This window comes from Marmota flaviventris, chromosome 8 (genome assembly GCF_047511675.1).
Source record: "Marmota flaviventris isolate mMarFla1 chromosome 8, mMarFla1.hap1, whole genome shotgun sequence".
Taxonomy (NCBI): domain Eukaryota; kingdom Metazoa; phylum Chordata; class Mammalia; order Rodentia; family Sciuridae; genus Marmota; species Marmota flaviventris.
The window spans coordinates 10,955,172-11,243,529 of NC_092505.1; the positions used below are offsets into that span (position 1 = coordinate 10,955,172).

At 44.9% G+C, this 288,358-nt stretch overlaps 5 protein-coding genes across 7 annotated transcripts in view; 3 read left to right on the forward strand and 2 right to left on the reverse strand.

The window, feature by feature from the left end:
- The window catches only part of Cfap298 (cilia and flagella associated protein 298), a 10,597-nt gene extending 4,840 nt beyond the window's left edge, over positions 1 to 5,757 (forward strand). The window contains exons 3-7 of one of the 2 annotated variants that reach the window (XM_027929205.3): positions 1 to 57; positions 3,229 to 3,387; positions 4,192 to 4,323; positions 5,039 to 5,134; positions 5,387 to 5,757. The exon at positions 1 to 57 is cut by the window's left edge and continues 11 nt beyond it. In XM_027929205.3, the coding sequence (XP_027785006.1) occupies positions 1 to 57; positions 3,229 to 3,387; positions 4,192 to 4,323; positions 5,039 to 5,134; positions 5,387 to 5,497 (555 nt within the window). In that variant the 3' untranslated portion in view covers positions 5,498 to 5,757. The remainder of the gene's footprint in view (positions 58 to 3,228; positions 3,388 to 4,191; positions 4,324 to 5,038; positions 5,135 to 5,386) is intronic. The other variant, XM_027929206.2, reaches the window with a different exon arrangement.
- A 32,653-nt stretch (positions 5,758 to 38,410) lies between these two features.
- Eva1c (eva-1 homolog C) lies at positions 38,411 to 117,049 on the reverse strand. 2 transcript variants are annotated; one of them, XM_027929286.2, is made up of 8 exons: positions 116,687 to 117,049; positions 80,936 to 81,132; positions 78,142 to 78,265; positions 72,201 to 72,353; positions 53,366 to 53,509; positions 46,993 to 47,073; positions 45,075 to 45,164; positions 38,411 to 38,980 (listed from the first exon to the last, which is right to left on the reverse strand). In XM_027929286.2, exons 1-8 carry the CDS (start codon positions 116,844 to 116,846, stop codon positions 38,604 to 38,606), a joined length of 1,326 nt encoding a protein of 441 aa, XP_027785087.2. In that variant the 5' UTR covers positions 116,847 to 117,049; the 3' UTR covers positions 38,411 to 38,603. The 2 variants fall into 2 exon arrangements, with proteins under 2 accessions (XP_027785087.2, XP_027785089.2); XM_027929288.2 differs by lacking the exons at positions 78,142 to 78,265; positions 80,936 to 81,132.
- Positions 117,050 to 134,322: 17,273 nt separating this feature from the next.
- Positions 134,323 to 203,521, forward strand: Urb1 (URB1 ribosome biogenesis homolog). Its single transcript, XM_027929313.2, has 39 exons — positions 134,323 to 134,566; positions 138,310 to 138,449; positions 139,369 to 139,520; positions 140,603 to 140,735; positions 145,210 to 145,306; positions 148,069 to 148,154; positions 149,145 to 149,279; positions 150,289 to 150,413; positions 153,621 to 153,816; positions 155,169 to 155,306; positions 157,570 to 157,743; positions 158,568 to 158,697; positions 159,296 to 159,412; positions 160,784 to 160,896; positions 162,851 to 162,970; positions 164,572 to 164,688; positions 167,802 to 167,940; positions 168,729 to 168,899; positions 169,855 to 170,048; positions 171,756 to 171,974; positions 172,600 to 172,779; positions 173,981 to 174,836; positions 175,787 to 175,988; positions 176,580 to 176,766; positions 180,099 to 180,157; positions 182,156 to 182,349; positions 183,719 to 183,829; positions 183,913 to 183,976; positions 185,543 to 185,714; positions 186,082 to 186,187; positions 193,403 to 193,563; positions 194,157 to 194,268; positions 195,955 to 196,061; positions 196,585 to 196,728; positions 197,848 to 197,957; positions 199,081 to 199,278; positions 200,161 to 200,402; positions 201,055 to 201,654; positions 202,791 to 203,521. Exons 1-39 carry the CDS (start codon positions 134,425 to 134,427, stop codon positions 202,961 to 202,963), a joined length of 6,816 nt encoding a protein of 2,271 aa, XP_027785114.2. The 5' UTR covers positions 134,323 to 134,424; the 3' UTR covers positions 202,964 to 203,521.
- A 2,081-nt stretch (positions 203,522 to 205,602) lies between these two features.
- On the reverse strand, positions 205,603 to 222,784 carry Mrap (melanocortin 2 receptor accessory protein). The gene is made up of 3 exons (XM_027929024.2): positions 222,593 to 222,784; positions 208,599 to 208,698; positions 205,603 to 206,129 (listed from the first exon to the last, which is right to left on the reverse strand). Exons 1-3 carry the CDS (start codon positions 222,696 to 222,698, stop codon positions 206,009 to 206,011), a joined length of 327 nt encoding a protein of 108 aa, XP_027784825.1. The 5' UTR covers positions 222,699 to 222,784; the 3' UTR covers positions 205,603 to 206,008.
- Positions 222,785 to 239,480: 16,696 nt separating this feature from the next.
- Mis18a (MIS18 kinetochore protein A) lies at positions 239,481 to 250,211 on the forward strand. Its single transcript, XM_027929232.2, has 5 exons — positions 239,481 to 239,820; positions 242,499 to 242,565; positions 246,691 to 246,813; positions 248,974 to 249,070; positions 249,630 to 250,211. Exons 1-5 carry the CDS (start codon positions 239,493 to 239,495, stop codon positions 249,708 to 249,710), a joined length of 696 nt encoding a protein of 231 aa, XP_027785033.2. The 5' UTR covers positions 239,481 to 239,492; the 3' UTR covers positions 249,711 to 250,211.
- Positions 250,212 to 288,358: the final 38,147 nt, after the last annotated feature.

The window sequence follows — 288,358 nt, forward strand, 5'->3', positions numbered from 1 at the left end:
AAAATGAAGCAAGTTTTAAAGAAGACTATAGAAGAAGCCAAAGCAATAATATCTAAGGTCAGCTTTTTAAAATGATGCTCTAAAGCTAGTCTTTTGAAATACAGTTTCTAAAATGGTGTCTTCTGGAATTACCTGTCAACCAATGTTTTCTGTTTGTTTTTAAATTTTTGCCTTCAGAAGCAAAAGAAACAAGCATGTTTGGGGTGGGCCCTAGCTTTTCCTTTATATAATTATGAAGGTTATCCAAAATCCTTCTAATTCTTACCAGGCAGACAAGTTTTTGTTGATCTGTGTGAAAATAGGTTCATATTTATAATGCAAGTATGAATTAACTTAAACTGATTTTGTTTCTTTTACCTATGTGAAGAACTTAAGAATAAGTACAGGGGGATTTGAGTATCATGGCCATAGAATAGCCCTGTGATTCTTGATTGATACAGTTTGTGTTTAATATAAATTAGTTTTTTTGTAATTTTCTCAAATATTTATATAAATGTATTTTACAGAAGGAGAGGCATAAATGATATCATTGATATGCAGGTAATGTGCATCTGGCAGAAAATAATTTAAAATAATTTTAAAAGATACTTAAAGAAATGTCATTTTTACCTGTTGCATTTACTTTTAGTGGATGACGTTAGTTGCTGCCGCCTCATCTGCGATTATCTTGATTTAACTGCTTTTTCTTGTACTCCTTCTGATTCACTTGGCAAAACTGTTACTTTAAATATTTCTGAGACTCTTGAAGCCCTTAACTAATCTTTCAAGAGCATCAGGGAAGACTTTCTATTAATTTAGTAAAGGCTCTGTAAAGACTTACTGGAAAGGCCTTGGTTCCATACAATGTTTGCGAAATGCATTCGGCCTAAGAACCTTTTAAAAAGTAATAATAATAAATGTCAACCTCTCGTTATTTCAGCACATCTCAAGACATGGTAAGAAAACAGCAGGCTGGAGTGTTCCACCCCTTTTGCTCCACACAGTGTGTTCTGTGGAAATCCTATTTGTTTGCGGCACTTCTTGTCTTTGCCTGTAGATTTACCAGGGTGCTTTTTCCTTGGCCCTCATTTTCCCTTAGTGTTTTATCTCTTCTGCCAACTGCAGATTCCATCCCTCTTCATCTAACTCTTGCACGCCTGTCCTCTGCCCCAGCATCTTCCTGAAACTGAAGCCCAAGTTTCTGAGATGGCTGTACCTCAGTGTCCAGCAGCACTTCAAACTCAAATTTTCTAGAACTGAACTCATTTGTTCCCTCACTCCTTTCCCCTCCATATTCTGTACCTAAGACTGAGCACACCACGCCAGCTTTTCTGTTTTGGTTAACAGAACCACCAGTGTTTTGGTTGACAGACTGCAACCCTGTGTCTTCAGTGTGTCCCCTGTCCCCCATGTGCTTTACGTCCTAAACTGCCTGCTCCTGAGATGCCTCTTAAGTCCACCTCCTTCCTTTAGTTCTGCAGCCACCTCAAAGCTTCTGTAACCTTCTGCTTTCCGATACCAACTGGGTGTCCTATAATACATGTCAGTTCTGACACTCAACTATCCACAGCACAGACACCACAAGTTAAGAGCAAAACCCTTCAGTTCTGACACTACTGGAGTTAGTATCAGATCCCACAAGTTAGAGGGCAGGGTGACCACCATCACTCCTCCTACCTTCAGGCACCAGCTGCAAGTGGGTTCCCCACAGTACCCACACTTCTCTGTAACCTGGGTATAAATTTGGGGCTTCCCATTTCCCCACCCCAACTTAGTAATTTGTTAGAGTGACTCAACTCATTGAAAGCACTATATTCATGTTCACACATCCATTATAAAGCTTGCAACTCAGAAATGGTCAAGCAGAAGAGGAGCAGAGCTCCTGTGCTTTCTGCCCACGGAGTCTGTGTGTGTGACCAGAACATCAGTGTATCCACCTACCAGGAAGTCCCACTGAGCCTTTATCCCCAGAATTTTTATCAAGGTTTGACAGGCATGATTAAGTCATTTGGCCGCCTGATCAAGTTCAGTATAGCCACCCTCCCCTCCCTGGTGGTTGGGGCTCAGGGTGAGGCTGAAAGTTTCAATCCTCTAATTATGAACTTGATCTTTCTGGCATGGCCAGCCCTTTCCTGGAAACCATCTTAGTCCATTTTTTTGTTCCTATAACAAGATACCCGTGGCTGAGTACTTTACAAAGAAGCTTTATTTGCTTACAAGCTTGGTAGCTAAAAGTCCGTTGTCAGATGATCCCATATGTTTGACTGTAAGACACACATACACCCCCCACCACACACACATGCATGCGTCGCTGTGTCACAACACAGCAGAGTGTGCAAAAGGGGCCATTCGAGTAGGATAGCCTCACTAACAACAGCACACTTTTGCAAGAACTTAATCAGGATCCTATGAGCACTACATTAGTCCCTTCCAAGGATGGCATCCCTGTGACCTAATCACCTCCCACTGGGCCCCATCTCTTAACATTGCTTTGCCATGTGCAGCGCAGGTTTTCAGTGCTCACCATGGATCACTTTGTTAGCACCAATTTGGGTATTGGTGAAAGGGGCTTTGTTATAAATAACAAGAGACTCCTATCATTCTATTTGAAGCTCTGTGCTAAGAGCCAAGGGCAAAGCCAGATATGCCCTTTATTGTGTCACCCATTCCTCTGTAACTGGTCTCCCTCTAATTAGGTCCATTCTACCCACTTCAAGGTTAATCTCCCAAAATATCACTCCTTCCCAGAAGAGCCAGTCACTGCCCGTCACCTGGCAGAGTAAATGCGAACTCCTTGCTGGCTCCCACAGCCATACAAACAGCAGTCTGCCCAGCCCCGTCTCTCTTCTCCTGCCTGCCTGGGGCCAAGTGGGTTGGTACCTGCACTTCTCTGCTCTCTGTGTCCTGAAGCACCTGCTCGCAGTTCCACCTTTCCAGTCCCCTCATGTTTTAAGGCCCACGTCAGAGGCCTTGTCCCCCCACAGCCTTTCCTTACCCTCTCCCATCCATGCTGCTAGATTTGACCCTTTCTTCAAGCGCCACACTTCTCGCTCTGCTGCTCATAGTCTGCTGTCTGATCCATGCCGCAGTGGACCTGGCTTAGTCCTCAGGTAGATGGAAGTCACTTGAAGAGCAAGAACTGTGTGATTGCTGTTTGTTGTGCTGGCAGGAGTCTTCTACTGGAGCCTGAGCAACACTTACTGCGTGGACTGACCAGGTTGTAGGTAACAGTGCCTCATCCACTTTCAGAAACAAGTGGAAGCCAGTGTCTGTGTCACCATGGAGATGGTAAAAGACGCCCTGGACCAGCTTCGAGGTGCAGTGATGATTGTTTACCCCATGGGGTTGCCGCCCTATGATCCCATCCGGATGGAATTTGAAAATAAAGAAGATCTGTCAGGAACTCAGGTACGGGTTCCTGGGCAGTCTGGAGGGGAGGTCATGTTCCCTCGAAGCCCTTCTGGCTTGGCTGTCCTCTTAAGGGAGCAGTTTTTGCTTCATGCTTCAGAGCAGTGTTCAGAATTCAGGAAAGGACCCTGAGAGGGTGGTAGTCAGAGATGAGGGATTCCATCCTTGGCAGGGGGTGTATGTCTGTCTTACAGTCAAACATATGGGATCATCCTCACCTCAGAGGATTTTTGAAGATCATTTCTATTTTCTTTGGCTGCTGGAAAGCCAGAAACCTAACTTGTGCTGTTTCCACCCAAAGATATCAGCCTTTTTCCATGACATTTTGTGTTATAGCCTTACACCGTGGTCACTGTTCTTTCCCCACTCTTACAGTCCATTTTCCTTTGAAATTTTCATTTATTCTTTTTAGGTAACATATATCTTGCTAAGCCACCTTGAGTAGGTGGAATATGCAGAAACAGAGAAGCAGCCCCATATGCCTGTTTTTCCCTGGATTCCATGGTTTCCCCATGGCCATAGGTCCATCTAAGAAGGACCTGGTATTACAGATGAGGTTACTCCCCATTTACCACAGCACAAAGGTAACTGAGTCTGGGCCTGATTGGAAACTTAACAGGGATGATGCTAAAAACAGCAAGAACTCTGAGTGGGATGGAGGATGGGGGTCCCCTGTGGGGAAAGGAGGATGCCAGAAGCTGTCCCCTGCTGGAAGGGCCACTGCCAGGCTCTGCAGCCCTGGGAGGAGCCACACCTGTGGCTCATCCTCACACCTTTGAAGCCAGTTCTTCTGATTGACCCCAGGCAGGACTCAGTGTCATTAAAGAATCAGAGGCGCAACTGTGGTGGGCAGCCAAGGAGTTAAGAAGAACAAAGAAGCTTTCAGACTATGTGGGGAAAAATGAAAAAACCAAAATTATTGTCAAGCTTCAACAAGTAAGTATCTTTGCTTTAACATAAAAGTGTTTCTTATTTATGTTCAAACTGATAACAATATGTAGTACCTGAAAGATTTAAACTATTTGTACAAATACTTGAATCCTGTTGGCTTGGGCTTACAGTAAATATATTCTCTGTGTACACAATAAAAACTGGAAGAAAATGTGGCTTAATTGGTCATATCTGGAGTTTATGTTAATTTGTAGGGAGGAGGTATGTGCCATGTTAATTTCAACCTAAAAAAGCAAGGCTGCAAGTCAATAAAAATGTGTTCTGAAATGACAGATCCAGCCTAGAGCACTTCTAAGTTTCACAAGCCCCCAGTGCTCTGCAGAGGAAGAGGAGGAAGGGGCAGAGTCCTCTAAGTTTGTCACACAGCTGTCCGCCTGCGGGGCTGCCTTGGTTTATGCATGCTCCTAAATCACGGCTCTATGATGTTGGGAACAAAGCCCTCCACAGTGTCTGTCTCCCACCCCCATTGGGCCTGCAGTGGCCCTCTTGGGAGTGGCTGTGACGGGGACAGCATAGTGCAGCTGCTGTCTCCAGAGCACAGGTACTGTGAAATCCAAGACACCCCATAATATTCACATTGAATCATCAGATGTGGATGACTTTCAGATGGCAGAGGCAGTTGTAAATCCTTTGTTCCAACTTTCTGGATTATTGATGCAAGAAGAATCCTTAGTCTACAATTTGCTTTCCTCTTTTTTAGAGGGGACAGGGAGCACCAGCCCGCGAACCTATTATTAGCAGTGAGGAGCAGAAGCAGCTGATGCTGTATTATCACAGGCGACAGGAGGAGCTCAAGGTAGCTGTTTGGTGGTGGGTTTTCAACAGAGCTGGGACCCAGGGCTTGTGCCCCATGCCTCACCTCAGGGCTAGGGGCAGGTGGGGCTGCAAGTTCTGTAGGATGTCAGGGAGGGACCTTCCTAGAGCTTCTGCCTCTCTCCAGGGATGTCCCCCAGGTTATCTGGAAGCATCCTGCTCTGGGAGGGCAGGGAGAGGGGAGGTTGGCCACCTTCCTGAGATGCCTTCCTGAGCAAGACATATTTATTTCCAGAAATTGGAAGAAAATGATGATGATACCTGTTTAAATTCTCCATGGGCAGATAACACTGCTTTGAAAAGACAGTTTCATGGGGTAAAGGACATAAAGTGGCGACCAAGATAAAGCTCACCAGTTGCTGAAGCTTTCAAAACTACTATCCCATCTTTCTTTTAGGCAAAATAATTACCATCTTTGATGAAAAATGTTGAAATTTCTACTTTCCCAGTTTTCACTCTGATTTTTAAAATAACAGTTATTCAAAGTTCTTAGAACTTAATAAATATATCCTCAAAAGAAAATGTGTAAAATTATTTTGTTTCAGGACAGCTATGAAATGTCTTAGGGTTTTTTGATAAAATACTAATGACATGATTACAACATGATTTTTGTCTTCCTGGTTTCTTTATGTTCTAGTAAAAACTGCATTAGAGAAAATTCAAGAGTAGCTTTTCCTTCATAGCAAGTTCACCCACTCTGACATGGAGCTTGACTGTCGGTGACCACTAGAGGGCACCAGATCCATACTGTCCTGTGCATTTCTCCTCAGTTGGTTGGAAACTGAAATCTCAGTCTGTGAGGCTTGGGTCTCACTCTGCCCAAGGGTCTAACTACAGCCACGCATCTCCAAACCTCCAAGATGAAGTTTGCCTCCTGGCCAGTGCCTCTCTGCCCTTGTCTGCCAGGAGTAAAGGCCACCTGTGACGGCAGTTGGTAGCCAGGCTGGTCCTGACCTAGGAATTTAAGATCCTTTATTCTCCTTCAGTAGATTTCTACAGAGTAGATCGGGTACTGAAAATATGTGCAGGTCCTGGTGAAAGGTGGCAGGGCTTCCTTCAGGCCCAGCCTCCGGTTCTCAGTGTGCTAGGGGACCAATGGCATCAGGCTTAGGCAGCCACATTTTGCTTATTGACCATGGTGGAGTGTGTGGTTCACCCATCATCCTTTGATTTTAAATAGTCCAGCCTGTTGTGCCTATGAACTCTGACCCTTCAGCTGCTGTGGTGCCACTCAAACTACCTGTGTCAGCCAGGAGTGGCCTAGAAACCCACTTACGCTTGACCTCCAAGATGTGGTTCTCCTAGTTAGAGGGAACACAGCTTGCCTGCCCCAAGGAAAAATGAGTTATGAGGGCATTTCTCTATGCTGGCCTTCCTGTGCCCACTGCTCTCTCCTGCCTCAGTGCCTGAGCTCCTCACCATGGCCACAAAGAGGAGGTGTGGGGACAGTTTCCTAGTCCCATTGTGGGAATTCAACCAGTTACCCCTCTACACATCTCCATGGGACGGAGGAAGTAAAACTGGAGCTCAGCAGATTGGTCCAGACTACCCCAACCACCTGGAGGAGATGACCTGGGCTCCTGACAGAGGCTGCAGCAAAACTAAGCCCTGGACATGTTCATCCTCCCCTCTCCCCACCCTCCTCCCTGCTCCCTTCCATCACCAAGTTGCTTTGGGTGGCTGCCTCAGAGCTGGCTCAGGAGTTAAGCTGCTTTCAAAATTGTTTCCTAAAGTGGGGTGTAGCTGGCTATGTGCCATGCTGTGTCTTCCTTTTTCTGGTCGTCAAGTTTTGTAAAACCAAATTTGCGTCTCTCTTCTCTTTGATTATTGCTTTAAGTGTGTCTGCCTGAAAAGTTTTTGGCCTTAGGTGATATAAAAGTTTGCTCTAAAAATCTGTTTTTATTTGAGGAGCACTCTCTTTGACAATGTGTGGTTTATATGCATAGATTCACACTCAAACTTGAAAGAGTGAATGAAGGCACACATCACGGTAGATCATGTGAAGAAACACTACTCCCACCAGGGTGCTCTAGTGGCCGTATTCTGTGACTTCATATAATCAGCAGAAATTACTAACCAGAGCCACTCATTTCTGTGTGAAGAGTTCACTCGATTCCTTGCATCACACTCTACTGCTGTATCGTGTACCTGTGTGAAAAGAACAATCTTCTCTGCCTTCCTTCTGGCCCCCTAAACTCTTAAGTGTCCCAAGGTAACTGCTCATTGGAATGTAAGCTGTGAGTGGCCTCTTTCACCATCCCTGAGGATGGGGTGACAGACAGGCAGGCCCTTGTGCCTACTCTGCTCACCACGCTATGTGAATTCTCTTTGTATAAACTTCTGACTCATTCAGAGTCACACAGCTAGTGAGGGTGGCACTCAGGGACCACACCTAGGACTTGCTCAGGAGGTCCCAAGACATCATCCTAGTGGCAAAAGTTAGCTTGGCAATGCACACTATCGATTAGCTCAAGTTTGTGGTCTAGGTTTTGTTTTCTTCTGCTTTTAATCCAATGTACATCTTTGGATTAATGTTGAAAGGACATGAAGTGACTGTTGTGTAAGTAGTAGTCCACCTGGCTCTGTGGTTTTATCTTTTGACCTAACTTGTCTTATTGGGTTATTTCGTGGAGACCAGGAATGCTAGTCATAAAACTTCACACCACCTAAAATGTTTTTGACCAACAAACTGACCACACCAGGCAGTATTTCTGTCACAGGATTACCTCGCTCCTTGGCCAGCTACACTGCAAAGAATGTGCCATCAAGCTTGAAATTAACTGCCACATGCTTAAGAGCACAATAGCACCGGGGAGTGTCAGCCCTGCCAAATTCCTATCCAAGACCTCAGCAGCCACTTTTTGGAGAGGTGATGAGAGAGAATGGCCTGACAGTGGTGTCAAGGCCATTGACAACACTTCACTGTCAAAGCCCCGGAGTTGGCCTTCCTTGTTGCTGAGAGTCCAAGGACAGATGTGGTTGCTTCCCCGGAGAATTCAATACTAGATATGGTAGTAATGGCAGCCAGCATTCAGTTAGACCTCAGTATTTCCCAGACACTTGTACCAAGCACTTATTTTTTTCATTTATACCTCCCAACAGCCAAACTAGGAAGAAACTACTATTGTTACTTCACAAATTAGAAAAACCAAAGCTCAGAAAGGTTAAACTGCCCAAGAGGCAAGAGGATAAGTTCAAGTCCAGACCATACAACAAGGAGAAGTCCTGGCCCCAAATTTTTAAAAAGATCTGGGGATGTAGCCGCAGTAGCAGAGTGTTTGCCTAGCGTATATGAAGTCCTGGGTTCAATCTTTGGCACTGGAAAAGGGAGGCTAATCCCATTCGTGAGAGTTCTACTCTCCTGACCTAATCGCCCCCAGTGTCCCACCTCCTGATACCATCACCTTGTGGCTTAGGTTTCACCTGTGAGTTGGGGGGACACAAATACTCAGTTTCTTGCAGTTCACTAACCTCTTAAAGGGAAAGAGAGATACCTCTGCCCACCTTTGAGATGCTTTAAGCAAAAAGGGCACTTGGTTCAACTCTAAAACAGCCACTGCTCCAGACCATAAAAGAATGTGTCTGAGGAGAAATCCCTCCTGCTTCCAGGCCCGATGCAGGCAGGTCACAGGATGCTGGGTCACTAGCAAGACTCAGAGGTCCGTGGATGGATGGATTCCCATAGGCTAATCCCTGCTCCATTATTACTTTGGATAAATCATATTCTCTGTCTTCAAATCAAGAAAGCAACAGCTGAGGCTGTCCTGCCATTCCAGTAATGACGCAGCATCCCCACGAAGTGCAGAATGGAAAGCATCAAAAGCCGCGTTGGTGGTTTTGCGACCTAAGTCCCTGATCTACACTAGCCATGTTAAGTGGCAGCCTTAACTGTAGCTCATCGCTGTTTCTTCCCTAACCCTTCCCTGAATGCAACTGGTGCACCCGCCCAAGGTACCTAAGCACATTGTAGATTTTTCCTTGACTTTGTGAAGAAATGCTGTTGTGCTCTGAGGTCCAGAGGGTGCAAGTCAGAACTGCAAGAAGGTGGCACATGTCCCCCATTACAACACTGAAGCAAGACGGAGCTGGCGCACAGCAACGTGGCCAACAGGACTACAGTGAGGCATGCTGTCTACAGGCTTCCTCTCCCACTCCCTGCCACCTTGCCACCACTGCCCCCCAAAAAGCAGGCTCATACAATGGCAGCATTATTCTTGTGAGTTCTCTGTTTCTTGTTATCCTATTTGCATGGTGCTAGAACAGATCCTATAGGCTTAGAGCAAAATATAAGATGCACTCGAGCTCGTGCCAGCAGAATCCTGTGTTATGGCTAAATCACTTGCAGCTGTAAAGATAAAAGGGAGGGCGATTAAAAACAGGGAGCTCTCTGAGTTTGACTACTTGACTTTGACAGAATGAACTCAGCTCACCTGAACAGATACTCAGCTTTTGTTGGCACCTGATTCCAGGCCCTGACCTCTTAGTGCTTCTAGAGGTAATTTACATTTAGTCACAGAAGGAATTCTGGGGTATCATAGCTCTCAATTTTTCCCCAGGAATTAATTCGATCAGCTGTTAGATATAGGCTTTTAATAGATGTTCACAGATTGAACAAATCCAGAGAGTAAATGAGTATTAAATTGACTATTAGTAAATATAATTTGACCTGTTAAAATTTGACTCAAGCAGTCTATATTGGGAAATTCACCATGGGCTGAAATAGAGGAAAATGAAAGGAAACTTTGCCTGGTTGGGAAAAAAATTATACTTGCCTGGTTAAAATTATTTTAAAAATTGGGAAAGAAAGAATATTTCAGTGTATGTGAAAAGCTCATCCTTTTGAAGCAAACTTAAGGACTTAATTGTGTAACTACCAAAATGCATATGGTGAAGCACTAAGTGCACCAAGTGCCTTGGAATGTGACTGCATTTGGATTGGAGACAGAGCCCGGGAAGAGTTGATTAAGGTTTAGTTAGGTCAAAGGGTGGAGCTCTGGTCTAATAGGATGGGTGTCCTCAGCAAAGGAAGAGACACCAGGGGCAGACACAGCAAGAAGGTAGCCATTTTTGATCAAGGAGAGATCAAACCTGCCAACACTGTCGTGTGGGACTTCCGGCCTCCAGAACTGTGGGAAAATAATACCTGCTGTTTACACGGCCAGGAGTGTGGTATGTTGTCATGACAGCCTTGCAGTCTAAGACAAAAACAGAGGAGATGGATGTTTTTTTCTTTGCTCAAAGTGGACTCTTTCTTAGCATGCCTTAGAACAGACTGATGTGGTAAAATAAATTCTTTTTTTCTCAGTTAGGAAAACACCAGGACACGCAATTTGAGCACCATCTATATATCCCAAGTTCCCCATTTCTGCCCTGGGTCAGGCTGAGAGCTGACTGCTCCCCAATCCCCAGGTCCCTGGGTTCCCCCCTTCCTAAACTCTTGCTAACCACCCCCTTTGAGCTGTAATTAATCACAATATCTGTTTGCTTGTCTGTCTCCCTGGATGGACTGTGAGCTTTGGGGGACAGAGCAGCTGTTTTAGTCAGATTATAACTCTGTCCTCCCAAAGGCAAGTGCCTAGACACTGTTCCCGGCCTTCCTGAAGAACTCTGCAGCGGCCAGTGAGGACAAAGGGCAGCACAGCGCCCTCTGCTGTGGGCTCACGCCTGTGGAAAGCAGGGTTCAGAGCTGATTCTGTGAGTGCAGGGCTCAGTGACCAGCTTCCAGGACCCCTGCCAGCCTGGCTCTGTTGTGCCTGAAGATTGCTCCTGTTTGCACACGTGCTGCAGGCCGTGGAGTCTTCGGGCACAGGTGGATCTGGGGCTGCTCAGTGCATGATGTGGTCTGTGGGTGCCTTTGTCACAGTCCCCTTGGGTACCTGGAGAGAGTCCCCAGTGCAAGTCCACCCTCTAACCTTCTTGACCAAGGAAGCTATCCACAAGCAGATTTTCCTCCTAAGGGAGGAGTCCTCAGCAGAGGGCCAGAAATTCATTATGCAGAGCCCACCATAGTAGATCACTTCTTCTTCTTTTTTTTTTTTTTTAAAGAAAACACTTAAGGGACCAGCAGTGTGGTTATGAATCAGCGCCACTCAGCACAGCATTAAATGGGGCATGCAGGTTCTTTCTGTCTTGGAGGCCTCTATCTAGTGTTTCTCAGAAGGGCCATAGAAATGTCATCTTTGTAAGAAAATGTCAAATAGGAAGAGGCATGTATTTTAGAAGTTTCCTGCTGAGTATTTGGAGCTGGAGCATGTATTCACCCACATCACCTCACCCTTCAAAATAGATCTCCTAAATGGGGGATTAGGACTCCCCTTATCCAGACAGAGTTTGGGGACCTGGAGCCCCCTTCAACCCAGAGTGTCCTTTTGCGTATCAGATGTGCTACAGCAGATTCATTCCTTTAGAGCTTTCCTCATCCACTTGGTTCTACTCCTGTCACAGTCTGGTTTTGGTAACTATAATAAAATGCCTGAAACTGGGTAATTTATAAAGCATAGATGTTTTTTAGGCTTGTGGTTAGGAAGGAGGCTAGGAAGTCTAAAGCCCAGCCCTGCATCGGTTCAGTGCTTTCTTTTTGCATCATAACATGGTAGAAGGCATCAAATGGCAAGACATCCAGCTTCTAGCTCAAGTCTCTTCTTATAAGGTCACTAATGTGACTCTGGGGCCCCATGCTCATGACCCCATCTGGATCTAATCACCCCAAAGGCCCTTGGATATGTAGTGTCCCTCAAAAGTTTATGGTGAGACAATGCAAAAATTTTCAGAGGTTAAATGATCAGATTATGAGAGGTGCGACATAATCAGTGGAATAATCCACTGTTGTGGACTATCTGGATGGTAGCTTTAGGCAGCAGGTAGGGTATGGCTGGAGGAAGTAGGTCACTGGGGGTGTGCCCTTGGGGTTTATATTGTGTTCCTGGTGATCAAGAGCTGTCCCTCTGTTTCCTGGCTGTCTTGTCCTGAGCTGCTTTCCTCCACCACACCCTTCCACCATCAGTCCTGCCTTACCTGGGGCCCAGAGCAATGAAGTCAGCCATCTATGGACTGAGACCTCTAAAACTATAAGCCAACATAAACTTTTCCTCCATTAGGTTGTTCTTGTCAGGGTTTTTGATCACAACGATGAAAAAGCTAAGACACCCTACCTCTGAACACCATCAGCATACGAATTTGGGGATTAAACTTCACACACATGAACTTTGGGCAGATACATTCAAAATGCAGAAAGGCCTCTTGGGCCACACGTCTCTGCATTATCCTGCCATCGGGTCTAACAGCCACTGTGGGCACCTGTTGGCACCTGCAGCCACAGGATCCTGGTGAGAACCAGCCAACATCACAGTGCCAAGACTTGGTTTTTAATCAAAATCCTATTGTCATGCTTTTGTCCTTAATTTAGGAGACTTTTAACTATAATGTGTTCTCAATTTAGAAAATTTGGGCAGAAAAAGAATAAAGAAGAAATTAAAAGTAATTCAAATACCAATCTCCAGGGAGAATTACTGTTGATTTTTTATCATGAAATTGAAATCATGAAAATACAAAAAAAAGTCATGACAAACCCCAAGAACCTACCATTCAACTTAAAATTGAATAATTTTGCTAATCTTGGGTTTTCTGTCTTCCCATTGCCTCCTACTAAAGTTAAAGAAATTCACAGACTGGGCTGGGCGTGTAGAACACTTAGCTGGGTTTAACCCCAGCACAGAAAAAAAGAGAGAGAGAAAGAAAGAAGAGGGATGGGGGAGGGAAGGGGAGGGAAGGAGGGAAAGAAAAGAACCCCAGATATCATTTCATTTCATCTTCAGTTTTCATGTGTCCCCAATAAGTCATTCGTATAGAACAATCACCAAGAAAACATCAACAAATTCCAAAACTATAAACCATACAAAGAACATACTCTGGTCAGAATGCAGAAAACCCTGGAAATTCACATCAACATTAAAATCACACACAAAAAAACCTTTCTCCTGAAATTAAGCACAACTCTATGTACATATTCATCGTACATAATCTCTTTGGAGAATGGGGATACTCAAAACATAGTTGTACAATTTCTAGACAGCAATGGAAGGTCGTATTTGAATTAATGAGAACTAAACAGGAATCCAGGTAAATGTATAGCAGTAATTTCGAGAATCAATTTAAAATTAAACATAAATCAATTAGACATTTAAATAAAGAACTAGAAAAGAATCAACAAATGAATCAAGAAAATATAGTGAAGGAACAAATGAAGATAAAAAGTGTAAAAAAATTTTAAAAGTTTGAAAAATTGACAAAACTGGAGAACTATTAACTGACAATTAAAAAGGGAAAAATCACAAATATGCAAAATAAGAAACAATAAGGAGAAAATAACTGAAGGAAAGAATTTCTAAAAATAAGATAACAAGTAGGCAAGTAATCTTGAAAATGTCAATGAAGTAGGTAAATCTCTAGGAAAGGGATGCAAATTCAAATAAAAATATAAGCAAATGTAATCCAAAAAATATCATTAAAAATAACATATCGTGACCAAGTGGAATTTATTGCAGGAAGGCAAGGGTGGTTTCAAAATTAGGAAATCCACCCGACTAGTAGACCCGGGGAAAGATCACGTGATCATGTCTTAGACTGAATGTTTATGTCCCTTTCCAAATTTAGATGTTAAAACTCTGCCGTGTGATGGTCTTGGGAGATGTGGCCTTGGGGAGGACATTGGGTCATGAGGGTAGAATCCTCATGAGCCGGATCAGTGCTCTCAGAAGGCCTGAGAAAAGTCCCCTGTTTCTCCGTCCCACCTTGTGAGGCCACAGCAAGAAGCTGCCATCTCTGAACCAGACACTGATGGCACCTTGATCTTGCACTGTGCAGCCTCCAGACTGGGGGAAATAAATGCCACTGCAGTCCTTGGTCCATGGTAATTTGATCCAGCAGCCAGCTAAGACTGATCTTCTCCATAGATGTCTGTTGAGGGCATTTGACCAAATTCAACTCCTAGGTGACACCACCGTAAACCACCAGTGGCAGGGTGCAGGTGACGTTGCATCCTAGCACATTTCCTGGCTCTTAGACATCCTTCCAAAATGTGAGGAGGAAGGGGTTCCTTGCTGGTTCTCCAGAGCCCCTCTCAGGAGGAGGTGGAGCTTTGAGTGAGCTGTGGGCTGAGGTCCCACCACAGCAGTTCAAAGGAGCAAGCCCACGGAGGTGTTTAGGGGAGAGTGGCTCCCGCACACCACCTCAGGCCCCTAGTGCCCTACGTCTCATATTTGTGGGTCAGGGGTCAATGTGAAGGAGAACAGGGTCACCTTGAACATAAAAAGCAAGAGCAGGAACAAGTGCCCCCCCGCCCCCCCCGCCCCCCCCATCCCCCCCCGGGATTCAGCCCTGTGTCTGAACTTGGGCGGTCATGGCAGAGCTGCAGGGTGCTGGTGGTTTTAACCTGGTAGCCTTCGCTCTCCCCCTCTGCACAACGGGGGGTTAACACCGCCACTGCATCTGTTGGAACCATGCTCGGCCATGTGTGCCGGAGGCTCAGCCACAGAGAGAACCACGGGGTCTCTGTGTTTCTCTCTCGTACCAGGAGGTTGGGGGCAGGCAGTTTGTGCTGGGTGCAGTTGAGGAAGCCACCAAGGTCCCTGCCCCTGCTTGCTTCCCGCCCCACTGTCCTTGGCTTTAAGTTTTCTTTCCCAGGGTTGCAAAGTGGCTCTTGTGCCTGCCTCTAAGCCTCCCCACGGTGTGTCAGGCACAGATAGGCCACAGGGCAAAAGGCAAGAGGCCACAGCATGGGTGCCACTGGTTTGTCCTCTTTTATAAGCCCACCAGCACCTTTCCTGAGTAGAATATTGTTCAAAATGAAAGGAACTGCTTTGTCCAGGTGAGTGGTAGAGGAACACCGGGCGGTCAGTATCTGCTCACCATTCACAGGCAGACCAAGGCCTCCAGAGCTTTACCCTGCTATGGTTAAGACATGAGTGTCCCCCAAAAGCTCACATGTGAGACGAGGCAGGAGGTTTAGGGGAAATACGATCTGGTTGTAGGAATCTAACCCAATCTGTGGATTAATCCCCTGGTGGGAATTAACTGAGTTGTAATTGAAGACAGGTAGGGTGTGGCTGGAGGAGGTGGGTCACTGGGGTTTATTCCTTGACATGGTGAGCAGAGATCTCTCTCTCTCTCTCTCTCTCTCTCTCTCTCTCTCTCTCTCTCTCTCTCTCCCACTCCCCTCCCTCTCTCCTTCCTGGTGCCATGTCCTGAGCTGCTTTCTCCCACCACACTCTTCCACCATGATGTTCTTCCTCATCTCAGGCCCTGAGGAATGGAGTTGGCTGTCTATGGACTGAAACCTCTGAAACTCTGAGCCCCAAAATAAACTTTTCCTCCTCTAATTGTTCTTGTCAGGTCTTTTGGTCACACACCCCAACTACCTCCATTAAGGGCTCCACATCTAGTGCCTTAGACCTCTGCCTTAGTCACCCCAAGTCCAGATACCAGACAGTTAGGACACCCCTACAACCTGGAACTGGCCCCAACTGGCCCATCCCATGCCTGCCAGCCCTGCCTTGCTCATTCCCTCCTGGGAGGTCCACAATGGCGGCTCCTGCCCCACGCCCCCTGCCCCCCTGCCTCCTCACAACCCTGGCACTTCCCTGTGTGGCTTTCTGTGGTGTGGTGTGCCCCTCACCTTGGGGTCTGTGAGTAACCCACTATTTTTTAAAATCATATTTGTCTCCTGATCTATAGGCCTCACCACACCTGAATAACAATAAAACCTATATTTTAAACATGAGGACAACACAAAAATATAGGTGAGCACAGTGCTGCTCAGAGACTGATCCCGGCCTGGAAGGTTGTGGAGATGGTGGTGTGGGCCTCAGCCTTGGGTTGGCCCCCAGCTCTGCCTGATGCTGAGACTGGGTGCACCTGCCACTGTCCAACATCAACATCGACCCATACCCCACCACTTTATGTGTCTCTATCTGGACCCACACTTTCAGAACCAAGGAAGAAAGAAGCTGGCCAAGTTTAGCATCTCAAACATTCACCGCCTGTGAACCCAGAGAGCTTCTGGGCCACTTCAGTCAAAGCCGGGAACGGTTTAGCACTTCCTTGTATATGACGCACACACCACCGAGCTACATAGCGCTCAAGATCTTGTTCTCCTGAGAGTTTCCGTAGCTGAAGGGCAAGCAGAACTCTAAACAGAAGATGCGGTGTGCTAGCTTGAGTCTTGAATGTCCCCCAGGCCATATGCCAAAGACCCAATTGCCAATCCCCAGAGCTGTGGGTGTGGGGGGAGGTGTTGGGACCATTAGAGGGTGGGGTCTAGTGGAAGGAGGTGAGGTCATGGGGGCGTGCCCTGGAAAGGGATATGAGCACCCTGATTCCTCCTCTTTCTCTCTCTCTCCCTTTGCTTCCTGTCCACCGTGGTGAGCAGTTCTCCTCCACTGTGTGCTCCTGCCATGATGCACTGTGTGGCCACAGGTCCAAAGTATCCGGGCCAAGTGACCATGAACGGAACCTCTGAAACCGTGAGCCAAGGAAAACCATTTCCTTTATAAGTTGATTCTCTCAGGTATCTTGACGCAGCAGCTGGAAGCTGACCAACATGTGAGGCCCTTGAAGTGGGAGCGTGGAGGCTGGGCTCACAGGCAGGGTCTCAGCTTGGGACAAGAGGAAACTCACGAGGATCTGCTCTCCAGGGAAGGATGGAGCTGACTGTTGGAAGTAATGTCAAACCAGGCTCACTCCAGTATACCAGGCTGTCAGCACACGTGGTAGAATCTCCAAAGTGAGAGTGCCCTCCTCTGTGGCACTGTGACCCATCGCCCGAGGCACGGCTCTTGCAGCACCTGCCTGCTGCCCTGAGACCAGGTTTTCTCTGCTCCCTGGAAGCTCCCAGCACAATCCACCCAGCCTTTTGGCACAGTTTGTTCCTGGGCCCAGGCAGGTTCTCAGCTGCTTTGTGTAGGGGACCCTCTGCCCACCTCTGAGGTCTCTCTGTGCAGTTTTCCCTTCGCTAATCTCTCTTAGGGGGGCTCTAGCCACTTGATCCCCCCGGATGCTCGGCTCCATGGCTTCAACTACTGGGCTCCGCCTGGTCTACACATTCCCACGTTGTTCAGCCTTTTCTAATTCTGATGTTCCAATCCCGTGTTCTCAAGTGCTCTGCTCTCTCCTCTCCAGCTTGGCAGGGTGGAGTGAAAGACATATTACTGATAATCACTCATGGCTGTTTGGCCATTGATCAGGAGATAGGATGTCAACCCCTAGACTATGCTGTCTTCTCCAGGGCTGCTGTGCAGTTGTTCGGGTTGTACACAGCACAAACATTTCGGGCTGAGAGAATTGTAGGGGCTGAGATGGAGCATAGAGTTGCATCATCTACCCAGAGAGTGCGGCTTTTCCAAAGCTCCCACCTTGTCCTGCCACCATGCCATGTGTTCAGGGGCCACATCCATGGAATGGAAGGTGTCTTTTGTAATTCTCACAAGGACAATATCTTGACCTAGATGGAAGTCCTCTGTCACGGGCAGCGACCTGAGTCTGGGGAAGCTGGGTGAGGTGTGACGCTGCTCCAAGTGACTGATCTGAATCCATGAGAGCCCCACCCAGTCCTGAACTCGGATGTCTGTGACATTGCTAAGGCTCCCCATGGTGACTGGCTGCGGTTCCCAAGGTGTCAGGGTGGACAGGGACAGGCAGGGAGGCTCCCGGGCTGCCTCCCTGATGGGATCAAGTGGAGTGGACCTACTTGTCTTGGCCAGGAGACAGACTGAACGTCCTGTCTTGATCATTCAGCTCTCTCCCTCAACTTCGTGCCTCCCGGTAGCGATCCTCTCTTTTTCCTTAGTAATCTCTCTCTCTCTCTCTCTTTCTCCCTCTCCCTCTCCCTCTCTCTCAAAGTCAGGCACAGGCTTCTACCCCCCAGCAGTCTACCCCCCAGCACTCCTCACCGCTAGTGGTGCCATGCGATGAAGCGAGGGACAGAGACATTAAAGGAACCTGGGACTTCTTTCTAACAGTGACCTTCCCGTCTTCTCTTTGCTCATTTGTGCTGCTAGGAACTCAGGTGCATCTCCTGGTCCTTGTTTGCACCAGGACATGGGCCTAAGAACACAAGGGCAATGGGACAGAAGGAGCCGGGCTCCAGACACCACGAGCCACGGTCCCCGCAGGGCTGGCCGTGTGGACCTCGCCCTGGGTGAGCAGGACTGGGCCACTCGCAGGTGAGTCAGTCTCCTGGGAGAGTGGCGCAGCTGTCTGCCTTCCTCTCACCATCCTGGGCCCTGCAGCACTTAAAGAAGAGAAGAGAAGCCAGAATGAGGACCCCTGCGTCCCCCAGGGCTCTGGAGAATCAAGATGCGGTGGAGCCAGCGTGTTGTGCCAAGTGTTGAAAGAAGGGAGCTTGCGGCCAGAGGAGAGCAGAGGGGACTCTGAGCTCCCCCCAAGACCCGCCCTTAGGAATGCGCCCCACGCTGCAGCGACGGATCATCTGCTGACAGTGAGCTCACTGACTGCTGTTGGCTGGGCCTCCTGCCTGGCAGCCTCCTCTCCAGTTCTGAAATATAAGTCATGACCATGGGCACCGGCTGGCCCCTCAACACCAAGAGAAAGAAGCAAAAGCTATCCAGAGCTGCCCCTCCCCGGGTGACTCAAAAGTCGGGGTGGAGGCGTCATTATTTAAGCAAAAAAAAAAGAGAGCATTTTGTAGTTCTGGAGTTGAGGAAACGAGCAGTCCCCTTAAGTGGCAGGCAGTGTCTGTTCAGGTTCTTGTGGTCCTTCTCGGGATGGTGTGGGCATGAGCGCCTGGGGGACACCATGGGCTCGTGTTCCAATCCTGACACAATACGCTTGCCAGCTCTGACATCTGAGCAAGTTACTTTGCCTCATCTGTAAAATGGGAATGAAAATGTGCCCTGGGTATCCGTATCCAAAACCAGGGGTATCGCAAGGTTTGGGGATTTAGGATGGTTTTGTATTTGGGGATATTTACATATGTATAATGAGATGTCTTGGGGTTGGGACCCAAGTCTAAGTACAAAAAAAACAAACAAAAAACCCATGAAGACAGCTGACCACACCTGCAGTCCCTACCGCTTCCCCTCAAATCTCCTCCAGGAGGTGCTGGGTATTTATACCCACACACTTGACTTTCAAGACCTTGAATGAATTTTGCAGCCCGGCCCTGTTGAGAGTGTGGATTTTCCAGATGGGCCTGAAATCCAATGACAGGTGTTCTTTTAGGAGAGACACAGAGGAGAGGGAGAGGCCCCCAAAGTCAGGCCGAGGCTGGGGAGATTTGCCACAAGCCACGGGATATCTGGAGCCACCAGGAAGTGGCACAGGTGAGGAAGGATCTACCTCTGCTGACATTCTGATTTCTAACTTCCACTACCCAGAACTGTTACAGAATGCCTCTGATCTTAAGCCACTCAGTTTGTGGCAATTTGTTACAGCAGCCACAGGAAACAGAGTTCAAAGTCAAAGTCCTTCACAGGGGCCCTGGTCCTCACCTCTTACCACCCTGGCCTCCTTCCTTTCTTCAGCAGGTGAAACATGTGGTCTCCCCAGGGCCTTTGCACTCCCTGTTCTCTTTTCTCTGATTTGTGCTCACATGCATGCTTGCTAGAAAGCCCTTCTCTTATAGACTAGCACACACCCCTCAAGTCTGTGTGTGCACAAGACGTTTTCTGTTTGTTCATTTAAAACCCAACATATATATGCATATCTATGTGTGTATATTTATATAGGCTTGGGTGTAGCTCAGTGGTAGAGCACTTGTCACCGTGTTTGAGACTCTGGGTTCCATTCCCAGACTGGAAAAAAAAAAAAAAGAATTCATATTGATAAAGAAAGGGTATCTAAAGTACATAAAGAACTTTTAAAGCTGAACAATACAAAAGAAGTAACTCAATTTAAAAATGACCTAAGGACACCTCAGCAATAAATATTTCCTGAATGAACAAGCGAAAGGGCTGTCATTAGCTGGACCACCTTCTCCTTTCTCCAGGACCTGGGTGGAAGGACGAGCGAGCCAGCAGGGCAGGAGAGCCCTGCTCCTGCAGGCGGTGCACCAAGGAGAGCGCCCGCCAGCGCCCCCTGGCGCTCCACCACAGCGGGACCACGAGGACTGGAGCTTGAAGGTGCTGGTGGGTCCTCCCCACTCACCCCCAGGAAAGAGCCCCGCGTGGCTTCCAGACCCTCCTGCGGCTGGGGTCGGGGAGAAGCTGAAGCTGAGATGACAGCGGGGCCTGTCATTGGAACAGCAGCCCCTGCCCTGGCTGGTGTGGGTGTGGATCAGTGGCTGCGGTGGGCGTGAGCTGGAGGAGCCACGTGGGATGAGCAGGAGTAGCTGACCCTCCAGCGCCCAGGGAGCCCCGGGAGCCCAGCGTCTCCTGACCAGAGCCTTCCCGTTTCTCTCCTCTCGGATCACGTTCCTGGGAGCACCGAATATGTCACCCTGGCCTGTCATAACTGAGCCATCCAAGCGCAGAGAAGGGCATGATCCCAGGCTGAAAAGGTGTATTTCATACCCACACACTTGACTTTCAAGACCTTGAATGAATTTTGCTGAAATAAATGCTCACCTTTGGGTTTGGTCCAAATATGTGAAGTTTTGGTCCCAAGAGTCTTTTCTGTGTCTTTCTTTCTTTTTCAAAGAATATTAAAAGTGACTGAAAAGAGGGATTTAGGAATGAATGACGCCTTTTCAACATGTCTTATAAAATGAAAAGGAGCGATCACTGTGATATTTCTTAGAGGAACGGATTAGTGAAAATGAGGTCTTGAGTCCAGTCGCTATTTAATGCAGTGTGTGATGACTGTCCTTGCGGGTCTCTGTGTCTAGACCTGCGCAGTCAGCAGGGAGGTGAGAATTGGGGTGAGGCCCATCTGGGATTTCCCAGGACTGCTACCCCAGATCAGCCCTGATTGTCTTGTGTTGAAGGAAATGTCTCCCTTGGTCACCCCATGAAGGTTTCCACAGCCATGAGAGGTGCTCCAAGTCCCACTGAATGAGCCCAGAGGACCAAACTTCCCAGACAAGTTGACGCCATATGGCACCGACATCACTCACTGTTCATGGTGCCAAGTGCAGGTATTTATGAGGGACTGAGAAATAATACCTGGTGTCACATCACATTCTTTAACTTATTTTTTTCTTTTTAGTTATGCATGACAGTAGAATTTATTTACATGGACTATAACTTCCCATTCTTGTGGTTGAACATGATGTGGAGTTACACTGGTCATGTATTCATATACACACTTGGAAAGTTATGTCTGATTCATTCTGTCTTTCTTATTTCCATCCCCCTCCCTTCTCTTCATTCGCTTTTGTCTGATCCGGTAAACTTCTATTCTTCCCTCCCAGTGACCCCCTTTATTTTTTGTTAGCTTCTGCATAACAGAGAGAACATTCGGCCTTTGGTTTCTGGGGATTGGCTTATTTTACTTAGCATGATAATCTTCAGTTCCATCCATTTATCTACAAATGCCATAATTTTATTCTTCTTTAAGGCTAAGTAATATTCCATTGCGTATGTATACCACATTTTCTTCATCCAAAGGGTACCTAGGTTGGTTCCATAGCTTAGCTATTGTAAATTGAACTGCTATAAACATTGATGTGGTGTCAGTACAGTATGCTGATTTCAAGTCCTTTGGGTATAGAGTGAGAAATGGGATAACTGGGTCAAATGGTGGTTCCTTTCTAAGTTTTCTGAGGAATCTCCATACTGCTTTCCAGAGTGGTTGCAACAATTTGCAGTCCTATCAGCAATGTATGAGTGTATTCTTTCCCCCCTTGCCCACATTTATTGTTACTTGTATTCTTAATAATTGCCATTCTGACTGAGTGAAATGGAATCTCACTGTAGTTTTAATTCACATTTCTCTAATTGTTAGAGATGTTGAACATTTTTTCATATATTTATTGACCAATTATATTTCTTCTTTTCTGAAGTGCCTGTTCAGTGCCTTTGCCCATTTATTGATTGAGTTATTTGCTTCTGTTTTATTTTAGTGTTAAGTTTTTTTGAGTTCTTTACATATCCTGGAGATTAATGCTGTATCTGAGGTGCAGGTGGCAAAGATTTTCCCCTATTTTGTAGGCTCTCTGTTTATGTTCTTGATTGTTTCCTTTGCTGTAAAGAAGCTTTTCAGTTTGAGACCATCCCATTGATTAATTCTTGATTTTACTTCTTGCATTTTAGGAGTCTTGTGGAGGAAGTTGGTTCCTAAGCCCACACGATGGAGAGTTGGGCCTACTTTTTCTTCTAGTAGGTTCAGGGTCTCTAGTCTAATGCCTAATGTCCTTGATCCACTTTGAGTTGAGTTTTATGCAGGGTGAGAGAGAGGGTTTCAATTTCATTCTGCTATGTATAGATTTCCCAGTTTTCCCAGCACCATTTGTTGAAGAGGATATCTTTTCTCTGATGTATGTTTATGGTGCCTTTGTCTAGTATGATATAACCATATTTATGTGTGTTTGTCTCTGTGTCTTCCATTCTGTTCCACTGGTCTTCCTGTCTGTTTTGATGCCTATAACATGCTGGTTTTGTTACTATGGCTCTGTAGTATAGTTTAAGGTCTGGTATTGGATGCCACCTGCTTCACGTTTCTTGCTAAGGATTGCTTTGACTATTCTGGGCCTTTTATTTTTCCAAATAATTCTTAACTCACTGGAAATCACCTGTCACCTTCAGCACTGAGAAAGATGACAGTGGAGACCAGGGCTGAGATCTGTGGCCCTGACCAGCCCCAGCAGAGCAGCAGGTGGCTGTGGGAGACCACAACCATGCATCCTATTGCAAACTGCTAGAAGGTGAGGGCTTTGCTTTCTTCTTGTGGAGACTCCTGGTGCCTAAGCTGGACCCTGACACAAAGGAGACCTACATAAGTAGCTGCTGTGTGGGAAAGAACTGTCATGGTAAAAATGTAAAAGGCATCGTGTGTGCGTGTGTGTGTGTGTGTGTGTGTGTAGGTACGTGCCCCCCCACACCTCCCCCTCCCCCGCCGCCACCACCTTGTGTCATCTCTAGGGACTCATGCACAGCAGGTCTCCCCATAGCTTACAGATGGTGGCAGATGTGACTGGGCATAGTCAGGGCTATTTGCCTGGCCCAGTCACCCTGGACCAGTGGACAACTGAACATGGAGGCTGCTCTGTGGACCACGCTTCCTCCTGCAGCTTTGTAGCCAACAGAAATGGAGATGCTCTGGTGCATCTTACCAGTGTTCTTTGGACCCAGATCACTGCACTACAAGCCCTCAAGGCTACGGTTATGTTTGCTCTTTGCCTCACAACCACAGTGCTTCCCCCAGTTGGCTGCATGCTGGCCCTGGCTTGGGAGAACTGATGTTTAAGGAATTGTGCAAACTGGTTGTTAAACACAGTCACCATTAAAAATTAAATTATAGAAGTTTACAATTAAACAGCTTATATTAGTCACAACAGTAGTAAATTCTCCAAACTCATCACTTCCTAATTATTTCATTTTACCTTTGCTCAGAAGTGTTGTACAAGGAGTGCCATAGGACGCCTCTTCCCAGCTCAGTGACAGTAAGGTCAGGTCTGTAGCTTGCACTGGCCAAGGAGGGAGTGTTTACACTGTGGATGTGCAAAACATCAGGACTTCTTCCTCCCAGAATGAGGGTGCCTATGCCTTTCCCAGCACCCACCCGCCTCAGCCCACCCGGGGCCTGGCACAGAGCAGGGCTCAGCTCACATTCTGTAAATAAAGTTTCTTGAGTGATCCCAAATGTGATGTCACCTGCTTCCTGCTTGGGTATTGGGCCTTGGGCTACTTGCAGCTCCTGGAAGCTGCTCTGGAATCCATTAGTTTTCTCTGTCACCACTATTGCCACAGATGGTGGCATAACACAACAGGAGTTAGTTCTGGAGGCCAAAAGTCTGAAATCGAGGTGTGGCCAGGGCCATGCTCTCTCTGAGGCTTCCAGGAGAGGCTGCTCCCTGGCCCCTCTCAGCTTCTGGGGTCCCTGGCCATTGTTAGCCCTGCTTGGCTTGTAGCTGCCCAGCTCTGACCCCTGCCTCAGCTGTCGGGTGGCTTCCCCATGAGTCTGTCTCACATACATGTAGCTCCAACCAAAGCTGCAAGAACACTCGATACAGAGGCGGTGTTCAGTTGCTTCTTTCCGTCTTGCTGTGAGGGTAATTCCTATACCCTGTGGTGCACTTAGCAGTTGTCAAAGCTGACGCCAATTGTTTATTTAATCTGATCCTCATTCCATCACATGAGACGGCTTCTCATCACACACACTTTTGCTGCCAACTTCAGGTGTTCATAGGCTCTAGGGGAGCATCAGTGGTCCCCTAGGAGCTCAGGTACCCCGGGAGAAGCAGCTGGGAAAGGAAAGCAATTCTGAACAGCTGACACGTGACCAGTGACCAGTGCCTGCTCCTCCTCCCATCCCTCCACACCCCCGTTGGCTACACCTGCTGGAAGCCGGAGGCAGAGGACATGGTGGCACATGACCTGGAGGCCAGCACAGGTGGAGAAGGCTGGATACAGCTGAGGACTGACCTTCACAAACAGAAGGATTTCTGTCCAGGGTGAACAAAAAGCCAAACTGCAGGGGTTGGACTGTGGATGTGGCAGGAGCCGGGTCAGGCTCGCAGCTGCGGGCCCAGGGTGTCTGGGAGCTTATTCCAAAGGTATGGATCCCTGGACCCCACTCCTCCTTCTTCTTTTCAGAGATGAGGTCTCGCTATGTCGTCCAGAATAGCCCTGAACTTCTTCTGGGATCAAGTGATCCCCCTGCCTCAGCCCCCTGAGAAGCTGGGACCACAGGTGCTTGCTACTGCGCCTGGTTCCTCGGTGATTCTTGGGGGAGAGGGTGTCGGAATCGATGGTTTTAGATGTCTTGCACCAGTGTTGGGACAGTCCTAGGCAGGGACTGCAGATGGCCTGGCTGGAGGCTGCCTTAACCTCGAGAAGTCAAGGGCCAGGAAACCAAGGCCATCAAGATGGCTCGACTTTGTGCCTCCACAAAACCCAAACCCTCCCCTCAGCCTGCCCTGCAAACTGGTGCTTTGTCTTCTTCCCTTCTCCCCCTCTGCCCTCTTGGGGTTGAGTGGGCAAGCAGACGTGGAGTGACATGGTGAGAAGCTCAGTGACCATAAATGAAGAGTGTAGGGACAAGAGCCCAGGGAACAGGGACATCTGACCAGAGGAGCCGACTCTGAGCAGCTGTGAGCAGTGTGTCCAGGGCCTCAGCTGGGCCTCACCCTGTCCCCAGGCCAGTGACCCACCCCCACTTCCCAGGGCTGGCCAGGCTGGCCCAGAGCACTCTCCACAGCCCTGAGCCTTCCTTGTCCTTGATCTCCCCAGAGCCGAGCGTGCCCCAGAGACAGGTGACGATCTCCAAAATTAACCTGGTGTGAGAGGAGCAGAGTGCTGGGGTCAGGGGACCAGCTCCCCAGATGACATCCCACAGCTCCAAAGACACCCAGACTACTTGGCCACTCGACTCTGCAGGAGACCCAGTCTCCTGACTGTCACCCCAGGCCACCTTCCTCCAGCCGCAGGCAGGACACCATCTGTTGACCCACGTTAGTCTCCCTGCCCCAGTATGCTCTCATTGATCCTGGTCTCAGTGATGGACTAATTTTGTCTATACTGAGGAAGTTCAAGGGCAGGACTGTCCTGGAGTGAAGATGTGCTCTGACTCCACCACTGGCCCCCTTCACGAGGAAATCCAGGTTCTGGGCCCAAAGTGCACAGTGCTAATGCTGACCTCAAAGATGGTGGTGGATTTCCTCCCACAGAGGAGAGCAGAGATTCAGGGGCCACTCCCTTCGGAGCAGGCCTGGCTTTCATGCCAAGTTGGGTGGGGGAGGGATAGAGACCAGCTGGAGCGACCTTATTGGGTGATTTCCCTGGAGCTGACGCCCTCCATCAGACCCTGGAGTGTCCCCTGTCTCGCCTTCACTACCACAATAGTAACTGTCATCCTTCACTGCGTTGTTTCACGTCTGTCTCCCAGACCAGGATATGAACTCCCTGCGGGCGGGGGCCACACTGTGTTCACCCTGTACCTCCAGGTCCTCACACAGAGCCTGGCACAGAGTGGCGCTCAGAGGAGATCTGCAGGATGGATGAATGAACTGACAGATGGGTGGATGCAGACAAAGGAGGAGAGAGGAGGAAGATGGCCTGCCGGTTTGGGGTCTGGGGAGAAGGGGCCAGCAGTGTGTCACAGAATCCTGCAGAGTTGGTCCTGACCGAATCCTTTGTGGCTTTCCATCAACATGGAAATGAGCTCTGAGCCCAGGGTCTGGAGGCCAGTGGAGATCATGGAGGGGTACACAGTGGGGCAGAGGTAGGATTTGTCCAAATCGGTCAGGGGCACCCAGTTCCTTCACTGCCAAGAATGATTAGTTGTTGTTGTTGTTGTTATTATTATTATTTTCTTTTGTCAAACAGTGTTAGAAATAATCTACTTTTTTTTTTTTTTTTTTAATGAAAGACATCTGTAAGTCCCTGGTGGCCCTTCTTACCAAGAGATGATGGAGTTGAAGTAATTCCAGCCCAAAGCAAAGCAACTTGGTACTTTCATTAGAGGTTGTAGCCAGGTGGGGAGCTACCCTGCATGAGCTCCAACCAACTGCTCCAGGTCATCCACAGACCAGGGGTCCCAACAAGATGGCATCCCTCATCCCTATTCTGTTTCAACACCCCACCCCCATATGGGAAACCTAGGGTTTAGTATGGGAACCTAGGATGTAGGATGCATGCTTCTGGAATATAGTGCTGAGGTAAGGAGGGAGACAGGGAAGGGAGGTGGAGGAGAGAGAAAGTGTGTGTTCAAACTCATAAATACTCATAAATGTTGTATGGAATGGGCTGAGAAAAACTTAGAGGGACCTCCTGTTATCTATCTTTCTTTGCAAAAGAGATTAGGAACATTTCCGTTTTCTTTTATTCTTTCTTCCTGGTGGACATTATTAGCTGCCTAGATTGCATGGGACACTGAGTTCCACTTAAGTCTTGATTTTGATGGGAAGGAAGTTGGTATAGAATAGTTAAATCTGTGAGTTCATCCAGTGGGGTTTGTATCCATCCAAGATTCAGTCCCTTTGTTTTGGTTTGGGTACTGGGGATTGAACCCAGTTGTGCTTAACCACGGAGCTACATCCCCAGTCCTTTTTATTTGATTTTTATAGGATCTTGCTATGTGGCTGAGGCTGGCTTGAACTTGATCCTCCTGCCTCATCTTCCTGAGTCATTGGGATTATGGGTATGTGTCACTGTGTCCAGGTAAGATTCAGCCCCTTGATACCCAAATATTTGGCAGAGGAGTGAAATAATAGAAAATTTGGTCAGGGCTGTATTCCTCTCCAAGGGCACACGATGATTGAAGAATTAACTGTGATGCATGTCAGGCACAAATATTTATCAGGTGCAAATATTTGTCACAAAGCCCCAGTGCAGATAGCACAGGGCTGTAGATGTGAGCACAGCCCAGATCCTGCCTTCAGGAGGCTTTGTGAGGTGTTCCCAGCACCCTCTTCCTAAGCAAGAGACCCTTTAACTGGTGAAAATTATTCAAACACAAAACACATCATTTAACTGTGGAACAAACCTAGATGCCCTTCAATAGATGAGTGGATAAAAAAAAATGTGGTATATATACACACAATGAATATTACTCAGCAATAAAAGAGAATAAAATCATGGCATTTGCAGATAAATGGATGGAGTTAGAGAAGATAATGCTAAGTGAAGTTAGCCAATCCCAAAAAACCAAATGCCGAATGTTTTCTTTGATATAAGGAGGCTGATTCATAGTGGGGTAGGGAGGGGGAGCATGGGAGGAATAGATGAACTCTAGATAGGGCAGAGGGGTTGGAGGGGAAGGGAGGGGGCATGGGTTAGAAATGATAGTGGAATGTGATGGTCATCATTATCCAAAGTACATGTATGAAGACACAAATTGGTATGAATACTTTGTATACAACCAGAGATATGAAAAATTGTGCTCTATGTGTCTAATATGAATTGTAATGCATTCCACTGTCATATACAAATAAAACAAATTAATTTTTTTAAAACTCCACCATTTAAAAGTCACTGTAAATCGGGTTGGGGTTGTGGCTCAGCGGTTGAGTGAATGCCTTGCATGTGTAGGGCACTGGGTTCGATTTTCAGCACCACATTTTTTTAAAAAAAGGTATTGTGTCCATCTACAGCTAAAATTTTTTTTTTAATTAAAAAAAAGTCCCTGTAAATTGTCCTGGGCATATGGTAAATGAAAAAACACCTCCAAGCCCAAAACTCCAAGTCACAGTAGGAACAGAGAGCATCTGTGGCACAGTACGGGCGAGTCGTGCTCCCATCTCCCTCCAGCTCCATCCATGTGACAGGAGCTGGACTTGGGCAGCTGTGGACATTTCTCTCCCCCTAGGCCCTCGTCTGGCCTACAGCTTCACCCCAGGAAGGGCAGGCTGCCAGCATCCCTTACCCATCAGCTTTGTGTTGCAGAAGCCATGCCAGGGCAGGCACAGAGGGGGGCCTGGGGCTCCCGGTCCCCAAGCAGCTTGTCTCCTAGGCTGAGAGTTCTGTCACTGGGGCCTCCAATGTCCTCAGTCTACTCACAAGGCAGAGGGTGTGCACAGGAGGCAAGAAGACCTGGTGGCTATCCCTCCTCCAGCACTCTCTCCCAGAGCAGGTGCCCTCCAGGAGAAGTGGGCCCCTGTCCCACTTGTTCCCTGTCTGTGCGGTTGGAGAGGCCCAGAGGGAGAGGTGGTCCTTCAGGACAGAGTGACGCCCAGCTCTGCTGGAGGCGACTGACTGTCTTTGGAACAGAGCCTGGAGAAGTTCAAGCTCCAGGGCACCGTTGAACAATGGGGATGGAATAATTAAGCAATCCTGGATAGTAGCTCCAAGATACCAGTAGCAACAAGTGGAGCTGTAGACCAGCCAGAACTCTGGGGGATCAGGGAGAGGCTGCAAAGAGGAGCCCTCCCGGAAGCGCGCTCATCCTCAGGGGCGCAGAGCCTGTGCGCATGCGCTAGGTCGCACCCACTCGGGAGAGTGGCGAGCACGACTTCGTGATCTATGTATTATTTTGCAGTTTGAAGTTTCCGTTTAATAATGCCTTCACGTTTTCATGTCAGTGTAAAAAGATCTACGTCATTTAAAAATAATACAATGTATCTTTATTACTATTTTTTTTTTCAGATCAGCTGGAATTTTCCCAAGATGCCTTCAATAAGAAGTTATCCCCATGTATGAACTGAGTGACAGAAGAGAGACTCCAGCAGAAACCCGCTGGCTTGCGTGATTCCCCCTCCGCTGACCAACGCCCACCTCGCTTTCCCAGGGTCCAGGGGCTCTGTCATCAAGGTCAAGTTCTAAGGAAGGAAGTTAGGCAGCTCAGAGCTGGGAGGCAACTCACCGGGTTTGCAAATTCTTCATAGATTAGTAACACATTTTCTTTCTACTTCATTGTTAGCGAGGAGAGAGAGTTTCCCTTTTTCTCTTTTGGTGAGGTAATGTCATTATTTCGCACATGCCTCTAATTGGAGCGCCCTCCCTTCCGCAGAAAGGAGCAGAGCCCAGCGCTTTTTCCAGGTCAGATTGGTGCTTAGTCATCTGAACATGAGTCCTGTCCTCTTCCCCCTGATCTTTCCCAGGCTGCACTTCGTCTCTGGAACAATAGGAAATGACAAGCTCTATTTTCCTTTTCTTGAAAGCACTCAATCCATAGAGTCATGAGCTTGGAACAGAGCAAGTGCAGGGAATTCATGTGTGCCCCCGCTCGGAAGTGACCAGCTTTCCTCTCTTTGTTCTGCCGAGACCCTGTATTCCGAGCTCATGATAGCCCAGACTTAAAAGCAAGAAGGTTGCATTTTTAACTCAAGATAAATTCCTGATTGGATTTTCTGTCGGAGCAATCTGGAAGAAACGCAACTAGGCTGTGAGCAGTCTTTAAGATTGGGAACCTTTTAAAAAAGGGCTGTGCTGGAAATAATTTGTCTGACCCTTGACATTGATTTGCATGGTGACATCAATTGCATTTTAAAGAGTCCTCTCTCTGGGCATGGTGGTACACTCCAGTGACTTGGGAGGCTGACACAGGAGGATCACAAGTTCAGGGCCACCCTTAGCAATTTAGTGAGACTTTGTCTCAAAATAGAAAATAAAAAGCCTCTGGGATGTAGCTCAGTGGTAGAGTGCCCTGGGTTCAATACCCAACAACAAAACAAACAAACAAAAACAAATTAAAACATCCACAGGACTTGGTGCCCAGAATAGATTTCTAAGAATGCCAATTTTAGATTCTCCACAGAATTAAGCTGTAATTTGCAGGATGCCAGATTAACTGGATAGTGATCAGCAACCTTTTAAAATTAAAACTGGTTTTTAACTGATACATAAAAATGTCAAGGTATACATATTAATGGGGTACCATAGGATGTTTCAGTACGTGTATTCATTGTGTAATGTTTAAATCAGGTTAAACATATCTGTCTTCTCAAACAGCTATCATTTCTTTATAGTGAAAGCATTCATAACGCTTTCTTCTTGCTTTTTGAGATATATAGTCCATAACTGTCATCACCCAGCTGTGCCATAGCTTAGTACCCAGTTCAACGTCTCATCAACCTCTCCCCATCCCTCCCCAAACCCTTCTCTCCCCAGCTCTGGCAACCCCCCCACATCCCACCCTTAGCTCCTCTGAGATCAACATTTTATGTTCCACATATGAGTGAGATCAAGTGTCACTTGTATTTCTGGCTTATTTACTAAAATCAGGAGCCAATACTATTCCAAGAGCCAGAGGCCACAGTTTGAGGCCAGGCTTAAATTCCTGGCTGTGGGTCCCTTCACCTACTCCGAGTATTGTCTCTTACCTTGGGAGGATGGAGGGAGGCTGCCCAAAGGGAAAATGCCATCCTTCAATCAGGGCATCAGATACGTGGAATTCAGATCTGCCTCCTGGCATCCTTCACCCCCTTTTTTCCGATGCACCCAACACTGGGCTGTTCCCCATCCCCAGCACACCATTCCCACCTCTAGCTCATTGCTGCCGTTCCGTTCCGTTTCTCACCTCCACTTTAGGAAATGCTGCTTATTCTCTGAGGAGCCCCGAGGCCATTAGGTGGACTCAGGCTCTCTGCACTCCCAGGGCTGCTGGGTTGCCTCGTCATCATTCCCACATTCTGCCGTGTGAACTTCAAACCTCTGAAGCCTAAAGAAAAGCCTGAATCTTCTCCTGGGCTCAGAAAGGGATGGAAGGGACTGAGGGGAAGAGAGAGGAGGGCAGGCGGCCCAGTGCTCTGCCTGGAAGTGGGAAGCCAGTAGCCAGCAGGGTCGGGAGGAGGGAAGCCCCTCACGCCCTTCTAGGATGTCACAGCCTTCCTGGGGAACACGGGAAGGACAGTGAGCAGCAGTGGTGACCCAGGAAGTGTCGGTGGCAGCAACTGCGACAGGACAGGTGCCTCAGCTGTGTGCTGTAGAGTGAAAAGGAGCTGCCGGTGGGGTGTGGCTGGGGGCAGGAGAGGGGACACAAGTCCTGAGGCCGTGGCTTTCGGGGGTGGGGGGGGTGTTGGGGCTAACAAAGACGGACCTGTGCACCGAGACATCGGGGCCAGGAGACAGGACAGGTGGGCCATCCCCAAGAAGGTGAGCAGAGGTGGGGTGGGGGTCCCACATTCTGTACCCAGGACTTTGACATCTGATTACCTCCCTGGTTGATGAGGCCGTGTGAAGCAATATCTGCTCCATTTTACCACCGTGAACTGGGCGGGTGTCTCTCAATCTGACTGTGCATGCTAGCGCAGCGATACCCAGTAGAACCCTCGGCACCGTCCAGGTCTGGCCACGTGGCCGTTGAGCACTTGAAATGTAACCGGTGAAACGGAGGAGCTGACTTTGACATTTCATTATCTTTATTTTTTGTGGTGCTGGGGATTCAGTCCTGGTCTGTGCCAATCCCGGCTTTGCCAGGGGAGCTGTGTACCACGGAGCCACACCTTGGTCCTGTTAATGGCTTCAAATTGAATTTAAATAACCTCATGTGGCTAGTGGCTCCTGGCTGGAACTTACGGCCCAGGATTGTCAACACCAGTGATTAGACACTCAGCCCCCTTGGTCCCCAAGGAGCCCAGCACTGCAGCCCACCCAGAGGAGGTGCCCGTTGATTTGAGATTCCTAAAAAGGACTTGGTGGCTCTGGCTTCCTGAGTTCTCCCTGACATGGTTGATGTTATCATGGCTTTTTCTGGCCTCCTTCTGGCTGGAACCAGGGTGGCTTCCTGTGGACCAAGCATGTAGTGGAGTATTGTTAGGATTTAATCTCTGAGGCCACCGTCCAGTCTCAGAGTGAAGTTTGGCCAACTACATTGATGGTCAGGCTTACAATGGGCTTCTTAGAACAAAATGACCGCAGTTCCGGGTTATGACCACTCTGCCAAAGCTGGGCACGGCCTCCTAAGTCTGTGTGTGGGAGACTTCACAATGGATGAGGCCACAGAATCCAAGGAAGTCCAGGCTGTGACACTTTTCCTCTGAGCTCTGTAGACAATGTTATTTCTCCCCTACAAACTCTTCCCCATACCCAGGCCTTAGGAGCCTGCCTTGCTCTCTCTCCCTCCCTGAGCTCTTGTGGGGCCTCTGAATTCTGTCAAAAGCCCTCAGTGTGGTCTAAATGGTGCAGTCTTGACCCCACATGTGCAAGATGCTGCTTCTCAGGAGGACAAAGTCACCCATGACAATTGCCTCAGTGTGTTGCTGTTGTGAGTGTAAAGCAGCATCACTCTCCACACCACCAGAAGATACTGTTAGTTTGCCATTTTACAGGGGAGCAAATTGAGGCACAGGTGGGGTCAGGCCTGCACCATTTGGACCACACTGAGGACACTGACCCCAAGACCCAGGTAGGGCCCTGTTATAGCAGGGGCAACCCAGAAGGTGAAGATACCCAGAGTCTACGTGGGGCAGAGTCATGTCCAGCCTGGTGGATGCCAGTTTTCCAGGGACCTAGGGTGCAGAGCAGGGCGGTGACGCTGTCCAGAAGGTCCTGCAAGGCAATGCAGGTGGCTAGGAACAGCCTGGAACCCCAGGGAGAATGGATAAGAGGCTTGGTGCTGTGGTTTGAGTATGGTTTGTCCTCAAGATTCATGTGTTGGAAACCTGGCCTCCAGAGTAACCGTGTTGAGAGGCGGTGGGCGCTTTAGGAAGTAATTGGTCATTACTTAATTACCCCAGAGAATGGATTAATGAAGATCCTTCCAGAGTGGGTTAGTGACTGTGAGAGCGGGTCGTGATAAAGGGAGCCTGGCTTTCTCCGGCTTCCTGTCTCACCGGGTGACCTCTCCCCAAACCGCTGCCTTTTCTCCTCTTCTCCACCATGCCTGGAGCAGCACCGGCCCTCCCCAGAAGCAGAGCAGATGCCGGTGCCATGCTGTTGGACCTCTAGAACCATAAGTCAAAATTAACCGCTATTCCTGATAAACGACCCAGTCCCGGGTGTTTGGTGATAGCAGTAGAAGATGGGCTAAGGCACTCCCTTGGCTCCCCACAGTGGCCTGTACGTCCCAGTATCAGGCTTTAGGGTTGGGGAAACCTGGAGCAGGATGTGGTTTCCAGGTTGGAGAAGGGTGGGGGAGATTGGAGCCCCTTTCCCAAGACTCACCAGGGGTCAGACACGTGGATGGTGGACTTCCTGACACCTCTTACGAGACAGGAAAAGTCTTGATGTTCCTTTGTGGACCCTGCACTGATAATGTGGACAAACAGGGACTGGCATGTAGCCCCAGGTCACAGACCCCACTGGACAGGGTAAGTTAGTGTCTTCAGACAGAGAGTTTTTTTTTTTGTGGGAGGGATTTATTGGGGAGTGGTCTCTGGAGATATGCCTGTAAGAAAGGGAGGACGGGTAGGGCCATTCACAGCACCCCCAGAGCAGCTAGGGGATGATCACCCTGCCCAGGAAAGGGGGTCTGGGAGGACACCAGAATCACACAGTGCACCATTAGTGGGTCAACAGTGGGACTGTCTCCAGAGCTCCCCAAGCCTGCTCCATCCTGGGTGTGCAGTGCTGGAGCAGCAGCAAATACCACAGCAGTCACAAAACACCAGAGCACCTCTAAAAAGCTCTGGCGAATCCAGAAGAGCAGAACTCGACCGCAGGCAGCTCAGGTCTTGGAAGTCAGCAGTGGGCGAGTGACTGAGGGGGTGACCGGAGCAAACCTCCCAGCAAGGACTGGCTTCTTTCCACTGGACCTCCAGGCTCCACAGCCTGGACTCTGCTGCCCAGAGATGCACACAGGCACCAGGAAGCAGCAGCCCGTGTGTGCCCTGGGCTCCCTGGGGACTTCCGCCCAGCAGCTTCCTCCCAACCACCACGGTCCAGGGGCAGCCCCTCATCCAAATCGGGTTTGGTCATTTTCCTCCTGGGCTTTGTGCCTATCCAAACACAATCTCAGCAGGACCCTCAGCCTCCTTCCATGGGAAGAATGTGGCATTCTTCTTTGGGGCTCAGAAAATGCAAATAAATCACTCACTTTATTTGCACAGGTCAAAGACTGACCCTGGCGTTGGCAGGCCTGATGTCCAGCTGCCTCTTCAGGAGCCCTGGGAGAGGTGTGTGTGTGTGTGTGTGTGTGTGTGTGTGTGTGTGAGTGAAGGGGTTCCAGGTGCCAGAGAGACTGAGATAAGAGGAAAGCATCATAGACTTCAAACACATCTGTGGCCAAGGTCAGTGTGGGCACAGCTCTTTGTCCAACAGGCAAACACATTTTGCAGCCATGTACTCTTTGGTCATCCAATGAACAGTGTTTATGTTCACAGAACGAGAGAAGAAGTTGTTTGAGAACCAGAAACAGCTACTACAAGAGGTGCCGCCCTGGGAACTGGAACAATATTGAAATGCTCCTGCTAGGTTCAGGGAATTAAAAGGACAAAGGTTCTCTTTGATCAGAATGTAATCATTTTAAAGAAGCTGGCCCACAGAATTCTCTTCATTCTCTGTAATGATCTAGAATAGATTTCTTTCTGGTATCATCATCACAACCCTTGACTTCTTCTCATTTCCTGCACTGTGGATGGAGGCCTCAGGGACCTAGAAATCCGAAGGAATCTCAGTCTTACCCTGCCTGTCCACATGACACCCTCTTCATGAAGCCCTGCTGTCCACTTGCAGAGGGTCAGTGTAAGAGAAGCCATCATTGAAACTGGCAGGAGAAGGGGTGGGAGAGGGGATGCTGCCCTGATTCACCATGATCGCCCCCTTTCCTCTTCTGAGGGGGAACCACAGGATTTCTCTCCAACTCCATCTGCAATAGTTGTGCTATGCACGGTTTTACTCTGGTAAAATACCACATGAGTGCACACAGCAACACTATACACAACAGCCCAAAGAAACAACCCAGATGTCCACCAACTGATGACTGATGACTACTTGAATGAGTTGTGGTATATCCAAGCAATGGAATATTACTGAGTCATAAAAAGATGTCCTGGTGCATTCTATAACACAGAAAAACCTTGAAGACATTATGTGAAATGAAATAAGAAAATCATAGAAGACTACATACTGTGTGGTCCCATTTATACAGACAGAAAGCAGATTGGTGGCTCAAGAGACAGGGAAAATGGGGATGGAGTCTTGGTGGGCATTTTTTTTTAAGATTAGTAAATAATTTTTTACTTATATGAAAAATGTTCAGCATTGCCATGAAGTTCTTTAGAAGATGGAATATAATTTTTGATTTTCTATATCAGAAAATATGAAAGCATTGTCAAAAATTTCCCAAATCAACACCTTATTTTCATCAAAACCAATCACACAGGATTCGCCTTCTTATAGCATTTTTGAAAACTTAAGATGAGAAAATTATTGTTTCTGCTATTCAGTATTTTAAATATTCAAACTTTTCCCTTTAGTGCATGAGTCCATCATTTTTCAGGTTTCATTTTGACCATTATGGTCTCAACAAAGGAACCTCTTTCATTGCCATCAAAAGAAAAAAAAATTCTACACCAGAAAATCAAAAAAAGATCATGAATAATTATTCATAGAAGCTAAGTCTGCAAGAGCAACTCACTTTAATTTTTACTGTGTCTGCAAAATTCCTCCTGCGACTCTGCTATTACAGGTTTGTGCTTTCAAACAGAAGACACAGAAATCTTCTGACTTTCAAATGGAAAATGATAGAGAAGAGCTGCTTATAAAAAATCAAAATCTCAAATCAAGTGCCTTGTTCCAAAATGCCTCTCATTTTATTCTTTATCTCTGTATCTTGTCCATAATTTAAGACTAAGATGAACCTTTAGGGAATTCTAAGCCATTTTGATTTGGGGTCATTTGTCTAGGTTTCCCAGGGTTGGAGTTTTCTTTTTAGGCAGTGAAAATATTTAAGAACTAGATAGAGGTGGTGGTGGTGGTATAACACAATGAGTTGATAAAATTATACTAAATTCTTCCCTTTAAGATTAATTTTATGTGACTTGACTTTCAACTCCTATTTAAAGAAAATTTTTGAAGACCTCTCTCCGCATTTGGGAGTCTGGGTCTCCTCACTCCACACCTTCACCTGATGGTCTGTAGCCCTGTAAAAGATGCCTGCTACGGGGCTAGGGTTGTGGCTCAGCGGTAGAGCGCTCGCCTAGCATGTGCGAGGCCCTGGGTTCATCCTCAGCACCACATAAAAATAAATAAATAAAATAAGAGTATTGTGTCCCACTTCAACTAAAATATATATATATATATTTTTTAAAAGATGCCTGCTCCATACCTGTGACTATTCCCAAGGGAGCAACTCTGTGTTTCCTGGTTGCTCAGGACTGAGTCAACTCCAGCACATTCTAGCCAGGCGCGGTGGACTCCAACATTTAACGGGCTAGTCAGCTTTTCATTGTCGTGGCCAAAATACCCAACGAGAACAATTTAGAAGAGGAGGAAAGGTTTATTTGGGGTTTTCGTCATGGTCGGAGACTCATTGCTCTGGGCTGAGCTGAGGCAGAACATCATGGCAGAAGAGCCCAGAGGAGAAAGGCAGCTCACCCCATGGTAGCCAGGGAGGAGAGGAAGGGGGTGGGGGGAGATCACAGCCAAGGCACCAGGCACACCCCCAGGGAGCTACTTCCTTCAGCCACCCCCCACTTGCCTAGAGTTCCCTCCCAGTTAGTCCATTCAAATTATGAACCCAGCAAATGGATTAATCCACTGGTTACATCACAGTTCTCATAATCATTTCACCTCTGAATATTGCTGCTCTAACACGGGAGCTTTCGGGGGACACCTCATATCCAAACCATAACATTCATCTACGTGTTTTTGCAGAGTCGATGCGAGGGCGAAGCGAGACGGGGCTGGGGGGCTTGCTGGTGGTAGGTGTAGGAGATGGACATGACATTCTATGCTTCAGTCCCACTGGGATCAAAAGAAAACATCCTCTGCACCAGAGCTATAGTGTCCTGCTCACAGGGGGACATCTGAAGGTGCTGCCAGCACCTTCCAGAACCTTCCAGTACCTTCTTAAACTCCTTCTGCTCCTTCATTAATGCTTTGAAATCTGACTCCACTTGCTCCTTTCCCCACAGGCTGTTGGGTGCTCTGGTTATTGGCTTTTACCCTGAGAAGCTCTGCAGTTTTCAACCCTAAGCCGGGAGTCCACAAACACTTTTGGTTCAGAACCAGAATAATTTTAGTCTTTCTAGACTATATTTACAAAAACAGACTGCGATCCACATCCAGCCTGCTGCCTGTTCTTATGCAGCCCATGAGCTAAAAATGGTTTTTATATTCTTAAATAGCTGATGTTAAAAGTAGGAGAATATGTGCAATGTGAGAATTAAATAAAATTCAGATTTTGGTGTCTATTGGAACAGAGCCACATTCATTCATTGGATGCTATCTATGGCTTCTTTTGAGCCACAACAGCTAAGATGAGCAGTTGTGGCAATGCCCACAGTATCTGTTGTCTTGCCCTTAAAGAAAAATTTTACCAATCCCTGCTCTAACCAAATAATGTTAGCAAATCAAAGCACTCATGTGCTCGTTTGCTGTCCTGAGTATCAGTACAGATTTTTAAACTGATATCTGTGGATCTTCTGCTTATTCGTATGTAAAATGGGGATAATGTTACTATCTCGTGAAGTTATTGTAAATATACTTATTCAACAAACAACAGGTAGGGCAGTACCTGTCATTGTAAGTGCTCAGAAAATGTGAGCTTTGTTTACACACAGACTTGTTAATGATAGACACAAACTCAAATAAGTACAGATCACAAAAACTTCTCCCCTCCTAATTTATTTTGGGGTGCTGTAAACAATTTGAAATGTCCCTTTGATGGCTTTCTGGCTTCACCAGTCTTGGATGCCATGGAGAATTCTCCTTCATAGAAGGTATAAATGAGACAGGACTGGAGGGGCATCTTGGATCCTTCCCTCTGCAGAAAGTGTGGTCTCATTGAGAGGCAGATGGTTTTCAGTAGAAGTGGCTCATGTTCCTCGGGAGGGACGTGTCCAAGCCACTGTTCATCCATATTTCCTGAATGATCTGCTCCCTGCGCTCAATCCTCTCTGCCAGCTCTGCAGCCTCTACGGAGCTGTAGGCTGGGTATGAAGTCCTGCAGAACCCCGCCAGCTCCCCTGGGAACTCCGAGTCAGAGGAGTCCTCCTCCTCTGCTTCCTCCTCGCTGTCCGCCCCAGGTCTGTCGCCTCCTGGCACCAGGCGCTCCCTCCCCAGCTGCAGCTCCTGAAAGTCTTTGGTGCAGGACACTCTGATGACCAAGGCACATAAGGTGAGGGTCAGGCCAATGCAGACACTAGACACAAACAGAAGGGCGGCTCTCTCAGGGTGGGCTGTGGAGGAGAGAAGAAGCGAGGAGTTGGGAGATGTCAGTCTTCACCAGCCCAAATCCCACAGAACCCGACGTCTGCCCGGGCAGGCAGCTAGTGAAGAACACCAACCCTTGACCGCACCTCTGGCACCACCCCGGGGATCTTATCCCTTGGTGGTCAAAAAGAGAAAACGTTGAGTACCGGCACATGTGTATGTGCATGAGGGGACACATGAAGAGGGACTCAGGAGCTTTCTGGAGCCAGATCCCCCTGAATTTAAACACAGACCTGCCACTCATTAGACGTGTGATTTTGAGGAAGTTGAATAACCTCTCTGGGCCTCAGTTTCCTCACCTGAACAATGGGGCTAACAAGTACTTTCTTATTATAGCGTTGTTATGAAGAAATAGGTTCATTCCTAAGAAGTTCCAGAAATACTCACGGGTGTGTAGCAAATGTTCAATAAAGTGTTAGCTATTATTAGTGGTAGACTACAAAGAATTAATTTTTGTCTGAAGTACAAATGACTTCATAAGTTCATTCAGATAGGAACTTAAGTAAAATATTATAGATATTAGCCAAGCTTAATTCCTTTCTTTTTAGGTAAAAAAAATAATAGAAGTTCTAGTAATTTTTCCTGCATCCATACGGACCTTCCATGTAGTAATAGAAATAAAAAATAATACAACTAAGTTCTATATATCTTGGTCTAAACCCTTATGATGCTTAGTCCTTGCATAAGGCCAGTGTAGGGAGGACTAATTCACTTATTTTACTATCACCCTCTCTATGGTGTCTACCCCTTGGGGTGTGGGCACTTCCATTCTGGATACAAGTAAACTCCTTCTTATTATGGACCTGGAGTCGGCAGACTTTTCCAGTAAATGATCAGACAGTAAATATTTTAGTTTTCATGGGCGATATGATCTTCATTGCACATATCAACCTCTGTTGTTGTAGTGCAAAAGCAGCCATAGTGTGTAAAGTAGAAGGCACTACTATCCCAATAAAACTTTATTAGTAGATTTGGGCTGTGGGCCACAGTTTGCTGACCTCTGATGCAGATGCTAAAGCTGGGACCCAGAGGGGAAGCTGCTGTCAAAAGCCAATGGCCTCTTCAGACTGAAGAGGGGCTCCTTGTGGGGTACACTTTGGTTCCTCCTGCATTTCCTCAGTGCATCTCAATGGAAATCTGGAGACACTGGCACTTGGGATGAAGTCATTGCACAGTAAGAGAAAAGATGCTAGGACCTGAGGCTCTGAGCCAGCTGACAAATCTTTTCCCCCTCTTCCGTGCAAATCACAGCCTCATCTTTCCCAACTCCATTCTTGCCTCCTGTATGGTTTGGACATGGTCTAAGTGTGCCCCAAAGCCCATGTGTTGAAATATAATCCCACTGCGAGGCATTTACTTGACTATGATGCTCAGAGGTGGGGCCTTTGAGAAATGATGGAATTAGATAGGTCAGATGGCTAGAGCCCACCTGGAGGGGGTGAGGAGGTGACCACAGGTTAGACATCACTAGGCTTGCTGCCTGAGGATGGGGCTCCATAGTTAGTTCCTCTTCTTCCATTTCTCCTGGCCAGTGGCTCTGGGTTCTACTGCCAAGACAGCTTCACACCATAGACCTAGTGTCTCTTGACTTAGATGCACTTCTGCCATGTGACCACTCTCCTGGGCAAGTCCACATCAAGTCCACTGGGATCCAGTGGCCAAAGATGGAGAGGATGGGTCACTCTTGGCAAGCCCCTGGGAAGGGTCTGACCAGTTAACTGCATGGACTGGCTTGAAGGCTCCCATTCTTGAGGGCTGGTAGTCACACGGAATCTTGGACATGAGCTGGCCGAATCCCTCCTGTTGTGGCTGAGTCACTTGTCCAAAGCCACCTCTAGTTGGGACCCCAGACTCAGGTCACGGTTATCTACAGAGCCCCAGGCTTTGCGCAATAAGCACATCCTCTGTCTTCTAGAATCAATTGGACCACATGAGTCGTCTGGGACCCCTTTTCTATCACATGTTCTGGAAAGTAAAGTCATCCGTCTTCTCGTGGTTGAGTAGAATCTTCACACTGTGTTTCGTTGGTATTGTCCTAAATGTCACCTTGGTTCATCACAGGCTAGGGCAAAGGACTCACTTTATCCTCTGTAGTGTGCTCTCGGGAGCCTCAGAACAGGGGTTGGTGGCCTCTAAGTCCCTTTTTAACTCTTAGATCCTGGTCTGGGACGAACATAAGCAACAGTTCAAATTGATTTCGGTCCAGATAAGATACACAGGAGCCACCTCCTGGGGACCTACTGCCACCAGAGGACCCAGGCAGCAGCCAGGGCCAGGGTCTTCTGAGGGCAAACCAATGTCCTATGGCCTCGCTGACAGCACTTAGGGATGTGTCAGGAACTTTCTGTCATGGAACCAAAGATTGGAGACCGTGGGGACACATCAGAGCCTGTACCTATGTGACAAGATGGCTGATCTCCACTTGTCCTCCCTGGCAGGGGACCCATGACTACGACTTTGCAATGTGTGATTAAACTTCTTTCCCTGGGTTTGTCTGAGCCCTAGAGTTCCTTTTACAGGAGACAATGATGCCCCCCAGTCAGGGGTCACTGTGAGCCTGTCCCAAGCTCTGGCTCTGCTTCTTTACCTGTGGCCCCAGTTACCCCCAGGCACTCTCCAGTCCACAGCAGGGTCTGCGGGGGGGCAGAAGGCACATACTCATCACAGTCCCAGGGCGGCGGGGCAGGGATGGGGAAAGAGGACCACAAAGAGGTCTGCAGGCATCCATGGGGCGGCCACACATAGCCGGGTGCAAAGAAACACTAACGAGAGGTTAGTGACTGATTGGCAACAGGAGGGGTCATGTTCTGAGGTGAGATGGGACTTACATAAATAAAGTCCCCTCAAGTACAATCTGCCAGGGGACAGTAGCTCATATGGGGACAGCTAGGAAACTACCTTCCTAAGAAAATCTTAATATTTCTCTTTCTCTCCCCCCCCCTTCCCTCCCTCTCTCTCTCTCTCTCTCTCTCTCTCTCTCACATACACACACACACACACACACACTCCTTGCCGTTCTCTAATTTCAAAACCTTCTGTGTTGGGAGAGACACCTCACTGATCACTTAAGTAGGCGTGGGAGAAACTAGTTGCAGGGACCCCTGAATATTTTCATGTCCCTTTTCCTGACCTCTGTGTTCCCCCCTCCAGCCCCTCAGCTGGTTTCTTCTTGTCCCATGTGTACTTGATTGCACTAAGTGTTGAAGCTCCTCATGGCCTGACCTCAAGAAGGTAGGAAACATCCTTTTGGATCCAATTTACCAACTACTTGGCAGATTTGGGCCAGAAGCAGCCCAGGTCATGCTTTTGGTCCCCAGATGCTCCTGCCACTGGGCTCTCCTTCAGAGACCTCTGTCCACTCCTCACAGCATACCTCTGTGACCTCAGATGATGAAGGTACGCCTGAGAGTTGGCTGGTCCCCTCTTTCCAGGAGTGACGAGGATGACACCTGCATTGTTTGATAATTGCTGTGGCCACTGTCCGGTTAGGTTGGAATTGCTTTGTCTGACATCTCTGGTGAGAGCTGCCCTGTGGACCCCTGACCAAGCACCTTGTGCTGTCACATGCAAGTGGCTACCTGCAGAGGGACACAGGCAGACCTGGAGGCATTTCTTCCTCTGTGAGCCTCTGTGACTTGAGTCATGAGAATACCTGTGTGACTCCATCTAGCCAGTGTCCAGCCTGAAGCATTTAGAGTCATTTTCCCCTGGACAGCAAATCCAGGCTTGGTCATGGCTCGCGGAGATGAAGGTACCCAAACGTCCCCAATAAAGCCAAATATCAGCCCATCGAGTCTTCACATTTTAAAAAATTATCTACAAATAGTAAATCCTGGGAGGTAACAATGTCAGGAGAGATCATAATGTCACTTGCTAACTGTGCTCCTCGGTGCCAGCGCTGTCCTAGACATCAGGACATGACAGAAACAAGATGACAAACTCTGCCCTTAAGGAGCTAAGTGTCTCAAGGGGGGACGGGCACTATAGAAAAAAAGTCTGTGATTTCTACGAGCAAGATGTGAGACGGCGGGCAGGATTGGAGAGAATTTCGAGAACTTTGATATCTCAAGGTCAGAAAGGCCCTGGGCCTCCAAATGTTAAGGGCACACCTCTTGGCTCAGGGAAGACGGAGCGATGGCTTTGTTGCTGATCCTGGGATCCTGGGGCTGGGGCTGTCCATGGCTCAGCTCCTCTGACCCTCAGCTTCTGAAGTGCAGAGTTGGGGGGGGTCAGAGCCCCATCTCTGGGCTTTGTTGCTATGGACTGAACTTTGTCCTCCCAAGTTCATTTATGAAGCCCCACCTTCAATGTGACGGGTATTTGGAGACGGGGCTTTAGGATGGAATTAAGGTTAAAAGGAGATGGAAGGGTGGGGTGCTAATCTGGTAAGACTGGTGGTTTTACAAGAGGAAGATCCTCCCGACCACTGTCATTCTAAGTCCCTCTCCCTCTCTCTGCCACGGGAGGACATAGCAAGACGGCAGCTGTCTACAAGCCAGGAAGAAATCGAATCTGCTGCCATCTTGATCATGGACTTCCATCCTCCAGAACTGTGAAAAGATAAGCATCCGTGGTTGAAGCCCGCGGTCTGTGGCCTCCGGTTATGGCAGCCTGAGCAGACGCAGGCAGTCATTGAGGGAAACGAGGCCCACAGCAGAGCTCAGGGCACGGCCGCAGCTCAGCCCACGAGTCCTTCTCCTTCTCTTCCCCCCATGTTCTGTTTGAAGGAACCTCATGATGCCTTTTCTCCAAGGGACTTTGAAAACCTGAGGATATTTCTGACAATGACCATCTTTCTGTGTCTTAACCGTAACAGTTCTCAGAATGGCAAGATGTGGAAACAGAAGGGTGGTTATAAAACAGAAAGAAACCAATAACCACATGACAAACCCACAGGAGGAAGAGTGCTCTGGAGAGACCATGGAGGAAGAGTGACAGGACCAAGCTCTCTCTCTCCTGTACTGAAATACTTCCTCAAGCCTTATCTCCCTCTGAAGAAGGGTGATCCAAACCCAGTCCAGCCCCGTCGGCCTTGATAGGAAGAACATCATGCATTATATTAATGTGTATTTTACTGAGGGTCTCAGGCTTTGGCCTCTGATATGGTTTGGATAAGTGTCCCTCTAAAGTTCGTATGTAAAAGTTGGGTCCCCAGGGTGGTGCTCTGTGAAAGTGCTGTGGACCTATCAGAAGGGCCTTAGGCCACTCAGGGCATGCACTTAGAGGTGATTGTGGAACCCTGGTCTCTTCCTCTCTGCTCTAATTCAAGATGTGACTGCTCAGTATGTCAGGTACCCCAGTAATCATGATGTGCCAGAGGCCCTACCAATGGGGCTACCTGGTTTTGGACTTAAGCCTCCAGAACTCTGAGCCAAAGTAAACCTCCCTTTACTTAGTAAGTGTCAGATATTCAGTTATAGCAATGGAAAGCTGACTAATACAACCCCCCTGACCAGGCAGGCAGGCACTGTTGAAACTTGGATCAACATGTCAAATTACTATCTGTCGTAAGCTAAGCAGGGAAGGTGGCAAAGATTGTTGGTGCCTCCCCAAAGAGGATCTGCCAGGCTGGGCGCAATCCTCCTGGCCCTGCTAATTCAGGAGGACTGAGTCTGATTGCTCCATGTGGGGAAGATTAACAAAGGAAACCGTGGCAACCACGAGAAATGACACTCGACTCGGAAAGTGACTCTGTCCTCGTGGGGCATGGCTTGTTTTGTTTACTTAAGAGGTTCCATTCTTTTTTCTTCAAGTTGGGGTGGAATTCAATAATCCCATGCCCTTCCCAAATTTTAGACCTGGGAAATGCATCCCAGCTTTTCAGTGGGGGAAACACCCGAGGAGCCCAGCCCCTAAACAGAGCAATTCTATCTGCGATTCTCTTGCCCGTTGCCTGGTTGCAGCTGTACCTGAATTCGGGTTTCTGGATCTCAGAGCTCGGCAGTTGCCATGTCAAACTAAAAGTCATTTTACCTGAGTGTTTCCATTGAATGGTGCATTTGTTAACAAGGCTTTAGTAAATCTGTTGACATTCCAGGAGGCTCTGAGTCGATGACCTACCTCTAATGTAAGCAAACGCTGCCAGAGAGTTGCTAACAATAACTCCATCTTTCCACAGAACTTTTGACTCACTTGGGTCCAAGTTTATACCTGTTTTACAAATAAAAAAAAAAAGTACAAAAGAAGTTCATCAGAGCTGTTCATAGTACCCCTGCCAATTCCTTGTCCTGGACTACCAGAATAATTAAAAGTCACCAAAATCAAACAAATGAGCCTCTTGCTATATGATGGACAATGAAGCCATTAAGAGTGCGCAGTAAGCAGTCCTTGAAAATACTGAGCGATAAAAGGGATTAGCAAATCCCTTTTAAAATGTGTCAGTGCCAAATTCAGGTGTGGCTCATCCACTCCACTGCAGAAGAGAACAAATCGATCTTTCCTTCCCAAAGGCAATGGCATTCATTGTGCCTCTGGGAGGCTTAATAGATAACGTCTCGGGTTAACCGTGGACCTGCTGCCGGCTCCGTGGACCAGAGATAAGACAAACCTTGGATCCTGGGGGCAGGCACTGTAGGTCTGCTTTTTTGGAGCTCACAGAAGAATGGGGGAGGGTGGCCTGTGTACCTGCTGGTGAAACTGCCTGGATGAGTTAGCCAGCTGGTGCCGGGGCAGTCTGGGGGCTCAGGGGACCCCTGAGAACATCAGACAGGGCAGATGTCTATGAGAAAGATGGCATGGATTTCTCAGGTCCCCTCTGCAGGGGGACCAGGTATTCATGGGATCAGTGGGTCTGAGATGCAGAGCCTGGCAGAAAGCAGGGTCGTGGACTAAAGAACACGGAAGGACATTACCAGTGATTATTTTTAAGCTTTGAACTAGGGGTGATTTCTGTTTCTTGGTGTTTTCCATACCAAGAAGTTTATATAAAGGCGAATTATAGGGCTGGGGTTGTGGCTCAGTGGCAAAGCACTTGCCTAGCACGCGTGAGGCACTGGGTTCGATCCTCAGCACCACATAAAAATTAATAAATAAAATAAAGGCATTTAAAAAAGCAAATTATACAGTTAGCCCTCTCTATCTGAGGGGGTCTGCATCTGTGGATTCAACCAACCACTGATCAAAAGTATTCCCCCCAAAATTGCCTCTATACTGAACATGTACAGATTTTTTTCCTTGTCACATTTCCCTAAAAAAAAATATAATATAGCAACTATTTACATAGCACTGACATCTTATTGGGTATTATAATTAACCTCGAGATCTTTTAAAATATGCAGGAGGATGTGAGTAGGTCACACGCAACACTACTCCGTTTTGTATAAGGACATTGAGCTCCTGCTGATTATCTGTGGAGGGTTCTGGAACCAGTTCCCCACAGACACAGAGGGACATGGGTAGTTTTATAATAATTAAGGGGAAATACCTAATAAAGATAATAAAATAACACACTCACTACCCCAAACCCAGCATCCGAGGTGCTTCCTATTCTCTGCAGTTTCTCTCAGGAACCCCATGGGTCTGAAATCCATTCTAGATTTGAACAAAAATCAAGATTTCCATCCCTCCTTATTGACAGAAATCCAGGGAACACTGAAGGAGGAAGGTGGTGTGTGTGGAGGATGTAGGTCCTACCTGGCCCTGGCCCACCCAAGTTCCCAACAGGATCATCTTTGCTGACCACCAATGGGCTCATTGTATAATCTAATGTACGTCTGAGCAGATCCTTGTTCAGAGTGGCTTTTCTTTTAGGAAGCAAAAGGGGAATGGAGGGGAAGTTTATTCTACTTAATACTTTTATAAAATCAAAACCAAACCAAATGCTGGCTGCCGTCTGCAACCATTGGACTCCAGTACCGGCATTACCAGCGCAAGTAGCTCAAAACACCTCCTGATGTCCCCTGTCACTCTGGGCAATGTGTGCATGGTGGTGGTCAGGGGTTCTCTACCTTTACTTCAAGATCAGGGCCACCAACATTACCATGTTCAGCGTCCTTCTGCTTCAAAGAAGGCTTGAGGTTAACAATGGCTGGATCGATCGCAGTAAGAATGTTCTTGGGAACTAAAAGCCAAAAAGAAATATTTATATACTTGGTATATTTTTAAAATTTATACACTTAATATATGTTTAAGGTAGATAATATTTAAAATCCACTATTCAGATCGGTTCAAGAATCACTGCTTGTCAGATGCACACATGGACACACATCCATTCTCTCTCTCTCTCATACACACACACACACACACACACACATACACACACACACCAATGGTGCCTGAGTAATCACCAAATATCCCAGAAAGGTGAAATTTTAGATCCATTTTTTCATTAATTAAAAAAGTGGAAAATAATAAGACTATGATGTATTCATCCCATGGAATACAATCTAATGATAAAAAGAATTAAGTAGTGATACATGTTTTGAACCTCAAGAACATGCTCAGTGGAAGAAGCCATTCACAAAAGATCATGTATTGTGTGCTTGCATTTATACGAAATATTCAGAAAAAGTAAATCTAGTGATAGAAGTTAGATTAGTGGTTCCCTGCATCCTCAATGAACGTGAAGAGAATTCCAGGACTCCATGCCAAAGTGATTCACTAAGTAGGATGAGAGGATTACAGAGAGACGAGAGGAAGGCAGCCCCATAGACGCCTCTGGAGGTGGTTAAAGATTCCGCTGAACTGACCATAAGAATACGTGGTCAGACGTCAGGATCCCCAGGCCCGGCAGCTGGCAGATGACAGCAGAGGCTGAAACAGAGCACAGCATGGATTTCTCAGGTCCCCACTGCAGAGGGACCAGGTATTCATGGGATCAGTGAGTCAGAGATGCACAGCCTGGCAGAAAGCACAGTCAGAACTAAAGAACACAGAAGAACATTACCAGTAATTATTTTTAGGCCGAGTGCACTGCCTGCCACAGGCCCAGAGAGGGCAGAGGAAACCAAAGAGTCTTGCAGCAGAAAATTGCTTCTTTTTATTTGTCCTTTCGCCCAGCTGATATCTGGGATAAGTGCTAACAGGAAATAGAAGTGAAGCCAACACAAACTGCAAGTTCAACTGCGTTGTTCTTTAAAAAGAATACATAAGACATCTTCGGCAGCGAGAAAACTTCATTTCCGTTCTCGGAGAGCTTAACTAAATTCTTCTGGGGATGTCTCAGGATCACCAACCAGAGAACAGTCCTAAATTGGGAGCTCTCCAAGAGCAGGAGGCCCTGGCACCGTCGTGCCCACTAGTGAGGTCAAGTTCTGAAGAGACCCAGAGAAGATGCAGGGCACACTACCCATCCTGAGACCGTGGCAGTGTCCGGAGAGCTAAGCTGGGTTGCCAGGGGGATCCTTCCTTCCTTCCTTCCTTCCTTCCTTCCTTCCTTCCATACTGGGGATTGAACTCAGGGGCACTCCACCTCTGAGCCATATCCCTGGCCCTATTTTGCATTTTATTTAGAGACAGGGTCTCACTGAGTAGCTTAGTGCCTTGATTTTGCTGAGGCTGGCTTTGAACTTGTGATCCTCCTGTCTCAGCTTCCTGAGCCTCTGGGATTACAAGTGTGGGCCACCACGCCCAGAACAAGAAGCTTTCTAATCAAACCACCTCTCACTCCCTTCTGGGTCCTGAGAATTCTGTCCCTGGTTCCCTGGCACCAGTAAGTCAGGACATGTCATCTCTCCCTACCAGGAGTGGCACTTCCTTGTCACATTTCTCTCGGCTCATTCTCAAAATGTGGCTTTAGGAGGCCCTTGGCTCTCTGCAAATGCCAGAGACTTTACAGGCGTGAAAGATCAAGAATTTTATGGAGGATGCAAATAAAAACTACTCTAAGATCTCATCTCATCCCAGTAAGAATGGCAGCTATTATGAAGACAAACAGCAATAAGTGTTGGTGAGGATGTGGGGGAAAAGGCACACCCATATACTGCTGGTGGGACTGCAAATTGGTGCAGCCAATATGGAAAGCAGTATGGAGATTCTTTGGAAATCTGGGAATGGAACCACCATTTTACCTAGGTGTCCCTCTCCTGGGTCTATACCGAAAGGACTTAAAAACAGCATACTACAGGGACACAGCCACATCAGTGTTTATAGCAGCACAATTCACAATAGCTAAACTGTGGAAGCAACCTAGATGTCCTTCGGTAGATGAATGGATTTAAAAAATTGTGGCATATATACACAATGGAAAATTAGTCAGCAATAAAAGAGAATAAAATCATGGCATTTGCAGGTAAATGGATGGCATTGGAGGAGATAATGCTAAGTGAAGTCAGCCAATCCCAAAAAACCAAATGCCAAATGTTTTCTCTGATATAAGGTGACTGACTCATAGTGGGGTAGGCAGGGGGAGCATGGGAGGAATAGAAGAATTCTAGATAGGGCAGGGGATTAGCAAGGATGGTGGAATGTGATGGACATCATTATCCAAAGTACACGTATGAAGACACGAATTGGGTGTCAACATACTTGATATACAGAGATATGAAAAATTGTGGTATATTTGTGTAATATAAGAATTTGTAATGACAAAAAAAAAAAAACAAGACAAAGTACATGTATGAAGACATGAATTAGTATGAACATACTTTATATACAAAGATATGAAAAATTGTGCTCTATATGTGTAATAAGAATTGTAATGCATTCCACTGTAGTATATTTAAAAAATAAAATCAATTATGAAAAAAGAATTTTATAGAGGAGCTCAGAGAGGAAGGGCATTCTAGGAAGAGCTCTGCAGGATATCCAGACTCAAGGGATGGCATCGCCTGTGTCTGACACAGGTCATGGCAGGAAACTTGCTCATTTAGTATGAAAAAATGGCTCTGATACTGAAAGAATAGTTTAAGATATTTAAATAACAGGTGTCAACACACCTGTCAGATTCTTCAAACCAGTTCAGAATAGGAGCAGGCACTGGGGTATGATTTATTATCATCTCTCAAACCTGCTCCTCTCCACTTCAGGTAGGTTCATGAAAACACCAGCAAAGTGCTCTTATGGAGCGCCTAATATGGCTGGGCCCTGTTGTGGAAAGGTTGAACGATGCATCTAGCACAATCCTCTAGTAGCCTGGTAAAGATGTGTATTGTTTCCTTTCTAAAGATAGAAAGTGAGGGCTCAAAGAGGCACCATCCCCCAGGAAGGGCAAAGCCTCCACTCCTGGTGTGGTTCACACAACACCCTCACTCTCTCCACCGTGCTAGACTGTCCCTGGCACATCCAGCCTTTGGGAATTGGATCAAAGATTATTTTAAAGGATCATAAAGATGGCAAAGTGATTCCTCCTCAGGAAGTCCCTCTTGAATCTGTGTGCCTGAAGCCAGACTCTAATGGACGTGAATGGTTTGCTAAATTTGGGCAAAACCCTCATCTTGACCAACTGATAGGTTGATTGACTGACTAAATAAACCTTCTGTGTCAAATTTGGATCAGTGCAGCTTTTAAGAAAGAAATCTCCATAAGTGGAACTTAGGACCTCAAATAATTCTTAACATCAGATTCAAAAATGGTTTGATGTAACTGTAGACTATGTGGTGCCCAGATGGTCGGTATATGGGCCTTTAAACGGTGGCCACTGTCTTCTCCCCAGTCCTCCAGGAGGAGCTGTGGGGCCCCAGGAAATTGTCAGGGTGGGGATGCTGGCCGTGTCTGCCTTGGTGACCCTTGGACCACAAGAGGACCCAGGGCCTGTGTGATGGGAAGGAGCCCTCCATGCAGAGAGGACCGGGGGTTGGGGAGCTGGCTGAGCCATGCAGGTCTGCCTTCCCACTGGGACAGCCCAAAATCCAGCTTCTCTATACAGTTTAGCTGATGGTAAAAATACAGAGCGAGGACCTCATATTGCAGCACTTTAAAGATGAGGACTTGAATGACGTGTCTCCAAATCCAATCAATGACCACAGGCTCTGAGCTCTGAGTGCCCTGACGTCAGCCAGACGTGCTGCTGTAATTGGAACTGCAGAAGGCTCCCCGCCCCCCCCCACCCCCCCCAGGGCGAGGGCATGTGACAGTGCTGATGTCAACCACCCAGCCCAGATGCAGGGCGGAAATGCAGAGCCGCGAGGAAATGATGCTATAAAACGGGGAGGAATATTCTTTCTAAAATGCAAGTTCCTTGTGCTCCGTGAGAAAACCTTTCAGGGCTTCTCAGTGCTGTGAAGTACAAATAAACTTGAACTTCCCATCCCCCCCCCCCATGAAGGCTGGAGCTCACCCCCCAGGCTTTGTCTATGCCCTGCCTTCTGCCTGCCCTTCCCTTCCCTTCTCCCCCTTTCACTCTGCAGACTCCCCCCGACACGTGGTCACACCTGCCTCAGATACCACACCCCCTGGGAAGCCCTCCTGATCCCTGGAGTCTCCCTGAGTGCCCTTCATGGCGCCATAACATAGAACCCCCATTTCCACTCTAGCCCCCACCTCCATGCCTGGCATGTCACTCACGCAATAAACACGCATGGCATGAATAAAGGTGAGACTGAAGCAGCACTCTCCTGTCCCTCTCTGACCCAAGAACTCAGCCACAGAGCTGCGCCACAGAGCAGCGGTTCATGCCTGATGAAGGCCAGCGATCGGACGTACAGACGCTCACACCTGCAGATTGTCTGGTGAGTCCCTTGATGCCTGTCTCTTCCCTGACTGCCAATCTCATGAGGACGAGGACCACGTGCTTTGTTTGCCACTGAACCCTGAGCACCTGGCACAGCTCTGGGCTACAGAGAAGGCACGGGATGTGCAGAATGGGACATGTGACACCCCGCCCCCACCCCCACCCCCGGTCCTGAAGTTCAGCTCGTCTTTTTGGTAGGAGCTAAGGGGAGCCACAGCCCTAGCAGAACAGGCCGGCAGAACCTGCTGCTCCTGGCTTGAAAACATACTGGAAAAGTCACCTCATTGGCAGGCTCAAGCCCCGCTCCTCACTCAGACCCAGCTGAGGAGGCCTGCAGGTCTGGGACCTACCAGTGACGAATGTTGAGCTTCCAGGGAACCTCAGCCAGGAAGGGCTCTCCAGGTCACCCAGAGCTTTTTAGACACGGTGCAGGAAAAAAGACTGAGCCAGCCAAAGCAGCCTTCCTGTAGCAAATGTGGGTGCTACTATTTGGGGGAATACACTTATCTAGTCATGTCATTGTACCTATTGTGGCCTTGACACTAGAGAAAGAATATTTTAGTTCAGCATATAGAAATCTGGAGATGCAAGGGGGTCTTACCAGCCACAGAAAGGAATGAAGCACTGCCACATGCTCCAGCATGCTTAAACTGTGAAAATACACACCAACGGTTACACACTGTATGACGCGAGTTATAGGAAATGTGCCAAAGAGACGAATCCCTGAAGACAGACAGGTGGCAGCCCGGGAGGGTTCAGGGGTATAAGGGTAGATTCGGGGGGTTGGGGGACGCTGACTGATAAAGGGCATGGCATTTCTTTGGGGGTGATCAGAATGTTCTTAAAATTGTTTGTGGTGATGGTTGTGCAAATTCCATGTACCAACTAAAAACCATTGATTTGTACGTTTGAATGAGTGACTCGTGTGGCTTGGGCATTACATCTCAATAAAGCTGTATCAAGAGTAACAACCACACAAGGCTGGAGATGTTTGTCAGGGGAAAAAGGTATCAAGCTCTTCTTTATAGAACTCTTTTCTTTCCTTTGCTTTGTGCTCATTTAAAAAAAAAATCTACGTATTAGTCTTACAAAGTAGAGATCTACAGTTCCCTCAGAAGAATAACGAACGGCTGGCTTTTAAGTAGTTTTATGGAATTAGAATCTAAACAAAGCAAGTATTTCATTCTATTATTTAAAGACACTAGAAAAACAAAGTAATGCTGTCATACAACCCTTTTAATTGATTTGGGGTAAGCATTTGATCTGTTGACTCAGTGCTGAGGGTACGTAGATAAAAGAGCTGTTGGCAGCACAGACAGTTAGTCATTTAGGGCCCCAGAGCAGCTCTAGAAGGTTAAGTAGGAGCCAGGCCATTCTTCGGTGAACTTGCATGACACACCAATAAATTTTCAAGCTGCGTAAGAACCCAGATTGCAATCGCTGTTCCCGGTGACTTCCGCGTTCTCTCTCGTTGCTAGTCCTTTTCCTACCCCCACCTCCTGCCAATCAGATTGCTACGACCTTAAACTCTGACCAAAGAAAATTCTATTACTTATCTGATGTGAATGCCATAAACAAGAATCAGGACTAGAGAGGGGGTCTGGAACGTCTGGGATGGCCACGCTGTCTCAGAAGTGGAGTCCTTTGGCTCCTTGGCTCCATGCAAACTCCTTTGGTTGACACAATCACATCACCTCCCAAAGAGGCAGCGTCTTGGAGTAGCTGGGTCAGGGTTCATTCTTACCGCATGCGTAGGTAACTGTGAGGTATTTCTTCACTCCTGGCAGACAGGGGCTTCCGAAATGGTGATTGTTGACGGGGATTTTGCATCTCTGCTTCCCGTAGCACCTTCTGGACAGTACTTGTAAGGCGGAGTAAGACACACAGTCTGTAAGGGAAAATGAACTTTAGGGTTCATTCCACACTAGGTTGTCACCAGCTATGGCATCTCTGTAAGTACATATACAGACTTCAAATCAGATGAAGGTAGTTCCCCTGCTTATCCTTTATTCTCATTAAAGAACTCAACATGGCAAGTGCCATAATATCAATCTTCTTTATAGCTGAATAATATTCCATTGTGTATATACACCACATTTTCTCTATCATGCTTAGTGAAATAAGCCAATCTCAAAAAAAAAAAAAAAAAAAAAACAAAGACAGAATGTTCTCTTTGGTATGTGAATGCTAATTCACAATAAGGCATGGGGGAAATAGAAATCCACTGGATTAGACAAAGGGAATGAAGGGAAGAAAGGAGGAATGGGAATAAGAAAGACAGTAGAATAATTGCACATAACTTTCCTAGGTTTATATATAAACACACGATCAGGGTAACTCCACATCATGTTCAACCCCAAGAATGGGATCCTAATTAGAATAAGTTATACTTCACGTATGTATAACATGTCACAATACACTCTACTGTCATGCATGTCTAAACAGAAGAAATTTTAAAAATCATGTAATAAAAAAATGGGCTGGTGTTTGAATGCTCTTTAATGAGCTGGGCAGCACCAGCTCTGTGGTCCTGTACTGGAAGGCCCTGAGCTTGGTTTAAGGCCCTCCATCTTGAAATTCTGATGCCCTTTTGAAAAGGGGAACCTGAATTCCTGCTTTGCACTGGACTCTACAAATTATGTCATTGGTCCTGCATACGGAACAGATCAAACATGCAGAACACTGAATGGGGGTTCTTGGTTTGTTTACAATCTCTCCCACTCTTTGGAATATTTAATTTGTTTATTCTAAGACTCTCTCTCCCCTACATGGACATAAGCTCCGTGAAGGAATACTTCTCTCTTGTTTATCATCTAACTGCTACTGCCTGGCCCACTGCAGGAGCCCAATAAATAACTGATGGATGAATAAATGAAATGAAATAATAAAGACAAAAATGTGTTTTCCAGCCCCCTGACACAACGCCATCATAGTTAGTATTAACTGAACACTGATTTCTCTGGTTTCCATGTGTCCCCCATACATAGATCATGTGTTGGAAACTTAACCCTCAAAATCATCTGATAGTGGTGTGTGGAGGTGAGGCTCTTTAGCTCTTTAGGATTAAATGAAGTCATGAGGGGGCGACCCCCATAATGTCATTCATGCTTTTACAAGAAGAGGAAGAGAGACCCCAAGCCAGCAGGATCACTCTGTCTTACCATGTGAAACCCTCTGCATTAGAACCAGAAAGAAGACTCTTGCAGAAGCTACTGCCATACTCTTGTACTTTTCAGCTTCTAAAACCTTAAACCAAATATACTTCTATTCTTTATAAATTACCCAGTCTCAGGTGTTTTATTATAGCAACAGAAAATGGACTATTATACCTATAGAGGATGATGTGCTGTGCTATGTACGGTTGGAAAAAAAAAACCCAAGAAGACCCCTCCCTTGCCTTCTCAGGATGTGCAGTGGAGTTGGATAGACAAAACCCATATGGGAGACCAGTGTCTAATAGGTCACCAAGGGACACCGTGAATGAGTGTCAGCAAGGAGTGGTCCAGAAAAGAGGTCCTTGAGGTCAAGAGCCAGAGGGATCACTGTGGACCAGAGAGGTCAAGACAGGCTTTGGGGTGGGGAGGGGCTTGGTCATGGAAGAAACAGCTTGAGTTGGCAGAGGCAGGCCAGAGAGAAATGTATGAACAGAGGTGAGAGGACCAGGAGCAACCCAGGGGCTGGCTGTGAGCTGCAAAAGTGTGTGGGTGGGGCAGCCACAGCGAATGAAGCAAACTGGGGCAGGACCGAGACGGCCTCTGACTGCTCAGCTAACGCATTTGAACTTCCTTCTGCAAGCAACTGGTAGCCTAAAGAAATGACCTGACACTAATGACCACTGGGGTCAGGGGACAGGATGACCTGGAGAGAAATGGAAATAAAGACAGGGACAACAGTCTGGAATCCATTTTAAATATGCACAGTGGGGGCAGCTGAGGGTTTGAAGAGCAGGGAATGGAAAAGGAGGGAATTTTAGAGACCTTGCAAAATTCAACCGAGTTATAATGTTATGACAGCTGACATTGGGCCAGTACTATTCTTAACAGCCTATGTTGATTGATTTAATGTTCCCAATGGCCCTATGAGAGAGGCTTTTGATCTCTCTCTCTCTCTCTCTCTCTCACACACACACACACACACACACACACACACACACACATTTTAGGGATGAGAAAGTTCTAGAACCTCACACAGCTAGAGAGTAGTGGGACATGGACATGAAAATTGCCAAGGCTCCTGAGCCTACGCTACTGAGCTCTGAGCTCTGTCCTCCAGGTGACTGGTGGAGCGCAGGTGAGGGAGCTCTCCAGACAAGGGCAGATCTTGAGCTGTGGGACTGGGACACTGTGGTGCTGTTGACCATGATCGAGGAAGCCGTAGGAATGGGCAGTTTGCAAACAAGAAATACCGTCCTGCATTCAAGATGGAAAGGGGCTTTCAAGAGGATGTGTAGATGTGGAGGCGGCGAGGACAGGCTCAGGCTGGGGAGCCCAGGGGCTGGTGGTCAGGGGAACAGAAGCAAGAGTCGTGTGTGTGTCTGCTCACATCTTACAGGACAAGCTCCTCTATCCTCCTCTCTAACAACACCCCCTGCCCTCCCCTACCCAGGCCTGTCTCCAGCCTGGTCTCTCTCCTTCTGGAAAGGGCCTGCTGTGCCCCTTGCCTCTGCTGCACCTCCCCACCCCTCAGTGTCCTCTGTCCCACCCATGCCCGGAAACTGATCCCTTTCCGAGGATCACAGGAACCAACAATTGTCACATCCAAGAGGTGGAAGCCAATCCCAGTTTCTCTCTGTCTCTGGAACCTGGTGCCTGAGCTCTTGTTGGAGGATTTCCTCCCAACCTTGGCGCCCTGGTGCCCTTTACCCCAGTTTGTCTCCAATTCCTCTACGCAGAGCCTCTGCAGTGCTGCCACCCAAAGCAAGCTCACTCCCTGATCTGGGCTCTCTCTCCCATGTCCTCCATCTGGGCTGCAATTCTATCCCTGTTGCTGCCAAACCACTGGATTGCAGCTCTCAGTTGGGGCCCATCTTCAGAAGACCTTGAGCAATGACTGCCCAGACTGCACTTGCGGAACGTCTCCCTCCGGTGTGTGGACCAAATGTACCCTCTCGCCACATGACCCCGCCAACATCCAATCAGCACCACCCTCCCCTGCCTGCTCTCCAGGTTACCTTTTCAGATTCCTGCTGCCTGTCTGTCTCTGTGGCTGGTAGCGACACTTTCACAGGAGCCTCAGTGGGAAGCCTCTGCTCCCCCCTCCTCTTCCTCACACACTCCCATCTGATGCAGGACATGAGGAGCCAGGAGGATTAGAGAGACGAAAGTGAAACGGAAGAGGATACCTGATGAAGGGAGGTGAGGTGCAGGAGGGGAGGTGTGGCTGCAGCTTCTGAAAGCCAGGGCCCAGGGGCAGTGGGGCAGGAGGTGGACAGTCAGGCCAACAGAGAGCCAGTGGGTGGGGGGAAGAAGCGTGCCCTGGATATGCTCATCTGGTGCTTTCAGAATGGGCCACGGAAAACGTGGGTCAGGCTCTGGGAGGGCCCATAAGTGTGTGGAGTGAACAAATGACCCTGGACGAAAGTGGACAGTTTGTCATGATCCAACCCTCACTGTGGGTGAGTGGGCATGGAATGGCACTGGAGATGGCAGGGGACGTGAGTTCCTCCGGTGGGGCTGGCTGTGCGTACACAGAGGCACAGCTGTGGGTGGTGATGGGTGAGGTCTTACAGAAACCACAGTGTTGGCACAGAAGCCAGGTGGGGTTGTGCTGTGGCTGGAGGTGTCCCCCAGAGTCTGTGTGCTGTATACTCACTCCCCAAATTCATATGTCCATGGTACGTGGAGGTGGGGCCTTGGGAGGTGATAGGATTAGGTGAGGTCATCATGGTGGGGCCCCCATGATGACATTAATGGCTTTATAGGAAGAGGCAGATAGACCTGAGCTAGCACGATTGCTCTGTCTTGTCCCGATGCCCTTCGCTGTGTTATGACACAGCAAGAAGACCCTCACCAGATGCCATGTCCTTGGACTTCCTGACCTCCAGAATGGTAAGCTAAATTCTTTGTAAATTAGCCAGTCTGTGGTATTTTCTTATAGTAACAGAAAACAACCTGAAGCTAAAATCACAAATCAATAAATGCATCTGCTGAGAAAAAAAGGGGGTCAGGAAAAAAAGTAAGTAATGGAGGGATTCAGGGCACAAGTAACCTCAATGGCTGATCCACAGAGAGGTTAATGAATGTGATCAAACGGGCCAGTACAGACGCTCAATCAATAAATGGCAGCTCCTTTGCCAGGGATGCTGGCATCAACTCCATTCCAAGGAGCCCCAGCATTCTCAGGAAGCAGCTTGGGGACTACACAGGGTAAGTAAAGGGAAGGAGCACGTTTCATGGACGCTCCACTTTCATCTCTGGGTCAGCTGAAGAGCTGTCAAAGAGTCTGGTCGAAAAGAAATCTCTATGGCTAACCACTAAAATCTCCAGTGGCTAAACACTGTAACCATTGGAAAGACAACGACCTTTAGGAAAAGACGATCAAATATATGTATTTGGCCCTCTGTATCTCCAAGTTTCACATCCAAACAACCACACGTAGAAAATATTTTTTAAATTCCTGAAGGTTCCAAAAAGCAAAGCTTGAGTTTGCCGCACTCTGAGTGCTATGCTGAGTCCACAGGAATGAAGTGGTGCACATTAGGCAGCAGAAGTAACCTTCAGATGATCTGAAGTTACAGAGGACATGCATAGTCGGTATGCAAATACTACAGCATTTCATTTAAGGGTCCTGAGCCATCCCCAGCAGATACTGAGAGATAACTGTATACACATCACCACTAATGGTGAGGACTATTATAAAAGGAAGGATTTGGATATATTCATGAAGGTTCTGGTCTATATGCCTGATAATTAGGGAGCTGGTCACACCGCAGGAACTCAACCAATAGGTATTTTACAAATGAACTAGTGCATTGAAATAAGCAGCCTGGCCCATCAGGCAATGCATACGTCCCATGTATCTGGCTCTAGAATGTGGGGTTTGGGGGGGAAGGGGAGCCCCTGATCTGTACGTTTGAATCTGGGCTGAGAAGAGCTGTCTCCAGGGAACTTGTTCAACTGTCATTCTTCTGAGTGGCGCGTGGGTCAGCTCTCCTCAGCAATCCACCCTGGGCTTGGAGTGAATCCCTCCTTCCCTGCCGGCCTCAAAATACTCCAGCCTAAAGGAGGCAACTTGCCAGCCTCCTCTCTTGGTTCCTTCTGGGTGACAAGTACCCAGAGCAAGTCAAGAAGTTGATAAAGCTGGAACAGACTGTTTTATGAGCCTGTCTACACCAAGTGCCAGAAATGTCAAGTACATCCTTGGGAAGAGCAGGTTCACCTCTACTGCAAGTTGAGCATCCATAATCCCCAAATCTGAGATCCAAAATGCCTCAAAATCTGAACTGACTGAAGGCCAACGTGACCACCCCGTGGAAAATTTCATACCGTGAAATTTTGTTTCCTCCACAAAATTATTTAAAATATTGTATGAAATCACTTCCAGGCGCTGCGAAGAAGCTTTCTATGAAACAGAAATCAATTTCACGTTCAGAGTCGGGTTCTGTTCCCAAGGTATCTCATTTTATATATATATGCAAATGTTCCAAAATCCAAAACGCAGAATCCAATGCAAAAGACCCCATGTCCCAAGCACCTGGATAAGGGACACTCAGCCAGCGGTGCAGTGGGGAGTGCATCACTCGGGTCCTTGAGTCACCCAAGGCTCAAGTTAAGGTTTAATAAAGAGACTGTTTGCAGAGGTGGGGCTGGGAGGAGGATGCGGGGCACCATGAAGGACCCAAGGAAAGGAACAGAGAAGAGAGATTGTCCCATCTCCTCAAGGGGCCGGGGCACAGCGGGGGAAGATCCACAGAAAGGGAGGCTGGATGGAGCTGGGCCTTGGGTTGAGCGTGGTCAAGCTTCTGCGGTGCTGAGAGGAATGTCCTGCCAGACGAGAGCCCTGGGGAAGGAGAGGGTGTGCTCCCCCGCTGCCCACCCAGCGCTCGGTGTCCCGCGAGGCTGGTGCAAAGCGACTGTGACCTGAAGGCCCACATAATGTTGGTGTTCTCTTCAGCTGTCCCTGAGCGTCCCCAGAAGACGGCCGTGGTTTAGACTGAATGTCATCTACCTGCAGCAGCCGCAAGGGGCAGAACAGAGCAGTGGCCAAGGGCATGGCCTCGGGCCAGCTGAAGCCTCAGTTTCCCACTCGGACAGTAAAGGTTCTGGGAGATGATTCAAGGTTGCGACAGGAAGTGAAACCCTTCAAGTACAATGTCTGATGCTGGTACCCACTGTTTCCCGTCACCTTCGTCTTCATCAGGCCACTTTACTCAGATGGTGTTAAAGTGCAGATTCTAAGCGTCCCCTAAAGAGCCATGTACTAAAGGCTTGGTCCCAGGCTGGCACTATTGAGAGACGTGGAACCTGTGGGCGGTAGGCCCAGTAGAAGGTCTTCAGGTCATTGGTGGTGTGCCCTCCATGGGGTGACGGGACTTCAGCCCCTTCCTCTTCTTCTCTCATTGGTGCCCAGGCCACGAGGTAGGCAGCTTTGCCATCCCATGTGCTCCCCACCATGATGTGCTGCCCCACTACAGCCTCAAAAGCAACAAGGCCAACCAAGCATGCACTGAAACCTCTGAAAACATGAACCCAAATAACCTCTCTGCCTTTACAAGTTGATTATATCTGGTATTTTGTTATAGTAACTGGAACTGATAACAGACAGGAAAGTGGGACTTTTGAAATAGGCCTAGAGGACTTTGACAACTGATAGTCTAAATTATACTCCTTCTTTGGTCCTGTGAAATGAAAAGAAGCATAGATGGTCTGTTGTGCAGAAGTAAATATTAAGACCTGTATATAGAAAAAAAAAAAATGGAAGGAGATTCACAAAGACGGTCATAGAGGATATTGTTTGTTAGAGGGAATGATGCAAGATTCCCTCTCACCCCTATGGATTTTAAGGTACTTTCCAAGTTTTCGTAAGTTAACATTGCTTTAAAATAAGAAAGTATAAAATGAACTTTCTCAAAAAGTAGGATAAGATTCATGCCTGGACAGAAGACAGATTTTGAGTAGCAAGTCTCTTGGAGGCATTTTTTTTTCATAGCGTAACATTTTCTGTACATATTATATTAACTATTCTTTGTAAAACTTAACTTGCCCCAGAAGCCATGAGAAGTTTCTCTAGAGTAAAGACATCCTCTCGATGTTCCTGCGGTTTATTTTTTTTACTGCTTTGTGGACGTACAGGGCTGATTAAGGATATTTTTGTTGTCTTTAGGAGTCTGGTTGTTATTTGGGGTTCTTGGTTGAGCACATTTACCAGTTGGGAAAAACAAAAGATTCTGTTTCTCCTCAAATAAGCTCAACTGCAGTCCAGGAGCCTGAGGCGGCCCAAAGCCCCTCCCCCACCAGACCATGACAGTCAAAGAGAAGCACAGTGCAGCGCGGGTCCCAGTGCAGCGGGCTGTGTGGGGAATTACCAACACTCTTAGAAGGTCAATGTTTTAAAACATGATTCTTCTTGTTTCCTCTTTTTTTCTGTTAATTTTTCATATTAAAAAACACAGATAAGCCAAAACCGGGAGAAAAAAAAGATCTCCAATAAATCCTGCTATCAAGAATAAAAACTGACCCTTAAAGAACATTCCTCCCTTTTCTGTGTGTGAAAGTCCTCCATCAATGGCCGCACATCATTTCACCATGGATGATACTCCTTCCTACGCAGTAATATATTTGTGAATGTTTTAACATAAGCATTATCTTAAAAGAGTTGCACTTTTAATTTTTTTTTTATTTTGTGGATGTGACAACATCCATAAAGCATAAGCATGGTAGCTTCTGTAGGAGTTCTTGGTGTTGGATTCCTTTGTCAGAGGGTATTAAAAACATTAGGGCTTGAGTCACAGACTCCAAACTAGAATCCAGAAAACTGGCTCTGGTACATATCACTGCCAGAATTGTACAAGTGTCCTCTACACATTGTACTTTCATAGAGCTTTGTGGATAAATGTGCCAGACCATATTCTTTAAAGCTAACAGAAGAAGAGGGGGGAAAAAGACTCACAGTGGTGCACACCTGCAATCCCAGCAACTCGGGAGGCTGAGGCGAGAGGATTGCAAATTCGAGGCCAGCCTCAGCAATTGAGCAAGGCTCTAAGCAACACAGCAAGACGACCCTGTCTCAAAATAAAAATCAAAAGGGCTGGGGAGATGGCTCGGTGGTAAAGCACTCTTGGGTTTGATCCATGATCCACAGTAGGAGAAATAAGGACTCCCGGGAATAAGCTGATGGGAGGTCTTGGGGCCATTGGTGCAGTGGACAGGTTTCCGTGGGAGTGAAAGAAGTTATCTCAGTGAAAGAACCCACAGTGTGGTTTCAGGAAATGGCCCAAGGTGATTAAGGTCTGACTCAGGTTTGACCAGGTCCTTGTTGACACTGAGCTCTGACCCATTCGCAGGGTTTTGCCATGTCTGTCCAGGGTTATTTCCCTCCCACGCTGATCTGCTTTGCGCCCTGTGCTGCTGGCTGACTAGACTCCCCTCCCGTCCCCAATACGTGTGATAACAAGGTCTTCAACCACTCCAGCTTTGAGTTTTGGCAGTTGTTGAACACTGAAACTGCAGTTAATCGCTCTGTACAGCCTGTGTTTATTTAGATAATTGGGCTGGCTGCTCTGAAGTGGCCCGTCTTGGCAGTGGGAGCTCCTGGCACCCCTGATCTTTGGCTGAAACGCCCAGACCTGCCCACACTTGGCCTTGGGACAGCCTGAGCCCCGCCTCTGGGGCCCGTCCTTTTATTAAGGAAATAGCAGAATCCCTGGATCCTTCCCAGAAAATGTAACCGCAGCAGGAAGTGACGCCCCGTCGTGGACGGCCCACCGGGCTCAGTTCTGAATCCCATGGCCTCCTTCTTTGGGAAGGCTCACGCTTCTCGTGTGAATGCCATGTGCTCATGTTCACGGCTAATGCTCACTGGGGACTGACAAGGAGCCACCGATTTCATGCCTTCCTTTCCGGTTCCCTTCCACCGGATGAGGCCTAAGTTCCAATGGGCCCGAGTCGCTCCAAGACCTTTCATAAATGCCTCTGGGCAAGCCACCGTCTAAAGGAACTCAGATCCGTCTCTTGACAGATCCCGCAGGAGAGGACGATGTCGCTTTTTGAAGAAGGTCTCACGCTGGCTTGTTCGGTCTTCCTTTTTACTCTAGAGTGTGGACATCCCTCTGTGTTGGTTTGGGAGAGCGGCTGTGACACGTGCCACAGACTGGGCGGCTTAAATACCAGAAATGTGTGTCTGGGGGCGGGGAGCGAGATCAAGATGTCAGCGGGGCTGGTTTCCTCGGAGGCCTGGCTCCTTGGCTTGCCGATAGCCGTCTTCTCCCCGTGTCTTCACACAGCCATCGCTCTGGACATACCTCCTCTTAGAAGGACGCCAGTCATCTTGGATTAGGGCCCATTCTTATGACCTCATTTTGCCTTAATCACCTCTTTAAAGACCCCATCCCCAAATAAGGCCACATTCTGAGGGACAGGGTTAGGGCTTCAATGTATGCGTTTTGGAGGGGAAGAAGACAAAGTAACCCAAAACAGCCTCCAAGGTGATTCCCGGTGTAGCCTCTTCCCACAAACCCTAAGAGGGTCTGTGTGCCCAGGAGAGTGTGGCTGAGGTCAGAGTAGGCAGCTCTAACTGCTCTCTGCATAACCTTCCTGGGAGAAGCCAGATGCCATGTTTCCTTTTAAACAATAAAATTTTGGAATATTTTGTTACATAGTCATAGAAAATGGACATGCATTTTGATACCTGGAAATGGATGGCTGGGGTAACAGAATCCTAAACTGTGGGAATGCCCCCGGACTAGGTGACAGAGCTGAGCTGGGAGGACCCTGAGGGGGGTTTAGGGTAAGTCTGGGGGCCTTGAGAGAAGCCCAGCCTCTGTAGTCTTTGTGCCCTTTGGTCGCGTGTGGCCTCGGAGCAGAGCTTGGATTCTATGGGGAATGGCAGGACATGCTGGGACGTTCCCTGAGGGGCCTGGGCTGCCCTCGCCCCTGATTTTGGTCTTGAGCAGCTGTATCTTTACCTTTTACTCTGCTGTGCCACACAAATATAACCATCTGTGTGTGGGATGATGGGAGAAGGTTGGGAAGCTCTGTTCAAGACAAGGGTGTGGTGTGTGACCCATTGTGACCACTTCACGCCTGCCTCCCCATGCCTGGCTGTCTTGATGCAATTCCAAAGGGGGCAGCTGAAGACATCATGCCCAGAACACGGGGGCACTGCCCTCCCCCCTCTGCACCCAGGACAGAGGCTGTTTTGAGGCAGGAGTGAGTACCCTCAGATTCTTGGAAACGTTCAGTAGGAGCATGTGTCCCCTTGGAAGGGTCCCGACAGCCAGGCAGCCCTGGGGATGCTTGTAGGGGCATGATGGCATCTCATTCATAACTTGGTGATCACATGCACACACATCCTGACTTCTACCAGAGGCCCCTCTACACAGCCACTTGGTCCCTTCCTCTGAAATTTGTTCTGCATACAATATACATGGAATAGAAAAAGGTACCAGCCCTGCACAATGAACCAGAACTACAACCTCAGAAATAATAGACTGCAGGAAAAGCACACGAAGGGCTACTCTCTGTACTCTTCCAAGAGGCCATAAAAATTTGTAAAATCGATCTATCAATCAATAAAAATCCCAACAGAAAAAAAAAGAAAAAGGTTGCAGAGATCATGTGTGCAAATATGAACACAAGAATCTCAAAACCATGGGGAAATGTTCAAGGTCATCCATAATTCAAGAAACAAACGAAAACGGTGTTGCAGGATCATTTTACACCTCTCAGATTGGAAACATCCAGGAAAATCGCACATACGGCTGCCAGAATTGTAGGCAAAGCCGCAGCTGTGCCTCACTGTTTACACACAGAAGGTGGTAGGGAGAAGATTTTGGAAAGAACTCTGATGATACTCATGAAGAACTGTAAACACACCCATGCCCTCGTCGGTAGAAGATGTCTGAGAATGTCTCCCAAGAAAATAATCTAGGAGAAAGAAAAAGCTACAAACACAAAGTCATTATACGTTACTCAGAATATTTTGAAAGTCCGAAGCAACAAGACTATCCAGCCACCAGGCGATGGTTAAATAAGTGTATAATGTAGGGGCTGAGGTTGTGGCTCAGTGTCGGAGCGCTTGCCTAGCACATGCGAGGCCCTGGGCTCAATCCTCAGCACCACATAAAAATAAATAAACAAAATAAAGGTGTTGTGTCCATCTACAACTAAAAAAAAATTTTTTTAAATAAATGAGTGTGTAACATATTCCTTTAACAAGATGGTAGGGAGGGATGGACAGAGTTAGGACCTTGTTGGTCACCTGGAAAAACACCCAGGACAAAGGAAAACGAAAAAAGCAGAATGCAAATTACCATGATGCTTGAGACCGCAGGACTTTGAAGAAATAAAGAATAGACACGTTATCATCTGGACCAGTGTGCAGTTGGATCTTTTTGTTGTTTCTGTTAAGTATTATTGCAGTGTTGGTACAGAAGGGGAAAATGATGATGATAGTGATGAGGATGAGGATATTTTAGAAAGGCCTAGAAATGCTCTCTCCCTCAGTGTCTGAATCTTAAAGCCACACTTCACTGTTGTGAAAACCGAAGCCGTCCCTGACCACTGGGGGCTTCTTGGTGATGTGTGACACCCTGAGCCTGAAGCACATGGGGTTTGCCAGACTTTCATTTATATGCGAGAGGAAATGCATGCCAGCCACCCTCTCAAACCAGATGTTCCGGGATGCAAACTGGAGAACACCCTCCTAAAGGCGGATGATGAGAACCAGTCTGTCTACCGAATCATGCCAGGGTCTAGGGTAGAGGATAAATAGCCCTTTCCTCTTCTTCAAAGCCGGACGGCCGAGCTGCAGAACCAACCGGGAAAGCAGAGCTGAGATCACACACACGCTGGCAGCCTGTGGCCTGGATGTTGCCCGTAGGCATGTTTTGTTTGGCTCCCTTGGTGTTTTAAAAGCTGGAACATTTCACATTTTCTGAAAACCCAGATTTCCAGCATCTCATGAGTGGTTAGAAGCTGTGACAGCAGGCCCACATTCCCAGACGACCATCTCTCTGCAGGAGCTGCGTGGGCACCTCTGTGTGCTGGGGTGGGGTGGGGACTCCGGTTCATTCACACGTCTCCAGGTTCACACGGGCACTTGTTCTGTGCCAGGCGCCACTCTCGTTGCTGGGAGTTCCACAGACCTGGTACCTGCAGAGCTCAGATTCTGGGGAGATGGGCCACACACAAACATCATGGAGTCCTTCCACCCGAGGAAGAAAATCAACCAGGGGTAGCTGGAGGAGGGTGGCAGTGACAAGGTGCTGCTCGGGCAGGTGCTGGGGCACTGCTCTGAGAGGATGTTCCAGTGGATTCCTGGATCATGACACTGGGCCAGCTATACAAAGGCATGGATTAGAGCCCAAGCCATGGGCTGGGGATCTAGCTCAGTTGGTAGAGTGATTGCCTTGCAGGCACAAGGTCCTGGGTTCAATCCCCAGCACCACCAAAGACATTTAAAAAAGAGAGTCCAGACCAAAGAAGTAGCTTGTGCAAAGGCCTGGGGGTCTGAATGAACAAAAGATGTTCCTGAGATTTCGAGGAAAGGGGACAGAGTGGCAGGATGTCAGCCAGGACCAGGATGGCTTATAATGCGCAGGGTGCAGGGCTTCACAGAGGGGGCAATGTCATCTATTTAATCTTAATGACATCCCTCTGCCTGACAAATATAGGGATGCAGCCCTGATGATGCAGGCGAGAAAAGCTCAAAGGGGGCCAAGTGGGCTGGGAGCACAGAGGCCAGACTACAGAGGCTCGGGCACCAGAGGGAGTGTACAAGACTTGTGGATAGGTCTCTGTGGGGAGCTGGAGGTCCAAAGAGTGTACTTTTTCAGGTGGGTGACATCAAAACCTCTTTATACAGGAGGGATAATGGGATGACTTTGTGTGCCATGCACAGGTTAAAACCTTGAGGTGTGGTTTACCTGGGCCCAGTGAATGGTCTCAGCATCCAGTTAAACGAAGAAAATGTACCCACAGGCAGAGCCTGGCACCCAGGCATGCCCTGAGGTGCATCCACCTCGGAGGTGAGAACGAGGCTGAGGTTTGCACACAAGGGTGAGGCTGAGACGAGTTGGATGTCCTCAAAGGCCACCCTCAGCTTTCCCTTTGGACCCCTGCACGCGGCCCAGCACAGGCAGAGGGGCTCTGGCGTCTGGCCTGTGGCTCACAAAGGCAGGGCAGAGCTTGCTCAGCCCGTGTGCCCCAAGAGTGAGGGACAGACACGCCTGATGGAGAGGCAGGGGCTGGGAGGGGCTCCACAGGTCCTCCTGCCTTGACCAGCTACCCAGGGGCGCAGACTCCATTCACAGACCCGAGAAATCCGCCAATCTCCATGGAAACCTGTCTCCTGGACATGGTGCCTGTTAATACTTCATTGGACTAATTACGTTTCCAAAGAAATTGAACCCAGGTCCCATCCACCTTCCAGGAACATAAGGCAGCAACCTACTGAATTTAAATCCTTCAGCCGACAGATCTTACTTGGCTGAAGGAACTTTTCCCAGAAGAGCAGCTGAGACAACCTCTTATTGCTGCTTCCCCAAACACACGCAGCCAAGTTAGACCCAGTGAGCCTGAGAAGTGGTGCCCTTCCCCTATATTGCTGTGGGGTTGGGGGAGCACTGAAGAATGCAGAGCCCCTAATACAGAAGAAACAGAGCCCGTGGTGCCCTACAGGACCCCACGAGTGCCCTTTTAGGAAACTCGCTTGAATAATAAAAAGGTTAGCAGTTAAAAAAAAAAAAAAAGAGTGAAGTCCTGTTCTGCAGAAAGAGGTTAGATCCAAGAGCTTCTTATTTAACCAAGGAATTCAGATCACATAAGGAGATGGGAGGATGCCTCTGGCCTCCCTGGGGAGAAAGGCCAGCCCAGAGTAGGGAGATGCCTACAATGGCCCAGGCAATGGTCCCCTCACCTAAGACAGTAGCAGGGAGAAGGCAGAAAGTGTGGGGACCCTGAACACAAAGAAACCAATGGCTTCTGTCCAAACATGAGCAGGTGTAATTTGAGAGGGAGAATGGAGATTCGGGAACTCTCAGGTCACTCAGGGGAACGGAGCAGAGGAGAGTGCCGTTAGCAGCCAGTGGAGAACCCCCTCACATGTGCCTCTCTGCTCATTTGACAGTCACACCTGGAAGACAGGAGCCCTGTCCCCCAGATCTACTTCAGAGCAGCTGGATGACCATGCCTGCCTGCCTTTGGGGATCTGCCAGAGTGGCCTTTTAACAGATCTCCACATTCTCAACAGAGCAGCTTTCTCCCAACACTGGGTATGGGCCTATATTAGTCCATTTTTATTTACTATAACAAAATATCTGAGACTGAATGACATTGTAAAGAAAAGAGGTTTATGAGGCTCACAGTTCTTGTCCAAAGTCAAGGGCCCACATCTTGTGATAGTCCTCTTTCTGACAGAGTCCTGAGGCAGGTGAGGGCATCAATAGGCCAGAGATGGGGACAGCATATGTGTGTGTCTCTTCTGGACTTTCACTTTCTGCTCTTAAAGCCACCAGTACTCAATCATAGACTCCACTGGTCCACTGGGATGAATTTATCTAATCCTATCACCTCCCAAAGGCCCACCTTTTTTTTTTTTTTTTTTTTTTTTATAGAATTGGGGATTAAACCCAGGGGCACTTTATCACTGAGCTACAGTCCCAGCCCTTTTTGCTTTTTGAGACAGGGACTCCCAGAGCTGCCCAGACTGGTCTCAGACTTGTGATTCTCCTGCCACAGCCTCCCAAGCAGTTGGGATTAGGCCTGCGCCACCACGCCTGGTGCCTGAGGCTCCACTTGGAAACACCCATAATCAGATTAAATTTCCTTTTAACACCTTCCAGGAGGGATTAAATGCCAGCGTGTGAACCCACGGGGACACACTTACACCACACCCAGGCCCTAGCATTCTACCCCCCCGACCTCTAAACCTCCTGTCTTCATAACCTAAGTGACAATCGCTCCATCTCCAACAGTCTCATAGTCTCAACTTATCCCAGGATTATTTCAAAAGTCCAGAGCCTCATCTGAGACTCAAGGCAGACTCCCGCAGCTGTAAGCCTGTCGATAAAAACAAGTCCTCTCCTTCCGAGATACCACGGCAGGCCAGGCTGGGGGTGGGGAAACATTCCTATCCCTAAAGAGAGAAATAGGGAAGTAGAAAGAGGAAGCTGTCCCAGGGAAGAGTAAGATGTTAAATCCCAAAGCTCCAAGTTCAGCATCCCACGCACACTACAGGGAGGGGTGAGTTCCCAAGGCTTTAGTGTGGCTTTACAGCTGCAGCCGTGATTACTCTCTCATGCAGTTTCCCGCAATGGGAGCTGCACGTTACTGGGGCTGGGGTCCCCAGTGAGCCTCCAGTCCTATGGCTCTCTGCAGGCCCCCATCCATGGCTAACTTCCTCCAGGCCCTCTGGCTCTCCTTTCAAATCTCACCGGCTCTTGCATTCTGCACACTCAGCACCAGGGTCAGCTCAGCACCAGCAGCCCCCAGCCTGGGCCATGCTAGCAGAGTGCCGTCTTGGGCTGTGCCCCTGGAGGGTGTCTGAGCCCCTTTCCTGACATACTGCTGCCCTGGAAGGTCTCTGGGCCTGCGAGGGGAGGGCAGCCTCTCTGGATGGCCCGGGCTCCTGTTTCCCATCCTGGTGTGAAGCCCTAGCTTGCTTTTATCCTCACTAATCCGGCAAGGGGTTTCTTGGTCAGGACCCTCACCTGCTTTTCTTAGCTTCTTCCTTGGCCAAGCTGTGTGTTGATTCCTACCCTTTCCATTCTCTTTCCTTTTGACTCTCACAGTCAGTCTGACCAAAAGCAGCCCACAGTGCCCAGGACACAATGTAAACGCTTTGTCCTTTTGACATCTCCTCTGTTAAGTGAACTAGTCCATCACCATTGGCTTTCACAAAGCCTTAGGGCATGTGCACAATGAAGTCAGGGTCTTTACTCTTTCATAACAAGGGTGACCTTTTCTTCAGTCTCCAAGAAGATCCTTGTTTCCATCTCAGACTGATCCCTAGTCTCCTGAGCCCTCACCAGACTTTCTGATAGTGCTCTTCTTATGTATAGTAGCACATTTCTAGCTTGCTCCTTCAGCCTCTTCCAATCTCTGACTGTTACTCAGCTCCAAAGTCACTTCACATTTTTGAGTCTAGTTATAGTAATGACCCATTCCTAGTTATAGTAATGACATTCCTAGTACCAATTTTCTGTATTAGTTTGTGTGTTTTTACTACAATAAAACATCCGAGCTGGGTAACGTTATAAAGGAAAGAGGTTCTGGTTTTAGGTCAAGGACCTGCATCTGGCGATGGCCTTCTTTCTATGTGTGTGGTACTGGGGATAGATAGAACCCAGGGTCTTGCATATGCTGGGCAAGTACTCTACCACTGAATTGCACTTCCAATCCTTTCTTAATTTTTGAGACAGGGTCTTAATAAGTTGTTGAGGCTGGCCTTGGACTTATGATCCTCCTGCTTCAGTCTCCTGAGCAGCTGGGATTACAGGCGTGGGCTATTCTACCTGGCTTAGTGAAGCCTCCCACTGGCAGAGTCCTGAGGTAGAGCAGGGCATGAGAGAGCAACAAACAGAGAGCATATGTGTGTCTCTCCTGGATTCTCTTCTTTTAAAGTCACCAATATTCTACCAGAGGAACTCTCCTGGGAGGACCTAATCCAATCCTCATCACCTCCTCAAGGGCCCAGCTTTAAGCACCAGGGTCAGATAAGGGTTCCACCCTCTTAGTAGCTCCCAACAGAGTAAATGTCAGCTCCTGAACCCTGGCCACGCCCGTGCCATCATGGGCGTGGCACATGATCCTGGTGACCTGGTTCTCTATTGAGTCACCTGCATGTTCACCCATACAGTCAGGCCAATTACTTTTCATTTTTAGGTCCAAGGTACTCCTGAGACACAATTTTATTCCTAATTTCACGTGCCATTCATGAATAAATCATAACAATTTAATACATCAAGGGCTCACTTTAGAAGCTGATCAACAAGCGTGACTCTTCATCTATCTCATGGCTGGGCCTGCTCTCGCTAGTAATGCAGTAGAGAGACATGAAGCTTTTTTACTACCGCAGGCTGGAATTTGATGGCCAATTTTATGCGTCAATATTCAGTATCCAGTTGTTTGGTTAAAAATCAGTGTAGTGCTGCAGTAAAGGTATTTTTTAAGATGAGACTAACATTTAAATCAGTACACTAATTTGAATCTGGAGTAAGAGAGATTGCCCTCCTTAAGGTGGTTGGGTCTCATGTAATCAGTTGAAGTCCTTAAGGGCAAAGAGAGGTTTCTCTAAAAAGGAATTCTCAAGACTGCAGTAATTTGAATTTGAGACCTCAGCATCAACTCTCCCTTGGCTTTCCAGCCTGCCAAACTGCCCTGCAGATTTAGACTTGCCAGCTCACAATCTCCCGCCTTTTTCCAAATATGCGCGCGCGCACACACACACACACACACCAATTAAATGTGTAGATCTACACATTTAATTGGTTCCGTTTCTCTGGAGACTCTGACTAGTAATACAGGCTGGCTCTGGTGAGTGGAACTATCAGACTGCACTAGGGCATCATCTCTTAGCTGCAGATAGCAGGCCTCTAAGTGGCTCTGAACACTCTAGATGAAGTACAGCCTTGAGGTCTTGAACTGGCTCCTCACTCTACCTGGACACTCCTTTCCAAGTGTCTGCAGGATCCCTCCTTTATCTTCTCTAATCTCTGCCCCACGTGAACCTCACTCCATAAACTCTCGCCTCTTCATAGCATACCCTGCTTCTCCACCTCCCCTCTCTGGTGTGATTTCCTCCTTAGACTTATCTGCACCTGACATATGACATAACGTTGTCAATCAGTATCCATGAGGGATTGGTTCCAGGGTTCCCTGCAGATGCCAAACCCCATGCATGCTCAAGCCCCTTAATGAAAATGGTGTAGTGTTTGCATACAACCTAGACACATCTTCTCATGGCTTTAGATCATCTCTAGATGATGCATAATACCTGGTGCAATGTAAAAACTATGTCAATATGTGTTACATCACTGTTTAGAGAATAAGAATGGGGGAGTGTGCATGTTCAGTGTAGGCAAAAATTTCCCCCCAAATGTTTTCAATCTCCATCTCAATCCTATTGAATGAATCCGCAGAAGTAGAGCTCACAGACCTGAAGCCCACTGTACTGGTTCCTTCTTTTCTGCTTTCTCATGCCTGCCCGTCCACTGCTGGAAGGTCAGATCATCAGTGTACAGATTGTGTTGGTCGCTGATGCCTCCTCGGTGCCTAGAACAGGGCTCTGCATACAGCAGGTACTCAATAACTGCTCGACTTTCCCTCTGACCCCGATACTGGCCACTGCAGGGACGTCTTTCCCAGGGGACCCAGGGCCCTAATCCACTCAGCACCTAACTATAAGCAAACAAAAGCACGCACCGAAGGGGGGCAGCCGCTGGGCTTCGGAGGCGCAGGTGTCCCTCCCCTGGGTCCTCCTGCCGTAGGTGGCGGAGTAGATGTTGAGGAACTTGGATTGGTGGCAGTGCAGCTTCAGCTCCTGATCTTCACACACGGTTTTGTTTTTCAGTTCATCTGGAGTGGAAACAAAAGCCGGCGACACCATCAGCTCCCCTAGGAAGCAACAGGAACGGTGAGCACTGTCCAAGTCCTGGCGGCCCGTCCCCTGAGCTGTGCTCAGGACCTGTCTGCCAAGGGCATCTGTGGCCCTGGGAAACAAAGTCCTCTGCAGGAAGCAGTGGAAAGTGACCTGCCGACAGCAGGGAGACCCCAGGAGTGATACCAAGGTGCAAAGAACAGACGCCAGGTGAAGGGAGCAGAGACCCCGACGCCCCGGAGCCGCTCCCTCCCCACTCACGGATTCCTCGACTGCAGGGCCCTTTAAATGTGGACCTGGGACTCTCACAGGGAAAGACCAGGAGTCACCTGGAGAAGCACCCAGGTAAACCGCACTGCCAATGCCACCATCCGCTTCCCCAGAGACGAAAGAGAAGCAGAGATGCTATAAAAGCAACTACTACTACTACTATGATGATATTATTATTATTATTTTGCTAGGAAACTGGGCCAAAAGAAGGTGCTGAGTCTGTAAAGAATCCCTGTTTGTGGAAGTGTAAGGAGTTGCCCCACAACCAGGAACCCAGGTAGGGAAAGTTTGCTTATCTGTTTGCCATAACAAATTCTTTGAATATTATACAGTGACATTATTAAGTCCACGGGCAAAGAAAACACTTTATTTTTTAATAGAATATCCCCAAATCATTCAATTAGTGAAAGGTTTTAATGGTGATTTTATTTTTAACATATTTGCTAACACTCCAATATGAAAGACTGTGTACCTATAGTTCCATTTACAGCTGTCCCCACATCATCCGAGCTCCTGCCTTCTAGGCTTTCAGTTACCAACAGTCTGAAAGTAGCCAATGGAAAATTCCAGAAAGATTGACTACATTCCCATAATTTTTATTATAGTAATTGCTATAAATATTTTATTATCATTGTTGTTAAACTCTTACTGTGCCTTGTTTATAAATTAAACTTTACATAGTAAGTATGTATAAGGAAAAAAATCACATATATTTCAGGCATCCACTGGGGGTCTTGTAACACATTCCCCATGGATGAAGGGGGACTATGGTGCAGTCACCATGTGTTAATTGACAATGGGAATAAATTCTGAGAAATGTGTCACGAGGGAATTTTATCATTGGGTGAGCATCACAGTTACTTCCCCATATCTAGATGGTACCGTCTGCTACACACCTACGCTACCTGGAATAGTATGTTACTCTCCTGAACACCACAGGCAATCGTAACACAATGGTAAGTGTGTGTGCACCTAAACACATCCACACACTGAAAAAGCACCGTAAAAATACTAGTTGATAGGAATTTTCCAGACCCATGGTCAGTTTATGGGACCATTGTCATATAGGTGGCCTGTCACTGCCCAAAACGTAATTATGTGACATGTGTCTGTATACAATATATTCAGAAAGGGAAGTCTTCAGGGGCAGGATGTAGATGAGTGGTTTCCTGAGGGGATGTCATCAAAGAGTAATAGAAAATGGACACGGGAAGTGTTTTGAGATGGTAGAAATGTTCTACAACTGGACTGTGGTCATGGAAGCAAAACTCGGTAGATATATACTAAAGATCATCAAACTGTGCACTCAAATGCATGATGTGTATGCTACAAAATTATACAAACTTAATAATATCTTTAACTTATAAACAATAATAACTGATACTCACTTTTTTGTGTGGGGGAGAGGATACCAGGAATTGAACTCAGGGGCCCTTGACCACTGAGCCACATCCCCAGCCCTATTTTTTTTATTATTTTATTTAGAAACAGGGTCTCACGGTGGCTCCCCAAAAAAAACAAATACCCCAATCAATAAATAGGCCCAGGACATGAACAGACACTTCTCAGAAGAGGATATACAATCGATCTTAAATTGTGTACTATTCTGAGTAGTGAGTAGTATGTTGAAATATTTGGCCACCTGGCTCTATCCCACCCAGGACATGAATCACCCCTTTTTTTAGTGTATCCATTTTATATGTGCTACCTGCCTGATAGTCATTTACTAGCTGTCTTGGTTACCAGATTGATTGTCACTGTATTGCAGTACTTGTGTTCAAATTATTTGTATTTTACTTGATAATGGTCCCAAAGCACAAGGTTATATTGATGCTTGTGATTTTACTATAGTATGTTGGTATAATTGTTCTGTTTTATTATTAATTGTTGTTAATCTCTTACTGTGTCTAATTTATAAATTAAACTTTCTCATAGGTGCATATATACAGGAAAAATACAGTACACACAAAGTTGAGTATTATCTGTGGTTTTGGGCATCCACTGGAGATCTTGGAATACATTCTCTGTGGATAAGGGAGGACTACTATACATAAAATGGGAGCATTCAGGATTAATCAAGGCTCAGAGCAGAACTCATGTTACAGATGCACAAAATCCCTACCCTGTCTAGTTCCCAAACCACCACCCTGCCTGTTAGTTTGACACTAGGAAGAACCACATGCAGAGGGCACCAGTGGCTGGGTAAATGTGTAGAAGGCCCTTTACCTGCTCATTGGAAACAGCATAGCAGTTTGAACTTAGAGCCAGGGAAAACTTATTTCCTTTTTTTCTAAATAAAAAAAACATATTGACCCTGACCCTGACTTTGGAGGCTTTGAGTCTTTTGGGTGAGTCATCTCCACAAACGCATGAGGATTTCCATGCATTATGCTAAGTCCCACCAACACTGACATTTTTTTCTGACTTCAAGGGCCCAGGGTGAATTTAATGCAGACCAGAGGCCAAGCACCCACTTCCAACTAGGAGAACACCAGAACATGTGAAGAATGCCTGCCAGGGCCAGAGCATGTCCCCCAAAAAAGGGCAGGAAAAGGCAAGACAAAACCAAGCTTTATCTCAAAAATGGAAACTTTTTTATTTTTTTAAATAAGACTAGATTTTTATTTATCTATTTATTTATTGGTCAGAATGTTGAAAAATTAGAATTTTTTTTTTTAAAGGCACATCATTAAATGTATCTATTAGCCACATCTCTGAGTTGCCAAAGGCCATTCATTGAAGGTAGCCTGGAGGCCAGCAGAACCCACCCAAGGTAACAAAGCACCTTCACGTGAGGCCTCCAGAGATTTCTGTCTCCAGATTACAGGCAAATAATCGTCCGAAGTGGAGGGGCCTGTGCCTGTCACATTATGTCCTGGGGGTCACTGTTGTATTATATTTAGTCACTTGGTTCTTTGGGCATGTGCTATTTCACCTAAGAGTGGCATTTCTGGGCTCCAAGGGACAACAGGACTACTAACATAGTTACTACTTTTCTTAGAGGATTAGGATTTGCTTTGGGGCTCATTTGCTCTGCAGTGAGGGGTGAGGGCTGCCTTCCAGAAGTGAGTCACCAACACTCCTGCCTCGTAGGTGAGGAGCTGCACAGGAGTTTGGGGAGGTAGCGCCGTGACCCTGCATAGAGGACCCTGGAATGAAATTCTCCCTCTTGATTCTACCCATTACAGGGCTGCGTGGGACACCCCATCTCTTTTAATAATACACACACAGGGGCTCCTCGGCTTGCAATGGGGTTATGTCCTCATAAACCCATCATGAGTTGATAATATCATTTTTAAACAGAAATCGTGTTTTTTAATCAGAATTTAATTCATTTAATATGCCTAATCTACCTAACCTCATCGCTTACCAGCAGAGCACACTGTAAAGTATTGGTTATCTCCCCTGGTGGCTGGATGACTGACTGGGAGCTGTGGCTTGCAGCCATAACTCAGCATTGCAAGAGAGGATCGTACTGCATACTGCTAGCCTGGGCAGAGATCAAAATTTGAAATTTGCTAGGCTCAATCCCCAGCACCAAAAAGAAAAAAAAAAAATGTGGTTTCTACTGAATGTGTATCTCTCTCACACCATGATGAAGCTACATGTAAACATCCTAAGTCTGGAACCATCCGTACAGTTACTTATCAGTAATAGCCTTTTAAAGATGGGCAGCGGAACAATTTGCCATGATAAAAGTATCTTATTACGGGCATTTCTTACGATAGTCAGAACATGGTGACATTAAAATGCAGACAAGCATTTGGTCACTTGCGTTTTTAAATTCTGTACAGTGTGCCCTGCCATTTCCCTCACCCAGGAGAGGCCAGGCCATTCCCCTCACTGCCCTCGGTCACTCAGATCTTTCCCAAGAATGACTATCTTCTTACTTGAATGAGAGCTTCCGGTGACTGCACTCACCTTCATGACAAGTCTGGTGCTGAGCATTTTACATGCACCACGCTGTTTACAGTCTCTACGACAGCCCTGTGGGGAAGTGGCATTATGTTCTTTTACAATTGAGTCCTGGAGCCTCAGAGAGAGTCCTGAACACGACCCCAGAAGACACAGCAGAAAGGGAAACAGATCCAGAATTGCCTAGATCTAAGACCTCACCAGAACCAAAACTCTCTGTAGACTCGAGATAGAGGGAATGGAGGGAACACGACCTCACTGGGGATCTTGCCCACATTTCTGTAATTCTCCAAGGCATCTGGTAATGGAGCACACAGCACAGGGCGGGGTCTGGCTGTTCTGCAATACTCAGACCTGTTTGTGGGTATTTGTGATTGTGTGTATATGAGTGTGTGAGGGTGTGTATGATAGTGTGTATGTGTGAGCATGTGTGATCGCGTTGTGTATGCTGCAGGGTGGGGTGTATATGATAAGATGTGTGTGTCAATGGAGCATGTGGTGAGTGTGTGATTGGGTGTGTGCACGTGCATGGATGTGTTGTGGGTGTGAATGTGTGTGAATTAGTGAATGTGTGAGTGCATTTGCATGCATAGTACCCGGGCAGAGCCACGGGGTGGTTCCAAGGTTTCCGGGTCCTAGCAGGGTTTAGGAGAAGCTTGGATGTCTGCAGAGAGGATCCAGGGGTTCTCCCCAGATGTGCATTAGAGATGTGGCACACATGTGGCTCTACGCCTCCTCCCCTCCAGCACCCAGGCTGCAGTGTCTTGGGGAATTCTGAGCTCCAGAAAGAGAACCAACAGAGAACAAAGTGCAAAAAGTGAAAATGATTGTATGGGGATCCAGGGATTATTATAAAAATTATCACACCTTATGTTTTGGTTAAATGCTGTTGCTATCATTTCTTTTTCAACGGATTACTTAAGAAAGTCTAGGGACGCAATCCCTCTTGGTGTTTCTCAGGCACACACTGTGTGCGTGGAAGAATGACCCACTCATTGAACAGGGATTGTATTTTTGGCTGATAAAGGGTTAATCACAAAACCAATTTGCATTAGAAATAGCAAGAGTCAGTGGAGAAAAGCACGGGAATCAGATAGGAGAGATTGCTCTGACCATGACTTTTTCTCTCATTCTCCTTGGAATGAAAATGCTCAACAGAGTCTTGGCCATCTATAAAATTCAGAGAAGGCAGTTCAGTTCTAAACATTTGAAGCAGTCGTCTCTGGTGACTTCCTTGTCTCGGTCCTCAAGGACTCCAGCCTCCTACCAGGACTGCCTCTAAAAAGCAGAATTAGTTCTGCATTTTGAGGAAAATCAATGGCTGTTCCTTGTCACCTCTGATAGTTCAGCGTCAGTCAAACTGAGTTTTATGCACTGGGAAGGATTTTTAAATTCATGGATTTATAAAAACACACTGCATTCTTTCTGCCTGTCTGTCTCTGTCTCTCTTTCTCCCCAACGTTTCTGTTAACAAGGTTTCAGAGTTGGATAAACACCAGGGGCAGAGAATTTTCATCAGGAGATTCCATGAAACCGGGAACCAACCCCACAAGCACTGTTCCCCCCTCAGAAGTTACTTACTAGGTTGGCATTTAAAGGAGACCAGGAGGTATTTACTGCTTCCTGGACAAAGGTCAGGTCCAAAGACACGGCTATTGACCAGGAGGTGGCAGGCCCGCTGGTTCTGGCACTCGTCCAGCACCTTCTAGAAGGAGGGGTAGAAAAGGCACAGGCTTGTGAACGCACACCGTGTCCGCCAGTCCCCACACCTGTGCTGCTCCGGGCTCTGAGGAGCGGGGAAGCCTCCCCACCTGGCCTAGCTGTGTTCAGGACAGAAGCACCCACATGTGGGTGAGGGCGCTGGCTCCCTGCTCCTTCCCGAAGGAAGAGACCCGATCCAGCAGAGCCAGGACCCATCATCTTAGGACCGACACCCAAACAGCTCCAGCTGATGCTCTGGCTGATTCCTTTGGCAAAAGTGCTGACTTCCGGAGGCTCCAGGGGACATGGGCAATATCAAGTGTCAAATAGCAATGATGACCAGGAATCATCCATACAGCTCCTCCCCTTAGAAGAAGCTCTACAGTGGCCCAGGCGGGGATAGCTGGTCAGTGGGACAGGCCCCAGACACCCCAAGTCTTTCCAGCTCATGACCCAGCAAGAGACCAACAAGGGAAAATTACCGCTAATTCCTACCATGATCAAACTCAAGGGTATAGAGCCCATGTCTCCCTTGTGGAGCAATTTACTCAGTGGGACACTCAGGCACTGTGCTGAGTATTTACTCTAAAGCTTTCCTTCATATCTCTCTCTCTCTCTCTCTCTCTCTCTCTCTCTCCTGATTTTCCTTTTTTTTCTAGGCAACTCCCTCATTTGATCATGAATCTGCTCTGTGGAAGCTAATGGACCACCCGACCCTGGGCCATAGAAAGTTCCAGTGTTTTACTGCTATTTTTCCAGTTCCTGGTTTCCAAAAGGAACAAACCCTGTCTGTGATTAAACTCAGAGGTCCTAGACTTGAGGACTTGAAGGATGCTGGCTCTATTAGGTGTCACCTGTCACCTCATGGGCCCAGCAGGTGTGGACCTATCAACAGAAAGATACCCAGGAAAGCCCCCAACTCCCCAGGAGGTGTTGCTCTTAGAGGAAGATGCATGTTGGCCTGGTCAAGGGTCACCATAAGTGACTCCGATGTCACAGGACGGCGCCTTGAAGACAAGCTGTGTCCAAGCTGGAAAACACAGAGAGGGGACTTCCTGTTGACACTAGTCTTGGGTTGGGTCAGTCGTGGTCACCTGAGAGGATGTCAACCTGTCCCCTCTCTCTCTGCCATAAGCAAACTCTCTTGGAGGAAGCACCTTGTCTCTGTTCCCAGCTAAGCTTAAAAGTCACAAAGGAAAGGATCTCTTGATCTCTGGATAAAAGAGCAGGGCACAGGGATGCTTCTGGCAAAGGAGCCTCCGAACAGCATCAGAAGAGTGTTCACAAATACTAACTTGTCAGCCTAATGGAACATCCTCTTCCCTCAGGGGCCCCTGGCTGAGGCAGGTGCTCCCGCCTGCCAGGAGTTCATACTTTCTCAAAGGAGGCACTTCCGGCCTTTGGGCACTGGCCAAAGTACTTTTTATGCACCTAAGAGGGCAGCAGACAGCTGGACACCAGGGCTGGGTGGGCAGAGCAATGGGAGCAGGTCAACGGGGATACGGGACCCCTGAGGGGAGAATTAGGGTAGGTTGGGCAAACCAGGAAACTAACTGCTCGCCTCCATAGAAACATGTTGTCACTCATCAGAGTGTGGAAGCCATGTCAAGGGAATTCATTCAAACCCATTCTTTCTGGCCCCGGGTTAATATTTTCACCAACCACGTGACTGCCTGGACACCAAGATTCTTGGAATGAGAGCAATAAATGTGTGTGAAACAGAAGAACCTCCATCTCATCATAATACTTCTGCCTCTCCTCTTTGGGCCCTAGGAAGAGGGACATAGCATTGAAGGTCATTCTCCTTCTCTTTAGTTATCTCAGTAAATTTATCTTTATCTTTGTTTTCTATGGCTGACAAAATCAAACAGCTTCTAACTTTCCACCTAAACTAAACACCCAGCTTTCAGTGTATTCATCTGGAACTTGGGAGTCTAAAAAAAATCCCAGGCCAAGTGTCTCCATAATCTTGACCAACTACTTAAAATGCCAGGATTAGTGTATGGAAGTCGCTTGGGTAACTGAAAACCATGGGTAAGTCTAAAACCATTAGTGAATATTAGTTTGCCCTCCCTCTACACCATCTTTCCTCAAATATACCCCCCCCCAAAAAGGGAATGACTTAGAGTTCCCTCCCCCAATTCCTGGTTCTATCTAGAAGAAAAAATAATTCAGCAGAGGCTGCTCAATATAGCTCCAGAGAATAACAAGAATAATGTGATTATCTTGTGGAGAAGCAAGCCATAGTTTTTGATATTCCTCTTCCTCGTGTCATTCTCTAAGAAGTTGATTGTGAAATTATACATCTGCTTCACAGAAACACTCATGGTTTCCACCAAAGAATTCCTTTTCTACTTTGGTATTTGTGGGGGATGTGGACCCAGTGGTTGAAGCCCAACTGTGCAATAAGGAAGATGCCTATGAATAAATTCATATTGCAAATGTACTAAGGGAGCTCTTCAATAGGTAGGGATTATTTGGACTCTGGTAAAGGCCTTTGAGAAGCAAATAATAGCTCACCTGCAAAATAGGTGACTTGTACAAATTGAGATTTTCAAGGACTGGATTTGCTTCACAAATACATATTCAGGGAGAGACAGAGAAAGAGACAGAGAGAGAAAGAGAGAGAGCTGAAATCATTTTATCATCTTAACACATCTACAAAAGGTAATACCTGCAAGGTGGTGGGTGCCACACAGTTTAAGCTGTCTTCCCTCTGGGAGGCAGGCTGCTGGGAACTACACATTTGGTAATCTTGCCCATAAAATGCCGATTGGACACTTATTGTAGAATGCCGAGGGCACTGCAGATTCAAGTGGTCCCCGTCACAGGCATAGGCGGTGTGGTTTTGCAGGAGTTTGGTTAGGTAACCTGGAAAATATTTAGCGGGGTTATAAGAGGCCCAGGAACCCACCACTCCTTCATAGTTTTGGAGCAGGAAGACATTGGTTCCCCCAGGGAAGGGGCTGCTCAGTCAGGAAGATGTGGGGTGCAGCCGCCATAGCTGCTCCAGTAGAGAAGCCACCGGATGTGGCCAAGTTGGAGTTCCAGGAGCAGATGCCAGTTTTCATGTCTGGGCCAGAAACCGTGGTCTGGGATGGCCCACTGTGAGGCTCTGAGGGCTCCCTCCCCTCAGGAAGCAGAGGGGACTGGCCAGGAGCCAAGGAGTCTGGAAGTACCTCTATAAAGGAGGAAAACATGCTGAGGGGGAGTCCCCCAGCCTGTGGATGCCTGTCCCGAGGGAGACCAGCGCTCTGTGCTCTCCCAGGCCTTGCTGGAGTGAGGGGATGCAGTTTCACTTTGGGAAACTTCTCCAGGGCCTGTCCCCACCCCTGCTGGAGAGGAAAGCCAGGTGGCCCCCTGCACTGTGTAGGGCATGCTGGGAAGAGTGTGGGAGGACAGAGGGGGAAAGGATGGTGGGGTTTGCTGTGGGTTGAATATGGTCCCCTGAAGGCCTATGTTCTCCAGGAACCTCGGAACGCGACCTCATTTGGAAATAGGGTCACTACAGACATAATTAGTTAAAATGAGGTCATACTGGGGTAAGGAGGTCCCTTACTACCACTTGTCCTTATAAGAGGAGAAGAAACACAGAGGACAGCTGAGTGAAAACTGAAGGGACATCTACAAGCCAAGGGAGGCCAAGGATTGCGGGCCACCACGGGAAGCCAGGAGAGGCAAGGAAGGAGTATTCCCTGGAGCCTTAGGAGAGAGCGTGGCCCTGCTGACGCCTGGACTCCAGACTTCTGGCCTCCAAAATGTGGGGAGAATGAGTTTCTGATGTGTTTGGCCAATTTACTGCAGCAGTCAGAGGAAACTAAGATGGGCTCCCTGTCTGGGCCTCCTCAGCTACTTCTCGGGCAAGTTGGAGGAGCTGCCTGGGCAGGAACTCTGGGGAGCCCTGACCATAGCTGGCCGGCACAGGCCCTGCACTACTTCTCAGAAAGGAGGAAGGAAGGTTTATCCAAAATGGAGATTCCCTTCCTCCTTCTCACACCTCACGAGGTCGACAGCCAGGCTGCTGGGAGCAGAGCCAGGGACTTTCTGGTGAGGTGTGTGGGAGATGCAGTTGGCAGCCCTCGGCCTCTGAGAAGGAGGAGTGAAGGACAGCTTCAGAACGCCTGGTTCCCACATCGATGACCCCTGCTTACGTTGCTCCATTCAGGTTTCAAAATCCTCCCAGGAATGTGATTTCTGGCCAAATCCGTTCCCTGAACTTCCTGGAAACTCACAGGATAGTCTGGCCTGGGGTCATCCCATTCACCCATCTAGAATGTTCTGAAGAGGGCTGCGAACACCTACAAGCACACTTAACCCAGGCCTTGAGCTCCCTCTAAACTTTTATTTCCACCCTGAAACCTTAAAAAATCCCACCAGTATGTACAGCTATAAGGCACAAATAAAAAAAGAAAGAAAACCATCATGAGAAGGACCACAAATTCAACTACCCCGAGTGAATCCCCTTGGAGGAGCAAAGTCTAACCCTAACCCTAACCCTAACCCTAAGGGACACCAGGCACCAGTGTGTCTGAGTCTGGCACAAACAGCCAACATCACCATCATGGGGCACCTGGCCAGACACATTAGAAGCCACACTGAGGCCCTCCAAGGTCCTGAGCCCTGGGCCAGGGTCTCCCTGAAGGGCACCCAGGTGGACCCTGACAAGGTGAAGGATACTGGCCATTCCAGCCTCCTTTGTGGGATCTCAGCACCTCACTATGAGCCACATGCTGCTTCCAGGGACCTAGGGTCACAATGATGCTACCTCTAGGCCAACACCCAAGACTGTGAGCCCACCACTTAGTTCTCTCTCTTCAGACTTCTTATCAAAAGCTTCTTGTCCATGACTATATCATTCCCAGGACCGTGATGAGTGACCAGCTGGCTACCATACCCAGGTGATTCTAAGAGCATGACTTTGGCTTAAAATTCATGGTCTTTCCAACGGAATTGTGTGTTATCCAGCTACATGAAAGAAACGACAAGACTCCGGGGGATATGGAGCCACAAGGCAGGAGGGACCTTGCTCCACATTCCACAGACTGTGAAATGGGTGACAAAGAAGCTTTGACTGTGTTGGGCCATTATCTTTCTTCACTCTGTTTGTCACATAGTCTATCCCATCTAAAGAGAACTTGACCTCTGCGGAACCATCTGAATCAAAACACGTGTGTGCCGTGCAGTGGCCCCATACCATACCCACCATACCGTACCCACCATACCGTACCCACCATACTGTACCATACCATATCATACCATACCACACCATACCATACCATACCCACCATACCACACCACACCATACCATACCATACCATACCAAACCATAACATAACATACCATATTCTCACTCTGAAAATGGAATTCTGAGGGCAGAACCTCAATGACTCAATGTGCAGAACTAACGAGTTTGAGCTCATTTGGGCCTTTTGTGCTCTGAGGCAGAGGGGAGCCCCCACCTCAGTCCTAACCCTATGCAGTACAAAGAAGATACATTAGCAATAAAACTTGCACTAAATTTAGTTCAATGCCTTCTTCAAAATCTTTGCCCACATCCAGACTGTGGATAAGAGTCGGTGTCAAAATAAAATGAACTATCAAGCCACCAAAAGACACGGAGGAAATTTAAATTAATATTATGAAATGGAAGAAGCCAGTCTGAAAAGCCTACATACCATGTACTGTATGTCCAGCCCCGTGACATTCTGGGAAAGACAAAACCATGGAGACGGTTAAAAAAACGATCGGAGGCTGACAGGAGTGAGTGGGGAAGGAGGGTGAGTGTGTAGCGCACAGGAGATTTAGGTCAGTGAGATGACTGTATATGACATGCAATGGTGCATACATGCCACTTCCATTGTCCAAACTTTTAGCATGTACAACATCAAGAGTGAACTCTAGTGTAAGCTATGGATGCCCGGTGGCAAAGATGTGTCTGTAGAGGTCCATGTCCATCAGTTGTAACAGACACTCCAGTTGGATCTTTATTGCAGAAGAGCCCGTGTAGGGAGGCAGGTACAGAGAAACTACTTCCTGTTCAGTTTTGCTATGAACCTAATGCTTCTTTAAAAAAATAAAGTGTGTTTGAAATGAAAAACAAACTAAAAAGATCCCTATGCCCCCCAGGGCAGAACTGCGGACAGGGTTCAGCAGTGGGGAGGGGCTGAGCGGGTCCAGGGGAGCTGGCAATACTTGGTTCTTGGTCTGACTGGTACACAAAGGCTGGACTGGGTGAAAGTTCACCCTGCTATCCAGGATTTACACACTTTTATTTGAAGGTAGGTAAATGAAAGGGTTTGTTTAAACAAATTCATCTGTAGTTATCTGGCCAGCGATTTTAAACTAATAATACGAACTGAGACACCGTGGAGCCTTGGAGGGTTTACAGAGCAAGGGGGGCACTGAACCCCTCTGCAGCCAACCGCACTCACACAAGAACACAGGAAGTCAGAGTGACAGCCGGAATCTCTCTCACAAGGACCAGCCATGGTCCCACACACTCATGGTCCTACAAGGTTCCTTCCTTCACCGTCTTCTGTTTGTCAGGGAAGACATTTACAACTACCCATTGATTTAAGCAACGTGGAGGACATGAGGGAACAGGCTGAAGCCATTTGCGACGGTGGAGGTGAGTGCGGGGAACCTGTTTTGTTGAGAGCCACAGCCGAAGGGGCCCCAGCAAACTTCCAGCTGCCGGCTGATGCTCACAGCGGCCCCAGCAACATCTAGCTGATTGGCTCCTCGGCCCCAGCAACATCTAGCTGATTGGCTCCTCTGCGGTGATGCTCATTGGACTGTTTCCCTGCCCTTTCAGACCACGGAGCTGCTCATTGGGGGACTTTTTTGGCTCTGCCCACGTGACCCAGCCAATCGGCCTCAAGAGCAGGAGGATTGTGGGAGGTGGAAAGAAGCTTGTGGGGGGAGAGACAGGCTTGTGGAAAGCCGGTGGTGGCAGTTGAGGCTCTGAGGGTTTTTCCTGAGAGGCTGTTTTGTTTGGCGTGTTTGGTTCTAAAAATAAAGTTAGTTTCTTTTGACAAGTGGCTCCTGATTGTGCCCAGCCAGACTGCGGCACTGTTTAGCAAAGGTTGAAAAGTAAGTGAAGGTTGGGAAAATCAAATGGCCCACATGATAGGCAGAGAAATGGCTCCAAAGATGTCCACATTTCTTAACCCCTAGGACCTGGGATTAGGTTACCTTACATTGTACAAGGGACTCTGTAGATATGATTAAGCCAAGGATCCTGAGAGGGAGAGATTACCCTGGATTATCTGGGAGGGTCCAAGGTAATCACAAGGGTTCTCAAAATGAAGGAAGCACAAGGGTCAAAAAAAAAAGGATATGTCACATGGAATCAGGTGTGACACAGCCTGGACCCAAGAGAGTAGGCGGAAAAGGCAAAGGAAGAGATTTCCTGGAGCCTCCGACTGAAGCAGCCTGGCCAACACCTTCATTTTACACTTCTGACCTCATACAGTACGATTAAACTCGTGCTGACTTATGCCACTAAGATCGTGGTAATTTGTTACAATAGTCACAGGAAGCGAACAGTTTATACAAATGACTGTTGCAACACCCTGATGAAGAGGAGAGACGTGGGGCGATGGTTGTAAGAACTGTGTTTAGGGAGAGATTTTGGAATGTTTATACTTGGAAGTGTACGCATATGTGTATGTGTGTATGTAAATGCACATGCAAATGAGTCCTAGGTTCCCAGGTAGGCTGTGGTCCAAGTTTGAAAGTGACTATTGGCAAGAGATTGCTTGAAATTATGGGCCCCACGCTAAATACAGGGAAGGAAATGAGCACAGGAGAGGGGAGAGGTCCAGGAGAGGAGGAGTCCTGCTGGGTCAGCAAGGTCACACTGAGGCAACCACACCAGCAAGCTGGAGAGGCAGGAGGTTGCGGTCAAAAGTCCTTTGAAGGTAGAGTCATTGCAGATCATGGAGATGTCCCAGAGTAGCCGTAGCAGGGGGTTCTATGGCTGAACCCCCTTCTAGAGAAGGTTCTGGAAATGAGGATGCCAGGGCTGAGAGTGAGGATACCTCCGGAATGAGCACATCCTAAGATGAAGGTGGGAGGCAGGGTGGAGCAGGAGCCTGCTGCCAAGGCAGTTCTTGAACAAAGGGCAGATGATGGATGAGCCGCTCCCAATCTAGAGCGCTTTGCAAAAGCGTATCCGCTGCTCAGTGGGCAAGCCCATTCTTTGCAATGTGCTGGGCAGAGTCCACACACTACTTAGCTTCCCCACACCTGGGTTTTTTGGCTGGTTTAAAAGAGAACCATTAAAAAAAAAAAATCTATTAATGCTATTTTTTTGGTAATGGTTCACTCTGGATCAGACTCTCTATCATGTTGGATGAGTCAAAAATGTTTAATTTCTTCATACTCTCTACCAGAGTTTCTTCAGTCTTAACTCTAATTTTTATAGGTAAGTCTTTGCTCTCTGGAAAGAATATGAAAGTTCAGGTTCTTAAAAAAGTCAGTCCTTAGAATCCGGTAGAGCCTGACACACTCTGTTGATCCTGTTTACACTGGTGGGCAAGGGAAACGGGAGGGTGTAGACTATTCATTGGCTTCACCTTCATGAAGCTTAGGTGGCTGATGCAGTTTAGGAAGCTCCAAGACACCCTTCCCTGGTGAACACCCCACAGCAGAGAAGCTCCTTAACCTATGGCCATGGCTAGAACCTTCCTCAAAGCAATATCCTGCAAGGCTTGGGGTGGGCAGATCTTAGAGTAGTTTAATATGGGTTTTTAGGTTTTCCTTTTTTTAAACAAAGAGGAAGAATTCCTGGGAAGTGAGACCCTAAAGAGCAGTGGGAGCTCTCCTCCATCTTCAGAAAGATTTGGAGTAGTCTTCTTGGGACCATGCCCATCACATTGACGGTGAAAACTCATTTGCGTACAAGCAATCAGGGACTAGAGAATGGCCAGAAAGGTGGAAACAACTCATTTTCAAAGTGTTGCATGGGATAATGGGTGTTTTGCAGAGTCAGGGAAGGCATTTCTATGGCAAAATAAAGCCTGGGGCATGCTGGGATAAGTCAAGGTCAATACAAGTCTTCCCTGAAGGACTTCTCAGAGCCAGAGGTGCCAGTGTGCCCTGGGACGCCCGAAGACCAGAGCAGGCCCACATCTTGACCAACCCCCACCTTTCTGCATCAAGCTTCTGAGGGTTTAGGTTAAACACATCACTGTGTTAAACAAGGTCTAGGCCAAGGCCTGCATCTAACCTGGAGGATTTCAGAGGACCATGTGGCCACAGAATCATCATGAGTAAGCCAGTGATGGAGGGTGGGGATTACAAATCTCAAGACTAAGGTTCAAACTGGGATCAGGGTGACTGACTGTCGTGCTTACTTTGAGGAACTGATGTCCCCAGGTAGTGGTGTGAGGATCAGATGATGCAATGGGCATATACATCTTTGATCTATGATAAGCCACTGCACAACTCTAAGATATTACCACTGTAAATCTAAAAAAAAAAAAAAAAAGTTAACTAACGTAGAGATCCCATTGGTGAAGTGCTGAACAACCCCGGGCCAATCAAATTCCACTCCCAGTGCCCTCTCAGCTCTGGACCACAGAGAGAAAAGTACTTAGTTCAGCAGCTGCCCTCACAACCCAGAAATGTCACTGTTGAGCTTGCAAGGAATGAAACTTCTCCATCTCTCTCTTCTTTCTTCCTTATAATTAAGATCTAGAAAGTTACTAATATTTAGAGGAGATCAAATGTGCTGCAAATTCTTCCCCTCTTTCTTTTCTGTTACAGTGATGTCCACATTTCCCAAGCTCTAACGCTGCCTGAGCCACTCTGAGCACACCATATCCATGTTCTATAAAGTTCCCCAATCACCAGGGGCCAATTTCACAACCTTGCTTCTGGGAAGAGAATGGAATTCAATTGTTAAGACTTTGCCTCGCACTCCTTCCCCTTAAAAAAAAATTAAGTGGCACCCTCCTCTTGTAAATGCTGCAGATAAGAGACCACTCCCTTTTATTCACAAACATTCAGAGGTGACTCTACATGTTTGAAGTCCTTTTCCAGAAAAGAGTGTTTTTTTTTTTTTTCTTTTGTGTGTTGTTGAGAATTCATAGAAGCAATGAGTCAGTATTTCTAAGAATACAGGAAAGGCCCCATGGCAGGTGAAGAGTAGGATTGGGCTCCATGTGGCAGGCAAAAAGATCAAAAAGTGATTTAGGGTTGCAGGGTAGCTCAGTGGTAGAATATTTATCTAGCATGCACAAGGTCCTGGGTTCATCCCCAGCACTAAAAAAAACAAAAAGGTGAAGTTAGATGTGAGTCTAAGTCCTTTCTCTAAATCCAAGTTCAGACTAAGAAGCTGAACTGGATATGGTGTTAATTAGGATGAGAACTAGAATCCTCAGTCTATTTCTTAGATACCTGAGATGGGGCAGGGATTGTGACAGAATCGTGAGAAATATGGGTGACATGGAGTAGTTATTACTACTCTTAAGTGATGAACTTAGATCCTGGCCCCAAAACAAACTAGAGGAGGACAGATGGTGAACTGAGAGCCTAGACAGGGTGGACAGGATACTTGCTTTTTGTATGGGAAGATATATTTTCCAGCCCCCCACTTTGCAGTAGAGAGAGCCACTGGAAGGTTCTGGGCAGTGGAAAGAGGGCAGAGGGACGTTTGTCATTTGTAGGTCTAGCCCTTGAGACCCCTGTGCAATCCTCTATGTCTTGCTTTCCCCTACCTGCTATCATGTGTGGACAAAGGACAGGACGAGAGCCCCAGAAGTCAGGGGAGGGGCCAGATGGAGGGAGCTGGGTCCCCAGATGACTGCATGGAGCAGAGCCTCCCCCATTTCCAATCACAGTGACATCAGCAGGAAGAATCCTTTATTCTGTGATGACATGGAGACTTGGGGTTTGTTTGCTTCAGCACCTAGCCTACCCTGGCTAACACTCCAGCATCCTGCCAGCTGGTGTTTATGTTAAATAGGAAGATGGTAAGACTTTGAGAAGCTTACTGTTTGGGGATGTTGTTGCTGAATCCATTCCACATGACCAGCAATCATCATTGGTGGAATCATTTCTTTAAGACTTTGTAACCGTTGAAATGAGTTAAATCACTGAGGAGATGAAAGGGATTAGATGTCTCATTAATTGGCCTCTCAGTCACACTCTTCACGATGGTACTGACTCAAAAATTGCACAATCACAAAGTGAACAGCAGAAGCAAATGGGAAGACAGCCACAGTCTGAAAGGGAAAGGATGGAATTTGATAAACCATGAGAATGGAGCTTGAAAACAAGGAGAAGCAGCAAATCGGTTATGTTCGAGAGATGCAAGGATGGTTTAACATGCCCAAATCAATAAACATGCCCAAATCATAAATAGAATTAAGGACAAAAATCATGTAGTCATCTCAATGAATGCAAAGAAAGTCTTTAACAATCCCATTTATAATAAAAGGGATAAAAATTGAAGAAGACACTAGAAGATGGAAAGACCTCTCATGTTCACGGTTAGGCAGAATTAATATTGTTAAAACGGCCGTACTACCAAGAGCAACATGCAGATGCAATGCAATGCCCATCAAAGGATCAGTGACATTCTTCACAGAACTAGAAAAAAAACAGCCTGAACAATCATTTGGAAGAGTAAAAGACCAAGAATAGCCAAAGCAATTCTAAGGAAGGAAGGAAGGAAAGAAAAATACTGAAGGCATCACAATACCTGACTTCAAAGTATACTATGGAGCTACCATACAAAAAACTGCCTGGTGCTGGCATAAAAACAGACACACAGACCAATGATATAGAACAGAAGATGCAGCAACAAATCTACACGTCTACAGTCATCTGATCCTTGACAAAGGTGTCAAAAATATACATTGGCGAAAAGACAGAGGTTTTAACCAATGATGTTGGGAAAATTGGTCATCCATATGTCGAAGAATGAGACTAGACCTTTATTTCTCGCCCTTCACAAAAATCAACTCAAAATGAACCAGAGATCTCAGAATTAGATCAGAAACTATGCAACTCCCAGAAGGAAATGTAGGGTGAACACTCCAGCTTTTAGGCACAGGCAACAACTTTCTTTTCTTTTCTTTTTTTTTTTAAGAGAGGGGGGGGGAGAGAGAGAGAGAGAGAGAGAGAGAGAGAGAGAATTTTTTTTTTTTAAAGAGAGAGACAGAGAGAGAATTTTTTTAATATTTATTTTTTAGTTCTCGGCGGACACAACATCTTTGTTTGTATGTGGTGATGAGGATCGAACCCGGGCCACACGCATGCCAGGCGAGCGCACTACCGCTTGAGCCACATCCCCAGCCCACAACTTTCTTAATAGGTGTTAGAGTCTATAAACAAGTCAAAATAAGATCCCTAAAACTCAGGAAATAATGCCAAGGGCTTATAAATGAGGTGACATCAAATTAAAAAGCTTCAAATAACCTGATTAATAAGTGAGCCAATGAATTAAGCAGACACTTCTCAAAAGAAGAAATTCAAATGGTTCACAAATCCATGAAAAAAAATGTTTAACATTGTTAACAATTAGAGAAATGCCAATCAAAATTCCACTGAGATTTCATCTCACACCAGTTAGAAAGGCCGTCATTGAGAATACGAATAGTAATAAGTGCTGGAGAGGATGTGGCGGGAAAGGAACACTGTTGGTGGGATTATGTCAATTAGGACAACCACTGTGGAAATCAGTGTGGAGGCTGCTCAGAAGACCAGGCATGGAGCCACCGTACGACCCAACTATGCCATTCCTTGGTATTTATCCTAAGGAATTAAGATCATCGTCATACTGTAGTGACACATGTGTACCCATGTTTATACAATTCACAATAGTCAAACTGTGGAACCAGCCTGGATGCCCATCTACAGTTGAATGGATAAAGAAAATGTGGCATGTGTACACAATGAAGTTTTATTCAGCCTTAAAAGAAAAATGAAATTATGTCATTTGTAGGAAAATGGATGGCACTAGAGACCATCATGTTAAGTTAAATAAGCCAAACTCAGAAGGTCAAGGGCTATATGTTTCCTCTCATATGTGGAAGTTAGAGAGGAAAAAGGGAAAAAAAGGTGAGGAGGGACATTTTCATAAAACTTAAAGATAGATCTGTAAAGTAGAGGAAAGGAACCAGGGGTGGGTGGGAAGAGGGGACGGAGGGGGACATGCTGGGGAGCGATATTGGCCAACTCATATTGTTCCATTATGTGCATGCACAAATAGGTAACGAAAAACCCCACCATTATGCACAACTATAATGCAGCAATAAAACGTGGAAAATGATAATCAATATATAAATTGAGAGTAGAATTAGTCCTGAGATAGGAGAGTGGATTTTCACTTAGAGCTTACATTTACATCATGAATGAGATCAATGAAAACATTTTAAATGTTGGTTATTTACACAAAGCAGTAGCAGCAGCCACAGCAGGTGGGCCCTGAGGGACCACTCAAGTCACCTGCTGAGTGTGGGGGATGGGTGGGGACCAAGGGCAGGCTGGCGTGATGCTCCGGGCACTCCCAATCCTGCACCAGGGGGGCCAGTTCGGAGGCCACGTACCCTGTGGAGGGAGTTCAGACTCTGGAAGCTCAGGTTGGTCTTCAACAGATGGCACTGTTACCTCTGTGCTCCTTGGTTTCCTCCTCTGGAAAATGGACGTCCATCCTGCTGTCCAGTTGATCCACAGCTGATAAGAAACCCTTGAAGCAGAGCTCCTCACATAGTGGCCGAGCCTGTCCATTTCCTTCTCTGGAGAGAACAGGGGGGCTATGGCCTGCCTGTGGTTTCAGGGTGTCCGCCACAGGTTCATGTGTTGAAATGAGATCCCCTTAGTGAGGTTTTAAGAGGAGGGAAATTTAATCTGATGCTGCTGTTGAGAGGTGGGACCTTGGAAGCTGTTTAGGATTGGATAAGATCAGCGAGGTAGAGCCCCATGATTGGAATAGTGACCGCTTTATAAGAAGAAGAGGACACACACGCATGTGCTTTGTCTTTCATCCTGTGGTACTAGGAGAGGACGGGAGACTGTCAACAAGAAGGCCGTCAACAGGTATGGACTAGAACTGTGAGCCAAATAAGACCTCTTTTCTTTATAAAGTTGCATGCCCTAGGACACTTTGGTTATAGTAATACAAATGAACTAATACAATGATATTGTGAGAAGAGATTAGGGGCCAGTCTATGGAAGTGAAGGCCCCAGAGAAGGAAGGATGAGGAGCACCCCTAATCCACTGGTTCCAGGTTTAGCCTGAGTTTGTCCTGAGAATTAAACATTTTCCTCCATGTTTCAGGTGCTACAGAAGCAATTTTCGTGGAATGAGCACAAGCCTCCCTGAAAAGAACCATTTAAGTGATAATTGGGAAGAATTTGCTGACTTCTGCTCTGCTCTTTTTGAGAGCACAAATCCCTGAAATCCAGTTTCCAAGCACTCTTCCTCGACAAACGAAGCTGTCCTCCTTGACAATAAAACTGCGGGGTTGTCTTGGAGCCCTTTTATTTCCAAAGGTATAAAACAAAATAAAGCCCGTAAACTCTCTAAACATGCCATTGTTTGAGAGCATTTAAAGGAATCCCACAACACACGGGATTAAAATATCCCCACATTTCTCAGTAACGGAGAAAATAACCCCTGGAACCTGTCTGCCAACCTTTGACAACAAACCCTAGTTCTTTTCTGCCTTAAGAAAACCGCACGAGGCACCTGGCTGCCCTTTCCACCCTGACAGGGACCTCTTTCCTTTCCCCCTGGCCTTAGAATTCTTGTTGGTCAATGTTGGGTTTTGACAGCCACTTGACCAGCTGTCCCTTTTCTTGTTATTTTTCTCCATTCATTTCCTTCTTTCGGTGCACTGACCACTGACTCATCAAGCCCTGTACTTTCCCCGTATATTCGTACATATTTTCAGTGGCCTATTTCTGCGCGGCTGCCCACACGCGTACAGTCAGGCATTGCTTAAAAACAGGAGTACGTTCTGAGAGCTACGTTGTCAGGCTGCTTCATGGTTGTGTGAACAGGATAGGGTGCCTTGCACACACCTAGGTCACATCATGATCTTAGTCTGTTGTTGGCTGAATGTCATTCTGCAGCTTGTGACTATGTGTGTGGACTGCAGACCCTGTGCCTGCTGGACACCAACCTGACCCTGCTGCCCTTGACCACGTGGAGCCATAGGGTCAGCTCTCCCCTTTGGAATGTAAGCAGGGACTTTGTTTTACTGACAGCTACATCCCTGGCCCCTAGAAAGAGTATGACCCTCAGCAGAAGGGCAACAAGTCATTTCTGAATGAACGAATGAGCGAGAGAGGGAGGGAGGAAGTTAGCCAAGAAGGAGCTGATGGAAATTAAGTAAGTACAGGTTCTGATCGGATTAACGCTCAGAAGCAGCCAGCACTTCAGTACTTACAGATTTCTCTTTTTTTTAATTTAATTTTTTTTTAGTTTTCGGTGGACACAACATCTTTATTTTATTTGTATGTGGTGCTGAGGATCAAACCCAGCGCCCCGCTCATGCCAGGCAAGCGTGCTACCACTTGAGCCACATCCCCAGCCCCAGATTTCTCCATAATGTGGTACATCTACATGTACATATACGCATGCCTACAGCCTTGCCTAGGTATACACCAAAATTTGCATATACCAAATTCTCACATGTTCAAGTCCCTTTGTAAAATTGGCCTAATATCTGCATACAACCGACACACATCCTCCCATTCACTTTAAGTCATCTCTAAATGACGGACATCTAATGCAATGTAAATGCTATGTAAATAGTTATAATACTGTATTATGATTCAAAAATACTAGAAATAAAGTCTGTACATGTTCACTAAAAATACAATTTATTTTCTGAATATTTTCAATCCTCAGATGACGAAACCATGGATACAGAGGGAGGACTGTGTGTGTGTATGTGTGTGTGTGTGTGTGTGTGTGTGTGTGTGTGGAGAGAGAGAGAGAGAGAGAGAGAGAGAAGGATATGAGTCAGTCAATTAAAGAATTACTCCAAATGTTCTGAGTTGGTCTTGAATTACAATCTTTAAATTATATCCCCTGTTTTATTCCAAACAGGTCTGGTAGGAGCCCCTCTGTGCCTTTTCAATCAAACGTTCCAAATCCTATAAAAATGAACGCCTTGTTTGGTGACCAGGTACTGACTGAGGAAAGTTATTCCGCGAACATCATCTGGATTCGATTAGCCTAAAAGTAACTGTATCAATCCCCATTTTCCCCAAGCATCTAAAACAAGACACCTTTTCTTTTCTTTGGGATGCAGAGTGATCCCCAAACTACAGAGCCACTTGGTGGTGAAGCCGGGTTTGCAGTGCATTTGATAACTTAATGCAACTTTTACCAGCACTTAAAACTCAGATATGAAATCTATACTTGATCTTTTCTGCTTGGAATTGGCCAAATTAGTGGTTCCCTCCCCACGTACAACAAAAGGCTCTCAGAAACACTCAAGTGCTAACCAACCAGAAGGACTGGCAGAGCCCAACACCCAGACATGGGGGCGGGGTGGAAGGATGCCTCTCCACACCTACTGCTCTAAACAGCTTTTGGCTCTGGACAGCTCATTCCCCCTCTTGCCCACTTTCAGGATGTGTAGGATGAGCAAGGCAGGAATGTTCAAGGAAGAAGCAAAGACTTTAGGGCATGTAATCTATGTTTAATTGACTTAATTGGAAAATTAGATAGTAATTTCACTGTTCATAATAATGAATTTTTTTTTAACCTTTCACATTAGGGATGCTGATGGTTCCAGAGTAGCATTAGGAATCTCACAAAGCTATTTGAGAGATGAAATCAATTAGCTGTGGGGGCAGGACAGGTTTGCTGTACTCCTGACAGAGCATGCTTCATTCCCTAAGCGGGTGACAGAATCAGTGACTGGACGTTCCTAGAGCTTCAAACGGATGTAACAGCTTTCTTGAAAAGGCTGTGCTTTGAGCCAGGGTTGGGTGACCCGCTGGCTGTCCCTGTTACGCCTCCTCCTGGGCTCAGAGCCTTCTGGACAGGTCCTTCTGTGTCCCCATCTCATTTCTCCTGTGTATTTCACAGAGGCAGGGAGCCTGGCTTGGGAGTTGGCAAGTGTAAAGAAATATGGGCGCCTGCACAGCCATCAGGCTGGCCAGCCCTCTGTTCTTCCTAATTGCTTTGCTGGCTCGCTCACCCCAGGGCCGGCTTTGAGCCGCCAGCCGACTGAGCTGCACTGGGTGGCCCCGGAGCCCGGGCTGTCTTCATTCTCCCATGGGCCCTGTACTCACCCTTCCTCGTCCTTTTCTCTGCTGACCCTTGTCCCTCTGGCTGCCCTCATTCTGTGCTTTCTCCTCTGTTGCCTTATTTTAAGCATCAGTGTTGGGTGACAGCTCAGTGATTCCCCCTTAACATCTACTTTATTCACCACCATCCAGGAATCTTCTTTTTGATTCCTGGCCATCTTTTGGCTGGATAAGTTGAAATCGTGCACATACACTCCCCACCCCTGACGCCCCACTGCCAGTGTGTTGGTGGACCCACAGTCGACTCCCCCATTTGTAAATTCTGCATCTTGCAAACTGCTTGCTGATGTACATTGGGGGTGTCCTGGACGTGTGCAAAGTGTGGTTCTCCTGAGGCACAAGGTCCCAGGTGAGATCACAGGGGATGCTCTGCCTTCCTGATTCAGCACTTCAAACTCTCATACCAAAAACAAGTGTTATGGTCCACTTAGGAGAATCCTTTCACATTTTCCGTTGGTGCTGGTGATTCGGTTAGGTAAAACAGCCTCCGAGGAGAGCGCTGAAGTGCTGCCCCTCACAGAATGCACGTTCGGGAAGCTTCATTCAGTCAAGGCTCTAACAAACTCTGACTTCTGGTCCAGGATCTTCCCAAGTTGAAGGGCCCTAAGCCTCCAGGGCAGGATTTCCAAGGAGGGAGGTGCCCACTCCCTCCCACTGCCTTTACAGTTTGTAACATTATGTCCAGGGTTATCTTGAATGTAACAGAAAGGGAAGGAAGGGGGATGGGGGTGTACATGGATGAAAAAAGTTGAGCTGAAGAGAAATCGCATTTAGGGGGAAGACAAGTCTCTCAGTTTGGAGGTCTGGCAGGGTGAAGGCCGGCAAAGCCGTGGGAAGAAAAGCAGGGCCTTAAAAACCAGTTGCTCCTAGACTTGAAGAGGAAACAGGAAAGACTGGGGCCGCACGATATTATTTCTAGCACTGGAGTAACTTGGCTCTTGCAGCCCTAAGGACTCCAGATTTGTAAATGCCACTGGAAGGCAAAAGGCTCCTTTATTCTCTCATTCATCACTAAGAAGACCCGCATGTGGCCCTGGCCTTAAGGGCGAGCCAGGCCAATTGCTTATTGTGTCTCAGTGGGTGGGTGCTGTAAGAGGAAGCACAGGGGGTATGGGGGCAGGCAGAAACAATGGGCCTCTGACCTGCCCAGAGGTGAGGAGAGTTTCCAAGTGGGAGGTGATACCTGGGGAAAGAGCAGGGATAACCATGTGAAGACCATATACTCAGGCAGCAGGGGCAGAGGAGCTCAGGGGAGCTCTTCAAAGGCTCGGCGGAGCTTCTCAAGGTTCAACACAGCCAGACTGTAGGGTAAGCGGTTGGAGCAGAGGCTGGGAAGTAAGCAGCACCTTGCTAAGAGTCTGAGGTTTCACCTGAAAGTAGGTGGGAGCTACTGCAGGCTGCTACGAAAGGGAGGCAAGCAGGATTTGCAAGACACAAAACTCTCGGGGTGGCCCGGGTTGGGTAGATGCAGAGACCCATGAAAAAGTCAAGGTGGATGGAGTCCTCCAGGATGGAGAGAGGATGGTGCCAACTGGATCAGCACAGTGAGAAAAGGAGCAGGAGGGACTGAGATCAAGGTCAAATTCAGGGGTGTATCACACACGAAGCACCTTGTGCTTGTTTGAACACTTGCTGTCACTCTCTTGACATTCTTCTTCTTTTTCTTTTTTTTTTTAAGATTTGGAATTCCCATTTTATTATTATTATCAATGGCATCTTTGACATTTTTATTTATTTTATCTTTGAACTTCTGTTCTATAATGAAATCAAGGGGGAATGGAGCACGCGTGTACACAGATGAGGTGCCTGCCGTGAGCGCTACTCCCTTCCTGGCCCCTCCCTCCCGTGGAGTGTTCACGATGCATAGAATCCCAGAGGGTCCAGAGCGCGTGGAGCCCAGCAAGACCAAAGTGGGCACAGGGCAAGCATCGTACGTCCTCAACAGAAAACGCAAGAGACGCTGACAGCTCCCACGGACACTAGACTCAGGATGTGGTTTAATTAAAAAGGTAATGACACGCTGTACCAAGGACCACCAAGAGCACCCCCCCTCTTCTTTCTTGTGTTTGCTTCCTTATACTAGAAATGATGACACGGGAGGAGAGGAGAAGAAGGTGAAGTCCGTGGTTCTGTCCTTTGGGTCCTTCCTGACACATCAGGAAGCCAAAGGTAGAGAGTCACCGTGGAATGTGCGGAGATGAAAAAAGAAATAAAAACATTTGAATTCATTTCTTTCAATGTTCTCATTGGTCCAGTGAGAAAAAAAAAAAAAAAAACCCATACATGCAAAATATAAATTTTGTCATTTCTATGATTCCATGGCCGAGTTTAATGCTCTTGCAGAAACTTGCATTTGAAAATGGCATTGCGGGCTGGGGATGTGGTTCAAGCGGTAGCGCGCTCGCCTGGCATGCGTGCGGCCCGGGTTTGATCCTCAGCACCACACACAAACAAAGATGTTGTGTCCACCGAAAACTAAAAAATAAATATTAAAATTCTTTCTCTCTCTCTCTCTCTTTCTCTCTCTCAAAACAAAAAAAGTGGCATTGCACAAGATAAAGACAGGCAGTCATACTGATAATTTTAAAAGTTAATTTGTCTTTACTCGGCATATTAAGTGAATTCGGAAAACATCGTGACAAGTTGAGAGACTGAGACCTGAGAAGAAAGGGGGAAGGTACTTTTAAGTTTCTAATATTGTCTTTCCTTTGATTTTAAAACAAGGGCTCCACATCTTCATTTTGCACTGGACTTTGAAAATTATGCAGATGGTTTTGATGTAAATATGGCAGTTTAGCCCTAGAATCGGCAGGGGTGGGTGGTGGGGAATGGAGGCAGAAGGGACAGGGAGGACTCAGGGACGGTGGCCGGGTTTTGTGCAAGTGACGCCGTTCATGGGGGAAAGCCAGCACCGAGGAGCAGGCTTTGTGATTTTGTCCTGTGTAGGCTGATCCTGCCAGTGGGGCATCCCAGTGATGCCCAAGGTCAGAAGTTCTGCGAGGGATCTTGGAGGACAGACCAGCAAGTCAAGGGAGTGGCCACCTGAGAAGAGTGGGCAGGGATGTTTAAGAGATGGTGACAAAGAAAGCCCCATAAAACGAGAAGGTAGGGAAGGATGACAGGAGGACCGGGGGTAACTAGGATGAGAGCAGAGGAGGTATTAGGGGTTGACCAGAGTGGGGGTTCATAAGCTCATAACCCTGAGCAAGGCGTTCAACCTCTCTGTGCCCACATATGGTCATCTATAAAAGGAACATGGTCACAGCACCCATCTCGGGCTCATGGAGGAGATTAAATGAGTAACCACAGTGAAGTGCTCAGATCTTCGCAGTATTCGATTCCCAAGGCTGTTTTAACAAGGTACCACAAACTGGGTGGCTTGGAATAACAGGAACTGGTAGCTTCACCCTTCCGGAGGCCAGACGTCTGAGATGAAGGTGTGGGTTGGGCCGTGCTCCCTCGAAGACTCTAAGACTCAGTTCCCAGCCTCTTTCCTGGCTGCTGGTAGTTTCTTGGCTCCTGGCAGCACAGCTCCTGTGTCACGTGGTATTCTCCTTGTGTGCACGTCTGTCTCTGTCCAAGTTTCCCCTTTTGTAAGGACACCAGTCGTGTTGGAAGAGGGCCCACCCAGATGACCTCATTTTAACTTGAATACCTTGGTAAAGACTCTGACTCCAAATAAGGTCACATTCTGAGGTACCAGGGGTTAGGACTCCAATCTGCTGTTGTTGAGGGGACACAGTCCTACCCATAACAACCGCTCTGCCCAGCGTCAGCTCTGTGCAAACATTCACCTTTATTCTTATCGCCTCCATTAGTTGTCGTTTTCTTCAAAGGTAGGAAGCGGCCCAGCAAGGGGCACCCCAAGGCTGGGGAACCTGTCTGTTGTGGCCACAGTCTCCACAACAACCGTGTTCCTCCAGCAGTACAGGAAGCCCAGTGAAAGCCCACAGATAAAGTAAGAAGAGTGGACAGAGAGAAGGGAACAACAGGTTTTGATAAAGCCCAAGACAATCACCAGCAGGAAAATCAACAACAACAGTGCGGAGGGAAAATCTCCCTGTCTTCCTCCAATTCTGCGCAGGGGCGAGCAGAAGGCCTGAGACGTCAGGTGGACAGAACAGACCACATCACTTCTCAGCCTCTATGCACAGGTAGAAGGAAAGCCATGTTTCGGTCATTTATTAAGTCAAAGGGTAAGTTTGATCCACAGGATGAGAGCCTCACCAGCAGCAAAGGGTGTGCTTGCAACTGGCAAGTTCCAGTGCCCTTGGAGATGGTAAGAGGCAGAAGCATGACATCTGACCTGGAGGTGAGCGGTGGGTAGCAAGCAAGGTGACCTACCAGGAGTGCTCAGTGGGACATCACCTCACGGAAAGGATTCCTGGAGTTACTCTGAATGTCATTAATCCCAGGGGAAGACTCAGATGGAGCTGCAGGGTGAGCCACAGCTTGGAAAGAGAGAGTCTGTTCTGAGGAAGAACTGAACAGGAAACATTGAGATGCAGCAATAGGCACTATGGGCACAGGCAGCCCCCGCAGAGCCCAGGTGGGCAGTCACCTCCTACCCAACCTAGGGCCATGTCCAGGCCTGACGCTCTCCTCACTTCATCCTAACACCAGACAACTTTGACTCTGTCTTCTCAGAAGTCCCCCCTTGCCAATCCACCAGGATCCAGGAACTTTCCTTCTTTTTCTCTAAGACTTATATGTCCTAAGTTCAAGACATTTCCAGCCTTGCTAGATAAATGATTATGTAAGAGGGTCAATTCGCACAAGAGATAGGGATGATGATGCCTCCTTTGACCTAAAAGAAGCCCGTGATATACCTCAACCAAAAGTTCACTTCTGCCTGAAGTGATGCACAAGAACACGACACCTTGTCTGTGACAATCCTGCCCCCCAATACATAACAATACAACCAGGAAGAAACATCAGGCAAATACAAACCAAGGGGCATTCCATAAAATAACCATCAAGTATTCTTCAAGAATGCTGTTTTATCCTGTAGTTCATCACTACAACAAAATACCTGAGACAATTAACCCCATAAAGAAAAAAAATTTATTTAGCTCATGAATCTAGAGGTCCCAGTCCAAGACCACTGCTTTGAGCCCCTATGAGGGTGCAGGATGGCAATGTCAGGGAGAACATGGTGGAGCAAACACCAGGAGCCAGGAAACAGAGACAGAGGGCAGACCAAGGTCCCACAGTCCCCTTCAAGAACATGCCCCTAATGACCTAAAGACCTCCCTCAAGGACCCACCTCCTGAAGGTTCCACCAACTCCCAATAGCCCCATCCTAGGGAACCTTTAACACCTGGTCCTTTGGGGGCCTTTGGAAGACATTCAATATCTGAACTGTAGCAAAAGCCAATATCAGGAAAGATAAGACGGAGGAGGTGCTCCAGGGTAAAGGGAGCCTATAGGTACACAACATCTCCAAGTAAAGGTGATCTGGGATTTTCTCTTGCTCTGAAATTACAGTCAGCTCTCCATATCCATGGATTTTGCATCCATTGGTTCAACCAATCACTGAACAAAAATATTTTGGGGTAAAACTGTATCTGTATTGAATATATAGACCTTTCCCCTTATCATTATTCCCTATGTGATAAAGTATAACAGCTATTTACATAGCATTTACATTGTATCAGGTGATAAACATCATCTAGAGGTGATTTAAAGTAGACAGGAGGGTGCTCATAACTTATGTGCAAATATTACACCATTTTACATAAGCTACTTGAGCAAGAGAGGATTTTGATACCCATGAGGAGTCCTGGAACCAAATGACCTCAGATGTGAAAGGATGGAGATTTTATTTATATATATATACACACACACACATACATATACACACACACACAACTAATGGAATCTGATTAAGGTCTGTAGATTGGAAAATGATATTGCAACACAATTTCCTAATTTTGATCATTGTCTTGATTATGCAAGAAACTGTCCTTGTTGTTAAGGTACACACAGGGATATTTAGGAGTAAAGGAGATCTTGGTTGCAATTAAGAGAGAAAGTAATAAGGCAAATGTGGTAAAATGGTCATTTTGGGGAATATAGATGAAAGGTATAAAGGACATCTTTGTACTAATTTTACAACTTCTCTGTGTTTGAAAAACAGTAAAAATATTAAATATTGAATAAGTAGATAATTTAAGAATGTGCAATGTTTTCCTGCGGGTCTCAATCTTGTCTGTACATTAGAATCACCTCAACAGCTTTTAGAAAATATCGATGTCCCAACCCAGAGATTCAGTTCCAATTAGCTAGGAGTGAAAACCCAGATGTCAGTCTAGTTGAAACACACGGTATATTTAAACCCAAGATGACTCTGCTGTGACCCCAGAGTAGCAGCCATTTCTGAGCCTGATATGTTCATGTGAGAGAGCTCTAGGTGGGAGAGCCCTCATGTCTGCTTGTTTTGAGAGCCGACCCTGAGGGCAGCTTGGTGACCCCAAAGAGGAGCACAGTCATAGGCCCAATCTTGGTCCTGCCACTAAGAAGTCAAGAGACACCTGGTCCAAGTCCTCACCTGCACCATGTCTAGGTTTCCTGAGGCTGAGGAATCTCCCAGGGGAGACTGCATAGCATCTCACTCTTATATCCCCTTCCCAGGGTGGGGATCACACAGAAAGACAGTCCCAAACCCCTGCAATGACCGGGTGGCAGAAAGGGATTTGGATGAGCACAGCTGGCTGGCTTCTGGTACCGTGGGCAAGTCCCATCAGTTAGCGTGACTCCCTGAGTTTCTTCCCTCCCTTCACAAGAACTGAAGTCTGGGAGGGGTCTTGGGAAAGAATCTGGAAGAGGCAAAAAAAAGACACCGATCTTCCTCTAAGTCACAGGGAAGCCAAGCTCCCATGGATAAGATGAGACACCCACCATTAGCCTCCTAGCATCTAAGATCATATTCTGTTACCAATAACACAATGCCACAGACTGGGTAAGTTATAAAGATCAGAGGTCTATTTGACTCATGCTTCTGGACCCACATCTGGTGATGCCTTCTTGCTAGCAGAGTCCCAGGACAGCGCAAGGGTATCACATGGCAAAAGACAGGTATTGCACAAGAGACCTAACCAAAGGGGCCTTAATAGCAGACCTACTGTCAAAATCACCCATTAATCCATTCGTGAGGGCAGAGTCCTAATCACTTCTTAAAGTTCTCACCTGGTCCTGTCTCTTAATATCTCATACTGGGGATTACATTTCAACCTGAGTTTTGGAGGAGACTGACATATTCAAGGCACAGCACCTGGCTCTGGGGAAACAGTGCCCTCACCAAAAGACTGCTAAACAAGGCAGGAGGCTCTGTCCTAACCCCAGGCTTCACCTAAAGCTGCACCAGAATAGTGGCCACGGGCTACACATAGCTATTGAGCTCCTGAGATGTGGCTGGTCTGAATTTAGATGTGCTATAAGCTAAAATATGCATAAGATTTCCAAGTGTTCACAAGCAAGAAAGATGTAAAATATCTCATTAATAGTTTTAAAATATTGAGTAACATTGAAATAATATTTTGGACATATAGGGTTAAATAAAATTTACTAAGGAAATTCATTTCACCTCTTTTACCTTACCTAATGTGGTCCAGAGGATAGTTAATATTACATATATGAATTACATTATATTTCCACTGGACAGCTCTTTCCCAAAGTCTACACGTTGTCCTTTGGTGGCTTATTTTCTCAGGGATAATTTTATTAAAATTAAACCCAGGAAAGGCCAGGTGCAGTGGCGCATGCCTGTAACCCCAGTGGCTTGGGAGGCTGAGACAGGAGAATAGTGAGTTCAAAGTCAGCCCCAGCAATGGCAAGATGCTCTAAATAAAATACAAAATAGGGCTGGGGATGCGGCTTAGTGGCCGAGTGCCTCGAGTTAACCCCCAGTAACCTCCCACCACCACTGAAAAATAATTAAGTCCAGGAAGGATTTTGTATGCAGTGAAATCAGCCCTAGTCCCTGAATATTCTGCAGAATTCCCCTGTGGTTCTCAGGCTTCCGTAAATCACTCTTCCCCACAGTCCACTAAAGTGCAGATACTATCATCTAATGTTCATTTCTCACTGCTTGCTTGAATAATAACAGAGATAATTATACTAATTTAAACCTCACCCTCAGCACTGCAATTTTAACCCAGTCTATGAGGCTGAATCACAAACATTTGACAATCTTTAAAGTAAAGCTCTCAATTAATACATCAGAGTGCCTAAACCTTACCTATAATTTACCTTCCCACAGAAAGAGAATACGGAGTAATGAAGATATATGATACATAGCAGACTTCCATCAAAGACTCCTTGGTGGTAATGAGTCACATTCCAGAAGGTTCCATGGAAGGCTGTCATTTGGGGTTGGTTTGCTGTCACCATGGACTGCCTTCTAAGGATGAAGGCTTCCCGCTTGTGCTTAAGCTTTGCATCCACAGGAGCCATGAACTAGGACATTCCCTTTAAGCAGGGCTTCCTCACAGTGAACTGGGTAGTGGAAAGCCAGGTGGGTTTATCTGTGTCTATTTCTAGAGACTGATCTTCTTGTTCACAGTCTGGTTTCATCTTGGAACCAGCCGGGTGCAATCCATAGTTTGTATGTGGTCTCCATGTTAAACCTCCCACTATGGAAAAACAAAACAAAACAAAAACCCTCTTCAGGGCATTAGGGGAACCCTGGAAAGCAGGAAAAAGGAAATAGAGTTGTTTTACCCGAAATATATGACACTAGATGTAGGACCCAAGCAAGTGGTTTGAGGGCAAAGCCATCCCGGTCAGGTGAATGGATGGTTGGCGACACTGTGAGAAGGTTTCCCAGCCCAGAACCTTATCAGCTGTTCATTGCGCAGGGGGATCCTGGGGCTGAGTATAATGCTCAGCTGCTGGCTTCCTCTCTCTTTCTCTTTTTGATAAAGTATGTAATCTTTAAACACAAGAGAAGACAGATGAGGAGGACCAAAAATATGTGTGTGAATATATATATTATTGTATGTGAATATATATATTATTGTATGTGAATATATATATTATTGTATGTGAATATATATATATATTATTGTATGCCTATATATATGCATACAATGATATATACACACATATGATGGGAAAGATCGCTGCTCACATGTCCAGGGGTAAAATTAAGACACAGCATCTTCATAAACAAGTTTTTCCTGCTTAATTTTCAAGACATCTATACCTAGAAGTAAGTACTGAATGCATGAGTCAGGCACAATGTCTCCAGACCTATATTTTCTAAACCATAAGGAGCAAAAAGAATAGTAAACTCTTAGAAGAACATGCTCTGAAAAAATATATACACAGTCTCCTATATCCATGATTCCTCATCCGCCATCTAATCCACTGCATATCAAAAACATTCAGGAAAAAAATTGTATGTACTGAACATGTACAGGCTCTTATTGTCATTGTCCCTAAACAATTACGACAACCATTGACATAGCCTTACATTGTTTTAGGTATATTACACTGTGTTACACTGTAGTACAGTGTTATAACTAATCTAGAAATGAGAAAGTATACAGGAGGATGTGCATAAGTTATATGCAAATACTGTGCCATGTAATACGGCGGACTTGAGCATCTGCAAATTGGGGTGCCTAAGAGGGTGGGCCCTGGAGTCAATCTCCTATAGATGTTGAGAACAACTGTATATATACATATATATAGAACATATACTGTGTACATAGTCAAGAATGTTTTTCCTTTTATTGCAGGAAGCCACATTCATTTGAAGGTCATCCTAATCTTTGCATAAGAACACAATATCTTTTAATGAAGAGGGTGTCAGAGAAAAGATGCTTCAGTGTCATAATATGAGCTAATTCTGAAAACTGAAGTTCTGCAGCCCCCAGATGAGCAGGGACGAGAAAATGAGCAAAGCCCTCCTGTTGGACAGCATTCTCATATCACCCACTTGAAAATTAAATCTGAAACAGAGTTCTGACAGGCCTGCTCTTTTCTTCAGTGCCAAGAGTCATACAATAGACCTTTTTTTTTTTTTTTTTTGACAAAGCTCTTAAAATGCTTGGAAATTCAGATAGCCTGACTCACGAAGCTGTACAAATACTGCCCACCAGTTCCTGCTGGTGCCCTTGGAAACAATACTAGATTTTCTCTGTGTTTGGCAGAAGGAAAGAAATATTTTAAGTAGAGTTACAACTTGTCTGGGGGAGGGGGGTGCGTCGTTCTGAAAGGAGGAGCTGTCCTGGGTCTCATGGCCCCCAGGGTTGGAGCGGTAATTCCCTTTTCAGAGAATTCAGGATCCCCCTTCTACTCCAGGTGGACCCTACATTAGTGCTCAGCCCCATGTCCACCCAAGCTCCAAATATGTCCTAAAAAATGTACAATATGCAGCACCGAGAGAACACAATGTTGCACAGAATTAACCCACGCATGTGAGTGTGCCAGGGGCGGTCTGTCCAGGGGTGGGTGTGCAGAGGCAGGGGTGGTGAGACACAGAGGGGCAGGAGGAGTGAGTGCAAGGGAAGCGGGAGGGAAGACTGTAGGGAGATCCAGGGGAGAGCGGATCTTGGCACAGTCTCCATGACTTTGGGTCTCTTTGGAATTCCAATCAAATGGCACCCCCACACGCATGTGATTGTTTCTCTGCGATTTCGAAATAATGGAAATGCTGGCTCACTTCAAGCCTGAACACCTCTCCAGAGCGGTCTTTTAGTTTGACATTCATGAGGGCAAACGGTCTAGCCTGAGATGAGGAGAGCCAAGTGTGGGAAGCGGGAAGCGCAGCAGCAGCTGAGTTTTTCTTTCCTGACTGAAGGTTGGTTCCCTTGGGCTGCAGAAGGCAAGCTGGGCATGAGGTTGGCAGCGATGGAGCCATGTCTTAGGACTCAGGCTCAACTCTGCCTCCCCCGCATCTCCCAGTCTTGCCACCCGGCTTCCCCCATACTGGGGATTGTACCCAGGGGTGCCTGATCAAAAAATCCTCAGCCTGTTTTTAATTTTTTTTTTTTTTTTGAGACAGGGTCTTGCTAAGCTGGTAACTGGTCTTTAAGAAAAAGTTTCACTTGCTTCATGTTCCAAAAGTATAGAAAACAAAACAAGGACAAGTCTCTGCCATCTAGCCCCTGTGATCCTCAGCCTTGAGCCAGTGATCAGACACTTCTTTGTGATAGGAACTGCCCCGTGCTTTATAAGATGTTCAACAGCATTGCTGGGTGTCACCCACTAGATTCCCCCACTCCCCAAAGTTATGACAGAAAAAGTTGTCTCCAAATATTGCCAAATATCCCAGAAGGACAAATTCGTCCTGGGTTGAGAATCATTGGTTTTGACAAAACATTCAGAAAAGCTAAATTTTCGTTGGGTAAATTTTCATTCAGGTGGTTGTTGACTCTATGACAATGTGGCATTTGAGTGAAGGCTAACAGACCAAATGATCTGTCTTGAGCAGCCAGAAAGAAGCCCAAGGTTCATGGCTTCCAAGAGGCATAAGGCTACTTTAAAATAATCCTGGGGCCTCCGATTTCAAAGGAAAAAGAGGGAAATCAGAAGAGAGTATAATATGTCAAAATACACTCTACTATTATGTATATCTATAAAGAACAAATAAAAAATTTAACTTAAAAAAAAGAAGAAGAGAGAGACCTTTGAACTTGGGCTTTAGGGTTAGATAAGGCAGAAAAGGCAAAAACCATAAGATCTGTAATTCTGCACAGCAGGACCTGCAGCAGTAGGGTCTTGGAGATCCCTTCTCATTCCAAGGCTGTGGATGGGACTGAGTCTTTGCATCCATCTAACCACCCACAAAGCATCTCTCATTGTTCATTTTGGAAGCAGCATTTAGTTATTCAAGTCTCAAAAAACTGAAAAAGGCATTTAAAAATGATTGTCCCTTAATTTCACACCAAATAGACAAGAAAGAGACACATAAGCCTGAACTTGGGTTCGGGGGACATTCTTTTCATGGAAACAGACTGTAAACTTGTACACATTCCTTGAAGCAAATCCCTCAAAAGCGGTACAAATTGGTTTTCCAGATAAGATCACCCACTCTCATTTCCACCTGTCTCCCGTGCAAGTACAACAGACAGAGGGAAAAGGGTTCGGCAGCCTGAGTCTCTTTCATTCCTCAAGACAGCACAATGATTTATGATTTCCAAGTCTGAGAATTTCGGAAGCCACCAAACATGAAAAGAGTGAAAATTCTTCTAAGTCAAGAGAAAGAAAAGAGATGACTTGGTAGCATAGTGTGCGCTTCTCAGACTCTGAAACACTACTCTGAAAGCTGTCACAAGTAAGCATTGCATGGTCCCATGCAGACAAAAAGGGTTATTTTATCCAGATTATTCCCCCACATTGCCAGGGAAAAGGGACTCATTTGTAATCATCAAAGGAATGCTGACAGACTTGAAATGGGATTACACTCTATTATACTCATCCGAATTAAAGATTTGTTTTGGAGATCATTCTTAGATTTCTTCCTTTCTGCTCCTCAACTCCAAATGAGGCCATTTGTATTCACAGGACATAGAAGGCAGACATGAAATCAGACTGTTCGCAAACATATGTTTCAGACTCAATGGCCTGAGTTTTGAATTTTAATGTTGCCTGATTTCTGTATGTGGAAAACCTGGCTCTCAGGGTTGAAACTAGCCCTAGCATCATTTCAACCTCTTATTTGTTAGGGCAAGGGAAATTCTACTTCAGGGGCTTCAATGAGCTGGGGGTGCAGGTTGGACGGAATGTAAGTCAGAAATGACCACATGGAAAGGTAAATCTATGCATAGACAGAGTTGTCTGGCAGGTGTGTGGACACACTAAGAAACCCACGGTTTCAAACTCAGCATTTGATTACTATTTTTATCAGAGAATGTGACCTGCCAAATCTATTGTTGTACTTCAGACTTCTTTGAGATTATTTGTGTGTCCATGAACCCATTTAAAAGCAGGCTCCCTCAGGACGGGAAAGACTCTTTGGGGTAGCCCTGTATCATACATAGCACAGCATCTGGTACCTGAGACACTTTCATGTTTCCTATTCTTTCCTATGGAACTACCATTGGGTAGTCATCCTGGAACTAAGACCCCCACTGGAAGGGAGGCTTGGGTACCCCCAGTGGGTCAAGAAAGTGTCTTGTGATTTTAACTGGGGCAGAGAACAAAATATTTGAGAGACCATCTCTCTCTCAAGGTAGAGATATTACTCTTTTAAGTAGGAAGACAAAGCAAAGCGTGAGGCCAAGTGTATTAGAAGTTGTACCACTTCTTTGCTCACAATTTCTTTTCTATCTCATACATTCCTTCTAGACTTAGTGTCTTTCTTCATGAAGTATATCCTTTAGTAGTTCTTTCAGTAAAGATTTATTAGTGATAAATTTGTTTTTATTATTTCACATGCACTCTTGGAAATTAGTTTAGCTGCATATGTAATCCTGAGCTGACAGCAGAGGGATTTTTTCTTAAAACCTAGAAAATACTATTTCAGTTCTCGGTGTTGTTGGAGACACTTTACAGATAACATTTTTTTTCCTCTGGTTGTTTTTAAAATGGTCACTTTGTTTTTAGTATTTTAGTTTTGATATGATACATTTATAAATAATTCATTTTATTTGTTTTGCTTGGAATACTCAAATTTGAATCTTTCTTGAAAACCTATGTTAGGATACTATGGCCTTGAGTGTTACTTGTTCCCAGTTTTCTTTGAGACATTTATCAATGTATATTGAACTTTCATTCTGTCCTCCACATCTTATAAATTTTCTTTCATATTTTCCATGTCTTTATCTCTTTTGTTTTACCCCAAATAATTTCTCTAGCTTTATTTTCCAGCTCATTGTTTCTCTCTTCAGCCATGTCTAATCTGCTCTTTAACTTATCTATCAAGCTTTTAATTTTGATCAATATATTTTTTCATGTTAGTAGATATATTTGGTTTTTTTTTATTTAAATATGCTTGTCCCTTCTTGATAGTCTTTTTTTTCTTTTTCATTTGAGGAATTTTCTTTCTTTTTTCTCAAGGACTCTGTTGCTGCTGATGATGAATATTGCTTATGTAATGTAATGTTGACTTGTGTGTTCATAATCAGCAGGATTATATCTACAGGCATCTTGAGGAGCCTGTGTTGATGTTTCCATGCAGGGTATAGCTGTGTGTTCATTTTTGCCAAGTACCAGGGATATCTTTTATCAGTTTCAGCTTGTATTTCCCAGTAAAGGTAATGAATTCAAAACCCAGAGTCTCAAAAAAGCAGGTCTCTGGTTACACATTCTCAAAGGAGATTATCTTCTTTCACCATTCCTGAGCCCAAACCGAGACCGGGTTCCTTGTTGTCACTTTGTCACTTTCCTTCACAAGGACTAATTTGCTTCTCATCCACCTTTTAAGGAAGGTTTAGTCCTACAAGGTCACAACTTTCTAAAGAGATCTCTTCTCCAATTCCTCCTGTTACACTAGTCTAATACCTGTCTCCTGCCCTTGTGCACCTGTTGAATCCTGGTTGTCAAAACCATCAAACAACCCCAGTGCACCCCTAGAGTCAGCTCTCTCTGGCCTTCCTGCCCTTCCTTCATTTTTGTTCCCTGAGCACTTCTTCTACTTAATCATTCACTTATGCATTTAAAAGATATTTGTTATATCTTATTTAGCAGTTCCAGGTATCTTCTTAGAAAAATAATCTCAGAATAAATGCAGCCCTTACTCTACTTAGGTCTTTGGGGCTAGATGGTGTTTCCTTCGACAGGCCGTGGAATAAGAGCTGGCTCTGGTTGTTTAAGTGATGAACATTATGGAAGTGGCATTGCTTTGAACTACTTGTAATATGTCTATTTTATTTTCTTCCCTTGCTATTAGAAAAACTCCCTAAAAGTCACTTAACTTCACTTCGCCTTGTCACTGCGATTTTCTGTGACAGTTGTGAGGATTTAAGTAGTTAATGAATGTGAAGTTTCTAGAACAGTGTTTGGTATGTGGTGATGTATGTGCCAGATAAACCAAACTATTGTTAACTCACCAGTGTCTCCCACTGTGCTGGGACAGTTCTAACTGGAGATGGTATTCATATAGGGGCCAGGGAAGGGGTGGTAGAACATGGTTCCTGCCTTCCAGAAGGGTGGGAAGCTCAGATTAGTCACTTGTTCAGACACCCTTCCAACCTGAGATTCTCCTTCTAGTACTGAAATTTTGGTGATTTGGGGGTTTCTCTTCTTAAGAGAAGGTATTTTCACACAGAAAGACACGGACACATCGGCTCATTAAAGGAGTGGCAGAGAACTATGAAATTTCAGTGTGCCCTTGCCCTACCTTCCTGATCCTTTCCTCAGCTCGGATGGTGAGTACATGTACCTTCGAAACTGGATCAGTACTGGGTTCAAATACTGCCTCAAACTTTGACTGGCAGCCATGGAGCTTGGGAAAGGAGGCCGGTGGTATTTGGGGGTTGAGACAGAGACAGTTGTTCTCTCAATTTATCTCTTTTGTTTTATCCCAAACTAGTGCCTTTTCAAGACTGCCTAAGGCACTAAGCTGACAGGAGAAGACAAGTGACCTCCACATTTTCATAGTCCTGAACCCCACCAGTAAAACTGTTTGAGAACACAGCTCTGAGATCAACGTGTATGTGCGTGTGCGTGTGTGTGTGTGTGTGTGTGTGTACACATACTATTCAACTGTCAATTTACATGTCAATAAGCAAAACTTCCCCCCCCCAAGATAGAACAACAAATACAGTTGGCCTTCTGTACCCACAAGTTCTATCTCCATGGATGTAAGCATGTGCAGATTTAAAAAAAAATTAATTGGGTCTGTTGTGAACATGTGCAGACATTTTTTTACCCTTATCCCCTAAACAATGATTTACATAGCATTTATGTTGCATTGGGTATTATAAGCAATTGGGAGATGATTTAAAGTAGACAGTAAGATATATGTAAGTCATATGCAGATCATATGCCATTTTACATATGGCACTTAGGCATCCAAGGGCTTTCATATCTATGGGGGTCCTGTAACTCTCCCCGGCAGATACTAAGGGACAACTACAGACAAGTTCAGAAATTCTAACACTTTTCTCCTACATTCTAGTGTATATATAGCCTGCAACTACACCCACTTTGGAATGACAATGGGAAGATGCTAAAGAAAGGGTAGGAAAAGGTTAGTCTCCTCAGAAGGCACCTGAAATGGCAGAGTCCACTCCATGAACTACCTAGAAAGATTAGGCAAATCGTGGTCACTTTTTTTTTTCTTCCTGATCTTGCTGCCTTGACACTCTCAAGGACCAAGTCCCAGCTTGGCCTCGGTTTAGTGTTGGAGGCTTCCTCAGCCCTGCTTACTAGCCGGGTGGTCCCAGGCAACTTAATTACGGTCTCTGAGGCTACTTCTCATCTGTAAATGAGATTAATACATTTACTGGGGTTGCTCAGAGGATGAAATCAAATAACACTGAGCTCAATTAATTGTTACTCCTTCCCTTTCTGTTTCACCCCTGAAAGTGCTGCTGGGCTGTCCTATCAAATAAAGCACCTGGGCGACCAAAGCCATCAGTTACAGGACCGCTCGCAAGCCGAGACACTTCCCTGCTGCAGAAAGAGCTGGCAGAACATTATTCACATATGGTGACTTTCCATGGAAACAGACAAGCAATTTCAGACACTTGCTCTTCATCTCTCTTCTTCTGTGACAGCTAGACACCTCCTTCGGACACTCAGTTTGTTTTACTTTGGTTACGAGTTGACTTTTCATTGCATAAAATGTTTTAAATGAAGATAACTCCTGAAATACCGGATGATGTGACGGAGGCATAATAAAACGTGGAGGGGTGTGTGCACATGTGTGTGTGACCGTGGGAATGGAATGAGAGGTGTTGACTGGGAGGAGCTGGAAATGCACAGTCTTGGTCTCTCTGAGGGTGAGCCCTGGGCTGGAGTCTGAAGGGGACACCCGGCCAGCCACACCTATGTGCCCCTGGATGAACTGATGCATGAGCAGGAGGCAGCCCTCCTCTGTGACACCAGGGCAGTTGTTTCCAACTCTGCTTTAGAAAAGAGACAATACCTGGCTCTTCCTGGGTCAATGAAATCAGAAGTCCTGGGGTCCAGCTGAACAAATATTTTTTAGTCTCCTCAAGTCATTCTGTGTGCTTCCAAAGTGTATTCAATTGCCATATTTCAATATTATGAAATTCCTGGCCAATGAAATAAGGAGCTGCCAGTCAGGTTTATTTATTGGGCTGCCAATGAGCTATGTTATAGGCTGATTACATCCCACTAAAACTCACACCGTGAGGTCCAAACTTCCAGTACCTTAGAACGTGACTGTATTTGGAGCTATGGCCTTTAAATAGGTGGTTGAGTTAAAATGAGGTCATTAATGTGGGCTCTGATCCAATATGACTGTTGTCCTTGTAGGGGGGATTAGAAAATAGACACACAGAGAGGGAAGAGCCTGTGAGGTCACAGTGAGAAGACAGCCTTCTTCAAGTCAAGGAGAAAGGCCCCAGAAGGAACCAACCCTGCCAAGATCTTGATCTAGGACTTCTACTATCCAGAACCATGGGAAAATAAATCTCTGCGGTTTAAGCCACCCAGTCTGTGGCACTTTGTTACAGCAGCCCACGCAGACTGATATGACCTGGTATTAAGTGCCACTTATTGCTTACTTGGGTTACTGATGGCAGAGAGCAGAACAGTGGCCACGTCAACCACGTCCACTATACAATGACCTTTCTTTGAAGCCAAAGGACATTTGAGGACAAGGAAGACCTTGCAGACTGCCCCCACTATCTTTGTCTCACACTTTCCACTACATGCTAAAAGCAGGGCAAAACCAGGAAGAAAGGGAAGAAATGGGTGGAAAGAGAAGACTTAAGTGTGTCCTCATCAGAGAAACAACAGAATAAAACCAGTAACAACAAAAAGTCAACAAGTACTGAAGTGCCACTGCAAACCAAGTCCAAAAGATACATTGAAGCCCCACTCTTTAAGGCAAAGGTTTTCATTGATGGGGTCGCAAGGATACCCCACCCTCCTCTCAGCTCTCACCCCCACACTCCAGTTCCTGTCCTTGATCTCTTATACTTCCCTTTGCTTTCTTCAAAGCAACTCCTCAAAAATCAATGACCAATTTGGCTATCTCAGGCCAAATCCTCAATTTGAGAATGCAGTCAATAGAATGGAACCCCATCCCCAAGAGGAAAATGGATGGAAGCCAGGCACATTTGAAGATGGGCTTAAGGATCAGAGGCACTAATTTTGCATGCACCATGCTTGCCTTCTCTAGGACACATTTTTTAAGGCAGTGATGATAGTCTTCTAGTGGCCACTGGCAGCATCTCAAAATCCTCAGGGAAGAGAGGGAAGGGAATGCTTGGGAGCCTGTGTCCCTCCCAGCAGGCTTGGAGGTGATTAGCACAAGTCACGAGCATGGAGGGGGAGGAGGGGGCCAAGATGCAGCCTCTGTGTTATTAAGAGATCTGATGCTGGAATCCCCAGGGCAAAAAAATCAATGACCCAGGAAAATGACACCAGCTGACAGCCTCAGGCAAAGGCTCAAGGAAGAGTTGCAGAGAAGAGAAAGGCTTAAGTAACTTTCCCAAACTGCAAAGCAGACCTCCTGGGAGGCCCTATAGTGTACAGACTGTGGCTGGGACCCCTGACATTTTGGCACTTTCTTTCATATGTATAAACCACCCTCCTGCAAAGGAGTCTCCCTGCATCTTGCACCAGTTTTTGATGTTTCCCTTATTTAGAAAACAAGCCAGCATCTGTATAGTCAAACATGCTCTCTGGTCCTCTGCTATTGTTGTAAAGCTCTGCGGGGGAGGGTCCCCTGTCTCTGTGGAGCCTCTGTTTCACTTCTATATACTCCGCCAAGTTCATAAAAAGGGGAACAGGACTGTCTGTCCCCAGGAAAGCAGGCTTTGAGATCACGGGGAATCACATGATCAGGACCTACTGCTTCAACCAACACATTCAAGTGGACACGAAGACTCATTTTTGGAGCTCAGGAGTTCCCCCCCCCCCCCCGTGCCCTCTAACACACGGCTTGGGGTAGGGTTCCTAAAGTTTCAAGTAAAATCAGCTGACTTTGCAAAACTTCATCTTTCTTCCTGAAACTTTTCTAATGTTTTCTTGATCCCATACTGTATAGAATTGGGGTTTAAACTTGAATGTGTCTGTGGTTTCTTCTCTTCTTCTTCCTCTTCTTCCCCAAAGGCTGACTTACACTTTCTCCCTAGCCTTCAGGTCCCCAGGAAGTAACACTGAAATATGGGGCCAGGTTGTGGATGGACCTGGCAACACCACCACCTACTGCTGGTTGCAGGGAGTTTAAAGCTCTAGAATTTGGGTCCACATGGAGAACAGAAGGAAAAGGCTTTTGTTATTCTTATTACTTACAGGAATCTGCATCAGGGCATCCATTTCCCTCAGGATGTAGTCTCCCTGTTTGATATGTCAAATTCAAGTGTGTAATTACTGCTACACAGACAATTCTAAGCTGGGGGGGGGGGGGGTAGGGCGCAGTAACCTATAGACTGTAACAAGTATTGCAACTACTTCCCTAAAGAAACAAACTCTAAGTGTATATAATCTGTGAAAACAATCTAATGGTTACAGTACAATTTGCCTAAAGCAATATTTGTTCAGTTGCAATGATGTCACCAAAAAAAGGGCTTGTCAGCTTTTCATTCTTGTCTTACAATATTCAGAGCTAGATGTACTGAACTTAGAACTGCTAGGGAGTTCTATAGCTTAAATCAGCAAATGCAAAGCTTTTGTAGCAGCCAAGAAAGTTCTATTATAAAGAAAGAGGAAGAAGGAGGAGAAAGAAATAAAGAAAAAGTCGATAGCACTTGAAAAACCCGATGCATTTCCCCAGCACATTTACCACAGAGTTTTGATTCTCTGGGGCTTGATTTTAAGGGCCATAGTTTGCTTGCCAAATAGGCATATCTTGGCTTCCTTTGCCAGGCAGGAACACTGCCTTGATATTAAATATTCAAAGCAAAGAACCTCTGACCCAAGGGCTTTCAGCTAACAATGGCATTCTCTGTAAGTAAACCAGAAACCCAACTCAACTTTTGCTTTGCCAGTGTTCTTTGCCATGTACTAGTCTACTGCACAAACAGCACGGAGGAATGACTCCATTTACCATGATTATATTGCAAAAGACCCTGCACCAGGGGGCCCCAGACAGGGTCTGTGCAAAGCCTGGACTTGGCAGAAGATCCCTGAGAAGGGGGAGTGTGGGGCTCGGAGCTGCTTCCCGGGATAGGCGGAGGGAGTGGGGGCTGTTTGCAGGCCTCCAGCCTTGCCAGTTGGAGACCCAGGGCCATAACTGTAACAAGGGCTCTTGTTATCTTAAACAAGTGCCGCGCTAATAGAAGCACATGTTTCTATAGCCATCACCAACCTCGAAACTTCACTGACTTTGCGGCCACACCTGCCACCTTGGAACTAACATCCTTTGCAGGAGGTTGGGTCGGAATTCCCAAAAAGAAAAGCCTTGTAGTTTACTAAGTAGGAGGAAGTCGGAACATTTGTATGTGTGTGAAGGAAACCAGGGAGACCGGGAACGTTGGGCACCTATTGGAAGTGAAATCATGCCCCCGAGTGTCCTCCCTGTTCTGTGAGCTTCTCCCCATCTCTCATGGAATCTCCACCAGACCTCTGTTGCCCGCAGGCTCGCTCGCTGCCTGCCGGCAAGGACTTCAGGTCTAGGGTCTCCTGCGCTAATCTCCTTACGTGGGCACCTGGGAGTCTGCTTGGGGAGCAACTTAACTATGTGGGTGGCAAAGAAAGTACAACTCCTTCCACCACAACACGTGTATCTTCTAGAGCTGGGCGCGGCACAGGGTTCAGCCTAGAGAGCCTCCAGTGAATGTGCGACTGTCAGGGCTGGGTCGCTGGTGTGGGAAAATTGACGAAGTTGACGGGAGGGCAAGAAACTCCAAACACATTACACATCCTTCCTTGGAGTGGGGGGCTACCCTGCCGCCACTGCCACACGCAACCATCTATAAGCCAAGAAAACTGACTAAGAGCACTCCTCAACTTTAACCCAACCAGATCGTGGCCCCTCGGGCAGCTGCTCCCAGCGGAGGGCTCACCTGGGCGCAACCTGGCGCCCGGGACGCACAGCGAAGGAGGGCGCTCTTACCGGAGAAGTCTGTGAGTGCTGCGATCTCTTTGGAACAGACCAGGACCGTGCAGTAGAAGAGGCGCAGGAGCTGCCCGGGAGGCTCTACCTGCCTGCGGAGGGCGGGATGCTGCGCGGGCTGGGGCGCTGGCGGTGGGCGCGTGCGTCCTGGCAGGCGCATGGTGCGCTGCGCAGTGGGGCGCCCGCAGGGGCCCAGAGTGCCGGGTGGATCGCAGAAAGGAGGGCGGCGTCACATGGCTGGGTGCTTCGGTGGCCTGTAGCTCGCTGCCCCCCGCCGCCTCCTGGCTGTCGGAGCCTTCTCCCAGAAGCAGCCCAGCCCGGGATCCCCAGCAAAGGGGAGGGGGCGGAGAACTGGGGCGGGGCGAGGAGCCCCGGGAAGGATCCGCGTAGTTTCCCCGGGAGGAAATCTCCGCTGCCGCCGCTGGTAAGGAAGCAGGGAGGGTGGGGGGCCTAGAGAAAGCGTAGCCTTCACCCGGCGGAGGCTGCGGAGGCCCGTGGCTGCTGCGTAGCAGGCAGGGAAGAGCGCCCCCAACAGCGCTCCCCAATCTGCGCCACTTGAGCGCCTTCCACGCTTGGGTCACAAACAGGGAGACGGCCCGGCACTCCTGACCCAGCCCGCGCTGGCGGAGTGCCAGCTTCACCCTGGTCAGCCGAGCAGCGCGACCGGTGCCCGTGACGCACTTTAGAGGCATTTCGGTGTTTGCAGCCCGGGCGCTTCCCAGCCGAGGATCAAGGGAAGGTGGGGTCCTGGAGGCACAGGATAACAGCACTGCTATCCCAGCGACCCGCTGCGCTCCTTGTGTAGTCACCAAGCACTCATAATTCCCATTTCACATAATAGAAGACCGAGCCCCAGAATTTGCCTAAGGTCTGGCAGACAGGACAAGAACCAATTGGGGGGTCTCAAAAGAAGTCAAAGGGCCCCAGAACCGATTTCTTTTCCCTTCCACTATGTTTTCTTTTGCTTGCTGATTCTCAGCAGCAATTGGACATCTTACATTGGGCCGGAATAAAGAGCTGCTGAGCGCTAATAATTGGACTTTGTTTTAAAATGGGCCACAGCATCTTTACGAACATCTTGATTACGTGCGGTGTGACTCTGGTTTGGAAGCCCAGCCCGGAGGCGAAGAGCTCGGAGGTACCCAGGACAAGTGCGTGGGAGTTCCGAAGCTGCGCTCACGGGCAGCTTCGGGGGTTGAGAGACCCCAGCCCTACGGTCCGCGCCAGCGATCCCCGCTCGGTGGCGCCGGTCAAAGGGAGAAAAGCCAGGCCGGCGAGCGCTAGGCACAAAATGTTCCTGATCACCGCCAGCAGGCCCTGCCAAGTTCCCGGCGCGCCTGACGCGGAAACGTAGATAATGAGGCCCAAAGGCGGGGCCAGGAGCACTGCCCCCCGTGGGCTCCAGAGCCGCCAGTCCCTCAGAGCGCTGCAGGGAGGCACGAAAGAGAAAACTCTCGGTGGTGCCCCTTCTGAGGTGGGCCACAGAGATTGCAGAGGGGCAAATGACACTGAGTTTCACACAGTGCTCCTACAGGGGCTAAGCCAGCGGAATTGGGATTTCTCATTCCCTTTTTCCCTGATGGCAATGCTAAGCATCAGGATTTGTCGAGCCGGATCCAGTCTACTAGGCACAAAGATTTTTTAAATCTACATTAAAGTAAAAACTCAGCCTTCTCAATAATCCTGGGCCATAGGTATTAATGTGCACTTCTGAGTTGGAGTCGCTGGGCCTGGGAGTGTAGATAAGAATGCTCAAGACGCAGAAGTTGCTCAGTGAAGTTTGCCCAGGGCTCCGGTCCCTCTTGGATTTTCTAATCTATCCATGTATATGAATTGGGTACAGTGTGTGCCAGGTTCTATGCTAGGGACTGGACATACTGGCAGGGTGAGACAACCACATTCCCTGCGGGGGGGGGGGGCAGGGGCTGGCTGCACTGTTCTCTGGTTCTACAGTAGCTTCCAGATGCCAGGGTGGGCATTGTTACTGTGACTGCATACCAGGCGTCCTTATCTGTAAAGTCCTCAGGTTAGTTGTGAGGATTTAATAAGTGGACACAGGTGATGTGCATAAAACAGAGCCTGAAACGGTAAGTGTTCAGTCAATATTAGCTGTGTTACAACATGGAAGAAACACATTGAACAGTTACTGCCCAGCAAATGGAGATTGGTGAAAGACCAGGGACCACTGGAGCAAAAGAGAGAAACAAGAAGAAACGAGCAGAGAGGGGAGGGCAGATGCCAGGGGAAATTCCAAGGCAAGATGGATGAGAAAGATGGCAGGAGTTGGCACAAGCTAGGCATTAGGGGAGGGTGAACATTTTAGAAAAGGGCACTAGTCTGTTGAAATCCAAAAAGAATGTGGCTCCATAGAAGGATGAAGAGATGTCTAGGGTGGTTGGGACAGAGGAAAGGGCAGGGTGACCTGGAGAGTCCAACAGGCTGGAGCTGAGGACCTTGGAGGCCTCAGCAAGCACTTCCATCTTTATCTGAAGGTATTGCTTAATGGACATTTTTATGTGAAGCTGGCAATAGGTTATAAGCAGAGAAGTGATGTGACTGGATGTGCTCTGTAAGCGATTGCCATGCTTATGGCTGGAGGTTTAGCTCAGTGGTACAGCATTTGCCTAGCATGAGTTCAATCCACAACACCAAAATAAATAAATAAATACATATAAGAGTATTGTGGTTGCTGAGTGTAATGTGACTAGAGGAGTCAACAGGGACTCCAGGGAACATATGCCCCACAGAGACCCAACAGTTGCTTGGGTAAATTCATTGCAGCATATTCACAGTAGTCAAATGGTGGAAGCAACCCAAGTGTCCATCAATGGATGAGTGGATCAACAAAATGCAGAATATTATTCACCCATATAAGGAATGACAATCTGACACCTTGAAGATGTTATCCTAAGAAATAAGCCAGGCACAAAAGGACAGATAATGCACGTGTCCACTTATATGAAACATTTACAACAGGCAAATTCATGGAGATAGTATGTACACTAGAGATTACCAGGAGCTGGAGGGAAGGAGTGGAGAGTTATTGTTTAAGGAGTACTGAGTTCCTGTTTGATCTTCAAAATTCGGGAAGTAGTGGTGATGGTTGCATATCTGGGATGTTAATTACAGCCACTGAATTATATAATTAAAATGGTTAAAATGGTATATTTTATGTTATATAAATTTATATTAAAAAAAATGTAATTTGCCCAAACTCATTGGATTTTGAATGGATAAGTTGTATGACTTGTGAAAAACATCTCAAACTGCTAAAAAGAAAAAAAGTCAAACAAGATCACTAAGGTGGGTTTGAAGAGATGGTCAGGAAGGAGTGTGGTCAGGAGAGCATGGCTGTGCTCTAGGCTGGTATGCTGCAGGCCCATACAGAGAGGGAGAAGGGGCCAACTTGGAAGAAGTCTAGGAGGAGGGTGGACAGCACAGTGTAACCAGGAGGGTGTGGGACATAAGGAAGGGAGAGGAGAGTGAGGACAGCGCCCCGGCTTCCCTCTGCATTGCCCTTCAATCGTTGGCTGTTCAATTGAAAGAGTTTACTTCTAATCTGCTCTCCTTTAAGAATTTTTTTTTTAATTCTCTTTTTTTAGTTGTAGATGGACACGATACCTTTATTTTATTTATTCATATTTATGTGGTGCTGAGGATTGAACCCATGCCTCCTGTGAGCGAGGCCAGCGCTCTGCCACTGAGCTACAACCCCAGCCCAAGGATGCTTTAATCTTTCAAGAAAACAAAATTAACTACAGTCATCTTCCTCTTTGCCTCCCACATTTCCAAGTACCTTGATTTCCCCAATCAAATGGCAACTCCCTTCCCTGCCCTATTCCCCTCCTTCTAAATATTATAGAATCAAATACCTCAAATTTGGGGCTCTATAAAAATTCATAGGAAAGGAAGGCAGGGAAGGACTGTGAGCTTCCAAGGAGGGGAAACCTTGCAAAATCAATTTGAGTCATGAGGAGGACTAATCTTTCCTACCAAGGCAATTTTCCCCTAAGCTCTTTCTTCTATGTGGGAATTTGATACATAAAAAGCAATTGTAGCCATTTGATTATTCAGCTCGATTATGGACACTGGAATTAGGGTGAATTCTGTCTGGTGAAAGGTGATCCAAATAACAAACTGTTCCCCAAAATTAATACTCCCACCAACTGTTTGAGATGATGCTAACCAGTTAGCAACATGATTTACTGGTTCATTACAATATGAAAATGAAGGGCCGCCTTTAAAAAAAAAATTGTTCAGAATTCCAAGATAGTAATAGCAGAGCATTAAACCAAGCCTGGGCTATTTGAGCATAGGATCCTGAGTGATTGCCCAGGTCACATGAAGTCAGCCCTGCTGTTACCAGTATCTCCATTTCTCAGATGAGAAAACTGAGAACCCATGCTCAGTTGGACCATCCAAGCCAGAATTTGAAGCCCTCTTGTTCTGTAAGGACACAGCAATTAGGGGATGGATGCTAAAATAAGGACTGGGGATATAGATCAGTGGTAGAGCACCTGACTAGCATGGATGAGGCCCTTGGTTCAATCCTCAGTACCACAGTTCTCTGTGGGGGAAGTAGGTGTTCCTTTTTATGTTCCATTAGGCACTCTTGTCTCCTCTTAATATGATTTTAAGATGTGCTTCTGTATTTGCAAAATGCATTCTGTGTATGAGAGGAATCCTTACAGGACGTTGTAAATTAGATGTCTTATTTCATCTCTCTCTTTTTTTTTTTTTTTTGGGGGGGGGGTACCGGGGAATGAACTCAAGGGCACTCAACCACTGAGCCACTTCCCTAGCCCTATTTTTTGTATTTTATTTAGAGACAGGGTCTCACTGAGTTGCTTAGCACCTCACTTTTGCTGTGGCTGAATTCTGAACTCGAGATCCTTCTGCCTCAGCCTCCCTAGCTGGGGGAGGTGGGATTACAGGCCCGCACCACCACGCCCAGCTCTCTCTCTCTTCTTTTAAAGGTAATCTGTCCCATTTTTCTAAGTTACGTTCCTATTTTCCTTCTTCCTTGAGGTCCTGGTTGTTTTCTTCTGCATATATCCCAGCCTATTTTGGAAATTATATACCTGACACTTAAACTTTATCTCTTATCCTTTCACCTGAACCATCAAGGTGAGACTTTTAGTTTCCACCAAAGATGAGCTATAGCCTTTCTGAGAAGACGTAAGCTACCATTTATCCAACTCAAAGAAACAGACCTTTCGGCTCAGAAGCAGGAGGCTAAATGTTGTCCAGATCTTAAAAGACTTATTTTTAGAAAGCAACAAATGGGGGTTTGTTTATGGAATTGGCACCACAGAGCCCATCAATAGCAAAGAACTTTCCTGCTGTTTCTGTAGAGGCTGAGATACACTAGAAAAGATGTGTGGGGAAGGCTTGGACCAAAAGCAGTTAAAGAAGGCCTTTAAGAATATGTTCACAGCTGTCAACTGATGTCTGCACTGTTAGCCCAGGCAAGGCCAAAGGCATCTAGTCCAATAGTGTCTCTCTTTTTTGTTTCTTGTACTGAGGATTTAACCCAGGGTTACTTAACCACTGAGCTACATCCCTAGCCCTTTTTATTTATTTATTTATTTGTTTTGATACAGAGTCTTACTCCGTTGCTGAGGCTGGCCTCAAACTTGTAATCCTCCTGCCTTAAGCCACCATTTATCCGCCTCAAAGAAACAGATCTTTTGGGTCATTAGTCCTCACTAGGACTACAGGTATATATCACCACGCTTGGCTAATGTTTTCTAAAATATACGTTTTTCATTAATTTGTGTATACACTGTCCATGTGATTACATGTGAGTCCTATTTTCTTTCTGTGAAATAAGAACATGCCACCAGCAAACTTTTGGGGTTCCTGGCTCATGGTCAATGATTGAATTCTGATTCATGGAGATTTTTCAGTGTGGGAATTCACTGGAAAACTCACTTTCTGGAGGAGAGCACAGACTGCATCCTGGAGGGAGTGGACACCTCTCCCCCATTTCCTGGCCAAGGCTGAAGAGTACGGTCTGTGTCCCAAGGAAGCCCTGAGGATCCTGCCAGTGGCTTGCCACTCTTCAGTGAATGCTGCAGGGAGCTAGCCAGCTTGAGCCCCACATGAAAACAAGGGATCTTTCATATCCAGAGACCCCCTACTCCCTTCTCCCCCTTCCTTTCATCTAGGGACTGGGCACTTTTTATGGTTTAGATACGAGGTCTTCCCCAAAAGCTCTTAAGTGAGACAATGCAAGAAAGTTTAGAGGTGAAATGATCGGGTTATGAGAGCCTTAACCTAATCAGTGTGTTGATTCACTGATGGGATTAACTGGGTGGGGAATGTAGGCAGGAAGGGTGTGCCTGCAGGAGGTGGGTCCTTGGGGCTGTGCCTTTGGGGTTTATATTTTGTCTTTGTTGAGTGGAGCAGTCTCTCTGCTTCCTGGCGGCCATGTCCTGAGCCACCTTCCTCCATCACACTCCTCCACCATGATGTTCTCCCTCATTTGGGCCTAGACATATGGAGCCACCTGTCTATGGACTGAGACCCATGAATCCCAGATAAGCTTTTCCTTCTCTAAAATTGTTCTTGTCGGGTTTTTTGGTCACAGCAGTGAAAAAGCTGACAAAGCCACTCTCTTCCTACCTCCTCTGATGTCAGAAAGGAAAGAGTGGCGGTGGAAGGAAGCTGCCTAGCTTGTTGGAAAGCAGCAGTGTGGGTTCTAGCAGCCAGGCCTCCCTGCAAGCCCACACAGCGTAGGGCAGTGGCGAAAGGTGCAGGTTCTGTGGTCAGTGCACAAAGGCTCTGCCAAGTCCCAGCTCTGCCAAGACTGGCCCTGGCGTTACAGCTGTGGTGTCCGTCAAAGTTAACAGCGACTGAGCGTGGAAGCGTCACATGTGGGTAGCCAGATGAAAAACGCAGTCATCTACACTTTACATTGGCATTCATTTTATGGACTTGGTGCATTATTGTTCATTGAGCAGAAGATGATATTTGGTTTTAACTTGAACCCTTAGGAATGTCTTTGCTTCAAATGACACTTTGCCCTCTTAGGTAACGATGGAAACAGCTGCCAACTGTTTCCCCTGAGTGATAGCAGCCCAGTCTCTGGTGGCACAGTGGAACGGACTTCGCCATCAGAGAGGGTTGTCTTCCTCTTCCTGTACTCTTCCCAACCCTGATTTTGGAATACCCACTTTTGTTCCCACCTCTGGCCCACCCTGTCAGTCACCTCAAGCCTGTCTCAAGTCTTGCCCTGTCTTCTGCCCAACAGTGTCCCTGTCCCCTAGCCCTCTGTGACATATAAGAGTTTGGGGAACCTGCCTTTCCTCTGAGAAGCCTGATGAATCTAACTTCAGTTCTGAGGTCTTCTCTTCGAAGGCCTGAAAAAATTGTTTATGTATAAAATAGATATTTAACCTTTCTTTTTAAAAATAATTTTTTATTGTGGTAGCAAATATATAATATATATAAATATAATTTATATAATTTGCCATTTAACCATGTTTATTATAATTATCAACACATATAAATTATGCAGATTAATGGGATTCACTGTTCCATACACACATACATGTCTGTTCCCCCTTCTCCCTCTACCTCTGTCCCCTTCCCAGTCTCTATTAATCTCTCTTCTACCTTGTGTTTATTTTATTTTATTTGTGTTAGTTTCTACACATGAGAGAAAACATTTGATTTAGTCTTTCTGTGCCTGTATTATTTTTCTCAACACAATAGACATGTTTATTGTAACACTCTTCACAATATTCACTAATATACAGAATTAGCCTAGGTGCCACAAAAATGAATGGATAAAGAAAATGTGTTGTAATATACACAATGGATATTATTCAGCCATAAAGAAGAACAAAATCCTGTCTTTGCAAGAAAATGGGTGGAATTGGAGGGCATCTTAAACATTTTTAGTGTACAGTCGAGTGGTATTAAGTAGATTCACACTGCCCAGCAACCATCACCACCATGTGTCCATAGAACTGTCTTCATCTTGCAAAACTGAAATTCTGTACCCATGAACAGTCCCACCCTCCCCTCCCCTCAATCACCATTTTCCTCTGTCTCTACATTTGACAGCTCTAAGGATCTCATGTCAGTGGAATAAATAAATGACTGGCTCATTTCCCTTAGCATAACGTCCTCAGGATTCACCCATATTATAGCATGTGTCGGAGTTTCCTTCCTTCCTAAGAATTTCTTTCCTTTCTAATATTATAAATATTATTAGATTATGTAAATATAGCAATATATAATAATATTTATGATATTATTCATAACACTCAGGTATGTATGAATGTATGCATGAATATATACCGCATTAGCCTCTCTGGTGACATGTCTCCAAAAGGAAGAAAAGAGAAGGGTAGTCATCTACCCTACATGCCAATTGGTTTCCCCTTGGTGAGCAGCAGTGAAAGGCCTTGGCCAGAGGTGAAGGAGAGGGTGGGAGGCCCAGGACTATGACTCAGGCAGGTGGCTGAGGAGAAGTCTGAGCTTTAAACAAGTCCTGGACAGAACCAGGGAATGCTATGAGGCACTGCCAATGGCGCCCTCTATAGGTGGGAATCTTCACTTCTGTCTCAGAAACGGTGACAGTGGTCCATGAATTTTAAAAAAATAATATTTTTTTGTGGCAAAATATTCACAACATAAAACTAGCAATCATAACCAAATTAAGTGTACAATTCAGTAGCATTAAGCACACTGACATTATTGCCAAAGAATCACCACCCTCTGTCTTCACCTTCCAAAACTGAAACTCTGTCTCCATTAAACAATAACCCCCTGTCCTCATATCCCCAGTCCCTGGCAACATCATGCTACTTTCTGTCTCTATGAATTTGACTCCTTTAGGACCTCATGTTAGTGGACTAATGTGATGCTTGTCATTTTGTGACTCACTTATTTCAACTAACATCATGTCTTCAAAGTTTATTCATGTTTTGCACATGTCTGAGTTTCCTTCCTCTTTAAGGATGAAAAATAATCTATTACATGCATAATCTGAAAAACAGTCTACTATATGCATGTGCCACGTTTCATATATCTATCATCCCCCAATTATCATTTGGGTCGTTTCCACGTTTTGTCTATTATGAATAATGGCACTGATGAAAGTGAGTGTCCAAAACATTAGAAAATGTACACGATCATTCTCAAAGGAGAACTGAAAGCTCTCAAAAAGAAAGTTAACCATAGTCCATCAAGGGGGATTCAGAATCAAACAACAGTGAGCTCTGGTTAAGAAAACAAAGCAGAGGCTGCCAAACCGTCTCAGTTCCTGGTGCCCTCAGTGTCTTGATAGTTTTTCACGGTGCATCTAGACAAACACTCACTCAACAATGACGAGTTTGACTTTTACATTTCCTAACTGGCAAGATCCAAACAATAAATAATTTTGTTCTATTAATTAAGCAGTAGTTTGAAAAAATTACAGTACAAATAAGTTGAAAGAAAAAAGATTTTTATTTCATTCTTAAGTAACCACAATTATTTGCTGATGGGGTGTGTGCGCTTGTTGGGCACGTCGCTGTTTTTCTAACCTTGAAATCTGTTTGGGTACACCTACCTTCATTTCCTGTTCCATGTTGACTTTTGCTTAATCCTTGTTTTTGTCAAGTAAACACTGAAAACTCAGCTTTCTGAAGCTGTGACATTATTGAACAGAAAGTAACTATATTGAACTTGAACTAGCCTGGTCAAGAATTGCTCATTTCCTTCAACATACAAAAATTTCAAGGCAAACGGTAAGTTTCTTCCAGCATTCTGGATACTTCCGGTGCCTAGTTTGGGAACTGGAAATCCATATCTCATCTTGTCCAACAAGAAAACGATCCTCTGGCTGACTCTCCAACCAACTTCTCCCTCCATTCCCGGGCTACGGTTTGGATGTGGTTAAATTGTGTCCTCCAGAGTTTCATGGGTTGGAAGGTTGGTCTTTAGTGTGGTGATGTGGGAGGCAATGGAGTTTCCAAATAGGGTCTAGTGTACGTGATTACGTCATTCAGGGCTGTGCCCTCAAAAGGAATTGTAGTTCTTATGGGACCCTAGTTAGTTACTCACCTTTCTGATACTGTAGCAAATACCTGAGATAAATCAACTTTCCTCCTTATAGAGGAAAAGTTTTCTTGACTCTCAGTTTTGCAGGTTTCCATCCATGAACAATTGGCCCTGTGGCTTTGGGCCTATGGCAGCTCAGTACCCCGTGGCAGGAGCACCTGGCAGAGGAAGCCCATTCACTTCACGGCAGCCAGGAAGCAAAGAGGGAAAGAGAAGGACATCAGGGTCCCATGATCTTCTTCAAGGGAACCCCCCCCCCCCCCCCCCCCGGGAATCAGACCTAAAATCTACCACTAGGCCCCACCACTCAAAGGTTTCCACCACCTCCCAATAGCACCGTGGTCTGGGAACGTAGCCTTTAAAACAAGGGCTTTGGGGGAATATTCCAGAGCCAAACTACAGCAGTTTATCTTGAGAAGGTTGTTACAAAAGAGCAAAAGTGGCCTCTCCTTGTGGTCTGACTTCGTGTCTCACCACATGAGTGCTCTCTTACCTACATTCCCACTACCATGCCATCTGCCATGATGGGATGAAGTCAGGACGACCTTGCGAGAGCCTGTGCCATGCTGTTCAGATTTCAGCCTCTAATGTGTAAGCTAAATAAACCTCTTTTCTTTATAAGTTGCCCAGCTTCAAATATTTTCTTATAGCAATGGAAAAATGTATAATACACAGACACTCTGGCCTTTTTGTGTTCCTTGACCACTGTGATTATGTTCCCATCTCAGGGCTTTTGTACTTGCTATAGCTTCTACTTGGAAAGTTCTTTCTCTATGGGTTGCCATGGATTTCCTCCCTAACTCAGTCAGGTTGTCTGCCTTTCCCTGTCCCACCCCAGTTACCCTCACACCCTTTATTCATCTTTAGAGTGTTCATAGTGACCTGACTGTCATTTTGTCAGTCTTTCTGCCCCTTAGGAGGTGGTTTGCCCAAAACAAACCTCTCTGAAAATACAATGACTTTTGAATGTAGCAGTTGAGGGCTACTTCAATAGTAACAAAGCAAAACCGACAGTTTGATGTAAATAAAATGGTTAAGCACAAAAGGGAAGCAAACTGGATAGTAAAGATTAAGAAAGTAAAGAAAATAATCCAAATGCATGAAATTGTTACACATTCAACAAGCCAGGCATATGGAAGGGAGAATGGAAATGGGAGGTGATGGCAACATTGTCGAATTGATGCTCAGTTACTCCTGCAGACTGCAAATCCAAATTGCTCCCCACTGTGTGAAGGAACATCTCCAGATCCAGGTGGGAAGAACTTCAAAGTCAAATTGCAAAGAGACTCCTGCATACCAGGGAGGTGGAATTTATGACCATGTTTTGCAATCTACTACATCATACTTTTCTGATTGATTTTAGGCACTATTCTTTATCATTTATTGAAGTCCTATAATATCCTCCAGTTTTATCCATGTTTTCAAATTTCATACCACATTTGAAAACATGGATAAAACTGGAGGATATTATAGGACATCAATAAATGATAAAGTTTATATTTATCATTTATTGAAATAGTTTATCATTTATTAAATGAGTTTATAATTTATTAACAGAGTAGAGCTCATGTTAGGTGTTCTTACTACATGTACACACCCCTTAAAAAACACCCCTGAAGGGACACACAGAAATTTTGGGAGGTGATAGATATGTCTGTTGTCCTGATTGTGGTAATAACTTCGTGGTGCATGCACGTGTAGACACTCATCAAATCACACCCAGTAAATATGTGCAGCTTATTGCATATCATTTATATCTTAATAAAGGTGTTTGGGAATAAAAATAAAAGTTCCTATATTCATGCACATGTCTTTATTTTGTTTTGATTAGACTTTTCACAGAAAAGTTGGAAAAAGAGTGATTCTGTATATTCTCACACAGAACCATCTAGTATTCACATTTTCCATGAATAGGTAGTACATTTGTTAAAACTAAGGAACCCGCCTTACCATGTTACTCTTAGCTCAACTCTGGACTTGATTTGCATTTCCCTTACAGGTCATTTCTGCTCCAGTGTCCAGTCCAGGTACCACAGTGCATTTGCCATGTGTCTCCAGACTCATCTGGTCTTTAATTTTTCTGTCCTTCCTTGTTTATAATGACCTTGACTGTCTTTATTTTTTTCTTTTCTTTTCTTTCTTCTGGTACTAGGATTGAACCCAGGGTCTGAGTCAAATCCCCAGTCCTTTTTATTTTTTATTTAGAGACAGGGTCTCACTAAGTTGCTTAGGGCCTCGCTTAGTTGCTGAGGCTGGCTATGAAATTGCAATCCTCCTGCCTAAGCCTCCCAAGCTGCTGGGATTACAGGCATGCATCACCACGACCAGCTGACCTTGACAGTCTTTTAAAAAGAGTATTGGTCATGCCTTTTTTTTTTTTTTTTTAAGAGTGTGCCTCAATTTTTTTTTTCACATGATTAGAGTTATGGATTTGGGGAAGGACATACAGAAGTGAAGGATCCTGATTCCATAACATCAGAGATACATAGTAGCAGCATGACTCATCATCATTAGCGGCATGATTTGAATGTATCTCTGTGTTCATCAGCTTTCCACTGCTGTGAAAAAAATAACCTAAGATATACCGCCTGAGGAGGAAAGAGTCATGTGGCTTACAGTTTCAAAGATTTTAGTTCATTGTCAGCCAGTTCTATGGCTTTGGGTCTTTTTGAAGCAGAACATCATGGTGGGGAGTGGATGGTAGAGCAAAGATGCCCACCTCATGGTGGCTTGGAAGCAAAGAAAGACAGAGGAGGGATCAGCTCCTAATATCCTCTGCAAGGTCACGCCTTCAGTGACCTAAATTTCTTCCATTAGGCCTCACTTCCTAAAAGTTTCACCACCTTCCAATAGCACAACAGGCTGGCGAACAAAACTTCAACATGTGGCCTTTGGAAGACATTTCAGATCTGCCGCGTCCGGCTAACGGAGCCGAGTCCGGCGAGGGACGTCGGGGTTAAAAATACACAGGACACCAGGTTCTTCATCCAGGAGGGAGCGTGTGCGCGCGCTTTATTGCCAAATTTGTTCCCCTTATATATCTTTTTAACAGCTGCGGGAAATTACTCAAAAGTGAGGAGGGGAGAGTAATAACTGCGTCCTTGGGTTACCATCACGTCACCGTCCCCTATCAGGAGGCTCGAACAGGTCAAGATGTTCCCGAGACACATATGTGCGAGGCAGATAAACAGGGAACCGCAAGCCTGCGTCATGGCCTTGTGAGCTGGCCACATTGACATGCATAACAAAGAACTGGGGGTTGAGTCCCCAGGGGCCAGGGCGGGCCTACTATCAGCACAGATCCAAATAATAAGGAACAAGTATTATTTCTTTGTTGGTAGAAAATTCTCTTCTGATAAATTAATTTGAAAATATTGCTATTCAAACTTTTAATATTTCTAATGATTAAGGTGTCAGCCGAGTCTACATAATAATGTTGAAAGTTAACATTTGATACTTTAACCTCTAAGTTGGCTATAGTTTTTGCTACATGTTGCTGTTCAGGCCCTCAACTCAACAACCTAGTGTTCTTGAGTAGTCAGTCAGTCCAGTCTGAGTTCTCGGTCATCAACATAATACGTATTTATTGAGGACATAGCCCTTTCAGGCATTGTTCCAGAAGGATCTGTGTGTACCATTTTAAAATCTATTTTTGAAAATTGAGGCATGTCCCCAAATTTAAAACTATAACATGTGGGATGATGGCTGGAATTCAGGCAGATTGATGCCCATCTTCAGAAGCTGGTTTTCTTCTTTGTCCATGACCTACCTGCCTTCTCATTCCCTCCTCTCCCCACATTTAAAGCCACAGTGATAAGCCAGGTGCAGTGGTGCTTACCTGTGATCCCAGTTACTTGGGAGACTAAGGCAGGAAGATCACAAGTTTGAGGCCAGCTCATCAAGACCCTAGCAACTTACCAACTTCGACCCTCTCTCAAAATAAAATTTAAAGGACTGGGAATGTGATTCAGTGGTAAAGCACTGCTGAGTTTAATCCCTAGTCTAAATGAATGAATGAATGAATGAATGAATAAAACCACACAGTCACTAACTAAAACACAGTACTAAAACACATCAGGTATGTCTCATTCATTTGGGGGGGTTTGATCTCCAAGAGTCCTCTTTTAAAATGTAAAAAATAATTTTGCTCACATCCAGAGATGATAAAAAAAAGCGTAAAAATATTTTTGAATAGGCTTCAAATTGTTACTCTTCCCCAACACCTTATGGTGAATTTATCAAGTTTCCTTATTTTCTGATGACTACCTGAGAACACTTTACAAGGGAACAGGTTATGGAGTATAGGGAAGGAAGACAGGACCTAGCATAGGGATCCAGGAAGTCCTGAGAGAGACAGCTCCCTTATTGCTATTTTATTTCATATTGAAGAAGGGGAATATTTTTGACTCTTTTTATTTTATTTTATTTGTGGTGCTGGGGTTTGAACCCAGGGCCTTGTGCATGCAAGGCAAGCACTCTACCAACTGAGCTATATCCCTAGCCTTACTCTTAATTGATTCAGTGAAGGAAAAAGATAGACAATGCTTCTGCTTTTTCTATTTTTCACTATAATTTTAGAAGGAAGCCCCTAATAATCTAATCATAGTTATACTAATGTAATGTGTCCATTGTTCAAGTCACTCATTTATTGCATGGCCTTGTGACAGTTATATCATCCTGGATTCTTGGCTATGTACATATCATATGTTGGCAGATACTGGTACTTTGTTGACATAAATTTGGGAGAATAAGACGCTTATTTCTCTTTTACAGCCTGTGGATATTGTGTCCTTCACTGGGATTTATAGCAACTGCCTTTGAAACAATACATTATATTTCTTTTTGCTAAACAAGCAGATAATTAAACCGTCTTGATCTCAGAAAATGTTACACTAAAACATTTATCAGTAATGAGATTAGAATTTGTACCAGAATAGAGAAAGGAATTCCATGCTTTCGCTCTCTAAAATGTGATTGTATTAATAAGCTTTGATCCAAATTAAATAATGCAGGATAAAACTACAAAAATAACTTCGTCTAGTGAATGAAAACTCTCATATTCTGAGGATTTATGATGAACACAGTATATTATGAACTTTATGTAGGTTTTGATTGAACTTCTTCTTTTGCTCCTTTCCAGGACTTAAATTTAACCTTGTCAGATTGAAATGGGTAAGAAATGAACACACACACTTAACAGGTGTAAATGAGAAGGAAGGTCTCTGGAGATGATCTCATGAGCTTCACTAGTGGCTAATAAAGGTTGGTCACTTCCTTTCCTAATTCACCATAGTCCTGGGGGCAGTTCAAAAGCTTCCAGACTCAAACCTGAATTGTGAGCCTTTCGATCGCATTCCAATAAATCAACCTGCTATTTTAGAATCGACTGACATTAACCTAGCTCAAGACTTAGGTCTATGCATTCATTCACATTCATATCTATATAGACATTTATTTATTCATCAGTTATTGAACCCTATGATGTGCCCTGTGATGTGCATTTTATATAGTGGGAATGGAGCCTTGACCTTTGTTTGTGTCATTAGACACATTAGTGCATATTTTGGTGAAGGAGTTTGACAAAGAATATTCCATATCACCAGTAGGTGAAAAGGGAAGCAAAGGAAAGTAAAAAGTAAGAGAATAGACAGAGGGGTGAACAAGAAGAGTCCATATGAAGTGAGACACTTGAGGTTTGTCCAAAGAGTTTCAGAGAGAATGTCCCTGAGGAGGATGCCAGCTTAGAAGGTCCTAGGAGCTGTAATGCTCAATGTTCAACAGGCCAGAACAGACTTGAGGACAAACAATGCAGGTATTTTGTATGGAAAGCTAAATCACTATCTGAAGGTTGGTTGTTGAAGTCTGTATCTGAACAAGGGGTTAGTGACCTGGCACCAGTGACTTAGGGTATTGGCCTGAGTCTGTTGAGCATCCATCTATACTTCTGATCCATTACCTGACATCAGGTATGTCTCTGGCAAAGGATGGGATAGGCACTGCCAACTTCCATTTCTTTAATTTGGTGCTAGATGAGTCCTGGTTCCACTTAGGAACTGGAAAATCCTGGCAGGTTCCCTACTCTATCTAATTCTTTGTAAAGCAAACCAGCCCCAAGAGATAGTAATTTGCCCCAGGCCCACAGAGATGGAAACTGAATTCAGCTTTTGCCTGTGTCCTGCGCCTTCCTGCTGCCTCTTTGGGTGGGCTCACACTGGCAGAAAACAAATTTTGTGGCAGCCAATTAACCAGAGAGGAGGACTAGTGTGACCATTAGTTAGAAGTCTGTCTTCATTAGTAAGTGTTGCCCTTTATAGTCTGAACTTGGAACATTTCTCAATATCGCTACTTTTTTTTTTTTCAAATGTGCTGGGGTGTCTCCCTCTGTCTGACTTCCCCCATATGACATTGGCACTTCCACAGGTGCATTTCCTAGTCTTCCTAGGCCTAGGGTCAGAGGCAATACCATGTGCTTTTTCTCTAGCAGGTCACAAAGAGCCACATCCTCAGGAGCTTAAAACACACTTGCTTACAAAAAACAAGATGGTATTTTTTCACACTAGAAGACAGGACAGAGAATTCCAGGAATTACTGTCCTAATAATTATGGTTTATTTAGATAGTATTGATGAGGTTGTGTTATACAAAATACACTTGCCAATTTTTACTTATGCATTTTTCCTTTAATTTTATTTCAGCATATTTAATGCAGAGTACACAAGTCAATAACGGTTTGCAAAAACAGACTTTATTCCTGTCAAAGCAGTTTTACAAACATTGCATCATTTGCTGTGCAGGCAGGACTGGGTATGGCTGGCTTTACTATCTTCATTTGAATGAGGGAAATTTAGATGCTGCCCACTGAAGGTTTTCACACAAGTTACTTCATTTGATCCTCCCCGTGCATCTTACACAGCCGAAAGAGCGCGCACACTCCCATCAGTCTGGGCAAGAGTGGGGTGGAGGTTAATCAAGGCGACTTCCTGCTAGACAAGCCTGTCTGGTTCTGGTGGGGATAGACGATGGGGTCGGAGTTAGGGGCACATCCCTGGGTCCTGGTTCCCGAGGAAGGATTTCCCAGCAGCAAGCCCGCCTGGCATCTAACCCGGGAAAATCCACCCTGGCCAACCCGCGGGACCCCCAACAGGCAAAGTATAGAATCCCAGTGAGCGCGAGGCAAGTGCTTTAAGCGTCATCTTTAGGGCGCCCTCAAGTCAAGAGCTGAACTGGTGCTGCTGGGACGCGCGGAGGCAGGTGTCGCAGCGGTCCCGAAGGACCTGGGAGGTCTTTCTGTTAGGCAACAGGAGAGCGCCGCCCGGGGCCAAAGGAGGGCCCCAGTAGGCCCTAACCCGCCACAGCCGGGCGGGGTGTCGTGGCCTGCGGGCCTGCCTCCAGCCCCAAGCCAGCCCACTGCGACCTCAGGTACCAACGAAACCCGGGCTCTGGCTAACGGCCTGCCCCGGCCCCTTAGCGAGCCCCGCCCCTCAGCAAGCTCCTCCCACTGACCCGGCTCTCCCCCTTACCACGCCCCTTCCGCTGATCTCCCATTCCGGGCCCCGCCTCTTCCGCTAGCCCCGCCCCGTCCCTCTCACGTGTGGGTTCGGGAGCTTGTCTGTTTTCTGCGGGAGTCCTCTCGCCTGGAGGCCTGAGGTGCGTGCTTTCCGTCGCACCGGTACCGACTCGGCCATGGGGGTCTCCAAGAGGAAAGCCTCAGGCGGCCAGGGCGGCGCGGCTTCCGCTGCGGGAGCAGCCAAGCGGGCCCGCACTGAAGAGCTCACGGGCGTGCAGTTCAAGACTCGGCTGAGGGATCCGCAGGGCGCGGGGCCGGGTGAGTGCCGGGCGGCAGGCCCCGGGCAGCGAGCGCGTGCTTGCGAGGTGGCCTTCCTGCCACTGTCTAGACACGGCCAGACACAGCCTGCCGTTTCTGCGGGTCACTGAGGGTCAGAGCCAAGCTTCTGGTTTTGAAGGACACTGAGACTCCTGTGACTGTGCGTCCAGGGTCCCCGGCGGGCCAGAGCAGCTCCAGGACTGAGTGCTGCATTTCATTGCCCTGGGCTGTCAGCGACAACAACGGCGCTGCCTCACTTGGTTTTGACAGTTTCATGCTGTTGCCCATTTCCCTTGCCTGGGCAGAACCATCAGCCAACTCTAAAATCTCCTTGTTTCAATTGTCAGGAAAGTAAATCAAGCATCCCCATTCACACACAGAAAATGTTTATAGGGTTTCTACTTGGTTCAGGCCAGTTCAGTAAGACAGTTTGGTATTTCCTTGGGCCGTTAGCACCATTTTCAATGGCTGTGATCCTTCAACACTTAGGATGACCTGATAACACATGTGCAAGCTATGAGAAACCACCATAACTACTTGTCAGTTGCCAGGATTGGGTCAGTGACTGAGATGGAGCACATTCTGTAACTTAATCTTACTGTTTGTAAAGTGTAACCACACTTAACAACTACTTGCAATTCTTTAGAAAGTATGGAGGTTAGGAAGAAAGAAACACAATTGAATGTGTTGCCAAGTGGAAACAGTGGCGGTATTTCTTCCACATTAAAGAAATTACTAAATCTATGGTCAGCATATCCTCAACTTCTAATTTTTCTCCTATGGATTCTGTTTTTAAACTTTTGATGCCTGCCAGGAACACATACTAATACATTTCATTCATTTAGCCTTTCAGTTTTTTATTAGGGTCCAGTGTTTGTTAGGGTTGAGATAAAATGGTGGTGAATAAAAATCTGCCATAGGCCTTGCCATTGTGGGTCTTACAGTCAAGTGAGAAAGCAGATAATCAATAAAATCACATATATATATAATTCCAAAGGAGCCATGCATGGTGTCTGAGGGTACCTAACGGCCTTGGAACTAATTTGTGAGATGGAAGAAGATTCCTCCAAGGACATGGCTTTTCAAAAGGGCTATAGAAGGGGACAGAAACAAGAGCCCTTCTGGCACAAGATGTGTTTAGCTACTATATCCATATTTTATTGTCTGGCTCAGAGAGTACCATGTCATTCATGAGCTGCATCAATTGAGCAGGTGTCAGAAGACAACTGGATTGACAGGTGATGGTTGTAAAGGAAGTAGTTGAAAGATACTGCAAAGCTGAAAGTCAGTGGGTGAAAGCATGAATCCCTTGTGCAAAACTGCTTTAGATTTATGTTTGAATCTAGTCTCTTCCTTTGATTCTCTCCTCCCCTTTTTGATATGCTTTCAGCTTCCTCTGAGATAATTTCTGGAAGATCAGGGAAGTAGAATTGATGGATGCATATTGGAGGATTTTCTTTCCATATAGGCTTGAGGGACAATTTTTATTTATACTTCTTTCGCATGGTACAGGAAAAAGCTGCAGGTGATTGGTAAAGGGTGCTCAGTGGATCATCAGGGATGATCCTAGATCAAGAAGGGTTCTGCTTCAAGCCAGTTCCTTGGAAAGTTTGTGCCCCATATTTCACTGCTGATAGAAAAGATCATACTGAAATACGAGTACACAAAAGATTAAACTTTGGAGCTCTCTAGCCTCACATTGCTTCTGTGTTCTCTGTACATTAAAGATAGTTCTGATCATTTGGATGTTCCTAGCTGAACCCTCCTTGTGCCTCATTCCAACCCCTGGCCTTGGCAGCTCTCCTTCTGAGTGGCCCTGGAGTCCATCAGCTCTCCTCTTTCTCCACCATCATTCTAGTCCAGGCACCTTCAGTACCTATTGGACTGTGGCTAAAGCTGCCCAGGGTTGGTCTCTCTTTTCTACCCTCGATTCCCTACAGCCCTTTCTACATGCAGGAGGTAAATGATGTTTTAGAATTTCAAATCTGATGTTGTCACTCCTCTCATGGCTTCCTTCTGTGGCATCTCACTGTTCTTAGGGTAAAATCCAGACTCATTACTGGTACCTCATCTACCCTTGCTTGCTTCTCTGCCTTCATCTCAGGCCACGCTCACTCACCTACTCATCTACTTGCCTAGCATCAGTACTCTCCAGCCTCAGGGCCTTTGCATGTCCTTATCCTGGAACACTAACTTCCAATGCATTTTTGCCATTATCAGGTTAAGCATTACTGCTTCAGGGAAAACCCCCCTAGCCCTCAACTCTAAATCATGTTCCCCAGTTATAACCTCATTATACCTTGATTTTTGCTTCATTGCACTTAAGTATAACATGACTATTTAAGTGATTGTGGTAGGTAGTTAATAAACATTCATGGAATGAAAGTTGGTCTCTGCTACTGCATTGTATGTACATGTGAGTAGAGGCCATTTCCAGGTTGTTCTCCAGCACTTCCCAGGCACCCACTGTAATGCCCAGTGCATGTGGTGGGTGCTCGGTAGATGGTAAATAGAAAGGTGAGCTCAGAGATGGCAGGTGTAATAGATCAGCAGTTTCAACTCTTGAATAGCCTATACTGTCTGGAGTTTTATGTTAGAGTTTGGCAAATGATTCCTTAAAAAAGAATGAATATTACTACTGTTCTTTCTGAATATAGTAGCAGCCCTTGCTGTCTCTTGCATTCTTGCATTTTCTTAAAGTAGAGGGATAGGGTCAATTCCAGATACCTGAGGATTGAGCTCATATGACCCTTAAAGGGAATTTTTAGGGTGAATTTATAGAGAAATATGCAAGTAGGAGTCATACCTCTTGGCTTTTGAAGAGCAACAAGGTCCACTGCAGTTCCTGGTGCTGGCAGTGGCCCAGGCTCTGTACACTATATACTCAATCCCACATAAAGCAGCACAGGTCAGCTGTAGCTTTTGAAGGAACAACATGGTTTTGGGAGCAAGACTGCCTGGATTTGAGGTCTTGTTCTGCCACTTCTTAGTTAAGTACCCTTGGCCAGGGCCTCAGTTTTCTCATCTCTAAAATGGTTCTAGTTCATGGGGTGAAGGGTCATGGTGAGAATGAAGTGGCATGACATAGAGCTCATAGGTTGCCATCTGTTAGGTGAGGAAATGAAAGCTAGGAGGCCCAGGTGAGAGTGCTGGCTGGAGCCAGGATTGAAACCTGTGCGTTCTGTCAGCTCACAGCTTGTTTATTCCTGTACTGCCTTCATTCATCAAGTGTTTTTGTAATGTCCATATGGATCATCTACTGGAGCAGTTGAAATAAAGTACATGGCTTAAACTGCAATTATTTATTTTCTCACAGCCTGGACCATGAAAGCTGAGATTGAGGTGCCAGGATGGTTGTTTCTGATGATGATTCCTCCTGGATTGTAGTCAGTTGCCTTCTTTTTGGGTCCTCCTGTGGTCATCACATGTAGAGAGAGCCTTCTGATATCTCCTACTTTTCTTACAAGGACACCAATCCTGTGGGATGAAGGCCTCAATCTCATGACCTCATTTAATCTTAATTACCTCCTGAAAGGCTCCATCTCCAAATACAATCTAGTAGGAGGACCACATTATGTGAATTTGGGGGGGGAATCAGTTCAGTCCATAACATTTCCAGTGGCTTCTCTGGCCGTGTAGGTAGGTCATGAGGATCACGACAGGGAAAGCGGGTTGCAGTAGTGGCTATGATTGTTTCTGAGGAGACTGTCCTCGCTGACCTTTGAACATTACTCTTATTTCAGCCTTGGAAGCATTTGTCACTGCTGCCAAGAAGCTACCACAAGAAGACAAGTATGATATCGTGGAAGGGTATATAAAGATATCTGTTGAGTGTGCAGAAGTTTTCCAGCTTCTGAGTGGAGAGAAGCGGCCTGAAAATGAAGTATGTTGTTTCTTACCTGGTTTGATGAAGAGAAAAAAAAAAGTTAATGATGTTGTGATATTAAATTTGATGAAATAATGATATAAACATCTCAGTGCCACGTTTCTACAAGAATGATGTTTCTACAGGTTTGTCTTGGTGCTATAGGAATACATTCACTAGTACCTTCATGACCTTTGAAAGCATTTTAGTCGGAATCACTAACTTATTAATATTTGGTGAATACTCTCAGAGGTAGGATCACAAACTCTTAATCAGAATGTACCTGACTTATTTTAATATAAGCAAAACAGCTAACCACTGTCTCAGGACATGTGGAATTGGTATTATCTTTTGGTTCCAAAGAGGTTGAAAATTTGAGATATTTATGAATTTGTTGAAGTCTCAAGATTATTGTTATAAAGACGGAACAGAATGTTCTCAAAGTGATGAGGCCCCATCCTTTTTAGAGTTTTCTCTCTTTTGGGGAGGTAGGAGTGGGGGTGGTACCAGGGATTGAACTCAGGGGCACTCTATCACTGAGCCACATCCCCAGCCGTATTTTGTATTTTATTTAGAGAAAGGGTCTCACTGAGTAAAGCTCCTCACAGTTGCTGAGGCTGGCTTTGAACTTGCAATCCTCCGGCCTCAGGCTCCCAAGCTGCTGGGTGCATGCGCCACTGCACCCAGCTAGAGTTGTTTCTTTTCATGTAATTGTAAGCAAGCCATTTTGTATTTCCAGTCCAGAACCTGGGTCTTCGCAGGTGAGCCTGATAAGCTGCTACCTTTGCCATCTTTGGCTCAGGATCTGAGGAGGCCTGACCCTGCACATTGAAAGTTTCAAGCCTGCAAGTAATTCTGGCTTAGACAAGAGGAGCATGTATGTATAATAGGAAAAGAGATGAGATGATTTATAAGTGTTGTAATTTCTTCTTTGCAGATGCTGTTAATATTTCAAGTTTTTGAGGCCATATTATTGCGGACAGCGAGTGATCTTTCACATTTTCACATTGTGGGCACCAACATTGTGAAAAAGCTAATGAACAACCATATGAAGCTCATCTGTGAGTCCCTGTATGCCTCAGGTTATCGGTAAGTTGCCTATATCTGTGTGGCAAACAACTAGCCTTTGGGTTTGGTCTGTGTTCAGCTCCCAATGAGTGCATTTGACCTTTACCTTCCCTCATTAAGGAGAGCTGAGCTATTTCTGAGCTGTTGAGGTGGTGCCCTTTGCTCCTCCAGCCCCGCTGCCTTCCTTGCTGCCCCAGGCACAGCCCAGCATGCCTTACGTAGTCTGTTCCTTCTTCACTGACTCTTTTCCCAGGTAGTCTCAGGCTATCTCTGTCTACAGCACTTTGTGGAAATGTTACCTCAGTGGGGCCTTTGTTGACCATCCTATGTCCAGTGGCATACCCGCTGTCCTGCCCCTTCAGCCTGCTTTAGTTTTCTGCATAATGATAAATACCTGTACAGTTGACATAATATTCCACATCTGTCTCTTGACTGCCTTCCTCCACTGGAATGAAAGGTGCACGTGGGCAGGGCCTTGCCTATCTTATAAAATGTCGTTGCCTTCCCCCTAGAACAGTGCGTCGCACATAGTGGGTGTTCACTGAGCCACCAGTTTTGGATAAGTAAGCAGAAAGGCAGCCAGGTGCTCACTTTTAGAGAAAGGTCCTGTGTTCCAGACATGGGCTGCAATGTGGTATCTTGGTCACATGATAGTTTACTTGAGAAATAAATTTTCACCTTTGTTTTTTTCTTTCTTTCTTTTTTTTTTTTTTTTTTGGTGCTGGGGATTGAACTCAGGGGCAACTCGACCACTGAGCCACCTCCCCAGCCCAATTTTGTATTTTATTTAGAGACAGAGTCTCACAGAGTTGCTTAGCACCTCGCTTTTGCTGAACTCTTTATCCTCCTGCCTCAGGCTCTCAAGCCACTGGGATTACAGGTGTGCACCACTGCGTACGGCTACATCTTTGTTTCTTAATCTAACTCATTCTCAGTTTTTTAGCTTTTGAAGTTTTGTTATACTTGAAGAAAGGAAAGAGCACATCTTCCTCTATTCTGGTTTTGGGATAGCAAATCACACAGCCAGCTGTATGCTTGGCTTCTTCAGGAAGTTGTCTTGTGTTTCTGTCCCCTAACATGCTTGGCTTTCTGTCCCTGTGCAGGTTGGCTCGGGCCTGTCTTAACCTGATGGCTGCCATGGTGAGCCAGGGTCCCGAAGCTGCCAGAGATGTCTGCAGCCATTTTGATTTGAATAAAAAGACCTTGTACACCCTCGTGACTAAGCGGGATTCAAAGGTAAGAACCCAAGGGTTGTGCTCCTCCTCTCTTTGGAGGGCTGTGGTAGTTTATTTTTCCTCCTCTTGTCTCAGTCCCCAAGCACTTAAGAGAAGGCTGTCCTTTGGCAGCAGCCAGCCTCCGTCTGTGAGGAAGGTAGGCCTCACCCTCGCTGATGATGGGGCCAGCTCCTTAGCAGAGCCTAAACAAGTAGGACATCTCAGGAAGCTTCCAGGGCTGTGGGGGAGGGGAAGTTGGCTTGGTGATGCTTTGCTTGTGGCCTGTGAGGATGACTTAGTTCTCAAGTGTCTCCTATTCTAAGCAAATGAGATAACCTCCCAGTCCATCAAGGCTATGAGGTTTCTGAATACCCCAGTCCCCTGTTCCTGTTCTATCCACTTGGGAGAGTACCCTTGGAACTCTAAGCCAGTGACATCCTCAAAGAGGGCTCTTATTTTTCTTTAGTAAGTGACTTGTGCCTCCCAATTTTAATCTTGTTATGGGTAAGGGATGGATGTGCCTGAGAGAATGGGAGTGTGAATGCTTGGTCTTTAGGAGTTCCCCAGTAGCTCTAGCAGTGTCACTTGGTTTGGACAGGCTCTTGAGGAGAAAGCACATTGGGATTTCTGTGATACCTCCTGATGTGCCACCTGTAGTTGTGGCAGTGCCTCTTTCCATTTGCCATGTGGGCTGTCTTGCTGGTGAGGTCAGTGTTGTGCACAGCCCCATGGGACTGTCTTCCACTTCCTGAGCAGGCAGACAAGTATCAACTCCTATCTGCCAAGTTGAGAACCACATTAGAACAATTCTCCTCTGTAACCACATGCTAGCTTGTGCTCTCAGTTTTTCTGGGAATTCTAGCTGGGTGCTATGGCATGCACCTGTAATATCAGTGGCTTGGGAAGCTGAGTCAGGAGGATCATGAGTTCAGAGCAGCTCAGCAACTTAGCGAGGCCCTAAGCATCTTAGTGAGACCCCCACCTCAAAACAAAATATAAAAAGGGCTGGGTATGTGGCTTAGTGGCTGAGAACCCCAGGGTTCGATCCCTGGTAAAGAAAGAAAGAAAGAAAGGGGGGGGGGGGGAGAGAGAAAGAAAGTAAGTAAGTTTCTGCATTGCTAGGAAATAGACTGAAGGGTTAATAATAATATCAAGTACTTTTATGGCTCTGTGGGATTGGCCTGATGTTGAGGGTTTTACTGAAATTACAAATAAGGTATTCTCTGAGGGAAAAACATCCAGGTCTTAGTGTCTCTTGGATACTGTGCTTTATTAACATGTTGACAAATTCCATTCAGTGAGTAATGGCTTCTGACATTTAAATGCATTTCTCATAAAAAGAATGTGTGTGCTATTTGCACACCAGAGTAGATTTCGCTGTTCTTTGGTCTTGGCTGGCAGGAAGCTTGGCAGTAGTTATCCATCAGGTACCCCTCCCCTTTTCCCTGTCTCTCTTGGCCTTAGCAATCCCAGCCATCTGAGTAAAAAAGAATTAAGTAAGTACCCAGGCCACCCACCAAGAACAGATGATGTGGGAAAATCAGCAAAGGCTTCCCTTCGTGATGATGGTGCATCCAGCTGTTTCATCTCAGGGTCTCAGGGCAGGTCATTTTACCTCTTCAGGATCTCAAAAATGGGAGTTAATGTCAAGTTGAAAGTGTTTTTACCTCTTGTGTAATTTTCTCTATCAGGTATCTTAAGTGTTTTGAATGCTGTAGGAAATGGTGTCTAGACATTTAATTTTTGTCTCAATATAGGGAATCTGAGGGATATTAAAGGAACAAGGAACCCCGTGTTCCAGCTTCAGCCAGCGTCATCCACCTTGCACCATTTGTTGCTCAGCCAGCTTTTCAGTTTGCTTGGCTGTACGTATTATAACAGATGCTGATGTGAATCATAGTTCATCATGAATATTTCAGCATGTACTCTAACAGAAAAAGACATTTTAAAAAACGAAACCACAGTACCATTATTGCACCTATTATCATTAATTATTTCTCACCATCATCTAAAACCCAGTTTGTCTTAGAATTTTCCTGACCATCTCAAAATATTTTTATACTTTGCAGTTCAAATTGAGATTCAAACAATATTCACATGTTGTATTTGGTTGATGTGTTCCTCAGGTCCTTTTAAATATCTTTTGAATCTTTGCATTACCCCTCCTTTTTGTTCAGGCCATTTCGTTATTAAAGATGCTGGTAGCAATTTCTGTATTTTAACGAGTGTATTTGAACATCTGGGACGGAATTATTAAAGTCTCCTGAAGAAAGGATCATGGGTATATTCTTTCAGCCAAGAAAAGCATTGTTAAAATCTTGTGCCAGAGAGCAGTTTTGCCAAATATGTTTTAGTCTATTTTAGTGTTTTACAGAACAAGCCCTGAAGGATCCAGGATGTTTGCTTCCTGGAATAACAGCCCTGTGAGGTCACAGGGTAGGAATGAAGAGTAGGCACATGGCCCTCTTTCAGTGGGAGAGGAATGCCTTTGAAGAAGTGCTGGGGATGTAGACAGGCCCAGGTGGCTATGTGGGGGTGTGGTGGCAGCCAGCCTGGAGTGGGCAGGTGCTGCATAGTGGGCATTTTCATCTCTCTGCTTCCTCTTCAGGGTTAGCCTCTGAGATTTTGTGTTGTCTGGGATACATAAGATGGGAGCCCTGGTTAATAAATAAGTTCCTTTTCTTTTAGAAATTCATTGCTAGAGGGATTCACAGGAGAATCTAGTACAACTCTGCTGTGACAGAAAGCTCTAGAATGGCTGAAACTGGGACCAGCATTCCAAGGCCCTGTCTCCCAATATTGTTACTTATTTGTCTTTGCGTCCTTTCAGCCTGACATGAAGGCTTCTTGAATCTTGTGGGGGTTTTGAACATTGAGTTGGCAAGTGAAGGCACAGGAGCATGGATAACATCCTTAGGAAATGTAGCTCATTTGCAGCCTTGGTTATCATTGTACCTGGGCTCCATGAGGTAAAAAAGACCCACAGACAGTTACCCAGAACAGAAAGGATCATTTGAAGCTCTCTGGAATGAATCAGCATTGGTGTAATAAGATCTTGCTGAAATGCCATGTGCATGGACAGAGATTCAGTAAATAAAACTAATGTGCAAGGCCTTGATCCAGGTGTTGAGTCCAGGTGTTGATCCAACTATTCTTTTCCCCGGCAGAAGCATATACCCAACAAAGCAAGAAGAAATTGATTAAATACTTGCATAGAAACTGAATTGATATGAAGTGTGCCCCCATGCCCTGAGCAAAAATGAAATGCAAATGCCATGGGAGCTCTGAGAAGAAGGGAGGATTTCATCAAACATAACATAGCACATTGTTCAGTTATTTCTTATTACCCCAGTTTGGATACTTGCTTAGCAGCTGTCTGACCTTCAGAGAATTTTCCCCTTCTGTAAAATGAGGATGGTAAACATTTCCACTTAAGCTTGTTAAGAGAAATAACTGAGATAATAGATGTGCAGTATCTGACATGGTGACTGGCATATAGTAAGTATTCAGTAAGTGTCATCATCATCCTTATATAACTGCTGCTGCTTCTGTTGCCACCAGGTGAGACAGAACTATTTGGAAGGCAGAGAGGACTTAATCTTCCTAGGCATTGAGGGCAATAATTCTCTATAATATTAACTTATTTCTTGTTAGTGAATTAAGGCACTTTGGAGTAATGGATGAGGGAGAAAATTTCTACTTTAAGCACACTTACCAATTCTAACAAAAGACCTGCATGGCAATGTATCCTTGCCTGCTTGGATGTAGAACAGGCTTGATGAGATATGACTTTGCTTTAATGACACTGGGACGGGAAACCGCTTAGCTGGTCCTACTGACTTCCTTGGAAATTCTGGCTGCCAGTCATATCCTTTGGTGTCTGCTGCCTTAGGTGATGGCTGAGACCTGAGGGACAGAGTGAGCTACGATCCTGGGAAGCCCATGCAGGGTTTGTAACATGAAGCATCTGTGCTTTGATTTGTGCTGAGTTCATACCTTATTTATAATATCTAATAAAGACCAGACATCACCTTGGCTTCTCATCAAAAACAGCACCAGTCTTTCTATAATCACTAGATTTTCAAAAACATAGGTGGGTTATCTTTATTGGCAAACATGGAAAACATGGATCTTAGCAGGGTATCTTTTGCCCTACACCAGCCTGTCCCATAAACTAAAGAAATGTACATGTTAAGTTAGGCAAGGGAATAAAACTTGTTACTCAGGCTTTTTTTAAAAATAGGATTTGAAAAGAGAAAGTAGAGAAGACTAAGGAGAGGGAAAAGCAAAAACAAAAACAAACAAACAAACCCAAAACAGAATCCTGTGCTTTCCATAAAGAGTGGGAATTGGCCTTAGACATCCATCCCCTAATAACTGGGACAAGACTGGGAGGCTGGTGATGCTGAGCTGAGAGATGTGTGCATGCAGCTGCGTTCCTCCTGTGGCTCTGTGTGAGAGGTGCACGTGACATGTGGGTCTCTTTTGTCCTCCAGGGAGTGCCTGATGTCCGGCTGGCCTACATCCAATTCGCCCTCTCTTTCTTAATTGCTGGTGATGACAGCACTATAGGGCAAGTGCTGGAGCTGAAAGGTAGGTGTTCCCTTTGTCCCTTAGGAGAGCCCACTTGTTGTGGTTCTGAAAAGCTTGCCTCAAACTGTTTCTTCCAGAAGTCTGCCGCTTTTGCAGCTGCCAGGTACACTGGCATGAAGGACATGTATAGGGCAAATCTATGGACAATGCCATCTTGATTGCTACTCAGCATGACTGAGCCAGGCATTCCTCCTGTAAAGCCGTCTGGAATGCTGGGCAGTGCCCTAACAAAGGAGCAGTGCAGACCCAGAGAGGCAAGCAAGGAGGCTTTATGACTTTGCCTCTAAAATATACACAGATTCCTAGCCCTTGCTTCCTGGCTTTTCTTAGTAATTCCATTTAAAAAAATAGTTTATAGTATTGGGGAGTAGCCTAGTGGTAGAGTGTTTGCTTAGCATGTGCAAGACCCTGGGTTTGATCCCCAATAAATAAAAACTTAGTGAGTTTGCTTCAAGTTATCAGAACATTAGTAACAGGGCTCTGGAAAGCTCACATTTGACCACTTGGTGACTGTCTCTGTAGAACAAGCCTTAGCATAGTTTATTAGGACGATTGTGTTTTTGTTTTTGTTTTTTAATTTTAAATTTTAAATTTGTTTTAATTAGTTATACATGACAGTAGAATGGATTTATATACTTTGATATTCATAGATGGGATGTGATTTCTCATTTTTCTGAGTGCACATGTTGCAGAATCACATTGGTCATGCAGTCTATATATACGTAAAGCAATAATGTCTGTTCCATTCTACCATCCTTCTCATTCCCACATTCCTTCCCCTCCCTTCACTTTCCTCTGCCCAATCCAAGGTAACTCCACTCCTCTCTAGTGTCCCACCTGCCCTTATTGTGAATTAGCATCCATATACTAGAGAAAACATTTGGCCTTTGGTTTTTTGAGATTGGCTTATTTTGCTTAGCATGATATTCTCAAGCTTCATCCATTTAGTAAATGCCATAATTTCATTCTTTAAAGCTGAGTGATATTCCATTGAATATGTATATCCATTCTCTAATGAAGTACGCCTAAGTTGGTTTCATAGTTTAGCTGTTGTGCATTGAGCTGCTATAAACATTGACATGGATGCATCACTGTAGTTTGCTGATTTTAAGTAGGACCACTGTGTTTTATCAAGAGATTGGGTTTGATGATAAATACAACATAGTTCAGCATCTGGGAATTACTCAGTAAGTTCTTGGAACCATGTCCCATGTCCATGGGTAGAACTCTGAGAGTCATCCTTGGTGGATGACCAGGGTGCTGTATGACCGGTGTCTCCTGGGGGAGCTCTTCTGCCTCTCCCAGGGTGGGAGACGGGAGCTTCCTCCAGAATGGGGTGGGGCAGAGGTCAACCTGTATGTTGTCAGCCTAGTCTGACAGGGCTCCATCACTGCCATGGTAGAACATCATGGAAGAGGAAATGTACTCTCTTTGCATGATGTTGCAGACAATTCTTTCCTTGCTTTGCCCTTTGCCAGGAACTAGGTTTAGGATGTCCTGCTGCTGCTGCTGTTGGGGCAAGGTGTATCTTCATAATTCCCTTGTGTCCTCTCAGCCAGTTGGCATTTAACTGAAGAATAAGGGGCCAAAGGGATAGGTTTCTGCAGGGCAACTGGCCTTATGTATCATAGCATTTAAGATGCTTGATTCAGCAATTTCATGTGTAGTCATTTTTCCTAAGTAGTTAAGGATGCGAGTAGAGATTTGGTTAAGAGATACTTTTATCATATAAACTGGAAATTGGACTCTTATTAACTATCACCAGGAAGAGACTGGTTGAACAAAGGGAGTTTAGGAATATGCTGACATCAGAATTTTTCAGTGTTTTATGATTAGATGTAAACTTAGTCATAAGTTATAAAATATGATCCCATTTTACTGACAGTTAAATAAAGTAGTCTGTATTCATCAGAAGGCTAACAGTTAATTCAGATGTCAGTGGTGTCACCTTTGGGAGTCAAGGTTATGGTTGATTTTAAATCTTATACTTTTGGTTTGCTTGGTATTTTCTGATTTTTTTTTTTTTTTTTTTTGTAAGAATAATAAATTTGGGGCTGGGGCTGTGGCTCAGTGGCAGAGTGCTTGCCTGGCATGTGTGAGGCACTGGGTTCAATCCTCAGCACCACATACAAAAATAAGCAAATAAAATAAAGTCATGCTGTCCATATACAACGACAAAAAAAAAAAAAAAAAAAAAAAAGAATTTTTTAGAAGTTATCTGTGCCCATGAAGCATGCATGAAATGAGTAAAATTGTAATTGTGTCAATGCTTCTATCCAGTGGAACCAGTGCATTAGTAATGACAAAGCCTCTGTCTCCCTGGTGATCGAGAAATATGAAAAGAAAGCACAAAGCAAAAAGCAAACAAAATTCCCCTCGAATTACCCACCACCAGCCAGTAAATTAATGACTATCATTTTAAACATTTCTGAGCAAGTCTAAGCAAGAAATAAATTTTAGATTTATCATACTATAAACTCCCTTTCAAATATTCAGTATTGAGATCATTTTACTTAGTGGAAGAAAATGAAAGTAAAATGAGATTAAAAAAATGACTGAACTTCTTAAAAATTATTTAATACTTTAGGTACTCTTAATTTCTTGTGTCACATAACTGGGTTTTCTTACAATGAATTTGTATAATCAAGAAAGATAAAACTTTTTTTAAAGGCACATGGTGTTGTCTTTTGTACCATTTAAACAGTTATTCTCTCATCTGTTCTCATTTTCTGAGTTTAATGTTTTGAAACTTTTACTTTCAGAATTTATTCCTTGCATTTTTAGCTCAGGCATAAAGGAAGATAGGATTTCTACCATCAACATTTTGTTATCTACCCTGAAAACAAAGGTATGTGTTTGGTGATGGGTGTATGTGTTGTTTGTTTTCTCCTAGTGATTGAAGAAATGGTTCTTGGCATGTTCAGGGCTCTGGAGGCTACAGTTATATAGGCTAGGGAAAAGCAGTGGGTGGGGATCAGGGATGCTGTTGTACATCTTACAGTGCACAAGACAGCCCCCACTCCCCCCATCAGCTTACCTAAGGTAATACAAATATTACTATAATACAAATAATGACATAGAGGTTTTTTTTTTTTTTTTTTTTTTAACCTCCCAGAATAGCAATTTTAAAAAAGTAAATGATAATGCTGGCAAAGATGCTTTGATTAGAGAAGGTGTTGTAGCCCTGTGGAAGACAGTTCTGCTACCGTATGTCAAAGGTCTTGTGTTGGTGGACTCTTGAGTTAAGGTCACTCTGAACTGGAATATCCACCAAAACCACATAGGGATATGTTGAAATACGTGTATGTGGGTCATACCACCAGACATTTTAGCGTGGGTTTGAGGACTTATGTCACATTTCCATTTTTAAGAACCACAGCAGGTTCCTAGTCAGAGATGTAGTGAAGACTGCGAGGACCTGTTCATGGTTTTATGGGGAATAGGTAGAATGTGGAAGCACCTTGATTGTCACCACAGGGGATTGTTTAAGTAAGTTGTGGTCTGCTCATGGCATAGAATGGTATTCAGCTTTCAAATGATGCTCTAAAGGAAATCTTTTTTAAGTATTTTTTTTTTTTAGTTGTAGATGGACACAATAATTTAAATTTTCTTTATTTATTTTTATGTGGTGCCAAGGATCAAACCCAGTGCCTCACATGTGCTAGCCAAGTGCTGTACCACTGAGCTACACCCCCAGCCCTCTAAAGGAATTGTTAACGATGTAGAAAAAGCTTAGCTGCTTAAGTAAGGGAGGCATGAAACCATATGTAAATGTAAATTTAGTTAAGCAAAAGATAAGCAGTTCTTTAAGCTTCATTTGTTTTACTATTATTTTCAGGTAGTTCACAGTAAAAGTATCACAAAAACACAGAAGGTTCGTTTCTTTACTGGGCAGTTGCTGAACCACATAGCGTCTCTCTACAGCTGGAATGGGATTGTCGACGTGGCGCTGGAAAACCCTGAGGCAGACAAGGTGCAGTCTCAGTTGACCCCAGTGCTGAAATGTGATCCTCAGGAGACTGAAGCATCTGTACTCTAGTCCATACTCAAAAAACAGTCCTCTCATTTGATCTCTTTTCTTTTGGCTATATGGTTATATTATTGTTTGTTAAACACAATATGATTTTTAAAAATTTTTAATTTTTACAATAGGAATTTTTTCCTAACCTTGGGGTCATTGTGATAGTACACTGTATTTATTTTTTTAATGAGAAAACTATGACTCCCTGTGGCTGACTGACATCTTAAATTCCACATGCAGTGCCCACGCCATAGATTTATAGGGCTCCTCCAGGTTCACTCTTCCTCCTCTCAGTCGGCCTCTTCTTTTTTTCCTTCTCTTTTTTTCATATCTAGTTTTTGGAGTTTCAGAGTTTTTTTCTTTTACTTGAGGATGCTAAGAGACTTCACAGTTCCTTACCTACTGACGTGGGTAGCTTATTTGTGATAGTTAACTCACGTGTTAAAACAGTTGCTCTCAACATTGACCCCCATGTGTATTGAGTTTCCTTGTTTTTATTTTCCTTGGGGTATTTCTGAAATGGACTCGGCCAGTGGAGTTGAAGGTGCAGCCTTCCTGTTAACTACATGGTAATTGCCTGTCTAGATTCTGCTATGCTTCCTTTTATCTCAGTGACTTGCTGGTATCCTCTTGTTTTGAACATGTTTTTTTATGTTCCCGTAGCCGGAAGCTCCACAGGCTTAATAAAAAACACTCCCAAATGTGGAATTTTATTCAGAAGTATGAGAAATTAAATCATTTTTAAGCATTTATCAAAACAGGTTTTGACTTGCCTTCCTTAGAGTATTCTTTCATCTTGATCAATATATTTCGGTTGTTTTTCTTTTGTTTTCTTTCGGAATAACATCCAAGTGTTTGATTTTAAATGTTTTCTGAGGTGATACTGTCCTGTTTTTTATTCTATAGCTATTATCAAGGTTTATGAGCTTGTGAATCACTGAAGCTTTTTAAACCCTTATAGGTGTCTGCTGAAGAAGCAGGGAAAGCCATGGTGAGGGAGCTTGTGCATAACTTCCTGATGGATCTTTGCTGTTCTCTCAAGCATGGCATTAATTTTTATGATGCATCTTTGGGTACCTTTGGCAGGTAAAGTACAACATTCTTATGAACCCCGTTGTGTATGCTCCTCAAGTCCTCCTGTGGTAGGTTAGGACTGAAATTGTGGACATTATCTAACTCATTTTAGGGCTGGGCAGTTGGGGGCCCAGAGAGCTTCTATTTGTGTCCCCTCAGGGGCAGAGGCCTCAGTGTAGCAATTGTTCTAGACACATGGGTAACTGAAGTGTTCAGTTGTTTACTTAGAGATGGTGGTGGTGGTCAGCTGGATCCAAGAGTGAGTCGCTTAAGTCAGCTTTCCCACGAGGGGAACTCTGACATGACCTCACATGGTCCCAACATAGGTACCATATTATCCTGATTTCCTAGAGGAAAAAAATGGTCACAGAGAGGTCAAGATACTTCAGTTTGCATTTGAACTCAGGAAGTCTGGTTCCATAACTGTCTTAATAACTCAGTAGTTGTTAATGATATAACTCCAATACATATTTTTTAAATCACTAAAATAATAAACCTACTTTTTTCTCATTTGACAATAAAAATGTTGGATATGTTTTCTGGTTATTGTGAATGACTTATCCCTCATCCCCCTTTGACTGCATAGCATTTTATTTTAAGGGTTTAGATAGTGTGATTTACTTATAGTTTCAGGTAGTCAGAAAATGCCTGATTCTTTCAGAATGGGATAACGTGATGGGAATTATTCTGCCTGCTTGTGACTTTGCACTCATTTCAATTCTGAGATTATTCTGATTTCAGCTTGCCACATCATTTTTTTCCTTCTTTAAGTTTTCTCTTAGTGAAGTGTATTTATCTCATCATTGTGAATGAGTTTATATCTCTGCTCAACTGTAACTGCATTTTTATAATCTAATAAAAATCTTAACCATGCTGAAAACACATACGCACCCCCCACACACCTTTAAAGTGGTTTTTTTTTTTTGATATTTATTTTTTAGTTGTAGTTGGACACAATACATTTATTTTTATTTATTTATTTTCATATGGTGCTGAGGATCCAATCCAGGGCCTTGCACATGATAGGCGAGCGCTCTACTACTGAGCCACAACCCCAGCTCCTTTTAAAGCATTTTTACCTCCATAACAAGACCCATGAAATAGATGATCACTTAATGAGCACATTGAGTCAAATTGAGGGTGTGGGTCTTTTTGGAATAACCTGTTGTTTTCATGAATTTTGAAGCCACTAGCATAAAATAAATGCTATGTTGAGGGAGAGGAGGGGAGCTATGTTTGTGGATAGTGATGGGAGACCTTGAGGAGGTGGAAACACGTGCTTCCCTGACAGTTGTGTGGCTCGTCCCTCTTTTTGTCCAGGTTCCTGTAGAAAAGTCACCTCTTCAGGGAGGTCTGCCCTTGCCACTCTCTCTGAAGTACTCCCTCCTCTGTCAGCGTCTTTTTGCCTGTCTCAGCCTTGTCACTGATTTCAAGAACCAGATGGTATTTTAGGCTTGGCAAGCCATAGTTTGTTGTGATTGCTTAGCTGTGCCATTACAGCACTGGCGTGGCCATAGACGTAGATAAATGGGTGTAACTGAGTTCCCCCAAAACTCTTTACATGTATAAAGCTAGGTGGTGGGCTGTGGTGTGGGTGTGGGTCAAATTAGACAGCTAACCTAGCTAATTTAACTCTGCAGACCTACTCTAATTCTAACGGCCCTGAGACCTTAGCAGATTACATATCCTCTCTGCCTTATTTAACTCATTTATCAAATGGAAATAAAAGTAATGCCTGCCTCAGAGGGGTGGAGCATGGCAACTTCCAGGGGCAGCATCTGGTGTGCGTTGCAACCGTATCAGTATAAGTGCTGTTCATTTTATTACACTGTTTATTAAAATAATAAGTATGTGTGGTATTTTTGGCACTATTGGTAGACTTAATGTTCTTTTCATTTGATAGTAGAAACTATATTTCTTTTGTTCATGAAATTTTTATATAAAGAATTTTGCATCTTTTAAAATTTTTTTACACCTTTCTCTTAAAAGAATACTTTTCAAATAAAATTATATGCTAATTCGGTTTTAGAGAAAATTTTATATATGCAGCTATCATTTAGCATTTTAGTTTCAGTCAATTTATGAGGAGATTCAAGACATAGAGCACCAAGACTTCAGGATAGATAAATAAAACCTAGAGTCTGTGCTTTGGCTGTGTAGATCCTGGGGTTATTGCTCTCTTTATGTGATACAGGGTCTGCAAGTTTTCCTTACTTTTACTTTGAATCATCTTTTCATGCTCTCGAAGATCATCTTTTCATACTCTAGAAGAATGAAAAATTTTGAATACTTTCGAACAGTGGATTTTTCCCAGTACTAAATAAACCAGAAATAGAGGGCAGAAGATGTACACAAAGGCTTTATGCTGTCTTGTAGTATTTTAGAATTAATTTGATGTCATTATGGACCTTGTGGCAACGCATGAGCTCTGACTTCATATGAAAAAAAAAAAACAAAACTATCCTTTCAGAAGAAAAATGCCTTTCCTATCTATATTTTTTATACTCACATATATACACAATATATACATATTTAGCTTATGCTTTTTTGTATGGTTGGGGAAATCTGGAGAGGGCAGAACAAAGGGTTTTGGAAGTTTCCACCATAAAGAAATGATAAATGTTTGAAGAGATAAACATGTTTAACCTGCTGTAAACATTATGCAGTGCATCCTTGTATTGCGATGTTACATGGCATTCCATTGGTAGATAGTTTTTAAGATTTTATGTGTTGGCTAAAAAATAAGTCTTAAAAAATTAAGGGGCATAGGATGTTATTACTATAAGAACATAATTATTATTCAATAAATCCCCATTGAATTGAATACCAAAGGAAAGGAAGAAAGAAATTGGGGGAGGGAGTCCTGCTTGCTGGTTTTGCCTTGTTTTTTTAAAGTAGCTTTGCCTTCTAGGCAGACTGTAGCTGACTGGCAGCATAAAGAGGTCGCTGTCTTCATTTTAAGTCAAACTGAACTTGAGGGAGGGAAGGAGGAAAGCAGGGATGAGAGTAGGACAAGGTAGGGGCCCTTTCAGCCACTCAGGATTAGGGGGTGGAATTGAAGCCCTCTCCTGTGGCACTGAAACCCTACATGCCACTTTGTACCCTGGGGGACATTTGCCCATTGCCCTGTTACTCCTCTGTCTCTGAGAGTTGCTCCAGCTCTGAGCACATTTTGAATTGTCCTTGTTGACTCTTGCCTCTTGTCTCTGTCCTTAATAGAGGAGGCAACCTGACACTCTTACACTTCTTGTTGGGTTTGAAAACAGCAGCTGAGGATGAGCTGGTGGCTGAGCTTGTGGTGAACATCCTTAAGGTGTGCCCGGACTTGCTGAACAAATACTTCAAGGAGGTCACGTTTTCCTTTCTTCCAAGAGTGAAGTCCACTTGGCTAAATAATATTAAACTACTAAACAAGGTAAAAAGTACCTGTTGGCTGGGGCAGGGCAGAGCATGAGGAGCTGGGGGAATGCCAGGCATTCTGGTCTGGTCAGGTGTGCAAGGGACGGGGGGGGGGGAGACCTCCCTCCAGGGTTAAAGGGCTATTTTAGATGATGTTAACTTGACCTTATTCTTTGAGTAGAGCATGTTGATTTTCAGTGAGCTGAATTTTGAGCTTTATTTCTTTTGAATCTGTTGATCCAATTTATCTTCCTCATTATGATGTTGCTTTAGGTGAAATCTTGTTAAGTCTGAGCACAATGAAGCCAGAGTTAGTGAAATATCTGAATTGCAGGACAGTTTTTAAAGATTGGTTTCAAGTCCATAGAATAACCTGAAATGAACTATTGGATGTTTGCATCCCCCTCACCAAACATTGGAGGTACAGGTTGAATATCCCTACTCAAAATGCTTGGGGTTAAAAGTGTTTCTGATTTTAGAGTTTTTGGATTTTGAAATATTTGCATAGAAGCATGTTGGCATTCAAAAAGCTTTGGATTTTGAATTTTCAGATTAGGGATGCTCAACCTGAACTTATTATACATTCTTTGGCAGTATTGCCTGGCTCAGTTAAGCTTTTTTGCTCTGATTTATGGCCTTCTTAGTGATGAAGTACCTGGGATTATTTTCTTGTGCCTCAGTCTGGACCCAGCATTATCTGTTTCATGTATGAGAATTTAGGTGCATGTGCAGTTCCCATGTGTATTTCCAGGTGAGAAGGATGTGCCTTGCCCCTTAATGGGGGAGGATGGACGTCTTCTGGCAGCTGCTTCTGGTACTGTCCTCCCAGCCTCACTGAGGGGCAAGTGCTTGGTCTCTGCAGCCTGAGTTGAGTCTTTAATTTGACTGCTTATTAAGTAGTATTATTAAACCACATTCCCATGTGGTTCAAGGGAAGTCACTTAACCTCATTGAGGGCCAGTTTTGCCATCCATAAGCACATTTTATTTTTAATGTTGGTTGTCCCTACCCCAAAGGGATCGTGAAACTTTAAAAAGATGATGTGATTTGTCAGGTGCCTGTTAAGTGCAGTGGTTGATAGTGATACCACTGTTAGTTCCAGCAGTGATCGATTCACCATCAGAGGCTCCCCAGACCAGGCCAAGCTCTGCTTTGGAAGTCACTGCTCTGATGATGCCAGAGTGGTAACCGTATTTTTCTTTAACAAGTGAATTTGGGGTTAATTCTAACCTTGCTCCTAGTGGCCAGTCTGACCTTTATTGCTAATTATTTGATTGGAATAGCTTCAGTGTTGGGTTCTTAAAATTAGCTTCAGGTTTAAAACTTATTTCTAGCACCAGTCAAATTTCTTTTCTTCTTTTTCTCCAGATCTATGAGGCCCAACCAGAGGTTTCCCGAGCATTTTGGACCAGAGAGTTTATCCCCTTGCCACGGCTCCTGGCGATGGTGATGGTGACCACAGTGCCCCTGGTGTGCAATAAGATCATGTTCACTCAGGCATTAAATGTAGGTCATGGGTTGCCCCACTTCTGGAACTTTTTCCTGCTAAACTCTCTGGCTGTGTGCTTGAGTGTTCTGAGAATACCAGCCTGACTATTAGATTGTATTTCGTCACAGTGCCTCTGAGGCTTCTAGGACGGGATTTTAGCTTAAAATGGCCCACAAGTGACAAATCTATATATGTGGGGCAAGGACCTTGGAGCGGAAGCCACTCCTTCTAGGTGTGACTGGGGTTCCATATCTGTCCTTCTCCAGCACATGGCAGGAACCTCTGGATACTTCTTGCCTCTCTAGTCCTGCCTAGGGTGGGAGAAATGTTAGAATCAGAAAGGGAAGCTCCTTTATTAAAATATTATCAGTTTAGAATTTTGAGCAGCATGGGGCTGAAATTTGCCAGCAAAGTTTTTCTTTTTTGATTCAGATGATTGGTGTTAAGATTTCATTGCAACATTTATTTTTAGTCATTTTTGAAGGACACATTGGTGAAAAAAAATAGGTACTTATATTTTACATTTTAATTTATTAAAGAGGTCCCCAGGTCCCATCAGGAGCCACATGCTGAAAGGGCTTGTATATGTTTCACCACAGCATTATGGGTTTAGGTAAATGGCTGTGAGTCGTTGGCACAACTGGGTTCTGGGCCCTGCCAGTCTCTTTTAGGCCTGAGCGACTAAATTCTTCCTGGGGAGAGTAGGCATCTAGGGGGCACCTCTGTTCTTTCAAGCAAGCTGGAATGTATGATGTCAGTAGGAACAGGGTCAGCTTTGTCACACAGACATGAGTTGGCCCAGTGATGATGGCACGGTCACCATAAAGTGGTGTAGACAATGCAATTGAATCTTTTGGTTTCCTCCAGGTTTGTGCTGAGTTTGGGCAGTGGGTCAGGAACAGAGAGGACACCCATGTGGGATGAGGCAGAAAGTCTTTTGTTCTTTCCTCATAAGAAAATGAGGGCCTATCTAGCTTGTCCATATGTTTTGTGGGAAACATTAATATTTCCCAAGGGGCTCACAGGAAAATGGAACTGAAAGGAATAGATCAGGTATGGCTCTTTTGAGGGCTGCATTTGTGCTCCCACCTGCTTCCTCCTGGCATTCTGAAAGATGAAAGGCTGGCCTCCCTCCCCTCCCTTACAGTGTTGTCTCAAGATCCCCTCAACAGAGTGATTCAGGGAGTGAGGGAGGACACAGTCCTCTCCTGGCGGTGCCATCCTGTGCAGGCCCAGGGCCATTGAGCCCCGTCTTGCCCGTGTTCCCAGGTGTCCTTCCCAAGACACCTTTTTCATATGAGTGGGATCCACTGGTATAAGTGGATCTGGGGACTACAATTATCAGTTGTTTTTGTTTTCTCCCTTACAGTGTTGCCTCAAAAATTGCTGAAGAGTTAGTTTATTTTAGAAACAGGAAACAAGAAGGACTTATGAGAAGGGGCTTGGGCTTTGTTCCCAACCCTCTAGTGTCATGCGAGCCCTTGCTTGGGGCCTTCTTTTGAAGGAATTGTGGGGTTGCAGACATTACTGGCTCAAGACATTCTGTGTGCCCACTTGGAATAAATCCACAGCTAATAGCAATGCTGGGACACCAAGCTGTAGTGGTTATTAGACTCAAATTTAGTTAGGAGGTCATTTGTTCCTCCTCACTTCAGATCTTGAGTGTCCCACCCAGAGCTGCCATACCAACAAATGTGGCATCACTAGGATCATGTGAGAATGCACAGTTCACTTGAGTTGGTCTGGGCCAGAGCCTGGGCCTCTGTAGCCCTTCGAAGAATGGCACCCCATGATCTGACACCTTCTGTAGGTTAGTGCTGTCACACTGGAGCTACGCTTCCAGCACCTGAACCTCTGAGAGACACGCTACCTTCTGAATCACAGCTTGCTCACTGACCTTGGAGGTGGTTTTTCTTCATGAAGAATCTGACATGTTTTTCTGCCGTCTCTCCCTGATGTGGAATGCTTTTAATAGCAGTGGGTGGGTTCTGGTGAGATTTTGTGCTTTTAATGCAGATAATCTGTGTTGTCTGATTGGTTGTCAGAGAAGGCTTACTGAAAACAGACCACAGAAACCATTAGTAACCACTTTCCTGGCAGCCGCCGAGGTTTGACCCAGAGGATATCTTGGGGGCACAAGGTCTCCAGGTCTCACAGTGTAGAGTTTATCCATCTCACATGGCTTTCCCTAGTGGTAACCCAGGAAGGGGCAAGAGCCAGCCAACCCAGTGCTTAGAAATCTAGAGACATTTGTGGATTCAGTGCCTTTTTTCTTCCCAGTTGGACAGCACATCGGTGAGATACACAGCTTTATCCCTTGTTTCTGTCATTTTGAAAAGAGCATTAAAAACCATTGACCACTGCCTGAATAAAGAGTTATGGCAAGAATCAGGCGTGTACACAGCTGTGATGATGGGAGAGTTTGTGCTGCTCTTCAGAGAAGCCCTGAGCAAGGTAGGCACGGGCCCAGGTTTGGCCTTTCCCTACAGACCTCACCATTGGGCAGGACAGGGTGAAGGGGCCGAGCTGGAAGTGCAGAGGGTGGGAGCCAAGTGACGTGTCCTTGAGCCAGCAGGCAGAATGTGGCACAGATGCTGAGGATTAGCTGATAAAAGTGCCACATGTGTTTCACAGTTAGCACAGTCCACAAGTGCTTGGGCAAGGTAAGAATTCAGAAGATGCACTTGGTCTCCCACAGAACTGGTAGTGGAGTTCTGGTTCAGGTGGGACCTTGTGTCTCATCAGGGGCCATTGTTGTGCCCCTTCCCTTGCCCAGTGGCCCACTGCTGCACACATGTGCTGAGTGTACTGTAACCTACATGAGAAGGGGCTAGGTGACTAGGGAAGCCCCCACCCTTGGCTGATTCTGCTAATAAGGAAGGCCAGACTCTTGCAAACTGGTCAGCTGCTCTGAGAGTAACCGGGTCATTTGGGCCAAGTGCCCTGGAGCTGGTCCTCAGGAATCATCTCTTCAGGCCCATAGTCTAGCCTGCTGAATGAGTCTTCAGGGGCTTGTTCTCATTATTAGCTCTGTTGTTTTCACCAAAGCCTATGTACAGTTCCAGAAATTACACCACAGAACAGAGCTTAAAAGAATGTGGGCCTGTTCTCACCCAGCCTCTCACCTTTTTCTTATGCACTAACACTCATGTACTAATATTCACACTCATGCACACGTGCCCCTCCCCCTCTGCATCTTGCTTCCTGTTAGTATGCTCAGGTTCATTTATTTCTCTTCATTGTTTACTATGATGATTTGTTGGCTTTTTCCTATTTAGATTTTGCCAGACCTGAACACTATCGTGTGGGTCTGGCAGTCACTTAAAAAGCAAGAGACAAAACAGGATGATATGAAAGGGAAGAAAAGAGGTGACAGAATTCCAGCTGCCGATGTGACTCACCAGAGTGGTAAGGGCTTCTGGATGGGGGGAATCTCTTGTTTGTCCAGGAAAGAGCTGACAGTAGCCTGGGATGGCTCCTACCTAGAGGGGCCCCTCTGGTGGTGAATGTATCTTTTGTCCTTTTTTGGCTTAGGGCAAGTACTGTCTCTCTGAAAACTTGAATTCTGTGTGTCATATGCTCTGGGCTTTCACTCGATAGGTGTGTGGATTAGGGGGCTCTTTTGCTCTGTAGATGGAAGTGGGCTACGTGGTCCCCCTCATATTAAAATAAATTAACTTGACCTTGTTGACCAGGTAATGAACTTTGTCTCTCCTATCTAGATCCTGTTGAATCCTTACAGAAATCCTATAGGCGTGGGCCCTGCTGTATATCTCCAGAGCTCAGATGAGGACACAAAAGCACAGAGAGAGCAGCCACCCTTTCCATAGTCTTAGCCTTTTTCTTTTTGTTGATGCCTTACATCTTGTCATGGGGATATGTCGGCAGCCTTAGTGTTGAGTATGCTATTGATCGCTATACAGTGTCACAGGTGGCTCAGCCACTTCCCAGTCGAAATCCAAGAACAAGGACATTTCCTAATCCAGCCTGTTTTCTTTTGGTGCAGACGATGCAGAAACCATTCTTTTGAAAGCCATTCTGCTCCAGGTCATATGCCTCTACCAGAAGGTGGTCCCCCACATGGTCATGCAGTACAACTTTGACTTCAGCAAGCTCCTGAAAGGTTTGTATTAGTGGTTGCAGAAAAGCTGCTGCTCTTTCCACCACGAGGCTGAAGTAGGCACTGATAAACGTGAGCAGAGCTTCAGACTGAGGATCAGAAAAGTTGGGGGTGGTTTACCGGCACATTAAATATTAACTGAACACTTAGCATAGGCAGTAAGTGTGAAGAGGGGAGAAGCCAGCCAGCCTGAATCCACAGCCCAGATCAGGTGACATTAATTGTAACACTGACTTTCAAGGGAGCAGAGCATGCTGCAGAAAAGAAAGCCCCATGGAAGGGACATCCCACACCATTCATGCAGAGGCACTTGAAAGTAGTTACCTCGTATTTTTACCTCAATGAGTTGGGTTCAAAACATTTCTCATAAAAGTAACATTATGCTAGTCTGGTCATGGCTCCCTAATGGTCAGGTTTGCCTGATAAAGTTGACTTTGCTATTGGGCCTACAGAGGAAGACTTGCAAAAATACCATTCTTGGCATTTATATAAGCTATTGAAATAGTCCTTTTTAAGAGCTGTAATTAGCTTTTTAAATTATTTGAAGGTGAAATGTTTTCTTTGCCTTGAGAATATACTAGAGTATTGCCATTTAGGACTTAGTAGTTGTATCCTTCCCAAGCAAAGGACAAACCCAAAGACCAGGCTAAAGGATAAGGGCCCTATCTCAGGCTCAGCGACCACAGTACAGTCTCTGTCCACAAAACACCTGCCCCGTGGGCAGTAAGGCCTGCATCCCATGTAAGGAATAACATCAGGGAGGGCCCACACTTAGAGGCCATGATTCCAGGTATAGGCCAAGGCCAGCATGGGCTGAGTGATGGGTAAGGGTTATTTTGGGCAAGGGAAATTTGAGCTTTTTATTGAAGAATTTGGATAGGCCTGGTAGCAAGGCATGTCAGGGGCAGCATTTCTCACATAACCTGTGTGAGGGAGCATAGGACATGGGGATAGACCCACATCCTTTTTTCTTTCTAGATATGGGGTTCCTCATCTGGTCCTTTTAGCCAGGGTAGCAGTTGCCAGGCACCCACACCTGAATGACTCTTTGTCTGTGTTTAGTTCTAATTTGTTATATATGACAGCAGAATGCATTACAATTCTTATTACACATATATAGCACAGTTTTTCGTATCTCTGTTGTACACAAAGTATATTCACATCATTCATGTCTTCATGCTTGTACTTAGGGGAATGATGTCCATCTTATTCTACCATCTTTTCTACCCCCATGCCCCCTCCCTTCCCCTCCCATCCCTTTGCCCTATCTAAAGTTCGTCTAATCCTCCCATGCTTTCCCTCCTAACCCCACTATGGCATTTGGATTTTTAGGATTGGCTTACTTCTTGTCTGTGTTCTTCACTTCCATCACAGGCATCATCTCCGAGCAGGGCCTGAGAGAGGAGGTGCCACCCATCCTGCAGCACCACATGCTAAAAGTGGCCCTGGAGCTGCCTGCCAACAAGTTTCTGTGGTTGAAGACACAGGTGGGAAGTAGAGATTTCCAGACTTGCTGGGCTTGTTAGCTTCTATCTCAGTGCTTGTTTTTCTTGTCATTAAAAAAAAAAAAAAAAAAATGTAAATAAAATACATTCCTTCTCCTTTGTCCTCATGGGAATAGACACCAAGCCAGGTCAAGCAAAGGATTAAGGGAAGGTCAACAAACACTCCTTACAGCACTTTGTATCTCAGGAACATCTAGGAGCTTTTATAGAGCATGATGTTGACTCATGGAGGGAAGTTCAGCATGCAGGAAGGAGGTGTTTTCCTGTGGATGTTTAGCTGGGTGCAGTGATACACACTAACTGTTCGGGAGGCTAAAACAGGAGGATCTGAGTCAAGGCTAGCCTGGGCAACTTAGTAAGACCCTGTCTCAAAATTTTAAAAGTAAAAAGATCTGGGGATATAGCTCAGTAGTAGAGCATCATGGGGTTCAATTACCAGTACTGAAGAAAAAAAACAAAACAACAACCCCTGTGTTTTTTTGTTACTCCTGTGCAGTGAGGGAAAACTGGCCAGCCAGACTAAAGCATTGTCTAAGCATTGCTTCTTAGTAGCTCACATTTTTTTAATGACTTAGATCTTATGTTGAATTTTTGTAGGAACTAATACCATGGAAAGGCATGTTGGACTTTATACAAGGGGTATTTCCAGAAGGGTCTAAGAATGCTGTGTTGCTGGGGTACATGTATGCCCCCTGCAGTCATTTTGCTAAGGTTCCGTTCATCACAGTTGAAGCCCACTCTTCCTGAGGACTTCCCATGTGCTAGGCTGTGTGCAAATGCTTTATAGGGCTGCTCTGTTCCCACCACCTAGAGACAAGGTGCTGGGGCAATAAGCACAAGTTCAAGGCCCCAGCTGTGAGTTGAGGTCCAGGAGGGGCCCAGGCATACCTCTCAGAATCCTTCTGTCAGCTTCCTACTGAGCTGTGAGGCACTGGACCCCACCCCAGAGAGGCAGTAAGTGGGGAGTGTCATTGACTGTTTTTCACTCTTGCTGAACTAGGCTAATGGTCTTGATGATTTAGTTGGAGACTGACCAGAGGCCTCTTGCTGTGGCAGAACTGGTTTAAAGACATTAATTTGTATACTGTGCTCCACCTTATGCTTGTAAGATGCATCTGCTGGCATGGTCTGCTAGGCTGAGACCCCAGCACTTTACATGTTTAGTGTCATCCTCATTGCCAGGGGCTATGGTAAGTTTTGCAGACTTGACAGAATATGAGCTGGGGATTTGGAGCTCCATGCACTTCTTTTTGGTCCTCGTTATTTTTATGATATATAATTATATATATAGGCATGTGTTCTAAACCCAAAAGCCTTTTAGGAGCATAAGTTGCATATAAGTAGTCAATTATATTTGCACAAGCATCTGATAAAGTAAACCCATTGCACCCTTAGACAGTGTCAGATGGCCTCCGTTCCCTCTTCACCACCCACCAAGTATACGGTGTCTACTCCAGGGCTCCCTAAGCTTGGTTCCCAGGAAACAGCCAGTTACCTTCTGGTGCTTTAGTTCCCACATCTGTAAGATAGGGTAGCAGCTATTCCACCACCTCCAGGGTTGGAGAAAGGGGTTGAGTTCAGTGTACGTTAAGAGCCTAGAACTTTGCCAGCACGTGGAGAGGGCTGCCTGTGTTTACTGTTTGACTTGCTGTTATAAGGGTGCTGTTGGGGGGTTTGAATAAGTTGAGGTTCCTTATGTGTAGAATAACTGTACTCTTGCTGAATGATAGTTAAAATGAGATGAGGTGGAGGTGTAGTTACCTGTTTCCTCATCAAGTAATGGTCCTTGTTATTTTTATGATATATAATTATATACTAAAATTTAATGTATGTGTATATTTGTGTGTGTGTGTGTGTGTGTGTGTGTGTGTATATATATATATATATATATATATATAAAATTATACATATTGAAAATATATTATTCAATCTCTAGGAAGGCCCAGATATAGAAATCGTTGGAGGAGAACGATCAGTGTTTTACTTATTGATGAAAATGTTTGTGACCAGTAGCCATTTACAGCTCAAGTCATCGACCAAACTTCTGATCATAAAGGTGAGCATCTTCTGCCAGGTTTTAATTCTGGAAAGCGTTTGTATAGGTCTTCCTTATAGTAGGTGCTTAGGGAGCAATTGTTGAATTCAGGAACTGTATGGGAACTGTTGTAAAGTTTACAGCAGAGGGTTTTAGGGTAGTTTTAATTTAGTGTGTCTTAGCTGCATTCCTGAGAAGCAGCATGGTGACGGGATAAAACATGGGCTTTGAAGTGTGATTCCTGGATTTGAATTCTGGTTTGGTTCTATATCTTCCTGGGTTGCCTGGATAAACTAGTTAACTTCTCTGAATTGTTTTCCCATGGTGAATGGAAACAATAAGACCATAGGGTGGTAGAAAAGATTAAATGTAATAAAGTAGTAGCCTAGCACATTGTAGACTCAGTAAATACCATATGTACTCTGGGGAACCATTTAATAGTCAATGCTTGCTCTCTCATCCCTGGACTCTGCCTTCTCTGAAGCTTTCAACCTTTTTGATCTTGTCTGTTACCCTCAGCACAGGTGTCACCAAAGTCAGTGGGAGAGAATGAGGGCTTTGTTTACTTCTCTTTCTCATATGTGGTTCTCACTTTTCCACAATTGCCTGAGGTCTTACTATAGTATAGCAAGTATAAATAAGTATAAACAAATTTATTCTAATTTGTTATATATGACGGCAGAATGCAATTCATCTCATATTGCACACTATACTTGCTATAGTATAGCAGGGAATCTATTGCTTCATTTTTGCTCTGCAAAAAATATCTTGGGGGGTGCTACAAAAACCACATTCACTGTTTTTAGGGTACAGAGATGTGACCTTTCACTTTATTTGAAGGGTTGATAATCTCACTTTACTTTCTCCATCTCACCTGAGCTGCCTGAAGACCATGGCTGAGTCTTTACTCCTGCAGGTTGCCCTTTCCATTCAGGTAGTGCAGGTGTGAACTCAAGGGCAGACACATTTTATCATCACTAGTGGCAGATGAGTGGAATTGATACACTGCAGGGTTTGGGGTGCATACCCTTCGTTACAGGGCTCTGTGCTATATGGCTGTTTAACTCCTCAAGTCTCTGTCATCAGATCATTAGGGGTGTCATTTATTCAGCCCCATAGATTCAGATCCTGCCTGGTACCAGATTCTGTTCTGGTGGTGGTGCTTCTTGCTCAGGTCTGGGTCTTGAGGTTGAGGTACCACATTGAAATGCTATGGTGTGCCTGGCTGTGTCCTTGGGGGTTTCCTATAGGCCAAAGGTTGAGTTGCTATGACGGGTCAGTTATTCCACATTTACCTAGGTCTTTGTGAAAATCCAGGTGGAATGCCAGCCCCTAAGTGGCAGACGACTCTTTCCCCTTACAAATTCAGGAAATGGGGGAAAGGACTAAGCAGCAATGAAAGGGGAATCGCATTGTCTTGGATAGACCATGAAATGATTCCTTTTCTTAGGTTCCTTCCATAATGGGGGTTATTTGGAAGCAACAACTTTTAAACTAAACCTTTAGATAATACATTCATGCTCCCTGGTTTCCACTTAATGCTGGGGAAGCATGAAACTACCATGGCTCCCATGGAAAGTGGATTCTGTTCTGACCCATGCTGTGGCATTACTTGCTCACAGATCCTGCGGGACACAGGCGTGTTTGAGCACACATGGAAGGAGCTGGAGCTCTGGCTGGAGCACCTGGATAGCACTGCAGAGGAGAGCAAGGAAACTGTGATTCAGTTTCTGGAACGGGTAAGCCCAGATCCTTACAAGGAGGGACGTGTTCTGGAGTATGTGTGGCTTTCTCTCGGCACCCTCAGAGATTGTGATGGGCCAGCACCAGAAGGGTCCTTATCTCAGTTGGCTTCTTTTTATTATTATTATTATTAAATTATTTATTCTAATTTGTTATATAAGACGGCAGAATGCAATTCTTTTCATCTTACACATATAGAGCACAATTTTCAAGTCAGTGGTTGTACACAAAGTATTTTCACACCATTCGTGTCTTCATCCATGCACTCAGGGTAATGATGTCTAACTCATTCCACCGTCTTTCCTACACCCATGCCCCTCCCTTCCCCTTCTTCCCCTTTGCTCTATCTAAAGTTTCTTCATTCCTCCCATGTTCCCTTCCCTTCACGATTATGAGTCAGCATCCTCATATCAAAGAAAACACTTGGCCTTTGGTTTTTTGGGATTGGCTTACTTCACTTAGCATTGTATTCTCCAATTCCATCCATTTACCTGCAAATACCATGATTTATTCTCTTTTAATGCTGAGTAATATTCAATTGTGTATATATACCAAAGTTTTCCTATCCATTCATCTACTGAAGGGCATCTGGGTTGGTTTCACAATTTAGCTATTGTGAATTGTACTGCTATAAACATTGATGTGGCTGCGTTACTATAGTATGCTATTTTTAAGTCCTTTGGGTATAAACCAAGGAGTGGGATAGCTGGGTCAACTGGTGGTTCCATTCCAAGTTTTCCAATGAATCTCTGTACTGCTTTCCATATTGGCTGCACCAATTTGTAGTCCCACCAGCAATATATGAGTGTGCCTTTTCTCCCACATCCTCACCAATGCTTATTGTTGTTTGTATGCGTGATAACTACCATTCTGATTGGAGTGAGATGAAATCTTAGTTTTGATTTTCATTTCTCTTAATTGCTAGTGATGATGAACATTTTTTCATATATTGGTTGATTGATTGTATAACCTTTTCTGAGAAGTGTCTGTCACTGTCCTTGTCCCATTTATTGATTGGGTCATTTGTTGTTTTTAGTGTTAAGGTTTTTGAGTGCTTTATATATCTTAGAGATTAGTGCTCTGATGTGCTTGTGGTAAAGATTTGCTCCCATTCTATAGACTCCCTATTCACCTCACTAATTGTTTGTTTTGAGGAGAAGAAGCTTTTTAGTTTGAATCCATCCCATTTATTGATTCTTGGTTTTAATTCTTGGATTATAGGAGTCTTATTTGGAAGTTGGGGCCTAATCTGACATGATGGAGATTTGGGCCTACTTTTTCTTCCATTAGGCACAAGGTCTCTGGTTTAATTCCTAGGTCCTTGATCCACTTTGAGTTCAATTTTGTGCATGGTGAGAGATAGAGGTTTAATTTGATTTGGTTACATGTGAATTTACAGTTTTCCTAGCACCCATTTGTTGAAGAGGCTATTTTTTCTCTAAAATACGTTTTTGACACCTTTGTCTAATATGAGATAACTGTAATTGTGTGGGTTTGTCTCTATGTCCTCTATCCTGTGCCATTGGTCTACAGGTCTATTTTGGTGCCAGTACCATGCTGTTTTTGATACTGTTGCTCTGCAGTATAGTTTAATAACATCTGGAATAGTAATGCCACCAGCTTTATTCTTCTTGCTAAGGATTGCTTTGGCTATTCTGGGTCTCTTATTTTTATCCAGATGAATTTTATGGTTGCTCTTTCTATTTCTATGAAGAATGTCATTGGAATTTTGATTGGGATTGTGTTGAATCTGTATAGTGCTTTTGGTAGTATGGTCATTTTGACAATACTAATTCTGCCTATCCAAGAACAAGTTAGATCTTTCCATCTTCTAAGGTCTTCTTTAATTCTTTAGTGTTCTGTAATTTTCATTGTAGAGGGCTTTCACCTCTTTCCTTAAGTTGATTCCCAAGTATTTTATTTATTTATTTATTTTTGAGACTATTGTAAATGGGGTGGTTTTCCTAGTTTCTTTCTGAGGATTTGTCACTGATGTACAGAAATGCCTATGATTTATGGGTGTTGATTTTATATCCTGCTGCTTTGCTGAATTAATTTACTAGTTCTAGAAGATTTCTGGTAGAATTTTTTGGGTCTTCTAAGTATTGAGTCATATTGTTGGCGAATAGTGATAATTTGAGTTCTTCTTTTCCTATCCATATCCCTTTAATTTCTTTTGTCTAATTGCTCTGGCTAGAGTTTCAAGAACTATGTTAGATAGAAGTGGTGAAAGAGGGCATCCCTGTCTTGTTCCAGGTTTTAGAGGGAATGCTTTCAGTTTTTCTCCATTTAGAATGATGTTGGCCTAGGGCTTAGCATAGATAGCTTTTACAATGTTGAGATATATTCCTGTTACCCCTAGTTTTTCTAGTGTTTTGAACATGAAAGGGGTGCTGTATTTTGTCAAATGTTTTCTCTTCATCTGTTGAGCTGATCAAATGATTTTTATCTTTGAGTCTGTTGATGTGATGAATTACATTTATTGATTTCCGGATGTTGAACTAACCTTGCATCCTCGGGATGAGCCCCACTTGATCGTGATGCATTATCTTTTTAATACGTTTTTGTATTCGGTTTGCCAGAATTTTATTGAGAATTTTTGTATCTATATTCATTAGAGATATTGGTCTGAAGTTTTCTTTCTTTGATGTGTCTTTGACTGGTTTTGGAACAGGGTCATATTGGCCTTATAGAACGTGTTTGGAAGTGTTCCCTCTTTTTCTATTTCATGAAATAGTTTGAGGAGTATTGGTGTTAGTTTCAGCTGGCTTCTTAATTCTGCTGATACCTCAGAATCCACTCAGTTGTAGGATCTGTGAAAAAGGAGTAAGTCACTGCTTGCTGTTTCATTTCCTTTCAGGAGTTTTTGCACAGGGGAATAGGAATAGACTAAATGCAGTATTAGAGGAACAGTATACAAAACAGAGGTTTGTTTTGTTTTGTTTTAAATCTAATTAAAAGTTAAAAAAACAAGAACTTTACAATAAAACTACTCACTAAGGACTGTTAACATTTTTAGTTCTTGATTTTTGACCATTGGCTTTTGGCCTTTTTTTCCCCAAAACTCATGACTATCTAAATGTTTTCCATTTGGCTTTTTACTGCCCAGATTTTACTGACATTGGTGGCAAATCCTTATTCATACACAGACAAAGCATCTGACTTTGTCCAGGAGGCCAGTACGCTGCAGGCCACCATGACGAAGCAAGATGCCGACGATGCCAGCATTCCTGTGTCCCACATTGATGGTAGGTACTGAGGTAACCCTCCCTCCGTGCTGTGCAGCTTGTGTTCTGAAGATCAAGCCACAGTGGTATATTAGCCCCAGAGAATGGGGCTGCACTAACGCCTCAGGCAAAGTGCTGATGACCCGTTTCTTGGTGTCAAAAATCTGCCTGTTCCAGAAGTTTGATGCATTTGTTTATGTAATGAGCAGTATGTGCAGAGGTTACATGCTGGGTTGTTTACTCTGTGCCAGGTGCTTTTGCAAGCTTTTTACAAATCTTAATCATGTAAACCTCATAAATAACTTTTGGGCAAGACCACACTGCTGATCTTAATCCAGGTAAACCTTACCTGGAAGGTTTACCTAAAAGGAAGGTATTATGGTCCTGGTCCTCATAATATGTAGATGAAGCAGCTGAGGTACCTAGAGAGTTTAGAAACTTGTTCAAGCTCATGCAATTACAATGGAGTAAAGTCAGGATTTCAACCCAGACTCTCTGGCTCTGGTCTGTGCTTTAATCCTCAGACTCTTGCATCTCAAATTTGGCTAGTTTTCCAGTTTAAAATCCCTGGGTTTCTCGTGATACTTGAGAATAGTTCAATCTGTTCTCAACTTGGCTGAATATTCTGCATTTTGTCAGAGATTATAAAGACTTCTTAGGCAATGTCTTTGTTTAGAATCTGACTATATTGAGTGTTTTCCCCCAAGAGAAGTTGAGATTTGTTTCTCCCTTCCTCTGGGACTGTTTGACTGGGGTCTTCTGGTGGCTCTTCTCTCAGTTGGTCTCCCTTCTCCTGTCTTCTGTCTCAGATGTGCTGGACATGGTGGACGTCCTGGTGGAGGGCAATGAAGGCTTGGATGAGGAAGTTGGATTCTTGTTAAATGAAGACATGATCCTGCTCACATTCCCATTCAGTGCGGTGGTCCCTGCAGCCCTGGAAGCCAGGAATAAGTTGCTCCTTGGGACAGAAAATGAAGCAGGTACCTGTACCTGCTATTCTGGTGGCATTGGGCCAGCTGGGTCTTGAGGAGTAGGATTGCAGGGGCTCTAGAAACAGTCACTAAGAACACTAAGAACCCCAGGCAGCAAGAGTTCAGACCCACCAGACTAATAACTGCTTGCCGACCTGGCAGAGCTCAGAGTGCAGCATATAGGTCCTGAGGCAAGTGCTGAGACTGGCCGTGACTTGTGGTCTTCCTGCCTCCACCCTGAGTTGCTGGGACTCAGTCATGTGCCACTGTGCCCAGCTTACTATTTTTGATATCCCGATGATGAGGATGAGTCCTTCATACTTCCTGGGTTTTCCAGGCAACTCAGACCCAAGGAAGCATCCACAGGTCGCATTGGTGTAATTAGACAGGACAATCCAGGCTTTGCTACCGTAATAGGTCAGACCCTACATGTCAGGGGTCTAGTGTCATAATCTAGTACAGGCTGTTCCCAGTGGTTGTCTTCCAGTACTTGATTCAGGAATCCAGGTTGCTCTTGATTTAGAGCTGTGCCCTCTCAACATGTGGCTTTGAGGATCACTGGAAAGGGGAGAGAGTGGACAATTAAGGAAGAGATGTTGTGGCCTAGAAGGGACAAATCCTTCCAGCCCCATTCTACCCACAAGAGGGGGCTCATGTGCGGAAGCAGAGGGAAGGGCCTAGTGAACCATAGAAAGTCCTAGGTCCAGGTGGCTTTGGACTTGCTTCTTATATGCCACTTCCCTGCCTCAGGACCTGAGATCTGACCATGAACTGTCTGTTTTATAGAGTAGAGCTTACAACAGTCTGTGCTGTAATACCTACCTCCCCATGTGGGCATGTGACTCCTAATAGAATTGCTTGAATTTTTCTGGGTCTTGCATAGTTGTGGAAGAAGGTAGTCTTGGTGCCCCTTAGGAAGGCACTTGTGGCGGCCTTTTCCCACACGCATCTTGCTCCTTTGCAGGGGAAAGCATCGTGACGTATCTGACAGCAGTGCTGACCGACCTCCTCCACACCCAGAGGGACCCCCTGGCTCTGTGTCTTCTCCTCCAGGCTTATGACAAGTTTGAGCCTCCAGGCCCACCTTGCTGCCCTCAGCTCTCCAGGTTTAGCAGATATTACAGCCTTTGGATCCCAGAGCAGGCCCGAGAGCCCTGGGTGAGCTATGTCTGTGATCGCTGCTCCTGCAGAGGGTTTTTTCCTATGAGCCACAGCTGCCTGTGCCACTGCTGTACAGCTTGCAGGGAGAAGTTGCTAACCTTCAAGTTTCCCCTATGTAAGAGAGGACGCTAAGTGGTGACACTGCTGCTCAGCTGATATGACTGAAACACAGAGGACTCAGTGTCCAGCAAGATTATATTTCCCACTGGTTCCATAGTGATGACAGTTGGCTTATCACTGTTTCAGCTTAGGACAGTAGGTTGTCTTTCTTTTTTTGTTTACTGACTGGTGTGTGACTTGTTGACACTGTCTTCTGTGAACCTTAGCATTCTCCTAGATTTCCCATGCTCACTGGCAGACCTGCTCACTCAAGGTCCCTAGCAGGTTTCATTCTGCTAAACTGGGATTTTTTTTTTTTTTTTTTTTTTTTGGTGGAGGCTATGTTATAATGGGATTCTAGCTTCAGGGCAGAGTATTTATAAAAGCCGTGTGGAGCCAGTTAACTTTGCTGTATGCATTTTTTGTGGATTCATTAAATTTCACTGTAGTTGAGAAAGCAGACAGGTTAGGGCCCTTTTCTTCTGAACAGTAGCCACACTAATTGCATGTTTTCTGTTTATTAGTGCATTCCCAGCCCCATACTAAGCACACTGTATGTATTTTAAGCCCTTTAATCCTAACAACAACTCTTGAGAAGTAGGTCAAGACTACTACCACCCTTTATATACATGGAGAAACTGAGGCAGAATGAGCCCACAGCCAGCCAAGGTTAGAGTCAGGATTTGGTCCCAGCATTCTGGCTCTAGAGCCCATGTTGGTAACAGCTGCTGCCACCTTGCTCTGCACAGAGGCCAAGCTTCTGGCCAGGTGGTTGGTTGCTAGTGTGGAGCTGCTGGATGCTCTGTGCTGCCTCTTCTGGACACTCAGTGTTGGCGTCCCTGCTCAGTTGTGTATGTACAACAGAGGCTCCCACTTTCAGGGTGCATTGGAATTCCCTGGGGCTTGTTCAGATTTGGCTGGCATGCACAGCATGACCCAGCATGTCCCAGGTGGAGCCTGAGAATCAGTGCTTCTCAGCCTGTCCTGGTGGTACTGCTGTGCTGGTCTGGGAACCCCACTTTGAAAACCTCTGAGTTTGGGGGGCATGTGTGACATTGGGTTTATTATCCTGAGGAAGTTAAGTGTTTGGAGTTATGCTAACAAAAGTTATGTGGAGTAAATAAAGAGGGCAGTAGGCAGTTTTGTCAGAAGAAATGAACGGCTTCTGTTTGAGACAGGTTGGCTCCAGAAATTTCCCTTCATTCTGTTTGTTGTTTTCCTGTCCTTCTGACAAAATACGGGTCCCTGGGCTCATGGGAGACAAGTAGCTCCAAGGACCCATCTGGTCTGGGCTTTTCTGTTTCCGGGGATCATCTATCCTATAGTTAAAGCCTTGTCTGTGTGGCACAGGGCTCTGCTCTGCAGGGTCTTTGTGCCTTCCTCTAGATGCCATATGCTCTGTCAGCAGAAACACACTCTAGGAAAATATGTGGGGCTGGTAGCGTTGGAATTAAGTCTACTAAAGTGCCACACAGTTTTCAGTCTTTAGCATGATTTTCATGAGGTGTCCTTTGTTACGTGTGTCACCTTGAGTTCATCACCTGTACGCACTGCGTTATGTCATGGTAATTTGTCTTTTATGCTGTCTCTTGCTGTCTCCATCAGCTCCTACAGGCATTAAGCAGCCCTGTACCCCACGCACCTCCAGAGGCCTCCTGCTTCTCTGCCCTGCTGCAGACGGCCTATGAGAGCCAGACACTTTTGGAAGAGTGCATCCAGGCACGGCTGCAGGCTGCCATCCCACACCTTGCCCAGCACCAAGTCCTGCGCTCAGCCAAGCAGGTGCTGCTCTGCCTCAGGACCACTGTGGAGAATTTCGGCCAGGTCAGTGTTGTCTTCCAGCCCTCGTGTTCCCAGCGCTCTACCTGCAGGGAATGTGGCCTTGGAGCTGGTCCCCACCACAGGACAGGATTTCTAATGGTCTGGGGCCACAGAGCAGGCCTATGACTCAGGAATCTGGACACCCAGCTGTGTCTCCCCCATGCTGGCCACTCCTTCCTGGAGCAGGCGTGCAGAGGCAGCAGCATGTCTCTTGGCAGCAGATGCGGCCACAGTTTGGCATGGGGTAGCCCTGCCCCTCTTAGAGTAGACTGGGTCAGCAGCATGGCAGGCCCCCTCCTTTCCTGAGTTGATTAATCCAGTAGCTGACCATTGAGCTTTTCCCTGTTGTGGTGTATAGTGTTCCAGGTTAGGTTGAGGTTGTCTCATCCCCCTTAACCAAACTAATCCTTTGTGTTTCACCCACATCACGAAGACAGGTGTCTCATTTGAGAGACGACTCAGGGTGGTTGTTCACGAACACAAACACTGTGTGTAAAAGGCCTTGGCATCTCAGCCTGCTCCCTTGAGTCTTCTTTTCTTTCCTGATTACCCCAGGGACCTGGAAGTCACTGCTGGGTCACCAGGAGCCCTCCCTTCTCTGAGACTCATGTCGTTCTCACCCTCACAGCTGGGCAGAAGTGTGGGCCCCCCCCTCCTACAGCTCTTCCTGGACCTCCTGAGGCTCTTGGTTATCCACTGTGAACAGTTGGATGCCCAGAACCGACAGAAGTGTGAGGCCGCCCAGGCCGAGTCTGACCTTTTTCTGGACATGGAGTCTGTGGCCTCACTGGAGTTGGCTGATGACCAGGTACTACCACCTCTTTCATAGGCAGCCTGTTAGCCTTTTCCCTAAGGTCACAGAGAGGGATAGATAGTGGCTTTCTGTGTGTGTGCTTCTGATTACAAATATGTGTTTACTAAAGAACAGTAGTGAAATGCAGAAAACTTAGCAGAGATGTTGACCTCATAACCCCCAACCAGGGGGGGGTTTCCAATTAGTCCTCTGCACAGTCACCCCCTCCCTCCGCAAGCACCCCCTCACATCACATGCTGTGAGCCTCTTGGGAAGCCTGTGCTGACCGGAATGGGCAGTGGGAGCCCTTTTGTGAGCACAGGAAGTACAGTGCTCTGAGAAGCAGCCTGTGTCTCCTGTCTTTAGTCTTGTGCAGCAGGCTATTGAGGTGGGTCGGGTATGTGTTCTACAGTGTGCCATGTAGCTGTTCTGCTGGGCTGCAAAGGCAAGCAAGTTCCTTATTCATAGTCTTCTTGAGACAACTTTTTTATTTTGATCTCTATCTTGACGTCTGAGAGATGTGTCTTCCCTGTTTCCAACTGGCAAAGCTCTGTTGGGAAGGTGGTAGGCTCCTCCCTTAAGAAAAATGAGGTAAGAAAATGCATTCCTGTCCCTGTGGACTACAGGAATTCCTGTCCAGAAGTCAGGTTCAGCAGGGTTCCACAGGACAGCTGAACCAAGTCATTCTCCAACTAGCCAAGAGCTGCTCTCTGGGCAGTGCTTTAAACTTGGTTGGGCCAGAATTAGATTCTCAGAGTCCCATGAGGCCAAGTGTCCTGAGGTGGAGGCAGGATTAACTTCAGTCAGGACACCTTCCCAAGACACATGGTCTGAGCTGTGACCACTTGATCCCAGTTGTCGGTAGACACCACATCCCTCTACCAGATTTTGCAGGGCAAGGCTTCTGGGAGACCAGAAGGTGGCTTATCTTAATCACATTTTGCATTTGTGTGTGGCCCACCCTCTGCATTGGGTGGCCGGGGAGAGCGGCTTTGCCGTACAGTAAGTCCACTCTGGCTGGTTGCATCAGACATGCTCGTGAACCTGGGTCAATGCCTTGCAGGGAGGAGCAGTCTGTCTCCCGACCAGTGGGTCAGCAGTAGGGCTACAGCGCTGCCTCCTCCTCACTCTCATGGCAGTGAGTGCTCCCTGGCAGCTGTGACTCCTCCTTGACCCTGTGCCTCATATGAAGTATGTCACTGTCTCTGTCTTTCAGACACTGGATGAGGTGCTAATGGCCATCCTCAGACACCCGACACTGGAGGGCTGGTTTCTTGCCCTGGAGCAGCAGGCACTGCCCCCACACACGCTCAGCCCCATCCTCGTGAAGCTCCTGGCGACCCACTTCAGTACAGGGGCCCTTCAGCTGCTGGTGGTGAGCGCCCCAATCCTTCGTAACATGGGTCGGCTTGGCCTCCTGGCCAGGTACTCAGAGGCCATCACCCAAAGTGTGTTGAGGGAGCTGCGAGCCAGGAGAGCAGGCCCACCCACATCACTACCCAAGACCCTACCACAGCTGAAGGCCCTGCAGGAACTGCACCCATACATGGAAGGTGCCCAGCTCCGAGAGGTCACCCTGGCCTTGCTGGACCTACCTGAGGCCCACCTGCTGGCCCAGCGACCCACGAAGTCCCCTGGGAAGGAGAAACACCTGAGCGCTCTCGGAAAGACTTTGGTGCAGCTGTTGACTGGCAGCCCTCAGGACCAGCTACAGAGCCACAAGTTCCTCTGGTCTTCTGAGTATGTGAGAGGCCTGGGGCCTCTGCTCCCAACCCTAGCTGTGGATGAACTGGACTCCGTGTTCCTGCACACTCTACAGAGAGACCCTGTGCTGGCCTCCGTGGTGGCAACCGACCTGCTTGACTATTGCCTGGCCCGGCGGACACAGGCGGCCCTTGGCATCGCTGCCCTGCTCCTTCAGCAGAGCTGCACCCACCTGCTGAGGTTTGAGCTGTGGTGTGGGCAGGCTAGTGTGGGGTTCCACCTGCAGGAGGATCTGGACAGCTTCCTTCCCCTCATCCATCTGTACCTTCAGTGCAGGACTCAGGGCCTCTTCGTGCGTCCAGCGAGAGGTATGGAGAAGGCTGGCTTTGGGCAACTGGAATGTTACAGGTCAGGGGCTTGAGGAGGAGAGGTACATGTTCCTTTTAAAATCCCTCAGCATCCTGGTCTGAGTGCTTTAGTTCTCTTTGCTCTTCCAGCATCTGACCAGCTCTGTGGATTGAGGAAGGTTGAGAAATTCCCAACACCCTTCCACCTCTCCTGACCTAGGGAATAAAGCATAGCCCTGGTGCCCCCTTGTTACCCTGTGTGAAGGGGCAGGGTTGGGCAGTAGTTGGGGTCTGGGGCTGTGTCTTGCCAAATTGAGGACTCATTCAGGACTAGGCCGTGCCTTGTCTATTGCACTGTCCCCACCTCCAGGGGAGATGGTGAGTTAGTGTCATGTGGGACAGTGTGGTTCCGGCTTTCTTTTTTCTTTACCCCGCTTGGTTTCAGTTCTGATGTACTTTCTGATTACCTCGAATTCAGTTCATTTTTTTTCTGTTAAATGCTCAAATGCCTTTTCCCTTGCTGCTTTGCCTGTTTTGTATAACTTTGTATTGAATGTGAAGATGCTTTAGAAACCAAGACAGACCCTCAGGCAGGAGCCTTCCTCCAGGAGTTCTTGATGTACCTTTCCTTGGGCACCCTCCCTGCTCCCGCATCTTGGAAAACGAGTCCCGTACTAGTTCAGAACTTCAGTACTCATGGTCTTATGAACTTAGATCTGGGGCATACATGGCACACTGGGCTCTAGCATTTGTCAAGAATGTTGACTGATGAGATGGAAACGTTTAACAGCTGGCCCCGGGTGGAGGCAGATGTATAGCATTTGCTGATTTCCTTGATGCCAGTACTATTGCTATGGCCTGTTTCAGGCTACCAGAGTGACATCACAGGATACCTAACAGCAGCTGGCTGCTGTCCAGGCTGGCTCAATTGAGCATTGTGTGATGACCTCTGCATGGTGTCTTTGTCCTAGTGTCCTCTGCTGTCATTTCTGTCTTGAGGAAGACCCTGTGGAAACAGCTGCTGGACAGGTTTCTCGGCACTAATGGGCCCCCAGAGTCTGGGCTGCTTCAGGAAACTCTGGCCCAGCTGGTCCCATTTGCAAGAGCCAAAAGTCTCCGAATGCTCATGGGCCATTTGCCCAGCTTGCTTCAGACTCCAAACAGTCACAAGAGGTAGGAGGGCAGGGGTCGTTAGATGGCTGGTCTCCTCTCAGCTTCACTTTTCTCTTTAGTATTTATGAAGTAAGTTAGTGAAAAACAGCTGCTGTCCTGTTGTGCTGGTTGGTGAGGAGCTGTTCTGACAAGAACTCTCCTTCTGACTGCCCATGCTGGAGCAGGCACATCTCCGGGAGCTTCTGAACTGGTGGTGATTTCCCACCAGGGGTTGGTTGGCAATGTCTGACTTTGTTTATTGTCACAGCTGGGGTGAGGGGTGTGGTATCCAGAGGGCAGAGGGGGCTGGGATACTGCTAAATATGTTGTAATGCACAGGATAGCCCTCTACAAGAAGGAATTATCCGGCCTTAAATATCTCAGTGCCTACTTGGAGGGACTCTGATCTAGATAAAGTCTAGACATAAACATATCCTTTTCTCTGCTGATACTGTTGGTTGTGAACATTATGGTGCATCTTTGATGTTTAAGAGTTGTGGGGAGCCTGTGGTCCCTAGGATGGGGAACAGGATTCAGGGCATTGTTCCCTTGTAGGTTTTTTCAAGGTTGGATTAAATCCTCTAACTCTGCAACTCTGGTCTCCTGCTACAGTTGGCTCATGGCAGACGCGGTCTCCACAGCCCTGGAGGGGTCCTCAGGAGAGCTGAGTGCCTGGAGGAAGACCCTGCTAGAGTCCTGCATGCAGTGGCTGCTCGCGTCCTTCAGTGGTAGCCAACTAGGTGATGCCAGTACCCAGGAGCAAGAGAGGCAGATGCTGCTCAGATTAACCGAGTTGTTGGTAGGTGTCATTTTTTACAATCCTGATGACACCTTTAAGGGACAGTAAGCTAGATAAACCAAGCTTTGCAGATACATTTCCAGCCAAGTAGTATGGTAGGACATAAGAGGGGCCATGTCCAGGCAGAGTGGCAGATGGGCAGCCCTGGAACTGATGAACTGTCTTACATCAGGAGCAACTGCTGTATGTTGTCAAGTGCTTTTTTGTATCTACTGAGATTTTTGGTAAGTTCTTTGTTTTAGTTTTTCTGTTAATAAGGTAAATTATATTAATTGTGTATCGAATGTTTAACCAACCTGGCATTCCTGAGATGAACATACTTGATCATGATGCATTATCTTTTTTATATACATGTGATTTGATTTTAATGTTTTATATATTCCATAAAGTATTTTTGCTTCTGAGAACATGAGGGATATTAGTTTGTAATTTTATTTTTCATCCTGTTGTATCATTTTCCCTCTGGCTGATTCCCCACCCCCCCGGGTTGGGGGTTGAACTTAGGACCTCATGCATGCTAGTCAGGTGCTCTACCACAGAGCTACACTTGCAGCCCTCTAGGACTTTATTTTTATTTTTATTTTTATTGAAATGTGGTTTAAAGCAATTTTATTATGATGCATCTTAATGCAGTTTTCTTCAGGTTTCTTGTGCTTAGGGTTCAATGAACTGTTGAGTCTGTCGGTTGATAGTTTTCATTACAATAGGAAATATTTGGTCATTGTTCCCTTCTATCAAAGTGTCCTTTCTGAAAAATACTATATTTTGCAAAGAAATAATTAACATCCCAAAGTTTAGCATAAGTATATGAGTTATTCTCGATGCTTGGTATCAAATTGCATTAATAGTCCTAGACTCATGATTAAACTCTGAATCTAAGACTTAAAGTAATTATAGGAAAAGCGGTAATAATGAACAAGTATGTGGTAAATATATTTTTAGGTCATAGATTAAGCTATGTACTTATTTAGTTACTTTACGAAACTATGAATATTTATGCCACAGATTTGTGAATTTAAGGAACTCAAACATGGCAGAACTGAGAGGGGAGGATCATGCCTGAGACCGGGAGAGCTGAGCCGTGGAGGCAGGAAGTGCCTACTGGCCATGGAGCCAAGGGAGTGCTGCCCAACTTCATGGGCCTCCCCTCTGCCCAGCCATGGGACAGGCACTGGATTGTGCCTTCCTTCCCTCTTGTTTAGTTGAGATATTATTTATGTATCATGAAATACACAACTGTTGAGTATAGTTCATATTACCTGTGTACCCCACACTCCTGTCTAGGATTTTCATTTTGGGGATGATTCCTGAGCTTTTTCCCCAAATGTGCTTCCCTCTGAAGCCATCACTCTTTTTTTTACCCCCAGTACTGGGGTTGGAAACAGGGGCACTCTACCACTGAGATATATACCCCTGACCCTTTTTCTTTATTTATTTTTATTTTGAGACAGGATCTCACTAAGTTGCTCAGGATGGGCTTGAACTTGTGATCCTCTTGCCTTGTCCTCCTGAGTAGCTGGGATTAAGGCATGCATCTCCACATCTGGTGGAAACAACCACTCTTGATTTCTGTCAGCATTAGATTATTTTGCCTGTTTTAGATCGTCATAGACTTGAAATCATACAGCATAGTATGGACTCGTCTGTTGTAGGAATGAGTAGTCTGTTATGTTTTGTTGCTGAGTACTTCTCCATTGTATGATGCCTACGTCCCCTTCCCTAGTCACATGAAAATTTGGAATTACTGGTTTTGTGACTATAAAACTAAATTTAAAACACACTCATTATAAATATAAAGCATTGTGAAACACACAAAGAAGAAAATCAATAGTCTCCCATTACCTAGAGGCCATCCTACTATAGGTTAGGTGTACATCCTTCCAGAGATCTTGCTATATATATATATCTATGTGCGTGTATGTGCTCATGAGATAAAACTTAAGTGTAATTTTAGGTTTTCATAGAATCATATTGTGCATGCTGTATGTAGCCTGGTATTTTAGCTGTTGGTTTGGTCTGTTTTTTTTTTTTTAATATTTATTTTTTTAGTTGTAGTTGGACACAATATCTTTAATTAATTTATTTTTATGTGGTGCTGAGGATTGAACCCAGGGCCTCGCCTGTGCTAGGCAGCTCGTTCCCACAAAATCTACCGCTGAGCCACAACCCCAGCCCTTGGTCTGGTTTTTTAACATAATACCATATTTTGAAATTTCTTTCCCATGCCAGTGACTGAGCACTGCCTTGACCTTGGTCTTGGTACAGTGGTCATTCCCAGGTAGGTGAACAGCAACATGTATTGCTGCACCTATGAGTGGCTTTCCAGTTTTTGCTGTTAGGAAGAGTACAGTGTATTATCATAAAGCATATGTGATGAATCTTGCTTGGTATGTCTTTGCACATTTGATCGCTTTTGTCCAGTTGAATACCTGAAAGAGGAACTGCTGGAGCAGAGAGAACATATTTAGAATGGGATGAGTAGAGTAGCTTCTTTCAGTTAAATGATGCTTTCTGCTTTCTGGACTCATCCATTGTGGGAATGTGAAGTCTATTGTGTACTGAGTAGGAGTTGACCAAGGTGCCAGCTGCCCCTGGGATTCCTTCCATTGGTTCTGGCACTAAAGTCTCCACAGCATGGCCAGGTTGGTGGAGCGAGGCAGCAGCCTAAGCATGAACTGCTGTTAACTGGTCTCTCTGGTTCCAGCATCTATCCTTCAATTCCATGTCCCTCTTCCCTTTGTCCAGCATGTACCCAGTCTCACAAGTGGTTCTCCTTGGCTATTTAATTAAAGACTAACTGCAAATCCTTTAGTGCTGTTTGAAATGGTAGACTAAGATAAACTTAGCAGGATGCCTCAGGAATTTTTCTTTCCCCATTCAGTGAGGAGGAGCATGCTAATAAAATGTCAGAACTCCTAGCAGAAAATAACGAGTTGTTTTTGTTTTAAGTTAAAAAACATCACCAGGCACCAGAAGCCTGTGTGCTTTGGAGGTTATTTGGATAGCTGTTTCATATTGACTGGAAACCCTAACTTCAATCCATAGTCTACATTTTAGGTTCTCCTCTCTGCCCTCCCAAACTTAAACTATCTTGTGCTCATCAAGAGTGACCTTAAGGGACTAGAACAGGAGCCGCTGGGAAGGATCAAACACTTATAGCAGGGGAGGAGTCGGGGCTCCTCTTTTTCAACTCTTTGGTCAGATATTTTATAGAAGGGGAATCAGACTCAGAGAGGTAGCTGCCTTCCTAAAACTTGTACAGCCAGAACCTCTCTCAATATTTTTAAAACACGTTGATGTTTCATGATATTTCTTGCTTGCTTTATTCATAGCGTGCACTTAATGAAGTTGATCCTGGTACTTGGCAGAAATTTGTGAAAAAGGGACTCAAGTAAGTTGATTTTTTTATTTACTTGGTATCATTTATAAAGGTGTGAATGTCATTAATCATGAAAAAACTCTTATATAGCTTGTTATAATACAAGTGGAAGAGCAGGTGTTGCCTCATTTTTAGAGCTAAAAGATAAAGATGGTTGGAGAAATGAAATGATTTGCCTGTTGACATGCAGGGTGACTTTAATGATGAGGAAAGAAGCAACATTTTGAAAAATGAGATATTTTTAAAATACCAAAACGTGCAAAGAGTAATAGCATCCAGATTTGATCCATGATGACAGTTTTTTATGCCTATACTAAATTTGTCCTAATTCATTTTCTCTCCCTTCCCCCACTGTTCTCGGCTGTGCTTTGTCTTGTTCGTGTATATTTTGTATTTTCACATTCTACATGTCAGTGTATGTTTTATCAGTAATGTTTTATGTGTTTAGTATCTTACACAGATGTCTTTTTCCGTCTTTTGTTTCACCCAGTTGTTTTTGATTTATTGAACTTGATGCATGTAGATCCAAGTCATTCATTTTTATTGCTATGTAGTATACTGTCTTTAGATGCTGCACTAATGTAGCCCGTCCTCTACCAACGGACATTAGGCTGTTTCCCCAAGTCTCTCCCTTAGAATCCTGACTAGACTAGCACATGTATCTTATGTTGCTGTGGCTAGGAGGACACGCTGGCTATTAGTGTAGGCACACCTGCAGAGTCCCTCGATGTGCATACTGCTTTCCACAGTTGAGTGAATTTGCTCTCTCTGCAGTGTGGGTGTAAATCCATTTTTCATGTCCTGTTGACACTTGACATGGTCAGACTCCTTAGTTTTTGGCAGTCACATAGTTGTGAAATGATGCTGTACCATACCTGTAATTTTCATTTTCCTGATCATTCATTAACTTTAGTCAGAGAAAACTCTCTCTCACAAGAGGAGAGAAAGAAGTGAAAGAGGATCCAGGTTAATGACAACTATAGATGATCATTATGTTGTGATGGCTTTCTCTCCAACTTTGGTTAATTTGTGAGTATGGAGTGCCTACCTTAACTTAGTTGATTCTTTTTTTTTTTTTCGTTTGGGGCAGGGGTTGGTACTAGAGATTAAACCCAGGGTACTTAACCACTGAGCCACATCCACGGTCCTATCTGTCTGTCTATCTATCTATCTATTTATTTTGAGGCAGAGTTCCTTAGGGCCTGGCTTACTTATTGCTGAGGCTGGCCTTGAACTTGTAATCTTCCTGCTTCAGCCTCCCAAGCTGCTGGGGTTACAGGCCTGCTATACCATGCCTGGCAATTAGTTGATTCTTAACATTATTCATTTAGAACTAAAAAAGCTTTTTTCTAGATTATGGATATTCTGTCTCTGTAGTGGTTTTGAAGGATTTAAGTCATAGTTTCCAGCCTGAGTAGCCAACAGGAAGGAAGCAAGCGAGAGGCCTGGCTGGCAGGGTGGGCTGGGCAGCACTCGGTTTCTCTCCTCAGGCCCAGCTCTTCCACTGCCTCCTGGTGTTTCAACTAAACAGGAAGTTTGTTTGGTGTTTATGTCATAAAGAAAATTGGGTCCTATGCCACATAAGACATTTTGGTCACTAATGGGCCTATATACGATGGCGTTCCATATGAGATTGTTTCTCCTAGTGATGTAGTAGCTGTCTGAGTAAGCACACTCGCGATGCTTGTGCAATGACAAAAACTGTCTAATAGTAACAGTTCTCAGAGCGTGTCCCTGTCATCAGTGGTGCAGGCTGTAAACCCACTGTGTCCCACCTTGTTTTCCGAAGCGTCTCTGTGTGGTGGTGGACAGTGAGAAACAAGGCTAGCAAGGATGATGCCGTGGTAGAGGTAGAACCCAGGTGATGGGTATGTGCACATCCACTGTGACATTCTCAACTTTGTGCTGTGTTTGAAAATCTTACTAGAATTTTGAGGAAAAAAAAAATAGTTTCCTGTAGAATACACTTCCCTAACTTGAAACTCTTTCCCTTTTACCCTGGCCTCCCAGGTTTCGCTATCAGGACCACACCTTCCTACAGACCCTCTGTGCTGCCACACAGCTCCTGTATGGCCCGGAGAGCACTGTGCACACCAAGCTCATCCAGCTCCCGGTGGTCCACATGATGCTCACCCAGCATTCTCTGTTTTTGCCAACACTGCTGACATCTGAGGAAGAAGGAAACCCAGACAGTCAAGTAAAAGGTGACTCTCACACAGCCTTCCCAGTTCAGTTGCAGCTTTTATTTCCTGTGTCATCAAAACTTCTCTCCCACTGGTTTTCAAAGCTAAACAAGTATTACGAAAATGGCAGTAGAATATCTTGTTTCTGTCAAATCCAGAGTAAAGAAATACTGCTGCCATAAGTTCAGACAACAGTGAGACCTGTTTTAAAGGCCTCATCAGGCTTAAGGGGTCGTGTACTGTATTATGCGCCAGTGTTAGTGTCTGGGAGTTAGGGAAGGTGAGGGGTGTGGGTCTCTAACCTGAGAGAAATTGATTAGTTGTGTGAATTTTCTTAATGGAAAGATTGAAACTTACCGAGGGAGAAGGGCTGAAACCTGCTCCTTGGCAGTTTACTGTTGTGCAGCTCTTCTAAAGCCAGGCTTTAGAAGCATTGACTAAGCAGCTACTTTATGCCCATGAGTCCCAAGTGTGGTTTTGGCTATGGAGGATGTCCAAAAAGATGTCTGACAGTCCCTGTCCCCTCAAAGCCACACTGAATATTTAGAGAAGCAAAATCAACACCTCAGATCATTGGAAATCTCCACAGGGGCAGTCAGTAATGAACTGCAGGTGGAAGATAATTGTCACCCAAATGATAGGTAATAGATACATTAAAAAGGGTTGTGCCCTTTATTGAAGCAGGAATAGAAATAATATAGATTTTGGTGGCATAATTGTGTCATTTAGCCTTTCATCTCTGTGACAAAAATACCCAACAAGAACAACTTAGAGGAGGATAAGTTTATTTTGGCTCATGACATTGGAGATTGAGTCCATGCTGGTCTGACTCCATTGCTTTGAGCCCAAGTTGAGGCAGCATATCATGGAGGAAGAGTGTGGAAGTTGAAAGAGAAGGACCCACAGAAAAAAAAAAATCCACCTTTTCTGGGGCATACCCCCTGTGACCCACCTTCTCCACCTGCGTTACCACCCAGCCAGTTCATTCAAACTAGGATGGACTGATTTGGTCACAACTCTCATTATGTAATCAGGTTGCCCCTGAATATTCCTGCATTAACAGGAACTCTTGGGAGACACCTCAGAGCCAAACCTTAACAAGAACCATAGGGGAAAATGCTTGGATTTAAAAATCTTGGGTGGCTTAAAATTGTGCAGGGGGCATGAACAGAGACTGGTCCTCAGCCTTGTCAAAGATCTAGGGATACAGCTACTATGAAGATATGTTTATTTTACAAAACAGGAAAGGGACTGGACAGTGGTCCAAATCCCAGAATCATTCGGGGGCTATTTCAAGCATTTTGATGTTCCCTGGAATGTGCCCTCCGCTACTCCTGTGCTGAATGTATGTGTCTCTGCAGGGCTGAGCATTTTGGTGTTTCTCTTCCAGAAGCACTGGTGGACCTGATGGCGACCGTGGTGAGGATGTGCCCCTCTGTCTGTGAGAGCAGCCACTTTGCCGTGCTTCTTGGGGCCTACAGGGCCACCCTCAGCATCTTGGGTAAGGGTTGAGAACTGGTGGGGTGTATCCCATGGTGTGTTTAAGGAGCTCAGCTTCCTAAAGGGAGCCTCATTGACTTCCAGATCAGAAGATTTTACTTCTCCTCCGGGCGTATGAACAGAACAAGCTCAGCCTCATTAGTTTCAGGTGAGTGACGGAGCCTGCATGTGCTGGGACCAGCAGGCATTGAGGGCATTGGCCTTGATGGTGCAGCTGCCTCTCCACACAGCAGATCCCAGGCTTGAGAGTTTTCTCATTGGTTTTCAATTCTCAGTTCAGGGTGACGGAGACAGATCCTCTAGCTCATGCACAACTCCAGCACGAGCTACTCAGGCAAGGCTTGGCCTTGCCTTGGGTCTGCTGGTGGGCCTCCCCCGCTGACCGATGGTGCCTGTTAGTGGAGGACCCGCCCCTAGACACACTCCTGACTAAGAGGTCTCATGTGATTAATTTTTATGGAAATCTTTCTCTTCATGCTTCTCTTTAAGTAGAATGACATATGATGGGGTTTGGGGAGAAGAGTGAAGAGGGCTGCCTGAACATTAGGTCTGTTCTGTTTGCCCATTCCTGCAAGTGTCTCTCTGTACCCTCCGCCCCTATCTGTCACTCTTCCTCTGTCTGTATATCCTGGGCTCCCAGGAGCTGCTTCACTTTGCTTAAAGTTGAAAGCTGTATTAGCTCAGAAGCTGCCACCATCCCAAAGAAAGAGAGACATTCTGTCAAGAATACCCAGGTCTTATGTAGAGACCCATTCTTCCCCTTGTGCACTGGCCCCTTCCCTTCTCACCTTGGGGTTGGTACTCTGTCATTTGTACCTCTCCTGGAACGGAACAGTCCCTGTGTACCTGAGTGAGAGAGGAGGGCAAATCAGACATAAATCTCATTACCATGAAGAAAGAGCCCTTCTAACTGTCCGTGTTGTCTCAGATCACCCTTGAACTCAGAGAGCCAAGAAGGGCAGGTGAGGCTGTGCAGCAGTGACAGCTAGCTTAGGTTATGAGAGCCTCCCTTCAGCTCTCAGGAGAGTGTGAAGGAAGGAAGTGAGCTCATGGGGCTCCATGGAGCTGAGGAACATAAAAGCACTTCTAGTTCCCCAAAGTACTGTCTCCATCCAGGAGATGGCAGAAAGCTGATTGACATTTCAGAGCAGGGAAGTGGCCCTCCTCAGAGCTGGCTTAGGAGCATCCTGACAGTAGTAGGTCCATCCAGAAGGTAGATAGGGTAAGAAGGAAAATTGGGAGGTGGGGGTGAGGAGAGAGAGGCCTGTCATTTTCTTGGCAGAAGGCCTTGGGGGCCCTCTCTGGGCAGTTGCAGTGGGGGTTTGTGGCATGCATGGTGTGCATGACATACCTGTGATGGACACTCCAGGTGGGGCAGTCTAAAAGTCTTATGCAGGCAGACCTGTTCACTCGTGGCCTGTGGGCAGAAGGAGTTCAGGATTCTGCCTTTGGTGTAACTGGGGCTCTGCAGCCAGGCTCCCCAAGTTTGAATCCTGGCTCTGCCACTTGCCAGCTGGGAGGTAACCAACCAAGCATCTTTCCTAATCTTCTGCCTCTTTTTCCTGTTTTCACAAGGGGGTGATAGCACTGCCTTCCATGGGGGCATTGTGCAGATTGTGTGAATTAATGTACATGAAGTGCTTAGGATGGTGTCATAAAGTGCTGTTCCTACTGAGTCCCTGTGACCAGTCTGCACTCCCCTTTCTGGCTCTAGGGTGCTGCTGTGGGGCCCAGCAGCCGTGGAACATCACAAGACATGCCGGAGCCTGGGAAAGTCGCTGTGGCAGCAACCCAGCGTTGGGGATATTCTTCGCCTGCTGGATCGGGACCGGATGATGCAGACCATCCTGCACTTCCCCTTGAACCGAAGGCTGCTGCCTCCTGAGGTTCGGCTTTTGCCTTCTGCCCCTTCCTCTCCCAGGGCTCCCTCTACACCCTCAGCTTTGTCTTTCTTATTAACTTTTTATTAAGTAAAAGCCCAACTGTGTACAGAACGGACTGGGCCCCAGGTACGCCTCACCCAGACTGGCTACCTTGTATCATTTATTCCCCTCCCCCACAAACTTATTTGAAGCAAATTCTAAAGATCATAATATGTTTCATATGTAAGCATTGCTTTTTATAGAATCTCTTCTGCTTTAAGCTCTTAAATATTCAAAATAATTTGAGCTTTGATAACAGTGGGTTAACATTGACATGCTGATACATTTATGAGGTTGAGTCATGCATTTTTATTGGTTTTGGCTATTTCAGGACTCACAGGAATCAGTGTTTAAAGACAAGAGTGTGAAGGTGGATCTCAATGGCCTTTATGACCCCTGCTTTCTCCTTCATCTCTTCAGTGAACTGACCAGGCCAGGTAAATGCAGCCTCCCTCATGGATGCCTGGCTGCTGTGGGGGCTCCTGGGGTCAAATGACAATGTCAATCGTTGCCATAATTCCAGGTTTAAGGTCTGAATCTTGAGATCTTGACTGTTCTTTCATGGTCTTCCGTTGTCTTCTCACCTTTTCATTCCAGTGATTTTTAGCAAAGTCACTGTTATAGTCATCTTTTCATTGCTGTGACCAAAAGACCTGACAATAATAACTAAAAAGAGGAATATCCTTTTGGCTCACAATTTCAGAGGTCCATGGTTAGCCAACTCCATAGTTCTGGAGAAGAGCATCATGTTGGGACGGCATGGTGGAGGAAATCAGCTCAGGACATGGAAACCAGGAAGCGGAGAGAGAGCTCTGCTCATCAGGAGCAAAATATAAACCCAAAGGCACACCCGCCAGTGACCTGCTTCCTCTAGCCATACTCTACCTGCCTACAGTTACCCAGTTACTGCCTAGTTCATGTATATTGGTGGATCGGTCCACTGATTACTTTATAAGTTTCATAATCTAATCATTTCACCTGAAAATGATGCTCTTACACATTCATTTTGGGGGGGACACTTCATGTTTAAACCATAACAGTCACAATTCTCACGTTTTGAATATAGAGTGGTTTTTAGAAAAATATATATTTATCTTTAAAACCAAGGGTGTCCCTTCTTCCTTAATGTTTTCCTAATTCCTAATGATGAGCATTTTCTGAACTTTTACTAGATAGTGGTCAAATGCCAACAGAAACTAGAGTTTTTATGCTTGAGTTAGAGTCTGCTGAGGTTGACTTGGTTTTGGCTTAAGTGTATTTTGAGAGTTACATTTTATGCCCAGAAGCCTGAGGCGGAAAGTCTTTATGGATAAATGGGTGATGGGGAGTGAAAATATGTATGTATATAATAGTCCCCCTTACTGGGGAGATATCTTCCAAGACCCCCAGTGAATGCCTGAATCCACAGATAGTTGCAAACCCTATATGTTCTGTTATTTCCAATGCATACAGAAAGTTTGTGATAAATCACTTGCAGTAAGCAGTCCACAATAGCTTACCATAGATTTTAGCAACCTCAGCATAGAATTTATTTTCTTGCCTTAAGTTAAAAACTGCCACTTTATGGCCTCTGACATGTCTGAATTGCCAACATCACTTCTCTTGCTCTTTGGGATCATTATTAAGTAAAATAAAGGTTACTTGAACGCAAGCACTATGACACAATGACAGTCTTGATAATAGAAATGATTACTAAGTGACCTGCAGGAGGCAGGGATGATTCACATTCTGGGCCTGACATGCGTATAATTTTATCATGCTGCTGATAGCAGCCTGCAGTTTAAGACTTGTGAATTGCTTATTTCTGGGACTTTCCATTTAGTACTTATAGACAGTGGTTGACCACAGATAACTGAAAAACTGTGAACACCTTGAGAATGCTGAACACCTATTAGCAAAGATGAGTTGAACTTCCCAAGTTAAAAAACACCAAGAGTTTCTCTTTGAAATGTGCACCCATTTCTTTTGTCCATTTTGTAATGAGATTGTGTGTTGGTTGAGTTTTGAGGTTTCTTTATGTATTTTTGATGTAGTGTTAGTCCACAGAAGGATATGTGTCAGCTTATCTCTTCATCCTCGAAACAAGGTCTTTGATAGAACAGAAGTTTTCTCTAAATTAGATAGATTTATTCTTTTTAATTCCAGGGTCTATTTGAGGCATGAAGTTCAGGTCCAGGTTGGTTCGTTTGTCGCTGATGTCCAGTTGTTCAGCCCCCATTTGTTGAAAATGTCTCCTTTCCCCATTTCCTGCTGGGCTGCAGTAGGAGCCCCTCTGCCCACGAGGCCTCCTGGGAACTGTCCTGAGAGGCCGGGGAGAGGTGGCTATTACTAACACCAGGTAAGGGCCTTGTCAAAGCTGGCAGTGGGGGCGGGGGTTCCTTGCTCTCCACTGGGCTTCCTGTGACACCCCAGTAGGGATGCGAGGGCTTCTTGGATGCTGTCTCAGGAGGGAAATTGGGGCCCCTCCTCATAGCCTAACAGGGCTGAAGTCCAGGCACCCCACTCTGAGTTTGCTCGTGTGGTTCAGAACACAGTGAGGTGTCTGACTGCAAGTCAGGTCCTGTGTTGTCTGCCCCTTTCTAGTCTTGGCTCCAGAGAGGAGGCTTTTGTGGTTAGTGCCTGTTGGCACTTCTGGTTGCTGCTTTTTCAGTTCATCCCTCGGATGTAGGAGGCGGAACAACATTCCAGGGACCCTCAGCACCTGGGAGGTATGGGGGTGCCTTGGAGGCCTGCTGGTATGTGGAGGGGTTCCTTGAAGGGGGCGGGGGCCTCATAGCTGTATACATTGGGTGGACTAGGGAGACCACGCCCCCACTGTCTGTCGTACTTTCCCCTTTTTTAAACTTGAAAGTTTTCTTTTTATACACAAAAGCTCCTACCTGTGGACAGTTGTGCTAAACCTCTACCATTGCCCTTTGTAACCCTTTTAAAGGGATCAAAGGAGGCTGGCTTTTCATTGAGATTCCCCATTAGTGGCTCTTTGTGGCTGGCACTAGCTCCCCTTGAAGAGCACAGTCCTGTTCCTGAAGCTGGATTTTATTTGCAAGCGAACGGGGTATTTTGTACAAATGTCAGAAAGGGTGATAGCAGATGGGTGTCCTCATCGCCCAGGTAGGCACGGGCAGTAGGCTCACTGAGGCAGATCCGCTGTCTCTCTGTGCCTTGATGGTGCCATCCAGGTCTGTTCTTCATCACACATGGAAGTAAATTTTCCACAGTGTAAAAATATGAGTTTGTTGGCCATTGTAACTGGAGAAAATTAGAACAAATCATTTGGTCTCTTCCCCTGCTTCACAATACAACTCTTAGAATATTTAATTCTTAGGAAAATATTTAACAGTAAAATCAGTTGGGTATTTTTCCCTAAGTCTTGAATACTTACTTCCTTTTTATGTGGTAAGGGGCAGATCCTGGGAGCCTGGGAGCCTTTTTTGAGGGGAGATGTACCAGTCACCCATCTCCTTACCTTTAAGTCTCCCGATACAGACTATTTTAAATCTTACTGCTATATGCTATAATATAGTTCTTAAAAAACTGCAAAGCACATTAGTCCTCATCCTGAAAAGTATTTTCAGTAACTCAAAATACTGGTGGTATTAAAATTCACCTTGAAGTAGAACATTTCAAAAAGCATAGAGGTGGAAAAGGAAATGTATACAACGAAAACCAAAATACCCTCCAAAGGTAGGTTTATGAGGTGTTGCGCTGGGCTTCATGTCCTCAGCAAAAAATGGATGCCTGGTGACTTAAACAGATTTCATTGGCTGCTAATAAAAACAAACCACCCCAACAACAAGACAATTCATTGGGAGAGGAAAGTTCCAGCACTAAAATCAGTTAAGCTGTGACACACAGTTGTTTTGGTGAAGCCACCAGCCAAATCAAGAAATAAAGCCTAGGGCTGGGGTTGTGGCTCAGTGGTAGAGCGCTTATCTAGGCATTGGGTTTGATCTCAGTACCACATAAAAATAAATAAATAAAAGTACTATGTCCATTTACAACTAAAAAATTTTTTAAAAAGACATAAAGCATAGTGGGTAGCTCCTCAAGCCCCTTCTTGCCCATATTTTGACTTTACATAAATGGCATCATTCATGGTACATTCTCTGGTGCCAGGCTTCCTTTATCCCCCATCACATCCATGAGAATCACCAAGCTGTATGAAGAAGGCCCCCACAGTGTGTTTGTACTTCCCACCTGGCCCAGGGATTGCTGAGCTTCTTGTAGGCCCAACTTGGGTATATGGTGAGTCTTCACGTGTCCTGTCAGAGAGAAACCACAACTCACAGCTCCATTTTCAACCCTTTGCTGCAAATGGGAACCTATGTTCTTAACCTTAAGCCCTTGACCAAGAAATGGAGCCAATCAAGGCTGTTGGTAATGGCAGTGACAAACACTTTCTCCACGGCTAAGTCTGGTCCTCAACGGAAGAGATCTGAAATCTTTAGCTCATAGTTCACAAAGCAGCCAGCACAGGAAGGTCACTTGTTCTAAGCCTTGTCACCAGATGACCAATACGGAGTCCTACCCCACAGTGCACGTGGTGGGGAGTCCTGTAAGAAGAGGCTTGAGGGAGACTTCCGGATTTAATCCTGGATAATCATTCCAATTAAGCCATTCTCTGAAGGTCTGTTGGTCCGAAGGCCAAATTGCTATTCATGAAGTTCTTCAAACAGAGTGACATTTATAACTGTTTTTAAATAGCCTATTATATTTTCAGCATCCCAAGGGCAACCCTAAGTGTTACAAAGCCAAAGCTTCCATAAAGTAGCAGAGATGATTATGAAATATGAAATTGATTTTTCCTTATGAACATGTGGAAAATTCATTTGTCTCAGAATGTCAGCAATTACTAAAAATATCCCAGCCAGCTGAGTACCAGCTCATTTTAGTGAATGTAACATTAAATGTTTAGACTTCTTTTCCAAATATATTCTGTGTGTAGTATTTGTTATGTAGGTATGTAGGTATCTCTCAAACACAACTCTTCTTTTCCAAAACAATTTAAATCTAATTTGGTGTTTTTAAAGCTTTTGGGCTTTCCTTCCCCATCAAAAGTAATCAGTTGTGAGAAATTACGAAATTGAATCCATCAGCCATTGGAACCCACAAGTCCTTTTCCATTCTTTCAGTTTTTATCTGTGTCTTGATGTTAAAAGTGGGCTTTGGTAGGCAATCTGCACTGGAATTCTGCTTCTTTCCTGATCTGTCCATCTCTGCCTTTTAATTGGAATATATTCACCAGTTATATTTAATGAGATTATGATCTGACTCTGTTTTACCTTCTTTGTTGATTTTTAGCGTGTGTGTGTGTGTGTGTGTGTGTGTGTGTGTAGTGGTTGCTTTAGGATTCGTATTAGACGTCTTTAATTTATTGCCATTTACCTGCTGTGGAGATGATTCCACTTTGGACATGGTGTGAGATCCTTATAATGGTATGAACCCATTATTCCCTTTTGGCTTTTGTGCTATTCTTACCACACACTGTATTTCAATATCTATAAACCTCACAATAGATTACTATTTTTGCCTCATTATTTTTTGAAGAGATTTACTTGTTTGTATTCACCACATGGCCGTCAGTTCTTTTATTAGTGCATATTAATTATACAGAATAATGGGTTTCATTGTGGCATATTCATACATGCGTAGACATACTTCAGTCACTTTCCTGCCCTCCCTCCTCCCCCTGCTCCTTCCTCTTCTCTAATAGTCTCCCTTCCTGTAGGTGCCATTTTTACCATTTTTTTGTTCTCTGTAGTCCTTGATGTAGATCCACATTTCTATTTGATATAATTCTACTTCTGTCTGAAATACTTCAGTTAAGAATTCTTGTAGTTCAAGTCTGCTAGTGATCAAGTCTTTTAGCTTTTTTATATCTGAAAAAAAAAAACTTTTGAAAGATTTTCAAAGGGAATAGAATTCTAGTTTAATAGGCTTTTTTTTGTGCAGTACTTGAAAGATGTTGTTCCACTGATTTCTGGGTCACACAGTGTTGCTAACAATAATCATCTGCCATTTTTCTTCCCTTTTTTCTGTGTGTTGTGTATCTGCTTTTAAGATCTTTTTTCATCACTGGTCTCAAGCAATTTGATTAAGATATGCTTGGATAGGATTTTTTGTTTGTTTGTTTCTTGTGCTTGGGGTTCCTTGAGCCTCTTGGCCCTATGTGGGTATAGGTCTTGTCAAATATGGAAGTTTGGGCTGCTTAGATTGCCCCACAGCTCAGGGATGTTCTCTTCATCATGGTTTTTAAAATGCTGTTCTGTCTGTGATTTAGTTTGGATAGTTCTATTATTACTGTCTTCTGAGTCACAAGCCTTTTTATTTTCCATAGTATCTAATTCAGTGGACCATTCAGTACATTTTCATCTCAAACATTATAGTTTACATCCCTAGAAACATGGTTTGTGTTTTTATATCCTATATTTAACGTGCTCCATCTGCCCTCTAATAGTCTCCCTGTTTTTTAAAAATGCTATTAATGGTGTATCTTCTACTGGTAGTATATTACAAGATTACCAGCTTAGAGCAGTCATTTCATTTGGCTTGCATTTATTTCCTAACTAGGTTACTGATTACTCACTCTAAAGAACATCATAACATCTTTATGGATAATTATCATGGCTAGGTTAATTTTATGTATGTGTTTGTGGCACTGGGGTTTGAACCCAGGGTCTCAAGTATGCTAGGCAAGTGCTATATCACTGAGCTACATCCCCAGACCTTTTATTTTATTTTATCTTATCTTATCTTGAGACAGGTTCTTGCTAAGTTGCTCAGGCTGGTCTGGAACTTGCAATTCTCCTGCCTTAGCCTCCCAAGTTGCTGGGATTGTAGGCATGCATCACTGCACCCAGCTCAGATAAATCATTTTTTAACAAAGTGACCTATCTCTATTCCAAGTCCTTCTTGACAGAATTTGTTTTGTAAAAAGGCCTGGGTTCTTATTAAAGTATTCTGAACATTGTGGTAAGGTCCTCTGCATATCTGATCCACTTTGAGTCTTGTCCTCGTCTAGAGCAGTAGGAGCATCTCCAGGCCTCACAGATACCAGCCAGAAGGCTCTTCTGGCTATAGCTGTTACTCAAGTATGGTGAACCAGTCTTCTGAGAGATTTTTTTTAGTTTGTTTGAAGAATGAATAAGGGTTGCAGAGTGAATCTAGCTTAATTAATCCTTTGGAAAATTGATGGGCCAGGTCCAACTGGCTTATACTGGCTACATTTCCCAGCTTCCCTTCCCTTCTGTATTTCCTAGGTGGTGCTTGCAGTTAGTAACACCATGGCTGTGGGCTGAACAGGCAGACATGGGGAGCTGGCTGCAGATCCCCAGTCAAGGCCCCGGCTCTTGACTGAGCACTTAGCCCTGGGTCTCAGCATTCCTCTGTTCCTTTCCAGCTCATGGGATGTTCATGGGAGAAAGTGAAATAACCCCAGTGAGGATTTGCAGGCTCTTAGAAACTGAAGACATGGCAGTTATTGCCACAAAAAGGAAGATATTTTTTAATCCAACTCTGCAGCTGTTAGGGAGCCAGAGAAAGATTTTCTTGCTTACATTCAGCACATGTAGCTGAGATTGGTAAGATGCAGAAAAGAATAAGAATCATAAAATCCTGTTGTATGTTTAGTGTAGTATTTTGTTTTCCTGTAGAATTTGTGGTGGACTGTCGAAAATTTTTGGATTCAAATGCTCTGGGCCTAACTGTGGCAGCCCTCAGTAGCTATGACCCCCAGATGCGAGCTGCAGCTTATTCCGTCCTGGCGGCCTACTACTCACATCTGGAGGGTGCTCGGTTCAGGGAGCAGTCCCAGGTGAGTAGGAAATGGGGACAAGCCTATGGGAGGAGGATGGGCCTGGCAGATGTCAGAGAGCTAGCTGGCTGTCTGCTGGGTCTGGTAGGAATATTTACTGGAACAGGTATGTTGCTGGGAGATTTGCTGAGGAACTAGACTTTTGCCTCTAGGAGGTGATGCAGGAAGCTGCCTTTGAGCCTCATCTCCTGGGGAGTAAGAGCAAGGTTTCCCCCTTACAATGGCTCTTCCTGTAGGTAGACAGATGCTTGGTTTCTGTTGAGCATTTCTTTGGTCTAAACTCAGTGATGAAGATTTCTGACCCTCAAAAATCTGTGCCCTGTGCTAGGAGAGGACCAAGAGCAGATTGGCCTCTCGGGATACAGTGCCTGGCCTTATCTCTGCCATTGGGCATGGGCTTGCCTCCTGAAAGAAGGTGAAAAGCAAAACACGTCCCTAAAATGGTAGCAAGCTGGTGTCCTGTGCTGTGAACTGCATCCTTTGTGTCCCTGGGGTGGGAGGAGCAGGCACGCCTGCACAGTGGTGGTTCAGCTACAGAGTCACAGTTCTGAAAGTGCTCCCCCCACCCCACCCCGCTCTACCCTATCTTTCAGCTGCTTTACCTGTTGGATGTGGTCCGGAATGGTATTCGAACCCCGAACATGAGACTCACTTTTACCTTGGCTCTCTTCATTGCCAAGGCAGCCCTGCAGATTTTGAAACCAGGTACCCCTGATATAATCTGGTTGGAGAGAAATTGAAAATTGGAGATTGAGCAAGTTTGCATCTGGGATTTATCCCACGGGTGTAATCAGTCACATATCTATGAGAAATGACATGTTCAAGGTCATTCAGAGCCTGTAATAGTGAAGAACTGGGAGCCATCGTAACACCCATCAGTAGTAGACAGAAAATAAGTGTTGAAACTCTGTAGGACTAGATCCAGAAAAAACTAAATGGAAAAAAAAAAAGATGCAGAACAGTGTGTATGATGGGGGCAAGGAGTATGGACTCACATTTGCATGTTATATAAAACTGGTAAAAAGCAAATAAAACCCAGGAAATCACAGCATCCCTGAATGTGACCAAAATATTAGGGACTAAGCTGGGGGCTGAGAGCTTGGACTTGAGCTAGGATGCCTTGGGCCCCTTCCTGCCTCGGTGTCTTCACTCTGAAGCAGGGTGATAGTAGCACCACTGCTACACCTCTAGGATCACTGTGCAGGTGACACCCCAGAGCCTTCACAGGCTGCCTGGCACAGTGCCTCCCATCAGGTTGGCCGCTGCTCTTGGTCCTCACTGGTCCCTGCTTAGGAGAATGCAGAGTGGCTTAGGGATCCCTAGCTGGAAAGCATGGAGTCACTGTGCACGTGTCACTGGGTTATTAGAACACAGCTCCAGTGTTACCCACAGGGAAGCGGGGCTCCTCCACTGTGAGCAAGAAACCTTAATTCATCACATGTCTTTGTTTTGCCATTATTGAGAAAAAACGGTGGAATGCTGGTACGATTGAGGACTGCAGGGTTCTTTTAGCATAGATGGTTGTATCTCAGATGAGAAAACAGCCCCCCAGCTGATGCCACCACCCTCACACCAGCTGAGGCCCCCAAGGTTGAGTAGTGTGTCCAAGACCACAGTTAGCTTGTAGTCAGGCTGCTCTTAGAATTCAGATCTGATTTTCATTTCCTCCTAAGTAATTTTTTAAAATATTTTTTAGTTGCTGATGGACTTTTATTTTATTTGTATGTGGTACTGAGAATTGAACCCAGTACCTCACACAGGCTAGGCAAGCACTTTTCTACTGGGCTACGACCCCAGCCCTCAATCCTATGTAATTTTTATGACATGGTTTTTCCCTGCCTTACAAATTTGAGGAAGAAGAAATATAATTAAAAATAATTTGTAGATTTTAAAGGTCCTATTATGAGAAAATACAGCAGAGACCATGATGTTTGTAGTCCCCACCTCCCATCCAGTGTGTGGCACCCGGGTATAGCTGTCCCACTCAGCACTCAGGTTGAGGTGGGACCTGCAGGCAGCAGATGCTGAGCTGGCTCAGGCTGTAGCGGGAGGAGGGTCTCACCTCTGCCTGTGTTCTTGAACTGAGGCTCCCTTCCTGAGACAGGTCTTCTCTGTGGGAAGCAGAGGAGAGTGGGCTGATGGGTGTGATGTCAGTCCTGTGGCCAGGTCCAGCAATGGTTCTGAACCACAAGGGAAAGCCCATGTGCGGTTGCAACATCAGGTGCCAGCTGTATTCTAATTCTCAAGAACCAGTATTCTGGACAAGGGTAGAAAAGCTCCCTGGGGACAGGGCCTCATGGCTAATACCCAGAGCACCTGCCTCCCGTGCTCTGCCAGCCTCAAGGTGTCCTATTGACACCTGCAGTCAGTGACTATCTTGCCTATTCTCAGAGGAACACATGTACTGGAAGATCAGCAAGTTCCTGCTGTCACATGAGTACTTGAACATGGACAAAGTGCCGGGCTTCTACCAGTTCTTCTACAGCTCTGACTTTGAGGTAATGCTTTCAAAGCTCCCAGAGACTCCTGAACTGTATCACTCAGTCACTGTTATTTTTCTGGTGTTTTCCTCATTAATACCATTTCCCACACAGCTGAGATGATTGCACAAACAAGGTCACAAAAAGGAGCTGTTCACATGGGCTTCTGCGTAGATGGGGCTCCTGTCCCACACACTGATCATGCTTCTTGAACCCTTAACACTCTCTGTCAGTCCTGACTCTTCCCACATTCTCCTGGGATTTCCTTGGTGAATGCCTGGGTTAAATAAAAGTATCTTTATGTGGAGCCCCCTGCCTGACCAAAGACAGCTTGGTGTTTGAACTGACCTGGTCCTTTATTCCTGACCTGAAGCAGTGGAATCAGGGACGAGACTAAGGGTTTTAATATATAATCAGAAACAGAGGCCAGGGCTTCTATGGCAGTCTTCGCCACCACTTGAAAACAGTGGTGTTTGAAGGGTTGTCAGATAAAGGGACTTTAATTTAGTTAATGATGCTTTCTCATTTGCCTGGGTTATAGCAAAAAACCGAACAGGAATGGGTGTTTGGGATTCTGCGGCAGGGGATTCGCGACAAAAACTGCTATGAGCTTTGTGCCCGGCGAGGGGTCTTCCACATTATCCTGACCTTCTTCAGCAGCCCGCTGTGTGACGAAGTGGCACAGGTGAGCTAATTCTGTATGATTATTTGAGACAGAAAGGTCTGCTCTGTTTTGTGGTTTTATTTGGAAGCCAAGTCCTTGTGAATTCTAACCCAAGTGTGGATGTGACTGCCCTGAGCCTGGCTTTGAAGTGAGGAAAATGAGGTTCCATTGACGCCCGTCCTGCTGCCTGCATGTAGTGTAGGCTAATTCACTCATGCGCAGGGTGGGATGCCCAGTATCATTTCTCCCCTGATGAAATGCTTTTCATTGCCTCCCTCTCGCTGTGCTCTTGACTGATAGGGATGCCTTTTATTTTGCTTTCATAAGAAAGGGACCAATCAGTAATCATGAGCCTGTGGAGCTGGCCAAGAGCTTAGGAACAAATTACCCCACATAAGTGACAGAGGTGCCCTCAAGCCACCAGGATTTCACTTAGTGCTCAGAAGCATCAAAACTTGTAAGGAAAGGAGAATTGGGAGTCTTAACTGCCTGCCTCCCCTAGCTAATTTGGAATCTGACCTTAGACTTCATTTCCTGGAACCAAGAGCTGACAAATGTGTTTTTTAGGAAATAGGTAGAAAAAGGCTTTGGCATTTCCATTAATTCCTAGCAAGTTGGCTTTTGTTTCTGGTATTTTGTGAAATGTAGCTGAATAGGAGTAAGTCAGGATTAAGAAACATGTTGGAATAAGCAGAATTTGAATACAGTGGCTTTTTACTTTGTTTTGGTATATGAGAATTCTGAGGCACTATTGAGTATTTCAGGGGCAGTCCCATCTTAATGGCCCCCTTTCCAGGTAATGAAACAGAAGGGCAGAGTAGGCTCCAGTGGCTCAGAGCTGGGCTAGAGATGGGCCCACATTCCTTCCCCCACTGGGCTGCTGCATATCTGGGCTGTGTGGTTTCTTGGCTCCATCTTTGCTTGTGGTTGGTTCCTTATGATGGGTTTGTTGAAGTGGGGCTCTTCCCAGCCTACCAGTTGCTGGAAGCCTTTCCTCTGGCTGTCAGTGGTGGGGAAGGATACTTTCCTTCACAGCCATACTATGACAGATTTAGCAAAGCAGCCTTCATTTGGAGCATGCCTTTGATAAGTAAGTTTGGTTCTTCCACTAAGGAGTATCATTTTGTTTTGGATTTTCAGAATTGGATCCTGGAAATTCTACAGAATGCTGCCCAAGTTGCCAGATCTGCCTATGAAATCATACGGGACTATAGCCTTTTAACGTGGATTTTACACATCCTTGAGAACAAGTAAGTGCTTTTTGCATGAGAGGTATATCAGGTTAGAGGAAGGTGGAATGGAGACATGATATCTACTACCAGTTGGAGTGTCTAGTAGACACCATGCTCTCTGAAACAGTGTCCTCTGATGCCCAGCGTGCCTGACAGTCCCCTGGTAATACCCAGGTGACTTTCCCTCCCCTTCCCTGAAGCTCTTCCTTTCGGGGTAGATTATTGGAAGTTGCTGGGTGACAGTGGCTCAGTTCAGTACTCCCATTGCCACTGCGGGTCCAGGGGGCTCAGTGATGAGCCTGCACTGCCGTGGTGCAGGGGGCTAGCGTTGGAGATTCACTGTGATACCTGACGACCTTCAGTCCCTGAGGCCATCGAGAGAGCCGAAGACTGTTACAGGGTGCTTGTGACTGGAAGACTTTGTCTCTCAAAGAACTAACCACTGGCAGAGAAGCCCAGAGGTCTCTAGGCTCTTCTTGCATTTTTTTTTTTTAAGTATCTTCTAAAATTCCATAGAAGAAAACAATATTCTAAATATTATGTCTTTGAACATCGACTTTAATAAGATAGTTTCAGATTTATAAAAGGCATTATTAGCTGGACAGTGGCGCAGGCCTACAATTCCAGCTGCTTGGAAGGCCGAGGTTGGAGGATTGAGTTCAAAGCCAGCCTCAGCAATGGTGAGGCACTAAGCAACTCAGTTTGACCCTGTCTCTAAATAAAGTACAAAATTGGGCTGAGGATGTGGCTCAGTGGTCGAGCGCCCCGAGTTTAATCCCCCACCCCTCCCCCCAAAAAAACTACACAAATAATAAAAGGCTTAATTAGCCAATTATTCCTGGTTCCTGGCCACTACCTTGAAGTTTTAGAAGGTTGCTATCATAAATGGGACAGTGTAGTGCAGCTCTCCGGAACTTCTAGAGGGACTTAGGGCAGTCCTCTGGTTAGAAAGGAGTGTGGGGCCCTGGCTTGTGTTGGAGCTGAGTTGGCATCTGGGCCACCCTGTTTTTATTTAGAGGATGTGCTTTTTGAGAAGGTGAGCAGATAGGACCATATCCTGTTCTGCAATCCTGCCCTCCCACCTCCACAGACCGACAGGAGAGGATGTGGCAGGGCTGGACCACTGCTGTGTTTGTTTCAGATTTCTGGAGACTCAGCTGCTCTCTAATGTGATCTCCTTGCTGCATACACTGTGGGTGACCAACTTAGGAGACAAAAGAGTAGAGGGGAACAGCCAGCCACCCTGCCAGCCCGGCTCCCACGAGCCCCGCAAGCTGCTCGCCCTGCACCTGGTCAACGAGTTCCTTTATGTCCTTGTCGCACTTATGAAGCATCTGAGGTGAGCTGCCCCACCAGGTGACCCCTAACATGCCTATTTGAGGTTGCAGTGGCCAGTGCCACTTACTACTCTTTCCTGTTACTAAGGACACCAAGATGCCACAGGTGGGTTCTGGCTATGTCCTGGTTTGAATCAGGCCAGAATTCTGGTACCAAGTGTTGATGTTGTAAGGACATCTGTTGCAGCTCTTTTCTTCACTCTGCTAACAAACTAGAAGATGAGTAGCAAACAGATTATGCTCAGTATAAAGCATTGCTTGATAAGGAGCAGGACATTCTGTTTCATGTTCCAAATTCAGTGAAGTCTCTGGTAGACAGCTATGCTTCTCATTTTGGGATCATCAGGAGTTGTTGCTGAGGACAAATTGCTCTTTAAAATAATGGTTTTACTTTTAATGTTGTGTGGGATACATGTTACTTAGTTTTAAATTTCTTAGAGTTTAGAGAGATGTGTCTCCTCCCAGTGCCTATCAGTCAGGCATCAGCCATGGGAGTGATGCTGTCCTGGAGCCTTCCTGGGCCTTCTTCGCTTGAGTCTGATAGTCCTGAGATGGAGAGGAATTGGCACAGCCCTGGTGTGGACTCGTGTACATCTCCTAGCCCCTGACTCCTCAGCTTTCTGCCAGCTACTCATTTAGCTAAGTTTTCCAAACAGACCTTTCTTCCTCTGGGGTAGGGGTTAGACTCTGGGTCTTCTTTTTCCCCTTCTCTGGAGCAGCTCACTTTTTCCTCTTCTGTGTACTGGGGGCTGTGCTAGGTATCTGTTGTAAAGGGAAACCTGGTTCCTGAGTGAACCGACATTGAAGGCCACTCCAGCCCTGTGCTGTCCTTCCGGGAGAGGGAGGCAGCTTTTGCTCAGTCTATAATGTCGGCTCCCCAACAGGCCTACCTTGGCTTCCACCCAGCTCATCAGCTTCTTTAAGACACTCGACTCTGTGCTGAGATACCGGGCCACCGTTCTGCAGACCTTTAAGGACATGGGCCGATTCACTGTGAATGAGATGGTACTTTCCACCCAAGATGTCCTGATCCTCTTGCATAAGTGGAGCATCATCGAAAGAAACACTAAGCTGCAGGAAGACCTGAGAGCAGCTATTGAGAAGTGCCAACTCAGGGACCTAATGAGTAAGTGTCAGAACCCAAGACAGCTCTCAAGCTGCTTTGGGTCCACCCAGAGCAGCCAGAGTCCCTCCCTCTGTGAGCAGCATATCTAAAGCCTCAAGGCCTAGAGCGAGTGGGGAGACCTGGGTTTAAGTCCAGCCTTGCTGCTAAGTAGCTTTTGCCTTTGAGTAAGTCACTTAACCTCCCCAAGTATAAGGACGCTGACCTGTAGAGCAGGTAGGAGGCAGCTAAGAGCTACTTGCCCACCTTGCCCTGTGATGTGGGGTCAAGAGAACAAATTGGCCAGACCTCCTGGATCCACACTGTGACACTGCCATGTCCAGGTCTATGTTTCCTCCTGTGTATTTCTTTTTCTTTTTTGAGGTGAGGTCTCTCTGAGTTGCCCAGGCTGGCCTCAAACTCTAGTGTTCCTTTACCTTAGCCTTAGCCTCCAAGGAGCTAGGACTACAGGTGCACCACTGCACCTGGCTTTTCTCATCCACTAATGAAAATGTTGTCATTAACAGCAATGGCAGTGGATGTCATGTAGGAGAAGGCTTCTAGGAGCAGTGCCACGTGCCTGGGACCCTGAGCTGCCCTCTCCCTTCTCCTTAGAGGAGGATCTGTGTGGAGGGAGGTGCCCAGCCTCACTGCCGTTTTTCTCCTTGATTAATAGAAGTGCTCAAGGATAAGAACAGGCCCATGGTGCCAGCCCGAGCCAAAGGCCCGCGGAGCCGGAAAAGAAGGCCTGGAGAGGCAGAGGCTACGGTCAACCCTGAACTGACGGCATCTAGTCTGGAGACATGCAAGGGTCTCCTGCGGTCCATACTGACCTACTGGGGGCCTGTGGTCCCTGGATCTGAACCTGCTCAGGAGCCTGCAGACCAGACCACCCTGGAAAGTGAAGCACCAGGTCCTGGGTATGCCATTGCCTCCCTGGTGGTCAGCTGGGTGCTGCGGTCAGTAGGCGAGTGCCCGCTCAGCAGGGCAGAAGCTATGGGACTCCTTGGCTGGCTCAAGAACCACATTTTGCCACATGCAGAGGTGGTAGCTGACCTTCTTGGGGACAGTGCTGTGAGGAGCAGCATGTTTAAGCTCTACAGCCGCCTCTGCAGTGCTGAGGAGCTGGTGGGTCCTGCACAGGATGTGGCCTACCTATTCACCACGGTCATGCTACAGTTGGTGGCAGCTCAGGGCCAGGTACAGAGCCCCTTCCACCAAGCAGTGGAAGCTCTGTGGACATCTTCTCTGGATGAGAAAGACAAAGCCCCACAAGGTAATACTGGCTCTTTGGTTGGAAGCTAAAGGAATGTGTGAGTGGGCTGGGCAGAAGCTTGTGTCCCTTAGAGTCAGTTAGGCCCTGCCAGAAACTTCCCAGTTTGGTGCTTTGACAAAGTATTTGAGTGGCCCCTCCCACAATTCTGGGGATTGCCAGTAGTTTGCCATTTGGCTCTAGTGTAAATGGAGAGGAAGCCTTTGCCTTGGCTCCCAGGTGAGACACCAGTGATAGGTTTGTGGTAGAGAAAGGAGCAACCTCAGACTCTTCCATGCTGCATAGCACAGCATGTGTGACCTCCACCCAAATGGAGGATTGCATTGCATGTCACAGCAAAGCTTGTACGTGTGCATGCACACAAGTGTGGACATCTGCAGAAGTGCACAAATGCATGCGCGTGGTTTGTGCTTGCACTTAGCAGATGCCCACAATTTGGGACACAGGAGTGAGTGAAGAAGGAATTTCGCAGCTTAATGGTTGTGAGAAGACTTGGGAGGCAGGTGTGGCCTCCTCCATCTGGGAGGGTGCTCCCTTTCACTGAGGGATGTAGAGGGGAGCTGGGAGGGGAAGAGCCAGCAGACCACGCAAGTGAATTGACCCAATAGTGTGATGACTCTCTTCCTCTCACCTGGCTGCAGCCAGAAAAGTAAGTCTTTCTGCCCATTAGACCATCTCTCCCCACTCAGGCGGTTGAGGATATGATGTTAGATGATTCTGGGAAGTGCTTCTCAGAATCCAATGCTGGCTCCAGGTGTGGGTGCTCAAAAGCAGAAGAAACCTATGTTGTAGTAACTTCTTTTTTATATTATTTATATTTATAAAATATTCTCATGGGCTGGGATTGTGGCTCAGAGGTAGAGCGCTTGCCTACCATGTGTGAAACACTGGTTCGATCCTCAGCACCACATAAAAATAAAGATGTGTCCACTTATAACTGAAAATAAATATTTAAAAAAATTTCATATTCATCAGAAGGTTTAAAATAAAAATGATTAACACAAAAATTAAGCCATCACAAAAGCAATTTTTCGTATAGGTGCTCACCCGGTGTTGCTGCCCTGTGGCGGGTGGCTGGCTTTCCCTCCCAATGGGCACGTGTCCTCACAGCCTTGTCTGACTCTTCTCTGCCTCCACAGCATTCCTCGTGTCCCTGTATGTTAAGGATGTCTGGCTGGGCACCCGGCAGCCAGCCAACCTTCTGGCCCATGTTCGAATGGTCTGTGATGCTGCAGAGGACACGGCAGGTGGTGAAGAGGAGGCCATCATTGTGCTCTGCAAGGACACTGCTGCCTCTGTCTTAGAGGCATGAACACCAGCTTCTGAAGTTTGGCTGGGTCAAGTTTCAGGAAAGACATGAACCAGCAGGTTCAATACATTAACTCGGTTTTCTGAAAAATGTTGGAAGGACTTCACTTAACTGACCAATAAATAATAAGCTCAAGGGACCATGTGTACCAAATGGGCAGAGCCATGTGACTCAGGTGCATTAGGGCCACCAGGCTCATCAGGGCCAGGTGGGCAGGTCTTTCCTCGTCTCTGGGAGTGCCTCGTGTTTTGCTGGAAACTGCTCAAGTTGAGGGTGCTTGTGAGTGCAGAACAGATTTGTGGATATTGAATCAGCTAAGATATTGAAAAGTCTGTCATATTTTTTGATGACCATGAAAGTAGATATTTGAAGTTTTCTGTCTGTAAGAAGTCATGACAAAATTTTGTATACTCTGCGTAAGTTCCAGCAGTGTTTTTGATTATTTTATTATTAAATCCTCAAGAATGACAGAAATGACAGCCTATGTTTCTAAAGTTATATTTCAAAGAGATTTTTGAGTGTTATAATTTCTTGATATTAAATGTCTATTTTTGTAATGTTTTTGTGTTTTGCTTTGATTTTGATGATTTTATTCCAGAGACCTGCATTTTATAGGTCAGAATTTGACTTTGGAGGTTCACATGTTAGTGGGTATTGGAGATAATAAGAGTCAATGTGAAATCTCATTGATTTCACAGCCAAAATACTTGTCTGGTCCTTTCAGACTCTTCCACACATGCTGGGCCCCTGGGGGGCTGTTATGTTACTTGGGAAGCAGTTACCTAATTTGTCTGGTATAATATACATAGCACTGAGAACGGCTTGGTTTTGCCTTAAACATTCACACTTACCGATATTCTTTTTAGAATGTTTTGTAAGTTTTAAATGACTTAAGGTTTTTAACTGAAGTAAGAATAATGCCTACTATGTTTAGTCCTTTTACCACAAATAGAGTTCGTTGTCTACAAAGCAAAGGCCATTTATCTCTCCTGTTCACTCCCCCATCAAAAGAGGCCACAGCAGGATTCTTGGAGACCATTCTGAGGTTGAAATTCCACATTTGGATTCAGGTTGGCCTCTGCAAGCACTGTTCCAGCTAAGGCCCCGTTTTCTGTGCCTTCTCTTCATGGTTCCCTCTGTACCTGTGTCTTACCCTTCTGTCACATGCTTACTGAGTTTTCTTCTGATTCATGAGGAGCAGGGTCTGGGGTATGTCCCTGCAGCCCAGGCATCTAGGGGAGGTGAGGAGGGGCCACTCACAGAGTGGACTTCCTTGGCCCCAGCACAGGCCTCGGGCTATCAGCTATCTCCTACGTTCTTAAGTTCCAACATGGGTGGGATTTGACTTCCCAGCTTTGCTGGGGCAGGCTCAGGCTCAGCTTACCTGGTGACCCCTGCCCACCTCTGACATGAGCCCTGGGAAGGTGGGGTTGCCGGGCAGCCCTGGGGCTACTGAGCACACCTGTGCTTTCCCAAACACCCTCTGCCAACTAGGGACGTGGCTCCTTTCCCTGCACTTTCTTTGAGGAGCTATCTCCCAGATCTTTCCTTCTGTGGCTAATTCGTGATAGAACAAGTGAAATAGATGTGTTAGGTGATGACAGGGACTTTAGTGCTGAGTTTCAGCTCAGTAAGTTGGGGACACATTTTTAGCAAGTGTCCCCCTTTTCCTCATCTCCACAACTCACCAGGCTATTCTTCCCTTTCTGGATATATTGCCCAAGTCTAGGAAGGCCATACCTGGCCCTCACCCTGTGGAACCAATTTCTCGTCACTAGGGTGGAGGAGAGTCTCACTTTGTAGAGAATAGATTGTACAAGGTCTTTACCAAGACCTATAACTCAAAACACTGAACCATAAGTACAGCCAGTTCTCTGGATCTGCAGGTTCCTGGACCACGAATTCAGCTAAGAATTGCATCTGTACTGATCATGTACAGACTTCCTGTCATTCTCTGAACAGCCCCGTGGAAAAGCTGTTTCCTAGCATTTGCACTGTTAGGTATCACAAGTATGGGAGGATATAAGTAAGTTATATGCAAATACATTTTACAGAAGCAACCTGAGCCTCTGTAGATTTTGGCCTCCTTGAGGGGTTCTAGAACCAACCCCCAAGGATTTCAAAGGACAGCTGTATTTTAAATACTCCTGTGAAAGAAAAAATTATTTTAAAACTAAAACTCACCAACTCGTTACCTAAAAGTTCTGGGTGGCACAAGTGGGTTTTTAGGACCTTGTTGCATGATTCTGCCTCTTCTCCAGGCCAGTGATGCAGGGTACTAGAGGACTAGAAGCTCGGGGATCTCAGATCCATGGGCACAAGTGGCATCTGGAGTGGGACTCCACCTGCCAGCCTCAGCATGGCTGAGGCCCTCTGTGAACATGGAGTCTGCTTTGCTCCCCTTGGGCACAGGCACTGCCTCCCTGCAGGGGAGACCTCTTGGGCACTGTGTTGAAAAACTGAGGAGGAGAACATGACCTGGCCAGCTGGCTGGCAAAGGAGATGCCACCACATCTTAGTAGTGGAGGACACACGAGTACTCTGCAGGCCTCCCCAGTGTCCTAACAAAGGTGTAGATGGATCAAGTGCACGCAGGCAGTATTCACAGAGGGGCAGGCACAGTGGTAGGGGTCAGTAAGGACTTTTAATTCATGCATATTTTATTTTCCTACTCCTCTTAAAGCCAAAGTAAGAAGTGAGCAGATTAAGTATGGTAAATAAAATCAGCCATGTCTGTGATGACTTCTCTATGCCAGAGGAGCCATATGCAAGTCTTTGACAGATGCTCATGATGTGCCTCCTGATAGAGTCGTTGACCTGATCACTTTCTGCTACATGTAAACAAGCTTTGAAAAGGCAACATGTGTGTCCAGGTTGGTTCAGCATTACCAGTTCACTCAGCCATGATTGTGGTTAATTGAGAGGTTCTGTCTCCAGGCTCACTGTACTTGATCCTGATGTCAGGGGGACACCCATCCAGGTCCTGTTCCCAGAGGAGATCTGTGGGAACCACGGGGATGAGGCAGAGGGACTCTCGTGCTGTAGCCACTACTCAGCCCCAGCTCTGCTTCCTGGTGTCTCTACTGCCCCGTGGGAGGCCCTCCTAAGGCAGGAGGGGAGGTTGAGGCTGTGATTCCATGGGCACATTTGGTGATGCTGGGGGCCGGTCCTGTGGACAGAGCAAATGGGAGACATCAAAGGAGCTGGCCGAAAGCATTTCTCACCTGTGCTGCCTTCCCGTCACCCGTCATCGTGCCTGCCCAGGGCCATAGGGAAGGCCCATGGAGTAGGGGAGGGGTCACTGAATCCATTACAGATTTCTGAGAAGACAGGAAGTGCTTTGTCAGGAAGGAGGCCTCAGTCTCTCCCTCAAGGTTACTTCCTCTTGATATCATTTCCAGGGGCCTAGAGCAGATTCACCTTCCATTCAGCCACTGGTATGAATAAGCTCTGCTTAGATCCATACCCAAGCCAACTTGTATCTGAGATAAGAAGTCCATCCTCCCTGTATTCTGCCCAGAGGTGTAGGGGCAGTGGACGCGCTGCCTGGCATGTGCCCCAGCCACCACTTCCCACCTGGCTTGGGTATCTTCCACAAAATAGGATAGTAGGTGCCCTACAGGTATCATCAGGGTGAAGTGAGGCATGTGGGGGCCGCTGCCTAAGCTAGAGGTCAAGTTTCAATGTGCTATTATGTTCACTTAGATGAAGAACACAGGACAGGAGCCCATGGAGGTAGAGGCCCCTCATTTCAGAAACCTCAGCATAAGACAGCCTTTCATTTCTTCCTCTCTTCCTTTATTCCTCTCTTCTACATGGAAAAAGTGACTCCTCGGGGAGCACCTCTCATTCCTAAATCTTACTAAGGATCGTCTTTGCTGCCCTGGGTATTCCGTGTCTGTTACATGGTGCCGTGAGGGCTGAACAACATGAATTCGCCCCTGTAAAACTGTAGCCCAAAGACTGTGCTGTCCACTGGCACTGGGCTCTGTAGAGGCCCCGGTGTGCCCCCCAGACCAGGGGACTTTCCACCAGGAGGATTACAGGCAATCCTTGCAAAGTTTCCTAGGCATAGGGAGGGCCTGCTGCAAGACACCTCAGAGGAGCAGAAAAGAAAAGTGATTTCCTTAGTTTATCCCCAAGTGTCTCAGGGTAAAATATGCTTAAATGTAATATGAGTTCTAAATTTTGAAAGAAAAGAAGGGATTTCTTCACTGCTCAAAAGCTGGTCCCTTGGCTGGTGATGTAGTTCAATTGGTAGAGTGCTTGCTCCACATGCACAAGGTCTTGGGTTCAACCCCCAGCAACACACACACACACACACACACACACACACAAAACTAGTCCCTGCCTCCCAGCCAGAAATGACCTGGTGAGTGTAGACAGGGGGAATTAGCATCCGAGGGCAGGGTGGGAGGTAAAATGGGGGGCGGGAGAGAAACAGAGGCCCTTTTACAATGCATCAGTCCACAGGTTCCTCACAGGAGCTGACCAGGGAGCCCATCAGGTGTAGGGGTTGGTTCTTTTAGGGGCACCAAGACCCCTCCTCTCTTCCTATCTCAGCAGCAGCTCTGCCCGTCTCTGCTGGCTAGCTCCTGGAGTTTTGAGTGGTCTTGCTCCTCAAGCACTACCCATATGGCTGTCGTGGTCCACAGAGGTGCACAGCCCAGTCGTCCAACTGGACCACTCAGTGCCACAGCCATCGTACCTAGTCCATCTCTTGGGTTCCTGATTCCAAATTTGAAACTGGGCATCAGACAGGCCACACAGCCACCGGCCAGCTTCTAGACGGGCTTTCACTGGGTCCATTGCCCATCCTGATCCCATCAGCCTGCAGGCCAATTGACTAGCATGAGGCAAGATTCAGATGAGCTGGGTTCTAATTACTGCTTGAAGCTCCTAGATTTTGTCTCCAATGCAACCAACACTGAGGCACACATACAGGATTCAATAGGAGATAGTACTCACAGTGCCTCATCTAAGGCTGCATTTTCCTGTTAATCTGGTTGGCAACACTTAAGGGGCACATGGTATCATTTTGTTACCTTTTTAAACTGAATTGAGATATATTTTACATGTGGTAAAGTTCACCCACTTAAATGTATAATTCAGGGTTGTGCATCTGTGGCCATAATCTAATTTTAGAACAGTTTTATCATCCCCCACAAAGGAACCCATAAGCAATCCCTCGCTTCCCCTGCCTTCTCCAGCCCTAGACAACCACCAGTTTGCTTTCTATCTCTATGGATTTTGCCTATTCTGGACATTTCACATAAATGGAGTCACACAATACGTCATCTTTTGTGTCTGCCTTCTTTTACTTAGATGTCTTTAAGGCATAGTCAAGTTGCTTAACCATGGGGACACATTTGGAGAAGTGGGTCATTAGGCAGTTTTATTGTCATGCAATCCTCAGAGAGTACTCAACACACACTAGACTGTCTACCAGATAACCAGGAGATATACTCTCATGGATCCACCACCTTTCTTTGTTGAAGAACACCTTGTTATGTGGTGCACAACTGTCCGTCATGTTGTGGTTGGACTCGGCCCTCTGTTCCTCTTCTGCTGCATCAATATTCTATGCCATTGCTCTTTAGAGTCTGAGTTCCCAGAATGCCCTCCCCCTCCCACTTACCTCATCTGTGAGGACCCCGACCAGGACATGTAGAGCAGAATGAGGAAGAGGAGCACCACAAATGCAGCCAGGCTCACCCAAAAGGCGATGACAATAGCATCTGCAAGAGGAACAGGATGTTCTTGAGGTCAGTTTGCCATCAACCATAACCAACAGTGAGGGGAAACAGGGAGTCCAGGTACCGCACTATGGCCCTGAGTGGAACTGTTCTCTAGTCTCACCTCTCAGCCACTGGCCTACGGAAGGTTTTCCAGGAAAGACCTCGGGAAAGAACAGTAAAGCAGGGAAGTAGGCATTTTTTTTTTCCAGGGCAACTAGCCACTGGGTAATTAGCTGATTGTTGAAGGAAAGTAGTTAATACAATCCTGCGACACCCTGTAGATCTGCTTCTTAGATATTGCTACTCAGAGGAGTGGTCCTCAAGGATTGGTTTTTCTTCCTTCTCTCCCTGGGAAGGGAGAAGAAAGGGCTGTGGGCAGCTCCATGGCCTTGGTGACCAGCCTCATGGGGAGTGGTGTCAGAGGCCCCATGAGGCAGAGACCTAGAGGATGATGTGCCCTGGGCTGTGGTGTCCATGGAGGGCCAAGGCCTCGGTGCTCTGAGGTGGTCAGCTGAGGCCTTCCCTGGGCAACCTGCCCAGGTCAGGGACTAGGGAAGTAGTCTCCTTTTTCAGGTGGAAAAGCTCACCTCTGGGCAGTGTAGGGAGAAGAAACCCTTTTGCAGCCACTATGCTCCAGCAAAGGGAAACCCAGAAACAGGCCTAGCTCTTCTAGACCCGGCAGGACCAGCTCTTCTAGACCCGGCAGGACCTGGCGGGGCAGGTGGTGCCTTTCTCTGGAGCTCCAGGTCAAGAAGATGGTGTAAGTTGCTGGGGAACCGTTTGCTACCAGTAGGGTGGGTTTTTTCTTTTTTCCTGGATGATTATTTAATGGGTGAACAAATGAATGGGAGAAAGAACAAGCAACCGAAGGAATGAATGGAGTGTTAGAGATTTGTGAGCCAAACAGACATGGAGGTGGAGCTCTAGGTGTGACTGATGGAATCACCAATCCTTGAAATGCATGGAGGACTGGTTTCAGACCCCCTATAGATACTGAAATCCTTGGATGCCCAAGTCCTTTATCTGAAGTAGCACAGTATTTGTATATCATCAACCCATGTCATGCTATCTATCCACTTAGAATCATCTCCAGATTACTTACAATACCCAGTACAATTTTAATCCTATAATAGCATTTAGTAATTATATAATAAATATATATTACCACATAATAAATTTATATCAAATTATATAGTAAATAATTATATTGTTCAGGTAATAAGCACAAGAGGAAAGTCTGCACATTTTTAATAGAGACGGGATTTTTTTCAAGCATTTTCAGTCTTGATTGGTTGAATCTATGCATGTAGGGGGGTGGTACCTGAGTACAGGGGGTCATCTCTGCCCTCCACAACTCAGAAGGTAGAGGGAGAAACGGAGGACTTGTAATTATGAGTGATCCTGGACCCTAACCATTAATGTTGAAAATGGTCTAATGGGTGCGTACCTGTAATTCCAGCAGCTCAGGAGGCTGAGACAGGAGAATCGCGAGTTCAAAGCCAGCCGCAGCAACTCTGCAAGGCCCCAAGAAACTCAGCGAGACTCTGTCTCTAAATAAAATACAAAACAGGGCTGGCTCCGTGGTTGAGCGCCCCTGGGTTCAATCCCTGTTACCAAAAGAACAACAAAAAGGTCTCATGAAAAGCTGCCGCACTTGCAATAGGAATCAGGAGCCTACTGGCTGGTGACACATCAGCCACTCGGGGTCTACACTCCAGGAAAGGACGGATGCCAAACACCAGGCTGGCTCTCACGTCTTTCCTATCTCTCCTTGAGCTGAGAAGCCCATGGTGGCACCCAAGAACATTAAGCTGCTTGGGGGACCCCTGGACTCCTGGAAAGTAGAAATGACACCACGTGTCCAGAGCTCGAGGACTTGCCAGCTCACTGGGCATTAATTCTCCATTCCCAGAGAGCTGCCACTTACTTCATAGCTTTCCAAGTACAAAAGTGCATGTTTTTTCCTGAAAATTTGGCTTGAGATTGTATTCAGTAAGGATATTTTAGATTTCTGCGGACACTAATGCTTTTTTCTCCTCCATCAAAACAGTGCAGGATTGGAGGTCGTTCACCCCCAGGTGAGTTCTGCCAGGACTCTTAGGAAACAGATTTCAACAGCCGAGCGCTCCCTTCTCTCAGGCTCACCCTCATCTGCCTCAGTTCTTTTCACTATCCCCAGATACTGAGGGGAAATGAGGCTTCACCTTTCAAAGCACAGTGTGTTCAGATGAGTGAGATTTAAATTTTTGCCACACCGAAAGATGATCAGTAGCCACTCCTTATTTTCTGTACTAAATTTGTTTTCATCGTGTTCTTTTGAAAAAAAGGCAACCAAAAAAAATGCAAGCCCTTTTCTCCAAGTGCTGGGAGAGAACATTTTGTTCCAAGAGCAAAAACTGTCATTTCCCAGTTTGGGGAGGTTCTAACATCCACGGGTTGTTTTCTCAAGGAGTCCCAGGCTGGCTTGATGGTGAAACTGGCCCATTTATGGAAAACTTCCTCCCTCTCCTCCCCTCCTGTCCTCGCCACCTCCCTGTCCCCTCTTGTTCGTCCCTCTCCTCCCTCTCCGTTTCTCCTTCTCTCTCCCCTCCCCATCCTCTTCTCCTTTCCTCCCTCCCCTCTCCCCCCTTTTCTTTTCCCTCCTTGGTCTCCTGGTAAACAGTGGTGGAATGAGAAGCATTAGACATCAACAGTGGAGTGACAAGAAAAGGCTCTGGGTGACATGGCCTGGCTTCCATTTGCTTCGCCTTGAGGGATTTCTCCTCCGAACTTGGTCCTAACAAATGACCCCCATTAAGTTTCCTACTCGGTGGGCACTTCAGTTTTGTTGCGTGAAAACCACTCAATCTCAGCTTTAGCTACTGACATTTGGGTCCTGGAGGCCTAGGAGATCCACTTCAAGATCTTCCTCTTACTGGGGGAGTGACGGTGTGACAAAAGCCCAACTTTGGAGGTGTGGAACTTTGAGTTCCAATTCTGAGGGCCATTCCTTAGCTGTGTCGCCTCAGGCAATCCGAGATTTTCCCATCTCTGAATCTGTTCACTTGTAAGGTGGGATGACAGTACCTATTAGATTAGGTGTTGGGAGGATTAAACAGAGTGATGTGTATGTGTAATGCACGTGGCGCAGTTTCTTGTTCAATGATGTGAAATGATTTATAAATAGAACTAAAATTATTGTTTCTGTTCAGAGGGTTTTGCCGCAAGTGATAGTACTGCTTCCTTCAAGCTCACTAAAGTGTAAGGTATGAGCCAAAGTAATTATGGCCCAGACTGATGGCTGTTGGTCCGGCTGACTGCTTCTGTGTGCCGCCATTGTGATGGACCCTTGCTTTCCAGTGGGCACATGGCTGCCTGGGGCGAGACTACATCTCACAGCCTCCTTTTCAACCAGACAGGACCATTGATAAGGTTATGGCCAAGGAGACGTGAGAGGAACCCTTCCTCCAGAGACTGCTAGACTTCTGGTCCCTTGTGTCCTTTCTTATTCCTCCGTGCCATTTTGCTACTTATCGTGGATGTGAATAGGAGCTTGGCTTGGGACCTGAGGGATGTGCCTTGGGTGGCAGCGTAATGAGCTGGGGAGAAGCTGGTTCCCCAGGATTTCATGGAGCTCATTCACCAACCCAGTCAGGCAGACTTTTACATAAGAGAGAAATCAACTTCTGTTTCATCAGCTACTCTGCCAGCCATCATCAACGTCCTTTTCCAAGTCAGTGAAAAAATGGAGTTGGTAACGCCAGGACCAAAAACCCAAGTGAAGGCTGACCTTCAAAATAGGCATCCTCCCTCTGTCACAGAGAGAGAAATTTCCTAAAATTCATTTATTGATCAAGAATTTACAGGACTCCTCTGTTAAGATTACTTTCAAGGGCTAGTTTGTAGATCACTGCGCACACACACCCACACCCACACACACACAAACACACAATTTGCTACATTATGAGATCTTATTGCATTTTGACTCCTAGAAACATCAATCAGTTTAATCACCCATTTCATTTATCTGATTTACTTTTTTTTTAAATGCTTAATTCTTTTTTTTTAATATTTATTTTTTAGTTATCAGTGGACACAACATCTTTGTATGTGGTGCTGAGGATTGAACCCAGGCCGCACGCATTCCAGGCAAGCGCGCTACCGCTTGAGTCACATCCCAGCCCCGATATCTGATTTACTTTTGAGTATATCTAAAGTATTTCCAGGAAGCAATCCATTCTCAAAAGATATAAAAAATTTACCACCATAGTTATTTCATGGAATGTGCTGTAAGTGTCATTAAAAAGGGTTAAAAGAAAGTTTTGAGCAATAACAGAATCATTCAGCAGCTGCACCTCCTCCTAGAGGGCACTTCAACACAAATTTATTCAGAGGTAAACATTCTGGTATCTCTTTAAGCCAGTATATCCTCCTGCCCTATGTATAGGACACCTATAAAAATCATAAATTGATCAATAAATATACTTCTTATGGTGCCTTTGAAATAAATATTATGATTTTAGAGTTTTCTATTCTTTTGAGGAAAGTAATTGGTGAGTGATTACAGTGTTTGAAAGTATATATATTTTCTTCTATGTTAAAAATATATAAAGGGCCAGGTGTGGTGGTGCATGCCTGTAATCCCAGAGACTCGGGAGGCTGAGGCAGGAGGATCACGAGTTCAAAGCCAGCCTTAGCAACGATAAGGTGCTAAGCACCTCAGTGAGACCCTATCTCTAAATAAAACACAAAATTGGGCTGGGGGTGTGGCTCTGTGGCCGAGTACCACCAAGTTCAATCTCTGGTGCCCCCCCAAAAGAAACACACACACACAGGCGTGCATGCACACACACTCGAGCACACACACACACACACACACATATGTAAAGGATATATAAACTTTAGATTGATTTCCAACCATTTCCATTTTAATGAACTTGCGTTAGTTTCCACTGAAATATTTGCAGAACTAAAAACTTGGGTCTCTCTCTCTCTCTTTTTTTTTTCCAATTTTTCCACGGGTAGAGAGTACCAGGGATTGAACTCAGGGGCACTCAACCACTGAGCCACATCCCCAGCCCTATTTTGAATTTTATTTGGAGACAGGGTCTCACTGAGTTGCATAGTGCCTTGCCATTGCTGAGGCTGGCGTTGAACTCAGGATCCTCTCCTCCGAGCCTCTGGGATTACAGGTGGGAGCCATTGCGCCCGGCAAAAAATTGGGTCTTCTTGGGTTGAAAATCACTACTGTGTCACGCCCAAGGGATGCACCACTGGCTGAAGAGATTGAGGCCATGGTAAAGTCGGGCCCTGAAACATTACTCTGAATGCGAGGAAGGTTGTAGGCTGGACTTGGTTCAGTCTGTTCATTGAATTCTTTGCACTCAGAAGAGACTCTTTGTGTTCAGAAGAGATTGATTATTGATGTGTTTTCCTTCTGCTGCTCCCAGCTCTTGGAGTAGCAGATGAGCAGGCCACATTACTAAGCTGCCAGAGGCAGCGCATCAACAGGCCTCAATATGAACTATGACACGTCCCTCCTAACCCGTAATTAAAGAGAGGCACCATATGGACGGACCCAAGAGTAGAGAGCCCAGCAACACAGCCACACTCCTAAAGGGGAGCCCAGCCATCTCGCTGCTGTCTCCAAGGGAGCTTTAGCCCGGGAGCTGGAGGCACATCTTGTTAGAAAATCTGTTTTGTTACTATAAAACTGGAATATGGGATTGTTTTTCCTCGAAGCTTAGCGGCACAGGCAGTCAAACATACAGTTCGTCAATTCAGGCAGGGTCTCAGTAATCAAATCTGCGTGTTCCACCTTGTTAACAGCTGGGGAGACCCTTTTTCTCTCCACAAAACAACCAGAAGCCATGTCGAAAATCACAAGGCTGAAAGTGCCTGTGAACAGAATCGCACCAGGTTTTGAGCTTTCCCTGGGAAAGGTCAGCTGTGGCCTTGGACCCAGCCCTGGTTGGCCCAAGCATGTTATGTTTTCTATACGTCCCCACCATGATGGGGTATATTCCAGTGTATGGGCACGATCACAAAAATCTTAAAATCCTTCCTGCTTGTCTCACGAGTCTTGGGTATTTTTCCTCTATTTTGTTTCCTTTTCTGTTCAGTGCAAGAGTCAAACCCAGCCTGGTCTGCCATGTTTCAACCAGTTGACCCAGCTGACCTTTCATAAGAAGATCTGAGCCAGAGCTTTGCCTCTTGGTCCCCACCTTGAAGCCCTCCTGGCTCTGTGACTCCTCTCCCAGCTTCTTCCTGTCTTTGATGTGCCTGCTACAGAGAAGCCTGCAGAACTGGGGGGCCGGGTTTTCTGAGGCTGGGGAGGGGACCCAAGTGAGAGAAAGTTGAATGTATCAGCAGGAGAGTCACCTGCTGTCTATGATGCCCCCTGCCTGGGTGCACCTGACCCTACCTCTGAAGCCATCAAAGGAGACTATGGAAGCCTGGTCCCTTCCTGAGACTGCCTGATTCAGCTTTTGTTGATCATTTGGGAAAATAAAAGTGACACAGGGACAGAGGTACCACAGAGTATGGATAATAAAGATGTCCAGTTTTGTATTTTTAGTAAACTTACTGGAATTCAAATACCGAGAACAGAAGTTTATAGGACATCTTCACTGATACCCAACAATGGTAGAAGTTTTCTCTCCTTAGGATGAATGGTTTTAATAGGAAAAATCTTAAAAACACCCTATATATCCAAACTTGGAGAACATCATGAAGCCATTTACAAAGATTTTGTGCAAGAATATTGAATGACCTGGGAAAACATGACATTGGTAAGTCAAGCCATTTAAAACACGATATTGTTATGGTTTGAATATGGATAGTGTCTCCCAAAGGCCCACCCATTAAAAAGTTGGTCCTCAGTGTGGTGCTCTTAAGAGGTGCTGTGGGCCTGTAGGAGGTGGGGCCTAGTGGGAAGTCCTTAGGTTATGGGGACATTCCCTCAAAGAGGACTATGGGACTCTGACCTCTTCCTCTCTCTGTTTCCTGGCTCATGGTATGTAAGTGGTTGTCATACCAGGTGCTCCCTGTCGTTGCCATCTGTTGCCCTCACCAGAGGCCCAAAGCAATGGTGTCATCTGATCGTGGATGGAACCATCCAAAATCATGAACCTAATAAATTTTTCTCTTTATAAGTTAATTGCTTCAGGTATTTTGTTATAGTTACATGAAGATGGCTGATGCATAGGGCAAAAAAAGAAAAAAAAAAGAGTACAAAACACATAGATAATGAGATTCTATGTGAGACAAACCTTGGAGGGCTTCAGACCTCTTCAGAGAAGGTGTAGTTTGGCCACCAGATAGCAGAGATGTTGGTTGGCTTTGCCAGGTCTGAGCTAGTCTGGAGCTGAGGGACCAACCACAGACAACCTTCTAGAGTGACAGTGGGGGGTTGGGGGGGCTGGGTGTTCAGCGGGAGTCTGTCTGATGGTGTATCATAGACCACAGGTGGCTACGCGGGGGCCACACAGGGCTGTGGTTTCCACATTGAGACGGCCACACAGTGGTTATTGCCACACTGAGGCTGCAAGATGTCAGGGGTCCAGGGTCCGGCCAGTGGCTTCACCAGATGTATTCCTGCCCACCCTGCTGACTCCTGCCCAGCCCTGCCCTCTGCACTGCCCCTCCCGATCCTGGACCTGTGAAATGCACGTTGTGCTTCCTTTAAGGAGAGGTGCTGAAAGGAATCCTGTCATTTGTCACAGGGGCATATTTTCGGTGTCAATTATCAATGTATCTCTCCCCAGTATTCAGAGCCGAGAAGCAGTAGGTCAGTGATTGACACAGACATTCATTGTGAAAGTTAAGACCACATACAGGAGCTGCCTGCTACACACGTGTTTCTATTTATCCAACAAAGATTTATTGCATGCTTTATATGTATCAGGCCTCACTCCAGATGTGGGCCGGGTTCCTATTCCCTGGAGCATGGAGTCTGTTGAGAATTTGCCACTCTCACTCCAAGTACCGTGGGGAGAGACCTGGAGGCTTTGGAACCTGGGCTTTAAGTTCCACTCTGTGAGTACCTGGCTGTGCCTCTCTGGACCCTGGTACTCCTATGTTAATTTCCAATTCAGAACACCGTAGCATACTTACGTAAGTTGGCCTCTGCTCCCAAGGGAAAGACTATTATCAACTTTAAATTTCCAGCCCCACTACGTCACCTGCCCAGGTGTTATCCACCATCAAACTTTCTATTTTCACCAGAGGAATATGTATAGCAAGCCAACTGGATCTTGTCCCTTCCCTGTCTACAGTGTTAGATGACACCTATGGCTGAACGGAAGTCCTTTGAGACTGGCCCGTGACATCCAGCCCCCGTGTGGCCTACAGCTCTCAACTCTGTTATACAAAAAGAACTCAACTTGTCATCCTCCTGAACACACCTACTTTGTCCATGGGAGTGTAACTGTTCTCAACCCTGGAAAAGCCCTTTATCTTAAATTCAGGCACATCCTTGTTGATCCCATGGGGCTCACCTTCTCTAGGAAGATAACTTTTGCCCTTGGGACCATCAATCCCCAGACCTCTGACTTTCCCTTGTGGGAATCCTTCTCTGTGCTCCACAGACAATCTTTACAAATCTCCAGTGCAACACCATTAATGGATTAGTAGGTTATTAATGGTATCTCCCTCCGGACTGGAATGATGAAGATAAATACAGAGTAGCCTTTTTGATACCTCCATCAAATCAGTGACCTCTACAAAAAAGGCCCCCTCTAGAATAAAAAAAAAAGACTCAAGGAACATAACAACCAGATGCTATCCATCCATGTGGATTGGTCAAAAATAGCTCACAAGCACATATGGGGAAAGTTGAATCTAGACTGATGTGTTAGTCAGCTTTCCATTACTGTGACAAAATACCTGAGATAATCAACTTAAAAAGAGAAAAGGTTTGTATTAGCTGACAATTTCAGATGTTTTAATATTTGGTTGCTTGGCTCTGTTGCTGTAGGCCTGTGGCAGCACAGTGCAGTGTGTCAGGAACACATGATGGAACAGCTGAGAAGCAAAGATAAAGACAAGAAAGGGCCAGGCTCCCAGTATCTCTTTCAAGAGGATGTCCCCAGTAACCTAACTTTCTTCCACTAGACCCCAATTCCTAACGATTCTACCACCTCCCACTAATGCCACAGACTGGAAACCAAGCCTTCAACACACGGGCCTTTGGGTGACATTCAAGATCCAAACTGTAACAGCTGAGTAGTAAGTGACACTAAGAAATAATCACTGAAATGCTGCAGGTGTACTAATATCATTTTCTTATGGTTTCCTAATGAAGCATTTGGCAGAGGAATGTCATGATGACCTACGTGGAAATACGTAATCAAAAAGTAAGTGAGAGGAACAAAATTAAGCTAACGAAAAAATCCAGGGCATGAATTTATTTTTCTCTTGTACCACCAGCTCCCGGCGCAATGTCTAGCAGATTTTTTTGATGGTTGAATTAAACGTGAACAAAGGTAAAAAGGTAGGAAAAACTACCGTGCGTTTCTGGTGTGGTGAGGAAGTGGGTTTCATTGGAGAGAATGGAAAACTAAAGTTATAAGTCCAAGTTTCAGAGGGAATGCCCCAAGTAAGAGGGGGCTTAGGCTCATTGGGGAAGGCAGAGACAGGGAAAGGCCGAGGGCCAACAGCTGAGCCTATACAGTGACACCGAGGACCTGGGCCCGCCGTGCTCGAGGGCCACCAGCTGGGTGGCTGTGATTAGCTAGGTGCCCAGAGTCAGGACATTTTCTAACCTTCTCTAAGACGCAGGTTTGGGCAGCTGATCGTGTTTGGGCGGCTTGGAGAGAAAGAGCAGAATTAGGAGACAGTTTCCAGGTGCCCAGGTGCCCAGGAGGAGGAACCTGCTGTGGTACAACCAGGACAGCCCAGCGTACATTCGAGGGCCAGTGGGCCGGTGTGGTCTAGTTTGCGCTTCTACACCAACATGCACAAACTGGGGGGCTGTCATGGCTTGGATGTGAGGTGTCCCCCAAAAGCTCATGAATGAGACAGGGCAAGAAGGTTTGGCGTGAAGGGATTGGGTTGTGAGAGCCTTGACCCCTCATGGATCCAGTGAGTGGCAGCTGAGGGTGGGCAGGGTGTGGCTGGAGGAGGAGGGTGTGGGGAGAACGTGCCTTTGGTGGAAGGGGGAACTCCTGACTCTTCATCCCTTTATACAGACACAATCCCGCTCACGATGTCCCCTCCCTCATGACCTGGTCACCTTCCAAAGGCCCTGCCTCCTGACGCCATCACATCCTGTTGGGGGTTTGAACACGTGGATCTGGGGAGGACCCAAGCCTTTGGACCCCAACAACCGAGGAGAGAAGATGGAGATGGAAATGAAGACGAGAGTCACAGGCCGGGGTGGGGACAGGGACACAGCCTGCGAGAGTTGCGGATTGACGTTTTCTGAAGAGACAGTTCCAGAAGACGACGATGGTGCCCAGCCTGACCACAGGGACCCAGAGAAGGAGAGCTGGGGAGGGGGCAGGCGTTTGGCAACCAGGGTGGAGGGACTGGCTGGTGGCCAGAGGGCAAAGGGGTCGGGTCCTGTTCATTTGGACAAGGCTGAGGAGGAAAGGCGCTGGGGGAGGAGGCACCAGCCCCGGCTAAGCAGGTGAACTGTGGCAGCAGGACAGCTGATAAGACGGCCAGAGAGGTCCACGTGAGCTCCCATGCCAGTTCATCGCTCTGGTGGCCAAGTCTCTGTGGCTACTGTTCCTGTGGTTAGGGGATTCCCCATCCCCTCTGCCACCACGAATGGTCCCCGCTGAAGACCAGCCAGCCTGCTTTACAGCACCCTGCTGCGGGGGTGTGTGTGTCTGGTGTCCACACACGACTGAGCTCAAGGTGACGTTTGTGGTGGTGACTGCTGCAAGTGGTTTATTTTCAAAATGTCTTTCCTTTTGATACAGGCCTCTACAAATGGGAAACATGGCCTGCTGCAAGGGCGGTTCTTGTTATCGTGAATTATGCCAGGTGAGAAAAGCCAGTCACAAAGGACAACAGCCTATGTTTCCACTTATAAGGGCCTGTCTCGGTTAGTGTGGACTCTGTGACTAAAACGCCACCGTCTGGGTGGCTTAAATAATAGAAATTCACTTCTCATAGTTCCAGAAGGTGGGAAGTCCAAGATCAATGTGGACAGTGCCTGGTAAGGACTCTTCTGGTTACGTTCCCCCGTAGTGTGGGGTGGGGGAGAGAAGGAGAGAGAGAAAGAGATCCCCCCGGTCTTTTACAAGGACACTAGTCCCCTCTTGAGAGCTCCACTTCATGACCTAATCACTCCCAAGGACACTGACTCCAAATCCCACTGCACTGGGGAGTGGGGCATCAATGTGAGTCAGAGATGCACAAACAGTAAGTCACAACAGGTCCCTGGCATGGTCAAATCCACAGGGACAAAAGTAGGGTGGCAGTGGCCAGGGACAGGGGAGGTTTAACAGGTACCAAGTTTCAGTTTGGGAAAGGATGGCTTTCTGGAGATGGTCAGCAGTCACGGTGTGCACTAATGTGAGGGTACCTGCTGCTGCTGAGCTGGACTCCCGAGTAGTTGGGATGATAAGTCTCACATTATGTGTAATCCCTCAGTCAAGAAGAGGGTCTCAGTCCCAGAGGCTTGGGAGGCTGAGGCAGGAGGATTGTGAGTTCAAAGCCAGCCTCAGCAAAAGCGAGGCTCTAAGCAACTCAGTGAGACGCTGTCTCTAAATAAAATACAAAATAGGGCTGGGGGTGTGGCTCAGTGGTTGAGTGCCCCTGAGTTTAACCCCTGAACACCCCCCCACCCAAAGAAAAATGGTTTCTGTCAAAATGGACTGCATCAAAATATTTAAACTCTTTCAAACCACCCAGAGCATAAAGCTGTCATCACTAGCAGACAGCATAGCTTTCTACAAACTCAAGGTCCTGTCCTCCCCAGCTGACAGCAAGGACGGCCCTTGCCCATGCACAGGGCCCCCTGCCTGATGCAGTCACAGACAGGCTCTGGGAGGAGAGGGCTGATGAGGGAAAGTTCTGGGCTTTCCCTCAGGAGTGTCTGGAACGAAGCTATTAGACACAGTGTGTAGAGCAGGAGTGTGTGAGCGAGCAAGTGTGTGAGCGAGCGAGTGTGTGACGAGTGTGTGTGCATACATGTTCACAGGGGGACAGGGACACAGACATACCCTAGTTGGCATGGAAATGTTAACATTGTTGTTTTTTTTTTCCCCTCAATGTTAGGGTAAAGTGTTTTATTGTATGAATCTTTTACTAAGAGCCTATTAACCTTGAAAAATATATCTCAAAAAATTGAATAATACAATATTTCAGACATAGATAAAATATAGAAGAAAATGACAACATCTATGTATCCCTTAAACATGTTGCTATATTTGATCCAGATGCTTCAAAAAACAGACAAACAAACAAACAAAAAAACCCAGAATTAAAACGTTACAGAGAGAGTTGAAAACCTGCCCTATCCCATTGTCTCCCCACCCCAAGGGAATTAGAGACTGTCTCAGAATTTCAACACTTCTTCCCTTGACAGATGGAACCTGATTCTCTCCTCTTGAATCTGGCCAGCCTTAGTCATGTTCCCGCCCAAGGCCACGCAGCTGGCGAGGGGCTAAGATGCAGATCCCAGCTAACTGGCCTGGAGACCAGGTGACCCCCTTCTGGGGACTTCCATCTTCTGGCCTGGGCCCCAGGACAAAATGCAACAGTGACCTATTCAGGGTTTAAGCATTCTTGTGGGAGGTATTTTTGTCTAACCCATCATTTCTTTTTCTAGAAAAAAAATAGAAATTAAGTTCAGATTAGACACCAAGACTGAGGCACCGGAGACCTACACAGGAGTCATAATTCCTAGAGGAGCAAGTCTCTGTGGGTTCAAAGCTCTCCTCCATCCTAGGGTTTGCCTCTGTGACCCTCTAGTCAAGTTGGAACTGATCTAAGACACTGAGACTTCTGAAGAAAACTGTTTTAAGAAAGATTTCTTTGGAGGTTAATTTGTTTGGCTTTCCTATAAGCTTGGTGACTTCATTTACTTTTCGAGACAGATACAACGTGATTGTACTGTGGGAAATAGCCAAGGAACCGAGGTTTCTGACTGGATAGGCAGAGCGCAGGTTTCCTTCTATGGACTCCCTGTTCCTGGGTTTTGTTTCTTATTCTCATTTCCTTGGCTGACTTTGTTATCTTGATTGAGTAGCTGGACAGATCAGATTGTCCACAAAGTGCCAAGTTACCCAGGAGAAAAGCAAAGAATGTTAACTCACGTTTATCCTCCCTGAGACCATGAAGATTATATACCAGTTTGCATTTCCCCAGGAATTACATCATATATCTTAGAGGTAGAGAGAAGACCTCTCCCAAATCTAAATAGAGACAATGGAAAAAGCAAGCTGCAATTTGAAGAAACTCACTGAGATTATTAGAACCCCAGACAAATGAAACTTGATCAAGGAATCTGTCTTAACAGAATATTGTGGCTGTGTGCGGTGGCGCATACCTGCAACCTCAGCAGCTTGGGAGGCTGAGGGGAGGTAGGAGGATTGAGAGTTCAAAGCCAGCCTCAGCAAAAGTGAGGTGCTAAGCAACTTAGTGAGACCCTGTATCTAAATAAAATAGAAAATAAGGCTGGGGCTGTGGCTCAGTGGTCAAGGGCCCCTGAGTTCAATCCCTGGTACCCTCCCCCACCAAAAAAAAAAAAAAAAATTCTTGATTTTGCGGCAGATTAACACTACAAACTTGTTACAGAAGATGACAAACACAATTTGACTCCCATTCATTGTGTCTATGTGTGCACTGGTCCCACTGCTGCTTACCCTGACATCTGCTAGAGTAAATAAGAAGAAAAAAGGCAGGAGTTCCCAGTGGACCCCCAGCCTCTGCCTGGCCTCCTTTCCCAGTTTCGACTCACGTTTGTTGGCTTTCAGCTTCTTCTCGTCTACAGGAATGAGGTCCAGGTAGTCCAGGTAGTATTCATAGCTGTAGTACGGGGAGGATGTGTTTGTCCCGTTGGCCATGATTGTGGCACTGGCGAGGCAGCGTCCGTCCAGTGGCTCACATCCAGAATGGGGCTCTGGGCCTCTGGAAGGAGATTGCTTAACTGATTTCTGTAGGAATCATCCAAGTGTGTCTGCGGGTCTCCAGGCACAAGGCCTGCCCACTTATCAGAGCCGCTGTGCTGGATGAAAGGTCAGGGGGGTGTGCCTGACATGTTCAGCCTACAAGCAGGGCCTCCCATCCTGCCCCCACTTGATGCAGCTCCAAAGCAAGCAGAGCAGAACAGCCAGAGATCAGATTTCCAGTGCAGCTCTAGATGGCCCCACAGCAGAAGGAGGGGAGCTGGGCAGAAGACAGACGCTGGGGCCTCTTGAAAGAGAAGACGCCCAAAGGGCTGGAGAGGACAATCACTTTTTGCCTTCAGTAATTGAAAAGTTAATAAAGCCATTAGCGGAAGCCTGACAGTGCCCTTGACGTGCATGGAGAGCTCTTGGTGCTATTAAGCAATCAGCAAGTCCCTGGCTTGGATTCGGTGTCTGAGAGCAGGAGTTGAGAGATGCCAGCCCTGAACTGTTCCTTGCACACGTATAACCAGTCCCTTAAAACCAAAATAGCAGAGTGTAGCTCTCTGCTTTTCCTAAACCCCCAGGAACCAACCAGCCGGCTGCATTTATCCCAAGTGAAGAGGCTGTTTATATGGACAAAAACCTCCCAGGATTCAGCTCTTGGCCAACACACTGGGAAGAGTTCTGAGTTTCTGGAGAGCTGCCCTCTAAAGTGATTCCTTCGCTCTTCAAAGACCCTTAGACGGTACTAAGAGGAACACTCTGTGTTGGAATGAGAAGGCCGAAATGTGAGAGGAGCCCCAGAACTTTGTTTTTGGGAATTAGGACGTCAGAGTACAGTTTTATGGGACCTTTCTTGTGATCTCCCCGCTTGCCGGGGTTATGGATTCAGGTCTACACTGCCAGAGTTAAGCTGGGCATTGAGAGTGTGGACCGTCCACCCAGTTAACCACAGCTCTGCTGGTCTGATCAGGCTGCTCTGTCCAAGGCACCCCTCAGCTGACGGGGAGGGGAGGGGTGAGCTCTTGGCTTCCCAGAGCCAACAGGGGAAAAATCCCTTGAAAAAGTCAAAGAAGACTCCCGTTTCCTCCGCTCTGTGCACTTCTGATGTCTGGGTTGGTTTTCTGGGGTGAGTTCCTTTCACGCCAAGTAATTCCCAAGTTTCAGTTCAGTTCAGTTTTGATGCAGGTTGATAGATGCATCTGACTTACAAGCCCAGAGATGTCAGAGACACCCCCACCTCCAGGATAGAGGCCCAGTCCCATGAAACACCAGTCAAAGTCCCAGATAGTCACTGTTCTTCTGAACCCCCAGATACACATCAGCAATCCCCACAGCCCCCTCCTCCGCTGTGATTCTGTCATCACGCCTTGTCTGGCTCAGATAACTTTGGAAAACGGGTTACTTACAAGATTACCTGTGTATCAAAAAAGAATACTAGATACTAAGGAACAGCTAAATGGAAGAGATTTTCCGTCGTTCTTTCTCCCTGTCTTCCACCTTACAAGAAAGTCACTGTGAAAGAATCAGTCCACTGGGGGTGCTTTCTGTTCCCTCCAACCCCACCCTGTGTATAAAGCCAGGACTGCTCAGCTCATCAGAACTCTTGCTGTACCGAATGAGTGTTGCCTAATTCTAGAGTGACAAATAAAGCCAATGAAGGCCTTTACACGAAATTTGTTGGAATTGTCTTTGGGCAGGATTTGGGAATCCATGACAGGGTGGATGTCGAACATGAGGATGTTTGAGAAAAGTGAACGATTGGTTAACACCTGGTTGGAAGATGTAGCTGACTTGCAAGCCACAGTTTCTGTCAGTCATCTTTCTGTCCCTGTTAGTCAGCTTTCCATTGCTGTCACCAACAGACCTGACACACGTGACTTAAAGGAGGGAAGACTGTTGGGCTCAGTCCAGGGTCAGCTGCTCCACTGCTTTGGACTTGGGTGAGGCAGGACATCATGGCAGAAGGGAGTGGTGCAGCACAGGTGCTCAGCACATGGCAGCTGGAAGGAGAGAGAGAGGGGTGGGGGGAGGGAGAGAGGAGAGAGGAAAGAGGATCCCAGGACAAGATGCAGTCTCAAGGGCGTGCCCCCAGAGACCTACTTCCTTCAACCACGCCCCACCTGCCTGTGGTTCCCACCTCCTCTCAGCGGTCCTTTCACGTTGTCAATCCATCAGATGGATTAACCCACAGGTGAGGATAGAACCCTCAGGATCCAGTCAATTCCCCAAAGACTGCCTCTGTACATTGCTGTATTGGGACCAGGCTTCAACACATGAGCTCTTGACGAACATTCCAAACCCAAACCATGACAGTACTGTAACAACTACCTGATACAATCAACTTACATAGAGAAAAGGTTTATTTTAGAGGTGTCAGTCCATGGTTGGTTAAGACCTGTGCCACCACATCATGGTGGGAGCAGATAGCTGAGCAAAGCTGCTGTCCTTAGGGCCAGGAGGTGAAAGAGAGGAAGAGGAAGTGGTCAGGGCTCTATGATCCCCTTTAGGACACTCCCCACCTCAATGACCTCAATGACAGGCTCCATCATCTCTTAAAGATTTCCCCACCCTCAACAGCACCATACTGAGGACCACGCCTTTAACACATGAGCCTCTGGGGGAAACTTAACATCCAAATTAAAGCACTCTGTACGGTGTTTTACAAAGAGGGTTCCAACCTTTCACCACTTACACACCCCCCTCATCCTGACTTTCCATATCCTCAGAAAACAATGAAGAGTATTTCTGCACCTCTTGCCCATGGGTTGGACTTGGACTTGTGTTGGCTTTGACTCATACAAATATTATGAAGTTGTGTTGGCTGGGGATACAGCTCGGTGGTAGAGCACTTGCCCAGCATGCACGAGATCCTCAGTTTGAATCACAGAACAGGGGGAGAGGGGAGGAAGAAGTCATGTAAGTTCTAGGCCAAGGTCTTAAAAGGTCTTCCGCACTCTCCATCTCCTGCCCGGTTACTATGTGCGTAAGCAGGAGCTGGCCTTCTGGATGATCGGGACAGCTGTGCGGTCAGCGGCCAGGAGCAGAGCTGCCTAGCTAACATGCCAACTGAGCACAGAGCCATGAGTAGCCCAGTCCCAACCCAGGGACACCCAGCTGAGCCCAACTGCATTGCTAATCCACAGAACTGTGAGATTTAGAGCTAAATGGGGGTGATTTCTCACTCAGTAAGAGGTAACCAATAAAACATGAAAATTTCTGTTGCTTTACATCTTTATCAAATTTATTATTTTTAGTCTTTTTAACTTTATCTACTTTGGTAAGTTCCTATGATGTTTTTTTAACTCACTTCTGTAACCCTTAAGTTTTCTGTTTTTTAAAGTGTTTGAAGACAAAGATCGTGCTCTGCCTGGTAGCTGTGATATCAGAATCTGCTGATAGTATCCATCAAATTAAAAACTTTCCATGGGATTTAAAAACAAAATCCTTAGTTGTAAAAACCATAAGGCTGCAAAGAATGCTATGTCAACCATCCCAAGTTATTTATATATAAAATCACAAAATTAGAATCCAATCAAGCAGTGTGCCATGTTGTGAAATAGTATACATTCCAAAAACCAGCCTGCAGATAACAACTGCAAAATGTGGACAAGCTATGATATGGGGACACTGAGGAATGACACCAAGACTAAGGGAAACTGAAGGGAGGGCCACACTGAGCCTGGGAACTGCACCGGGTGAGCTTTGTGTCTGTGGAGCGTTTCCCTGAGTGCATTCCTCGGGCTTGGCTCGAGGAGTCAGGGGACCTGTGGGGGAGCAGCAGAGTAGGTGGAAAGTGGAGGTGCAGGGCATACTGTAGGAAAAGGAGCCATAGAAAGGCAAACCCCAAAGTCTGCTTGCTGAACTTCACTTGGGGGCTGGGAAAGTGGCCCGGTGGGAGAGAACTCGCCTAGCGTAGGCAAGGCCCCAGGTTTCCTCCCCAACACAGAAAAATAAATGTTCATTTCCTTGACTGAGGTCCAACACCAAAATGAAAGTGATCACAGCAGCCAAATCTGGAACAACTGGGTTCAATAAATGAATAAGAACATCCTAATAACTATTTATAATAAGATAAAAATGAAAAAATAGGAATATATATTATTGTTATACACACACACTTTTTTTTAACAACTGATGAGATTACATTGACCAATCATTATTATTCAAACACTATAATTTACATTAGGGTTCACTCTTAGAGTAGCTTATTCTGTGGGTTTAGACAAAAGTATGATAATATGTATCCACCATTATATATAGTGAGAAAAGTCTGACAGCCCTAAAATTCCCCATGGTCCACCCAAGTGCTCTAAGTATTTCATTTTGTGGGATGCTAACAGAAATGGCAATCTATCTTTAATTTCAAATTCTACTTATTCATTGCCAGTAAGTAGGAAATTGACTGACTTTCATATTATTCCTATATCTATAACCTTGCTAAAATTGTCTATTGGTTCTAGAAGTGTTTTTGTTAATTGGTTTAGATTTATTTCTTCCCTCTTGTTCAGTTTACCTTTGATTTCCTTTTCTTATCTTACTGCATTGGCTATGACCTCCAGTACACTGTAGAAAAGAAGTGATGAGAGGGGACATCTTTGTCTTCTTCATGATCTTTGAAGGAAAACTTGGTTTTATTCTTTCATTGAATCGGCATCTATTTGTTATTGAAGAAATGGGTTATTTTTCCTGAAGAGTTTGACAATTGATATCACAGTAGTGTTAGTACTGTTTTCCCATCCCCGTATTTCCTGAAAAATGAAGTCAGACTAAAAGTGAACCCTTGTTTGATCAAGAAGAGTCTAATTGGTGTGGTGTCCATTCCTTGGAAGACACAAGATGTCTGGTTGTTTTCTTTTTTAAAATTGTGTCTTAAAAAGTGATGATCATTGCTGAGATCATTTAATTCATTGATTGTAAAGATGGTAATCTTATTCTATCATTCCTTCTTTATTTATTAGCTGCAATCTTTGTAAAAAAACAAACACTTCCTCATGAACTATTTTGTTATCCAAGGTCTGTCGGGAGAGGTGAATGAATCATTGCTTTGAACTGGCACCTGGACAGAGGTGACACTGCTCCTGGGTATTTCTCTGGGAAGCCACTGATTGAAAACTGCCCAGTAGATGGTGACCTCTGTTAAACCGGAGAATTCTGTGCTTGCCATAGAATTCTTTAGCTCATAGCTTTGAATTCAAATGCCAGCTCCCAGGGATAGAGGAATCTGAGCATAGCAAGATAACTACAATGTTTGACCTATGCTGTAACCTTCAAGCCTGCTTAGTAGAAACTTTGGACAATGGGTTTCCTGGGTGCCACAGGAAGCCCCAAGCATTGCAACAGTGAAATAGCTACAAGAAAGTTTCTAGCCCTGTCACTTTCCAGTGCACAAAGAACAATGCCTCTATAGTCCTTAACTTCTTGATCATGAGACCCTATATAAGTAAACTTGCTGGGCCAGCTCTTCAGACACTGTTTCTCTTAGAGTGTGTGTTCCACATGATCCCAGCTTTTCCTCAATATCTCTGGGTGTGTTTTTCTTAATCCCCCATCGCCTCTTGCTGTTTTCTCAAATTCAGCTGTGTGGATCAGAGCGAAGTTCCAGTTTATAGATGCTGTTATTATTTTTTTTTTTTTGAAAGGTTTTAGAGAAATGATTGTTTTCTAGCATCCTCCAAAGGTGAACAGTGAATGGCTATAAAACACGGTTATGAATTTGTGGATCTAAACACATTTTTGTGCTTCAATTCCTTACTGTTGTGTAAAGTGCCTCTTCATGTTATTCCTTTAGTAGTTTGTTTTTGTTTGATTATTTTCTGGAATGACAGGAAGTTTCAGCCTTATTGTATAAACATTGCCCTAAACATTGGTTTTGGTCATTTCTCAAGGAATCCACCATTTCTCTTAGTGAGAAAGGGATTTAATAATCACTGTCTGGGTGCTGGGGTTGCTTATTGTTACTGGGCTGGCTACAATGTTTAGGTCTGTTCAACTAGAGAGCTAGGAAACATTTATTTTTTAAGTTGAAAATACAAGTTCATTCTCATATTTCCACTTCAAAATCAGCTTAGAGTTTTTATTTAACCATATCTTAGCCATATCACTTTTTTTTCAAAACCTAAAACCCTATTCTCAATGCAACAAATCTTCTCTTAAGGCTCCAAAATCTTACAATGATATTTTAGAATGCTAAGTCGTGATGTGAATTTATTTCATTCATTTGCTGTAGTCAATTAGTTTACTTTTTCAGTTTGAAGATTTGTATATTTTAGCTCTGGGAAATTGTATTGTATCGCTGGGTGTAGTGGAGTATGCCTGTAATCCCAGCAGCTCAGGAGGCTGAGGCAGGAAGATCTTGAGTTCAAAGCCAGCCTCAGCAACTTAGTGAAGCCCTAAGCAACTTAGTGACACCTATCTTAAAAAAAAAAAAATTTAAAAAGAGCTGGGGATGTGGCTCAGTGGTTAAGGGCTCCTGGGTTCACTCTCTGATACCACCCCTCCCCCCCAAAAAAAAGAAAGAAAGAAAGGAATTCTATTGTATTGTTTCAGATGTTGGACTCCTGAACTGAATGCCTGAACGCTTATGACTCTTCTCTCCTGCTTTTTTATAATTCTTAGTTGTTTAGTTCTATTTTCTGCAAATTTCTTCATCTTTCAATTTTGTTATAGATACAATATTTCCTCAAATCTCTTTAAGAAGACTGAATTTGTCACACTTAAGGACCTCTGGTGTTGTTCTGGGCTCTGCCATCATGATGCCCATCTTTCATCAGTCTGTTTGGAGAACAACCTTTTAGTGAACAGGAATGTTTGTGTTTGGCACAGGTGTCAAAAACCATCATTCTCTAATTGAGACTTTCCTCTGGTATCCAGAAAAATGAAAGGAACTAGGAGAAAACTTGGGAGTTTTCCTTCTTTCTCCCAAGAAAGCTTGGAAGAAAGTGAGAGTCTGACTTAAGAATTTTATATTGGAAGTGTCCTCTTCCTAATGTGATATTGCAACCCCTCAAAATCAACACTCTCGAAAGACTGTGCTTTGAAAATGACAAGGCCATCATCAAATGTATGATATTAAAGTTCAGTAATGTGGTCTAGGGGTGCGGTCACTGTACTTGGGATTTGGAGATTCCAGTTCCATACTGCAATCTGTGTTTAGTGAGAGAACCCCAATTTGAACTAGCTTAAACACAGTGGGGTTTGATGGGGATAGGCTGTTGCTGGGAGCCATTAGCCAAGTAGGTATGACAATTTCCTTGCCAGCGTACCCCATGTTGCAGTGACATTGAATGTAGGTGACCTTGCTCAAGGACCAAGGCGGATTAGGGCGTTCCCGGTTTAGGTTCCAGGTTTAAGGTTTAAGATTATTCCTGCTGGGAATAGGGCGTATCCTGCTGCCTGAGTTCCCCTTGAGTTCTCACGGGATTCAGACAGTATATTTTGGAGACAGAAGCCCAGTGGAGGTGGATTTGGGCAGAGAACGTGGATTTCCCCAGAACGTGATTGTAGACGGCTGGTGTGAGTTCGGGAATAAAGAGTTGCTGTTTGAATCTACAAGCTGTGTGGTGGCTCGTGATTGTGTGCCCAGCCAGACTGCGGCATTTGTGCCCAGCCAGACTGTGGCATTTGGCGGCTCGTACGGGGAACTTCTGAAGCTTGGAGGTAAGTGAAATTGCTCGCCCCTGAGGAAGAGCGAAAGAATGGGTGACCAATTCAAAAAACAATGTGTTATTGTTTTGATTTATCTTGTTTTTGTTTCAAGCTGCCTATCCCTAGAAATTTCTCAGGCAAACTGGAAAAAATGGTTGACTAAAGGTTTGAAGTTTGTCGGCCCTGAGGAAGAGAAAATTGATACAATGATTTTTTATTCCGTTTTTGTTTCATTCAGTTTCGGTTTTGTTTTGTGTTATCTTATTGGGTTGCGTTATCTTTATAGTAGATTAGAAGTTAGTAAAAAACAAACCGAAAAGATGTTAAGTAAATCGTTAGAGGTTCAGACCATGGAGAAAGACATTTTAGATCAAACAAAAGAGAAGGTCTCTTGAGCTAGTCAGACAGAGGAAGAAAATTTAAAGGAAAAGGGGTTGTTAGGAAAAAGGCCACAACAGGAGGCTGTTACTAACTCCGTTTTATCACAAGAGGGCGTAATTCAACCAACAGCCCCACCGATGGAGACAGCTGAGTGGCCCTCAAACCCCGTAGTTGATAAATGGGATCCTGAGACAGGACCTCAAAGATTAGCATGCCCTGTACTTGAACAGGCAGGAGGGCAGCGAATTCACCGTGCTTTAGATTTTAAAACAGTGAAGCAGTTAAAGGAGGCTGTAACAACCTATGGTCCCCAAGCTCCCTTCACGGTAAGCATGGTCGAGTCCATTACTAACTTGGACATGACGCCAGCAGATTGGGCTAGCATGTGTAAATCTGTACTAAATGGAGGACAATATTTGTTATGGAAGGTTGCCAATGAGGAATTTTGCACGGAGACAGCTAGGCGAAATGCAGCAGCCGGTTACTCTCAAAGAAATCTAGATATGTTGTTAGGAAAAGGACCTTATGAGGGTCAACGGCAACAAATTGAATATGATCCTGCTATATATGCACAAATTGCTGCAGACGCAGTTAGGGCATGGAAGACTTTACAAGGACATGGAGATTTACAAGGTCAGCTATCTAAGGTAATACAGAGAGCTAATGAACCTTACGCTGACTTTGTAGATAGGCTAATTCAAACGGCTGTTTTCCACTATACAAAGTCCAATCTGGGACAGAAAAGATCCATTCTTCATAGGACATATTAGGGCACATACAGGATTGCCTGGAGCCCTTAGTTTAGGCAATGATTTAGCAGATAAAACTACACATGACATACATATTTTCTCTACATTTGAAGAAGCTACAAATTTTCATAAAAGGTTTCATGTTAATGCTAATACTTTACAAAAGCGTTTTAAAATAACTAAGGAACAAGCCAGACATATAATAAAACAATGTCAAAATTGTGTGACATTTTTACCACAAGTTAATCTTGGAGTCAATCCTAGAGGACTGATACCTAACCATATTTGGCAGATGGATGTCACACACTTGCCAGAATTTGGAAAATTAAAATATTTACACGTTACAGTTGATACTTCTTCTGGATTTTTGATGGGCTCCCTTCATGCCGGAGGAAAAACTAAAGATGTTATAGCTCATTGCTTACAAAATTTTGCCACTGTGGGCGTTCCTAAACAGTTAAAAACCGATAATGGTCCTGGCTATACCTCTACCTCTTTTAAACAATTTTGCTAATCATTTGGTATTACTCATATAACAGGAATCCCATACAATCCACAGGGACAAGGCATAGTTGAAAGAGCTCATCAAACTATTAAAACATACTTATTAAAGCAAAAAGAGGGAATTGGAAGGGGGTATATATCCCCCAAAGATAAACTTAAAATAACGCTTTTTACTCTAAACTTTTAAAATTTGGATTCATCAGGACTTAGTGCTGCGGAAAGGCATATGTATCCAAAAAATGTACATAAGCCTAAAGTACTTTGGAAAGATATTCTAACAGGACAATGGAAAGGTCCTGACCCAGTGATTGTCTGGAGTCAGGGGTCTGTTTGTGTTTTTCCACAGGGAAAACAGCAGCTGATTTGGATTCCAGAGAGATTAACTAAAACAATTTCTACAGATCGAAAAGAAGATGATTTGACTCAAATCCATAACAGCTGATATCCAGAACTCCAGCTTGGCCATTCTTACATCTGCGACAGTGATTAACCAGGATGCTTTTTTCAATAGCTATTTTATTATTGCATTTCTCCACATCATAAGGTTCTATTTTTATTTTTTGAGCTCATACAAACCTAGGTTAATGTTTTTCTGATCAGTTTTATTTTTTGACTGGAGTTTTTAAACATTGCAATGGAGATTTCACCCAGGTAAAGCTACAAGGCCTTTACTATTTTCTTATGTGTTGTACGTTTGTGTACACTCTTGTGTTTTGTGTTGTATGTCTGTATGTGCGTAGGTCCATATTTCTTATATGAGGAGCGCTCATGAAAAAATGGATCCGAATTATTATTATTTTTTTTATTCACGTGATTTAAATGGTTTAATTTAAATTAGGTAAACAGCTGTTAAGGATTGTTTTTAAAGTAGGTTAACAGATTTGTTTGTTTACTTTCACCTTTCTTTTTCATTATATTTAATAATTCTTTTCAGGATAATGTCTCTTTAGCATCATTGCCAGAATTCCTATCTTCATCCCAGTGCCGGTGAAGACAAAGATACAACCAGACTACAGCTTCTATGATAGCTATCACAGTAAACTGTATAAACTGATGCATCAATGAATATAACTCAACAAGTAATGCTCAATCAAGGAGTTAACTTACTTTGGGAGGAAACGGATTTTGGGAGGAAATGGATATATTGATAGATTCCTCCGCTTTGAACTGCTTGCAGAACTTGCCTGGACTATGTAACTATCGTTTGGTGCAGCGAATTGTGGTAATGCTGGCATATCTTTGCTGATGGTGTCACTAGTGATGTAATTTTTATTTCCTTGCCAGCGCACCCCATGTTAATTGTGGTAGTGCTGACATATCTTTGCTGATGGTGTCACCAGTGATGCAATTTTTCCCAAGGAGCCGTCAATTGGCTTGGTGTCGTGGCATTTCTGTATCCTCCCTTCTGCTAGTGATGGTCTAAAATTTGGGGGCCAATGGCTTATGCTGGACCAGTAGTCAGTGACGGGTATGATCCAATTGCAGTGGTATCAACCTAAGACAGGAGGCTGACGCCTAAAGGTCAGTTTTCCGATGACGGGTAAGAACCATATGTTGAATTGGACAACCTACCAGGCACGGTCCTTAAGCCACATTGCTTGTTGTTTAATTAATCAGAAGGGGGGAGATGCTGGGAGCCATTAGCCAAGTAGGTATGACAATTTCCTTGCCAGCGTACCCCATGTTGCAGTGACATTGAATGTAGGTGACCTTGCTCAAGGATCAAGGCGGATTAGGGCGTTCCCGGTTTAGGTTCCAGGTTTAAGGTTTAAGATTATTCCTGCTGGGAATAGAGCGTATCCTGCTGCCTGAGTTCCCCTTGAGTTCTCACGGGATTCAGACAGTATATTTTGGAGATAGAAGCCCAGTGGAGGTGGATTTGGGCAGAGAACGTGGATTTCCCCAGAACGTGATTGTAGACGGCTGGTGTGAGTTCGGGAATAAAGAGTTGCTGTTTGAATCTACAAGCTGTGTGGTGGCTCGTGATTGTGTGCCCAGCCAGACTGCGGCATTTGTGCCCAGCCAGACTGCGGCAGGCTGTGAAGGTGGCCTGGGCAGCTGGGGGGTGAGCGGTGGGAAATGGATATTGCAATGACTCTGGGTCTCCTCCTTGCATCTTGCTTCTCTCTGAATGTCAATGTCATGGCAGGCTGTGTCACCACTTCAGATGGGACACATCTGATGACAGTGCTGGATCATGAATCAAGAGGAAAGGTGAGCAGAGGACCTGGCAAGTCCAGGGGTGGGCACAGATTTGGTGCTAGTTTGCTGACCTGCTCACTTTGAACCAGTCACTGTGTCCACGTTCAAACTGGTGTCTATGACTGACCATTAGAGTTAGGGCACAACCCGCCTCTAGAATGGGGTGGGAACAAGGTAAGCTTTGAGGATGTGAGCCCCACTCCAGCCACACTGTTGGAGTTGAGGGGAGAAGTAGCAGTTTTCTTAGAAGGGGAGGAATGTGCTTGACAAACATCAGCCCAGATGTGCACAAATCTCTGCTTTGAACTAGATCTGTGACTCCTGAATCCCCTGGACCTCAGCTTTTTCATCTGTAGAGTGAGACATGTCTTTTTCTCAGCTCAAATATGTGATTTTGCTAAAAATCACGTTATGGCTGTGATTCCACATATTAAATAGGAGAGGGAAACTAACTATTTAAAGAACATCCTTCCTTCAAGAATTTTTAAGAAGGTGAAGCATATTCCTGTAAGTTATTGTTTCGTTCCTGGAACACAGATATAAATACCTAACCACACTTTCCCACAATGCATTTTATCCTGTTAGGGAGGGCTGTCATGGTGGCAGAAGGTCCCTGGGGGTTGAGCACACAGTATGGCAGTCTCTTGGCGCCACCTGGTCAGGGAAGGCAGCCTCTGGTGCCATTTGCCTTCTAGACATATCTCTAGTAGAAAAAGTTGGATCGGATGATTCTCCAATGCAGCTGCAACCAATTCTCCACGTACTCAAGAGCCAGCTGTCTGATGCCAGCAACCTGCAATCACATCTTATTGTCATTCTCGTGTGTAAGTGTAAGGAAGTCCACGCCATCGAAATCTACTCTGGGACTGTAATCAGCAGCCATTAATTTCTAATTTTCCTCAATCGTCAGAGCACTTTTAAGAATCCATAATTCTTCTGGCAAAATTGTCGAGACCTCATCTGGTTTGTCTCCCTTTTCCCCATTCCTTCTCTTCCCTAGTTATTAGTACTCCCCACTCCAACGCTAGCACTTGACATTGAGTTGGACTAGAATTTGTTTGTTATTTACACCAAGGCTTCTGAACCAAGCCAGAAATGAGATTTGAATCAGGTCGTCTGAGTAACTGATGGATGAACAGGAAAGACCAAAGGGTGGAATAAAAATGGAACTTGACTTGACATTTGCTTCTCTCTATATATTTAGAACTTATTCTACTTGCCCTGGACTAAATCAAGGACAGTCTCTGGGTGTCTTTCAGAATTTTAGACACAGGTCCTGGCTCTTGGGGGTTCCAAAGGACTAGGTTTGGCCACCTCTCCCAAGATGCCAACCATAGAGATAATCAGTGTGAAGGCAGGAAAGGAGTTTATCAGCGTGCTTGGAAGAGCAACAGAGGTTTAGTGACTTAAGATTTGTCTCCAAGGGGGTAACAAGAACTTTGAAATTTCATAGCAAAGAGAACAAAGGCAAGGGTCTAGGGTTTACATAGCTGGGGGCTTTGAATAGCTGGCAAAGCAGGTCACCTTGGTCAGGCTTTGGTCTGGTTGATTATTATTATCTCAGAATTGGTTCTGCAAAGTTCCCGGGAATTTGTCATCGCTTGGGAGTAGCTTCCATTCCTTATTATAAAGATGTTTATGGATGAGACCTGTTGTTCCTGGAACCCAAGGTCACTGCAGGAGAGAATGATTCAGGAGAACTCAGAAGGAAAAAAAGTTAAACAGGCAAAATGGAGCTGGTTAGGTCAGTGACTGGCCCCTCGTTCACCATGCACCCTGCTCTCTACTGTGGGAGGTTGACATTATGGGTGACATCAACATGCTCCACATCTGCTGGACTCTGGCTGGATCTGGGCCATGGGGAGCTCCAGCAGGGAACTGGAGGGAAGAAGGGCCAGGTGAGGGGATTCAATATCTTACCTTTCTCCTGAACGGTCACTTGGTCACTTCAACTGAAAAGCAGTTCTCTCAAGGAGAGCTGCTTCTCACAACTCTCTCTCCTTCAGGCTTCTAGCAGTTTCTCTCCTGGTATCCCTGTGGGTCCAGCGAAAGGTGGTTTGGGCCGCTAACCTAGACTCATTCCTGAAAACCCAGATTCTTGCACTATCTCTCGTGGTTTTCTCTTAGGTGCTGTCCACACCACTGTCATTTCATACTTTGTAAAGAAACACCCCCCATATTTGGGGAATTGGAGTCCATGTTCTGCCAGGGCTTCTGAGGAAGTGGTCAGTTCCGCAGCTACTTTAGCTGCAGACAGAATCTCAATGAAGAAATGATAGTGCTGATCGATATGGCAAGCTGCCCAAGGTGGGGAAGGGGGCATAGCTGGGTCTACCGTCTCTCGCCTCCCCTGCTCCCTGCCTGTCTGAACTAACATGGGGTAAGAAAGAGGCAGGAAGTTTTCACCTGAACCTGCTCTATCATATCCTGGTTTCATGCCCATGGTTTAAATCTCTGGGAACCCATTCCTGGGATTGGTGGTGATTGTGGTGGAGTTGGACAAAATCCCTTCCTTGTGTAACTAGAAGGAAAGATGGTTCAGAAAGATGCTACCACCAACCAATCCAAGGTCACGATCCTCAAGCATTTCATTTTGTCCCCAGTGATTTCGAGACTTCTTAATTATTTTATATCACACCATAAAACACATGTGCCTACAGAGGAATTTATTTTGCATTGGGACTGACTTCCATTAGTCACAAGGGGATCCATGATACTTCCATTAGGCATAGTGCCCAGGATCCATGATACTTTTAAGGGTCCCCCATGAGAAGCTTAATTTCATTTAAAACCAGAAAAAAGTTAACTTTTATGTCAAGGAAAATGTTTTCCTATATAATTTACATATATATATTAATTATAGTAACACAGGTACAAAATTGTATAATTTTTATTTAGTTTTTATGGAGGAAAGGGCCCATCAAGGCAGAAATGTGTTGGGTCCCTGAAAGTCACCATGCAGCCCTGCTTTGGCATTCATTAGTCCCCTTCTCTGCAGTTTTTCTTTTACTGGCTTCATTTGTCCCTTGTGTTAGTCAGTTTTCTACCACTGTGACCAAAATGCCTGACAAGATCAACTTAGAGGAGAAGTTTATCTTGGCTCATGGTTTCAGAGGTTTGGTCCATGGTTGGTTGACGTCATTGCTCTGGGCCCAAGAGGAGGAAGAACATCATGCAGAAGGGTGTGGTGTGGGAGCTCATGGTGGCCAGAAAGCAGAGAGAAGGAGGGAGCGAGATGAAAGAGCCACAGGAAAGATGAACTCTTCCAGGTCATGAACCCTTGAGGCCCACCTCTGCTAGCCACCGCCCCCCCCCCCCCCCCTCATGGTTGCCACCCAATCAGTCCATTTAAACTTGAACAAAACGATTAGGTTACATCCTATTAATCGAATCATTTCACCTTCGAATATTCCTACATCAACACAGGAGTTTTTTTGGGTGACACACCTTATATCCAAATCATAATATCCCTGGTCCAAAATTAAATGGAAAATTCTAGTACCAAACAATTTGTAAGTTTTAAAAAACATTTATTACAGTGTATTTTTACATACTTATATATTGTAGTAAATTGTTCTATTTTTGGTTATTGTTATTTTCTTACAGGTGACTAATCTATGAATTCCACTTCCTCATGGGTATGTATGTGCAGGAAAAAACAAGGGGTTGCTACTATCTGTGGTTTCAAGCATCCACTGAGATCTTAAAGTATCCCCTGAGGATACAGGAGAGGGGTTGCTTTACTGGGATATGTCATATGGGAAATTGTTGACAATAGGAAACCAAAGAGTTCATCCCTTGAATTCTCAAGTTGCTATCCATTTACTTAAAGAATTCATGTGGATGTGCCAATATTGTACCAGAGACATTGTGCATGAAGACGGCAGTCTAGGAAGGCCAGGTTTGGCTCTATAAAAATAAGCAGGAGGGAAGAGAATTCCAGGTGGGGAAAAAAAAAAAGGTCTAAATTATTTGAAGCATTTTCTTTCGGTTGGAGGCTACTTAACAATGGCATGGTGTGCTAGGGCTACCTTATGCACATATTCTATCACTCGATCCGCATTAACAACCCTGTGCAGTACTGACCCATTAACCCATGAAGAATCAGACTCGGAGAAGGCCCATAGCCTTTCCACCTGTTTCCTACACCGGTTACTCCCAACCTCGTGGAGGCAAGGGTAGGGCAACCCAGGACTTCCGAATCCAAAGCTTTTGCTTTTTGCTAATGGCCCCTAAAATTGGAAGTAAGTTTTATCTAATCGAGCAAAGTGAGCAATGACTTGAGAGGAATACCCAAAGCTCAGTGGGAGCAGATGCGAGTCCTTGGGGGTAGCTTTCCTCCCAGATGCGCTCTCTATGGTGTGGTCCCTCGGTTCCCCACCAGCTTTCCCTCCAGACCTGGGCCTTCTGAAGTCAGAGGCTGGCTTTCTGCGGCAGCTGAGGAAGTCTGTGCCTCCTGCAAGGGCGCGCAGCTTCCCCATCCGCACAGTGGAGCACTTCCTCGCTTTCCACCCGGTTCGCTCCGGCCCCTCCCCCGTCCCAGCCAGCTTCTCCAACTTTTTGCAAGCTGCCCTCGTCCGAGGGACCCAGGGCCCTTCTAAGGTCTTGTTCCAGAAATAACAATGCACAAAAAGAGCTTGTGATGAAGCGGTTCCTGCCCACCTCGAAGGAAGTGGGGCCTCAGGAGCAGACAGGGCAGTGCCGTCGTGGGAGCGCTCATGCTGACAGCCCCTAGGAGCTGCTGGGGACGCGAATTCTCGGTCTCCGACCCTGAGTCTGTGAGAGTGGGACCCGGAATCTTGTTGAACAATTTCCTTGGTGGCTTTTCAGGCACGCTAAAGTTTAGGGGACCAAGGCATCTCGCCGAGGGGCTGGCCATAGAAAGCACCTACATGCTCCTAAATCCTAAGCCCGGGCGGCTGCGAATCCGCTGCTACTAAACACTGAAGCTGCCGCGGGGGCCTCGTGGCTTTCTCAGTGATGCTGTCCTTTCCACGTAAAGGGTGAGTAACCCTTCTTAAGCTCATAATCCAGCCAATTTTAGCAGCTTTAATTTCTTTAGAACCCATGATCTCACGCAAAGCGTAGGGACTAGCCGGCCTGGCCCAGCCGGCCAGAGAGCATGCGCATTAGAGGCTTCGCACCGCCTTCCTTAGGCCCCGCCCCTGGGCCACGGCCCCTCCCGGTGACGCCTTGCTGCCCCGCCCCGCGCAGGCGCAGCCACGTTTTTCCCTTGGAGGTCTGGGGCGCGGGCTGTTTGTAGATTATGGCGGGCTCTTGGTCATTGGATCGTCACAGAGGGTGTACCTCCACTTGCTGCGCGGGTGACCTCAAGGATAAGAGGACCGACTCGTCGCTGTTGGGCAGGCGGCTCTCGGAGGACTCGGGCCGCCACCGGCTGCTGGAGAAGTGGGCGAGCATGTGGAACTCCGTGAGCACAGACGCCTCCGAGGCCAGCACCGAGAAGTTTCCCGAGGAGGCGGCCCCGGCGGAGCCCCCGCTGGTGTTCCTGTGCTCTGGCTGCCGGCGTCCGCTGGGCGACTCGCTGAGCTGGGTCACCAGCCAGGAGGACACCAACTGCATCCTGCTGCGCTGTCAGTGCGGGCAGGCCGCGCTGGGGGGCTGGGGCCTGGTTCCCAGGTGTGCCACACCTGGGCCTCCTGAGGGAGGGAGGGTTCCGCTGCAGGGAGGCTTGGAAAGCAGAGAGGCCCTGGGTGAGCTTTCTCAGGAAAAGGGGAGGAGGAGGCTCACTCTGTTGTAGGGATAAAGGAGGCAAGGCACCGAAGATAGCAGGAAACAGTTTTATTTGGCTGCAGCTAGGTTCAGAGGGCACAGCCTTTGCTGTAATCAATCAATCCCCTGAACCCCGAGTTCAGGGAGTTTCAGAGTTTTATACCCAGTGTGTAAGGGGAGGGGCTCAGAAGTTCACAGTCTGCAGAAGTTCACATAAAAGCAGCTCTTTCTCTCACTGTTCTGGGCAAGTTAACTCTTCAAGGACAACACCTGAGAAGGGGAGAGCTTCTTCTCCCCTCTCCCGCCCCAGCTGTTACCATGGAGCCCAATTGGTAACTTATTTTAAAAATGTAGACATCTCTGTGAAGCCCAGCTCAAGGCGAGAGGCCTTGTTTGCACATTTCTACAAGGTACTATATACTGGATACGTTTGTGAAAACTAGTAAGGGGGTGTCCAGCACCTGGAGTGCTGGTATCTTCCCGGCCAGTGGCCAAGTAAACAGGGCAACATGAAAATAGATTGGACTCTTTCGCAGAGACTCTTTTGCTGATAGTCCTAAAATCAGCCATGGTGAAGAGGGCTTTTCTGTGGAGAAAGGGGGTGCCACTTCAACCCCAGCAGTTGGGTTCATGAGTGACGGCTCTTTTTATGGGGTCCCCATCCAGAAGAGCAGCGGTTGGATGAGCAGCCGTGAGCATTATTCAGAAACAAGTGACCATTTGAGGTGTAGCCTGACCAGTACGGGTTGCTCCCCACGGGAATCTGCGGGCTGTTAATTTCTCACTTAAACTTCCAGATACGCTCCATACACATAGGCACTTATTCAAATGCTAAAGGTTCAAAAAGACTTGAGATTACATTCATATCATTAAGACTAAATGGGCACAGTTCTCTTTTTTGCCGCATACGTATATTCTGAATATTTTCCATATTATTTGAACACAATACGCCTCGTTTTAGCAGCTGCTTAGTGTATCCTTGTTGAGGGGCTGTATGGCTTTGTGATGAAGGCTCTAGACTGTGCTTGAGTTCTGGTCTGCCGTTGATTAGCTGCATGTCCTTGGGCAGGCTAGTTAACTTCTCTGTGCCTCAGTTTCCTTTCCTCTTCTATACAACTGGGGTAAATTTCACATGGGTATTGGTGAGAAGTGAGTGAGTTAATGTGTGCTATATGTTTTGAGTAAGACCCAAGTGCCATTTCAATGATTTCTCTAATGAGAGTGTTGTCGATCTGCCCAATCTGGCTATTGATAGAGGTTTAGGTTGTTTCCAGTACTATATGATTAGAACGGCATATATTCAGGTTGAATTTTGATAGAGTAGGAGCCCTTACTTTTGGTATTGGGTTTATCTTATATATGCCTTTTAAGAAATAGTATGTTAAGTCTTTCATTTTATTTGTCTTGTTTTTATAGCTTTTCTATTTTTTGCCATATTAATTTTACATATAAAGTGCTATTGTTTTCATGATTTAGTTTTTTATGTCAGTAGTTTTTAAATTTTAAAAACTATATACAAATATCTTGGTTTATTAGCTTTAGATAATTTGATTTACACCCACCTCCCTACCCCTTTGAGAGACCAATAAAGAACACTTGGATAACTCTAATGCTTTATTATTATTATAAGAAAACTTCTCATAGGCCTTCCCTCCCTGAGTTTGGTTAGTCATCATAAGTTGTCTTCCCTCATCTTCCAAAAAGAAAGCATTGAAGGAGGAAAAGGAGTGGAAATGTGGTAGGTCAGTCAGCACTACTGCAGGTCTGTACTGCTAGTGCAGTAGGCGGTGCTCGTGGTTTGGGGGCTGGAGCAAGGTTTGTGAAGTAGGGCTGACATGACAGCAGTGCAGTGGATACAGGGGAGCAGGATAAGGAGGTGGAGAACCAAGGACCAGGGCTGGGTGTACTCCCCAGAACTGCATCATCTAAGGATGACTCCCCAGCCTCTGAGCTGAGCAGTTGGGCAGGTGGAAGTGGGATGTACTGACTTATGGTAGACTGTAGAAGCAGGTGGAATTAAGAATCTCTTTTGTCCTTCTTACGTCTGATGTCTTTTCTCCAATTCTCTGGGAACGTCTTCCTGTGGTCTAGCTGTGAGCCTCGTCCAAGTCATGGTCTAAGTAAAAGATACTTAGCTGGGATACTAAGGACCCTTTCAGTTATTTTTAGAAAAATGAGCTCTGCATTTGCAGTCTGGAGGTGTATCTGTTGGCTTTTAGCAACTTCTTTGGTTTTGCTCCCAATTGTACTCTGTCTGGCAGATGTTCTCTGTAGTCTGTGATTTTAGATTCTCATTGTTCCAAGTTCCACTACTGATTGAAACCCCTCCCTTTGACTTTATTTATTTTGTTAATGTCACTGATTTCCAAAGGAAGGGAATAAAATAACTCTTCTCCCACCATCTTTTCCTGAAGACCCCTATACATTGAGTTTTGAACCATCCTTGTGTGTGTGACTTTGGTCTCTTATTTTGTTCTGGAAGTCCTCTGTAAAATCCCAAAATACATTAATAAAGCGTTTTTACTTTCTCTCTTCCCAGGTGTTTCCTGTAATGTTTCTGTGGATAAAGAGCAGAAGCTTTCCAAACGTAAAGATGAAAATGGTTGGTGAGTAAGGTTGTATGTTTGTGATATTACTTTAGAGAAAATGCTTATTTTCAGATGAAACTCTTCCATCATCCCATTATCCCAAGTGATTACTTAGGCTAAAACTGTTTTCATGGTAATTGAATCAGTATAATATTGGTCATTCAAAGATATCATTTCTTCAGTGATGGTGGTTGGTCCCCTTTAGATAGTGAAATGGATGTTTCTGAACTTCTGAGGGCATATTCTGACACTGCCTTTATGGGTCTTTTGGCTTGATGCTGAAGAGAATTGAAATAAAACAGAGAATAAAAATATCTCTATCATAAAATCTCAAAGTCAAGACAGGTGCTACCTATATGTCAGGGAACATATAGAAAATCTATGTGTGACTGGGGATATAGCTCAGTTGGTAGAGTGCTTGCCTTGCATGCACAGGGCCCTAGGTTCGATCCCCAGCACCACAAAAAAAAAAAAAAAAAAAGAAAGAAAATCTACGTGTGTACACATATATACAGCTTATTGGGGTAAACAGATAAGGCTGCCCATGGCCATAAGTAACCAACCCTTGGGGCTGCAGTAATCCCAGGCCCTGTGTGGCTACTGCAATGGTTGAGGGGACAGATATCTTGCCATATCTGCCACCCATCAGCTGCAAGTGGCTAAATGGGAAGCTCTGTCTCATATAATTGTTGCCAAAAATGAGAAATGTATCTTACTGAGGTATATGAAATAATTTTAGGTGGTAGTACACCAGAAGCATACATTGATAATTATATATATATTTTTAATTTTTAAAATTTGTTTTGATAATTATATTTTAATTACTAAAAATACTGACTTCATTTTTAGTAACGATAGGGTATCCTATACAAGGAATGTATTTTAATTTTTAAAAATTTACTCAAAGGAAAGTTACATTGATAATGATATAGGTAATATGTAGATGTGACAAATAGTGCTTTTGGCAAGCAGGTGATTAAGACTTTGAAAACTCAGATCATTTTTCACTTTGTGGATGAAGAGGACAAGGCAGGGAGGTTGGAACTTCACTAAGGCTGGGGCTGATTTACTGAAAGGGCTTGGATGATGCTTGGGTCTCTCTGAAGTGTTCTGTCATCTCTGCTTCCCAAGTCTGGTCATTTGATGTCATCTTCTCCATTTTCTGCCATGTCTGTGTACCAGCTGCACTCTTGTATTCTTAGTGTGTTTTCATTAAATTAATTCAAAACTGGAGTTTAAATTTATTTTTTAAAGATATCTTTATATTACTTCCATAAATTCTTCATTGATCATAACTTTAAAGTAAATCTCAAGGTAATGACAATGAAATGAATATTTTTAGGTCTGGCCAAAATATCATTGCTGACCAGTTCCTGAGGTCTGTTCTCTTACTGTTAAAAAGATTGGCAAGTATGAGACACGTGTTAAAAACAATCTAGTCAAACAGACTTTCTTCTCTTTTATAATGAGGATTGGTAGATAATTGAAAAGGAATTGATTTTCTCACTCTGTGATCCAGAGTTATTTAATGTTGTTTACTTGTATCACCTAAACCCATTGTTCACACTGCCTTAAATTGTCTTGAGTTTCACTGAGGCCGTGTACCTCCACTTTTGGAAAAACCATGTTGCTTTGGCATGTGTGTGCATTTTTTGATAGAGCCACCCTACCTGTCTCAACCAATGTGCTGACGGTAGAAAAGCACTGTGGGCTTTAGAAGGAGGCAATACTGTTTCCTCTGTACATTCTGACTCTGCCCTTTGTTAAGGATCTTTCAACCTAACTCATTCTTCGTCTAAAATTACCTCATGATTTCTGCACTGCTTTTTCAACATTGTTGTTCAACGATAAGGGTGAATTCTGACAAAAACTTATCAGCCGTGTCTGTAGGATGACGCTGTAGTGATAGTGGCTCTCAGCCTTCATTGTCCCCTGGGATTATTCTACAGGTGTGGTTTAGCCTGTTTTTGTTACTATAGTGAAAATACGGGAGGCAGGTACTTTATAAACAAAAGAGGTTTATTTTGGCTTGTAGTTCTGGAGATTCAAGATCTAGGGGCCACATTTGGTGATGGCTTTCTTATTAGCTGAGTCGCCAGGTGGTACAGAGCACCACATGGCAGGAGACAGGGAGCTTGCATGTGTAGATCTCTTTGCCCCCCTTATGATACAGCCACCAGGATTCAATCATGGGGACCAACTCCTAGTGATCTAATCTAATCCTAATCAGCTCTCAAAGGTCCCAGCTTTGAACACCATAGGAAGTCTTGGTTTGCATCCTCTTAATACCTCAAAAGGGGATTAAATTTCAGCATGAATTTGAACAAACCATATTCACACCATACTGAAATGTGAAGGGGTTTGTTTGTACTCTGGTGGTGCCTAAACTGTTTTTGATAATTCAAGTTAAAACAGTCTTAACCAACGATCAGTGTGTTTTGAGGTCAACCCCAAGATTTCTCTGAGTGTTCTTTCTTGGCTGATGACACTTACATTAGATGTTAGTTCACAAGCTTGATAATTTTAAGTGGTGGCCTCTTAATTATTATAAGGTTGGTATGTAGCATGAGATTTGCCATTTTACTGTGGGTAGATGCTTTTATATTTCTTACATAAAACCTTTTTTAAAAAAATCCCTTAGGTGCTTAATATGGAATCAGTGGTATGTTATTTAGCTAATTATATCACTAGTGAGAACTCATAATTTATCAGGTGGTGATCCATTTTGATCTTTTTTCCCATATGTTGTTGCAGTAATTAGAAACATCTCCCGGTATCTGTAGGTAAATACTCATGCACTCTATAATATGGTGTCTGGTTCTTAGAAGCTCCTTTTGCTGATAGAAGGAACAGGTATTTAGGGATGATGACTGGCTCACATACTGAGCAAGAGTTAAAATGCTCATGAAGTAATAATCTTTTAGGATATATATTTCATGACTGTGATCAATAGATCTATGTGTTGGGACTGTAGTTTTAGTATAGTTGTTTATAGAATCATAAATTTGGAGTGACCAGTGTGACAGGCTTTGGTGAGAACAGTGGATTTTAAGCCACATTTAAAGAAGACAGAAATTGGCATGGTAGCAGCGGGGTACGTTCACATGTGTGGAAACTGAGTTGGGAAGTGTCCATATGCAGGAACAGTTATGTGGAGAAGTAAGGGTGGATCATTAAGCAAAATACTTGTGAACCACTCATGTAGGATATCTGTGGTTGACAGAAAAGTACTGTGTCAAAGTGTAATGTTTTAAGAAAGTTAATTCTAACAAACTTATATTGAACACATGTCAAATATTTATTTAACCAGTTAACGAGGGAACCAGAACATGGCAAAGCTGGATGAGAGGGAGGGTACTGCCATTTAGGTCAGATCTAGTTAATGTCCTGCAACACAGCAGCAACCATTGGAGTTATCTTTTCTACTAGCAGAAATCATTTGCATCTCTACCAGACTTAAATGATTTGCAACTTATCAGTCTTCTATGATTCATCATTAACTTTAGGCAGTCTTTTTAAGTAAGCAAACACCTTCTACTAGAGCAAGCTAGACAAGCTTACGGCCCATGGACTGGGCCCTTTTTTGCGAGTACACTTAGTTGGAACCCAGATTATTTAGTTATGTCTTGTCTCTGGCTGCTCCCATGGTCCAGTGGCAAAGTTGATAGTTACCACAGATACAGATGGCCTGAAAGTCTCGACAACTGTATATTTTCTGGTTTATTAAAGGAAAAAATTGCCTAGTACCTTTGCCTAGAGCGCTAGTGACCCTTGGTGGGCTTATTGGTTAGACAGTGACATTAAAAGGACATGTAGACTCTTTTAGTCATATTTCCAAAGTCAGTCTAATTTTCTAAATACTGGACAGAAGAGTTTACATTCTAGAAGGTATCAGTATCCTCTCTTCTTGTCATTTGTATGTCCGTGTCATTAGGTGTGCAAGGCAGTGTGCCTGGAGATGAATACAGTGTAATATGTCTTATAAGCATCTTACCATCATTTTTTCCTTCCACGTATATGAATCAATATGATCAGAGTGGCACAGTTTAGAGCTTAAGTACTTAGCATTTATGGATTTAACAATGGGGTTTTGGTCATAGTGAGTTGCTATTTTGCTAAAGTGGTGGCATTTCTTTATGACAGCATTCTCGAGACCCTGTACTGTGCGGGTTGCTCCCTCCATCTTGGCTATGTATTCAGGTGCACTCCCAAGAATCTAGATTATAAGAGGGACTTGTTTTGCCTCAGTGTTGAAGCCATTGAAAGGTAAGTTTCCTTCTGATTTCTCATTTAAGTTTACGGAGAAGATGATATGAAAACATCAGAACTAAATCAACACTGTTTGTTAAAATTTATTTTCAAGTAATAATTTCTGACAGTCAAATCACTAATTTTTGTTTTGCTTTGATCTGACTGCTTTGGCACTGGAAAAGTCAAGCATTAAATTATTATTAATTATTAAATTATTACTTTAAAAAATTGAATGTAGCTTTGTAAGATTTTTTTTTAAGCAGTTGTGAGGATCAGTGTATGTTTTCCATTCCTTCCCTCCCTCAGTTTTTAGCTTCCTAGACTTTTGTGAAAAAATAGGAATTTCAAAATTGGTTAGGAAAGAAGTCTCTGGTGTTCTGGAAAGGTAGAGGCACAAAGTCCTAACTATTTCCAATAGTAAAGAATGGTCTACTTCTCTTTGAGATACACAAGAAAATGTCTTGAACAAGGAGATATACAAGGAAAAGTAACATTGTTCATGTAATAAAAGACTTAAGATTTCTCTAGAGTAATGGTTAGGAACCATTCAGTTCTGGTCTAGTGACAGAATCAGGGAATTTCAGGTATCTAAATGGTCTTCCAATTTATTGGCCTTTTTAAATGGGAAACATAAAATTAAGTAAATCTTTGACCCCAGGGCATTTTCACTCATCCTGATAAAGATGTTGCCCTCGAGATTTTTAAGCATGCCTAAGAAAACTTGTATTATATTAGGAAAGAGAAACAAATTAAGAAAAGTGCCTATACTTTCATTATTTGAGGCATTTCATTCCCTGTGTTGAATTTCTTAGATTTTTCTCTTTAAAAAATTTAGAACAGTATTCTTTTTATGAATTTCTAATCCATTTACTCCTTGTTAAATCACTGCAGTTTTGAACTCCCCGCCCCTTTTTTTGAAGCTAGACAGTTTTAGATCAAAATTTTATAATCCACAAACTTTTCAGAGGCCTTAGACAAAAGGATAATATAACAAGTTCTGTTCCTTGCTACAAAGCCTGTAGGAGTGTCTGGCGAGATGTCTGTTTTGGTTTTAATATGTGAATAGAAGACGTGGGCCCAGACAAATGCTACCTTAATATCCATGAGAATTTTACCATGTCTGTGAAAGTACAGGTATAAAAGACGTGAAATTTGAATCCAGCAGAGTTGGTACAAAACTTTCAAAAGTGATATTATCTGTGTCAAAGAAAATGTGTAGGAGGTTTTACCCCAGAAGATCATAATATTGAAGCTGTTTTTCCTGAGCAGTTGCATTTAGAATCCAAGTTACTTTTGGGAGAGGATTTGAATGCCAAGGATTCTGTTTTTATTTGAGAAGTAGATACCTTCTGTAATGTTTATTTATGGTTTCAGAAGTTACTTAAATGCCATTTAGTTTTTCTACCTCATCTCCTTTTTTTATTTGATTTTATAAACAGCATGTTAATTGCCTTCTGCAGTTTTGCCCACAGTGCTGTTTTTTTCAGGAATATAATTTATAGGATTTCCAAGGGCAGACTTATTTGACAAAAGAAGCAACATCAAAATTGTTACATGTAATAAAAGACTTCTACAAAAGAATCAAATTTCCTTACATGTCTAGGTTTATTTGGTTGCCAACACTTGGGCCTGTTTTCCACCTGTTACCAGGTCATTTTTTCTGCTATAAATACTTTTCCAAGCCATAGTATCTCACGACCTGGAGAGTTGAGCCACATATGACTTGGAGCATAACTGTTGAAACTGCCCAAATTTTGGAAAGCGTGAGTTGACCCCACAAATTATTATTTATTAAAAGTCAACTTTGAAAATACATTTCCAAAATTTATGTAAGACCATAAAGCAGTGGCTTCTTCAGGACCACCATCTTCTTCACGGTCTTTAAACTTGTCTTTAGAGTTTTGAACTCTAACATTTTGCCACTCAATAAAGAGCAGGTTTATTCCAGTAATGAAATGTTTGTGGACAGTGAATATGTAGAAGTATCTGGACAAAGCTGCTGTACAGAATGACATGATTTTGTGTAGTATAGCTTCCTAGATAAGCTTTTACCAAAAATAGCTGTTTTGTTTGTTTACTTGGTATATAATGTACTTAGAGTTTTAGTATTAACTGACATAAATTTAGCATTTGTTTCTTTTACATGTTTTAACTTTGTACTGTGTTACACTTCAGTTATACTTTAGGGTCCTCTGAAAAACAAATTATGCCAGAAGATAAAGAGCTTTTTAATCTTGAAAGCCGAGTTGAAATAGAAAAGTCTCTAAAACAGGTAATTTTATTCTGAATGTTTTATGTCTGTACAAACAATTTCCTGTCAGTGAAAAAGTTCTCTACGTACTGAGACTCAGAATGCCATCTGTTTTGATCTTAGCCCTTTATGGCAACAGAGTGCGTATTTCAGTTGTCAGTAGAGTTGAATTTTGGGAGGAACTGATCTGTAAATTAAGCTGAGACTTTATCAACAAACTAGTGAGGACATTTTATGCCAAAATCAAGTCAGTATGTATTCTAAAATGATTAAACTAGAAATATAGCTTTGAATCAAATCACTATTTTATTGGAGTCAGTTTCCTTGGTATAAACACACTTGTATTGAATGTTAATGTCTTCTTGTGGTCAAACAGGCAAGATGGTGGCGAGTGAATAGTTGAATTATATTTTATTTAAATAAAGTTATGGCCCTAAATAGTTTTTGTTAAATACTGAATATCTATTTTGTATAATGAATAACTTGAAAATTGCATTAACAGTGTATATTTTAATTGCATTTAACCATGTATAATTTTAGCCATATTCATGCTTGTGTTTATGTTTTTTCAACTCTTTAGATGGAAGATGTCTTGAAAGCATTGCAAACGAAGCTGTGGGAGGTTGAATCAAAATTGTCCTTTATGAGCTGCAAAAGCTGAACTCTGTTCCATGTTGCGTGTCTCTTGTTCTTTCCCATCCATTATGTCTTAAATGAGAAGAATTGTAGAATCATTTCTGCAGCTGTATTTTATGGCAAAGAGGTGATTATTTCCCACATTAGAATTTTTAAGCTATTTTGTGATACTTGCTGGAATTGAAATTTAGGAGTTTGTATTTTGATAAGAAACTGGGCTGAGTTTTTAGAATTATTTTCTTTCTGTGTCAGACTCATTATTATTGATTTTCTATTTTTTAAAGAATAATTTTGCTTTTAATACTTTGGACAGTGGGCTGGGATTGTGGCTCAGCGGTAGAGTTCTCATCTAACACGTGCAAGGCCCAGGGTTCAATCCTCAGCACCACATAAAAATAAATAGATAGAATAAAGATATTATGTCCAACTACTTCTAAAAAATAAATGTTTAAAAAATACTTTGGACAGTATTAAATAGTGAATGGTAAAAATCTTAAAGAGTTATCTCTCTCTCTCTCTCTCTCTCTCTCTCTCTCTCTCTCTATATATATATATATATATATATATATATATATATATATATTAGTTGTAGATGGACACAGTACCTTTATTTTATTATTATTTTTTTATGGTGCAGGGGAATCGAACCCAGTGCCTCACGCATGCTAGGCAAGTGCTCTACCACTGAGCCACAGCCCCGGCCCTTAAAGAGTTTTTTCTGCATCTTGCGTGATTGAATCTTCTTTAAAAACTAATGCTTAAAGTTCTCTGGAGAACCTGTCTATTGAGTTATTTGTCAGAACCATGTGGAAACTTAGACAAGAACAGAGTAGCACAAATGTATATAAGGGTCCCACTTTATGCTACTTATTTACTACTGTATGCTAATAAAATTTATCAGAGAGTAATAAGTATCTCTAGGGGTAGGATTCTGGGAGAATTTTTTTTTTTTTTTGGTTTTCTGTAGTGTAAGACATTTATTAATAGTAAGCATGTATTATTTTTATGACCAGGAAGAGAATAAAGATTAAAACAAAGTGCTCTAAGATTGATTTTTACGAGCTGAATCGTGGTATTTGAGGTCAGAAATCCTGGTGCCATGGAATTTGCATACTCGCTGAGCATGGAACCATGGCAGGCCTCTCAGGAATGTAAAGGTGACCCCAGATTTCCCCAGGGCTCTCTTTGTTTCTGGATGCAAATGAAGTCACATAAAAATATGTACAAGTACTTCTCTTAACTTCTGCTTAGAAGTTCTAATATTCCTGAGAATAACAGAATTATTGTGTCAATGTCCCAAGTCATATTGTCTTGTCATTCAAAGTCCTGCTTTATTAGCCATGTGGCCTGGGGCCCATCAATTTGATTCTCTTTTTCTCATCTGTAAAATAATTACCTACCTTTCTTACATCAAGGATGATCAAATTAGAAGATGTACGTGATCGTACTTTGAAGACAGGCATCACAAAAATAAATGATAAAGATTTAGTCCTCAGGAGACTTGACTTGATTTAACTTCTAGCTGGCTATAAAGGCCAGTTTGAATTGTCAACTTGATTGGATTAAGAGATGCCAACGATTAAGAGGTTTATGGGTGTGTGGGTGAGAGTGTGTCTAGGAATGATTGGCATGTGGGATAGCCAACTGAAATGGAGACCTCCCTAAGCAAGGACAGCACCATCCTATAGGATGATGGCTTGGATAGAATAAAAGAAGAGCAAGGAAGCAGATGCAAGCTCCATTCTTTTTGAACAACTTCTTGATTGCTGCTGTGATCATCTGAGGATATCGGCTCTTGCTTTTTCACTCTTCCAAAGCGTACTCTGCCAGTGATTCTTCAGAAGCCTTCCATCTTGTACTAGGGTAGCTTGTTGATCCCTCTTGTTCTGGGGCTTTAGCCTCTTGGACTTCAAAGCTACTGATTCTTCCAGCTCTCTAGCCGGCAGATGGCCATTGTGGGTTATCCAGCATGTGGTATCTTAGGACAACCTAATAAATCCCCTTTTTATGATTATACTTCCTGCTGATTTTGTTCCTGTAGAGAGAACCCTAATACACTGGCCTACCCATAAGATTGGTGGATATGAAAGAAAAAAAAAATGCACTCAATTATCTAGTTTCTTTTCCAGTTACAAATATGTGAACATTGAGGAAATTTTAAAAAATAGGAAAATAGTGGAAAGAAAAAAATAAAACCACAAGTCTGACAAAGATAATTGTGATTCACACTTTTGAGTGTGGCCATTTTAATATGGGAATTTGGGATCATACTGGACATAATTACTTTTACTTAAAATATTTCCTGATATATTTCTACATTATTAAATAGAGGTTGAACAGCCCTAATATGAAAATCCAAGATTTGAATTGCTCCAAAATTTAAAAAAAAACTTAAAATCTAAAACACTTCTAAGTCCTAAACACTTTGGATAACGAATACTCAACCTATAATCCTTTATACCCTGAGTTTTGTCTACCTATAATGAAACATCATATTTAAAAACTTGTCCAAGGGGCTGGGGATGTGGCTCAAGTGGTAGTGCACTCGCCTGGCATGCGTGCGGCCCAGGTTCGATCCTCAGCACCACATACAAAAAACAAAGATGTTGTGTCTGCCGAAAACTAAAAAATAAAAGACCTCTCTCTCTCTCTCTAAAAAAAATAAAAACTTGTCCAAATGTGTTTATGTGGGGTGTCAGTTTCCTGTTACTACCACAAATACTTGAGATAATCAACTTAGAAAGAGAAAAGGTTCAATTTGGCTTACAGTTGTTGTGGCTTGTTACTTAAGGGCCTGTGGTGAGCAGCACTTCGAGGTAGGATCATGTGGCAGAGCAAAGCCTCTCAGCTCACGGCCAGAAGACAAGGTCAAGACCAGAGTCCCGCAGTCCCTTTCAAGGGTAGACCCCAGTGGCCTGAACTCCCCCTGGGCCCACCTTTTAAGTTACCGTCACCTCCCAGTAGGGCCATTCTGGGGACCAAGCCTTTGGGCCTCTGGGTGACATTTCAGATCTAAAGAATAGCACCTGGAATGACATCCACACTCTTTTTTAGTGGTTTATTTGTCAGTGGAGTTTAATCATCAAGTACGATGGGACGTGTAAAGCTCCAGTGACACCCAGGAGCCAGCTCTGGAGAGCCATTGTTAAGTGTTCAGGAGTAGTGTGAACTGGTGGTTAGGCCATCGGTAGTTTGTAACTGGCCATGGCAGGGGTGTTAACACCAGAGAAAGCAGCAACTGCTTAAAAAAAAAAAAATCTGCTTCCCCTGGACCCCTGGGGCTGTTTTCCCACACTGTCCTTTATATTTTCAGACTCCTTCCATACTTACAGAAAGACTTACCTTTAAACACCCCAAAGACCAAGACCTAATACTGTACATCTAAAATGAAGCGCTATTTCTTACCACTTGAGGGATTAGTCACGTTCTTCACCTCTTCTGGAGGAAGAGCAAAGTACCCAAAAGCACGTGACTTGGAATTTTACGTAAATGGCATTATATACATCTTTAGGGTTCTCCCTGAGTACGGAACTGGGGAGTAGCTTGAAAACAAGCAGAGAAAGTGCAAAAGCAATTGTTGCTGGGGCTCTGCTGGCTGCTCCCCTTTCCCCTGATTTCCCCTGCATTCTGCCTCTGCCCTTGCTCTCCAGTTTCCCTTGAATACTTCCGACTTCAATGATCCTATTCTGTCTCTGGACCCTGGATCTGAATCTCTGATGATCTGCAGACACCCCTGCCCACCAAAGGCACTCTGCACACGGAGCCTGTTTGCTAGGACAGAGCCCGTCATTCCCTCTCAGCCCTCTCCCCTTCCTGCTTTTTCTGAATTCTCAATGACTATCCTGCCCTCGACCTGAAACCCTAGAGTGACATCCACTTCACCATGCCTTGCCTCCACCTCCAGTCGATTGTCAGGGATGCTTGATTCTCTCCCGAATTTCCTCATTCCCCTCTACCCTGTCCATTTTCCTTTTAGGCTTCATTATCTCCTGCTGAAATCATCATTTAATGACTGTAATCCCCGACCCTCAAATCCAGGGAACACCCTGTAGTTATATTAGGCCCTCCACATTCTGCATTTCCCCATTGCACACAAAATACACTTCTCGATATGGAGTTCCATACGGAGCCCTCGATCTGGCCCCAGGTGGCTTTGTGGCTCCATCTTCCCTATCCTGCTGGCACTCTGATCTTTTGCCAATCAGACACACCCCATGCCTCATCTCTGCCCCTTTTCTGTGTAGTTCTTAGTCCTCCTTCAAGGCCCTATTTGGATGCCACTTTCTCCGAAGTCCTTGTCCATTCCTTTGCCGGAATGAGCCCCTCCTGCTTCATCACTCCCGTATCATTTCAGGATATTCTTCTTGCCTTATTACTTTGGTTTTGTATTCTATTTTTGTGGGAATGGTTTCTTCAAGACTGGGTTATTTTTTCCCCCCCAGTGTGGGGACTTTTCCCCCAAAGTGTGGAACTTTGTACGCTGGATGGAGACAATAATAGTTTTTAAATGAAGAGAGCAATTTTGATCCCATTTATTCCCTGTAAGATCAGTCATGATGGTAAATGAAACAAACTGCAAAAACTAAGCTGAGAAAAATGTTTATATCAAAATGTTCTAAACTGGTTTTAATATTTCAGAATTGACATATAAGAATTTAAAAAACCCCACACACCTAAGTGCAGTGGTTGTGTGGGGTTAGCATGAAATGTTAACCTTGTAAATAAGAATTCAAGGGACGATTACCACATTGAACTCATTTGCATGTGTAATTGCCCACCTGTGATCATTCTACTGTCTACTGCCTATTCCTTCTTTCTACTCCCACACCAAGATAAAAATACTAGGTATTTAAAAATTTTTTTCTAACCAAACACAATAAATTCTTAGAATTGGAAGTGCAAATGGGACTCCTCTATTTGAAACAAGATGCTTACAGTGGGCTTCTGCGTGTGCTGAGGGAGCGAGAAGCCCAGCAGATAGACACACATGGGCCCCTTGCAAAGTGCAAATCACAAAATGAGACTTGGAGATAAGTTGTCCTAGAGTGTACCACATTCAGTGACCAAGAACACCAGGAAAGAAGAACACGGCGTGTATTAATGCAGTATCCATAAGTGCAAACAGATGCCAACCCGTAGCTGCTCCTCTAATAGGAGGGTTGTGGGTGGCCAGGAAGGTGTCCGAGGTGGACAGCAGAGCTTCAGGCCTCATCCGCTGGACTGGAACTTGGGAGTTCAGACTCTAAGTGTCCCATCACATCAAGTGTGAGACGAGTGGGCTGAGGGGCAGTGCTGCCCAGCTTTCATGAGTCAGATGGTCCTTCCTTAGGCTCATCCACTCTGGCACCACTGTTAATTTGCCCAAATACATAGTCATTTTTCTAGTACCACATCTGACAACTAGTGCCCTAGGTTTGTGCTACTCTCAGACCCAGACCAAGACTGATTTTTTTTTTTCCTAACTCAGACCACAAGGGGCCGCATTTCACCACATAAATATTCATCCTGTCCAGCCTGTCCACAGCCACACTGAAGGCTGCAAGAGCCCCTTCCGATGGGTAGGTGCCTCATTGTGACCGGGAGCTTATCCATCCACTCTTGTAACAAAGCTCCTTAATTAAATTAATAGCCGGCCCCCCCCCCCCACAACCGATTGCCAACAGTTTAGGTTATTCATTCCTAAAATTGTTGACACCTACGCTCCTGCAGCGTTTCCCCCAAGAGACTCAGATTTTACACGGGAAGTTAATTATGGTTTCTCTTTCAGTCATTTCTTATGTTTCCATGACTCAGGTTCATTACCAAACCCGTCCCCCCTACCCTCCCGCGCCCCCCATGCTTTCTGAATTCAATCCTTTAATGCTATGTTTTCCAGTTTGGTTTGAAATTACCAACTGAAAAGTGTCAGACTTCCAGAACATACACACTTTTGATCACCTTGCTGATGTGTCTGACTCAAGAGACATCCCAGGAATCCTGCATGGCTTGTATCAGTGCCATCGACTCCTTTGGAAAGATCAAGGAGCAGCTTTATCTCCTTACAGAACAAGACATCCAAAGCATATTATTTAGATTAGAACATTTTCCAAAACTTAGTAAATTAACAAAATTACAGTTGGCCCTCCCTATCCATAGGTTCCACATTAACAGAGTCAACCAGTCATGAATCAAATATATTTTAAGAAATTGCCTCTGAGTGAACATCTTTTTTGTTTGCCATTATTCCCTGAACTTTGCATAGCATTTACCTTATATTAGGTATTATAAGTAATCAAAAGATGATGTAATGTATGGGAGGATGTGTGTAGATTATATGCAAACAATATCATTTTATACAAAGCACTTGAACCAATTTTTATATCCTTGTGGGTGCAGAATCCCAATCCTCTGTAGATCCTGGGGAATGACTGTACATTTTATGTCAGACTTTCATTTGCTGCAATAGATTTTTTTATACTTCTATATTAGATTACTCATGCATTAAATTATTATATTCATTAGAATGTAGCACAGGCTGAGAGTTTGGTTTGGTTGTGGCTTTGCTCAGGGGATACAGAGAGGACTGGGAAGCCTGGAGCCTTGGGGTCTGGATCCTGCTGTGCCTCTCACTGTTGGGGCATTTTGAATCCTTGCCTTCCCATTTCCCAGTCTCAGTCCCCTCAACTATATATTGAGGAGGTTTTCAAATCGATCTATAAAAGCAATCTGAATTATTTTGTTCATTTTAGTTAAGTCAATGTTGGGTATCTCGAATCTGAAAATCCCAAATCTGAAATGCTCCAAAATCTGCAAGAGTCATAATGATGTAACATCATGAGTGGAAAATTCCACACCCAACTTTATGTGAGGAGTCACAGTCAAGATGCTGGTCACTCAACATATTGTATAAAATCACCTCCAGGCTAGGTGTCTAATAAGTACATGGGACATCAATGAATTTCACGTATAGACTCGGGTCCAATCCTGAAGATACCTCATTATGTGTATGCAAATATCCCCAAACCTGAAAACATCTGAAATCTGAAACACTTCTAGTTCCAAGCATTTCAGCTAAGGGATACTCAACCGGTACTGATCTGAAATGGAGACCGTGGTCAGTAGCTGATCACACAAAGCATGTGTAACCCGATGGGCAGCAGCAGAACCTTGCCCTTTAGAGCATGAAGACCACAAAAGAGGCTTAGAATAGAAGTTCCACCCACACTTGCTGCTGCCGCCTGATTAACAGTCGTGGGTGGCAGGCAGGTGGCATGTCTTGAAGACAATACTTGCATTGGCTCATGGAATTCTGAACAGAATGAAAACATGGGCACGTGAGCACTTTATTTAACAGCATCTCTGGTCAGCAGCATTTCACAAGCATCTTCATTATCGAGATGCAGGGGTAATTTCTTTTGTCATCGCTTGTGTTGCTCTCAATGAGAATGCGGGCCTGCTGTACTCGGTTCACTCACTCAAGTTCTGTTTTCTCCCCCCTCTCTGTATCCCCTGAGCAAAGCCACAACCAAACCAAACTTGAATTAGTCAGCGTTGGATGTCAGCCATGGAGCAGGACCAGCAAAGTCCCGTGATGCCAGCCCGCTGGGCAGGGTTTCCAAGGCAACGGCTGCCGTCTTTCTCTCAGAAGGAAAACCTAGGAGAATCCAGTCCTGATGTGGCTCTTAAGAGAGCCAGTGTGGGGGAAACCATCTGTGAATGAGGAGACTTTGCTTCTAGCCTGGTTTTGTTTCTTTCTTGGTGAGGATGAATCTCATTCACATCTATTTTGTCTTTTGCTCTGAAATGAACATTTGGATTAAACTATTTGTGATGGACAGTTAAAAGCATAGTCAAAAGATACACAGACCACCAGCCTGAAAAGCCCTGGGTGATCGTCCTGATTAAGAAATAACAGAGTCAGGTTGGATGTCATGGCACATGCCAGTCATCTCAGCTACTTGAGAGGATGGCAGGTTGGAGGCCAGCCGGGGCAAAATAAAAAGAGCTGAGAATATAACTCAGAGATAGGATGCACCTGGCTTCACTCCGCAGTACCACAAAGTCAGGTTTCTCAGAGAAACAATAAACATTTGTCACTAAATGTAAGATTAGCGTGAGCCAAGATACAGACAAGCATAGTCCCCAACCAGAACAGCTCCCATCTCCAATGCTCTTCTCATCATTTGGGCTATAAAGTCCAAATCGGCACGAGTGGAAGAGGGAATTTTTCATAATGGAGCTGGAATGACAGCCGTAAGCTGTCTCAGGCCATCCAGCCTCATGGTAAGAAGTCTTTCTAGCAAAGGCTTCCTTAGCAGTCAGGAGCCATCAATTGGCTTGGTGTATCTTCCTCCCTTCTGCTTGTGATGGTCGTTCAGCTAAAATTTGGGGGCCAACAGAGGTGAGGCAAAGAACCCCCCCCCCCCAAAGACCTATCCACAGGTGTGGCTGTATGCTGGACAGGTAGTCAATGACGGGTAAGATCCAATTGCAATGGTACCAACCTAAGACAGGAGGCTGACACCTTGAGGTCAGCTCATTCGATGACGGATAAGGACCATATGTACTATTGGACAACCTAAGGCAGGCACGGTCCCTAAGCCACATGCTTGTTGTTTAAACAGAGAGGGGGGAGATGTTGAGAGCCACAGCCGAACGGGCCCCAGCAAACTTCCAGCTGCCAGCAAACTTCCAGCTGCCAGCTGATGATTGGCTCACAGCGGCCTCAGCAAACTTCTAGCTGCCAACTGATTGGCTCCTCTGCGGTGATGCTCATTGGGCTGTTTCCCCGCCCTTTCAGACCACGGAGCTGCTCATTGGGGAACTTTTTTGGCTCCGCCCATGAGACCCAGCCAATCGGCCTTAAAAGCAGGAGGAGTGGGGGAGGTTGAGAGGCTGGTGGGAAGCCAGTGGTGGCAGTTGGGCGCTGAGGGAATAGAGTTTAAAAGCCACTGGACACTCAGTGACAGAAGAGTCCAATTCAGCCCATCAGGTGGGCTGGGAATAGAGGCCCCGAGAGACTCCTGAGCCTGGGGAATCAACAGAGAGGAACAAAAGGGATGCTGCCTCTGAGGCGGAGCCCTCTGAGCTGGCCTGGTCAGGGGGTTTTCAACTTCCTCATCTAAAGAAGACAGCCCTTGGGGAAAGAATACAGTCATTTTGCTAGCACTGCCTCAGAGGTTTCTGGGAAAAACAACCCTGATACGGTCAACATGAAAACATGTTTGTGTTTATGATTCACTTTGTGTTTCCTTAAGAAATTCATTGAAATTAAACATCAGTAAGTTTGTGAGACATGTTTATTAATAAACTGAGTTTACCATCCATAGCCAGTTAAGGGTAGGATTAAATAAATGTCAAGAGCTGTCTTTTCACACTGATACACACCGAGCCTAGGTGAAGGTAGCCACAATGTTTGTCCTCTGACTAAATGAAGTTTCCTGGTGAAGTATTCTTAAAACCTTAAAAAGTAGACAAGAAATGTACTTTTGCTATAGAAAAACTAGAAGATACAGCTAAAGAAAACAATAAAATCCCCTGTAATCCAGGTAGCTATAAGTAACCACTATTAACTATTTTGGTAAATATCCTTCCACACCATTTCCTAGGCTTTTAATTTATGTACATAATTATAAAAACGACAGCTGACTGTGCCTGTTCTAAAATATCAGGTTATGAACAATGTTCCAGGTCAGCAAATATACTTTCAAAACTGTATGTTATTTCACAGTATTGAATAGTTCATTTAACCCAACTCCTGGCTGGGTATGGGTTGTTCCCAGTCTTTTGGTACTATATAAACAATATGGTGGTGAACGTCTTCTAGTGAAACCTTTGGCCACACATAATGAATGAATATGGATTATGTGAGTTTGGCGGATTTTTGAGATCTGGTAGGAGGAACACATAATAAGGCTAAAAGAGCCAACAGATTCTTGTTTCCACCCCGTCTTGTAGCCTTGAGCACATCACTGAAACTCTCTGTGCTAGTCTTCTTATTTGTACTCACGTTACAAAAATTAGAGAAAATTAATGAAACCTGCCCCTTGAACTGTATTACTGAAAGGATTAGAGAAGGGGAGAGTGTGAAAAGTCATTTAAAGTTATAAACCAATTTACTTCTATAGGGATTGATTATTTCCTTTTCAAAATGCTGTTTTGAAAATTTCTCTTAAAAATTAAAACGATTTCTCATTTTCTTTTTGACATTTTTCAGGGAAATTAATTTTTAGAAACCCACCAATAAATGTTGGATGATTTGGAAGCTAAGACGCTTAAATGGGCATTTCCAGGGAGAAGCTACTAGAAGTGCTTGGGGCCAGACACCTGCCTGCCCTCACAAGTCAAAGGCAGTGGGAGCAACTGGCTTGCCAAAGGTCCCCTTCTTGGAGGTGGCAGTGTCCCTTGCTGTGAGAGGCTGGTGGGGCCCAGGGGTTCCCTGACTCACCCCCTCACTCCCTCCCCTCCCCTGGGGATCCCATGAGCAGGGAGTCTGTGGGAAGGGCTGCTTAGACACTGGAGTGTGATTTGGGTCTGAGGCTGTCCAGCTCCAGAGACAGAGGCCAGCCTGCTGTCAGAGATAAAAATCACTGTTGGAAGGGGAGTCTGGGAAAATAGTTTAATAAAGAATCCTGGGAATTCCAGCCACACTTAGGAGAGGGCCTGAGGGGTGAGTAGCGGGTGTGAATGAAGAACTTGCACCCTGGGTTAACACAGGGTCACTTCCCCAGCTGGAAACTCTGCGCTTCCCATGTACCTACCCATCAGCATTGGGGTGGGGACACCAGGGACCACACACCAAGCAGTCTAGAGCTAGTCACAGGCCCTCAATGCACAACTTGGGTGCTGGCAGTCAGATGGGTGACCCATGCCATGTCCTGCGACGGGGCACCAGATGGAGTTCTGTGAGAATGGCCTGTACGGCAGGCCACCTTCCTCCCCACCGAGGGACCCTGAGGATGCCCCTCTTCAGTTTTCATAAGCCCAAGGGAGATCCAGGCTCACTGTTCTCCTACCAAAGGTAAGAGTGACCAGCATGGGTGGCCAGCATGGAGGGAAGGCCAGGATGGCCCACCCTCACAGGGGAGGCCACCAGCCACGCAGCTTGCAGGAATTTCACAGTCATCCCTCAGGGTCCCTAAGTAAACTGAGTTTTATTCCCGTCCATGTAGGAGGACATCTTGGGTTAGAAGGAAATAGGCAAGTCCAAACGTATGGAGCACCTTGGAGCATTCGACAGCTAACTTATTTTTCTTTCCTGGATAGGCCTCAAAACTTGAGCTCAGTGTGATAGGAGATCAATTTAGTTAAGTTAGGGAGAAAGGAAAGGGTATTTTTGGAATTTCACAGTGAAGGGGCAAAAGGACACTCATTTTGCTGGAGCAGAGAGGGACAAATGCTAGGCTTGATAAAAGATCTTTCTTTACTTTGCTGTAGCTGTCGCCCTTGCGGTTATTTAAAGATCTTGGACTATTTTAAGTGTGCTGTGTAACGCTGACCAATACATTTCCGCCACTTTTTAAAACCACACCGACTGAAGTCCTGATGGGGAGTCCTCCAAGTGGAACTGATTTTTATTTCAGTTGCTATTAAAGTTCAAAACAAGGTCCATCGAATCTCATCACGATAAAGGGCAGCATCTTATGATGGACCATAACTAGAAAAACATGAACGTTTCTGAGAGTAATGAATCCCTCGTGCCCTCAGAAACGGTCTTCCACCTTAGTAAACAGATCTGAAAAAGAGACCAGTTTGGAGTCAACAGATCACTTCTTGGGTTGCCTTCAAATATTTACTTCCTACTTCTGTTCCATGATTTTGTCTTTCCGTTTGTTGACCGTGCAGATGGAGGGGCAGGTTTAATTTGACTTTATTCTCTTACATGGCAAATTCAAGAAAAGGTATGCAAAATCGTGATTTGGAGCCCGAGGGAGATCATGCCTCTGCTTTGATCTTCCTAAACTCTGGCTTTAGGGGCCCTGGGTAGGGGGTGTGCAAGGGCCACGCCAGTTCCTTAGGGGAAGTGTTGGTGAGTGTCTAAGGATTTGGGGTCAGCTGATGGGAGGAGAGGAAGTGGGGGAGACAGGAGGCCAGAGAGGGAGAGAGAGAGAATAGGAAGGGGGGAATGGAAAGGAGGGGAAGAGTGTGAGCTGAACTGGTGTATTTTAGAGCCACACTGTTTTCTCAAGGTGTTTTTCAAGCAGGCAGAGAACTGACAGCCTCCAAGGACTCTCTTCAAAACCCGTCTTTCCCTTTCTTTGTCACCCGCAAGGTGCATGGTTCTGTTGGGATTTCTCATACTGAGGAAGAGGAGGCAGGAGGGAGGAGAGCAGTCGGCTTGACAGCTGTGAGTCCCGTCCACCTAGGAGGGGTAGAGTGAGGCTCCTCTGGAAGCTGCGGGGAACCAGAGCTGGAGGAGAACCCAGAGCTGCCCCTGGTCAGAGGGGGCAGCCTGTGGGTGAGCAATCTGGGCAACTCCGAGAAATGACGAGGGGACCGCGAGATGGAGGTCCTGTCCTCAAGAGGGAGAGGGCTCAGGATCCTGGCCATTTGGATCCCCGTGTAAAGGGGCCCTTGCTTGGATCCCAACTGGTCAAAAGGGAAAGCAGAACGTGCTTGTTATGTCTATGTGTCTATAAACAGAACTGGTCATCTCGAGGGCTTTGTTATGGGGATAGAAAAGGTTCAGATTTGTGTACTATGAAAAACTTTCTTTTACAAGGATGCGTTTTCTATTTTTTTTTTTTTTTTATAAAAAGGCAATACAGATATTTTTATTTTGGAAAAAAAAATTGGGGCCAGATTCAAGGTTCCCTAGGTTGGAATGTTGGGGGCTGGAAAGACATGCTGTTGGCCAGCGCACAGGCAGCCGCAGTGCAAGGGAGGAAAGGTCAAGTCTCAAGTCCAGAGAAGAGGCTTCTGTCTCTGCCCTGCTCCTACCTGTCAGGAGGCGGCTGTCTCCTGACTCTTGGCTTTTCTCCTCTGTGAATTGTGGTACCAAGAATATCCTCCTTGCAGTTGAAAGGCTTCCATGAAAACCCTCCATAAAAATTGCTTTGAGAATTGCCATGTGAAGGTTGGTGGTTAGAAGTTTGGAGAACCGTGCAGAAAATTGGTGTGATATTCCCCCCAGTGTGCATGGAATATCCGTGCTTCCTTCCTCTGGTCTTCACCCCTAATCACAACTTGCGTAGAACAGAGACAAATACTGCCCAGGCTGCTCAGTTGGCGTTTCCTATTGCACCCACGCTCTCTTCCCTCCCCTGAAATCCCAGTTCAGAGGCTGCAGGCCACGTCTGTACTGAGCGCCTGGATAGAGGACAGTGCGGCTGGGTCCCTCCTTGGGCCTCCCTCCTTGTCTGTAAAATGTCAGAGAATAATGCGCTGCTCTCTCCGGGCTCTGCGGCTGGGCTGAGATGAGGTTCTGCTCCCACCCTGGGGGCATCCACGCTGAAATACAAGATGGCAGGTCGCAGCAGCCGTCTCCCCTGCCAGCGAACCTCGGAGCCTTGGTCAGTCTGGGAGGCTTAATGACAGCTGAATGAGTGATCTTGGGGTCTTTCCAAAGCAAGGAGGAAAAAAAAGTAATTTTATTTTTACAAAGAAGAGAAAAATGCCCAGAAACACGTTGCCATCATTTTTCTGGTTTCTTGATTCCTGTAACTTCCTCAGTGGGAGAAGGCAAATGTACTGCTCCTGACAAAGGCTTCTTATGTTCTTTCACTACAAGGCCAAGCGGGCAGGGGAGGAAGGAAGAGAGGTGCAGGGTTCAGACCTTCCTTTCTGGAGAATAGGAAGTTCTGTGGGCAAGCAGCTGCCCTGGTTGTAGGTTAAACCAACATCACACGGATGGGAAGAGTTAGAGAGGCCTTGGGAATCCAGTGGGGGCAGAACTGTGTGAACTAGAGTTCTATGAAAGCCTGGGTCAACGTCTCTGGCCTCATTAGAGCTGAATGGAGTAGGGTAGCAGGATGAAGGGATTCCTAGCACAGCTTTTATTTCCTTTCTGCTGCAATGGTTTGAACCAGTGGCATATTTATCTATGTTTTGGTCTATAAATGGAACATATGTCCGTGTGCAAAGTTTGATTTACTAAGCTTTTATTGAACACCTACTGTATGCCTGGATTCTAGCTGGATTCTAGCCAGGGAACACCAAAAGGTGCAGCATCAAGGATAGTATGGAAAGAGGAAAGGGCATGCGTATGAATCTACAGTTCTACCACCCTGCAACCTTCAGCCAGTTACCTACTGCTGTTGATTCTCAGTTCTCCGGTCTGCAATACATAGCGGTAATATCCTAGGGAAAAATTAAACTGCATGAGATAACACACATAACTTTTGCGGTGAAAGTTCTTTGGGCTAAAGAAAAACAAAATTCACTCCAAACAAGTTTAACCAGGAAAGAGAATTTCTTGGAAGGATGTGGGGATCTCTCTTGGGATTCACTAAAAGTTTTAGCCTGGGAACATGGAGAGCAGGGACCAGGGGTGTCCTTGCCTCAAAGTCTCCAATAACAAGGCGACTCTCGGTGCTGGCCTCTGGGACTCTCAGTTCTAGTTCTTGTTTGGGTGGGTTTTCTCTGACCACAGGCCAGGCCCCAGTCTGGAAGCTGGCTACACTGGGGAATGGAGGCCCATGTTCACTTTCTATAGCCACATGTCAGATGCCACAGGCTGGGCAGCCTACACATCAGAAGCCCCTGTACCCAGAGCCCTGGAGGCCTGTCGTCCAAGATCTCACCTTGGCCTGTGGATGGCAGCTTCTCCAGGTTCCTCACATATCTTCCCTCTGTGTACAGGTGTGTCTTGTCTTTTCTTCATAGAAGATCAGGGCCTACCTTAAATACCTCATTTTAACTTAATTATCTGTTTCAAGACCCTCTCCCCAATATGGTTGCTTTCTGAGACACCAGTGGCTAGGATTTCAACACGAATTTCTCACAGCCCACAATTCAGCCTGTAACAATAACGTCCAACAAAGACTCTTATTGGAAGGACATTCCCAAAGACGTCCACTCCGGTAATGTCCCTAACCCAGTGACAGAAACATAGCTGGCTTTTTTCAAATGTTGGTCCCTTCAGTTCTTCACTTGTAGAACTCCAGCTCTCTGCCTGCAGGAACTCATCCTCCTAGAGGGAGAAGATGCCTAGGATCTGGACCAAGTCCTGAGCCAGGGGAAGGGTGCCGACTGGGGACTCAGGAGTTTGAGGTTCTGGCCTAAGTCACCATGGCTTTCCAAGGAGTAAGAAATGCCATCTCTTGAGGCCATTTCTCATGTGAAGTGGGGTATGCAGGAAGGGATGAGAGGGCCCTGGTGTCTGGGATTGCAAGCCTGCATTGTTAAGGGCCGAGCACCAGGGTGAGGGGCACGTAACTAGCGTTGGATAGCGTCACTGTGAAAGGTTTTGTGTTTGCTCAGATGGAGTGTTTCCCATAATCTCTGTTTGGAGTCAGTCATCATCCATGACTGACTGGCTTTTGTTTTGGTCAAAAGCAACTCATCTTTTTTTCTTCTGGGGAGGAAAAAAAGAAAATTCTGCCCTTTGGAGCCAAAGTAGCACGTTTCTGGGGGAAGCCTCAGAGAAAGCACTTCCTGTTCTTTCCTGTGTCCAGCCCCAGAAGACACACAGATCCTGCTGCGGCCCTTGACATTCTGAGGGCTGGTTTCTGGGAAAGAAGGCACAGGAAAGGGCCCACGAGGACTTTGGTAATGAAGTGAAGGAGTTAGAACCAGAGCCAAAGAGAGTCGAGGAGGGAGTTCTCTTCAGTTGAGTTGTGGCATGGACGTTTCTCTGGGAGTAGCCACGAGAACACGGCCCTTCATTCACTGTTTATGTGGATGAATCTTGAGACTCATATTTTATGTATGGAAAATCTTATTGTGGGATGAAGGGCTCAATAAATGACATCCTCTCCTCCTAGCTAGCATTTAAACCAACTGAAAGATAAGACCAAAGGGAATGAAACTGTCCACAGGGGCCTAGTCATGAGTTTCCTAATGGAAACCATAGTTTGACAGTGGCTTGTAAAACTGGTGGTAAGAAGGGACAATCCAAAGGGTATGGTCTCAGATCTTGATCTGGTTAGACTTAAAGGCAAGTGTGGGGACAGGGGGCCAAGCTATGTTGGCTCAGTTGCTCTTCCCAACAAATGAGAAAGGGGTGGCTGCTATGGCTGGAATGGGGTTTGTCCCCCAGAGGTTCATGTGGTGGAGGCTTGGTCCTAAGAGCTGGTGAGCCTTTAAGAGGTGGGGACTGGTGGGAAGTCATTAGGTCATCAAGCACATCCTCTCTGTAATAGTTAATTTGAATTGTTGACTTGATTGGATTAAGAGATGCCAAAGATTAATAGCCTTCTGGGTGTGTCAATGAGGATGTGTCTATTAATGACTGGCATGTGGGATAGCGAATTGAAGTGGAGACCCTCCCTAAGTGTGGGCAGCACCATCCAATAGGTTGGGAGGCTTGGATGGAATAAAAGTATTTTATTTGGAGACAGGGTCTCACTGAGTTGCTTAGTGCCCCACCATTGCTGAGGCTGGCTTTGAAATTGAGATCCTCCTGCCTCAGTCTCCCGAGCTGCTGGGATTACAGGCATGGGCCCAGCTCTATTCTTCTTGAACAAGTTCTTGATTGCTTTGGGATCACCTGAGGACATCAGACTACAGCTCCTTCACTCTTCCAAAAGCAGATGCTGCCAGTGATTCTCCAGGAAGTTTCCAGAAACCTTTTGTCTCAGACTGGAGGGGCACCATTGATCCCCCTTGTTCTGTGGCTTCAGCCTCTTGGACTGTGCAGCTACTGGTTCCTCCAGCTCTCCAGCCTGCAGACGGCCACTGTGGACCATCCAGCTTCTGGTCTTCTAAGCCAATCTAATAAATCCCATTTTTATAGTCACAGTTCCTGTCAGTTCCATTCCTTTAGAGAACCCTGACTAATGCACCTTCAGAAGAGTTGAAGGCTGGTCTCATGGAATGAGTTAGTTTCCATAATCGGCTGTTTTGAGAAGAGTGAACTAATCCCCGAATCCTTCTGGCTTCCTGTGTTATCATGAGTTCTCTTCTGCACCTGATCTCATCATTGTGACCCTACCCATCCATCAGGAGGCCCTCACCAGAGCCAAACAGAAGCTGGTGTCATGTTCTTGGACTTCTAGTACTTTAAGTAAAATAAGCTTCTTAAAAATAACCTTTCCTGTCCTCAGGTGTTTTGTTATAGATAGGGGAAATAGAAAAATATAGTGGCAAAGGGGCAGATAGAGGCCTGAGTGTTAGGCTTATGTATGTCCTTCTCCATCAAGAAAAGATTAGGAATAGGGAAGAAAAGTTCCCCTTTACACTCTTCTTTTCCTTAAAATCATTCATCAAGATATTCAGTTGTGAATATCAAAATCTCTGGGACACAATGAAGGCAGTGCTAAGAGGAAGTTCATTGCATTGAGCTCATACATTAAAAGAATAAAAAGTCAACAAATAAATGACCTGACATTATATCTCAAAGCCCTAGAAAAGGAAGAACAAATCAACACCAAAGCAGTAGAAACAGGAAATGATTAAAATCAGAGCTGAGTCAATAAAATTGAAACAAAAGAGACAATTCAAAAAGTAGATAAAACAAAGGTTGTTTCTTTGAAAGAACAAATAAAATTAATAAACCCTTAACTACACTAATGAAGAGAAAGAAACAGAAAATTCAAACTACAAAAATCCATGATGAAAAAGGAAATATCATGATGAACACTACTAAAATACAGAAGATAGTTGAAAGTATTTTGAAAATTTATACTCCAAAAAAATGGAAAGTCTCAAAGGCATTGACAAATTTCTAGAGACATATGATCTACGCAAACTGAAACAGGAGGACATACACAATTAAACAGATCAATATCAAGCAATGAAATAGAGGACAGCATCAAAAGCCAAGAAAAGCCTAGGACCCAATGAATTCTCAGATGAATGAAATTAAAAGGATAGGAATAGGAAAAGAAGAACTCAAAGCACTGTGTCTTCTATTTGCCAACAAAATGATCCTATATTTAGAAAATCTAAAAAATTCTACCAAAAATTTCTAGAACTTATGAATGAATTCAGCAAAGTAGCAGGATATAAAATCAATACCCTTAAATCAAATGCATTTCTATACATAAGCAATGAATCCACTGAAAGAGAAATTAGGTAAACTATCCCATTCACAATAGCCTCAAAAAACAAAACAAAACAAAAACAAACAAAAAACTTGAGAATCAATCTAACAAAAGAGTTGAAAGACCTCTACAATGAAAACTATAGAACACTAAAGAAAAAATTGAAGAAGACCTTAGAAGATGGAAAAATCTCCCATGCTCTTTATAGGCAGAATTAATATTGTCACAATGGCCAGACTACCAAAAGTGTTTACACAGGTTTAATGCAATTCCTATTAAAATCCCAATGACATTCTTCATAGAACTAGAAAAAGCAATCATGAAATTCATTTGGAAAAATAAGAGACCCAGAACAGCCAAAGAAATCCTTAGCAAGAAGAGTTAAGCAGGTGGCTTCACAATACCAGACCTTAAACTATACTACAGAGCAATAGTAACAAAAACAGCATGGTATTGGTACCAATGGTACAGAATAGAAGACACAGAGACAAACCCACATAAATACGGTTATCTCATATTAGACAAAGTTTCCAAAAACATGCATTGGAGAAAAGATAGCCTATTCAACAAATGGTGCTGGGAAAACTGGGAATCTATATGTAGCAAAATGAAATTAAACCTCTATCTCTCACCCTGCAACTCAACTCAAAGTGAATCAAAGACTTAAACACTAGAACACACCCTGTGCCTAATAAAAGGAAAGGTAGGCCCAAATCTTCATCTTGTTGTCTTAAGACCTGACTTCCTTAACACGACTCCTAAAGAGCAAGAAATAAAATTAAGAATCAATAAATGGGATGGATTTAAACTAAAAAGCTTCTTCTCAGCAAAGGAAACAATCAATAATATGAAGATAGAGCCTACAGAATAGGATAACATCTTTATCACACGCACCTCAGATAGAGCACTAATCTCCAAAATATATAAAGAACTTAAAAAACTTAACACCAAAAAAAAACAACCAAAAAACAAATGAATAAATGAGCTAAGGAACCGAACAGACACATCATAGAAAAAGAAATATAACTGATCAACAAACATATGAAAAAATGTTCATCATCTCTAGCAATTAGAGAAATGCAAATCAAAACTACTCTAAGATTTTATGTCACTCCATTCAGCACAGTAACTATCAAGAATAGCAACAATAATAAGTGTTGGTGAGAATGTGGGGAAAAGGTACATTCATACATTGCTGGTGGGACTGCAAATTGGAGAAACCACTCCTGAAAGCAGCATGGAGATTCCTCAGAAAATCTGGAATGGAACCACCATTTGATCCAGCTATCCCATTCCTCGGTTTGTACCCAAAGGACTTAAAATCAGCCTTCCAGAATGATGCAGCCACATCCATGTTTATAGCAGCTCAATTCACAATAGCTAAACTATGGAACCAAACTAGGTACCCTTCAACAGATGAATGGATAAAGAAAATGTGGTACATATACACCATGGAATATTACTCAGCCTTAAAGAAGAATGAAATTATGGCATTTGTAGGTAAATGGATGGAACTAGAGAATATCATGCTAAGTGAAATAAGCCAATCCCAAAATACCAAAGGCTGAATGTTTTCTCTGGTAAGTGGAGCAAATCCATAGTTGGGACTGGGGGTAGGGAAGAATGAAGGAACTTTGGATTGTGCAGAGGGGAGTGAAGGGAGGGGTGGGGTTGTGGGGATGGGAAGGACAGTAGAATGAAACAACATTATTACCCTATAGACATGTATGATTACACACTGGAGTGACTCTGCACCACGTACAGCCAGAGGAATGAGAAGTTGTGCCCCATTTGTGTACAAGGTGTCAACATGCATTCTACTGTCATGTATAACCAATTAGAACAAATTAAAAGATTGAAGCAAATAAATAAGTAAAGGAAACAAAACAAACAAACCTAAGATATCCCGTTGTGAGAAGTCTTTTCTGCAGCTGTGGTGAGAGAGGGGAAGTTCACACCAATGACCTCTGGTGAGCCACCATCTGATCTTGTCATTGGAAGTCCTCTGTGGCCACCTGCCACCAGAATTCCTCCCTGGTCTCCTCCCTCCCAGGATGCAGCTTCCTCTTGTGTTGATGGAGCTCTCCTTCTGGCATGGATTTCTCCTGAACAAGTCCTCTTAGGAGACAGCGTCCACCCTGCACCCTTGGGTGGATGACTGGGAGACGTTCCAGGAATCAGCTCAACACACCTTCATCCTTTTACTTTGGGTTTCACCCCCTGGAAGCTCAGAAGAGCCAGTAGGGATGCAGACATTTCAGAGTTCCCAATCTCTCTCCTCTGGGTAGGTGGGGGAACTTCCCACGGTGATAATGCCGCCACTTTCCCTCCAAAGGTAGACAGAGCTCAGTCTGGGTGTTCAGTACCATATTCATTTATAGCAAGACTCTGCCAAAGGGTAAAAAGTGGCCTCCTAGGCATTGAACAGGGTCATGAAATTAGTAGTGTGAGCCTTCACAGGTCAATCAATCTATTAAGATTTCACTTTTGAGAATAATGTGCGTGATAGAACGGACTTGGTTCTTTTTCTAAATGGAATCCAAATTTCAAGTCTGATTATTGAATAGGCTCTTCTTTTTCCACTCATTTAAGTTGCTGCTTTAACTTTGCACTAAGTATATACTTTGCTCTGGTTTTGGACTGTTTTATGTCCATGGATCTATTTGTCTACTGGTGCACCAACAGCATGCTTTTAAAATCATGGTGACTCTATGGTGTGTTTTGATAGCTCCTAGAGCAAACACGTCTATTATTGTGTCCGTCAGAAAGCATTCTTAGTTTTGTATATGGAATTCTATTGCTCATCCATTTTTTTAAAAGAAGTCAACCTTTTTTGAGGCTTCATCTATATACAATAAAATTAGCGAAGAATGTAAGTAGTATACAATTTTGAGTTTGACACAAAAATGTGGTTATGTCACCATTTTTATAATTACAATATAGCCCATATCAACCCCCCACCCCACCCCAGATTCCTTCTTGCTGTTTTGGGGTTAACCCATTTCCCAATCCTGGCCCCAGGAAGCCGGCTCTTTCTTCTCTGGCTGTGGTTTTTCCTTTTCTAGAATGTTATAAGGAACTCACACAGTGAATAGTCTTTTTTTGCCTGACTTTTCTTAACTCAGTGTTTTTGAAGTGATTCATGTTGTTTTAGGAATAAACATTGTTCCTTTTTGTTGCTGGTGGTGGTCCACTGCGTGGATAGACTGCAATTTGTTTATTCATTCACCCAGTGATGGACATTGGGGTGGTCTCCAGTTTTTGACCATTATCATTTAAACTTCTAACGAACGTTAGCTTACAAATTTTTGCATGGACATAGGCTTACATTTCTCTTGGTATTGTGAGCACATATGATAAGTTTATACCTTTATAAGAAATAATTTTGATGTTCCAGTTTCTCTGCATCCTCAGCAACACTTGTTATTGTGGGACTTTGACTTTTAGCTACGTGGTGGTATCTCATGGCCGTTTTAATCTGCATTTGCTTAGTGACTAGTGATAGCCTCTTTTCATGGACTTGTGACCTAGACATATCTTTGACAAAGTGTCGGTGCAAGGGTTTGACCCTATTCTTAGTACGCCTGCGTTTTGACGTAACCTATCATGTGAGGTCTTATGTGGAATTTTGTACTTGTGATGTCACGTTGGCATTTAAACGTTTTCAGATTTTGGAATCCTTCAGACTTTGTTGTTTTGAATTCGGATGCCCAGCCTTTATTTTCCCCCTCCTTTAGCTTGTCTTTTCATTTTCTTAACTTTCACAGAGTAAAACGTTTTGATGATGATGATGAAGTCCAGTTTAACAATTTAATCTCTTTTGGTGTTGTATCTCAGAACGCTTTGCCTAGCCCCGGATCACAAAGATTTTCTTCTAAAAAGTTTAAAGTCTTGTATTTTTCATTTAGGTTTATGGTCTATTTTAGTTTTCCTTACTAGAAGGTGTGAGGTTTATGGAGAATTTATTATTTATTATTAATAGTAGAAGTGCCCACGGATATCCAGTTCTCTGCACCATTTGTTGAAAACACCACTCTTCTTCCATTGAATTGCTTTTGTACCTTTGTTAAAAACCAGCTGATCATACTCACGAGGGTCTGCTTCTGGGTTCCCATCTTGCTCTGCTCATACTGTCCGGGATAAAGAGTTCCCTCACTGGGCCTCAGCTCACACTTTTATTGGAGGAAGTGTTTTAAAGCATTACCAGGCCACGCTGGCTTCCCCTTTTTGGGTCTTTGCTGCCCTTGTACATCTCTCCTGGCCGGACAGCACAGGGATGGGGACGTTCCTTCGGGTGATCACAGAATGGGTCCTGCCACGTAACGGGTGCTCAGTATTTGTGGGCTACAGTAGCTAGTCATCCACTTGCTGAATACTGCCTACATTCAAGAGAACAGACAACAAGATGAAGGCTCTTGGTTCACAGTGACTGGTTCACAGCTGAGAAGCAGCGACATTTTGCTCTGCTGCAGAGATGGGGCGATTTCCTTTTCTTTTAGTAAGATATAATCAGGCAAAGAAAATATACTTTTGGGTTTTGACTTTTTCCCCACTCCATCAAAATGAAATAATTGTGTTGAGTCCCATAGGAAGACATGATATAGTTTTACACTTAAGATCGCCTATTTTATTCAATAAAAGAGAGTGAAGGACGCGACCGGCATTGCTTCCATTTCCAGGCATCTCTGAGAAGGGGACAGGCCAGAGGATAACCTTATTATCCCCCATCCTGAGGTGGATTCTGACTTGTGCTGGGAATTTGGTGAGCTTAGGCTGCTTCTCGCTGCTGTGAAGAGTCTCTCTGGTGAGGAACTAATTGTTAAGAGATCCATCCTGCAGAGTTTCACCTGGATATGGCTTGAGAAGGCAGTTCTTCCTCATAGTGTTTATGGTGAATTTGTTTTTCTTTATGGAGCTGGGGATTGAAACCAGGGCCTCACACATTGCTAGGCAGGCACTTGACCGCCAAGCTATGTCCCCGGCCCCATGATGAAATTTTACCTGTGATGCCACTGAGCTGTTGAGGGCTGACACGTGCGTCTCTTCTACCCCTGCCAGGGAAGAGTGTCAGGAAGCCAGCTTGAGAATCCCCGGTCCCTTCTCTGATGTTGTTTCTCACCTCTCTTTTTCAGATGGTCTGGTGTAGTGGGCAGGTAGCAAGACTGGCAAAGCTGGCTTTGAGACTAAGGGCTCAGGGTCTCCATGTTCCTTCCTTTTAAAGAAAGGAAAATAGAGTGACGTGTTGCTCCACAACAGGGACCTGTTCTGAGAAATGTGCTGACAGGCAATTTCATCATGGTGTGAGCGTCACGGAGTGTGCTCACAAACAAGACAGTCATGACATCACCAGCTGAGGTCATCTTACTGGATGCATATCACACATGCAGTCCCTCTTTGATGGAAATGTCATTACCTGGTGCAAGACTGTACTCAGGACACAACTCATGTCTGAGCACACCTTCTTCACTGACAGAGAATTATAAATGATTAAGTAGCTATTCGGTGACCTATCTATGACAGCTGGCCCTCCTACCTCTTTGAGTGTTGGATTGTCAACTAGACAGTTCACTCCTTCAAGTAAACCATCATTCCACTGGAATCTTGCCTGCATTTTCATTGCGCTTTCTCTGAAAGGTGAAGAATTTGAACATCTACTTTTAAAATAACCTCATCAAATGAATGACTTAACCCTGAAAGCAAATAGTTATATGTTTAATTTTCAGAGTCATGAAATTGTGCATGAAAGTGATGGGAAGGTAAGTGCCATCTACATTGATGTTGAATAAAAATACAGTCATTACAGTCTTTCTAGAAAATACCAAAAGTCAAATAAGACCTGGTGACAGTGAAGTGTGATTTTGAGGGACTGAACCACATTTTCGCAGCATGGCAGACCTCAGTTTCTGCTCTTTTCTTTAAATAAAAACTTCTAAATATTTCACCAGCATCTGTCAAGTCTCCCAGAAGTGAGCCATGAATGAGATTTTCCATTTTATGGGGATTGTACTGGATGTTAGAAAAGTAAACTGCAGATAAATGAATCCAGGGAGGAAGGATGTAAATACACTCCGTAGGAACAGCTTCCTGAGAAGTGAATGCTGGACAGAATTTCTTGAACAAGCAACTAAAAAGAGAAAACCCAGAGTTTTTAGGCATCAGAGTTTGCGGAGGTTGGTTCCCTACACTCAGGTTTGTGTATGGAGACAAGGTGCCCATCTATAGATGGGAGTGTATAGTGAAGCCCAGGGGACAGGGGCCACCATTGACTGGACACTCGAGTCTTCCTTCATCCTGACAATGATGTGGGCAATTATGATCCTCATCTTACAGATGGAGAAACCAATCCCGTGATTTTGTCCAAAGTCACTGTCTCAGTCCACTAAGGCTGCTATAACAAAATGCCACGATGGAGTGGCTTATACACAAAAGAAACCTAGTTCTCACAGTACTGAAGGTTGAGAAGTCCAAGATCAAGGTGCTGATGGATTTGGTGTCTGGGAGGGCTCACTTCCTGGTTCACAGAAGGTGCCTTGTCCCTGTGTCCCCACATGGTGGAAGGATTGATCTCTTGTCCCTTCTACTCCTCTTGGGCACTAATCCATTCCAGAGGGCTCCACCTTCATGACCCAATCACTGCCCACAGCCGAACCTCTTAATACCATCATGCTGGGGGATTTAGTTTTCAGCCTATGAATTTTGGGGGGCACAGACATTCAGTCCAGTGCTGTCATGTAAGTGGCCAGTGTTGTTTCAGCTTGATGACATTGATGTCACTGTGTGTTTCCCACAGATAGAGACCTATCATTTCTACGTGATTCCCAGCAACTAAATTACAATCTTAACAACAAAAAAAAAGAGATGTCTATTTCTTCAGTTAGAACTTCCTTTGTTTCCACAGTACCAATAATAAAAACCCAGAAGTCTGTGGTTCAGAAAATATAACCGGGAATAACTCAGGAGGCCCTTTTGGTCAAATCACTGTATTTCTCTTTGAAACCACTGAGGATTTTCCCCTAGGAAAGTGCCCTGGGCCTGTCATTAACGTGCCAATCCTACAGCCTTTTCCCCACAGAAGGCTGGATGGAGTGCCAGCCTCCTTTGTTCAAAAGCAGCCACAGCAAATACCAAACCTAAGGGCAGGACTCAAGCGGAGTCCTTCCCCCCGTTCTGTTTTCTTTATTGTGACTCTTCTGGGGCCAGAACGTTCTAAAATCCTGCCCTGGCTCTGTCAGTCAAACGCCTCATTTCTCTGTGGAGGCTCCGGCTGTGACAGCCCCTTCCTGGGGAAACTTTTCATTCTCAGAGCCTCGTAAATAACAGAGAGAGGGGCTCAAGAAGGTCTTTTCCTCCTGCAGATTTTTTGTTTTGTTTTGTTTTTGAGAAGGGGTCTGGTCACGCTGCCCAGGCTGGTCTGCAACTCACGGGCCTCTTGGGATCCTCCCATCTCAGCCTCCCCTGTGGCTGGGACTACAGGTGTGCGCCACTGTGCCTGCCTCCTTGACTTTAAAAAAAAAAAATATTTATTTATTCTAATTTTTTATACATGACAGCAGAATGCATTTCAATTCATAGCACACATATAGAGCACAATTTTTCATGTCTCTGGTTGTACAAAGTAGAGTCACACTGATTGTGTCTTCATACATGCACTTGGGGTAATGATGTCCATCTCATTCCACTGTCTTTCCTGCCCCCATGCCCCTTCTTTTCCTCTCCCTCCCCTTTACCCTATTCAAAGTTCCTCCATTCCTCCTCCCATGCTCCCCCCCCCCCCCACCGCCCCCCGACTCCTCGGCTTTCTTCTCAACATTGCTGCGTGAAAATGATTGGGATTTTGTTTTTTGTTTGATCTTATCAGTATCGGCTAACCTCTGAAGAAGTTTTAGGCCAACTAGAACATGGTTTTGGGGAACTGAAAATCCCAGAAATGGTTTCAACTTTGAGTTCAGGTAAAGGGTCCTTTCCCTGGTCCTAGGATCCTGCCTCCTCATCAGAAAACAAACCCCTAGTAATAATAACACTTGATATTTGTGCTGGAAATTAAGTTCTCAAGGTTGGCTGGAAAGCGAGTGTACAGAAGTGATCCCTTGGGATGGAAAAGTTTAACTTCTTTGAAAGAGACCCTCCCTCCCATGCTCTGTTGTTGAAGGATTATTATGTTTATACAGAATGAAGAAAATGGAAACCACTCATGCTCTCACTGCTCAGGTATAAGCACTGTTGATGTTTTTGCTAAGATTTCTTTCGGGTGCACATATGTGATCTTTCCTCTTATAAGTCAATATCATACTAACAGGAGGAATCTACTGGCTCACGTAGATAAGAAAGCCCCCCACCCCCACCTCCAGTGCTCATCTTGACAGTGTGAGGCTGGAATGATCATGAGGAGACACTGGGAAAAGTCAAACCAAACCTTGAAACGAGGGACCCCCTCCTTTCCTTGCTGGGTGCACATTTCCCGAAACCCAACCCTCCCTCTTCTCTACAGCAGCCACGTGCACAGGAAAGGACCCCCTGATTCACAGAAGGCACTGGAGGTGCTGCAGTCCCTGAGATGCAAGAAGGGCTTGGGATTCACAGATTGCTGACGTGGGCTAGAAAAACAGTCAGCTTTCCACTGTGACAGAACACCTGGCAGAACTTCCAGGGGGAAGGTTTATTTTGGCTCATCATCTTAGAGGTGTCAGTCCTTGGTTGTTTGGCCAAGTTGCTTTGGGCCTGTGGTGAGGCAGAACAGCATGGTGTGAGTCTGGCACACGGCACATGAGGATTGTTCCCCTCATGGCAGCCAGGAGAGAGAGAGAGAGAGAGGGGTCGGGGGGGACCCTCACAGGTCTCCAAATCTCCCTTGAGGGCTTGCTGAGGACCAAGTCTTCAACATGTAGGTTTTTGGGGGACATTTCAGACCAAAACTGTAGCAGGCACACAAGTGCTGGTCTCGGGGGTTGACTGAGGACGAGGTGGTTAAGGGGAAGTCCTGAGTGGCAGACATTTGGGGGCTTCACCTGACGGCACCTCTTCTGACTTGCTCACGGCAAGGCAGGGTCATGGGACAACTTATAATTAAAGTGGGTAGAGGGAACGCAAGTCACTTCCCGACTGAAGTAGAGGAGAGCCAGCGTGTGACCCGCCACCTGCCTCACCCCCTGCTGTGAGATAAATTGAACAATAGATTTTGATTTTTTTTTTTTTGGCCACTGTTATTTTGAGTTTCTATTTCATCAATCCTGCACATTTCCTGTTGAAACACACTCTTTAAAAAACAAAAATAAAAAACTCAGGTGGCATTGAACAATAGCAGGGGGAAAAAGCGAGGCTATATTTAGTAGTAAAGATGCCCAACTGTGAGATTGTTCCCTGAAGCCACTTGTCGGCTGCTCTTTACATAGTGCACCTGCTCCTTCAGCCACACACTCAGCTAGAGAGAGGGGGAAACACCTTCCAGGATCACACATCCTTGCTTCTGGAAGTCAGGACTACACTCCTTTAACTTGACCATTTCCAGTTTCATGATTCGTATAGAAAAGTGTGTTCTGAATGGTGCTGAGGGCTGGGCAGCCCAGTGGTGGCTGGTGGAAGGATGGGTCTCAACACCATGCCTGGACCCTGTGTCTCAACAGGGAACTCACAGGCTGCTCACCCGCCAAGCTTTGGTCTTTGCAGAGGCCACTGGTTGGATTGGTCTGCCATTGAGGCTTCTAGCTTCTCTGTTGATGTTTCCTTCTGAGCTGACATGGCGTCTCCTATTTGTTAGTATTTTTCCAGTACAGATGTCAAAGAGGTTTCATATCATGTGTCAACTCTCATATACTGGTACTGGCTGCAGGGGCCACTGTGTTGAGAAGGATGGAGCTTTGCAAGCCTGAGCTTGCAATGGATTCCTCTGCATTCATGCTCAGGGTGTGAGTGCTGGGATCCATTGGTAAGGTCTGCCCTGGGCATGAGCGCCAACTCTGGAGACCCGTGCTATGAGAAGAAGAAGGCCAAGGGAGGTCCGTTCATCCCTGGGTAGCTTCAGCACATTATTGTGATGGGAAGGAAATCGGGAAAGCCCACAAAATCAAAGAAAGATCACCAGGGCTACTGCAGAATCAACTCCAGCTGTCCGTGTGTCCTTATGTTTCTGTTCCTCCCTCTCTTTTGAATCCAACGTTTATTTTAGAATAGTTTCAGAATTACTGAAAAGGTGCAAGAATATTGGAAAGATTCCCTACACTGAGCTTCTCTCATTGTTAACACTACTATGTTGCATTTATCACAACTAATAAATCCATGTTGGCACATTATTACGGATTAAACGCCATAGTGTATTTTTAGATTTCCTTTGTTTTTACTTAATGTCCTTCTTCTGTCCCAGGATCCTACCTGGTCCCTGCATTACATTTCCTCATTGTGTGTCTTTAGGCTTCTCTGGCCCGAGGATCTCGGACTGTCCTTGTTTTTAGTGACCTTGACAGTTTCAAGGAGTATTGTAGACATCTGTAGAATGTCCCTCACTTGGAGTTGCCTTTCCATTTTGGCCCAGTTTGAGTTTGGCATGTCTGTTGGTCATGGCCAGGGGCCGGGTCTGGACTGAACAAATCCACCAGAGGTCACTGCGAACCCCAGTCCTTCCATTTAGTGTCTGCAACCGTGGTGATCAAATAAGGGTCCCCTCCCTGCAAAATTAGGTGACCTGGGTTACAAATCCCAGGAGAATCATTCCACATGACCCAAATGGTAAAATAAGAAGCTGCACAGAATTGATGGCTGAGGTTAAGCAATTAGAGAGAAGAAATCCAAGTGGCTCTGGCCAGAGTCAAAGATGTCACTGCTGTAGACTATTTTCTGTGCCAAGTCTTGAAACAAACCAGCGTGTCTGAAACTCCTTCTCTATTCCTAGTCATTTTGATTGCAGTATCACTGAGCGTAGCATTTTTTTTTTCCATTAACAAAATGGCAAAGCCTCAAATTATGGTTTCCTACCAATTATAAGATATGATTAATTATTTCTTTTGTATCTTCCCCTGCCTCCACCCTGAAGATTACAGAACAATTAATGTGCAAGATCCTTGGTGAAGAGCAACTGCGGAGGAAAAATCAGAAATTTGATTCATTTTTAAATAGGTCATTTACACAGCAGAGAACTGGAGTGTTCACTGAACTGAGCTAAACTGGTGAGCTCATTGACTCATGCCTTTATTTAGAAAACAAAGAATTCATCCAGGAAAGCAATTAAACTCTGACCTACTGACAGTAACCTGTTGCTCTTTTGTAAACTGGACCATTACATAGGGTAGAGAGGTTAAGTGAGCTTATACTGCTGCCCCTCTGTGGCCCCATCATATTTTCAATCAGAAATGATTTCACTGTATGTGTCAAAGCTGGACAAGATAAAAAATCAGGTTCCCAGTGATTCCTCACCTCTCTGCTCTAAGACCCTGTAGAGAAGGAGGGAGAGAGGCAAACATTTAAGGCCACCATTTTTATTTTGGTCATAGAGTTATTGAAATACAGCTCACAAACCATAGAATTTGCTCATTTGATGGTTTTGACTTCGTTGGCAGAATTGTGAAACCATCACCACAATCAGTTTTAGAATATTCATGTCACGTGCTCAACAAGAGTCTCATACTCTTTAGCAGTCATTCTTCACTTCCCCAAGCCCTGCTCAACCCAGCCCCTCACCACCAATCTGCTTTCTGCAGATTTACCTATTCTGGACATTTCATGCAAATGTGGTCATTTATGCTAGCTTCTTTCACTCAGCACAATGATTTTGAGGCTCATCTGTGTGTTATAACATGTTTCAGAACTTCATTCCTTCTTATTGCCAAATATTGTGTCATGGCAGGCAAATATGGTAGATCTCCCTGTCTAAGGTTCCCAGTTTTAGTTATTTGTGGTTAACCACATCCCAAAAATTTAAGTGAAAAATTTCAGAAATAAACAATTCATACAGTTTAAATGGTGAACTGTACTGTTCTGTGCAGTGTGATGAAATCTCATGCCATCCTGCTCTGTCTTGCTCTGATGTAAGCTTATCTTTGTTCAGGATATCCGTAGTGTATATGCTACCCACTCATTAGTCATTTAGAGACTTGTGTTCATGTCTCTCTTAATTCATTTAAAAATGGCCCCTAAGCATAAGAGTAGTGATTCCAGCAGTTCAGAAACGCCAAAGAGAAGCTAAAACGTGCTTCCTTGAAGTGAAAACAGGAAAGTTCTTGACTTAGTAAGAAAAAAAAATTGCTGAGATTGGTAATATTTATAATAAGAACAAATAGGAAAAAACATAATATATATAGGGTTTGATATTATTTGCTATTTCCGGCACATGACTTCGAAGAAGAAATATGAATGGTCAACAAATATATGAAAAAGATGTTCAACATCACTAGCAATTAGAGAACTACAAATCAAAACTACACTGAGATTTCATCTCATTCCAATTAGAATGACAAGAATCAAGAATACAAGTAACAATAAATGTTGGTGAGGATGCGGGGAAAAGGGAGCACTCAAACATTGCTGGTGGGACTGCAAATTGGTGCAACCACTCTGGAAAGCAGTTCAGAGATTCCTCAGAAAACTAGGAATGAAAGCACCATTTGACCCAGTTATACCACTCCTCAGTATATATCCAAAGGAGTTAATATCAGCATAGTGCAGTGATGCAGCCACATCAACATTTATAGCAGCTCAATTCACAATAGCTAAGCTATGGAACCAACCTAGGTGCCCTTCAACAGATAAATGGATAGAAAAAATGTGGTATATTTATACAATGGAATATGACTCGGTCATTAAAAAGAATGAAATTATGGCATTTGCAGGCAAAGGATGGAACGAGAGACTATCATGCTAAATGAAATAAGTGAATCCTCCCAAACCAAAGGTTGAATATTCTCTCTAATATGTGGGTACTAACATATAATGAGGAGGCAAGAGCGGAAAAATAGAAGTTCAGTAGATTAGACAAAGGGAAATGAAGTGAAGGCAGGGCAGGAATAGGAAAGTCAGTGGACTGAATCTGACATAACTGTCCTATGTACATATTTGAATATACCACAGTGAATTTCTACATCATATACAACCACAAGAATGGGATCCCAATTAGAATAAGATGTACTCCATGTTTATATAAATATGTCAAAATATACTCTACTGTCATGTATGACTCAAAAGAACAATAAAAAACAGAAATATATCACCCTTGGATGAGGGGGTATTATTGGTACCTCATTTTATTTATCCTTTCATCAACAATGGACATTTGCCACCCCCTCTCAATTTTTGGCCTTAGTGAATAATGCTATTAGGGACATTAATGTGTGTGTTTTTGTGTGAACATATTTTTTTTCTTTGAACATGATTTTTTTTTTTTTTTGTGGTGCTGGGGATTGAACCCAGGGCCTTGTGCTACGAAGCAAGCACTCTACCAACTGAGGTATGTCTCCATCCCTGAACGTGATTTTTTAAAATTGTATATATTTAAGGTGTATGACATGTTTTGATACATATTGTAAAATGATAACTGTAGTAAATTAACATATCCATCATTTTACTTAGTTATCTTTATTTTGTGTATTAGTAAAAACACCTGAAACCTACTCTCTTAGGTGATTTCCAGTATGCAATATAATAATTATCATTTTCATGTCACACATTAGATCTCTAGAATCATTCACACTACATTTCCAGAATTTTGTACCTTTAACTTACATTTTCTCATTTAAAAAAACACTTTAAATTCTGTTTGTATATATTTGACCTTTTTTTAAAAAAAATTTCACATATAAATGAGATCATGCAGCATGTTTTTTTCTATTTGATTATTTCACATAGCAAAATATCCTCCAGATTAATCCATGTTGCTGCCAATGGCAAGACTCTTCTTCTTCTTTTTAAAGCTGTTTTTATTTATTTATTTATTTATTACTATGGTTTGGATATGAGGTGTCCCCCCAGAACTCCTGTGTAATGCAGGAATGCTCAGAGGTGAAATGACAGGTTGTGAGAGCTGTAACCTAATCAGTCCATCCCAGTTTGCATGGACTGACTGGGTGGTAACTACAGGCAGGTGGGGCTTGGCTGGAGGAGGTGGTCCCGGGAGTGGGGGAGTGGGGACGTGCCCTGGAGGAGTGCATCTTCCCTGTGACCCCTTCCTCTTCTCCCTCTCTCTGCTTCCTGGCCACCATGTATGGAGTAGTGCTCCTCCAGGACCTTCCACTGTGACTTGCTGCTTCATCTTGGTCCAGTGCCATGGACTCAGCCAGCTGTGGGCTGAACCTTTGAGCCAAAATATAGACTTTTCCTCCACTAAGTAGTTCTTGTCTGGTATTTTGGTCACAGTGATGGAAAGCTGGCTAACACTGTTACATTTCACAATTCCTTCATCCGTTCATCTGTGGACAGACAGATTGCTGTCATCCCTCGCCAGGTGTGAATACGGGAGTCGGGGATCTCTGTGAAGTACTGATTTCAGTCCCTTTGGGTATATCCCTACCAGAGGGTGTCTGAGTCCAGTGGCAACTCTGTTTAACATTTTGAGCAACTTGTGGACTTTTCCAGAGTGATTGCACCAGTTTACATTCCCACCAGCAGGGCATGAGGGTTCTGATCTTTTCACATTCTTGTTACCTGCCTTTTGGATTCTAGCCATGCAGTGGGGGTGAAGTGGAATCTCACTGTGCTTTTAATTTACGTCTCCAAGATGGCTTCTGATGGGCTTCTTTTCAAGCACTCAATAGTCATTTGCATATCTTCTTGGTATATTTGTTTAGATCCTTTTTCCATCTTGTCTTTTTGTCATTGAGTTGTAAGAAAGCTTCTATTAGACCACACATACGTCTCTTATGAGATATTTGATTTGCCAAAAACTTTGCCCTGTTCTGTGGATTACTGTTTCACTCTTCATGGAGTCTTTTAGAGCATAAAGTATTTCATATTTATGTATTTTTATTTTGTTGCTTGTGCTTGATATCATATCTAAGAAATCTGATATCAAATCTAAGACATGTTTTCTTCATGTCTATTTTTATGAGCACATGTCAGTGATACATATATCTCTGGACATATGTACATATATCCTTTGGACATATATCTAGGAGTGGGATAGCTGGATCATATGGTGGTTCTAATTTCAGTTTTTTGAGTAACCTCCATATTGTTTCTATAGTGGCTATATTAGTTTACATTTTTACCAACAATGCATGAGAGTTCTTTTCTCCAAATTCTCGTCAGCGTTTGTTTATATTTTGTTTTTTGATAATAGCTGTTCTAACTTGAGTGAGATGGTACAGGTCGTAGTTTTGATTTGCATTTCCCTGATAGCTAATAATATGGAACATTTTTCTATGTTTATTGGATACTTGTATTTCTTATTTTGATAGGTGCTTATTCAGATCATTACTCATTTCAAAATTGAATTACTTATTTTATATTGCGAGGTCTTCTGAGTTCTTTCTGTCTTCTCTGTGAGATTAATTAATAATTAATTAATTATTCTCCCATTCCGTAGATTGTCTCTTCATTGTGTTGATTGCTTCCTTTGCTGTGTATAATCTCTTTAGTTTGATAGAATCTTCTTCATCAATTTTTGCTTTTGTTTCCTGTGCTTTTGGAGTCCAACCCAGAAAATTGTTGCCTGTAGCAATATCTTGAACTGTTTCAGGTAATTACAGTGAAGTCATCGATCCGTTTTGAGTTGATTTTTGTATAAGGTGATATTTGGGGTCATGTTTCAATCTTCTGCATGTGGATACTCAGTTTTCCCAGCAGCATTTGTTGAAGAGGCTCTCCTTTCTCCAATGTATGTTTTTGGCACCTTTGTTGAAAATCAGTTGGCAGTGGATGTGTGGGTTTGTCTGAGTTCTCTCTTCTGTTCCCTTGACCTGTGGTTATGCCAATGCCTTGCTGTTTTGGTTACTATGACTCTGCTGTAGGTCTTGAAATCAAGTGTCGTGATGCCTCCAGCTTTGTTTTCTTTACCTAGGGGTTGCTTTGGCTATTTGGGGTCTTTTGTACTTCCATTATGAATACTGGGTTGGAATTTTTTATGGACATTACCTTGAGTCTGTAGATTGCTTTGGGTAGTATGGATATTGTAAAAATATGAATTCTTCCAGTCTTTGAACATGGAGATGTTTACACCTTTTAGTGCATTCTTCAACTTCTTTCACCAGTGTTATATAATTTTCATTGTAGAGGTCTTTAACTTCCTTAGTTAAATTTATTCCTACTTCTGTTGTTTTTTTGTTTCATATGTGTGTAGCTGTTCGATGAAATCACTTTCATGATTTCTTTCTCTGCAAATTCATTTTTGATGTGTAAAAAGCTACAGCTTTTTGCATGTGATTTTGTATCCTGCGACTTTACTGAATTTGTTTGTTATTTCTAACAGTCTTTTGATGGAGTCTTCAGGTTTTTCTATATATAGAATCACGTCATCTACAAACAGAGATTGTTTGACTTCCTCCTTTCCTATTTGTAGGCCCTTTATTTCTTTTTCTTGCCTAATTGTTCTGGCTGAATTTTCTAGTACTGTACTGGATAACAGTAGTGAGAGTGGACACCCTTGTCTTGTTCCTGATCTTAGAGGAAATTATTTCAACTTTACCGATTCAGTATGATGTGGGCTATAGATTTGTCCTGTACAGCCTTCATTGTGTTGAGATATGAACCTTCTATGTCTAATTTGTTCAGAACTTGTATCAGGAAGGGATGTTGAAGTATATTAAATGGCTTGCCTGCGTTTATTGAGAGAATGCATTTTTTCCTTTGTTCTATTTCTGTGATGCATGATTACATGGATTGATTTACATATATCAAAGCATCCTTTCATCCCTGGAACGAAACCAACTTAATAATAGAATGTGATGTGTTTGGTGTTCTGTGGAATTCGATTTGCTAGCGTTTTATTGAGGAATTTTGCATCACCAGGGATATTAGTCTACAGTTTTCTTTGTTGTTGTTGTGTCCTTGTCAGGTTTTGGTATCAGAGTAAAGCTGGACCCTTAGAATGAGCTTGGAGAGTTTCTTCCCTTTCAATTTTATGGTTGGAGGACGTCAGTGTTAGTTCTTTAAAAGTTTGGTGAAATTCAGCAGAGAAGCCACTGGCACTGGGGCTTTTCTTTGTTGGGAGACTTTTTATTTCTTATTCAATCTCATAGAAATCTCAGGTTTTCTATATCCTCTTGGTTCAGCTTTGGTAGGTTAAATGTGTCTTCAATCTTGTCCATTTCTTCCACATTTTACAATTTATTAGCATATAGTTTTTCAAAATGATCTATAATGATACTTAAGTCTCTCTGGTGTCAGACGTAATGTCTCCTTTTCACCTCTAATTTTATCTTCTTGGCCTCTCTCTCTCTCTCTCTCATTAGTCTAGTTAAATTAGTCAATTAAAAAAAACTCTTTTTTGAAGAGCAACTCTTTATTTCAGTGATCTTAGGAGTTTTCTATATTCTATTCCAGCTTTGATATTTATTACTTCTTTCCTTCTACTTATTTTGGGTTTGGTTTCTTTTTTGCTTTTATGGAGCCTTTAGCAGCACCATTAGGTTGTTTATTTGAATCTTTGTTTGTTTTCCTTTTCTTTCTGTTTTTTCTTTTCATTTTGCCTTCCTTTTTTTTTTTTTCAATTTTTTTTAAAATATAGCATTCATTGCTGTAAACTTTCCTTTATTACACCATTTGCTGCTGAATCATAAGGGTTTTGGTATGTTTCCACGTTCATTTGTTTCACGGAATTTAAATATTTTCCTTCTTTCTCAATGACCCTCTCTTCAAAAGTGTGTCATTCAGTCTTTATGTATTTATAATTTCTAAAATTTATCAGTTTTTAATGTATAGTTTTCTTCCATTGTGATCAGAAAATATTCAAGAGATGATATCAATTTTTTTAAACTTGTTCACACTTGTTTGTGTCTAATATATGGTCAATGCTAGAGTAAGTTCCATGTGCTGATGAAAAGAATTTGTATTCTGTAGCTGTGGCATGGAATGTTTTATAAATGTCTGTTAGGTCCCTTTGATCTGCAGTATAGTTTGTCTCTTACGTTTCTTTTTTGATTTTTTAAAAATTCTGAATGATCTCTTCATTGGCAAGAGTGGGGTTTTGAAACCACCTACCATTATTGTATTGGAGACTGTCTCTCCCTTTAGGTCTAATAGTGTTTGTTTTATGAGATTATGTACTTTGATGTTGGGTACATAGATTTACTGTCATTTTATCTTCTTGATGTATTGATCCCTTGATCATTATATATTGACCTTATTTGTCTGTTCTTACTGCTTTTTTGTCTTTAACTCTATTATGTCAGATGTAAGTATAGCTTCTCCTTTTTGCTTTAGGATTCCATTTTCCATCCTTCCAATTTCAGTCTCTGTGTTTTTATTGTTGAGGTGAGTTTCTTGTAGGCAGCATATTATTGGGTCTTGTTTTTAATGCATTTATCTAGTCTGTATTTTTAAAAAATATTTATTTTTTTATTTTATTGGGGAACTAAGTTCATTTTCATTTAGAATTACCATGGAAAGGTGTATATTTATACCTGTAATTTTGTTGATTTTCTTCTAGTTGTTTTGAATATTCTTTCTCCTTCTTCTTCTTCTTCTTCTTCTTCTTCTTCTTCTTCTTCTTCTTCTTCTTCTTTTGGTTTGGTGCTTTACTTATTGATAATGTTTGATTTTTTTTTCTATTTCTCATTTGAGTATTTTCTCTTCTAGTGGGAATTATATTTTATTTCATTCTCAGATTGAAATTAAAGTGCATTAAAAATAATTGATTTTTACTTATTGATATTGTGTCTTGCAATCTTACTGATCTCATTTATTAGAGCTAATAGGTTGTGTATAAATTCCTAGGATTTTCTATGCACAAAATCATGTCATTTGTTAATATAGTTTGACTTCTTCCTTTCCAACCTGGATGTCTTTAGCTTCTTTTTCTTGCCTAATTGCCCTCACTAAAGCTCCTAATAAAATGTTGAATAGAAATGGGGAGGGGGCACATGCTTGTCTTATTCCTGACCATAGGGAGAAGCTGGTTTGTCTTTTTACTATTACAGATGATGCTAACTATTTCTTTATTGGGTTGAAGAAGTTCTCTTAGATTCCTATTTTGCTGAGTGTTGTTATCATGAACGGGTGTCGATTCTGCCAGCTACTTTCTTTCTATGTCTATTGAGATGAACACGTGGTTTTGTTCTTTATTTTATTTTTACAAAAGATACTGATTTTGTGACCTATGGAGAACTCTTATAATTTCATAAAAAAGATTCATAAACAAATACAAAGTAAGGGAATACATTAAATATAAAAAAAGAAATACAGTAGCTTATAAGCATTAGAAAAGATCCTTTGCCTCAATTTAAAATGGGATTAACATAATAATGAAATTCTATTCAACTTAAAATGAAAAAGACAAAAATTATTAATCACATTTTTTGACTAAAGGATAGAGAAACAGGTTCTCTAATATACTATTGGTGGGAATATAAATTTGTATAATGTTTCTGAAAATCAGGAAATAGTTGTAAAATGAAAATGTCTTTTGATCCAATCTCTGATCCAATTTGCAAGAATAAACCCTTAAATATATTTTCATTCATGTGCCCAAATATATATTCAAGGATTGCATTCCATTTCTTATACTACTGGGATTTTTTTTGCATTAACAATTACCATTGTTTTTTGTTTTCTACATCCTTTCTAAATTTAACAAGGAATCTGTAAGATCCATACAAATAGCATTTTTTCACAAGATGATTTTCTATCAATTTCAATTTTGTTCTAGAAATATCCTCACCAGTCTTCCCCAGCTTCAACCATGAGTTATTTTCAAGCCTCTTGAGCAGTGAGTGGTGCTATTCTTCCCTGGACCCATACTTTCTCAGACTGATATACTGGCCTTATATTTTGTTTTGATATGAAATCATTTTTGTCCTTTATTCTATTAATAAATTGTGTTGCACTAATCGATTTTTTATGTTGAATTCATAGTGCATGCCTGGGATAAATCTCATTGGATCATGATACACATACCTTTTTATACGTTGTGGATTTATTTTACTAGTAATCTGTTGAGAAGTTAGAATTTGTCTGCATAACAGGTATTGGTAAATAGTTTTCTTATGATGCCTTTGATTTTGGTTTGGGAGTAATACTGACCTCATAGAAGCTTTAGGGAGTCTTCTTTCTTTTTCTTCTTCTTTTTTGGAAGAATTTGTTCAGGGCTGATGTTAAAACTTCTTTAAACTTTTGCAGAATTCACCAGTAAAGCTCTCTCGTCTTGTCCTTTTCTTCAAGGTAAGCTTTCTGCTTACTAATTTAATCTCTGTGTTACTGATACGTCTGTTCAGGTTTTCTGCTGCTTCTTGAGTCAGTTTGAATAGTTTTGTCTTTCTAAGATGCCCTTTTCATCTGGGTTATCTGATTGTTGACATAAAATAGTCCAGTGTTTCCCCTTCTAATCATGTTTGTTTCTCTAAGGAAAGTAGCAATGTCTCCTGCTTCATTCCTCATTTTGTTCTCAAATGCCACCTTTTTGGTTTCACTAGTTTTCCCC

Excerpts from the sequence above, each read along its gene's own strand:
- Mrap (XM_027929024.2), bottom strand. The coding sequence starts at position 222,698 with ATGGCCAACGGGACAAACACATCCTCCCCGTACTACAGCTATGAATAC. Across the intron at positions 208,699-222,592 it reads GAAGCTGAAAGCCAACAAAC|ATGCTATTGTCATCGCCTTT; the intron begins GTGAGTCGAAAC and ends TTCCTCTTGCAG. Across the intron at positions 206,130-208,598 it reads TCGGGGTCCTCACAGATGAG|GACCGGCCCCCAGCATCACC; the intron begins GTAAGTGGGAGG and ends CTCTGTCCACAG.
- Eva1c (XM_027929286.2), bottom strand. The coding sequence starts at position 116,846 with ATGCGCCTGCCAGGACGCACGCGCCCACCGCCAGCGCCCCAGCCCGCG. Across the intron at positions 72,354-78,141 it reads CTCCTTTAAATGCCAACCTA|ATGAACTGAAAAACAAAACC; the intron begins GTAAGTAACTTC and ends TTTCCACTCCAG. Across the intron at positions 53,510-72,200 it reads CCAGCGGCTGCCCCCCTTCG|ACTGTGTGTCTTACTCCGCC; the intron begins GTGCGTGCTTTT and ends TTTCCCTTACAG.
- Urb1 (XM_027929313.2), top strand. The coding sequence starts at position 134,425 with ATGGGGGTCTCCAAGAGGAAAGCCTCAGGCGGCCAGGGCGGCGCGGCT. Across the intron at positions 158,698-159,295 it reads CGATGTGACTCACCAGAGTG|ACGATGCAGAAACCATTCTT; the intron begins GTAAGGGCTTCT and ends CTTTTGGTGCAG. Across the intron at positions 201,655-202,790 it reads GAAAGACAAAGCCCCACAAG|CATTCCTCGTGTCCCTGTAT; the intron begins GTAATACTGGCT and ends CTGCCTCCACAG.
- Mis18a (XM_027929232.2), top strand. The coding sequence starts at position 239,493 with ATGGCGGGCTCTTGGTCATTGGATCGTCACAGAGGGTGTACCTCCACT. Across the intron at positions 242,566-246,690 it reads CGTAAAGATGAAAATGGTTG|CATTCTCGAGACCCTGTACT; the intron begins GTGAGTAAGGTT and ends TCTTTATGACAG. Across the intron at positions 249,071-249,629 it reads TAGAAAAGTCTCTAAAACAG|ATGGAAGATGTCTTGAAAGC; the intron begins GTAATTTTATTC and ends TCAACTCTTTAG.